This window comes from Primulina eburnea, chromosome 17, assembly GCF_022965805.1.
Source record: "Primulina eburnea isolate SZY01 chromosome 17, ASM2296580v1, whole genome shotgun sequence".
Classification (NCBI taxonomy): Eukaryota; Viridiplantae; Streptophyta; class Magnoliopsida; order Lamiales; family Gesneriaceae; genus Primulina; species Primulina eburnea.
The window spans coordinates 2,034,154-2,312,075 of NC_133117.1; the positions used below are offsets into that span (position 1 = coordinate 2,034,154).

At 35.0% G+C, this 277,922-nt stretch overlaps 24 protein-coding genes and 5 pseudogenes across 42 annotated transcripts; 9 read left to right on the plus strand and 20 right to left on the minus strand.

Moving 5' to 3' along the window:
• Nucleotides 1–292: 292 nt before the first annotated feature.
• On the minus strand, nucleotides 293–2,408 carry LOC140818573 (AAA-ATPase At4g25835-like). The gene has a single exon (XM_073178577.1). It carries the CDS (start codon nucleotides 2,260–2,262, stop codon nucleotides 724–726), a length of 1,539 nt encoding a protein of 512 aa, XP_073034678.1. The 5' UTR covers nucleotides 2,263–2,408; the 3' UTR covers nucleotides 293–723.
• A 5,224-nt stretch (nucleotides 2,409–7,632) lies between these two features.
• Nucleotides 7,633–22,437, plus strand: LOC140818745 (probable polyribonucleotide nucleotidyltransferase 1, chloroplastic). 3 transcript variants are annotated; one of them, XM_073178794.1, is made up of 25 exons: nucleotides 7,633–8,058; nucleotides 8,471–8,539; nucleotides 8,816–8,922; nucleotides 9,017–9,059; nucleotides 10,951–11,034; nucleotides 11,989–12,053; nucleotides 12,162–12,318; nucleotides 12,982–13,038; nucleotides 13,308–13,421; nucleotides 14,332–14,595; nucleotides 14,766–14,840; nucleotides 16,693–16,806; nucleotides 17,253–17,345; nucleotides 18,146–18,324; nucleotides 19,117–19,300; nucleotides 19,486–19,533; nucleotides 19,697–19,769; nucleotides 20,036–20,109; nucleotides 20,191–20,298; nucleotides 20,393–20,487; nucleotides 20,860–20,923; nucleotides 21,058–21,111; nucleotides 21,188–21,229; nucleotides 21,338–21,801; nucleotides 21,973–22,437. In XM_073178794.1, the coding sequence occupies exons 1-24, from the start codon at nucleotides 7,714–7,716 to the stop codon at nucleotides 21,731–21,733; spliced, it is 2,904 nt and encodes a 967-aa protein (XP_073034895.1). In that variant the 5' UTR covers nucleotides 7,633–7,713; the 3' UTR covers nucleotides 21,734–21,801; nucleotides 21,973–22,437. The 3 variants fall into 3 exon arrangements, with proteins under 3 accessions (XP_073034895.1, XP_073034897.1, XP_073034896.1); XM_073178796.1 differs by lacking the exons at nucleotides 7,633–8,058; nucleotides 8,471–8,539 and adding an exon at nucleotides 9,219–9,300 and having other exon boundaries at nucleotides 8,849–8,922; nucleotides 21,973–22,430; XM_073178795.1 differs by lacking the exons at nucleotides 7,633–8,058; nucleotides 8,471–8,539; nucleotides 8,816–8,922 and having other exon boundaries at nucleotides 9,040–9,059; nucleotides 10,938–11,034; nucleotides 21,973–22,431.
• A 515-nt stretch (nucleotides 22,438–22,952) lies between these two features.
• On the plus strand, nucleotides 22,953–33,128 carry LOC140818051 (diacylglycerol kinase 4-like). Its single transcript, XM_073177866.1, has 12 exons — nucleotides 22,953–23,425; nucleotides 27,535–27,657; nucleotides 27,776–27,913; nucleotides 27,999–28,084; nucleotides 28,788–28,875; nucleotides 30,064–30,139; nucleotides 30,217–30,299; nucleotides 30,978–31,048; nucleotides 31,582–31,659; nucleotides 31,812–31,899; nucleotides 32,051–32,167; nucleotides 32,708–33,128. Exons 1-12 carry the CDS (start codon nucleotides 23,093–23,095, stop codon nucleotides 32,864–32,866), a joined length of 1,440 nt encoding a protein of 479 aa, XP_073033967.1. The 5' UTR covers nucleotides 22,953–23,092; the 3' UTR covers nucleotides 32,867–33,128.
• Nucleotides 33,129–35,774: 2,646 nt separating this feature from the next.
• On the minus strand, nucleotides 35,775–37,349 carry LOC140818435 (homeobox-leucine zipper protein HOX18-like). The gene is made up of 3 exons (XM_073178387.1): nucleotides 36,520–37,349; nucleotides 36,324–36,403; nucleotides 35,775–36,231 (listed from the first exon to the last, which is right to left on the minus strand). Exons 1-3 carry the CDS (start codon nucleotides 36,871–36,873, stop codon nucleotides 35,889–35,891), a joined length of 777 nt encoding a protein of 258 aa, XP_073034488.1. The 5' UTR covers nucleotides 36,874–37,349; the 3' UTR covers nucleotides 35,775–35,888.
• Nucleotides 37,350–39,261: 1,912 nt separating this feature from the next.
• LOC140818434 (PTI1-like tyrosine-protein kinase At3g15890) lies at nucleotides 39,262–41,234 on the minus strand. The gene is made up of 4 exons (XM_073178386.1): nucleotides 41,188–41,234; nucleotides 40,932–41,082; nucleotides 40,377–40,639; nucleotides 39,262–40,013 (listed from the first exon to the last, which is right to left on the minus strand). The coding sequence occupies exons 1-4, from the start codon at nucleotides 41,232–41,234 to the stop codon at nucleotides 39,329–39,331; spliced, it is 1,146 nt and encodes a 381-aa protein (XP_073034487.1). The 3' UTR covers nucleotides 39,262–39,328.
• An 8,625-nt stretch (nucleotides 41,235–49,859) lies between these two features.
• Nucleotides 49,860–52,561, plus strand: LOC140817760 (adagio protein 1-like). The gene is made up of 2 exons (XM_073177541.1): nucleotides 49,860–50,432; nucleotides 50,648–52,561. Exons 1-2 carry the CDS (start codon nucleotides 50,173–50,175, stop codon nucleotides 52,254–52,256), a joined length of 1,869 nt encoding a protein of 622 aa, XP_073033642.1. The 5' UTR covers nucleotides 49,860–50,172; the 3' UTR covers nucleotides 52,257–52,561.
• Nucleotides 52,562–52,665: 104 nt separating this feature from the next.
• Nucleotides 52,666–56,063, minus strand: LOC140817761 (uncharacterized). 2 transcript variants are annotated; one of them, XM_073177542.1, is made up of 6 exons: nucleotides 56,035–56,063; nucleotides 55,785–55,911; nucleotides 55,112–55,367; nucleotides 54,792–54,844; nucleotides 52,943–53,629; nucleotides 52,666–52,789 (listed from the first exon to the last, which is right to left on the minus strand). In XM_073177542.1, the coding sequence occupies exons 2-5, from the start codon at nucleotides 55,836–55,838 to the stop codon at nucleotides 53,420–53,422; spliced, it is 573 nt and encodes a 190-aa protein (XP_073033643.1). In that variant the 5' UTR covers nucleotides 55,839–55,911; nucleotides 56,035–56,063; the 3' UTR covers nucleotides 52,666–52,789; nucleotides 52,943–53,419. The 2 variants fall into 2 exon arrangements, with proteins under 2 accessions (XP_073033643.1, XP_073033644.1); XM_073177543.1 differs by lacking the exon at nucleotides 56,035–56,063 and having other exon boundaries at nucleotides 52,943–53,590; nucleotides 55,785–56,023.
• A 3,273-nt stretch (nucleotides 56,064–59,336) lies between these two features.
• LOC140818441 (plasma membrane ATPase 4-like) lies at nucleotides 59,337–67,310 on the minus strand. Of its 2 annotated transcripts, XM_073178396.1 has the most exons (16): nucleotides 67,111–67,309; nucleotides 64,314–64,433; nucleotides 63,988–64,224; nucleotides 62,893–63,654; nucleotides 62,697–62,819; nucleotides 62,337–62,441; nucleotides 62,117–62,261; nucleotides 61,853–62,017; nucleotides 61,494–61,732; nucleotides 61,121–61,153; nucleotides 60,960–61,041; nucleotides 60,692–60,852; nucleotides 60,434–60,607; nucleotides 60,157–60,339; nucleotides 59,824–60,005; nucleotides 59,337–59,730 (listed from the first exon to the last, which is right to left on the minus strand). In XM_073178396.1, the coding sequence occupies exons 1-16, from the start codon at nucleotides 67,165–67,167 to the stop codon at nucleotides 59,634–59,636; spliced, it is 2,865 nt and encodes a 954-aa protein (XP_073034497.1). In that variant the 5' UTR covers nucleotides 67,168–67,309; the 3' UTR covers nucleotides 59,337–59,633. The 2 variants fall into 2 exon arrangements, with proteins under 2 accessions (XP_073034497.1, XP_073034496.1); XM_073178395.1 differs by having other exon boundaries at nucleotides 60,434–60,852; nucleotides 67,111–67,310.
• Nucleotides 67,311–78,587: 11,277 nt separating this feature from the next.
• On the minus strand, nucleotides 78,588–82,299 carry LOC140818653 (gibberellin 2-beta-dioxygenase 8-like). The gene is made up of 3 exons (XM_073178691.1): nucleotides 81,718–82,299; nucleotides 79,207–79,528; nucleotides 78,588–78,939 (listed from the first exon to the last, which is right to left on the minus strand). The coding sequence occupies exons 1-3, from the start codon at nucleotides 82,248–82,250 to the stop codon at nucleotides 78,703–78,705; spliced, it is 1,092 nt and encodes a 363-aa protein (XP_073034792.1). The 5' UTR covers nucleotides 82,251–82,299; the 3' UTR covers nucleotides 78,588–78,702.
• Nucleotides 82,300–88,821: 6,522 nt separating this feature from the next.
• LOC140818705 (uncharacterized) lies at nucleotides 88,822–89,634 on the minus strand. Its single transcript, XM_073178749.1, has one exon. The coding sequence runs from the start codon at nucleotides 89,632–89,634 to the stop codon at nucleotides 88,822–88,824; it is 813 nt and encodes a 270-aa protein (XP_073034850.1).
• A 12,419-nt stretch (nucleotides 89,635–102,053) lies between these two features.
• Nucleotides 102,054–103,829, plus strand: LOC140818706 (uncharacterized). The gene is made up of 4 exons (XM_073178750.1): nucleotides 102,054–102,492; nucleotides 102,586–102,816; nucleotides 102,904–103,181; nucleotides 103,320–103,829. The coding sequence occupies exons 1-4, from the start codon at nucleotides 102,054–102,056 to the stop codon at nucleotides 103,827–103,829; spliced, it is 1,458 nt and encodes a 485-aa protein (XP_073034851.1).
• A 7,164-nt stretch (nucleotides 103,830–110,993) lies between these two features.
• Nucleotides 110,994–116,703, plus strand: LOC140817783 (NADPH--cytochrome P450 reductase-like; annotated as a pseudogene).
• A 3,595-nt stretch (nucleotides 116,704–120,298) lies between these two features.
• LOC140818328 ((DL)-glycerol-3-phosphatase 2-like) lies at nucleotides 120,299–125,591 on the minus strand. Its single transcript, XM_073178258.1, has 6 exons — nucleotides 125,419–125,591; nucleotides 124,153–124,377; nucleotides 123,492–123,552; nucleotides 123,233–123,380; nucleotides 122,462–122,541; nucleotides 120,299–120,593 (listed from the first exon to the last, which is right to left on the minus strand). The coding sequence occupies exons 1-6, from the start codon at nucleotides 125,588–125,590 to the stop codon at nucleotides 120,461–120,463; spliced, it is 819 nt and encodes a 272-aa protein (XP_073034359.1). The 5' UTR covers nucleotide 125,591; the 3' UTR covers nucleotides 120,299–120,460.
• Nucleotides 125,592–127,462: 1,871 nt separating this feature from the next.
• Nucleotides 127,463–132,713, minus strand: LOC140818343 (probable E3 ubiquitin-protein ligase XBOS32). The gene is made up of 10 exons (XM_073178278.1): nucleotides 131,580–132,713; nucleotides 131,381–131,440; nucleotides 131,090–131,161; nucleotides 130,777–130,952; nucleotides 130,535–130,695; nucleotides 129,345–129,403; nucleotides 129,213–129,259; nucleotides 128,739–128,879; nucleotides 128,384–128,475; nucleotides 127,463–128,244 (listed from the first exon to the last, which is right to left on the minus strand). The coding sequence occupies exons 1-10, from the start codon at nucleotides 131,772–131,774 to the stop codon at nucleotides 127,751–127,753; spliced, it is 1,497 nt and encodes a 498-aa protein (XP_073034379.1). The 5' UTR covers nucleotides 131,775–132,713; the 3' UTR covers nucleotides 127,463–127,750.
• Nucleotides 132,714–139,187: 6,474 nt separating this feature from the next.
• On the minus strand, nucleotides 139,188–141,399 carry LOC140818344 (probable xyloglucan endotransglucosylase/hydrolase protein 23; annotated as a pseudogene).
• Nucleotides 141,400–142,699: 1,300 nt separating this feature from the next.
• LOC140818342 (calmodulin-binding protein 60 D-like) lies at nucleotides 142,700–150,025 on the minus strand. The gene is given in 10 exon segments (XM_073178277.1): nucleotides 142,700–143,280; nucleotides 143,282–143,664; nucleotides 143,984–144,221; nucleotides 144,787–144,990; nucleotides 145,065–145,225; nucleotides 145,640–146,133; nucleotides 146,901–146,959; nucleotides 147,730–147,805; nucleotides 149,460–149,583; nucleotides 149,709–150,025. Coding segments are annotated over 9 exon segments (1,899 nt in total). The 5' UTR covers nucleotides 149,579–149,583; nucleotides 149,709–150,025; the 3' UTR covers nucleotides 142,700–143,115.
• A 1,704-nt stretch (nucleotides 150,026–151,729) lies between these two features.
• On the minus strand, nucleotides 151,730–165,437 carry LOC140818341 (bifunctional dethiobiotin synthetase/7,8-diamino-pelargonic acid aminotransferase, mitochondrial). Of its 2 annotated transcripts, XM_073178275.1 has the most exons (14): nucleotides 164,590–165,437; nucleotides 163,986–164,156; nucleotides 163,422–163,683; nucleotides 158,117–158,197; nucleotides 157,607–157,727; nucleotides 157,304–157,452; nucleotides 156,966–157,060; nucleotides 155,948–156,063; nucleotides 155,702–155,848; nucleotides 154,636–154,769; nucleotides 154,422–154,553; nucleotides 154,003–154,137; nucleotides 153,031–153,143; nucleotides 151,730–152,151 (listed from the first exon to the last, which is right to left on the minus strand). In XM_073178275.1, the coding sequence occupies exons 1-14, from the start codon at nucleotides 165,381–165,383 to the stop codon at nucleotides 151,941–151,943; spliced, it is 2,661 nt and encodes an 886-aa protein (XP_073034376.1). In that variant the 5' UTR covers nucleotides 165,384–165,437; the 3' UTR covers nucleotides 151,730–151,940. The 2 variants fall into 2 exon arrangements, 1 of the variants encoding a protein (XP_073034376.1); XR_012114958.1 differs by lacking the exons at nucleotides 151,730–152,151; nucleotides 153,031–153,143 and having other exon boundaries at nucleotides 154,350–154,553.
• A 1,687-nt stretch (nucleotides 165,438–167,124) lies between these two features.
• Nucleotides 167,125–170,117, minus strand: LOC140818099 (cytochrome c oxidase subunit 6b-2-like; annotated as a pseudogene).
• LOC140818098 (uncharacterized) lies at nucleotides 167,125–173,497 on the minus strand. 3 transcript variants are annotated; one of them, XM_073177945.1, is made up of 5 exons: nucleotides 173,379–173,497; nucleotides 170,124–171,654; nucleotides 168,934–169,022; nucleotides 167,748–167,829; nucleotides 167,125–167,416 (listed from the first exon to the last, which is right to left on the minus strand). In XM_073177945.1, the coding sequence occupies exon 2, from the start codon at nucleotides 171,646–171,648 to the stop codon at nucleotides 170,173–170,175; it is 1,476 nt and encodes a 491-aa protein (XP_073034046.1). In that variant the 5' UTR covers nucleotides 171,649–171,654; nucleotides 173,379–173,497; the 3' UTR covers nucleotides 167,125–167,416; nucleotides 167,748–167,829; nucleotides 168,934–169,022; nucleotides 170,124–170,172. The 3 variants fall into 3 exon arrangements, with proteins under 3 accessions (XP_073034046.1, XP_073034045.1, XP_073034047.1); XM_073177944.1 differs by lacking the exon at nucleotides 173,379–173,497 and adding an exon at nucleotides 172,920–173,031; XM_073177946.1 differs by lacking the exons at nucleotides 168,934–169,022; nucleotides 173,379–173,497 and adding an exon at nucleotides 172,920–173,031.
• Nucleotides 173,498–180,237: 6,740 nt separating this feature from the next.
• LOC140818462 (heptahelical transmembrane protein 3-like) lies at nucleotides 180,238–184,124 on the plus strand. Of its 2 annotated transcripts, none has more exons than XM_073178418.1 (4): nucleotides 180,238–180,702; nucleotides 180,798–180,881; nucleotides 181,000–181,072; nucleotides 183,277–184,124. In XM_073178418.1, the coding sequence occupies exons 1-4, from the start codon at nucleotides 180,470–180,472 to the stop codon at nucleotides 183,937–183,939; spliced, it is 1,053 nt and encodes a 350-aa protein (XP_073034519.1). In that variant the 5' UTR covers nucleotides 180,238–180,469; the 3' UTR covers nucleotides 183,940–184,124. The 2 variants fall into 2 exon arrangements, with proteins under 2 accessions (XP_073034519.1, XP_073034518.1); XM_073178417.1 differs by having other exon boundaries at nucleotides 180,269–180,702; nucleotides 180,798–180,890.
• Nucleotides 184,125–185,451: 1,327 nt separating this feature from the next.
• On the minus strand, nucleotides 185,452–201,445 carry LOC140818035 (protein REDUCED CHLOROPLAST COVERAGE 2-like). The gene is given in 23 exon segments (XM_073177840.1): nucleotides 185,452–188,146; nucleotides 188,242–188,323; nucleotides 188,708–188,820; nucleotides 188,897–189,028; nucleotides 190,189–190,372; nucleotides 191,739–191,872; nucleotides 192,754–192,858; nucleotides 192,960–193,061; nucleotides 193,156–193,248; nucleotides 193,331–193,651; nucleotides 194,340–194,441; nucleotides 194,517–194,579; nucleotides 194,791–195,289; nucleotides 195,456–195,613; nucleotides 195,713–196,237; nucleotides 196,308–196,349; nucleotides 196,924–197,055; nucleotides 197,163–197,227; nucleotides 198,031–198,438; nucleotides 199,216–199,288; nucleotides 199,505–199,597; nucleotides 200,219–200,280; nucleotides 201,021–201,445. Coding segments are annotated over 23 exon segments (5,679 nt in total). The 5' UTR covers nucleotides 201,091–201,445; the 3' UTR covers nucleotides 185,452–186,025.
• A 5,263-nt stretch (nucleotides 201,446–206,708) lies between these two features.
• On the minus strand, nucleotides 206,709–207,275 carry LOC140818324 (uncharacterized). Its single transcript, XM_073178253.1, has 2 exons — nucleotides 206,999–207,275; nucleotides 206,709–206,878 (listed from the first exon to the last, which is right to left on the minus strand). Exons 1-2 carry the CDS (start codon nucleotides 207,232–207,234, stop codon nucleotides 206,740–206,742), a joined length of 375 nt encoding a protein of 124 aa, XP_073034354.1. The 5' UTR covers nucleotides 207,235–207,275; the 3' UTR covers nucleotides 206,709–206,739.
• Nucleotides 207,276–213,392: 6,117 nt separating this feature from the next.
• Nucleotides 213,393–228,049, minus strand: LOC140818496 (DNA-directed RNA polymerase 3, chloroplastic-like). 2 transcript variants are annotated; one of them, XM_073178466.1, is made up of 19 exons: nucleotides 227,132–228,049; nucleotides 225,905–226,108; nucleotides 225,683–225,816; nucleotides 225,368–225,437; nucleotides 224,905–224,963; nucleotides 224,546–224,663; nucleotides 224,118–224,231; nucleotides 223,816–223,944; nucleotides 222,082–222,498; nucleotides 221,478–221,528; nucleotides 220,934–221,004; nucleotides 220,633–220,717; nucleotides 220,378–220,530; nucleotides 217,611–217,685; nucleotides 216,074–216,163; nucleotides 215,610–215,657; nucleotides 215,397–215,511; nucleotides 214,494–214,597; nucleotides 213,393–214,022 (listed from the first exon to the last, which is right to left on the minus strand). In XM_073178466.1, exons 1-19 carry the CDS (start codon nucleotides 227,960–227,962, stop codon nucleotides 213,912–213,914), a joined length of 2,979 nt encoding a protein of 992 aa, XP_073034567.1. In that variant the 5' UTR covers nucleotides 227,963–228,049; the 3' UTR covers nucleotides 213,393–213,911. The 2 variants fall into 2 exon arrangements, 1 of the variants encoding a protein (XP_073034567.1); XR_012114994.1 differs by lacking the exons at nucleotides 213,393–214,022; nucleotides 214,494–214,597; nucleotides 215,397–215,511; nucleotides 215,610–215,657 and adding an exon at nucleotides 218,110–218,202 and having other exon boundaries at nucleotides 216,069–216,163.
• A 12,760-nt stretch (nucleotides 228,050–240,809) lies between these two features.
• Nucleotides 240,810–243,410, minus strand: LOC140818458 (uncharacterized). Of its 2 annotated transcripts, none has more exons than XM_073178413.1 (3): nucleotides 242,939–243,410; nucleotides 241,280–242,851; nucleotides 240,810–241,177 (listed from the first exon to the last, which is right to left on the minus strand). In XM_073178413.1, exons 2-3 carry the CDS (start codon nucleotides 242,669–242,671, stop codon nucleotides 241,154–241,156), a joined length of 1,416 nt encoding a protein of 471 aa, XP_073034514.1. In that variant the 5' UTR covers nucleotides 242,672–242,851; nucleotides 242,939–243,410; the 3' UTR covers nucleotides 240,810–241,153. The 2 variants fall into 2 exon arrangements, with proteins under 2 accessions (XP_073034514.1, XP_073034513.1); XM_073178412.1 differs by having other exon boundaries at nucleotides 241,280–242,711; nucleotides 242,939–243,409.
• A 3,388-nt stretch (nucleotides 243,411–246,798) lies between these two features.
• Nucleotides 246,799–250,387, minus strand: LOC140818824 (uncharacterized; annotated as a pseudogene).
• A 3,486-nt stretch (nucleotides 250,388–253,873) lies between these two features.
• Nucleotides 253,874–260,833, plus strand: LOC140817757 (AUGMIN subunit 8-like). 9 transcript variants are annotated; one of them, XM_073177533.1, is made up of 8 exons: nucleotides 253,874–253,950; nucleotides 254,784–254,862; nucleotides 255,444–256,852; nucleotides 257,241–257,360; nucleotides 258,405–258,521; nucleotides 258,590–258,679; nucleotides 259,631–259,738; nucleotides 260,228–260,833. In XM_073177533.1, the coding sequence occupies exons 3-8, from the start codon at nucleotides 255,581–255,583 to the stop codon at nucleotides 260,279–260,281; spliced, it is 1,761 nt and encodes a 586-aa protein (XP_073033634.1). In that variant the 5' UTR covers nucleotides 253,874–253,950; nucleotides 254,784–254,862; nucleotides 255,444–255,580; the 3' UTR covers nucleotides 260,282–260,833. The 9 variants fall into 9 exon arrangements, 8 of the variants coding, with proteins under 8 accessions (XP_073033634.1, XP_073033637.1, XP_073033635.1 ...); XM_073177536.1 differs by lacking the exon at nucleotides 254,784–254,862 and having other exon boundaries at nucleotides 253,932–253,950; XM_073177534.1 differs by lacking the exon at nucleotides 253,874–253,950 and having other exon boundaries at nucleotides 254,461–254,862.
• Nucleotides 260,834–262,244: 1,411 nt separating this feature from the next.
• On the plus strand, nucleotides 262,245–264,621 carry LOC140818750 (heat shock 70 kDa protein-like; annotated as a pseudogene).
• Nucleotides 264,622–265,636: 1,015 nt separating this feature from the next.
• On the plus strand, nucleotides 265,637–271,559 carry LOC140817766 (eukaryotic translation initiation factor-like). Its single transcript, XM_073177550.1, has 9 exons — nucleotides 265,637–265,827; nucleotides 266,502–266,573; nucleotides 267,022–267,117; nucleotides 267,217–267,438; nucleotides 268,691–268,782; nucleotides 269,128–269,215; nucleotides 269,354–269,704; nucleotides 269,825–270,067; nucleotides 270,150–271,559. The coding sequence occupies exons 1-9, from the start codon at nucleotides 265,663–265,665 to the stop codon at nucleotides 271,185–271,187; spliced, it is 2,367 nt and encodes a 788-aa protein (XP_073033651.1). The 5' UTR covers nucleotides 265,637–265,662; the 3' UTR covers nucleotides 271,188–271,559.
• A 2,237-nt stretch (nucleotides 271,560–273,796) lies between these two features.
• LOC140818593 (F-box protein SKIP1) lies at nucleotides 273,797–275,317 on the minus strand. Its single transcript, XM_073178606.1, has 2 exons — nucleotides 274,895–275,317; nucleotides 273,797–274,588 (listed from the first exon to the last, which is right to left on the minus strand). The coding sequence occupies exons 1-2, from the start codon at nucleotides 275,227–275,229 to the stop codon at nucleotides 274,015–274,017; spliced, it is 909 nt and encodes a 302-aa protein (XP_073034707.1). The 5' UTR covers nucleotides 275,230–275,317; the 3' UTR covers nucleotides 273,797–274,014.
• Nucleotides 275,318–277,922: the final 2,605 nt, after the last annotated feature.

Consider the following 277,922-nt stretch of genomic DNA (forward strand, 5'->3'; position numbering starts at 1 on the left):
CTTTAAAAAAACCACTTAGGCCCCGCCTAGTCGCCTAGACGGTAAGTAACCGTCCGCCTACCACATACCGCTTTTCAGAACACTGTCATCGACGAGTAAAAACCACATTGGCTCTAGGTACATATCCATTATTACACAACAATTCAAGATTCAAGCAAAGCTCCAACAAATACTATCCATATAAAGGTCTGCGTTTCTCCATGTTGACAGGTTTGCAGGGTGCTCAGTGGAGATTGGAATGGCATCTGATGAAGTCAACAAATAAATAGTCGTTCATCTGATTATGAACGAACGTGAAGTGTCTCTTTGGAGTTGTGTAAAGGTCTCGTGTTCGTTCGGTCTTATTTCCTACTTCCTTGGGAGTTGTTTAAAGATCGGAGGAGGAATACGACTAGATATTAACTACGTGACGAGTGTGTTGATCTGGTCCATAGTCCGACATGAAACAGCAAAGATTAAAACCAACACATTACACACCACATGGAAATCGATGGACTGTATCGATCACAAAATAAATTGGTACCAAGATCCTAAGCAGCAAAAATAAATGGCATTGAATTAGATTACAGGACCATCTTTTATTTTTTTCCCAGTCCGACAGCATTAACCCCTCTAGTCCAGTGCCCCAATCAATCACCCTTTCTTGCAGATCCTCAAACCTCTCGATTCAAACAACACTTACGGTACATTAGAAAATAGTTGCTAAAAGTCAGAAAACAAAATTCAATGCATTTTTTGATCAGCTTCATCTTCATCTTCATCTTCTCCTTCAGATTTACTGCAATTTTCTTTAAATTCACCGTCTTCCAATGGGCTATCCAATGCCCTCTTCTCTTGCTCCTCTTCTTCAACCTCATCCCCGTTTTTCTTCTTCGATTCAACCCTTTTATTCTTCTCGGCTTTCTCCTTCAATGTCACCAACAATTCCTCCATCGCCCTACGCCTACTGCGCCGGTACTTGATCAACACTTCACTAATATCTGCAGGAGTCATCTCTGCCTCCTCGATCACACCTTCTAATTCCTCCAGCATTTCTTTCTCCGGGTCATTCTCCTCAGTTCCCAGATAGTTCTTCAGCAGAATCTTCAATGCAGGAGATGAACAATAGCTCATGTGTATATGCATGTCCATTCTCCCACTCCTCAGCAATGCCGGGTCGAGTTTATCGATATGGTTTGTCGTGAACACGAAAATCCTCTCACTCCCACAACAAGACCACAATCCATCGGTGAAATTCAACAACCCGGAAAGTGTTATCGTGTTTGCTCCGGCCTCCGCGACATTAGACCCCGGAGGGGATGCAATGGCGAAGCTATTTTTTCTACAGCCTCCATCGGCATTATTTCTGTTAGCCAAGTTAATGGAACAATCAATGTCTTCAATAACAATAATGGACTTGGAAGTAGTTTTCATCAACAACTTCCTCAATTCAGAGTTGGTGTTCACCTCAGTTAACTCAAGATCATAAATATCATACCCAAGAAAATTAGCCATTGCCGCAATCATACTAGATTTACCAGTGCCCGGGGGACCATATAACAAATACCCTCGTTTCCATGCCCTCCCAGTTTTCTGATAAAAAGATTCCCCACTAGCGAATTCCAAAAGATCAGCCATAATCTCAGATTTCCTGACAGGATCCATGGCCAAGGTATCAAAAGTACTGGGATGCTTAAACGGCACAGATTCCCAGGGATGACCCCTCGAATCCAATGACCCGCCTCTCGAGTTCGTATAAAGCAACCTATCTTGATTCCTCCTCCGCAAATCATTCGCCTTTTCCATGACATAATCAAGATACGAACCGAGCACCATCTGTTTGCTCTTCTTCCTTACCCGGAGGGTAAACCCTCTTTTCTCCTCCGGCAATGGGCGCCACGAGAAGTTCTGAGCTTGCCTCTGCGTGACTATATGCTCCCACTCCACAGTCACCCCTTTATAAGAATCGATCAAACGGTCGTTGTTCGACAGGCCATAGGTGATGGAGGAAGAATTCAGACCACGGGTAAGACTGAGGCGGGTGCCCGATATGGAAGCTGATGAGCTCAGATACAACTGGACGGCGTTGTAAAGCTCGTTGGTGTTGACACCATCGATTTCGGTGATGTCGTAGTAGTAGCAGGACGAGAAGAAGCTGAAGAAATGGTGGAAGAGTTTGAAGGAAGCGAAGCGGAGTTCCGGGGGGAAAACTGTCTGAAGGAGGCTTTGGCAGAATGCCCAAACGCCCATTATCGAAGCCATTGTTGTCCAAATCTCCTTCATCCTCGCTTTTTTTCCGGGCTCGCCGATGTATGCAGAGGATGAAGCACGGAGAAAGGAGAATCTGCGGTTAAAGAAGAAATGTAGAAGTACAAAAATGGAGGCTTCGAGGGAGAAAGTAGGACAAGTTTGGGTGTAAAGTGGAAACACAGCGAGCCAATTGTCTGAGATTTATATAGAACTGGTGATGGTGATGCTGCTGGTTTTGTCGGAGAAATATTTTAATAATATCTATATTATATAAATCAAAACTTTATTAAATATAAAGATTACATATTAATATTCAAATCTTTGACTCGATTTCCTTATTTTATAAATCTCTATCATTTATTTAGTATGACCTATATACAATATTTTATGTAAGAGACGTTCATAAATTCAACAATATTTTGTTCAAAATTATTTCTTAATTCAAAAGGTTATTAATCATTTAAAAAAGGAAATTCATATTTCTTTTTCTTTTAATTTATATTTTTTTAATTTAGTTCTTTTTCATACTAGTATCGAAATAGTACTGAAACATGATGTAATGATACCAAAAAATGATGGTATGACGTCGAACATAACTGATATATCCGACTTTATGTCAACACTCTAACAAAAATGATTGAGATAGTATATTGACATATTACAAGATAAAAATGAAGGTAAAAAAAATTTATCTTACCAAAACATAAATTTTTCCATTAAAAAACAACAAAATAAGACAATAAGATACAAAATCAATAAAATAATTTTTGTACACTTTATTTGAAAATCAAACACCATCAAGTTAACAAAAAAAAAAAAACCCACCTACAAAATAAAAACACAAATAAATAAATAAAAAACCATAAAAACAAATAAAATAGAAAATATTAAAAGCATTGTTTAGGAAAATATTCTGTGTGCGAAAAAGACAAGTCATGATATATACAAGAAGATACGAAAAAGGGCACTTGGTAAGTGATATTCATTGGCATGTAAAAAATATAATATTTTCTTATAATATAATATAAAGGAAAATTGCAATCTTGGAAAGAATATTTACGGTTATGGAGAGATTAATTAATTGACCATTTATGACATATCTTAACTAGGTATTTTGTTTTTTAACTGCGATGAGATCTTCACGTGTATTCGAAGAGATCATTTTCTTAATTAAATAGTTGATCTAAGTCATTTTACAAATTTTTCCTGAAAAATACACATGATGAAGCCATTTTTTTAATTAGATAATTGATCGATGTTATTTTACAAATTTTTCCTATCTTAATAGGGGCTGAAGGGATGCTATTGAGTTGACATAAATAGAGATAATATACATTTCAACTATTAAAAAATAGAAACTGATATTATGAATTGGTTATATAATATGATATCAGTTGATCTGTTCATATTTACAATAAAAAATAATATTTTTGACATAAAAAATAATATTTTTTCACGATCTAGATAAAATATCAGTCTCACAAAATTGACTCGTGAGACCGTCTAGCATGATTTTTTTTTTTATATTTTAAAATGTTTACATGTGTGACCAGATCATATTATTGTATCAGTGAGCATCTATATATGATAGAGACGGAATTTAATATTTATAACAAATTACGGATTGTGGATGGATTGATGGATTTAATTATGAGACGAGATTTATTTCGCTGATGGATTTTGGGTTTTAAATCATTACTTTATATACATTTTCAAAAATTGAAGTTAAAATTATGTACAACAATTTGTATTCCACCGATAATAATCAATCAATTTATCAATGTGGTATAAATTAATTGTGTTAGCATGATGATTTTATCACATGTGTATCGAATAACAGCGTCAGTAAGTTTTCACATCATAAACAAAAATTATTTAATTCATAAGTTTTCTTCGTTTAAAATTTAATTTTTAAATCGAGTTTATTTTTTAATTATATTTATTTTATTGTGTTTCAACATAGTTAACTATCAGAATGAATAGTTGCATGTTCTGTGAAAATAACTAAGATATGTTTCGAGTTAGTGTATAATTTAAAATATTAAAGTTGGTGTAATTACTACTCATATTGATTTCAAGCAATAATATATTTGACATCAAAGTCAATATCACGTATTTAACTCTAATGAGATATAATAATTACTTGGATGAGGATTATTCAAGATCAATAATTGATAATATCGCCCCAACAATCCATACATGATATTTGAGATGTAATAGAATTTGAAAGATTTGCTTTGTTTCCTGAAAAGTGAGTTTGGGATGAAAATTAGGGGTGATCACGGTGCGGTTTTGCGGTTATTTTGAAAAAATTCAAACCGAATTGCCATATGCGGTCGGTTAGTATTTTGAAAAATTAATTGCGGTTTTACATGAAAAATTAGCCTTGCGGTTTTGAGCGGTTTCAAGCGGTTTTGCGGTCGGTTGCGGTTGTTTATTTGAAAACAACAACAATATATTGTCTTCAAATATAAAATATAGTACAAAACATATAAAAATCAAAATAGATAAAACAATAATCAAGATTCAAAACCAAGGTAATAATTTAACAACACAACACATTCACAACAAAAATGACATTTATAATATTTTATCTTTTTTTTTACTTTCAAACTTCAAACAAAATATTGTAACAAAAGAAATAAATATTTAATAAAAGACTAATTTAAAGAATAATTAAGAAAAAGATAAGTTTTATTTGTAAAAATAATAATTTTGAATAGAGTTGTGATATAATGAATGATGACTTATTTATAAAAATATGTTATTTACAAATTATTATAATTTTAGGCCTAATATTATGACAAACGATTTCGGCGGTGCGGTTTGGTGCGGTTTTTGACCAAAAAAATAACCGAACCGCGTATGCGGTGCGGTTTATGATTAATATTTTTAATCGCGGTTTTTATAAAATATTATGAAACACGGTGCGGTACAATTCGGTTCGGGCGGTTCGGGCGGTTAGTAAAAAAATTTGATCACCCCTAATGAAAATCATTTTTTTATTATAAAAAACATAAATATAAATATAATAATCAACATAAACACAAAAAATACATTATATTACTTGCACATAATAATTATTTCAACTTACATGGAGAATATTTTTTAAAAAAATTTATTGTAGAAAAGCGATTTCGTGTGAGACGTGAAATCTGAAAGATAAGTTCATCTGGTCCATATTTACAAAAAAAAAAAAATTTATTTTTAACATACGAGTAGGTCTCATGATTCATATATATCTGAGACGGATCGATTTGATTCTTACTAGTAGTGCAAAGTAATATTTTTGCATTAAAAAAATATTCATGGGATATGTCATATAAGAGTTTCGTATCATAAAATCGACATGTGAAATGTTCTCATATGAGTTTTGTGTCGATCATAAAACATAATAATTTTTTATAGACCAGGTCAAATTGGATGTTTGTCTCACAAAATAGAGCCATGAGAATTTTGTGAGACGCTCTCCTATGATTTTTTGTGCTCTCGTAAAAAAAATATAAAGTATGTAGAATAAAATACAAGTAACAATGATTTTCAATTTACTACTCTTGTAATAAATAAGTTTGAACGAACAAATTTGTTTGTTTTACTTCTGGATTTTAAGGAACCAATATATTGTATATACTAGCCCTAGTTTTGTCCGTGTTGCATGTATTTCTAGTTTAATTTTTTTTAATAGCTTTGTTAAAAATTGAAGTTAAGATCGAAAAATTAAATTTTATGCTGTTTAATAAGTTTTTCAGAATTTTTTTTTACATAGTTTTAATTTTTCATTAAAAAAAAGGACCCAAAAAGAGAGAGGAGTACTTGTGGATTTTAAAAATTACACCAAAACACTATTTTTTCTTTGTTATGCTTCAAATATTATATATAACGATTTGTTTAACAAAAAATTGAAACAAATTGGTAAAAATTTGTATGAGACGGATCTCTTATTTGGGTAATCAATGAAAAAGTATTATCTTTTATGCTAAGACTATTATTTTTTATTGTGAATATCGGAAGGGTTGATCTGTCTCACAGATAAAAATTCACAAGAGACCTACTCAACAAATTTACGTTAAAAAATGTTTACTCCGAAATCGGTATGAAGGAAAAAAATTTAAATTTATAAAAAGTGAGGAGCTATATATGTGCACCGTAAGTCAACCTACCCACCCTGAGTTCGAAGGCAGAGGGGACCATGTGCAACCCCCGACCACGTCCCTGGTTTGCTGATGCAGAGGGGGTCTACGTCCTGGGTTAGCTTATCATGGTCGGTTATAATTTTTGGTAAAATATCAAACTTTCGATTGAAAAAATGTGTAGAGTTGTTCGTATTTGCTAGAAAAAAAAAAGTTGAAATTTATTGCGAAATCTGAACCTTTCGTTGATTTTTGGTAAATGATACAGCACCTGCCATTTGTGTTAGATTTCCTCTGCATATTTTGTTTTATACCCTTCAACTCATTGCAATAATAAAATATATTTTAAAATTTTTCATCACGAGAAAATATGTAAAAACTTGCGTGAAACGATCTCACGAATCGTATTTTGTAAGACGAATCTCTTATTTGGGTCATCCATGAAAAAATATTACTTTTTATGTTAAGAATATTACTTTTTATTGTAAATATTGATAGGTTGACCCGTTTCATAAATAAAGATTCATGAGACTATCTCACAAGATACCTACTTGATAAAATATTACTACGACGGTATAAATTAAAGATCTCATACATCATTGTCTTTCGCGGTTTTCACACATTACGCAATAGAATTTAATTGATTAGTCAATATGTTTTATTCCAGCAGTCAATATAATAAATATCTTTTTACTTATTAAAAAATTAATATCATTTACTTTTTTTTATAAATATATATATATACAATGATTTTTTTTTTATTGTAATTCAAGAAATATGATATGGACATTAATGAGAAACAATTATTTTCATGTAATCAAAAATCTATTTTGTTGAATCAAAATCACTTTTTAAAATAATAAATTATATTTATCGATTAATTAATATCTCTCTGAGTTAATAAAATATCCCGGTCCCAACATAATTAATTTATAAAGGTTTTACCGTATTTCAACACGAAAATTAATTAACATAAAAAACATCAAAAAGAAAATCTAATTTATATAAACAAAATTTTTATACATGATTTCTAATAATAATGCAACTAAATCAACTTAGAGAAGAACTAAAATAATAAGGAATAAATAAAATTTTATTTTTATTATATAGAAACAGAAAAAATGCTGTGAGAAAATTGAATGAGTAATAGGCAAAAATCATATCAGTGGTGATATGGGCTGTTGGCAAGCCCAAAAGAGTTCATTGGGCCAGCCATTACTCAAAATAAAGCCCATTACCAGCCCGCCATCAAACGACCCCACCCGCCACCTTCCATTTTTCCTCATCGGATAAGCCTGCAAATGCTACACATACTTCACACACAGTGACGGTGGAACTTTGGGAAGACGAAGAAATGCTGGCAGCACGTCCCACTTCGACCTTCCACACCCCACCATTTCAGTCCAAAGTGTCAACTTCCAAGAAAGCAGGAATATTTTCTCAGTCTTCTACTTTGAATTGCTTTAGTTCCTCGGTTAATCGTCATTTTGCTTCCATGATATTGCCGAATTTCGTCTCTCGAAGTTCCAGAGCGAGAAAATTAAGAAATGGAGGCAGTAAGTGGACGAGGACATTGTTTGATCGATTTAGGATTGAAGCTTCTTTGACGGCGGAAGATAATGCTCGCATTGAGGAGGCTCCGTTACTGCTGCAACCCTCCGCTCCTTATTCCATTAAAGTCCCAGTCGGCGATCGTCATGTTAGGCTTTTGAATTCGTTGCTTTTTTTTCTCCCGTTATTTTTGTGTGTTACGTTTCATATTGCTAGTTTGCTGCTAATGGGGTTGGGGACAACTATGCTAAAGAACAATAGTTAACGATGGTTAAAGATTGTTTCTTGAATATGATTTGTTGAGAGGATGCTGGGTTTGTGACATTTTTGTTTGGTGATTATGCTTTGCTTCAAATATTTTCCTTATTATGATTTCAGGCAGAATAAATTTGGTTTTTTTAGGCATGATAGCTATGGCGTTTAAAATGGATCACAATAATTGTGGTCCAGTTTGTCTTGCTTAATTATTCCCCTAGCATATTTTTTTAGTTGTGTTATTTGGATGTTTAACAGATTTTTTAGTTGAATTTTTACCTCAAGCTGTTATGCATTTTCTGCAGATATTTGTTGAGACAGGTCACATAGGGAGACAAGCTAGTGGTGCCGTTACTGTTACAGATGGAGAAACCGTATGTTTTGAACTTAATACGTGTGTATCCCAATTAAGTTCTACCAGATTATTTCTTGGAATTTCCCTAGATCAGAAAAGTTATATATGCTGTTGCTTAATCTTAAAGAAGGTCCATTCAGATGCAAATGCACGTGCTTCTCAGTTTGGTCGGTTTGATCCGAGTAAAAGAACTTTAGTGTGAAGTTCAAGCTGAAGTGCTGAACCTATCGTTGATAGATGTATAAATGTGTTAGCAGCATGTTGTTTAAAACACTTTTTTTGATGTTTTTTGTAGATCATCCACACAACTGTTTGTATGGCCGAGGATCCTAGCGAGCCTTCTGATTTTTTCCCTCTTTCGGTAGATTATCAAGAAAGATTTTCGGCAGCTGGTCGAACCAGGTAAATATGCACATTTTTTCTTCCTTCTAATATTTGAAATCCATGGATGTTCTGTGATGGAGGATTAAGTTTTTGTTAACCTGCCTCTCTGCAGTGGAGGATTTTTTAAACGAGAGGGAAAGACCAAGGATCATGAGGTATTTCCACTTTTGTAACCTGCTAAGGAATTTTACTGTTGGGATACCATGGGCTATTTCATGGTTAAATGAGCGCCATTTAATTTTTACATGCTTGCATGACATTATAATTTCTTTTGTCTGGGTAAAACTAATGCAAATTGATGCTGATGATCTCAGTATCCAGAGAGAGGATTTTTTTGCTGATACCAGTGACTGCCTTTGCTGTCTCTGATAACATATATTTTTGAATTATAGAATGGTATTCTATATCTCCCCTCATCACAATTCATTAATTTACATTTATAGTAAATAGTAATATTTGGTGGAAGAACCTTTCTATCAAATCACTCATCACAAATATTGTCGAATTCAAGTATAAAATTGTTTTGCAAGGACCGCACAATTATGAAGTTAAAATTTAGGGCACATAGTTGAATAATAAGAGATTGATGGTAGTGACCGATAAAATTATTAAATGAGAAAAAACAATTCAACATACAACTGTCTACACTCTGGATTCATATGCACATGAGATATTCACAAAAGAATGGTGAAGAAATGATCTAACAATTCAACATACAAATGTCTGTAAGCAAAGCAAGAGAGCATTTATTCGTAGAAAGCTTATGCAAAAATACAAAACTTGAAATTGAGGAAACATATTTTTACGAGTGACTGAGAAATAGACAGGAGTTTAGAGTAATCAATAGAAACTCATATGATTGTACAAGATTCTGTCAGCTCAGTAAATCAACGTTATCACGAAAGCATTTTTTGTGCTTTCTTGAATTTTTACGCCTTTATGTTTAGTTCTTTGTCTATGTTCTCATTCTTCTAGATCTGGGTACGCCTTTACATGTTTTATCTTTTCGCTTCTTTTAAATTGCCTGCCTATTTTGAAACCTATTATGACGACTTGACGACTTAATACTATGCATAGGATCTCAAAAGTTATTAGGAAAAAAACATAAAACTTATAGCCGAATTTTTTCCTTTTTGTTTTTTTTATCAAAAAATTAACGTAGTTCGAGAAAGACACTGGATCCATCACCACTTGGTCCTTGTTAGTCTTTATATTCGGGCTACTTCTTATGACTTTGCACCTTGGTCTTCCTTCTTTATTCAGGAAGGTCTGTCAGTTTCAAATGACCTTCACGTTCGGATTGCCTATCCCTCTTAGACAGCCTCAAGTTGCCTTCCTACTTGAGGCTGTCATAGACTACAAGTTGTGAACAGTTCATTTTCGATTGCCGACTTTTGTCTGTTATACGTGTTAAGTTGGTCATCGAATTTAGTTTGAGCTTCCAATTGGTTACTTACCGACTGCTACACCATTAATTGGGCTCCTGATCGTCCTAGATTGTCAAATTGAGCTTTCTAATGCTCTTCCTGATTTGCTCAATCGGATGAGCATCCAACTTCCCAACTTCTCAACACTTGCATTTTTGGACTTTTCTCCACTGGTAATATCGTCAGTCATTAATTTCATTTGGTTGACCATTGTCTTCCAATTGACTTGCTGTTGTCCATTGACTTTGTTCTACTTCCGATTGTGTTTCTTGCATAAAAAAGTTCAGTCCCTTTGCACCATAACTTTCCAAAATAATGGAAAGTGATTGTGTAACTGCTTGCTTTGTCTATGATAAAGTAAATTAATGTATTGGGAAGAAAGTTGCTCAACTTTTTATACCACTAGAATAAACAAATACCAAAACAATTGATATATAATCGGCATCACTCTTGTATTTATTTTAGTGGGCTCGGGGTCGATTATGTGATACTTTTACAGTTGTGGATTTTACCAGTAATTATGTCACTTTATTTATTGACATTTGGATGTATGCCTCTCCCCCTCTATCAAATTGTCTATATGTACTTGACATTTGAATTAAGTAGTTTCTTCTTGCAGGTTCTCATCTGCCGACTCATAGATAGACCTCTTCGCCCAACGATGCTCAAGGGATTTTATCATGAAACACAGATATTATCTTGGGTATTTATTTTTCGTGATACAATGTTAGGTTATAAACTTCAGAGGTGTACCATCCCAAAAGAGTTGTTTATTGAGTGTTATTACCTTCCTGGGTTTATAAGTTACTACTTATTAGTTTTAATGTTCGATATAGGACATTTGTAGCATTGCCGAGCTCTTGAGAAGCCGACATTCGTGGAAGCCAACTCTAGACGGCTTTCACATACCTTTCAGTATTCAGTCATGCACCTTAATCTAGCCTATAATATGCATTTTTTTGACAATTATCAACACTTATCTGATGATGGCTTTTTGGTCGTCCTTTCCGCTATGTCAACTCTCCATGAGAACACCGATGCTATGTTATAAATCTAAGAGGTGTACCATCCGAAAAAGCTTGCCTGTTAGGTGGTATAACTTTCTTGGGTTTATAAGCTCCTCTTTATTAATTTTAATGTTTGATGTGAAACATTTGTGACATTTAACAAGTGAATCAGTGAAAATAGCTCTCTGTATTGTTTTTCCCATACATTTCATTATAATGTCATTCTCTCAAATACTTGTTCTCATGGAATAAATATTGTGGAAATCTGAAAATCAGTTGCCTTTAAAGACTTTTAAAGATGGAAATCGCTGTGATTTTGATGTATATAAGCAAATATCTGAAACATTATGAGATGACTAGCAAATCTTGAAAATTGAATTTTTTGTTTAGACTGAGTTGCAGATGTCAGCTATAGATATCTTCAGATACTAATTAGAAAAACTAAGCTCACCGGATTTGAGCCAACTGAAATGAGTTGATTTTTTAGCTTAAATACGAGTGATATGAGTCAGCCACGTCACATGATTTTGAAGTGAGGTTCTTTTTGTCAGTTTTAGTTGGATTAACTACTCATCCCTAGCCAGCTCATGATTGTGCAACACTGACAGTATTATTTCATGCCTTTTGAATTTCATCATCCCATGGGACAGGTTCTAAGTTATGATGGTTTACATCCCCCAGATTCTTTGGCAGTAACAGCAGCTGGAATTGCCGTGTATGCCCATTTCTTTTTCTTTCTTTTTACTGGCTGACTATATCAGGTTAATCAATTTGATCTAATTTATGAAATTTAATTTTTTATGTGAAAAATCTTATAAAACAGAGCTCTTTCAGAAGTGCCAAATTCTAAAGTTATTGCTGGGGTGCGAGTTGGTCTTATTGGCGACAAGTTTGTTGTGAATCCAACTACCAAGGAGATAGAAAACTCTAAGCTGGACTTGTTGCTAGCAGGGACAGATAGTGCTATACTGATGATAGAGGTTATTTTTTTAAATTTTGAGATCTGTGCTTTTAATTATATCTAGAATCCAGGAAATGACTGGTAAAACAGAGTTTGACGGTTCTATGGAAAAATCTATAACATTATGATCAAAAAGTTTGATTAATCTGATGTTTGCTTGTAAAATTTGGTTTGCCTTTTGGGCGGTTGGAATATATATGTCATAGCTTTGAAATCATATTACGCTGTCTATACTATTCCCTTACCTAAAACCTATGGAACAGTAACTGATGCGCTTGAACTTCATAAATTGGGTTGCCCGAGGTTTCATATCTGAAATATAGCATTAAAAGGTTGATTTACAAAATAATGATCGAAAGATACTCTCTATTTTGTAGAAGTTCTCATAAATCAGATTGTCATCATTTATAGATGTTATTCACATAGATTATTGGTTATTTACTAAAAAATACCAGCTTCAAAGTTTGGTAGTTGGTACATATTCACTGCATCCTGTTGCCAAACACTGGCTTACTGACCTTAAATTCTAGCAGAAAGGATATCTCCATAGGTTGGTTAAAGATGTTTCTCACTGCATAAATGATTCACATATATTTTGTATAATAAAGATTATTTTGAAGTACTGGATTCCTGAGGTTTTATGTTCTAACCTCTTTCGTGTTCAATCAATGGATTATCATAGGGTTATTGCGACTTCCTTCCTGAAGAGAAGTTATTGCAAGCTGTAGAAGTTGGACAGGTTCCTTACTTCTGTGCTTCTTATCTTGATATGCCATGTATTGATTTGTTGTGGTTCAATTGCGGAATAGCAGTATGTCTGTGTGAAGGAATATTTTTTGTGTTTCTCAAAATACATTTGCAATTTCTGGCCCACTGCGGGTCAAAAAAGTATTTTCACCATAAGCTACCTTTGATGTTATTTAATCCACTTCAATTTTTTTAGAACAATCATAAATCTTGTTAAGCTTTGTGTGAGTAACTAGAAGTTTTTACTGCCTGCAATGTCAGAACGCAGTGCGGACTATTTGCAAAGAGGTGGAAATCTTGGTGAAGATGTGTGGGAAACCAAAAATGCTTGACGCAATCAAACTGCCTCCTCCTGAGCTGTATAAGCATGTTGAAGTATGCTTAATCTTCTCTTATGACATTATTTCCCATAATACTTTTTCATGTTATAAATTCTAACTTCATGATCTTAAAAATAAATCCTAGCCAAATTTTATTAGTGTCACATCTTTATTTGTCCCAGTGTATTGTTTTTATCTTGTACTCTTAGCATCCTTTTAACCTCAGCGTGTGGGAATTGGGATAAACTCATGACATGGAAATTATCAAGTCATTTTGTCTTTTGTGTGGTTGTAACCTTTTATTCACCATATAATGTATTAATATTGGTATTTTTTTAGTTTTTCAATTCCTTTTGATTTGGGATGTCTGTGCACATCCAAAACATAGACGTATAGGTACAGATCTACTGATGATCTTAAATTTTATTGCAGTAATTTTTTTATCTATCCTATCAAGAATTTTCTCATCTTTCTTGTATAAATGCTGGTGAGACTTTCCTCCGTGTATCTAAATGCAATTAGTACTTATGCCGTAATGAAAAATCAGTGAGTTGTGAGAACACTCAAGGAACAGTGCAGATCAACTAAGACATTGATTGTTGCTACACATTTTGGTTTCTTTGTTTGAGAGGTAAGTTAGGAAATCCAGTATTTGTTGAGTGGAAGAGCAGAGCTTATTATTTGAGTGAGTTGCATTACTTGTTTTGATATGTCTTAAGTAGGTAAGCATGTTTCAAACTATATTTTCAACTTTTTATGACTTCATGTCTCTTGGATGTTTGTTTGGTAGATAAACAGTGTGTAGGGTTGAATATTATTGGCTTTCTAAACATGATGTTTCCTTTGTAGCGCCAACTTGTGAAACATCGTATAAAACTATTTTGAACCTCTGGATATTTAATACTGTTATGATTGTAAGTATAGTATCATCTTAAGTCATGACAGTGATTTTTGATAATATTCAGGAAATTGCAGGTGATGAGTTAGTTCAAGCTCTTCAAATTAAGAACAAAATACCTAGAAAGAAGGCGTTGTCATCTTTGGAAGCAAAGGTGTTGAGCATATTTACTGAACAAGGATTTGTTAGTAAAACAGAAGCTGTTGTTACCAGTGAAGTGGGCCAGGACTTGCTTGATGATGAAGAAGAGGATGAAGAGTTTGTAGTGGATGGTGAAGTTGATGAAGGTGATGTTCATATCAAGCCAGTCTCAAAAAAACCCACCCCCTTGGTAATTGTTGGCCATGGAGGCAACCTTCATACTTTTCTTTTTACGGATGATTGCTCATTTGCATCTATGGATGATAACGCAAAAAAATTGTTTAAATTTCTTCCTGAAAATTTAAGTGTTACAGGTGTTATTGCAATTAACATAGTTTGCGTCAATTCATTTTCTTCTAGTTTTACTCTGAAGTAGATGTGAAGCTTGTTTTCAAAGAGGTTTCATCCAAGTTTTTGAGGAGGCGTATTGTGGAGGTAAGATTTCCTATAAGCATATGTTATCTTAATCTATATGCTTTTATTTTTGAAATCAAACTTATTTTAAAATCAAATTTAATATTATTACATCACGATGTATCTATGCTATGATTTGATTGTGGTTTATCTAAGGGAAAATTCCTATCATATCTATATCTCAATTTATTTTTACTTATATAGAGATATATTAATTATATCATAATTAAAAGATGGTTTCATGCAAGATTTTTGTCAAGTTTTGATATATATTTGAACGATTTATTTGTAATCTAGTTATGCGGAAAATTTAATACCATATTTACCTCAATAGACTTTCTTTTGCACAAGGATGTGACAGTTGTATCCTAACATAATAGAAATTTAAGAGTTTTTGCCCCCTAGACACTGTTGTGGATGTGGCCTTTATGTTTGAATTATGTAAATCTTTTGCCTGTTACCTCTCAGATAAATGACGACTCTACAAAATTCAATATTTAATTATAACTTGCAGTTTACTTCAATGGATCCTCACTCTTATCCAAATATATCATCTTGTTTTTAATTGTTGTCTGCCTAAGTCTTGTGGTTTTGTTTATATTTCACATTGATGTTAGCATCATATTGTGACATGGTTATTTATTAGCATTCAATGTCATATGGTTGGATTTGATTTTGAATGGAAAAAGCGAAGTTGTTCACTTACAGTGTGTTTGGTTCGATAGATTTCATGAAATTTGGTAGGATTTGGAATTAAAAATTCTATTTTGAGTGTTTGGTATAATGATATTTTAAAATGGGATTTGTATTTGTTGGAATTTGTTGGGATTTGATAGAATTTGATATAAATCACAACAAAAATGAAAGAACTACTTGAGATTTGGGTTATATGGACAAAATATTTTTTTTGTGCTTTTCAGAACTTATAAAATATCATTTTCACAAAAATCACTACATTTGATTCACATACACTTATATACATTTGAAAAAACTATTTTGAAATCAATTAAAATATTTATGTATTTTAAAAATTATGTAAATTTTTTCTTTTTGTAGGATCGAACGCTTACCGTTTTATCAAAAACTATAGCTAGTGTTAATGGTGCAACTCAAATCTTTTACACCACACAACAGCTCAAACACCACGGTTCGATCGCTCTACCAAGCAAAGATAATTATTGCACCCAACAATCTCCCTCCCAATAATTGCACTCCTTGCGATCAATGAGAATCGAACTCACGACCTTGGCTCTGATACCAATTGTAGGACCGAGCGCTTGTCGCTTTACCAAAATCTATAGCTAGTGGTAATTGTGCAATTCAAATCTTTTAAACCGCACAACAGCTCAAGCACCAAGGTTCGATCGTTCTACCAAGTAAGGACAATTATTGCACCCAACACTTTTGGACCTGGATTATTTTTAATACTAAAAAACCTGATTAATCATAATCCGGTGGCTTTATCTCAATTTTCTTTTGATGGCTTTTTGCATTGCTAAATATAATTTTTTTATTATATTTTTATTTATAATATTTAAACAATACATGGTATCAAATGTTACTAATTAAGAAGGGATTAAAAAAAAGTAAAACAAAATTTTTAAATATCAAATAATATTAATTTGATTATCAAATTGAATTCTTAAATAACATTTGTCAAACACCAAAATGGAATTCTAAATCCATAGATTTAGAATCCAAATCCGAATCCAATTCCCAATTTTAGTTAAACATGGTATAAGTGTTCAAATTCTTATATAATTTTTTTTGCTTTGCCATAACATAAATTATAGCAGCCTTTTTCCTGATGAATAAATTGTTTTTCTTGTTCCATGATTTTCACTCTGGTATCTTTTATCTCTCATTTATGTAGGGAGGAAAAAGAAGTGATGACAGAAAACCGGAGGATTTACGGCTGATTACTTCACGTTGCGGGTTTCTTCCTAGAGCTCATGGCAGTGCTCTTTTCACTCGTGGTGAAACACAGGTTCGGTGATATTAGTTTGTTGCTCTTTTACATTTTTCTCATTTTCTTTTCATCAACCTTTTATTTTGGAGATTGAAAAGTTTTGATTGTGGAAAAAATAGTTATTTTTTTAAATTTCTTTTAAAATAGTAAATAGCTGCATTCTAATAAAAATGATTATGATGAGTAAAAACATTTTAGATCACAGGAAATGTTAATCACTGAGTTCAAAATTCTCTACAAGCAATTTTATTTATTTCATGTAAAATTACAATTGATAAAAAAGATATACCGAGAAAAAGCATTATAGATAACGGGAAATGTTAAAAGTAATTGTCTCATATGGGATTCCACTTGGTTCTTGTATAACTAATATAGATGTATGGAATAGTTTTCCAGCCTATCAATAAATTGTAACATCCTTTCATTTTGAAAAATTAGAATGTGTTCTCATTCTTGTTTTGTAGTCATTAGCTGTGGTTACACTTGGTGATAAACAAATGGCACAGAGACTAGATAACCTTATAGATGAAGACGAGTTCAAGAGATTCTATCTTCAGGTAAAACTTTGTAAAATTTTTGTGTATCTCTAGTTGAAGCAGTTATATTAGCTGCTGGTAGAAATCCATGATAGTTTCAGACTTGACCTTGATTTCAACAAGTTAACAACCTGAACTTCTGGTGATGTGCTCTTTCCTCTTGCAATATTTTTTATATTGCATACTGCTTCCGCCGTAGCTAAACAGTTTGGCGGAACCTTTCCAATACACTAACCATATGTATTTTCTCAATTCTAAAGGTTAGCGGTTTCCTGATTATGTTTGTTAATTTTCTATTATTGACCATATTACTCTAATTCGCATATCTGAAGATCACATGAAATTTACTAGAAGAAGATGAATTGATTGATGATGCAAACCTATGTTAAGGGTCTAAGCAACTCCTTTATAATTGTGCACTGAATAACAGCTGCACAAACAGTTTTAATGTGGGGTTTTCTTACTCACATTTAATTCATTTATTTCAATTACACATCAATTAAACTAAATTAAATTAATAATCAAAGCATATTACATTTTATAACAGGCAAGTGTGACAATTATCTAGAATCTCCATATGCTTTTTTTACAAATTGTCAATACTTGTGCTTCAAAGCAATGTTACATAGGAAGGTGTTCCAATTTTCTTCCGCTCCTAAAATGAATATTCATTCATAAGCACTGTTATTTCTAGATTCACTGGCATTGACTCATCTATTTTGCCCGTTGGGTTGTATAGTATGTCATTCTGAATTGAAAATCCAAGGCTTTAGTTAATAAAATCAAGAAAAATTCTGTATCTCTGTTGGTTTCACATGTAGTACTCTTTTCCTCCCTCGTGTGTTGGAGAAGTTGGCCGTCAAGGAGCACCATCTAGAAGAGAGATTGGCCATGGAATGCTTGCTGAGAGAGCTCTGGAGCCTATATTGCCTTCAGAAGATCACTTCCCTTACACTATTCGTGTTGAGAGTACCATAACGGAAAGCAATGGCTCTTCAAGGTAGTGCATCGTGTTGGTTGGTTCGGTGACCAAGTATTTTCTCCTTATGTTCTTTATGCCTCAAATTTTTTCTCATAACCCTGACGCTGCTTGCAATTTAGAAATGAGGTTGGAAGACTAAATGGTCTCGAGTCATTCCATGCTTTATTGATATTTGATAGTATGTTTGAATCCACAAAAGCTACTTCCAAGGCAATACTAATTCCAAAAATGTGGAATCTCCTGTTGTTTACCTCGTTCCCATGCGTTTGGCCTTTCCTAATGATTCTGGGATTTAATTCGTCAAATAAATTAAGAATACGATGAGGTAGATCCTTTTTTTAATCCTTTTTCCCATATCCTAAATACCTCCCTTACCACCACTCTCTGTTGTCCCTGCACCTATCACCTATCAGTAATCCTTGCCCTCTGTCCACCTTTACTTGTCAAATCATGTGGTACCCCCACTAAATCTCTGCTTACATACCATTTGAAACCATGCTAGCCATGAGGCACTCTTTTGCTCAGCCACCACCTCTTTTCATGACTCGTCCCTGGATGCGACAACCACCCAACACTACCACAAATACTCTAACCCCATCCCTGTTAGTTACTGCCAATCTATACGCTTAACCCTGTCTCAGTCAGTGTGACTCTGCTCTGCAGACCTAGAACCATCCACCACCTACCACTCTTTACTTGAACCAAGGAACACCAAGTTTCAACCCCACCCCTTTTCTTAATAAAAAGTCATTAGGTTTTGTAGTGATTAGTTATTGATTTTTTTATATATTTAGTATTTGCGTTTGGCAGTATGGCGTCCGTGTGTGGGGGTTGCTTAGCTTTACAAGATGCTGGCGTTCCAGTGAAGAGTTCAATTTCCGGAATAGCAATGGGTATGGTCTTGAACACTGAAGAGTTTGGAGGAGACGGCACTCCACTTATCCTATCTGACATAACAGGTGGTGAAGATGCTTCAGGAGATATGGATTTCAAGGTCGTGGCTACTTTATTTTCCAATATTAATTTGTTTTCTCGACCTCTCTCTTAGTTTGTCTAGAAAAATATGCGCTGTTTTCCTTTGCTTATTTGGTCTAGAGGAATTCCATGCTGTGTGTTGTCACTCATGCATTGATGAAGTTGCTAGACTCGTGTTGAGTAAATTATAATTTGGCGCTTCAGGTTGCTGGAAATGAAGATGGGTTAACTGCATTCCAGATGGACATAAAGGTCAAATCAGTTTTTCATTGTGAAATTTATTTCTCTAATTTCTCCATGTGTGTAATTGAGTTAGCTAATCATGTACTCTGGATCTATCTTGTCCTACTATTGATACTGTATCTGTTTGTTCATTATTAAATAGTCTGGGTTCATTATAAATATGTAATGGCAGGTGGGAGGAATTACTATACCAGTCATGAAAGAAGCTCTCCTGCAAGCAAGAGAGGGTCGAAAGCAAATTCTTGGTATATTATTGAATCATGCTATCAACTGCCGTGATATAAGATCTGACCTGTACGTGCCTGAAAATCTTGGATAACCAAATTGGAATTCACAGTGGCCTCTAGCACTTTAGATAAGCAACCGGATGAATAGAACTAGGATAATAAAGTCGATTTTTGGATATCTTTTAAGGAACCAATAGATGCACCAAGAATGAAATGTACTGTTATAGGTGGTACCTTCTACCTTCAATCTCTGAAGCTCATTTTCCTTTCTGTTTCTTCTTTAGCCGAGATGTCAGAATGCTTTCCTCCTCCTTCGAAGAAACTGTCCAAATATGCTCCTATAATTCATGTTATGAAGGTTTGTCAATCTAGATGTCCATCTTATTTGATTTTATCAGAACTGAGATGTGGATTTATTATAACTTTTATGCTAAAGCAGGTGAAACCAGAGAGGGTTAACCTTATCATTGGTTCAGGCGGCAAAAAAGTGAAAAGCATAATTGAGGAGACTGGAGTCTATTCTATAGAGGCTCAAGATAACGGAATTGTTAGTCAGAAGATAACTTATCCTCTCATTGTTGATTGTTAATCTTAGTTTCTTTTCAAGAATGAAGCATAACATGTGGATGTCACACTGACAGGTTAAAATAACATCTAAAGATTTATCAAGTTTGGAGAAGTCTATAGCCATTATTAGCAACCTCACTATGGTTCCAAGTGTTGGTGACATTTACAGGTCTCCTTTCTATTTTATCCGTTCTTAGTCTGCCTTGGACATTGTTCATTTTTGAGGAATTCCTGGCTATAAGGCTACATTGACTGACTTTGAGAGGCTATCAACCGAGACTATGGATTTTGGAGACGTTCCGAGTTCCTGAATAGTGTTACGTAAACCGAATTTCAGTATTAATTTTGAGGATTTGTAGTTATCAAGCATAATAATTTATCTGTTGGAGGTGGCTGCTGAGTCTATATTAAGAGTTTCGTATCACTGTAGAAACTGAATTTATCTCTGAAAATGTTCTTTGTTTGGAAAGTATATAATAAATGATCTAAACCTCTGTCTCCCAATTGTTACCAGAGTATCTGATTGTGATTTTGTATTTAGGAATTGCGAGATCAAATCTATTGCTCCATATGGAGTTTTTGTGGAGATTTCACCTGGCCGAGAGGTAGTCCAAATTTTGAAAAAGCATTTGTGCTGCGTGCATTAGAGCATCATTTAATAATCTATTTTGTAGCACTTTATGAATTCTTGTCATTCCTCTGGCCTAACATGGTGTAGTTGTTTATGTTTATGCTTCAGGGACTGTGTCATATTAGTGAGTTGAGCTCAAGTTGGTTGGCAAAGGCAGAAGATGTAAGTATTCTGCACCGAAGTTCTTTAACGAATTCTTGAGGATTGTGATGCTAACATATTCAAGTGCAAATCACAGGCTGTCAAAGTTGGAGATACTATTGATGTAAAGCTCATTGAGGTTGATTTTTCTGCTACAAGTTTTATGTTGCTATTGACTCTACTAATGTAACTAAATCATTTTTGTTAGTATTGTACTACCCCGAATTACGAAGGTTATGTTTTATAGATCAATGGAAAAGGACAACTTCGGTTGAGCCGGCGTGCCTTACTTCCAGATTCCAACACTGAGAATTCGGGCAAAACGCAACTTACTGTGGACCTCAGTGAAGAAAATATCGAGAAGAGTAAACGAAAGAGAGTCACGAAGGCTGTAGAAGTTGAAAATGCTGAACTATCCGATGAAATAAGTGTTGATATTAAAGTCACGAGGTCCTCCAAAAGCAAGCCTGTAGAGGCCGATACCCTCATGGAGGACAAGTTTGTCAAGAAATTGGTAAGTTCGGCAAAAGATGCACTTGAATCAGAAAGAAGCAGGCCAAAGAAAAGTAGTGACAAACCTGCCATCAGTGTTTCCAGCAAGAATGAAACCGCAGTAGTAAATGGAGAAGCCAAGAGTGGATAGATATGATAACTTAAGGATTTTTGCAACACAACACTGATGGATCGAATTTCCTCCGATGGAGAACAAAGGTATGAAGCAGCATCTCCATATCCTGTCAACTTATATTTATTGGCTATTACACATCCATAGTTTGTTATCTTTCAATGTTTGAAAATACAACTTAACACATTGATTTTTAATCACTTGGGCTTGGGCTGTGTCTAAGAGTTGTCTGAAACTTTTGCCGTTATTTCTGATAGGAAATTTACTCCCATGAAGTTGACCAGCTTGCCTATATCCAAAAGTGATACACTTTTTAAAACCAACGAAGGGTGCTATGTCTTTTATGCATGACAAACAAGAGTTCCAAGTGTCATGTAAGCTGGATAAACTCGCTTCTCGTTTTCGTTCTACTCGCGGTACTACCATGATGAAGATCTGCACGATGCTCCAGACCTGTTTTCTTGGCTCCAGCTCGCTCACAATATCTGCATTTTCCATGTGTTACAGGTTGTTTTTCTCATCTGACGACACACTACTTTTTCATGTGGTTCCCTATTAAAGCAGTTGAGTTTAGCAGCAACTATAGCACATTTTTTACACCTCGAATTTAATGCACGAGCAGCAGAATTGTGATCATATATCCTCGTAGCATGTTTTAGTTCTAAGGTAGGTAGGTAGGTAGGTAGGTGCATGTACCTCCTCTTCGTTTTAATTGGATTTTGTTAGATATTAATGTATCAATGTCGTTTAAATTACAAAATTCATTCTTTTCCCAAACACATCTCCATAACAACCTTCTTCTTATTATTTACTTCATTCTTTAACTCAAATGACTTAAATTCATTCTTTACTTTTAAAAATCGATAACTTTTATTTGAAAATTAACACAAAAATACTTTCTTCTACGCAGAGAACCACACGATACGACCCGCAATGTTTCTATAACAGTGACATTAAAATTTGGTGTGCATAGAGTAGTGTATCCTAATGTGTGCTCTCCTCGCATGATATGACACCTAAATACTCTGTGGCGCCACTGAAGAGGTGTTGACGATTTTATTTTTAAATTTTTTAACTCTCCATTAACATCTTTAAATTATTTCCTTACTCGAGCGTCGGGCAAATCTCGGCATTTTTGACGTCTTTTTGTGATGCATGCGATGACCCATAAAGATTTCTCTCAACCAGCTATTTAGATCCATTTACGAACGTCCAGCGTAATTCAGATAATTATTTTATTAGAATAAATATTTTGTATTGGTGTTGTTCTTGATAAATCCAGCGACATGGTAAACCGTTGAGCACGTATGCTTTTCTGCAATTTTCCTGGACCCAGAAGAAGATCGATCGTTGGAATCGGCATTTTCTACCGCCGGAATGGACTCCCCGGGCACGCAGACCCAGGTCGGCTCCGCTCGGTCATCCGTCATTGACTCCATACGCGGCTGCACGCTGGCCGGCGTGCGTATCACCAAGGAGGAGCTTAGGAAGAAGATCACGTTCCCTGAGTACATACGGCTCGCCGTCAGGGAGGCGATCCAGGTTAAGGACGTTGAATCGGATGCAGTTTCTCGGCTTTACGACGAGGCTCAGGCGGGAGGAGCTGAGCCGCCGGAGTTTCCTTTGGTCGTGTTTATCAATGCAAAGAGCGGCGGGCGGCATGGGCCCGAACTCAAGGCCCGACTGAAGGAGCTCATGGCTGAAGAACAGGTAATCTGGACGCGTAGAGTTTGACTTTGGAAGTACGAATTTTATACATGTACTCTACGTGTGTGAGCACGCAATTGTACGTGTTACATACGAATAATGTCACAGAAATTTGTAACCTTCAGGATTGGGTATAATTTTTCCTGCGTACTTCTGAAGGGTCTTTTTTGATTTTTTTCCCCAATAATTTCCCAATTAGGATTTGAAGATGAATAGGAAGCGCGGTACCGATCATTTGTGGAAGTTCAGAGCAACTGATGAGCTCTTCGTTTTGTCAATGAAGTGAAAACATTTGCAAATACCATTGTTTACTCTGTAGTGGGATCATTATGAGTATAGGGTCAAAGAAATCCCGTTTTGTCTGGCGAATCCGTCCAAAATTAACTTGCAGCGTACAATCCATCTACTTTGGTTAATAATTGCAATTTATGTTTCTCTCTTTTGGACCAACGTTGTTTGAATCTATTTAGTCTCTTTTAGACCAATGTTGTTCGAATCTATTTCCCAGTTCATAAGTAGATTATTTGCTAATATGCTACGAAAATGGGCGTCAACAGAGAATGCTACTGCTTAAATCGCAATCATAATCCCATCAGATTTATGTTTAATCTTATAAACCCATCGACATCCAAAAGGCTTGACAGCTGGTGGTAATTCAACCACATCCCAAGTATGATTACTCTCTAATGCTGCCAATTCCAAGTCCATAGCATCCTGCCACCTAGAATCTGTGATAGCCTCATGGTAAGAACTTGGCTCTATTACTGAAGACATGGCAGCAAGATAGTCTTGGTATGTTGAAGAAAAATTCGAATATGTAAGGTACTTAGAAATAGGGTACGAACAAGTAGCCGAATTGATTTTAGATGGATGAGAACAAGAGAAATCTTTTAACCAAACAGGAGGAACAATGGCTCTAGAAGACCTTCGCAGTGGTGGATCCACTGAAGTTTCAGAATGAGTTTCAGGGGGTGATCCAACAGCTTCAATGTTAATGCAAGGAGAAGCATTTTCATAAAAGGAGTGGTACATGGGATGTTATCAGAAACTTGACAAGGTTCAGTTACGAAAGGAAATATGTTCTCATGGAATGTTACATCTTTAGAAACAAATATCCATTTTGAATGTAAGTCTAAGACCTTGTACCCCTTTTGGACGGTGGAATATCCCAAGAATGCACAACGGGCAGCTCTGGGAGAGAATTTGTGCCCAACTGGTAAAATGGAAGTATAACACAAACAACCAAATGTTCGAAGATGATCAAAAACAGGGATTTTATGGAAAAGCACCTCAAAAGGAGTCTTATTTCCCAAAATAGGTGTAGGAGTTCTATTGATCAAATACACCGCTGTCAATACACAATCCCCCCAGTATCTTAATGGGACAGAGGACTGAAATCTTAATGATCTTGCTACATTAAGTATGTGCCTATGTTTTCTTTCAACCCGTTCGTTTTGTTGGGGAGTGTATGGACAAGAACTTTGATGGATTATGCCAAGAGATTGAAAAAGAGTTGTTGCAACCAGAATTGAAGAAATCTGTTGCATTGTCTGTTCTTATTATTTTGACTTTGGTCGAAAACTGAGTATCAATCATGGCAAGAAAAATCCCAAGTGTATCTAGCTTGGAATGCATAAGGAACACCCATGTACCTCGAGAAAACTCATCTACAATGGTCAAGAAGTATTTTTCTCCATTGTACGTGGAAGTGTTGAATGGACCCCATATATCCATATGTACTAACTCAAACACCCGAGAAGTCTTAGTGTGACTTTCAGAAGGTAGACTGAACCTAGGCTGTTTGGACACAGGGCAGACAGAACAATGTGGAAGCGTATCAATATTGGACACAAATGGGAGCAATTTAATTCTCGAAAAAGACATATGACCCAAACGTTTATGCCATTCATAAAAGCTTATAGAGGAATGAGAAACAAAAGGTTTGTCTACTGTCAAAGTGTTACATCTTGTTTCAAAAAGACAGAAATTTGGTTGTAATGTTTTGGAGCAAAATGATAGAGGCCACCCTCTTCTCTACCAATTCCCATTATCTTCCCAGTCTTGAGGTCCTGAAACAAACAGAAAAGTGGATAAAAAGTGACAAAGCAGTGGTGACTCTTGGTGAATTTGGAAATGGATAAGAGATTGAATCGAAAATTGGGAATATATAGCACATTCTCAAGTGTAATAGCATTTGTTATAGGTACCGTCCCTATCTTGCTGATATATGTTTTACTACCATTCGGCATCCTCACAGATTTAGTGGAATCTGCTACAGACTTCGAACTTTGCAGCAAGGATGGGTCTCCAACCATGTGCTCATTCGCCCCGGTGTCTACAATCCAAGCATGCGAAGCACAATGTGAATTATTCCCTGCCATATTCACTATCGGAGTTGTGGTTGATTGAAGATTGGAATTTCCAAGGAGTTTCAGAATCTCTGCATATTGTGCAGACCCACTCAATGTGTTGGTTTGGGTTGTTTCAACCGACCCATCATCCACTAAATTAACTTCTCGCTGGATCTTTTTGTTCTTCTGAAACTCCTTGCCAAATTTCTTATTGTAAGCTTTTCCTTGTGATGGTTTATACGTTTTATGCCCCGGTGGATAACCATGAAGTCGAAAGCAGTAATCTATTGTATGTCCAGTCCAGTGACAATGATCACACTTCATCTATCTCTCGTGCTCTGTACTCTTATCCTTATTTTGAATAGAGTAAAATATTGAAGTTGGAACTTCAACCGAAGAAAGTGATCGATGCGATTCTTCTTGTGAGAGCATGTAGAATGCCTGACCAACAGTAGGCAGAGGAGTCATCATGAGGATCTGACTCCTAATGTTCACGTAGCTCTCATTTAACCCCATCAGGAACTGGAGTAGACGCTGTTGTTGATCATGTTCCACATATTTTCTGGCCGTAGCACACTCACATGAAGGTAGTGTACTAATGAAGAATACTCATCCCATAATTGCTTCAATTTACAGTAATAACTTGAGATGGTGTTATTGCCTTGAACTAAGTGACCTATATCGCGATGAAGAGAAAAAATTCTGGAACCGTTTACCTTATCAAATTGTTCCTTCAGATCTGTCCACACAACCGAAGCATCTGTGGAATACACTATTCCTCCAAATATCTCCTTCGATACAGAGTTCATAATCCACGATAACACCAGAGCATTGCATCGTTCCCATTGCTGTAACATCAGATTGCCTACAGCTGGTCGCCTACATGTACCATCCAGGAACGCCACTTTGTTCTTTGCACGCAATGCAATTAGCATCGCTCTACTCCAAATCCAATAATTTTCAACTCTAGTTAACTGCTCAGTAATTATATTCAAACCTCCTGGAGTGTCCGAAGCATGAATGGTCATCGGAACATTGAAATTGTTTGCATTCGCCATGCTCGGGGAAGTAGAGAAATCGAATTAGATCTTCAAATCACAGCCAAAAAAAATGCGATCTATGGTAATCACTAGTCACGCAAAGCTTGCCAGAATCCCCAGATTAAATTCCGTAGCTCTGATACCATGTTGAAGCTGTGCTTGGAGCCGAAAAATGAAGATTCGTTTTATTGATTTTAGAAGGAGAATTAATTTTGATTACTATTCAACCGCTATTTATAGACCACTATAAATGGAAGAAGTGCTAAGACAGCAAACACGTTTTCTACTATGCTCAGTTATACTAAAGCTCTATTATACTCAACACACCATATTTAAAAATACTGATGTGAAGCCACTATGTACCATACATTCCATTTTGTTAAGTGTAATATAGTATGCTCAAACTCAGCTTTCAAGTTCTCATTTTCTGCTAGTTCCAAATTGGATATTTGATAAAGCGGATGAATTCCCTTGACAAAATCTGATTGGTGGTTATATATCTTTTCATATTTAAGGGACAGGATGTTGGGTGCTTGATAGTCACTGGTGTTATGCTCCTGATCCTTTGAGATCCTTATGAGATTGAAAGTTGCCTAAATTTCTTTGACATTTGGCTTATTGCTTATATTATGCCACAAATTGTAATATTGTGCTTCAGAGTTGTACATTAAAAATGCGCTGTGCAAATTGTTCCTCATTTTCTCCTTTTCTATGCTGCCAGATTTTTGATCTTTCAGTTGTGAAGCCTCACGAATTTGTTCAGTATGGATTGTATTGCCTGGAGAAGTTTGCTAGTCTTGGAGATGGCAGTGCCGCAGCAATTCGTGAAAAACTTAGGATTGTGGTTTGTATCATCTACTGACTTTCTAATGTGTTAATAGATACTACTTGCTACTTCCCTCTGAAATATTGCTTGTGTTTGTGGATTGCTTACATTGGGAGATGTTTCTGGTGTTTTATAGGTGGCAGGAGGGGATGGTACTGTTGGTTGGGTCCTTGGCTGTCTTGGAGAGCTTAACCAACAAGGCCGGCTGCCAGTTCCTCCAACTGGAATTATACCACTTGGGACAGGAAATGATTTGTCGAGGAGTTTTAACTGGGTAAGATTATGTTTACTTTTTTAAGTTTTGCCTTCTCATTCCATTTAGTATGTTCTTTGAGCAATTATTTGAGTGTTCTTTGAAGGGCGGGTCATTCCCTTTTAATTGGAAATCAGCCATCAAAAGAACTCTTGACAAGATAGCTAATGGTCCTATTGGTCATTTGGACAGGTGGATATTTTATTTTGTTAAATTTAATATCTTCAGAATTTTATCAAGGTTATTTCATATACACAAGGTTATTTCATATACATTTTAGGTGTATTGAGTTTATGCAAATAATATGTGTGTCTTTTCTCAATATATCTGGTGTCCTGCTAGTTGTTTTGTATTGTGCTAGTAAAGATCAGTCAATGAGGGAAAATGGGTCCAGGTGGCTGTAATATATGATCACTAAAGGTCCCATTATGTTCTTAAATGCACTTAATATGACGACATACTTCTTTTAGAGTATGCGTATAATTCGAAGGATCACAGTGCATGTTTGATGGGCTATAAACCGAAACCAAGAAACCCGGTCTACGAGACCGAGTATTAAATACAGTTGTTAGTTAGGTGGTTTTTTTTGGGTACAAATCCTTTATAAGCGGTGCCTTTTAAAAAAAAAATTTGTAGGTAACCTGGTCACCTAGCTACTTGTTATATTATTATTTTTTAATTCCATCTTGAAGTGAAAATGGCTTATAAATGTTGTCATTCATTTCCCTTTCAGTTTCTTTAACTAAATTCCCAACACAAATCGTTAATTTTTTTTCCAAGAGCACTTTTTATCTTCGTTGAAAATGTCATGTCTTGATAATTATGATACTCTCTAAATTTTTATTCCTTTTAAGCTGCATTGCCATTGGAGTGTGATGAATGCTTTAATATGCAGTTGGCAAATTTTAATTTCAATGCCAGCTGGGAAGGATTTGGAAATACCTTATTCCCTAAAGCCCACAAAAGAAACCCCCCTTGATCAGGTTTGTGGCTTAAGTTAGTTTAATTATTTTTTATTGGGTTTCTATTTTGATTTGACAGTTACTTTGATTTAAAAGAACTATTAGGTGATGTTGACATGATAGTTAATTATGTCGCAAGTGTTTGTATACACTATACACATGGTAACTATCACTTTCATTGCCAACTTACTTTAATCTTATGAAATTCAACATAAAAGCACTATATTTTGTTTGAAATCTCTAGACAAAATTTGTTATTGAAAATATCAACTTGGATTTATGATAACTTGCAGGTTCACACTTCACATAATGCTTTTTGGGAAAGAGTTGGAATTATAATATGCTAGATATTCATATTCTTGGTTAGATGAATTTGTAAGACGACCTTAATTCCTTAGCTTTGTCCATTTCCTTTTAAATTTTTAATACACTTTCTATTAGTTCTTATTAAAATTTTCCGACGTATTACAATACCCAATCAAGATGAAGTGTTGGTGAGATCTTTATTCATTGAAAGCCATTATTATGAATGAAGTTTGTGTGTCTCCCTCTTTTGTAAAAATAGAGGTTGGTCTTCCTGAATTAAATTCATTATCACTTGTGACACTGTGCAGTACAATGTGCCCTTTAAAGCACTGAACTTACATCTTAGTTCCACTTAACTTTTTTTTCTATCTTTTCTTTTGCTTCTCAAATTCTGTTTTACGTCGAATGCATTGTTACAGAAAGGTGTATCTGGGAACTTCTATTAGTGGGGTGACTGTGGATTGTCTTGTACTAGGAGAAAAATAATCAACTTATGGTTAGACACTTGTCAAAGTAAAAAGAAATGATATTTAGAAAAAACAAAGTTCCGGAATTCGAAGTATGATATCTGCTCTCAACCGCTCTGTTCTGGTGCGTCACTCCATTTTTTGATCTGATAATAGCATGAAAATTACATCATGGTAATTGGTTAGTGGTTATGGTATGCTGCGCTTCAGTTATACTCATCTATTTTGTGATGTATTGCATGACCAATATAATTACCACCTTAATTAAGGCACATATTTTTCCAGGTTACATGTAAAATTATCTTTGTTTTTCCGGGGCACTATTTAGTCGGCACTAATGTAGCTAATTTAGTTTTTCATCATCTCTGACTGAAGATTATAATCTTAGCTGTTTTGTATGTCTTCATGTTACCATTTCAAGTTGTTGATTATGCAGGAATTACATGTTGAAGAGGAGTTACCTGGAAACGTTTCCTGTTATCAGGGAGTCTTTTATAATTATTTTAGCTTAGGTATGTTTTTTGTTTTTGTTTAATGTCATCTCTTGGGCTGTTACATGCTGAGAATAACTATGTTTTTGTGGCATCAGGTATGGATGCCCAGGTTGCTTATGGTTTCCACCATTTACGCAACGAAAGACCTTACCTTGCTCAGGGTCCTATTTCAAACAAGGTGCAAATTATTCGTCCAGAGTCCAATATTAATTAATAATTTCCCTCCCTGTCCTTAGCATTAAGCGAAGGGAGGTTTAATCCATTTACTTCTCTCCATGTGTTGGAATTATGAAAGCCATGATCTCGTAAATCTTTTAATAGAATGGCAATGTTACCTTTAATATGGCCGAGCATACAGGTTTCATTTTGTGGTATAGATTAAGTTTAGAAGGAACACATTGCTGAAATTTGGGGAAATGCACTGCTGAGATTTTGAGCATCATAAATTGCAAATTTTTTATTGTTTTCTCCATCCATTCTAATATGCTGTCTATAATTCTCTTGAGGTTTCAACAAGGCTTGGGAGTTCGGACACTTTGTGTGATAACAGGATTGAGACATTATTTTATTGATTGGAAAGGCTGCTTTGCAAAATTGAATATTTTGATCTAGAAGCTACAATTTAAGTACAACACTTTTAATCGTGTTATCATTTATGACATTTACTTTTTTTTTAATAATCATACTCCCATATGTTTTGAACCTAATCTGGTGCTGCATAGCTCGGTTGTCACCATGATATTTCACAACAGTCATATACATGTAATTTTTTTCTTTATTTTGTGTAAACGAGTTGGCTACGTAAAAGTTTTCACTCTCATCTGGCATTAAAGTGTGGCTGATCTTTTGACTGCAGTTAATTTATTCTGGATACAGTTGCAAGCAGGGGTGGTTTTTCACGCCATGCAGTAGTGATCCAGGTTTAAGGTTAGATTTCTGTCTGATATGTTCATAAAATGGGAGTTCAATTTGTCCCGATGTAAACTTCCTAAAAGAAAATTTTTTCTAAGCATTTCTGTTGATGATTGCTTGCATAGATCTGATATTTATGAACCAGCGGAAATAGTTGGAATCACAAAACAAGCATAGCTATTGCACTATGCAGTCAACTCTATGCTGATAAAAATGGGAAGCGGCATGGATGAAAATCAAATTGAGCCTATTAAATCGTGGGACAAGGGGGCAAATTGACATTTGAACAAATGGAACTTCTTTTTTAAACAAAAACTGTCAAGTAGTTAGGCAAAGATCGAGCCTGGCCAATGATCTAGTACAAGAGAAGATGCTGATTGGGCATCTCATGTTTCTTTTTGTTGATAAGTAATTTCAATTGCGAAGTGTTGAAAAAACCAAGCATCAAGTCAGTTCTGCAAAGCATGCATTACTCCTTGTTCCTCATAGATTGACATTTGCACATGCTGAAACTGACTGGCAATACTTTTCTCATTGGTGTTGAGCAGAGGTTTGAAGAACATCTTAAGGATATATGTTAAGAAGGTCAATGATTCACAATGGGAGCAAATCCCTGTCCCATCGAGGTTAAATTCATTTTTTTAATGAGTTTGATGGATTTTAAATTTATAGTGACTTGACAATTGTATTTGAACTTTTGTATCTGAACAATCGCAAACTTATTCGCGCTTGATTTATTTTCTGGACTTTACTTATCTGACTTACATGGACCTTCCAGTGTGAGGTCTGTAGTTGTCCTCAATCTTCCTAGCTATGGAAGTGGAAGAAATCCTTGGGGCAATTTGAAGCCAGAATATTTAGAAAAGGTACAGATATTGTTGACTCTGAACAACTTTCTCTACAACTTAGCATGTGTTCCGACTTGATTGTTCAGTAGGCAATCATGAACATATGATCATATTGACAATGGTTTTCTTTTGATTTTCCCATCTTTATTTGTTGTTTTCCTCCCTCTAGAGAGGGTTTGTCGAGGCTCATGCTGACGATGGTTTGCTGGAAGTTTTTGGTTTGAAACATGGTTGGCATGCTTCAATGGTTATGGCTGAATTGATCTCGGCAAAACACATAGCCCAGGTATGGAACTAAAATTTCAAAATTCTCTACAAGAGCATCATTTCTCATGATTCATTATCTACTGGTAAAATTAGCATTTTAGAAGCTGCATGCTTTCCATCGCAAGTTCACTGGATGGTGTTGAATCTGAAAACGGTGTCCATGAAGTTGGAATTGCTTAGTTTTTAAAGTTTGCTATGTACTTCAAAGCAGGGCATGAAGCCCTAATTCACTTCAATCCTTGAAGAATAATTTTGAATTTGGAAACTTGCATCCACAAGTTGTGCGCGAGCCTCAATTAAATTTTTTTTTTGAACATTGAATAATACATCGTCAATTGCCAAAAATGCTTTATTGTCATGCAAATTTGTTTCATTAGAAGCCAGCGCATGTTGGAAAATTCTAGCTCTTGTAAACAGTTAGTACACATGGGAAGCCATTCCTTTTTCATCTTCACTTTCTCTTGGTATAAAGGTCTTTCTCATGCATTAAAATAGTTTAATCATAAGCACTCTTATGGTTTTGATCGACTGTTTACGCATTACATACTGTGATTACCAGGCCTCAGCTATTCGGTTTGAACTCAGGGGAGGAGAATGGACAGAGGCATACATGCAGATAGATGGTGAACCCTGGAAACAACCCATGGACAAGGAGTTCTCAACTTTCGTGGAGATGAAAAGGGTACAACATCAGTCTGTTATGGTCAAAGGAGAGTAACGGAACTGCAATTCTTTCTCTGTAAAGTTTCTTCCCCCTTCGTGAAGGCTTCTGACAGTAACTTTGTGAAGCCAATGTTCAAGCATCAATATATTGTTGTACATATCCAATATTTGGCCTTGTATCTAATCTGTTGCTTAGAAAATTTTCTGTAGTCCAATCAAGCCTACAGATACCAGGTTATGTTCATTTTCGTTTCATTTAACGAGGTATGTATTTTTGCAAGTCAATGGGACCATCTTTCTACTGTATATTACATGAAGCCATGAACTGCAAGAACAGTCAAGCTAGAACCCATGAGGAATACGTATACAACTTTTGCAAAGTTGAACATTGGGGGAGCGCTAACACATGCCACTATATGACCAGGGGCGGAGTCAGGAATCCGATTATATCCGGGCTAGAATTTTAAACTATAAAATCTTTTAATATTTTAAATTGATCTACTAGGACTAATATCAAATTTATCCAAAATTATAAAAAAAAAATACATGTAAATTTTTTAAATTTTTTTTGGAACACCCGGGCGACAACTGAGTGCCTCCGCCCCTGGACTATATCAATACTATCATTGAAGAATTATCACAATTGAAAAAGCAAAAAATGATTGAAGTTATAAATAATTTAAAGATACATAACTAGCTAAGATCAAATTTTGTCAACACAAAATATGAAAACCACAAAAATACAAATATACATTCACGTTTCAAAATTGCAACTTTTCCTAAAATGTGTTACTAATAAAGATTTAACCATTTAATAAAATGTAATAATGGAATTACGAAGTAGGCTATATAAATTACGACATAGAAAAAAAAAAAAAAGAAGTTATAAATTTAGTTATAAAAGTTTTCTCATTTCAAGTAGTTAGCTAGTAATGTGTCTAAGGGAACTATGCACTCATTAGCAAATAAATGAGAATAATCTCTAGTCGAAAGGCTATAATAGCAATAAATATGGTTAGAGTCGTCTACTTGCAACCATTCTTTTATTTTGAAGTTTTATTATATTTAATTAATCTATATTATATGCTACTATATATCTAGACATATGCGTAAATAAATTTAATATTATACAAAAAATATTAGTTTATTTAATAATAAAATATTTACCTAATGCATTTTCAATATTGAATTTAAAAAAAAAAACGTACGAATGTCATTATTGATATTCTACATTTTATGCAATCAACTTATATATATTGGTAATAATATCGTAGTGCCTAACTTATAGAATTGATCATGCAAATTAACCATTTCCTTCTAGTTTAATTTCGGTTTCTATTTTCTATTCTGAAAATATATTTCCCACATTTTCATATGCGTCAACATATATTAGACATTTTCGTATATTTATTACATTACGGGAAATTATAATTTTGTCGTATATGTCTCTTTATGATTTTGGTTATTTATATAATTAAATTTTAATCATAATATGCCATCTTATCTTTTTCTTGAAATTTTAGATCTTTTTGACGTCAATTTGTGCAGTATCACATCACTAATTTCACAAAAAAATAGCTGAAATTGTAAAAAAATTTAAAAAATACATGTTTAAGACTGAATTATGATACCATAGAAAGATTAAAATCGTGAAGGAACAAATAATATACATAACCAAAATCATAATTTTATATGCTACATTATGTGGTAATTGGAACATGCATACGTATACTATCAATTCGAAATAAGCTACTTTATGACGAACACAGTTTGGTATCTATAGTAAAAGTTTTATTCCCAGACTATGCACGTTCTGTAAATTAATTTATTTAAAGCCTTGTAATTAATATTCCAAAACCTAACTAGTATTTTTGTTTTTTTCTTCTAAAACCATTAATTATATATAGTTTCGATATGTTGCACACCTACTGTACACATTTATGTGAGCATCGATGAAATGTCACCCACCTATTGGATGTGATGAAACATAGAAAAATTGTCCATCCAATTAATTTTTTTTACGCAAATATGCATATGTTAATTATATATACAAGGTTTACTTATATATATTTGTATAATAAAAAATCTTACCCAATATGAAATTAAAGTATATCATTTAGGGGTGGAGAAAAATATCGAATTTACGATATACCGAGGTTATCGTACCGAAAAATACCGAATTTATCGAAATTTTTGGTATACCGAAATATTCGGTATGGTATGTTACCGATACCGAAATATTTGGTACGATAACGGTATAAAATTTGAAATTTTCGGTATGTACCAAAATAATATATATAAATTAAAAAAATATATAATATTTTTAAATAATAAAGTTAAATTTTTAAAAAATATAAGGTAGTTTTTTTGGTATAAATGATATATATCGATACCGTACCAAAATAAATAATATAACTTCTGTTTGGACTCATCATGTTGGAATAGTCCAAATCAAAGTTTAACGAAACAACTCGACTCATAGTTTAAAATTTAAACTATTGAGAAGTCTTATATATGTCGTCTAATCTTACAGCTAGCTAGAGGACTGGATGTTGGGCCTCGACTTGTTAAAAAGCTGACAGACTTCAGAAATCACAGGGCCTCAGACATTTTTGCAAAGATAGTGGATGAAGAAGTCGTACATATTGCGGATAAAGTTTATTGGTGTTCATTGATGTCTTGAATCTCCAGACACATATTGTGGTTGGTGTTTATTGTCTTGATGGATTTGTTTTGTACATATCTTTCATGGTCTCTTTGACTGTCTTGATGAATTTGTTTAGTATTGCTGATCATTGGTCTTAGAATTACACGAGAATGAATTTTTTATATATACTTTCGTTATGACAGTATTTTATATTTATCGTACCGAAACTTCAGTACCGAATAGTCGGTATGATAACGGTATCATTTTTCTCATACTGCTATTTTCGGTACGGTATATGGTATCCGAAATTTCGGTACTTATCATTATAAAAAATTATCTCCCATAAATTAATATTTTTTGTATGAAAATTGATGAATAATAATCATTCACACATTTCTTTATCTTTAATTTGCTCTTCTATATCAACCTCTTAGCCATAGCTTTCCAAGCCGGCTCTGCTATTTAGTTTATCTCCATGGCCCACTTCCATAACGGCTGCTGCCGCCGTTTCCTGCTTCGCGCCGCCCCTATTGTTCCAAGTTTTCTCACATGAAGGGCACGTTTTAAGCGCTGCCGCCGCGGCCTTAGTCACTGGGTGCAAAAACTGCCGCAGCAACGGAGCCGCTGCCGCAGGTGGCGGTGGTGGGTTTTCTGTTTTAGCCGGTGATCGAAGCTCCAACAGTTGTCTCTTTAGTTGTCGATTCTCGTCGCTGAGCCTTTCGCAGTTCTTCTTCAAGAACTCGCGGTCTATCTCGGTTTGCTTCAGTTTTATCCTGCGTTCAAAATTACAATGCAAGAAACAACATAAATTTCTTTTTTATTATTCGAATCCGATTTAAGAAATGGAAGAAACATATTTAACAACCTTGCTCTTCGGTTCTGAAACCAAACTTCAACTTGTCTAGGTTTGAGATTCAATCTTTCTGCTAGTATCCGTTTCTGCGCCTGCATGCCCACCAAAATTTATTTTTTAATCTAATCTGAATTTTTACTTATTACAAAACCGTATTAAATTCTGTGATTTTGATATAAATCTTCCAAAATAATAATAAAATATACACCATTGTAAGAGAAGAGTGCTGTTCAAAACTCTCTTCAAGCAAAGTGATCTGATCCTTGTCGAGCCTCAGCTTCTTTCTGCTACAATTCTTGGAATAAGTTCTTTCACAATCATCGGCCTTGTTACCATTGAAAATCCTATTCTTGCTCCCTTGTTTTTCATCCACTTGCATGAATTTCGGGCTCGAGCTCGAATACTCGGTATCATGACCATTTTGGTGAAGTGGGATAGAAAGATCAAGAAAACACACCCTCTTATTCTTCTTCAAGTTATCCCTTTTCGGCCCATAAGTGGTTAAGCCTAATCCTAAGTCGAGCTCGAGTTTGATACTGGATGCTTCATCTTTCTCATCCATGGATGAAAAACAAGAGAAAATTGATTAGGGTGATTCTTGTTTTCCCTTCCTCTTCTCTTGTCAATGAGATGAGATTAGGAAGGTGTTAGCTTGAAGATTAATTTATATGGCTTTATTATGAGTTAATTAGTTAAATACATTTTAATTATGAATTTATTATATAGAGTAATTATTAATGTCAAAGAAAATAGGGCAATAATAATGGCATGCGTTAGGGTAATGACTAATTGGAGGAAACCAAACAAACTTAATTAGCCACTTAATGGAATCAATTAATTACTGTTTTGATAGAGATTAATGGCAATTTGACTCATCTTTTGTTAGCAAGAAGATCACAAGTTGGAATTAATGGGTTTTTTTTTTTTAATGCATTATTAAGTTATGTTATGTGAATTTGGTCAATTTGGTTAATTATTGTGATTTTAATCAACTTGTAAGTTGTAACCTTCAAGCATGACATAAGAAAATATCCATTGATTAGACTTATGGTGATGCATTAATTGTTTTTTTTTTTACATAAGACATATATTATATAGTATTTGTTGTATAAGTTATGTATGCTATTTTATTTATGTTTTGAATAAGACACATGCATGTGTTATTTTTTCTAATAATATTTGAAAATTTATATTGATTTTTCTTTTTCTTTTGGAAAGGGAGTGATGTATGATGTCAAGGGAAGTAAGTTTTGAAAGTGAAAAAGAAAATCATTTGAGAAATTAGTGACAAATTATATGAGGTTGCGATTGGATTTGATGGAGTATTTGAAGTAAAGATTTGAAATAACTTTATTTTGAGATGTATTTGAAATACACCATGTTGATTAAAAAAATTAATAAGTTGAGGTTTACAATCGATTGTCAAGTGGAGTTATCCAAACAAACTAATGGATTTGTTATCATGAACTTGAAATTTTAGCTTTAAAATCATAAATCCAAATGCAAATTTAGGTTTTATTATTGGATTGATGAATTTCAAATTCTTTGAATAGTTTGGATGAACAAATTAGTATGAAACTCAAATTCACTTTTTATAAAATTATGTAATTTCAATAATAATAATGACAGATCTGAAAAAAAACACAAAAGATGAGTAATTTGAAATCTGAAATCTGAAATATATAGTTCAAATCCCTCTTAGAACAAATCACTATTTCGAAATCAAATATTTTTCATCCAAGTACAACGTCAAATCTTTCTTATTGCATACTTCTCACTTTTCTTTTTTTGGTTAAGAGTCTAGGGAAATTAACTCCAATTTACACATTCTCGATAAAAAGCGAAAACTACTTTTTTGATCTTATATGTATGTTTTTTTACGGTTTTGGTCTTCTATGCTATCGGATTTTTGTTTTAGTCTAATATCTTTAGTTTTTTTACAGCAATTTTAGTCATTGTCATCGAAAGTACTGATCGTGACACTACACAAAATAGAGCAAAACGTCTAAAAGATTATATTAGAAAATATATTAAACACTCCATCCCAAATTACACACATCAAATCATGGACACTAAATAATACACTATTGGAGTCAAGTGTGAGTCATTTAAACTAATAATGCACTATTCATATGAAAAAGAAAAACTAAATAAATTTTTTATATATAATGCATTTGAATACATTCATTCCCTAACGTTTTTGTCTGATGATTGAGTTTAAATGTATATTCAATATTCAATTTCCACAGAGAATTGATTATATATATCCTAGCTAGATTTGGTTATGGTACATAATACTTTCAAAACTAGCCCACATTCCTCGAACTTTTTGCAGGTGCATAATACTCTCAAAACCAGCCACATTCCTCAAGTTTGTTCTGTGTAAAAGTCGACTACCAGCCTACACAGCTCTAGTCAGTGGGGCTGAAATTGGAAACGAACTGGCGTAATCGTCCCACGATCAGTTATCTATCAGAAGATGTTAGTTTTGGTGGTGATCCGTCATTTGAAAACTCGAAAAACCTCGTAAAAGTTCATGGCTGTGTCTTGTTTGTTTGTTGCATTGGATTTCCTGAATGAGTGGATACCTGCTTCAACAATTAAGCATTGATCTCTTCCCTCATGTTAATCATGTAGTATTCAATGTTAACAGCTAGGTGTACAGTTCGTCGAACTTTCGTTTCCATTTTTCATGCATAACATGATTCCACTTCCTTATCAAGTAGAAGTCCAACTTTACACCAAATATAAATGTTTGAACGTCAAGTTTCTTGATTGAAACATGGTGGAAAATGCACTAATAATAGTATTGACAGAATGATGGTATGAACATTTTCAATGTTAATATAAATTTCATGAAGATAATCAACTCACAAATAATTATAAATCAAATAATTTCTACCAGGAAAAATAAAATACAAAAATAAAAATGGAAAGAACCATTGCCTTTAAAGTCCCACTGCATGTTATAACAAAGTATACATCAAGATGATAACAACTCAAGTTTGATACATGTCTTATATTTTTTTTCCATAACTTCTTCTGTTATAACTATCCTTCATCTTCTGCGTCTCCAAGTCACCGAACACGCCGTATACGCCGATCTCGTCTTCGTAGCCATTATGTTCATTGTCACTAGCTTGATCAAGATCCATCAAATCTTCACCGTACCGAAAACTTTTGATCTTCGCATTCGATCCCTTGGGATTTGGTTCCTGCCCTTTAAGAAGGCTTACCACTTCCTTCATGTTAGGCCTTTTCTCTGCCTCAGTTTGAACACACAATGCAGCGACATTTACCGTCCTTATCAACTGATTTTCGTCGAAATTCCCCCGTAGCTTAGGATCTACGAGATCTCTGAACCTCCCTCTAGATATGAATGGCTCCGACCATTCCGTGATGGTCCGTTTAATGCCACCGGGAAGCTTCTCAATAGGCTTTCTTCCGGTGACCATCTCTAGCAGCAGAATTCCAAAGCTGTAGACATCACAACTCTCGGAAACCTTTCCCCACATCGCATACTCAGGCGCGAGGTATCCTAACGTGCCTTTTACTCGTGTAGTCATGTGACTAACGCCCTCCGGGATCAGCTTGGCGAACCCGAAATCCGCCACTAATGGATCAAAATTGGAGTCCAACAGCACATTGCTAGCCTTGATGTCTCTGTGAATGATATGGGGTGTCACCTCATGGTGCAAGTACCTAAATATCATGAGGGAACAAAGACACATTATTTCTATTTTCATATACAAATAATAAATCCTTTACTTGCACAAACAATTTATGGAAAATGTTTCCTTGAAATATATTTTAAAAATTAATCAAGAAACACATAAAGGTTTGGTTATGGTTTACTACAGAGACATTGTTTTTTTCTTTATTAAATTTTAAAATATAATTTGATGACATAATGTCATAATGAATAATTTTAAAATACAATAGAAAAGAGTTGTGGCTGAGTCTCGAATCCCAGACCTCGTCCTAAACCTGATATCTTGATGTCAGATGAGCTTTCAGCCATCGACACAACAAATTATTCAAATGTTAGCATGACAAGAATCTTACAACAAGCCTTCAGCAGATCCAAGTGCAATTTTCATTCTCTTCTTCCAATCAAGCTGAACTTCTCCAGCAAACTGACCATGTAAATGAGAGAGCAAGCTGAGATTCGGCATGTAGTCATATACGATGAGACGTTGATCGTTCCCGGCACAGTAGCCTCTAAGACCTAACAGATTCTTGTGTCTCACCCTTCCAAGTACCTCAACTTCCACGGCGAATTCCATTTCGGCTTTCGAGTTCATAGACTTCAGTTTCTTGACCGCTATCTGAATTTATATATACATGAAAAATTACAAAAAAAGTCAGCAGCAATAAAATATTTTCATATCCTAAACATGCAATCCTAATATTCATTTTTTTTCTAACCAAACTCCATTATATAACATTGCTCTTGGTAAAGGAGCGATGCGAATCTTGATTTCTTTAGTAATGGTGATATTGTGGAAATTTTGTGATTTTAATTTTTTCCACAAAAAATTCTGATGAAAATTTTGAAAAATCGAATCTTTAATTTATTTTGAATATCCCAAAGAACATGCATGGTTTATATAAATTTACTTGAAGTCCATCTGATGCTTTGCCCCAATACACACTCCCAAAGCCTCCTTCTCCGAGCTTGTAATCTTCACAGAAACCATTTGTAGCAGAATGCAGCTCCTTGTACGTGAAAATTCTCCATGTATTGCAATTTCCTCCACTGAATGTTAGCCTAAAAAAACCCCAAAAAATGAATATTCTTAAATTATATTATATATATGAAAAAAAACCAGATATATAAAAATAAAAATTATATATAATTTGTTTTTGAACGTACCCTTCCTCAACTTTTTCGGAATCACAGCAACTCAGGGATGAACCCATTGCTTGGCTTACAGGGTTTCTGAGTTCGAAATAAGACAAGTTTTAATTTCTTATAGATTTTCGATTGTTTTGAAGTAATATTTTCACTGATGATGCCAAATTTGTCATCCTCGAACTGGCACTGCCGCCCTCAGCCGGCGGAGCTTGTTAAGTTTAAAGCAATATAATAAAAAGAGTAGATCTACGATCTCACAAATTTTTATCTTCATAATAAAAAAATAATACGACTATTAACATAAAAGTAATATTTTTTTATGGATGACCCAAATAAGATATTCGTCTCATAAAATACAACCCCTGAGACTGTCTCACAGAAGTATTTGCATATAAAAAAACACGGGCTCAGAATCTAACTAAATTAAAGATTCAGGAAAATGATTTTTTTTTTTTTGTCAATTAAATTTTTTGACTTGGGGTTTTTGCCAATTAAGTTGTCAAAGTTTGGATTTGGTACAATAATTTTTAATTTTGGATTATTTTGATATAATTACTGATATGACATCAGACAACTCAACAATTAATGAACATTTTGTTGAGATCCAAATGCTTGAATTTAACTATATCAAAATTTCAGAAAATTAAATCCATCGCCAAGACATGATTGACGTATGCATTAATAGAGACATATATTATGATTGAGCTAAATAGTCAACAAGGAAACTAATCAAGAATAAGTTCTATTCTAAATAAACAATCAACATATATAAAGTGTAGTATAATAATAATTAAAAACAATTGCTAATATTTTGAACGACTAATTAAATTCTTTAGTTATCGATTATCGTAGTTAAATTTAATTTGCTCGACGACACATTAAATCACGATTAGGTCCTTTCAATTTTGTATCATGTTTTGTTATGGTGGATACAAAACTTATGATTTTTTTTTGCCATTTGGCTTAGTATGGATTGAAACTTCAGCCGTACGTTTTAAAAATGAAACATGTGTGTGTGTGTGTGTCTATATATATATATATATATATATATATATATATATATATATATATATATATATATATATATATATATATATATATATTTCATGTCTTTATTTTCAAGAATCGAGTTATTAATGAACATGCCTAATATTTTGAGTTGAGTTCAAACCCGAGGTATATATATATATATATATATATATATATATATATATATATATATATATATATATATATATATATATATATATATATATATATATATATATATATATATATTTCATGTCTTTATTTTCAAGAATCGAGTTATTAATGAACATGCCTAATATTTTGAGTTGAGTTCAAACCCGAGGTATAATATTTTTTCGTCTAATTTTTTGTTCGAGCTCGAATTTGACTATTTCGATGCCGGTCATCACCACCTGTTTGGATAGTCAACGTATTAAATAAATAACATATTAAATAAAAATAATTGTTTCCATTTATTAATATTTTGTTGTACAATATACAGGTCTAATTGTAAAATAGTATTATATTTTATTGCAACGTGGATACTCGTGGTGTTTATATGTACGTGTGTGTAAATGGAGCACGAAAAACACGAGACGATTTGCTTTCTGCATGTAGGGATGGTAAAGAGGCGGGATGTAGACGGGTTTGTAATCTCCATCTCCATCTTCGAATTGTTTCTCATCCCTCGTATCCGTCCATATTCCGGCTTTTTCCGGTTCGAGGAATCTCTTAACCTGAATCTGCGGGAATCATCTCCAACTTTGCTTCAAAAATAGAAATATGACGGGGAAGAGGCAGGTTCTAAGATTGGTTCAGGAATCGAAGAACCCGAACTTAATTTTACTAATAATAACAATAATAATATTAATTGTTATCATTGGGATGGATACGGAGATGAAGATGTTATCTTTGTACATATCTCAAACTATTTCAAGGATTCAAAAATATCTTTGAACCCGAATCCAAACCTAAAAATAGTCCCCAAACCCGTCTCATTTTGGGTTTTCCCCACCCGGTCCCGAGCCCACTCGAAAATTGTCATCCCTAGGTCGTAGTAATAGGTATTGCCATTGTCATGTTTTAAAAAAAAAATTGATGCTGAAACATATATCATAAAATGAAAAATGATTCCTTTTATTTAATTTGAAATGATTTCTCAAGTGTTTATTTATTGAATTATACAAGGTTATTTTCGGAATGCTAATTGAAATGCCAACTACAATTTTATATTACGTACTTCTGGTGGTGTAATGCGAGACGAATTAAAGGATGCAAGCCAAGATTCAAGGACAAAAACTTATGTGAGTCGGTCTCACGAGTCGTATTTTGTGAGATAGATATTTTATTTAAGTCATCCATGAAAAAGTATTTACTTTTTATGCTAAGAGTATTACTTTTTATTGTGAATATCGGTAGGGTTGACTCGTCTCACAGATAAAGATTTGTGAGACCGTCTGACAAGAGACCTACTCAGATTTAAAGAAAGAATATGGATTAATTTATTATTTGAACTGGAATCGGTGCGATATTGCTAGGAAAGAAATCATATGCATGTGCTATACCTTCACCTTGATATTCAAATGCTTATTAATTAATTAATTTTTTTTCCCATTTGTTTTTTTAATTTATCTTATGATTTTGTAGGAGATTAAAGAATTATATTGTAGATTCGAATATTTTTATTCATATATTGTAGACTAAGGTAATAATTAGTTGATTAGTTAGTTGAGTTGGTCATATAAAACAAGTTTTCATGACGAGCTAAAGCCGAAAATTAACGATCTAAATGATCAAAATCGTAACAAACTCAAATTGAAAGACCAATTTCACAATTTTCCCTTCAAATTAACCAATTTTCATTCACCATAAGATATTCACATATTTAGATATCAACTTTTTTCATGTCGATTGAATTAAACTGAAAATACAAAGATCAAAAGCTAGCAAAAATTTTAGATAGATCAGAATTAATATATTAACTCTAGATTAAGATATTCACATATTTAGATATCAGCTTTTTTCATAAGTTGATTCAGATCAGATATTCATCTTACAAAAATTTACTCATGAGACGATCTTACAAGAGTTCTTGAGCACGTTTAATAGCAAATTACCTTACGTTTGAAAATATGGGGAAGATGAGGAAAGAAGAACAAATAATCGATTTAGAATATTCCCACGAAACAAAAAACTCTACAAATCCAAATGACATGTCTCTATCGAAAAATAAACTATATTATATCCCAAGATATTGAATAATGCATTTAGCTATATATACATGTCACTAAATAAATTACATGTTTATGTAAGCTAGTGATTGACAAGGAGTTTGAGGAGAAAATGGGTGAAGATCGAGGACTAAAATTCTCATACTAAAAATTGGAATGACACACTTGTTTGTAATTTATTTATGTCGAAAAATATATAATTATATGTATAAAAGACATATATAAGTTTTATAAATTCATATATTATAAAACTATTAAATGAAATTTCCAGGATTTCATATTAAACCATTAAGTAATAATAACCAAATCACAAAAACTCCTATGAAACCATCTTACATCAATTTTGTGAGAGAAATCCGCTACCTGACCCAACTCATGATAAAATATTACATTTTATCGAGCGGATCGACCCGTCTCACATGAGATCTGCCTATGAACAACATGAACGAGTGTATATTGTTCGTCAGATGTGAGGACCATGATCTTAATATATAGATTGTATATCCGTCAAATCTTTCAAACAAACATAATATATAGTAAAAGCTCAAATCCTATCATTCACATATATATTTAAAGCTCAAATATATATAATCGGGTTTAATATTATTAGACAGTACAATATATAATTTTAAATCCAATTTTTATTGAAACTATTTTTCGGTAGATAGGGATTGAAAATGACTTATTGGCTGCAATACGGACACGGAGACTTAAATAAATCTCACCTTTTTTCACTCTCTTTTCTCTGATATATATATATATGCCTGTCTCTATAGCGAATGGGCAAATTCAATGCCAATTTGGTATATTGTCCCATCAAAACCCTCATCAATAACGAATCCGAACTATAACTGCTACCCACCAATAACAATTTTTTGTTTTAGTTGAGTCCTAATAATTATCATAATTATCAGACATAGCAATCGAAACATGATATTTTAATTAATATATAATATAAAAGATTTGAGTCGTATCATTCTGCTAGCTTGATAATTATCAGTCAGAGCAATCGAAACGTGATATTTTAATTAATGTACAATATAAAAGATTTGAGTTGTATCGTTCTGCCCGCTATAACTTTTAGTAAATAAGAAAACGTTTCATCCTACATTATTCAAACAGCAATATTCTAAAAAATTCGACATTTTGTTTTGTCCTTTTCCAAGAGAAAAATTCGATCAAAGCTTTTATTTGACTAACCTATAATATATATATATATATATATATAATATATATATATATATATATATATATATATATATATATATATATCATAACAATATCCAAGATAAATGAATCCATGATATGGAAAATTTAACGAAATGAAATTTAAAACTTTGGAAAAAATCTGGAATATCATCTTACATTATCTCATAACTATGCACACTTTTCTCCTTTATATATATATATAAAAACCTCAAATATCCTTGATCGTAAGTCATATATATATATATATATATATATATATATATATATATATATATATATATATATATATATATATAAACTTTAACAGAATGCCAGAAGTTAGCTAATTTAGCAGGTTTAAAGTACTATTAGCTTTAAATAATATATTACATCGTGGATGGATTCAGAGATTAGCAGAAAAGAGTGGACATGATTTACAACTAAAAGTAAATGAAAATATAGAATAAAGAAGTTAAAAAAAATTTAAATTACATGCCATGTTTTAGTCTAATAAATAAAGTAATTTTCAGGCCAACTTCCCTAATAATTACCTGTTATGCAAGGGATTTGATCCGGTTGGAACAAGCCGCTTATCTTCATCTGTAACCTTGGACGAATAATACCTGGAAAAATGCAGCATCGCTGATCTTGATGATGATATCTCAGTCTCCGATTCATCGGAAAACTTATGCATCTTCGGAGAAAGAAGGATGATCGATTCTCTTGCCGCAGCAGCTTTCGAGCTTAAGTTTGCTATCATGATTTGATGATGAATAAGAAGAACAAGTAAAAGTAAAATTAATACCCTCATTTTGGAGAAGGTTCATGCCAACAGCATCATTCAGCAATGAGTTGTTGATTATATAATATATATATATATATGAAAAAAATTGGTTGGTGACATATATATTTAAATATAATGTGTTTTGTAATAAGAAATTCGTGTATTAAAGACTGTTTAGGAACCGATGTCGGTACGACGGGCCATGCAAAAGTTACGTACGGTTCAAGGTCGATCGATCGAGTAGATTACGCAGGGCTAAGTCTAATGGTTACATTGTATAAAAGCATACAGATATTGTAATGTATAAGTTCTACATTAATATTTTGGGATTATACGCGTATAGCACATGCGGTTCAAGTGAGAAAATGGACTAGCTAGTCTATGTTACGGTCGGAGTTTTTTCTTTTATCTTTCGACGAGTCAAACTCAAATATTCAAAAGTTTGGTTTGGTTATATTGTTGGATCAATTTTATTTATATGAGCTTGTATGCGAATAATTATGTGTTGTGGGTTGTCTATTAAATTAAGCCCAAAATAAAGTGATCAACTAATGTTTCGGGTTATTGAGATTTAATGTATCTAACAGGTTGTGGGCATTTAATGTGCACATACGACATAAGTATAATTTTTGTTTTTATGATTAGCTAAAACTGAAATATCAGAAGATAATTATAAACATTATCTATATATGTATGGGTCATAGTCTCAGATCTCGCGTTATCATGTTCTCTATTATCTCCCATTTGAAGAGAAACTAAAGGATTCTCTCAAAAAAAGAGCGCGTAGATCTGAAAGATCAAGGCACATTCTAAAGAATTCAGAAATATGGCTTCAGGTACACTTCCACTTAAATTTTCAGTCAGATTCTTAATGATTCAGTACGATGGATTCTGCGGTTTATGAATTTTTTCCAACAATTATATCTCTACTTCAAACCATAGAATCGTGTGGTGACGACCCAATAAAATATTAAAGTATTTAATGTATCTATATCTAATGAGCCCATAAAACACAATGGGGAAAAGGGTTCGGTCGACCCTATATATCCCTGCGGACAGTGTTCGCAGGGGTCGATCCAAAGGCTCGGATTTTTCTGAGTCAAATTTTTTTTTTTTTTACAGTGAGGTGGACCCGTATCACTCATGTGGAGTGATCCGGGCCGTTCATTGTCCGTCAGGCAGTCAAACAAACCGGGGAAAAGGTTGGGAGAGTTAAGAGGCAATTACCATAAAAAGTGGGAGTCCTTCTGTAACCATTTATTATATCACAAAAATTTTTGTGCAACGATATCGCAAGTTAATTTTATGACATAAAATTTTTATTTGAGTTACTCATAAAAATATTAATTTTATTGTAAATATACATAGATTTGATCTGTCACACGCATAAAAAAATCCATATATTATATATATATATATATAGGTATATAATAACATTGATTACACTCGAAATGAATGTATTGGGTATGAAAGGGAAATGAAGCAACATGATTTCAACTCTTAGAGAAATTGGAAAAATACTTCCATTCAGTCTTTTTTCTGCCTTGAAACCTTCTCTGAATATAACCTGACACACAACTGCATGAATTAATTAATTAATTAATACCATGCGTTGCTATATGTACGACATCTCCTTTTTGCACGTCATAGCTATAATTATTGGGCAAATTTTTATTTTGATATTTCTACTCTTTTATTTTTATATATTTGACTATTAATTTCTTTAAAATATCATGAATTAATGTTAGTTATGTGATAATAAATTTTGGTCCCTTTCAAATAATTAATAATATATAGTTTAAAGCAAAGTTTCAGGTTTAGAATATTTCAGTGAAAATATGGGTAAATTGCATCAGCATTTGTGGTGGAAAATGAAATTAATTTTTTTTAAAAACCTTTCTGTAAAATCAATCGTATTTAAAACACGGGTTTTTCAAAATCAGACATAAAATCTCTTAAAAATTGAGTAAATATGCTTAAGTTTTAAGAACATGTTGAGTAAATGTGTGATTTTGAAAACACAAAGGTTTAAAAGACTATTAATTTTATATTGGGTGGAATAGTAGTTACAAGAATAACATTAAAAACTTAGCTTACAAGAATAATTTATTGCTAATTTTTGCATTAAATTTAGAGGACATATGTAATTATTTAATTTCAATATAATATTCTATTTGAATTCATATAGCAAGATTTATATTTATTTCTAATAACTTAAAATATTATTTTTTTCACGATCATAATTTTGAATATTTTTGGTTTGGTTAATTAATATTGCGATTGAACCAATTTGAATTTTCTTAATTAAAACTTTATATGAAAATTGTTAATTAATTTATTTGACCATATAAATTTAATTATCTAATGTTTTCTAATTTAACTTAAGCTTGCAAATGTCTACCAATGAGACATGAAGTTGTTGCAGTCTTCTCTCAGTCTCTCTCACGAGATCAACTTTACAAAGTTTTCTGTCGCTATTTTTGGCAAGACGCAAACAAATCATTAAAGGCATCATACTATGATTCAAGAAGTAACAAAGATAAAATTGCTTTTCATTCGAAATTTGAAAACAATTTGAATGTTAGAATCAAGAGAAACTATAAGTTGGGAGTATATTCATTCATTTGAGGTTGTCCTAACAAATTACAAATCTAAAAACTCTCAATTTTCTCAAGATTTTCAAGCACATATATTTGAACAATTCTTCAACCGCTCGGAAGCTACCACGTTCAAGTTCATTATAGATCATTAAAGATTAAACGTGGTTTTCTCACAACTTCTCAAATCGTCAATAAAATCTCAGCCGAGAGTTGTTTGAAATATGGGGATTTATTTACTCAAAATTGTTTTATTGTTGTTTAAGTAGAACTAAGAATTTGATTTTATCAAAGGATAAGTCCTAAATCGAAGTGAGTTTGTATAAACTATTGTGAAATGATTAAATTCATATATCATAATATATCAAGAATTCATGTCGAATTATCAAAAAATATAAATAATAATAAATGCGTACCAAAATCTATTGATTGATCTAGGTTCCAAGATAACAGATATTGATCACTTTATTCTTGACTTAGATGAGAGAATGAGAGATATCTATAATATATGTGTCGTATATATTCTATGTGCCTCGAGGACAGTAACTTTATATAATTTTAGTAGTGTTAAACCCATCATAAAAAAACTTAGTTAGACTGAGTTTCTATACATAAGGTGAATTATATCAATTTAATTAATACTTTGAGAACTCATAATTAATCAGATCGTCTTATTGAGTTTTTTATTAGATAACTTCTTCACGTAGAATTAATTAAATTATATGAACTCACGAAATAAGTCTCACATTTTTTTATAAATGTGATTGGACGTGTAGAATCGAAGGAAGTCAACGTAATTAACACGAATAATTTTGAATAAATATACACTGGAAAAATAGTTAGTGCCAGTGAATAATTTGAAGACAATGGTAGAAGTGATTATCGTTTTGATAATCCGCCATACGTAGAAGCTTAGACAAGAAAGCAAAGGAGATAAATATCTGCTGTAGCATTCATTATCTTCATAGCATCGCTCACTCACCAACCAACATAACAGATTTTTCATGCTTCGCCGAACTGTATTATTTTTCTTGGAACATTATCACATGCAAATTCCACGATTGATCCTCTCTTTTTGGCTAACCCCAAGCTTAACGTGTCCAACACGAATTTGCTATTGTCCCTAATCGCTTCCTAACCTTAAAAACCCGCAATTTCTTGGTATGGGTTGAAACGGGCTGTGTACAGAATCTTGATGGAGAGGGATAGTGATTTGGAGTCTGATCTGAGCGCTGAAGGTGATGAAGAGGAGGGAATTGGAGCTGGGTTAGGGTTTTTGTTGAGGCAGAGTGGTGGAGACCAATCGCCGTTCTGTGTAGACTCTCTTTTGCAGCCTGCGCCTTGTGGGTTTATTGTTGTCGACGCGTTGGAGCTGGATAATCCCATTATTTATGTCAATTCCGTGTTCGAGATGGTGACGGGATATCGTGCTGAGGAAGTTCTTGGACGTAATTGGTAAATCTTTTTTCTTTTTGTTTTCCCTTGCTGTGATTGTCTTTATTTCTTCCTAATTTTGCTTCGAGATTCATCTTCAAGTGACTGACTCTGTTTCATGCTGCTTTATTACTGATATATTGGTGCTGATTTCATGTGTATTTGGAAAATCTCTCCTTTTGTTTTTTGTTTTTATGTATGACACTCATGTCTCAACTTTGTCGAAATTTCTGTAGCCGCTTCTTGCAATGCAGAGGCCCATTTGCTAAGCAAAGGCATCCTCTTGTGAACTCCTCGGTAGTTGCTGACATGAGAAGATGCATTGAGAGAGGGATTGAGTTTCAAGGAGAACTATTGAATTTTAGAAAAGACGGATCCCCAATGATGAATAGGTTGCATATGACCCCGATATATGGTGATAATGAAACAATAACACATATAATTGCCATACAGGTCTTTGCAGAAGCAACCCTTGATTTGGGTCCACTACCTGGATCTTCGCTCTTGGAATCTGCGAGGGCATCTGCAAGGTTTAGATTTAATGTTTCTTCTTGCGAAGAGGTATTAGATGGGAGTCGGAATATTAGCAGTGGGATTTGTGGGATGATGCACTTAAGCGATGAAGTACTTTCTATGAACATCCTTTCACGACTTAGCCCAAGAGATATTACATCTATCTCCTCAGTTTGTCGGCGACTTTATGAGCTAACGAAGAATGAAGAACTGTGGCGAATGGTCTGTCAAAGTGCATGGGGTAGTGAAACAACTCGAGTATTAGAGGCTGTGCCTGGTGCTAAAAGATTAGGTTGGGGAAGATTGGCAAGGGAACTTACCACTCTTGAAGCAGCAGCGTGGAGAAAACTAACTGTTGGAGGTGCCGTTGAACCCTCCCGTTGCAACTTCAGTGCATGTGCTGTTGGGAATCGTGTTGTTCTTTTTGGTGGAGAAGGTGTCAACATGCAGCCCACAAATGATACCTTTGTATTAGATCTGAACTCCAGCAATCCCGAATGGAAATACGTCAAAGTGAGTTCTCCACCGCCTGCGCGATGGGGTCACACTCTTTCTTGTGTGAATGGTTCTCATCTCGTTCTATTTGGGGGCTGTGGTAGACAAGGCTTGCTCAATGATGTCTTTGTGTTGGATTTGGATGCCAAACACCCTACTTGGCGTGAAATCTCCGGCTTAGCTCCACCACTTCCTAGATCTTGGCATAGCTCCTGCACCCTCGATGGGACAAAGCTGATAGTCTCTGGTGGTTGTGCTGATTCTGGAGTTCTTTTGAGCGACACTTTCTTGCTTGATCTTTCAACGGAGAAACCCGTGTGGCGAGAGATACCAGTAGCATGGACTCCACCTTCACGTTTGGGTCACAGTTTATCTGTTTATGGTGGTAGGAAAATCTTGATGTTTGGAGGTCTTGCCAAAAGTGGTACTCTACGGTTCCGATCAAGTGATGTGTTCACCATGGATCTTAGCGAGGATGTGCCCTGTTGGAGATCTGTCACGGGCAGTGGAATGCCTGGTACTGGTAATCCAGGAGGCATAGCTCCTCCTCCTCGGCTTGATCATGTGGCTGTGAGTCTTCCTGGTGGTAGAATCCTCGTCTTCGGTGGCTCTGTGGCAGGTCTACATTCTGCATCTCAGCTCTATCTACTTGATCCAACTGAAGAGAAGCCAAACTGGAGAGTTTTAAACGTACCTGGGCGACCTCCAAGATTTGTGTGGGGACACGGTACATGTGTTGTTGGAGGGACAAGAGCTATAGTCCTTGGAGGTCAAACAGGGGAGGAGTGGATGCTGACTGAGATTCACGAACTGTCATTAGCAAGCTCTGTTATCTAATATGGACGGTGGGAAAAATGGACACACAGAAGGTTCTTCTCAGAAAAAAACATTATTTCGTGTTCAAGAAATTGACACCTATTCTAAGAATCCATTCCAGGGACGCCAAATCTGCATAAGAAAATGCATGACAGCAGGTCCAAGAAACCCAATCAGTACCTGTACGTAAATTTGTTCCCTCTCTGGGCACTTGGGCTCACTCCAGCCGATGGCTGAATCTCGGTTTGATGTTATGTTGCTGTGATTCATTAGTATTGATGTACGTACAGATGCATCGAACGCTTCTCATACAAGTTGAATTAAACTTTGACAATTTCCGATAGTCGGGTTGAAATTTTTGAGTCATCCTCATGACTCAACATGTCAATTTTCACAGGTTGATTTGAAATACAATCTTATGTTATTAGCTCTCACGACTCAATACATCAATGCAACACGATATAACTTGTTTTTCAATTCTGCAAGGATCATTACGTGTAAGATTCCATAAGTCGAGTGAAAGTTTGTGCATTGTTGTTAGGGATTCTACGCTCCTGCAGTTGAGTTTGTGCAATCAATGAAAATGAGACACGTGAGTTGAAAGGATCATATCGGACGAACGCTAATTATATTTATATGTGAACGAGATCCACCCAACAACTAATCTTGTTTCCACTAATAATCGTATTCCAAACTGTACACCTTACCACAGTTATTCAAGATGATAGATATGTGAATGAATTTGGCCATTGATTGAACAAGTAGATTGAGTTTGTTGTGCTCATCCTATCTCATCCCTGTGGTCTGGACGGGATGCTATTATGGTAATCCATTCATCTAATAAGCTCATAGCGCACATTACGGTGACCACGGCAAGACGCTTGGAGTGGTGTTCATCCGTTCGTCCAGCACACTCCCAGTTCAAGATTGCCGTTACATGTTCAATATATGTATCGATAATCCTCAAGTTAACTTCCAGATTCAAATTTATCGGGCATTACACATAGAATCGAGTTTGATCTAAAAAAAAATCACCAACTGGATTATTTTCAAGGTAAAAAAATGTAGCATCTTGGAGTGAGACACCCAAAGGAAGAACTTGCATACGATACTGGCTACTCTTTATATATAAGAAACAGTCTCAAAAAACATAAAGCCGAGGATTGCGGTCTAGCACATCAGAATCATACAGATGAATTGATATACAAGATGAATCTTGGAAGATTTTCAAGAACCATTGTGAAAACAGCTCCAAGCATGAAGAGCAGAACAAAAGTAAGTAATATCTTTCCAACGTACATTGAACTGATCGGTGATTGTGGTTTAGACCTTGCAGAATGTGAATCAGCTAGACCCTGCTCCGGTACCAATGCATTAGGTAGCCTTTGTAAGTACTGAGAGTCACGAAGCCAATAATTTCTATTTAGAAAACTATGCAACGTATAACATACAAAAAATTATGCATTCACGTCTCTCTTTTCTACCTCAAACTGTAATCTTACAGTAACTACAGTATTACCCGTAACACTCTAGAAAGTAGAAACAAACAAATTGCAAATATTACAGTATTCCATTTTCATCATGCATTAATCTCATTCAAAATGCTACTCGTACAACAATCACAAGCAAGAAATTTCTATGATGCAACTTTATGATGCAACTTTATCGAGGTAAACACAAGATCTCCAGTGATTTCCCCGCCACCTAAATCATCTTATGTTGAGAAAACCAAAAGTATCAACTGCCTAACGGCTCGAATTAAATTAAGGAATTTGTGTAAAAGTGGAAGTTATGTAAGTACCTAAATCTTGGACAGGACAGCTAAATGCAAATCGTGAGTTCACAATATGAAATGAAAAGTTATTGTTAAAAAAACAGGACGCCTCACCAAATCAACAAAAGTATCAAGAATTTCCTTTGAACGATGCTTATTTTACGCTTGCTTTTGTTTTTTAATGGCAATCTTATGAACATGACTATATATTTGTATTAGACATGGTTTGAGGCCGGAAAAAAGGTTACAACTTACAATGGGCGAGTTTGGATATAGCAAGACTTGTAACAAAATTTTTATAAAGCTAAACTTTTTGATTCCTTTTTTTTTTTTGGAAAAAAAAAAAGCACAAGCATTTTAGGTTAAGAATAATAGTAAGATCTAATTTTTTTTATTTGAAAAGTAAGCCCAAACTTTAACAACCTTATTTTCTAACTTCTTAATTTCATCTTATATAACACTCTATAAGATTAAAGGCCTAATCCACTGGCTTTTCCCGAATCAACTTCTTCATGCAAACACATTCAATAACATACTGCTCCAACCAATTTCTTACATGGCAAGGGTCAATCAAAAGCCACCAGCTTTCTGACATCTTATTTTTAAGCAACCTCATGCCAACAATAATATATTCAAAAAAATATCAGACAGGAAACCACACACCATAGAACATGCCTTCTCCAGGCTTTTCCTTTCACAATCTCCTCTGCATTAATCTTGTTTTATATGAAAGTCATTTAGTCAAAACTCATAATTCAAAGATTTCACACCAAAACTTGTACCTTAGCAGATACTTTCCGAACTCGAGCTGGTTCAATGTGTGCCCATTTATCACCTATTAAAAAAACACAGTAAAGAAAAAGATATAAGTAGCCTTGTGACGGGCAACTCACCTCCCTCTGGTGATCACAATTTGGGGTCATTTAACAAAATCCAGGTGTAGATCAAATGGGACAATAAGGATGCTCCCCAAAATTCTAAATTTCATCAATAATTTTATAAAAAATGCGATTTTGCCAATAATAAACTAAGTTGCCTCCAATAAATTTATAGGTCATCCCCAACCAAAAGCAAGATAGAATATCACATGAAAGAGAATCACCATATGAATGAACCACAGTCTGCAACTTCCAATCAGGGCCGTACTTAGCGAGCACTGAAGTGGGGCCAAAGCTAACAGGCTCTTCTTCCCCTTCTTTCACTGCCTCAATGTGTGAAACAAGTGTAATATTCTCAAAACTATCAGTGTCATTGTCCTTAAGTAGCCTCTTATTTATCAAATTCACAGCAAATCCAGCTTCAGTGCCGGAAGAAAAACGTAGAACCTTTCCTGAACTCCTGCATTCTACCTCCACAAACTACAAATTTGAAACATATTTTTCAATTAAACTAACAATGTGCATAATTAAAAGAAAAAAACAACCGGACCTCAAAATTGCGAGAATATTAATTTAATTAGCTAAAAATCAAAATCTTGAAATAACTATAAACCATCAAACCACCATTCCTAATCCCCTTCTTGTTTACAAAATCCACCAGAAAACGCTTAATCCTGCCTGAACGAACTCATGCAGGCTACAAAATTTGATCTTAACAGAACATACATCCTTAACTCCATCAAGAATCTGAGCGGGCGACGCGCATACATGAAATAGAATTCAGATGGGTATTCTAAAATATTATTGTAAGACCTAAAAAATAAAGATTTGGGACAATCGTAGAAGAATAAATTGCGTCTTCTGGCTGGAGAATACGAAGAGAGTGAAGGAGCTCACCGGTGGATGTGCCTGAGGATGTTTGACATCTGTATTAGCTTTGTCCTCAGCCATATGAATCAAAAAGGGGGCGATGATTATTGGATCATAGAAATTTCTATGGTTGATTGGGGATATGAAGAATCACCTCAATTGCATCATTTGGATAAACGAAATGTAAATCCAATACAAACGCCTCCTTTGTAAATTTCTTATGGTTGAAAGCTACGAAACCTCTCACCGGTAATAACCGATTTTTTCCCCTTTGAACGCATGAAATCAGTGGCAAGGGTGAGGTAATTAGATTTCTACGTGACGTCATTTAGGCAGTGTTTGCATGCATCTATTCTATTTTATTAAAGTCGAACACCAATTTTTTCTTCCAGCTTTACTTTTATTTGTTTTTTAAATTTCAACATATACTTTATTTTTATTTTTTATTTTTTATTTCAACAATTCAAATATCAATTTAGTCCTTCCATAATTTGTCAAATTTCACATTAGACCATCAATAATGATAAAAAAGATTGTACACAAAACGCATCGCGTGTGCATAATAACTAGTATATATTATAAATTTGTAAAATTTAAAACTGAAAAAAATTTATAATATTTTTTAAAACATTTTCAATAGGTTTAGATAAATTTATTATATATAAAATAATGAATTTAATAACTCCATTTCACTCTACCTAGAATCATAAGCAAGCATAGGAAAACATACACCGAGAATAAGTAACCAATAAATGTTACAAATTATCCCGACAATAAGAGTTAATGATCTTGATCGCAATTTCGTATGAACCCTCGTATATTTGTTCAAAACTTATACATATTTTGTCAAAAATTTTGATATTTTATTTCGATTCAAGTTGATATAACGACGATTCACATTCGTTGGAAGTCCTATGTAAACATGTTCATTGCATTGCTGAAGATTTCACATTATGTATACATATGACCTAAAAATTTGAAAGAAATCAAGAGCTTCGAGCGAATAAAGACTACGAAGGTTGACTCAAGACTCGTAAGTCTCGTCGGGATCCTTTAGAACAAGTAAACTTTTTTTTTATTCATTTAAGTTTTTGTTGCAATCTGACCAAATCTAAAAGACCCAAATCTGCTAAACCCGAAGACATCTTTTAAACGAGGTCTGAATAGAAACTCTATTCCTAAATTGCTGCTTTTTTTGAAACAATCATTTGAAAATTCATACTTGGTAAATGTTGTACCAAATGTCATAAAACATGTATTTAGGTTAGGCATATTGATTTCACAATGCTTGCATTGCTAAGTGCTCCACGGAGAACCAGTGTGAATCATCCGACAAGTTCATCAAAGCTGCATCCTTATTCCTTTCATTCAGGTGAAAAAACAAAAGACAAAAACCAAAACAAAGCCAATACTTTAGGACAAGACGAGAAAGGTAGTCTTGAACTTGAACGGAGGGTGTTTGGTATGAAACCCATATCTAATATCCCCAAGTTGTAGTAGATTCACCCACAGGATCGAGACTCGGGTCCATTAAAATTCCTGGATCACAAATCATGATGAACAGATGAAGGTTAGAGAACCTGCATGGAAATGAGAATTCTGCAAAAATGAAACTTGACTTTTTAATGGTATGATCAACCAATGGCACAAGTGACGACTGGTAACTAGTTTGTCAGCAGCACCTCCCCTTCGCTCATGAAACAGATGTCATCAAAATTAACATGCCGCAAAATAATGAAGAGGGAGCTTTGCATGACCAGTCGAGGTTCCTGTGATGAGGTGAGGAGAGGGACAAGCAGTAGTTTTGTTATGGGCTTGGTAGGTGGATCTAGTTATAGGACGATTGCTAGATTGATCATTGAGCTCCGTGATTGGTTTGCGGGTTTTTCTACCATTTTTCCCTATCTTTTGAATAGTCTGTAGAGGCTTGTTCTTAAGTTATGTTTTTGGGCTTTGCATCTTGACCCGTTTGCATGATGGGCTGGATTGAAGTGTTCGGGTCTACGACATCTGTCATCGTGCTTGTCCTCAAGCCCTCCCCCACCTTTTCCAACACTTTAAACGGCCCAAAGTAGCGGAGAGATAGTTTGGTATTGCAACGAGATGCAATGCTCTGCTTGCGGTATACCAGAAGCTTTAGGAGAACCTCGCCCCCTATCTCAAAGTTGACTTCTCGATGTTTGGCATCATAATTCAATTTCATGACATTGCGTGCTTGTAAAAGACGATCACGGAGTTGGTGTAGGAGCTGATCACGTTGCTGCAGCGCATGACTGGCATGCGCGATGCATGCTTGGTTAGGGATGTAGGACAAGAGACTAAGGGTTTGCGACCATAAATTACTTCAAAAAAGGTTGCCTTGAGAGTAGTGTGGAAACTAGTGTTATTGCAAAATTTAGTCCATGCAAGACACTCAAACCATTTATGTGGATGATTCCATGTAAAGGGGTGCATGTACTTTTACAGTGTGCGGTTTACAACCTCAGCTTGTCCGTCGGATTGAGGTTGATAGACTGAGCTGAAGCACAATTTCGTTACACTCAACTTGAAAAGTTACTGTCAAAAAACACTTGTGAAATTGTCTCCAAAATATTTGATCCGGATGCACTAGATGGAGAAATGATCATTGAAAAACCTCGAATTCCTGGCTTCACGCTTTCTTTAGATGAACTTCAATTATTTGTCGGCTTTATTGAAGTATCAATCACATTAGCTCTTTCCTTTGATCATAACTTGCACTTCATTTCACTTGTCGAGCTAAAGCTGATGTTACTATAATATTGAAACGTTTTGGAGGAAAAAAATTCAAGTCTACGTGCAAATGGTATGTCTTAGAATGAAGAATTGTAAAGCTAAAGGTGTCGATATATTTTTTTCTTCTGAACGGCTATGTTAGAGGATCTATATCCGTAAAGGAGTGATATAGGAGGCAAATAAATCATCCAAGAAATTATAGAACTTGACCGATCAATTACTTATAGTATAATTGCAAAACATATATGTTCTTGATTATATTAGAAAGTGTGAAATAAGCAAATAAATAGGTGATAAATTTTATTGATTGCGAAAGGTAAATAACACAAACATTTGTAGAGATTTGAAGCTAAAATTTTCTACTACTGTCTTTTTCTCCTCACGGAAGAAATAACAGGAAAGTTGCAGTTCAATGCGTCTTAAACACAGGACAATTCGAAGCATTAATATTTTCTCTTATCGTAATTCATATACAGGAATTAATAGCTTTCAGTCAGTTTCAAGACATTAAATAGCTTTCATAAGTTGTTCTCTCGATAAATCATACTTTCTAACACAGAATTATTCAGAGTTTAATGCAATAAAGACCCAAGAAAATGCTCCTTTGGTTACCTCAGACAAATTGGTCTAATACCATCTTTGTTAGATATCCAAGAACAGCAAATCCGCTATGTTAAACTAATGGGCTTTTACAATCCCATGTTTTAAAGAAATCCGACATATTTGTCCCATTTGAAAAAGGTTCAACACAAAAATCACTATATCTTAAGTTTGTCGTCATCTAGAACTTACATTTTCCAACATATTTTTCCTTTCTGGTGATGATAGAAGAAACCAAGTGTACTAGGAAGATCAGCGGCAAAAATTTAGCAAAAAATAAAAATATCACAGGTTGATCATTGATGTCAACTGTATTGTACTCATAAAAGGGCCAAAGATCAGACAGAAATCCATTTCTGCCAGCCCTTTCAATACGCAGCAGAAAACAAAATAGATAGTACATCATCTCTCCTCTAAGAAAGTTTTATCTAGTGAGGCAGAGTCAATCATTTTGTTTTACTCTAAATCAGAATATTGAGTTCTGGATCCGATGCTAATGTGAAACTCATTTTGGCTTCTTGTTCAAACGGTGTAATGCTGCTGGATGGTCTCAATGTCGAGCCCTTTAAGCTTCACGACTGATTCAACGTGTCCCTTAAGTGTATGCAACTCCCTTAGCCTGTTGCAAATGCGAAAAAGCAGGTCATGTTTTCGTTACATGTGCAATGTTTGCTTGAAAGAATTAAGCAAGACCATATCAATATCTGTGTACCTAGCTATCTCAGCTCTCCTCTTGGCTTGTTCTGCAATTTCGGACAGTTCCCTGTAGCTGCTCTTCTCATTGAAAATATTTGTAGCTTCCTGTGTTTGGAGGCCGTGTAAAGTTCTTTGAGCAAGAGCCCATTGAGCTTCCCTCTCCTCTTTTCCATAATCTTTCTTGGTTGAGAAAGCGATCTATTTCAAAGAAGAAAAACTAAAAATATTAAGATTGTATAGATGGTGATAGAAGTGTAACTTAAATCTTTGAACTGTTAAAAAGCCAAATAACAGCTTTTTGGATAAAGGTTGAAGTCATGTTCTACAGAAATTGTTAACATATATGTACCTTGTTGTCATACAAGTTCTGCCAAGCCTTTCCACTTAAGATGTAACGGATAGCAAACTTCATCAAGTCGAGCGGCACATAGAAAACAATACTGTAAAGCCAGATTACACCAGCCCATCCCCAACCACATCCTTTGATTCTGGCAAACTCCCAGTTGGCATACACGGCTACGAGAGTAGCAACCTATGCAAACAAATCGGTTTTCCAAGGGTCAAAATTCAGACCATTTTAACAAGACATGTTTTCTAAGTTAAAATCTAGGGTAGGTAAATGTTACCAATTGTGCAATGACGAAAGCAGTCAATAACAGAAGTCCAGGGCGTTCAACAAATGACCAACTGCGTGACCTGGTCACGAAAATGAGGGCTTGGCTAACAATACTAACTTGTAAGTATAGAGCAGCCATCATTTCGTACTCACTGTCTCGAATATTTTTAACTCCAAATTTGTCCTGAATAGCACAAAAAAATTGTTTTACCCGTGGATGCAAAAACCACAAAAAAAATATTAAATTAAGGCCGGATTGGTTCATTACAGGGAAGAAGTCGGTTTTATGCATCAGCCAGAAGAATATAACAGTCATCAATGCAAGGTAACCTCCAAGTACTATGCCAGTGGCGAAAATCTCCTTCAATTTCCAGCTATCGGGCAACGGAGATGGCTTCACCCTATCTTTTGAGATGGTCATAATTGTACCTAAGTAAACAAGATTTATTAATTTATATTCCCAAGTTTTTTGGGGAGAAAAAAGTGAAAAAATGGACGACGTTGGAGAAATTGGAATATATAATCTAACAAGTTACCATCATTAAGGATGGCAATGATCAAAACCATGAAGGGAGAGAAATCGAACTCCCAAATCAAGGCAATAAGCATGAAACCAAACTGCAAACAAGAATTGAATGATATGAGGATCGAACATATCAAAAGTAGTATAGATCGTCAAATGCTACAATCAACTTACCACGATACGGATGGTGATTGAGACTGCATATATCTGCAAAACAGAGATGAAAACACTTTAATTTGCATTATACTTATCACCTATCTAAAGATTACCTTCGACGCGATTATTTTATGATTGAGTAAAAGATATCCTTTCACGTTCATTCTAATATACCTACATCTATATGATGGGAATTATAATTTTCCAAATTAAGAGTGATTAATGGAGTTTTAGTCTTTTAACATTGTGTCGTAGATGTCAGTGATTATGGTAAAACCACATAAATCTTGCACTGTATCTCTGTTTGCTGAAGTTTTATTATCTCAAAATTCAACAATTTGTTGCATACTAATGCATAGATCAAAATAGAAGGAAAATGAGCGAAACTAACTGTGTAATTCTTCATTCTTTGGAAAATAGCTCTGCTCGTCAACACTGCACTAATGATGACACTAAGCCCAGGTTCTGTCAGCACGATGTCGGAAGCACCTCTTGCAGCATCAGTAGCATCAGCAACGGCAATCCCAATGTCTGCCTTCTTTAGAGCAGGGGCATCGTTGACACCATCTCCTGTCATTCCAACAATGTGCTTACTTTCCTGCAACTTCTTTACTATTTCATATTTGTGCTCTGTAATGGACAAAAAAATGCAGCAAATTTCCATTTCTTAGAGTTGAAAATAGAAGAAATTATTAGAGTCAAAATGTCAAATACAACTTCAAAAATCAAGAAATGTGAAAAATCACCAACCTGGAAAGACCCCAGCAAAACCATCGGCCTTCTCAATCAATTCTTCTACAGGAAGGCCAGCAATAGACTCATCCTTGTGTTGCCCGAGTAACGAAGCTGATGGATACATGTTTACTCCCATCCCGAGTCTACGTCCAGTCTCCTTAGCAATGGCAAGTTGATCACCTATATCAGAGAAACATTAACGATTGAGGGATATATTTAGAAGAAAAAACTGTGGCTTCAATATGGCAGCATATCCTTGGTGATGAATCATTAACTTACCAGTAATCATTTTGACATTTACACCAAGATTTAGTGCCCTGCGGATGGTTTCTGCACTATCGTGTCTCGGTGGATCAAAAAGAGATAGGAGCCCAACAAATTGCCATGGAGCACCATGGCTCTCCTTTTTCTTTTCTGGAACTTCCTGCAAATATAACATGATAGACACACTGTTAAATATGGAAATGTCGACATTCGTGCAAGCAGTTTTAAAACAAACCTGTCTGGCAACAGCCAAGGACCGTAGCCCACGCTCAGCAAATTTATCAATTACGCTGTGAACCTTTTTCTTCAAGTCTTCCTTGCAATTGCACAGAGTCAAAATCTGATTCAAGAAAAACGGGAAAAACAAAGAAAAAGGATAATTAGTATGATCTGGTAAACTGCAAGTGTAAATACCCCCAATGTCCTATATCAGATTATTCTAGCAACTTGGATTAAATTTTACAAAGAGTGTGGACATATACGAAGTATTTGTGAGCGGAGCCTTTTTATGCATTGTCATGCTTGTGTGGACCCACGGACTCCACGGTGGCAGCAGGTCACGATATTGAATCAAAAAACAGAAAGAAAAGTGTACCTGTTCAGGAGCTCCCTTGCTGGCACGATGCCAATTCCCGTCTGAATCAATATAAGTCAAAGCCGTCCTCTTATCCACAGGGTTGAAGGGGAAGAAATGCAACTCCTTGATGCCAGCTCTAGCCTGAAAGTCATAGACATGACCTATTTTATCAGTCCGCAATTTTGAACTCCTAATCTTTATAAAATATGTGCACCTCTTTTGGATCAGCGAGCGTGCCAACAATGGCAGCATCAATAGCATCTTGATTTTCAGTTCTCGAAGCCCTAGCAGCAAGAAGCAGAACAAGATCGGGATCCACACCTTTTGCAAAGACCTCAATCAAGCTTTTATCGACAGTCAACTTGTTAAGAGTCAAAGTTCCAGTTTTGTCACTGCACAAGACGTCCATTCCTGCCATTTCCTCAATGGCAGTCATTCTCTTTGTGATGGCTCCTTGCTGTGATAGTCTGTGGGATCCAATAGCCATCGTCACAGACAAGACGGTGGGCATAGCGATCGGAATGCCTCCAATCAAGAGAACGAGGAGATTGTCAATACCCTTCCTATATGGCCTGTGCTGAATCGGGTACATGACGATTATTTCGGCCAGCATACCAATGGCTATCGAACAAATGCAGAAGTTACCGATTGCTGTGAGAACTTTCTGGAAGTGTCCCACTTGGTTCGTGCTGTCCACAAGATGAGCCGCTTTCCCGAAGAAGGTGTGGACACCAGTGGCGATGACTACAGCTTCGATTTCACCTTGTTTACAAGTGGAACCCGAGAAAACTTCATCGTAAGGATTCTTGGTTACTGGAAGGGATTCTCCCGTGAGGGCGGATTGGTCAATCTTTAACGGATCACCTTCAAGCAAACGAGCATCGGCAGGGACAATGTCTCCCAATTTGATACTTACTATATCTCCAGGAACCAGAATGGCAGCTTCCTGCTCACTCCATTGACCATCCCTGAGGACCTATTTTCAAGAATCCATCCAAAACAAGAAGCCAATGAAGTTTTTTCATGGTTTGATATATTATCAAGACTTACTCGTAGGAGTATTCGCATGAATCTCCTATATATATTTGAAAACTAAATATATAATTTGGAAGTAGAAGTAAGGATACTCCAGAGATACCAAAAACAAAATCCTCGATCATAATCAACTCCATCCATGAAAATCAAGCAATGATTTTAACATTAATCAAGACCCATCAGCAGGGAACTCCATGGTTTTCCATCATTAGAACGTAAGATAGGCTAATTTCATTCCTTTGATAAGAGACATTATTATTTTTAACTATCATACCTTAGTTTTAGGAGCAAGACCGGCCATAAGGGCCGCAGCGGCGTTTCCGGCATTATTCTCTTCTATGAAACTGATAGTAGAGTTGATAACGAGCAAGCAAACAATACCAACAAAGTCTTGCCAATCCGGTGGTTTGCCACCTCCATTAGCGAGAGCAATCGCCATGATAGCTGCAGCTTCCATAACCCATGAGAGTGGATTCCACATAAAACCAAGGAACTTGAGAATTTTGCTCTCCTGAATCACCAGGACACAAATTATGAAATTTACATGGAACCCAAGTGTTAATATATCCAAGGAAACAAAACTTGTTGAAAGAGAGATACCTTCTTCTCTTCCAATTTGTTGGGTCCAAAAATTTGAAGCCTTGTGGCTCCTTCTTCAGAACTCAGCCCTTCACGGGTACATTTCAACTGCTCGAAAACTTCCTCAATCGGAACTTTTTCCTGTTATTTGGTGTAAAACAGAAACATAGAGTTAATGGTTCACACATGATCATATATTTGTTGTTCTTAAAACCATCACGAGACATGTTTAAAATCGTTAAGCCATATAAAAATATCACGGTAAATTCTTTCTTCATAAACTTCTAATATCTTCAGCATCACTAGGAAACATGATTACTCGACAGCATCATTTTCAGTTCAAAAACAAAAATATATAACTTCTCAGTTGCTTACACCATAGTTAACAACTATATCCAATATTAACTTCAGTTTCCACCTCGATCTCATCGATCATATTATCTTGGTCTATCCTCTCCTACGCAGCACCATCACATCCATCCTCGCAAATGTCTTCGAAGTTGAACGTTACTAAATGTTCAAAAGGTGCATTTGTAATATCTTCTTCAATTACAATTCATCCTACATTTGTTCTAATACATCAATTATCTAGCTTATGTGATGAACTTGTTATCTGAACAGCTTGTTAATATTAAGTTTCTTTCCATATTTTAAAGATGAAGTTGAACACGAGATTTTCAACTATGTATTCAAAATCAATAACAAGTTTCGCTCGTCGATATCTTTCGTTTTCACTTTCGAAAAACTGATTTCTCCGGCCACACACCGTATGGTTACAACTATACTACACATCTACATGATCATCAAAACATTTATTATTTATTCATATTTATTTAGCTTTCATCATTATATAAAACAAGACACAGGATTCTCCGCATGCTTCACGAGGAAGCTGACTTTTTGTGAAGACTGGGCCCGAATAGATTTACTATCCAGTCAAAATATCTTAAATTCTGCATGCTTCACGAGGAAGATTCGACGTGAACTCCATGCGCCAAAGTGGGGATCCAATACTACCTTACCCCCCACGCCCCTACCCACCCCGCTAGTACTTCAAGTGCGTTTGAAAGAAAAAGTGTCGCACCGTAACTTATTATGGTACCCACAAGTGCGTTGAAAGAAAATAAAATTATACTTATATATAAAAGTTTCATTTATTTGGACAAAAATAATTTACAGCAGTACACATATATTAATTTTTTTTATAATGTTAAAAATAATACAGATTATTTTTTTAGAAGATTTTTTCTCAAAGTCTATGGTGCTTTATAATATAGGTGGTTTTGGACGAAGAATGACCTGGTCATTTAAATTTAAATAAAATTGAGATATTTTTGCGATAACTTCGATATATTATATTAAATAATTATTATTATGATAATTCCATTAAAAATCTTTAGAATATAAATGAGTAAATATAATCTGAGTAGGTCTCTTGAAGGGTTTCACGAATATTTATCTGTGAGACGTGTCAAATCTACCGATATTTAAAATAAAAAGTAATATTCTTAGCATAAAAAGTAATATTTTCTCGTAGATGACCAAATAGGAGATCCGTCTCAATCTAGAAGAAAATAATTTAAAAAAGAGTGAGTCTCATGTGAGACCGTCTCACGGGTCATATTTCATGAGACGGGTCAACCCTACTTATATTCACAATAAAAAGTAATACTCTCAGCATAAAAAGTAATATTTTTTTATGGGTGACCCAAATAAGAGATCCGTCTCATAAATACGACCTGTGAGACCGTCTCACACAAGTTTTGCCTTTAAAAAATGGACAAATAAGACTTCATTTGCTTAAAAAAGTTCATAAGTGAAAAGCACTTGTTTTTTAAATTAAAAAAAAAAAAAAACACAACTCTCCTCTTAGAAAAAGGTAGTGTTTCGTTACAAAAATCGTTTTAAAAACAGAACTACTTTTCTAGAAACCGAAATTTATGACTTTTCAATTTTTACTCCTGGTTTATTTTAAATTTAAACAATTTAAAACAAAAGCACTTTTTAACATTAATTCAAACGTTAAATTCACTTCTTTTTTTAATAAAAAAAACATGATTTATTTAAGTGTTATTTTAACCTACGACTTCTGTAAATCTCGATCTGAATGTCGAAAACTAAAAAGAACCAAGGAGGTACATCAAATGAGGAAACAGTTAGAAAACAGAAATTCGGAAGAGCTAAAAGTACCACGGAACCAGTACAACAAAATTGACCCTTCAATATTCAATTAAATTTTTAAAATTTAATTTTCTGAAATATTATAAAATTCAGAAAAAGATAGGATTTACTTTTTATTAATTTCCCAAAGGAAATTAATTGCGTATGGCCAAAATCTTCCGGAAAAAGTTGGATTTTTTTTCTTCTTCAGTTTACACACTACTAAAAGATAGTGAGCCAATATCATAACTTACCGCATCATTAACCACCGAATCTTCGTAAATTATTATTTTCATTTGAAAACGATATTTTCATTAAAAAAAAAAACAAATTTTAACATATTTGTGATATAGATTCAATTATCATCATATCTCATCTTCTGAGTTTCTTTCTTTTTTAAAAAAAAATATATAATGCATAAAAAACATTATAATTTAATGAATCCTTGTTTATGATATAGATACACATATGTATATATATTTTTTCTTCCGCAAAATCATGGAACAGATCTTCTTCGTATACTGATGAAAAAAGAAGAGGAAAAATGGAAGCATCGGCTTCCGAAGAATGGGTGAAAATATTATTCAGACTTGGAAAAAAATGCTTCGAAATACGTTGATTTTTGTAAGCAAAAAAGAATTTGATAAGAAATATTTACCAGATCAACAGTCTCATTCTTGATTTCTTCGAGGCTCAGAGCTTTATCCCCGCCCATCTTCGGAATCTCACCTCTGCTGCTGCAGATTCTGATACTGAAGAAATGAGAGAGATTTTGGGGGTTTTTATAAATAAATAAATAAAAATTATTGGGAGGCAAATATTAAATGCTCAGTGATTCATTGAATAATGTGGTTCTTTTGTGCGTCTATATGTGTATATATATATATATAATATCGAGGAAAGGGAAGTATTTGGCTCTCCTACGCTCAAGGAGTTTTTTGACATACTTTTATTTTATATATATATATATACATATATATATATATATATATATATATATATATATATAAAGTCGATAAATTAACCCTCGATGTAATTATATACGTGAACATCAGTTGATATGACGTTTAACTATTAATCATATAATATATCATCTCAACGATGGTTTCGTGCTCATTTCTATAAAATTATATATATATAAATTTTGATATGTTATTAGTAAATTATGTTTATTTATGTGTTTATCATTGAGATGACGTTCGTATTTTAGATAAGAGACGTGATGGAGATTATTGTTAATTATATTGTAATTCATACGCGCGCCGAAAACTCTTTCAAGTGCCATCTTGTATACTTTATTTTCTTTTTGGCATTATTTAAAATCATGTACGGAAAATAATAGTATGTAATTTGTTTGTAATTAATTAAGTAAGCGATGACTTTAACAAATAACATAATATTATAATAATAATAATAATAATAATAATAATAATAATAATAATAATAATAAATATATGTCTGAACACACAGGTGAAAAGATGTGGAGGTCGGTTTAGCGACTACCTAATAAAGATGAGGAGAAATTAGAGTAATTAAAATTTTGTATGTTGGACGATCGATAAATGTAGTCGTATGTATATTCGATAGTTGTATTTGCTATTTTCTCTTTATCTCATTTCACTTAGGATAATGAGAATTTTTCTAATTGATTAATTCATCTGTAACGAACAAGATTTAATCGTCAAAAAAATTTGATAGGTTCGTTCGTTGAACTATTTTATAATTTCAAAAATATTATTTAACAGTTCAACATTTATCTATTCATCTTATCTTTTACATAGATGACATTTGTTACTATCTTTCAGTAAATGATTATATAAAGTAGGTAAAAACTTGTGTGAAACAGTTTCACGGGTAGTATTTGTGAGACGAATATCTGATTTGGGTCATCGATACAAAAAATATCACTTTTTATGTTAAGAGTATTAATTTTATTGTGAATATCGGCATGGTTCACCCGTCTCACAAATAAAGATTCGTGAGACTGTCTATTTTATAGATTATATAGGTCTGGAAAACGTCATATTTTTGTGTATAATTACAATTTTGTCTCATAAAAATGATAGTTTAATTTAATTGATGGGGATTTGTGTGGATTCACTATAATTTTTATTTACATGGAATTTCAAAAACAAAAAAAAAATTAACTTAGAAAAATAAAAAAAAAAAATTACATAGAATATATGAGTTAGTGGAGAAAAGAAAGTGGTGTTTGTTGAGGAAATTGACTTTAAAGTGTACAAAAGAGGGTATTTACGTCCACTTATTAAATTACCAAAGTAGTTTGCATAATTAAATAGTAAAGAATTTATGTCATTCTTGCCATTAAACATATGCTATCTAGTTTGTGGAAAAAAATAGTAACTTGGACATCTTAAGCGCGATTAGCTCAAATTAAGTCAAAAATTAGATGATAATTTTAAAAAGAAATGTTAATTTTATTATTTTTTAAGTTATTTAATAGTACTATTGGGGGAAAAAATTAGGCTTGTAATATTATAATTATGTTATTAATTACATTTACCGGCTCCATGCTTGACTAGAAGTACCTATTTTGAAAGATGGTCAAAACAAATAAATAGGTTAGGTAATCAAGGATGAAGTCGGTAAATATAATTAATGAAATGGTTATAAATACCACATGTCTCATTATTCTTTAATAGTTTTTTTTAGACGATCTCATGTATCTTTATCGGTGAAACATGTCAGTCGTATTCATATTTACAATAATAAATAATATTTTTGACATAAAAATAATATTTTTTCATGAACAAACCAAATAGAAAATTCGTCTCACAAAAGTTTTTGTGTATTAAATATTACGGAATTCTTAATTAATTAATCTCATTCTCAAACAATTCATGTATAGTATTAATTCATTGCACGCAACAATAATTGTTATGGAAATATAGCATCATACATTTCTGTAATCAGTAGATATTATCTCATAATCGTTCGATAATCTTGCTATGGAGTTTACCGGATCACGAATAATCACGATCAGGACATAAATTTTTTATTCGGACTCCACTTCTAAAGTAAAAATGCGAATGATTTATTTCCTGATTTTGACACGACTATTACCATTTAGTGCCCTCATCTACCAAACATATGATATGTGTGCTGCTAGATGAATCATAATCGCTCAGCTATATATCAAAGTTGAATGCGCTACCATAATTTATCTACTCAACACACGTGTCATTACACACGTAATGCGTCTATTTCCTCTATTTTTCGTTGCATGAACAAAACCGAAAAATCGGAGAGATGGACGCATTAGGGGGTGTCAAGCTTTACTCAAACGCCATTGAAAGTGGAGTAAATTTGGGTCCCAATGATTTTTTTAGGAAGAAGTCTCCACCACCCTTTTTCACTTGTCAACTTGCCGACCATTATTGCGATGCTGCCCCCCTTGATTAAAATTAGTTCAATTATTTAATAAAATAAATGGCATCTAAAAAAAAGACTATATCTTCTAAAAACATTCCTTACTTAAGCCATATAAACACCATAACACATAACAAATTATACGATAAAACGTAAACTACACTGCACAAGCTCCGCTCTACGTTAGATTCGCGTCCAACGTTAAAATCCCGCGGAATCAAATTCCATGCATGAACCACATACACTTCAACATATCTACAAATTTATCTAAATAAAATAGATAACAAATCAACTTACGATTAATTTTATGTGTTACCACCTCAAACGACAAACACATACACTTGAAAACACAAACAAGAAATGGGACAAAAATACGACCAATTTATCATGATATTTTGTAATGATTTGGAGAAAGAAATGCTTCCCACTTGTTCCATTATTTTATACCTTTTCCACAACTTGTCCAAGGGAAGACAAGAGGTTCTCCATTAAAAGCGTTCTTAAAGTTAAAAAAAAAACTACGCCAATTATTAGGTCAAATGCTTCTTCATGACACAACCATTAAATTATATTATCAACAACTATGAACTATACATGCATATGAAAATCCACTGGCTAAAATTAAATTATTTATATATGTGGGAGATTATATTTTTTGTTTTTTAACTAACACATTTTTTTTTTCTTTTTAGTGGTGCTTGGTAGCGATCGAATCGTGGTGTTTGAGCTGTTGTGCGGTTTAAAAGATTTCAGTTGCACCATTACTACTAGCTATAGCTTTTGGTAAAGCGGTAAGCACTCGGTCCTACACGTTTTTTTAATTGGAGTGATGACGTGGTATCGCACACGTTAGCAATGTTTGTTGTTATATCAACAATGTTCGTCGTCATGTCAGTTATTTTGAATTACACGTAATCATTTTCCAAGAGCACGTCAGCAGTACTCCAATGAAAAGGAACTAAAATCAAACAAAAATTACAAGTTCGTGGGCTAATTAATATTGTACATTTGATCGATAAGATGACAAAAAATGAAAAAAATATGTAAATTACACGACAAAAACGTGATTTCTCATATACATTATATGCTCCAAATATTGTATGACATACGTATTATTTTTCTACACACTATATATGAAAGATTATGAAGATTTGCCACTAAAATGAGAAAGGATTGCATGTGGTAGATACATGTACGTAGCATGTGCTTTGTGACTTGGAAAAAGACTTTAGCATCAATTATCGTTCGAATATATAAAAATTAAATCTTCACGTTTGTTATCCACAGAATATTAACTTTGTAAAGCATACGAATAGCGTGAGCTAAATAGTTTTGATAAAATTATCGAGTTATATCACGATATATTTTTATACGTTAAAGTTTAACGGATGAATAACATATATTTTCGGAAATAGTCGAAAATTAAAAGTTAATTTCAAAACTAGACATTGACAACTTAATTTATCAAAATTCAAAATTAGACAAGTTAACTAGAAATAAAAGTTTTCCATAAATTATATTAAGATATTTATATTTCAAAAAATTATCGATAATTTTTTTTTTATTTATTTCTCGTGTAAAAAAAAATGGTCCTCAATTAGTGTACATTTACATGTGGTGGAACCCAATAGTCACGGGCCAAACATACATATAATGCTCTATGCATAGTGGGAACAGGAAATGTTTGATTCTCTCTTTATTTATTATTTTATTTAATTTATGGATTTATCATAAAATGAGAAAAAACAATTTATATACGGAATTGTTTTTTTAAAAAAATATATACTTTATATATTGATCTTAGGTACGTCCGAAGCTCTCTTGAACTGAGGCTAAAAAAAAATTAGAAATCGGAAAAGAAGAAGAAAAAAAGTTTTATCGCAGAAGATTAACGCTCACGAATGAACAAATGAACTATTATAAGATCATTTTTCTTTATTGATACCTTCTGGATGAGCCCACTACCCCTGGAAGACAGGCCCATCAAGAGTTCTAGCCCAAATGGAAGACATGCCACCAAGGATCCATGTATTTTCCTATAAATACCAGGTTTGAGTGTTCAACTGATTCATTTACTATATTGTTTTCAGCAGCACCCTTAACTGCTCCCCCATATATCCTCAGTCTCTGACTTGAGCGTCGGAGGGGCTACGTCAGGACACCCTCCTGGCCCCCTCCTAACGATCTTATTTGTGATTTCAGGTTCAGGGTAATTTCAAAACTTGCGTCTGGACTAATAACACTTGTTGGAATCGGACCCTAAATTTCTCGTGAGTAACATTTACCTTTCTCATTTTCATAATGATAAGGTAAGCTTTCAAGCAGTAGCTTGCTGGTTCCAAGAATTTTGGTATTTCGATTTTACGTAGTCCTTGGGAACAAGATAGTAGTAGAACGAATCGGCTTTCTTTGCGTACGCATGTTATTTTTACAAAATAATAATAATTATAATAATAATAATAATAATAATAATAATAATAATAATAATAATAATAATAACAAACTATATAACATGTATTTCTTCTAAATAATTTGATTTATATTTTTATGAAGTCCAAATTAATTAGATACATATTAATTTTTTTATGAATATATAACTTCAATTGCACGGCCAAATAATTTCAAATTGACCTAGTCTATGTATAATTGGAGTCGGAATTTACGACTTTGCATTTAAATATGTTAATTAATTCGATCGAAATATTTTTCATGGTCTTCGAAGTTTGACTCATCTCAATACACGAAATTACTTTTGAAATTATTCGATTAATTAATTATTACACCATACTTATATTTTTTTTACACATTATCATTTTAAATTTATCTCAGGAGTCAATTTTATAAGACGGATATCCCATCCAAAATGATCCATGAAAAAATATTAATTTTTATGCAAAAATTATTACTTTTCGCTTTAAATATGAACCGAATCAACTCGTGTCACGGATATATATACGTGATACAGTTTCATATGAGATTTACTCTTTAAAGTTCAAATTTTATGAATCTTATAAATTATTATTAATCTTATAAATTAAAATAATATATTTTTAAAAAAAACATTTTTTAAAGGAAAAAAAAAGTTCACCATACACTTTTAAAAAAATCTTATTTAAAAAGTAAAATTATTTTAGTAGTATTCAACAATTGTGGCTGTCTTTATCATCTTGGCTGTCAGCGTCGTTCCTTGCAAGTTGAGTCTCACATGCATGTACAAAGTTAAATTTGGTAAAATGACCCTTCAAGAAGGATAAAAATTGTAAATTGCTAAACCCAGCCAAAACGAAAGTCTAATTTATATTATTTTAAAAAAAATTGTTTATAAAATAATAGGATAACCTATATAGATTTATGCTCGATAAAATAATATCTTTAATTTCATTATGAGTAGGTTTCACGAATATTTATCTGTGAGGCGGGTCAATCCTACCGATATTCACGATAAAAAGTAATACTTTTAGCATAAAAAGTAATATTTTTTCATTGATTACCCAAATAAGAGATCTGTCTCGTAAAATACGACCCGTGAGACCGTCTCACATGAAAACCTTTCATTATTTAACATTTTTTGTCGACCGAAACTTGGTCCACGAGCATGATTTAATGATTCAGATAATTAATTTATATTGTAATTTTCTCCGAAAGGCTCACACAAATGTTTTGATGGGATCTATGTCATTGGATTTATAATTTAATAAATTTGTAAAATTTATTAAATATAACAATTTTCTTGAAATTTGAATATCGAGTAAGTGGAAATTATTACGATCGAAAACTTGAGCACATGGTTGATTGATCATTAAAGCGTGCTTCTTCCAATTATATATATCGTTGACATCGAATAGTAAATCTCCTATTCTAGTTCGAGAGAGATTTTATTCTTCTGCCGACTTCTCATCTTTGGTATATCGATATGTGTCACATCTCGGGATCGAGCAGGTGCAAGCACGATTATATAGTAGGTTTTTATTTCAATCACTTCGTATTTATCTTCGTTTTGTAAAAATTATTAACACAAATTGCTATGAGAGTACATTATAGCTTATTATAAACTATTTTTAAATTTATTTCCTAATCGATATGAGAAAAGGTTGCTACAATCATCCCTAATTCAGATTTGATGTATTCGTCGTGGTCTGACCTTCGATCTACCAACATCGAAAATCTAAGGGTGACTGTTACAATTTTCCTATATTGATATATTAATCTAATAAAGAGTGTCTTATAAACTCAATATGTTACACCACCCAATGGGCAAGCCCTTTGGAATGAAACATTTCTTGGGTTTATAACTTGATATTGGTGCTCTCTTTGAGAGTCGGAATAGTAAAAAGGGCGACTTAGAGAAGGGATGCCATCAGAAAAGGTGAGTGACACCTTCTAGAGTAGGTCGCCATGGACGCCGGCTTCTCGAGGACTCGACAATATTACAATTACTACACATTGATAAATTAAACTAATAAAGAATAACTTATAAACCTAAGAAGGTTACACCACTCGATAGGCAAGCTTTTTGAGTGAAATCCGTATAAAGTGGGCCACCACGAATGTCGGTTGCTCAAGAAGTCTGCAATGTTATAATTGTTCCACATTGATAAATTAAATTAATAAATAGTGACTTATGAGCTCAAGATGTTACACCACCCAATAGACAAGTATTTTTGGATGATACTCATCTTGGGTTTATAACCTAACATCGACCAATCTGGGAACGGACAACTAATGCGTTCCACTTATTGAACATGGTTCTATGGTCGGTCCGTGACTACATGTTTAAGAGATGGCTACAGTAGATTTAGCATTTTATTCCGTATGTTCAAAAGACAACGACTCCCACCAATAAAATAATTTGTCTCTCACAACACTTATTCCCATGTGTTCTCGATGGTGATCATCTTTGATATCATTCTGTCACGCTTCGGACCTGAGTCTACGCAGTCACAACTGCACAACGAACTCATATAGCAACTCCTTCGTATCTTTCATCGTTTTAAGAAAATGATCAACGTAATTTGTTATAGGAGCCTAATGTAAGTCATTATATAACTCTTTTTAAGTTGTTGTAGGAGTCTACTTTAAGTCATTATAAATTCTTTTTAAACTTATTTTTTATCCCACGTGGAACAAGAGGTGTTACATATGTTTTTTTTATATGTATAACGATCGAAATCATCAATTTTCATTGTTCTATCCATTAGCTGCTCCGGAATGAGAACCTAGTACTATTTTTTGCCCTGGAGCCTCTGAGAGAGGCCTTTTGTGACCCTAGGCTTAGTGGGAATCTCCTGTTCGAATTCATATTGTAATCCTAACAGGTGAATACCGCACAGACCAATCTGCACACCTGATCTTAAAAGATCGTGTTAAAGAGACGGTCTCAAGAGTCGTATTTTGTGAGACAGATATCTTATTTTGGTCATCTATAAACAAATATTACTTTTTATGTTAAGAATATTACTTTTTATTGTTACCCGTCTTACGGATAAAAATTCGTGAGACCATCTCACAAAAGACCTATTCAAAAATTTATTAGAGGTTTTAAATTTGAAAAAAATTATTTATCGAAAATACCAAATTTGAAAATTGTGACATCGATAGCATGATAATGAGTTTTTTTTTTTTTTTTTTTTTGGGGTCAGGTTTGAGAGAGTTTTTTTCTTAGTTTACAATATGTAGTTATCTTATGGGTTGGGAAGTATTCCGTAAAAATCCCAAAAGATACATTTTACAAACAAAGAAGAGATAAAATTTGATATTCTAAATATTTCAACTATATTTTCGAAGGCAATTTTTTGTAATCATGTCAGATCAAATAATTATCTATTTTCAATTATTAGAGTGAAATGTACTATGTAGATATACAAATCAATTGATGGATCGAGTGTTATAGTTCTTCGATAAAATGTTAATGGAGTCATATTTGTACCAGACTAAAATCCCATCCACTCAGGGGTGAGCAAGATTTCGGTTAAATCGAATTAATCGACCGAACCGAGCCAATTCAGAAATTTGGTTTTCAAACTAAAAAAATTTGATTATATCGGTTAATTCGGTTCGGTTATGATTTTCAAAATTTTGAAATCGGTTAACCGAATTAACCGATATAATAAATAATATTATTTAATAATTTTTTTATTTACCAATTTTTATAAATATTTTAATTTTTTATTTTAAAATCGATATAATATATATTAATTATGTTTAAATAAAACTTATACATTTGTGATGTGTGTGATATTATGTTTTTATGCATTTGTGTAAAGTGTAGTGTTCAAAAAAAATTACATATATAATTAAAGTTAAATCACAATTTTTTTAAACTGATCGGTTAATTCGGTACGGTTTTCATCGGTTATGAAAATTAATCCGGTCAGTTCGGTTATGGCTAAATATTTCGGTTCGGTTCGGTTCGATTATGGCTAATTCGGTTCGGTCGGTAACCGAATTAACCGAATGCTCACCCTTACATCCACCGTAGATATTGTGAGAGGAAAATATTTTCCTTTTTTCTCCACAAACCGGTTGTGATTTTTGGACAACCCCAATTTCTTGGGAATGAAAAATAAATAAATCTCGAGAATATTCGGCCACTAATCGAAGCAAAAAGACCATTAAATTCGTTTATAAAAGAACTTTGGATTATGATACAGGTTGAAAACCAAAACTCGTGTTCTTTCTTACTAGCTTAAAGCATGTGCGTTGTATGTGAGTAACGAACGTGACTATGTTATGAATTATTATAATTTTTGCAAATGAATATAGAAACATAATTTATTTCACACCTTATTCAATAGCAATATTGTTATATAGTTTATATATCATTTTAAACAAATATGATTTGTCCAATCATTTTATTGTTTGATTTTCAACTCATTCAGTTTTTTAAATCTTTTTCTCAATTTTTGTGCCCTTCTTCTTCGATTATATTCAACATTTCTTCTATTATCATTGATTTCTACTGTTTCTTTTTCATCTTCGGATCAATGTCGATTCTTCTATTTGATACTTGAGTCTACTTTTGTATATGGACTTTTTGTTTATCCTGGTCATTCATGTTTCGGGTTTTTTTCTATTTTATTTCCTCTTGGTTTTTTTAAGAACCGTTCGATTTTTCCACAGCTTCCACCACCATTGATTTGTCTATTTCGGAAAGAAAATTGTGTGGTTTCCCGTTCTTCCTTAGCTCTCTAAAGTTCTTTTCATATTTAAACATATGTTTTTCTTGTAAATGAATAAGCTAAGTTTTGCTATTATACTTTAATCTTTTCTAAAGATTCAAAAAAAAAAAATTATACTGAAAACTTAAATGAAAGTGTACCTGAAGTTATAATTATGAACTCTTTAAAATGTGTCTTGATCTTCCAGATCTACGCGGTCCGGTCTTTTTATTGAGAGAATCTTTTAGTTTTCTCTTCCGAATTATTTTCTATATGGAGGATAGAATATGGAACGTGATTGCGCGCAATCTGGGAACCATGACTCATAATTAGTGAAATATAGTTTCTTATTTTTCTTTTTTATAATTATATTATTTTTTTTACAATTTAAATATCTACTCATTTTTTGTAATTAATATTTTTAATAATATCCTCTCGTCTATCGCTCGGGTTAAATACTAGTATAAATAATGTCTATCATAATTATCTTCTAATATTTCTGTTTTAACTCATCATAAAAACAAAAATTACAGTTATATCTATACACATTAAATACTCACAATCTATGAAATATATTAAAATCCAATAGTCAAAACTTTAATTTGATCACTTTAATTTTATGTTTAACTTAATAAAAAAACCAACAATAAATAAATATTCACATATAAGTCTATATAAATAAAATTGATCCAATATATTCTATTTTCCCGATAAAAAAAATCAAGATCAAGTAAAAATCCCAGTTCCCGAGGTGGTATATCATGTTTCCACTTCCCCCCGAAAAAAAATGGTATCACTCTTTAAAATGGATATTACGTGAAATATCGATACAAATATTTGAAATATGTGTTTCACGTTAATTTCATGGATCATGTCATTTCTATACACAAAAATTAACAACATAAAGAATACCTACTCCTCCAAAAGTGGAAATTGCATTTTGGCATATAACTTACACGCACGTTTTTCAATTTTGCTCATGTTAACGATCTTAATTAACTAATCGACAATTGTTTTAAAAAAAAATTAATCCTTCACTCGAGCGCTGCGTGAAATCGGACATGTCGGCAACCACATCAGCATTTTTGAATTAAACATAACATAAATAATCCGATAAAAAAAAATTATAAATAAAGACAAAAGTTTAAATTAGTGAAATAAGACGATAGATTAACCGACAAAAGAACCAAATTGTATTTCTTGGTGTTTCATGCCGGTGACATCACGTACCACTTTGTCCCGCATAGCACTTATTTCACGTTGTTCCATGTCCGTGACTGGTTCTGATATCATTCTGTCACGTTTCGAGCCTAGGCCCGCGCCTGTATGACTGCACAATGGAACCCTATAACAACTATTTCGTATTCGTCGTCCCTTTACGAAAATGATTAACTCAAGTTGTTATAAAAGTCCATTGTAAATCCATTATAAATTTATTTTAAATCTTTAATTTTTATTATGCGAGACCAGAGATATCACACTCACTGACCCAATTATCTAACAATTTGCCAAACTACATATATAGTTTTCACTTGTTTAAACAATACTCAAGACATGAATGCTTAATACCGATTTATTTCTTCACAAATATTATATATGATCATTGTATATATCTGTTTGGGCTAAAAATAACAAATATTGCGCAGACAATATCAAAAGTGGCATACACATATATACAATCACACACAAATTTAATGACAAGATCATTCGGAATTTTCGGGGACTATTTTGTAGCGGGGAAGGCCGATTTTGGTCCCCAATGTCTTAAAATCCAACTCCCTGTCTGCCTGAAAATCTGCATAAGTGAATAACCTGTAGTTCGAGCTATCAATCAACGCATCTTCGGTCGGAAAGACGAAATACCCGATCGAAATCCTGTCTTTTTCCTTGTTTACCTTCACTCTGTGCTTCACACTCACATACTTGTCGTTACTCATTGCCTAAAACATACAAAAACATAATTATATATATACTTAGTAAAATACATACATAGTAGCTAGCCAAGAATCTAATTAGCAGTGGTAGAATTATAACTTAATCCAAAACTAGGAATTTTTTTGAATGGTTTTAAGTTGTGTTTCAAGAAAAATTATCTTTTTGAAAGGTGTGTATAAGTTTATTTGAAAGAATTTACTCTTTCCCTGTTGAGAAACTCATGCTTACGGGTCGCGACCGAGCAAAAACTATGTTTTCGTTCTTGTCCAAACCTGCATAAGGTCTCCTATATTGACAACGAGAGCGCCCGGACTAGGTTGTACGTCGAGCCATTTACTCCCCTTGCAAACTTGAAGCCCTCCTACTTGATCCTGATGCAGTATCGAAAGAACCGAGCTGTCCGTGTGTTCGCCAATGCCCCACCTCAGCTCCGACAGTGGACACCAGGGATATCGATACACACGTAAAAGTCCCGAGGCCAACGACAAATAGGACTTCGATTTTGTTGAAGAAAACTCGAGGTCCTCAGTCATTGTTTTGAATATTTCCTCTGCCACCAAAGACTGCTGGTTCCCATATTCCTCTAATAAAGCCCTTTAAGCACCATACAAAAAAGAAAAATGATACCTTTTTTTAGAGAGATATTAATGAAGAACAAACCAACTTGTGCTCCTAATATTTATAATGAGTAGGTTCTCTTATGAGACGATCTTACGAATCTTTATATGTGAGACGGGTCAATCCTACAGATATTCATAATAAAAAGTAATACTCTTAGCATAAAAATTAACACTTTTTCATTGATGACCCAAATAATATTTGTCTCACATAATATGACCAATGAGACCGTCTCACATCAGTTTTTGCCTTATATATTATGACATCTTCTACTATCTATACATACATGCTCACATATAGATAAAAAATTGTGATTCGTACTGTCTAATCAATATGAAATATTATATAAACACGTAAATGGTGAATTTGAAGTATACTGTATTCTATTTATAAGCAATAAAAATACATTTTAATATATTTGAAATCCATAAATTTGCAATTCATCAATCCAAACATAACTTAAAAGACTTACAATAACCATATACGAAATTCATTAGACGTAATTTTTTGTTCTATTATTTCAATTTATATAATATAGAATAAAAATATGTGCTTTATCCTTTAAAATTTTAAAGTTTATAATTTCAGCTCCACATATTTTTTTTTTAAAAAAATTGGGAGATACGTTTATTACTCACAATTGAATTTCGAACACATCTCGTTCGAAACTTGAAACTTTGATATCAGACGAATTAATATAAACAATTCACCCTATGAATTGTTTTCCCATGTCTAATAAGGGACAAAAAATTATGACAACAAAGAAAGGCCTTGAGCTTATTCCGAGAATCTTTTATGGCATCTGACTCACTAAAATGTATAAAGCGAATCGAGACGATTTAACTAACTGTCGATCCACTGCAGAAAATTGGCCCCTCTTGCTTTTTCTGGAGCTGTACTTAATTGGGCAGCAAATTAAATATTAAAAATAATTTATTTAACTAATTAATTATGATTAAATGTATTTCTCAGTTAATTTAATGGATGGAAAGCTTCTTTTTCTTTCCCTTTAAATAATAGTTTAATGTTTTATATTAATATTACATTAATCACAAGAAAATGACTCAACTTTTTTCCTATACTTGACACATATTCAATTCATTTTCCTTGGAAACACCAGCTAATGATTTATTGTCCACATAATAATTTTATATTCCAATGTTAATAATTTTATATATATATATATATATATATATATATATATATATATATATATATATATATATATATATATGTTAATGTCACATTAATGGACAATACAAAATAAATACGATTAGTAGACATTATATCAAAATTATATATATATTAATGGGCGGCACAAAGGTAAGCACGATTAGTAAACATTATATCAAAATTAATTTTGCCATTAATATAACACTAACATATTGGATATGATAAAATAATTTTTACAGCAAATGACACGGGAGATCAACTAATGAACGAGTGGAATTGAGCTCAAGGACCTAAAAAATGTGAATTCCGATCCATATAACTTGTACATAATGGTGAATCAGTACTCAAACTAATATTAAATTAATTTGAAATCATGAAAATCTTAATATATAAAAAATTTAAATATAGTGGGCCACCGGGCTCAATGCTTCATCAGTGCTGACCAAAAATATTTGAGATTTGAGATTTGATAAACGATTTTCGTATGGATACTTGTGTTTTGACTGATGAATTATGATCATGTATTTATACTCATGGTTGAACGAATGTCAATGAGTTATCCACTCATCACACGAGTCATATATTGAGTATATATGAATATTATTTATTTGGGTAATACGAACAAAACCAATATTTAAATATAGTGGGCCACCGGGCTCAATGCTTCATCACTCCTGACCAAAAATATTTGAGATTTGAGATTTGATAAACGTTTTTCGTATGTATACTTGTGTTTTGACTGATGAATTATGATCATGTATTTATACTCATGGTTGAACGAATGTCAATGAGTTATCCACTCATCACACGAGTCATATATTGAGTAGATATGATTATTATTTATTTGGGTAATACGTTATATTTAGTACGGAACATGAAAACATTCATTGTTGTATTTCAGCATAAATTTTAAAACTTTTGATTAATTTACAATCCATGCCACGAGCCAAACATCCATTTTTAACACATTAAATAATAGAAATAAGACTTGCCTGAAAGACTCCAGCAATGGATCCTCATACTTGAACTGAGTTATCTTCTCCAGAGGAACATTGAAACCCTCCAACCAGTGCAGGTTTTGAGCGCAAGGGCTTTCCTGTTGAGAGTTTCCGGCCAAGCTTATCGCGGGGCTGCCCCAAAAATACTGTATCGGGCCGTCGAATACGACTTGTTTGGATTCGAAACTGAGTGAGAAAACCTCAGCCGCACACTCAAGAATCTTGCTCAACAACTTGGATTCCACTCCATGGTTGACCAGCCGAAACATACCCCATTCCCTGGAAGATTCGCTGATTCTTTCTGGATGACTGCTCAGCAAATCCACGACAGGCAGTGAATCTGAGTCCGGGACAGATTCAGATTCTGGTTTTTGTAGGTTTTTGGTTGGGTTCCCGCAATGGTCAATCCCAGGGCTTTGGTGGACGAAAGGAGGGTAGGAGTCGAGTTTCTGTGAATTGGTCATCGTGTGGCGGTGTTGGGATTCTTGTTTTGTCTGTATAGCTTCTTGTGTTGGGAGTAGGTGCATGTTCCTATTTATTTCTTGTCCCAAAGTTAAGGAGACTTTTGTTTACCAATTTCTGGAGAAGGTTTTCTCTCTTTTTAAAAGAACCATGTTTTTTTTTTAATGAGAAAATTGCAAATTGGTCCGCTTCGTCTAATTATTGACGTGACATCTGTTATTGTTGATGTTGTTATAGTTTAGTATTTTTGGTGTAATGTCGGATACATTGATGTGTCTCACACGATACGGAACGAAGAAAAAAAAACTAAAATTAAAGAGAAAAAAACAAAGCTATTACACTAAAACTCAAATTCCACTAATAAGATGAAAAAAACCAATATTTTTTCTTGTTATTTTACTTTTATAAATTGGAGACAATGATGGAACCATTTAAGGATTGGTCGTGGTCATTGTCCTCGTTTTATTTTGAATGTTTTTTTTATGAATTTAAAATATATTTTATGTTTGGAAATATAATTTTATTCTAATAAAAATTTTGGTTTTTTGTTTTGTCAACCGACAGAAATTTGTTTTTCTTCTTGTCAGTACATATGTTTAATTGTGCAACCACCATTCTATTTTCAAGTTGATCAATGGGTTGGAGCTACCATTTTATTTGTATTTACTTAAAGGTAAAAGCTTGTGTGAGACGGTTTTACGGGTCGTTTTTATGAGACGAGTCTCTTATATAAGTTATCCATGAAAAATATTATTTTTTATGCTAAGAGTATTACTTTTTATTGTGAATATGGGTAGAATTGACCCGTCTCACAGATTAAGATCCGTGAGATGGTCTCACATAGACTCACTCTTATTTAAAATATAGGTTTTATTATATATCTGGAGAAAAAACAAACTCGAATTTTGGGAAAAAATATTTAATTGGATGAACTAGGAGGCAAACACCTCCGCCGCTAAATTAAGTAGAATTTTGAAGTTTAATATAATTTTTTAATATATAAGTTTTATTCAATAAATATTTTTTTAAAAAAAATATCCTACCAAATGTATAACTCTTCTTTAATTAATAATAATTTGTATCTTGGAAAAGTTTGTTTTTATGATGCACTCTCTCTTGGGATCTTTTACACGGCTCAAATTAAATGTTGTGGTTAAGGAATTCCTTCGTCACATCAAAGAAAATTTATGTAGTGATGCAATTTGGGATTTCCACTTTCTTTTGTTTCGGTTAGATGCCCCCGAATGTCAAATGCTTGGAAAAAACTTTTGTAATATGTTCTTACGAGTCAATTTTATAAGACGGATCTTCTATTTGTGTCAGATATGAAAAAATATTAATTTTTATGTTAAAAATATTACTTATTGTTGTAAATGTAGACAGTATTGATCCGTCTCCATGAAACTATCTCACGAGAGACCTACCATGACACTTCATGTGTTATGCAGTGACCTGAAGTCTCTTTTGATAGGGAAGATGTCTGGTTTCAACCTAAATGATAGAGAAAAAAACTACACCCTCATGTAATAAAATTAATATATATCGTGTTTGTGTATAAACTATAAAGTAGTTTAAGGAAAAATAATAAAATTGGTCATATAATTTGATATGATTTTAATTTAATTTGGTCATGTAATATTTGAGTTGCGAACGTGTCGGGCCAATATAAATGTGATTAAAATGAGAAAAATATAATTATTTTAAAAAAATAAAAGTTAGTCTCGATATGACGGTTCGATGTTATATCTACTCGGTTAGGAGTCAAAAACTAAGAAATTAGTATATGAAATCATGATAATTAGACCGGAAATTAATGGAATTAACTTCGTCACTAATGAACAGAAATATCCATGCTTTTTTACAAATGAAATGGAAATGATAACAAATTCAGATTGAAATTTAATTTGAAATGAAGCATGCACAGAATATAATCTGAAAATTGTGAGCTTAAAGTTAGAAAATATTAGCTTAAGAACTAAATTTGTGATTGAAAATATTGATCGAAATTTGCAGATTTTTTGCGAGTTGTTTTTGGAGTTGATTTTCTTTTTGTGTGTTGTCAAGTTTTTTTCTCCGTCGTCTGACTGATTCCTCAAGCTAATTTCTCAATCAGCTTCCACGCAAGGTGGGGCAGACAGTTTTTCCCACTTCTTGCAACTGCTTTAACCTGTTCTTGTTTTCCTTTTTCAACTCGGTTCCTCGACCTCGTTTCCACTAAAGCCGGCATGTGATAAAAATTTAAGCAAAAACTTGTGTGAGACGATCTCATAGGTCGTATTTTATGATATAAATCTCTTATTTGGGTCATCCATAAAAAAATATTATTTTTTATGCTAAGAGTATTAATATTTATTGTGAATATCGGTAGGTTGACTCGTATCACATATAAAGATTCGTGAGACTGTATCACAAGAGACCTGCTCCAATTTATCTATTTTCTTGTCCTACATTCGTCTCATATATTTAGATTTTTGCATATGTATTTTCACATAGATTAAAAAAGTTATCGGAAAGTAAATATAGAAGAAAAAAAATCAGTTTTATGATTATCCTTGTTTAATGGATATCTTATTTTTCATAAAGCAAAAATTTGTGTGAGACGGTCTCACGGGTTGTATTTGTGAGACGTATATCTTATTTGGGTAATCCATGAAAAAATATTATTTTTTATGCTAAGAATATTACTTTTTATTGTGAATATGAGTAGGGTTGACCTGTCTCGCAGATTGAGATCCGTGAGACGATCTCACATGAGACCCACTCTTTTTTTAATGAAAAGTGAACTATGCTTTAGTCATAGTTTGGTATACATGATATGATAAGCATGTGATATATAATATAAGGATGAGTTAAGGATAAATAAGACGTAGGATATTATATTTAATGTTTGGTATGATTTTAATAAGAGTGATTAAATTTATATATTAGATTGTAATGACAAAATTAACCTTATCATAATATATTTTATAATTTTAAAGTTGTTCCTTGAGTTCATATTTCTTATTTGTTTATGCGACGATAGTGCTTGCATGATTTATTTATTTTTACCTAATTTTATATATTGAATAATATGATATGAGAGAAGATTGCGTTTATGATTTTTATAAATTGAGGGCAATTAAGTCATTTGTAATGTATTTTATCATTAAATTAAAATTATCATACCTAATAGAAGAGATATTTTATCCTTATATAAAGTTATTTATTAAGTAATATCATGGGCTTTCTAAAAAGATACCAAACGTGGGATAAGAAGGATTATTTATCAACCCCTTCCTTATCACGTGTACCAAACTATGCCTAAAATGATAAAAATTGATTGAAGTAGTTAATGTATTTAATGATGATGTCATATTGGTAAACAAATAGATAAAAGGCAAAAATTTGTGTGAGACGGTCTCACATGTCATATTTGTGAAACGGATCTCTTATTTGAGTCACTCATGAAAAGGTATTACTTTTTATGCTAAGAGTATTACTTTTTTATTGTGAATATGAGTAGGGTTGACTCGTCTCACAGATTTTAATCCGTGAGACGGTCTCACATGAGACTCAATCTAGATAAAATAATACTAAATGTAGAAAATGAGCTATATATTTGAGACTTGATAAAAAAAAAAACCGATCTTTATACTTGGGACTCTAAGTAGCTTAATAAGTAGCTTGATAAAAAAAAATCCTGCTCGCCCAAGCGCCACGCTCGCCCCAGCTACCGCTCCACCCCGCGCCACGTGCAGACGCTCGCCCGGCGCCATGCTCGCCCAAGCTCTTCAAATCTACCGCTCCACCCCGCGCCACGTGCAGACGCTCGCCCGGCGCCATGCTCGCCAAGCTCGCCCAAGCGAGTGCCACGCTCGCCCTCTCCCTTGCACGCACGCCCGCACGCCCACCCTAGCGCGCGCTCGCCCAGCTGCCTGCCGTGCCGCCTGCTCGCCTTAGCCGAGCGTCACGCTCGTCCTCGCCATCTCCCAGCTCGCCTCTTGCCATCTCGCAGCTCGCCCAAGCTACCGCTCCACCCCGCGCCACGTGCAGACGCTCACCCGGCGCCACGCCCAGTACGTTGAGATTTTTCTCCTCCCAAACTCTGCTCCTCTGTAAACATCATTCGTTATCGACTAACCAAATAAATTTTTCTCCTCCCAAACTCTGCTCATCTGCTAGGCGATGCCTTAGCAGGAAAATTTAATTCTCCTCCTCCACTCTGCTCCTCTGCTAGGCGACGCCATAGCAGGAAAATAACATTTTTATCCTCCCAAATTCTGCTCCTCTGCTAGGCGATGCCTTAGCAGGAAAATAAAAACTCGACATCTCCACCCTCTAACTCCTCTGCTAGGTGACACCTTAGCTGGAAAAATAAATTTAATTCTCCTTATCCACTCTGCTCCTCTGCTAGGCGATGCCTTATCAGGAAAATAACAATTTTCTCCTCCCAAACTCTGCTCCTTTACTAGGTGATGCCTTAGCAGGAAAATAAAAATTCACCACCTCCACCCTCTAACTCCTCTGCTAATCCGGGTCTTAGCAGGAAAATAAAAACTCAACAGCTCCAACATCTAACTCCTCTACTAGGTGACACCATAGCAGGAAGATAAAATTCAACACCTCCACCCTCTAACTCCTCTGCTAGGCGATGCCTTAGCAGGAAAATAAAATTCAACACGCCCACCATCTAACTCCTCTGCTAGGCGATGGCTTAGCAGGAAAAATCAAACTATCACCTCATAATCTCATAACTCCTCTGCTAAGCCGGGCCTTCGCAGGAAAAATCAAACTCTCACCTCATCATCTCATAACTCCTTTGCTAAGCCGGACCTTAGCGGGAAAATAAAATTCAACGTTCCCACCCTCTAATTCCTCTGCTAGGCGATGTCTTAGCAGGAAAATGTAATTCAACGCCCCCGCCCTTTAACTCCTCTGCTAGGCGATGCCTTAGCAGGATAATAAAATTCAACTCCTCCATCTAACTACTCTGCTAGGTGATACCTTATCAGGAAAATAAAAATTTAACACATCCACCATCTAACTCCTCTGCTAGGTGATACCTTAGCAGAAAAATAAAAATTCAACCTCTCCACCCTCTAACTCCTCTGCTAGGCCAGGCCCTAGCAGAAAAAATCAAATTATCACCACATCATCTCATAACTCCTCTGCTAAGCCGGGCCTTCGCAGAAAAAATCAAACTCTCACCTCATCATCTCATAACTCCTCTGCTAAGCCGAGCCTTCGCAGGAAAAATCAAACTATCACCTCATCATCTCATAACTCATCTGCTAAGACCCGGCTTAGCAGGAAAATAAAATTCAACGCGCCCACCTTCTAACTCCTCTGCTAGGCGATGCCTTAGCAGGAAAATGGAATTCAACGCCCCGCCCTCTAACTCCTCTGCTAGGCGATGCCTTAGCAGGATAATAAAATTCAACTCCTCCATCTAACTCCTCTGCTAGGTGATACCTTAGCAGGAAAATAAAAATTCAACACCTCCACCCTCTGACTCCTCTGCTAAGCCGGGCCCTAGCAGGAAAAATCAAACTCTCACCTCATCATCTCATAACTCCTCAGCTAAGCCGGGCCTTCGCAAGAAAAATCAAACTATCACCTCATCATCTCATAACTCCTCTGCTAAGCCGGGTCTTAGCAGGAAAATAAAATTCAACGCGCCCACCTTCTAACTCCTCTGCTAGGCGATGCCTTAGCAGGAAAATGGAATTCAACGCCCCGCCCTCTAACTCCTCTGCTAGGCGATGCCTTAGCAGGATAATAAAATTCAACTCCTCCATCTAACTCCTCTGCTAGGTGATACCTTAGCAGGAAAATAAAAATTCAACACCTCCACCCTCTGACTCTTCTGCTAAGCCGGGCCCTAGTAGGAAAAATCAAACTCTCACCTCATCATCTCATAACTCCTCTGCTAAGCCGGGCCTTAGCAGGAAAATAAAATTCAACGCGTCCACCCTTTAACTCTTCTGCTAGGCGATGCCTTAACAGGAAAATAGAATTCAACGGCCCACCCTCTAACTTCTCTGCTAGGTTACCCCCACCCTCTCACTCCTCTGCTAGGTGATACCTCAACAGGAAAATAGAAATTCAATCTCCTCACCATCTAACTCCTCTGCTAGGTGACACCTTAGCAGAAAAATAGAAATTCAACACCCTCACCATCTAACTCCTCTGCTAGGTGATACCTTAGCAGGAAAATAGAAATTCAACACCCTCACCTCTAACTCCTCTGCTAGGTAATACTTTAGCAGACATATTTAATTTCTCACGCTGCTCCTCTACTAGTCGATGCCTTAGTAGGAAAATAAAATTTCTCCCCGCCCCAACGCTGCTCCTCTACTAGGCGATGCCTTAGTAGGAAAAAATAAAATTTCTCTCCGCCCCAACTCTGCTCCTCTACTAGGCGATGCCTTAGTAGGAAATTTTTTTTTCTCTCCTTCCAATACAACAACATTCATGAATTAAAAAGAAAAACCTGATTTTATTGAATTCCAACTGATTACATGAGAAAATGTAAAGATGAAATACATCAACGATAAAATCCAGATTGACATTCCCTAAAGTGATAAACATTCCAGGGACTCCTTAAAGCCTTGCTTTGAGTATTCAAGTAATAAGCTCCAGAATTAAATTTCTCAATCACTCTGAAAAGATCATTCCACTCTGGGTCCATCTTTCCCCTCTGATCTTCTTGTACCTAGGACCAAGCCACACATTTCCTCCTTTCCTAATCATGTTAACCTCCAAACGCGCTCTCTTCCCCTCTTCTTTCACTATCCCTTCATAACACCGACGCGCGACTCTCTGATCCCCGCATAAAACTCCAACCTCCTTCCCTATAGGAAATTTCAACTTCTGATGATACGTGGACGCTACAGCTCTGAAATCCTTTAGGGCTGGTCGCCCCAGAATTCCATTGTAAGCAGATGGGGTGTCCACCATAATAAATGTTGTCATTTTTGTTACCCGCCGAGGCTCATGTCCCAAAGATAGAGGAAGGACAATCTGACCGAGCGGTGGGATGGCATGTCCTGCAAATCCATATACAGGAGTAGAGATTGGCTCGAACTCAAATCCCTCCACCTTCATCTTATCCAAAGTGCTCTTGAACAGGATATTAACAGAGCTTCCATTATCAATAAATATTCGTGCCACATCGTAATTGGCAACGGCGGCCGTTACCACCAAGGCATCGTTATGAGGAGCCACAATGCCTCGGAGGTCATCCGGTCCAAAACTGATGACAGGATCATGGGGTAGGTCCGCACCCCTAGATATTTCAAAACTCTCCAACCTCCTCCCATGCGCCTTTCGCGCTCGCCCGGAATCTCCATCAGTAGCACCCCCCGAGATCATATGAATCATTCCTCTCGTAGGGTGGTTATCCTCATTCGTTCTCCTCCTCGGTTCCGCGTGCTCCCGAGAGCCATCCTGACCTCGACCTTCTCTCATCGGCTCCTCGATCCTCTGATGTATCCAGGGAGGGCCTCGACCCCGCCTAGAAGATGGGCGAGATCTCAGTTCACTCCCGAACGAGGATCCTTCTTGTCTACCCCGCGGCGGAGGTCGAGCACTGCTCTCAACCCTCTGCGACTTCCCCCCCTCTCCCCTGACTCCCTCACCTCCATCACCTTATCCCGACTCCTATTCAAAGGTACATGTGAAGAGAATTGTCCTCTACTTCTGGTCATGTCTTCCTCCCTCTCACCTGCACCTCTCTTCTTACTTCCTCTCTCGGATCCCTCCCCCCTACTCCCTCCGGGTCGGTTTTCCATCCTTCTGTACCGTTTGGCATCTTCCAAGTTTACATATTTTTCCGCCCGAGATAACAAATCATCATAACTTGATGGAGGTTTCTTCACTAATGATTTAAATAACTCTCCTCCTCTAAGTCCCTGGGTAAAGGCACTTATCATGATGTCAGGAGTGGCCGTCGGTATCTCCAGCGCTGCGTTGTTGAAACGCTGAACAAACTCTAGCAAAGTTTCAGCTTCTTGTTGTTTCACCACAAACAGACTCAAATAGTTTTTTTGGTGTTTTTTGCTGCTAGCGAATCTGTGCAAGAAAGCAGCTGAAAAATCCTCGAAAGATCGTATAGAGTTGGGCTGCAAGGTGTTAAACAATTGTTGGGCTGACCTCACCAACGTGCCCAGAAACACCCTGCACCTGACCCCATCTGAATATTGATGTAATAGGGCCGCATTCTCAAATCTCCCCAAGTGTTCTTCGGGGTCAGTATGTCCATCGTACTCTCCCACATTTGACTGTCGAAAATGTGGAGGAAGCCCTTCTTCTAAAATGGCTAGTGAAAAAGGACTTCCTCTCTTGGGTTCCGGCGCTCTGCTTCCCAACTGCTGCCTCAACATCCGTATTTCCTTCCACATCTCTCCTATCTCACTAATCTCCCCACTTTGGTGGGGCTGTGTCTCTTCAACCCTGCTCTGGTGGCCCTCAGCATCTTCCTCTCGCTCCTGGCGAGTGGCCTGCTCTTCAGCAAAAATAGACTCTCGGTTCTTTTTCATGGCCTCATCCACAGTTCGGGTGATAAATTGGTCTAGCTGTTCCAGGGTCAAGTTCCCCACATTCTCGTTGGGACGGGTTTGCTCGACCCTCGTCTCGTGAACGGGCTGCTCGGTTCTCGTCTCTTGACGAGGTTGTTCCTGTCTCCTCTCAAGATACGGTTGTTCCTGTATTGTCTCAGCATGAGACTGTTCGGGTCCCCTCTGAGGACGCGATGACACTGAGTTAACTCTTCTACTCCTTCTCCTCCCTACCATCTCTACGTCTCAACTCAAATGTTCCCACAGACGGCGCCAAGTGATACTCACGGGAAATTTAGGGTCCGATTCCAGCAAGTGTCACTAATCCAGACGCAGTTTTTGAAATTACCCTGAGCCTGAAATCACAAATAAGATCGTTAGGAGGGGGCCAGGAGGGTGTCCTGGCGTAGCCCCTCCGACGCTCAAGTCAGAGACTGAGGATATATAGGGGGAGCAGCTAAGGGTGCTGCTGAAATCAATCTTGAATGAATGAATTAACACTCAAATCTGGTATTTATAGGAGAATACCTGGGCCCTTGGTGGGCCTATCTTCCATTTGGGCCAGGGCCCTTGGTGGGCCTGTCTTCCCTTTGGGCTAGGGATGGGCCAGAGGTAATGGACGCGTCCGTGGGGTATCATATTATGTAAGAGAAATTAGAGAACATTAAAAAATTAAGAACTTTAAAGATGTTTTGTATATAATTTTTTTTATAATGAACTAAATATATAATTATTAAGTGGAATAGTTTTGTTATTATTTTCAAATTTTATGATATTTTATATTGATTTTGTTGATTGTTTAGGTTACGTATGGTATTGTCTTTGTGGTACTATAATTTTAAAATTTTCAAAATATTGTATAGATTTAGAAAAAATATATATATAGTAATTTTGAGAATTTGTGGAAGTAGGAATATGATAGTTCATTCCATCCTACATGTAGAACACTACCTATGATAGAATCAAGGGCTCAAATTTAGTCACACATACATGAGGTCCACTAAATTTTTTAAAACCATATATATGTGTGAATCTTGTCCATTCAAACCATATGGGGCAGTGCCCCACATGTAGCATCGAATCTACCGGAATATGATAGAGAACCAAAAAATTGATCTTGTAAGATGGCATAAATTGATTTTGATAATCAGATTTGTCAAATTTATGGCTTAATTAAGGCAATAACTTAGCTTGTTTTAAAATTTAGGTTTTTTCGACATGTATATTTGTTAGTTTGCAATTTTGATATTCTAATCTTCGAACTTTATGTTGTTTTTTATTTTTCGACACGGTGCTGATGTGGCGCTGACCTGAAACATGACTAAGACTCGATTTTGACAATATTGATGATCAAAATTGCGAAAATTATAATTTTTCCTATTAAAATTTGGAAAATAGACCTATATATCCAGCAGTTTATCTTTTGAGTAGTAAGTATGAGTATAGCACAAACATACAGATATTAAAGTCAAAATGACTGATGCACAAAATGCACACGTAGTCACGTACAGTTATATTACTCTAAACCCTTCTTGCAATACGAATCAGGGAGGCAGTCATCTTCCCAGGAATGCATCGAACCGCATCGGCCGACGAATCCTTTGGGAGAGACGACAGATGATCATTGAACCGACGATTCGATGGAATCGAAGAAGAATAACACGACGAAAGCTCGAAGTCACGAATTCCCCATCAGACAGATCATACCCAAACCTAGAGCTCTCTTGTTGTCTACTTCTTCTCTTGCTTGGTATCAAAACTACCTTGATGATGTTCCTGTTGGCAGGAACATGTATTAAATGCATGTTGGGGTTGGCAAATTTGATTTTGAAAACGTGTGGTTGGCTACATTTCAGAAGACGGAAGATGGGTTTTACGCGTATAAAACGCGTGTTCACACGGTCAAGAGGCTCTATAAATAGAGCTCCCCCTTTCATTCTGAAATCATCCCTTCTTCGAGTTTTCTCTCATCTTATAAGCATTTGAGTGCTTAGTTCTATAATATTTGCGAGGTGTTTGTTCTCCTGTATTAAGAGAGTGTGTGTTCTCTTTGGAAACACAGTGAGTGAGTTGTACACCACAAAATATTATAGTGAAAATTTTTTTCATCTTGCCCGTGGTTTTTACCCTAATAATTTTTAGGGGTTTTTCACGTAAATCTCGGTGTCCAGTTTATTCTTTATTTTCGGCTTTTATTATCTCAAATTCCGCACGTGGGACCAACAAGTGGTATCAGAGCCTTGGTTTAAAATTTCTTAAAATTCTGAGTATGCTCTGTGGTTGCAGCCTAGACTGATCTTCCACATCAGAAAAGATTTTTCGAGATTTTTTATTTAAGGCGGGATTATTTTGTCCAGTCTACTAAAATTGTTGTAGACATAATGGCGGGAAGGTACGAGATAGCAAAGTTCAACGGAAGCAATTTTATGTTGTGGAAAATAAAGATACAAGCAGTTTTAAGAAAAGAAAATTGCTTGGCGGCTATTGAAGATAGACCGGTGGAGATTACAGATGATGGAAAATGGAATGAGATGAATGACAATGCTGTTGCCAATTTACACTTGGCTATAGCTGACGAAGTTTTGTCAAGTATCTCTGAGATAAAAACAGCCAAAGTTATCTGGGATACTCTGACAAAGATGTACGAGGTCAAGTCGCTACACAACATTATTTTCCTAAAGAGAAGGCTTTATACTCTTCGGATGGCGGAATCCTCATCGATGACCGACCATATCAATACACTAAATACTCTATTTGCCCAACTCACTTCCATGGGGCATAAAATAGGGGAAAATGAACGTGCGGAGCTTCTACTTCAAAGTCTACCAGATTCATACGATCAACTTATCATCAACATTACCAACAATATTCTTATAGGCTTTCTAAGATTCGACGATGTCTTAACTGCGGTTCTCGGAGAAGAAAGCCGGCGCAAGAATAAGGAAGATAGGTTGGTAACATCGAAGCAGGCAGAGGCTTTACCGATGATAAGAAGAAGGTTTATGGACCGTGACTCCAGTGGGAGCCAAAGACGAGGTAGATCAAAGTCCAGAAGTAAGAAGAAAAATATTTACTGCTTCAAATGTGGCGGTAAAGGGCACTTCAAGAGAGAGTGTACGATTATCGATAAAAGCTCTCAAGGAAATGTGGCAAGTACTTCAGGCAGTGGTGAAATATTATTCAGCGAAGCAGCAACTGTTGCGGAAGGCAGACACAAATTTTGTGACACATGGATTATGGATTCAGGAGCGACGTGGCATATGACGTATCGGAGAGAATGGTTTGATCATTATGAACCAGTCTCAGGAGGATCTGTATTCATGGGAAATGATCATGCCTTGGAAATCGCTGGGGTCGGTACTATCAAAATTAAAATGTTTGATGGCACTATTCGCACCATACAGGAGGTACGACATGTGAAAAGACTGACGAAAAATCTTTTGTCCTTGGGGCAATTGGACGACATCGGGTGCAAAACTCGGATCGAGAATGGGATCATGAAAATTGTGAAAGGCGCGCTTGTGGTTATGAAGGCGGAAAAGGTTGCTGCAAATCTGTATGTACTTTTGGGAGAAACACATAAAGAGGCAGAACTAGCTATTGCATCAATTGGTTCAGGAGAAGAATTAACAGTGTTATGGCATAGAAAGCTCGGGCATATGTCAGAACGGGGTTTGAAAATTCTCTCAGAACGGAACCTGCTGCCGAGACTTACAAAAGTGTCACTACCCTTTTGTGAGCATTGTGTTACCAGTAAACAACACAGATTAAAGTTTGGCACTTCTACTGCCAGGAGCAAAAGCATATTGGAGCTGATTCATTCGGATGTTTGGCAAGCACCGGTTGTATCCCTAGGAGGAGCGAGATACTTTGTCTCGTTCATTGATGATTTCTCTAGGAGATGTTGGGTGTATCCAATCAAGAAGAAATCAGATGTTTTCCAGATCTTCAAAGATTTCAAAGCGCGGGTTGAACTTGATTCAGAAAAGAAAATCAAGTGTCTGAGGACTGACAATGGAGGAGAATATACCAGTGACGAGTTTGATGCATTTTGTCAACACGAGGGCATCAAGAGACAGTTCACGACGGCTTATTCACCTCAACAGAATGGAGTGGCGGAGCGGATGAACAGGACCTTGTTGGATAGAACAAGGGCTATGTTGAGGACTGCGGGTCTAGAAAAATCATTTTGGGCGGAAGCAGTCAAAACCGCTTGTTATATTATCAATCGTTCTCCTTCAGTGGCGATTGATCTGAAGACTCCGATGGAGATATGGACCGGGAAGCCGACAGATTATTCTCATTTGCATACATTTGGAAGTCCGGTGTATGTTCTGTACAATGAGCAAGAAATATTGAAGTTGGATTCGAAATCCAGAAAATGTATCTTCTTGGGTTATGCTGATGGAGTAAAGGGGTTTCGCTTGTGGGATCCTACTGTTCACAAGCTTGTCATCAGCATGGATGTTATCTTCGAGGAAGATAAAGTAAAGGGAGACAAAGGCACACAGAATTCAGAAACTACTATATTTCAGGTGGAGAATAAGACAGACGAAGATCAAGTTTCTTGTGAAGCAGTACCAGAGCACGAAGAACAAGAACATATTGAGTCTGAAGTTTCCAATGTGAGGCAGTCAACTCGAGACAGAAGACCACCAGGTTGGCTTTCAGATTATGTCATTGAAAGCAATATTGCATATTGTCTATTATCAGAGGATGGTGAGCCATCGAGTTTCCACAAGGCTACTCAAAGCTCGGATGTACCTTATGGATGATAGCAATGCAAGAAGAGTTGGAGGCTTTAGAGAGGAATAAAACTTGGGATCTTGTTACACTACCACGAGGAAGGAAAGCCATTGGAAACAGATGGGTCTATAAGATCAAGCGTGATGGCAACAACCAAGTGGAGCGGTATCGTGCTAGATTGGTGGTAAAAGGGTATGCTCAGAAAGAAGGCATTGACTTCAATGAGATATTTTCTCCTGTGGTTCGGCTTACAACAGTCAGAGTAGTGTTGGCATTGTGTGCGGTGTTTGACCTACATCTAGAACAGCTAGATGTGAAAACGGCGTTTCTTCATGGAGATCTTGAAGAAGAAATATATATGCTCCAGCCAGAAGGTTTTTCGGAAATAGGCAAAGAGAACTTGGTTTGCAGGTTGAAATCTCTGTACGGTCTCAAACAGGCGCCGAGATGTTGGTACAAGAGATTTGATTCCTATATCATGAGCCTTGAATACAACAGACTGAGTGCAGACCCTTGTACGTATTTCAAGAGATCTGGTGATGATTATATCATTTTGCTGTTGTATGTGGACGACATGTTGGTAGCAGGCCCCAACAAAGATCAGGTCCAAGGATTGAAGGCACAGTTGGCTAGGGAATTTGATATGAAGGACTTGGGACCAGCAAACAAGATTCTAGGGATGCAAGTTCACCGAGACAGAAGTAACAGAAAGATTTGGCTTTCCCAGAAAAATTATTTGAAGAAAGTCTTGCAACGCTTCAACATGCAAGATAGTAAGCCAATTTCAACCCCTCTTCCTGCTAACTTCAAGTTATCCTCCGAGATGTGTCCTAGCAGTGAAGCAGAGAGGATGGAGATGTCTCGAGTACCGTATGCATCAGCAGTGGGAAGTTTGATGTTCGCTATGATCTGTACAAGACCGGACATTGCTCAAGCAGTGGGAGCAGTTAGTCGGTATATGGCGAATCCTGGACGAGAGCATTGGAGCACTGTTAAGAGGATCCTTCGATACATTAAGGGTACCTCGAATGCTACATTATGTTATGGAGGATCAGATTTTACACTCAGGGGCTATGTCGATTCAGATTATGCAGGTGATCCTGATAAGAGGAAATCTACTACTGGTTATGTGTTTACGCTTGCAGGAGGAGCAGTAAGCTGGGTTTCAAAACTGCAGACAGTTGTGGCGTTATCTACAACAGAGGCAGAATACATGGCAGCTACTCAAGCTTGCAAGGAGGCAATATGGACTAAAAGGTTATTGGAGGAGATCGGGCACAAACAAGAAATTGTTTCTTTGTTTTGTGACAGTCAGAGTGCCTTGCACATCGCAAGGAATCCAGCCTTTCATTCCAGGACTAAACATATTGGAGTCCAATTTCACTTTGTGAGGGAAGTAGTAGAAGAAGGAAGCGTGGATATGCAGAAGATCCATACGAAAGAAAATATAGCTGATTTTTTGACCAAGTCAGTGAATACTGAAAAGTTTGAGTGGTGTAGATTCTCAAGTGGTCTAGCGGAAACGTAAGCAGTAGGTAATAGCAAGATTGAAAGGATGTGTGGAGATGTGTTTGATTCTCAATCAAATCTCCAAGTGGGAGAAATGTGTCTGCAGGAACATGTATTAAATGCATGTTAGGGTTGGAAAATTTGATTTTGAAAACGTGTGGTTGGCTACATTTCAGAAGACGGAAGATGGGTTTTACGCGTATAAAACGCGTGTTCACACGGTCAAGAGGCTCTATAAATAGAGCTCCCCCTTTTATTCTGAAATCATCCCTTCTTCGAGTTTTCTCTCATCTTATAAGCATTTGAGTGCTTAGTTCTATAATATTTGTGAGGTGTTTGTTCTCCTGTATTAAGAGAGTGTGTGTTCTCTTTGGAAACACAGTGAGTGAGTTGTACACCACAAAATATTATAGTGGAAATTTTTTTCATCTTGCCCGTGGTTTTTACCCTAATAATTTTTAGGGGATTTCCACGTAAATCTCGGTGTCCAGTTTATTCTTTATTTTCGGCTTTTATCATCTCAAATTCCGCACGTGGGACCAACAGTTCCTTACCGTCTTCTCCACTCTCCAGGCTCCAAAATTTCGAAGTTTTCGGAGTCGACCCTTTACAATCACTATGATCAATGATAGGAAGATGATGGCCCACGTTGTGCGTTGATGGAGGAGGGCTCAGTGCTGGTATCATTTGTTCTTGTTGTGGATTCTTGGGTGTGCCGGGGCGCATCTCCCACTCGAAAGGAACCGTAAGGTGAAAAATGAATTAGCCTATTGCATATATCAAATTAAATTTAAAAATTAAAATATATAAGATTATTTGATAAATAATTTATTTATAATTGTTTTAAGACAATGAAACATATACACACACATGCATAAATATATACATATATATATATATAAATCATATCAAACATTCAATATATTATCTTACCATCGTACTTATCTTTGATTTATCATTACATTATATATCTCATATTTATCATTTGTACCAAACTATGCCTAAATAAGTGTCACATCAACTACGTAAATAAAGGCGTGCACGGTTGATGGATGATATATCAAAATTGTATGACTGCTAGTTGAAATATGATTATATATAATATTTGTGTATACAAAAAGTTTTTGTACATATGTTAAAATATGAAGATATTATAAAATATCGATACGGATTAGTATAATCTTAGGCTGCAATTTGATATAAGGATTTGATTTGAGAAATGAATTTGAAAGTTTATTTGAAATCATTCTCATTTATCACCATTAGGCATGAACTAATTTAATAAATTTTGGATTTGAAATTCATCCGATCTAAATAATTAAACAATTAAACAGATGTTAAATTAAAATCCATGATTTCAAATAAATCGATCCAGATCGGTTGAAATTACTTTAATATGTGTAACAAGATATTATATAAGAGAAAGGAGTTCAAAATATTTCTAAATGCATCAACATGGAAAATGTTTCAAATACATCGATCCAAACAGAACAGAGATCGGATGACTATTGGTGATACGGAAATGAATAATTTGACTTTTTTCTTCGTGATGATTTTTTTGATATCAACTGTATTTGTTCGATATGGTATATATATTACGTCATATATAATCATATTTTGTCGCATCTCTTGCATTGCGATCTTATATCCCCATGAATTACATGTTGAATCTTATAGGTTTGTGAAATTATATGATGATGATGATTATGATGATGATAATGATGATGATGATGAGAAAAAAAACAAAAACTTGTGTGAAACGGTCTCACGGATCGTATTTTGTGAGACGTATATCTTATTTGAGTCATCTATGAAAAAGTGTTACTTTTTATGCTAAAAATATTATTTTTTTTCGTGAATATCGGTGGGATTGACCCATCTCACAGATAAAGATTCATGAGATCGTCTCATGAAAAACATACTATGATGAAAAAAGATGCGAAAAGGGACTAGTTGTAGATGAACGAGTAGATGACAAGATAAAGGCATTTTCCTTGTTCACCAATTACCATATGGTCAAGGTCATGCCTTTTTCATAGGGATTTTATATATATATATATATATATATATATATATATATATATATATATATATATATATATATATATATATATATATATATATATATTACATTTTTTTGATATTTTTAAATTATTTTTAAAAATCTAGATATTTTAATAAAATTAAATAAATTTAAAAATTGTTTTTAATAGTTGTAATGTGCCATATGATTGTTTACAAATTCAAAAATATAAATAAAGATGGATACATATTTTATTAGGGTATGATAGTCATAAATAATACATAAATTTAATAAATTAGGTTTTTTTTTAGTGTTAGAGTTGGTAGAGTGTGTAAATATGAGACCAAATGATCACGAGTTCGATTCCAACATTTTCTGATCAGTTGAGCATGTGATATTGAGCTTACCAAGTGTAGTTTATCCGATTGTCGTGATTTATAAGATATTATGTTAAACTTATCTGTTTATTTAATGCAATTTCTCTCGTCACAAAAAAATTTTTATTTTTTAGAAAGACAAAAACTTGTGTGAGACGGTCTCATGTATCGTATTGTGTGAGAAGGATATTTTATTTGGGTCATCCATGAAAAAATATTACCTTTTATGCTAAGAGTATTATTTTTTATTGTAAATATATGTATGGTTGACCCGTTGCACAGATAAAGATTCGTGAGACCGTCTCACTAGAGATTCTCGTAGAAGATTACTATGAAATCAAAGTAATAAAGTTGTAAGATGAAATATAATGAAATTGATACTCTGAATAATATTTTCTATAAGATTTTTTTATTATTCAATTATTATAAAAAAAATTTATTTGATTTTTTTATCACTTTTATATTTTTTTAATGACAGCTAAGTAATGATCATGAAGACATCATATCATGATTTAACATAGATAGTGCATATATAAATTTATTTAATATTCAAAGTATTAATAAATAAATAAATAAATAAATAAGCATATGAAATTGTGGGCGTTGAAAATTAGGAGTGACATCTCGTGACGTCACCTAATTTCACTAAACAATTGCATTGAATGTAGAAAAAACTGGATCGCAAATCTTTGTTAATGTCTTTGTGGAAAGTAATTTTGACTTTATTATTAAAAAAATGGGTGTGAAATGTAATATCTGATTAATTATTTTTGTTTTTGTTTGTTTGAAATATTTTCTATTTATCAATTAATATTCATATAATAAAACTATCATCTTTAATTTTGATCAAATAGTACAAAATTTACGTGAGTAATAAATCCATGCCATTATTAGAAAATAGATTAGTTGAAAAATACTGATTGCAGCTATTAAGAAAAATAATTTTTTTGGTCTAATAATTTATCTTATTGATAAGTGCAAGAATTGCACTTAATTTATATGTTGAACTCAATTGAATTATGTTAGTTTCGAACAGAATTATGCTTTATTTTTGTTGTTTTTGTTGTGTGTAGGGGATAACAACTATTGGTTGTTTTGGAGCTAATTAGAGGAAGTTTGGAGCGAGAAAGGGCGAAAAGAAGAGAGCCGCAGCGCCAGAAATCAACGCCGCAGCGCCAGAATTGCCGAGACATCAGCGCCTAGGCGCTAAAAGATGAGCGCCGCGGCGCTACTGCAAAGAATTGACGGGCGCCTAGGCGCTACATAACTAGCGCCGCGGCGCTAGCGGCGGCGAGAAGAAACATCATGGGCCTCGACTTGAGGCCCCGTGGCGGACATAAAAGAACTAGAAGAGGTCAGTCTAGGGGATCGCCGTTTTGGTAGAGAAAACACCTCGGAGAACTGGAGAAATCAAGAGACGAAGATCCGGAACGCGAAGATCGATCGCAGATACGAAGAACGACGGATCTGGACACAGAGACGACAATTCGGATTTGTCTTTTATCTTTCGTTTTTATATTTTCGTGTAACTCAATGTCTGAATCTTCAAACATGCATTGTGTTTATTTATATTTCGTCATGAACTAATCTTCCAGTCTAGAGAATGACGTAGCTTTGTGGATACGATAATTTGAATCGGTGTTTTTACATAATTGAATTCTTTCTCGTTTATTTGTGTTTCTTCGTGTTTATTATACTGCAATTTACTGGCCATAAATTGTGTGTGATTAGATTAATTCTACAACTCGGGAGAGGGAATAGGATTATAGATCATTAGAAACACATCGTTAAATGTTTATAGCGTTCGGAAGGCGTATAACTTTAGCGAGACTTAGGTAAGAACATTGTTTGCATCTACCTATTAAACTTAGATTCTGATTAGGAATAATAAAATCGAAGTTTGATCGGTACATTTTATTCGTCACTTGAGAAAGGAGGAATGGAACAATTAAGTGTTCTTGGCCATTAAATAATTGGAATTCGAAATTGTAATTGCATCCGAGAATTATTATCGTTGATACTCAGTGAAATCATTTCTCTAGATACTCTCTCTCAGTATATTTTCTCATTCGGTGTTTAATTTAATTGGGTAATCGTAATTGAGTTGTTAGACAATACACAAAACTCATCTTTATTTTCTAAATAAAGTTTAGACTATTTTAATTACAAGAATTGATATAAATTTAGTATACACTCCTCGTGGGATCGACACTCGTACTTAAAAATACATTTTACTATAACTTGACGTCGTGCGCTTGCGAGCAATCCAGAAAACACGCGACAAGTTTTTGGCGCCGTTGCCGGGGAGAGTAAAATTTGAATTTATATTAGTATTGTTACCAATTAGTCTAGATTTTAATTTAGAGCTTTATTTTTTTATGATTTCTATTGATTGAGTTTTTCATTTTTTCTGCATGACAGTGTATGCTAAAATCGCACAGCCCTGATTTGCTTATTTTTGATCCGGAAATCGAAAGAACTGCACGGAGGCTAAGAAAAGCTAGAAGGGAAGAAATCTTAGCGATGGCTGAGAACAGAGAAAATGACAGACATATGCCGCCAGAGGCTATACCGATCAGAGATCACTTCTGACCAGTGATCAATGCACATTATTCTAGCATTGCTCGGGGGACCATAAATGCCAACAATTTCGAGCTGAAGCCTGCCTTGATCAATATGGTTCAACAAAATCAGTTCGCTGGGATTGCTACTTCAGATCCTCATCTACATCTCAGAACATTTTTGGAGATTACGGACACGGTAAAAATAAATGGTGTTTCTGATGATATTATTAGATTGCGCTTGTTTCCATTTTATCTCAGGGACCAGGCGAGAGGATGGCTCCAATCACTGCCGTTAGGGAGCATCACGACATGGCAAGAGCTGGCGACGAAGTTCCTTTCTAAATATTTTCCGCCTGCGAAGTCTGCACAATTAAAGATTGAGATCAGCACTTTTAGACAGACAGAGTTCGAGCAGTTGTATGAAGCTTGGGAGCGGTATAAGGAGTTGTTGCGGAGGTGCCCGAATCATGGTTTCGAAGACTGGGTGCAAATTGAGTTGTTTTATAATGGATTGAATGGCCAGACACGGACAACAGTGGATGCAGCGGCAGGTGGCACGATCTTTGCCAAGTCCCCTGCTCAAGCCTATGACTTGCTTGAGCAGATGACTATTAATAGCTACCAATGGCCGTCTGAGAGGTCAGGAATAAAGAAGACTGCTGGAGTATATGCCGTGGATCCAATCACATCACTTACTGCACAGGTTTCGGCATTAACCACACAGATTGCAGCAATGAACAAAGCGGGCCAATCTACGTATGATGTAGCACTGGTGACTGCCGAAGAAGAGCCAGTTGTGGAGGAAGCTCAGTACATCAACAATCGTGGCTTTGGAGGTTATCGAGGTAACCCTCCCCCTAATACTTATCATCCAGGTTTGAGGAATCACGAGAATTTCTCCTATGCAAACAATAAGAATGTGTTGAATCCTCCACCGGGGTTCAACACATCAAATGGGGAAGGGAAGCCATCATTTGAGGATTTGGTTGGAACTTTCGTTGTTGAATCTGGCAAGAGAATGGCTAGGACCGAGTCTAGGCTCGACAACCTAGAGACACACATGGCGAATATTGGGGCCTCCTTGAAAATCCTGGAGTCACAAGTTGGGCAGATAACAAAGCAACTCGCGTCTCAGCCATCCGGTGCAGTACAAAGGACTGCAGACCCAAATCTAAGAGAGGTGAATGCTGTTTTTATACAACATGAGGAGATTGGAGTGGTAAGCAAAGAAGAGAAAAAGGTTAAACCCACTTTTGTCTAGGATGAAAAGCCAACTCCAATCAAAAGAGTCCGAAGTAAGAAAGGTATGAGTTCTGATTTTGAACAATGCATCGATATTTCTTTACTTCCCTATCCCCAAAGATTTTTACAATTAAAGGCTGAATTTCAAAAGAAAAAAAGTCTTGAGATCACTAACATTCAGTCTGCAGAGCAGGAAGAGTTGGTGGCGTGCCCAAGAAATTTTCCGAAGAAGATGCAAGACCCCGGAGAATTTATCGTACCATGTGAAATAGGGGGTAAATCAGTGGAAAAAGCTATATGTGACTCAGGAGCGAGCATAAATATAATGCCAAGTTCTTTCTCCGAGAAACTTGGAGTGAGCATGATGAAACCCACAGGACTGAGCTTACAGATGGCAGATAGATCGATCAGGACACCGTTTGGGATTGTGGAAGATGTTGAGCTTCGAATCGATAAATTGAGGCTTCTAGCAGATTTTGTGATACTTGACATGGGGAACAGTCAGAATGTTCGTACCATTTTAGGACGACCAGTCTTAGCTACTGCTGGGGCCATCATCGACTTGAAGCACCGTATATTGACAATGGATGTTGAAGGTCAAAGGGTTGAGATCAAAGCATCCAAAAATTTTCACGACCCACCTTGAATAAACTGTTGATAGTCGGGCTGACGACGTTAAACCAAGCGCTTGTTGGGAGGCAACCCAACCAGTATCTCTTTATTGCTTTCATTTTTTTTTATTTTATTTTTATTTTCAGTGTTATTTTTGCTTTTACGTTTTCTGATTTTATTTAATTTGGTATGTGAAGATGTGACATTGATTTATGTGTTTTGATGTAGGTACAATTTGAAATGCGGCAAGGCAAGGACTCAATTTGGACAGAATTTGCGCAAGAAAAGCGCCTAGGCGCTATATTACAAGCGCCACAGCTCTGAGTTGCCGAGAAGAAAGCGCCTAGGCGCTATGAATTAAGCGCCGCGGCGCAAGCCTTTCGAATTTATTAGCGCCTAGGCGCTCTACAGACAGCGCTGCAGCGCTGAAGGGCCGTGGGTCTAGCGCCGCGGCGCCACTTACGCAGCGCCGCGGCGCTAGTTCGATCTATATGAAAAAAAAAGGGGGCGAGATTTCAATTTTCAGAAACATAAGAACAAAAGCGCCGCGGCCCCTATTCCCTCCACCACCGAAAAAACCGTCTCCCACCCTAAATCTCCCACAAATTCAACCTCTAAACACTACATTACACCACACAACTCAACCTCAATTCACACCCATCTCCAAGTTCTCACTCCTAAACCTAGTTGGCTCAACATTCTTCAAGACAATTTTTCATTGAGCCGAAACCCGGACGGAGTGAAGCATATTTTGAAGCAACACATCATCAGGTAACAGTCTTTGGGATAAGAATTCTTGATTTTAATGCTTGAAATTTGAAAGGATTGAGTTTTGAGTTACGTACGTAAGGTGTTCGATCAATTGTCTCAGTGAGTTTGTTGTTAGGGATTGTTTGATTCGGAGAATTGCTTGTTGGACGGAATCATTAATTGATTGTTTTGTGTTAAGTTTGGGGGTATTGAAGTGTTGACTACTGTTGTAAAGTGAGTTGATATTGAATTGAAATATGGCACCAAAGAAAAAGAGCAAGCGTGGTGAATCTGGCGAGGGCGAGTCGTCGTCCGCTGTTACTTTTGATAGACGACGATTTTGGGATGCAAAGGCCGCCGAGAATTATATGAAGTTGTTAGAGAAAAGCATGCAGAGAGAGAGGGGAATGGAGCAGTCCCACCCAGATATTATTACATTGGTTCGTGCCCGAGAAATGAATTGGGGTGAATTTGTTAAGCCCCCGGCTGATGCTGTGATGTCCCTTGTGAGGGAATTTTATGAAAATCTTAAAGTTAAACATGAGGAGTTGCACGTGAAGATTCGAGGGCGGATGGTTGCCTTCGACAGCATGACGATCAATTCGATATATGGGATGTCAGATTATGAGACTGACGGATACACTTTATTCATGCGAGAGCCTTATCCCTATGAGACGATCATTGACACACTATGTGAGTCGGGCACGGTCTGGAAACTCAATAATCAACGAGCCCCGGACACATTTCCTGCGACGTCATTGAAAAGGGAGCCATATAACTGGTATCACTTTGTGGCTTCGCTTTTGATGCCATCTGGGCATGTGTCTGATGTGACCAAGAAGAAGGCAGCTTTGGTCTACTGTATTATCACCGGCAGGACAGTCGACGCAGGCCGAGTGATCATGACATCGATTTTGCAGGCGGCTAGGGGTACCTCTACTGTTAGCATGCCCCACTCAGCGACTATCACAGATCTCTGCCGTTTAGCAGGTGTTACTTGGGACGACAGTGAGACGTTACTACATCCAAAAGGCGATATAGCACTGTCTAGAGCCCTCCCGAGTGATAGGAGAAGACTAATGGCTAGTCCTGGTCCAGGAGAGGCGTCAGGGAGTGGTGCGCAGCCTCGTTCACGTGCACGTCAGGCGGAGACCGGCGGTACTCAGACCAACAGCCAGCGTCTCGGAGCTATTGAGCGCATGATGCAGCAACAGTGCCGGATTTCCCGTCAGCAGAGGCAGATTGAGCGCGAGCATTGGCGGATGACACGCGAGCACATGGACTACATGCATGATTTTACTCGTGTACTCGCACAGCGCTTCCCTACGACAGATGCCTACGACCAGCCATATCCACAGCCGCCGGCGTTTTCCCACACACCCATTGAGGATGAGTATGGGCAGGATGATGATGAGGAGGAGCCTGAGCTGTCAGGCGAGGACAGCGAGTCCTGATGCTCGCTGTACGAGGTGCGTGGTTCCCTGTTTTTTTTCTTGCATTATTACTGTACATTGGAGACAATGCACGTACTTAAGTTTGGGGGGTTGCACTTGACATTTACCCTGATGCGTTAATTGTTTTATTGTTTTGCTTTTGATTTGAAGTCTCTCGTGTTTTTCTTTGGATTGCATGATTAGTTATTACCTGCACAGTAGCGTCTCGTTTTCTCGTAAAAAAAAAAAATTAGGTTAAGTCATGGTGAAGCTATCGTGAGGCCAATAATGAAAATGAATCATTTCATGATTACTTGGAAGTCGCATTGTTTATGCACTGTCATGTTATTGATATCATCGATGTTTAGAGTAAATTTGCATTCCTGTGATGCTGATTAAACGATAGAACTCTGAGTTTAGCAATTCTCGCATGAAGTTGAATGACACTTTTGCAAACACAGAAATGATCTAGGCAGTTTTTCAATGTCTTTGGGCCTTTTTTCTTTGCTCTTTATCCTTTGTTAGCCCATTGTGCCTTGAGTAGAATGAGATGCTTGACTTTTCTTCGTACACCTATATCATATATCTTTTTGATTGAAAACTGCATGTGATTGGTTTATGTGAGTTGATTAATGGATTGATGGAGTCTAGAACTTGCTTGAACACTTTTCGAGGCAAAATACGGATAATATGTGACATATGAATGATTTAGGCGATCTTTGGAACCGTTGAGCTTTTGAGCCTACCTAATAAACATGAAATATCCCTAGTGTCCCATGTTGAGCCTACTGAAAATCAAGTGGTGTGTGTCAAAGACACACAACTAACCCCCACTTGTATATTTTCTACATCCCACAACAACTACCAAATGAAGCTTATACACTTATTTTCCTACCTGAATTTGAGAGAAATAAATTCATTGGTGTTGTAATGATTCAAATGCTCCTTGACAAAAAAAAAAAAAAATGAAAAATGAAATGTGTATAAAGGAGTTAGAAAGAAAAAAAAGAAGAAAAAAAAAAGATGAAAATGATGAATCAAAAGTGGTGAAAAAGAAAACATTTGGGAAATAAAGGATACGAATGGGGAAAAACAATAAGGAGATGGTGAATGAAAAGTGAATGAAAATGAGTGAAAGTTATGAAAAGTCAATTATTTCTCTCAAATTTTGATATCCATACCTTTATTGAAGCCATGAGCCATAGTCTAACGTTACAAGCTTACAAGACCTATTAACCTTGTCACATTTATCCAATATACTAGTGGAGAAAAGTTGTTCAAGTCAAGCCTATGGATCCCTGAAAAACATTATCAACGAGGATTGACTGTAATCATTTGCGTGCAAGTATCTCATTGTGTGAATTCATCGTTGGAAGATTTGAATTGAATATCTTTTGAACCAAATAATCACCTACAAAGTCCTTTTTGATCTGTGCAAGTAGAAGTGTGTTTTAATGAAGTGTAAGTTGAGCTGAATGAAAAAATTCTTGAGTTTTGTAGGCGAATAGGTGTTGTGAATCAATTTGAGCATTCGATGAGGTATATAATCATTGCAATATCACACACGTGACTCTCGAGTAATTACGAATCCTATGGAAATAATCTAATTTCAGGCCATTATCACTTTGTGCTCACCCATGACTTTAGTTGTTGCTTTAAATTCCTGTTTGAGTCTGCTTTCCTATTCTTTTACTTTTATTTTGCTCGGGACTAGTAAAAGTTCAAGTTTGGGAGGTTTGATAAGTGCAAGAATTGCACTTAATTTATATGTTGAACTCAATTGAATTATGTTAGTTTCGAACAGAATTATGCTTTGTTTTTGTTGTTTTTGTTGTGTGCAGGGGATAACAACTATTGGTTGTTTTGGAGCTAATTAGAGGAAGTTTGGAGCGAGAAAGGGCGAAAAGAAGAGAGCCGCAGCGCCAGAAATCAACGCCGCAGCGCCAGAATTGCCGAGACATCAGCGCCTAGGCGCTAAAAGACGAGCGTCGCGGCGCTACTGCAAAGAATTGACGGGCGCCTAGGCGCTACATAACTAGCGCCGCGGCGCTAACGGCGGCGAGAAGAAACATCATGGGCCTCGACTTGAGGCCCGGTGGCGGACATAAAAGAACTAGAAGAGGTCAGTCTAGGGGATCGCCGTTTTGGTAGAGAAAACACCTCGGAGAACTGGAGAAATCAAGAGACGAAGATCCGGAACGCGAAGATCGATCGCAGATACGAAGAACGACGGATCTGGACACAGAGACGACACTTCGGATTTGTCTTTTATCTTTCGTTTTTATATTTTCGTGTAACTCAATGTCTGAATCTTCAAACATGCATTGTGTTTATTTATATTTCGTCATGAACTAATCTTCCAGTCTAGAGAATGACGTAGCTTTGTGGATACGATAATTTGAATCGGTGTTTTTACATAATTGAATTCTTTCTCGTTTATTTGTGTTTCTTCGTGTTTATTATACTGCAATTTACTGGCCATAAATTGTGTGTGATTAGATTAATTCTACAACTCGGGAGAGGGAATAGGATTATAGATCATTAGAAACACATCGTTAAATGTTTATAGCGTTCGGAAGGCGTATAACTTTAGCGAGGCTTAGGTAAGAACATTGTTTGCATCTACCTATTAAACTTAGATTCTGATTAGGAATAATAAAATCGAAGTTTGATCGGTACATTTTATTCGTCACTTGAGAAAGGAGGAATGGAACAATTAAGTGTTCTTGGCCATTAAATAATTGGAATTCGAAATTGTAATTGCATCCGAGAATTATTATCGTTGATACTCAGTGAAATCATTTCTCTAGATACTCTCTCTCAGTATATTTTCTCATTCGGTGTTTAATTTAATTGAGTAATCGTAATTGAGTTGTTAGACAATACACAAAACTCATCTTTATTTTCTAAATAAAGTTTAGACTATTTTAATTACAAGAATTGATATAAATTTAGTATACACTCCTCGTGGGATCGACACTCGTACTTAAAAATACATTTTACTATAACTTGACGTCGTGCGCTTGCGAGCAATCCAGAAAACACGCAACACTTATTTTGGACTTTGGTCTACTAAATACTCAAAATTTTGTTTTGGTGCTGTAATTTTTTATTTTTTCTTTTAATTATAATTCGTCGGAATGCTATTATGACATCGAAAATACAGATATAATACAAAAAATTACTGAAATGATCAATATCACATCAAAAACCGAGTCAAAATATATGGAAGATAAAAATTCTTGCACTAGACCAAAATTTGAATACTTGACCAAAAAAAAAAAACTATTTTCACAATAAAATAATGAAACATGATATTTGAGGTAGTATATAATTTAAAAATATTTTAGTTAGGCAAACTATATCACTATTGCTCCAAAAGTTGAAATCGCTCATCTTAGGCGTCCCTCACCCCCTGGCCCGACAGGAATGTGAGAGGAGGTAAATCATGGTGACTCAGCCAACCAGTAGCAGCTAGACCTTATGTTACGCCGCGCACAAGGAGCTCCCCCTCATTGGAGGGAATTTAACTCCCACACTGCCGCTTGCGAGAGTCGATCCCTGATCATTGCTCCAAGATTTACTGCTGCTGACCAACTGAACTAAGCCCATGCGGCCGGCAAACTATATCACTAAACATTTAGGTGAACGTGTATTTGATCATATATTATAATATTATATATGTTTGTGTATATATATCTGGAAAAATAACATTTTCGTAAATTTATTATTATTATTTTTTTGTTTTCGGCCATCAAATTTTCAAATATTAGTTTTGGTTTTTTTTCCTCTCGGTATTATTTTGTTGGAGTGCTAGCATGCAGACACGTACCTGAGATGAATTACGTATGTCGCTCGACTCAAAAATTTCATTATGTTTATGTTTTGTTCTGGATTATACTCAATGAATGATAGTTATTAAAAAAATTATTTCTACTTTTTCTTTATATTTGATAAGAAAATAAATAGATACTTAAACAATTTAAGACTAAATTTTATGAATCGCTAACTTCTTATGTCGATTTGTTTAGTTTTGTTAATTAAATGAATATAAATTATATATAAATAAAACATATATATCTGCATATATCAATATAAAAATGCATTCTTTCTAAGTTATATAGTTTATAATTACAATAGATAGAATAAAAAAATGTTAGATATAATCAATAATCGATTATTACAACAATATTTTTTTAACAGAAAGGAAGCACAGAGAAATGAGATTAACTCAAAGCCAAAAACAATGAAATAATGATAAAACTTAGAGCAGGTCTCTTGTGAGACGGTCTCACGAATTTTATTTGTGATACAAGTCAATCATGCTGATATTCATAATAAAAAATAATACTCTTAAAATAAAAATTAATACTTTTTTTATAGATGACCCGAATAAGAGATATGTATCACAAAATACGACCTATGAAATCGTCTCACACAAATTTTTGCCTAAAACTTATTCAAACTCTTATTATGAACAAATTGAATGAAAAAAAATAATGTTATTAATATGGAATATGTTAAAAGAATGAATATAAGAATTAAGAGAGTAATTTTGCCTCTAAATGTTTATGACCGCATGATTGGGTGAAAATGATGTGAAAATGATCATGATGTCATTATGTTTTGAAAAACTATTTTTAATGAAAAACATTCATTTATTATTTTGAGATATTCAATTTTTAAGTCTCGTTCAGATCTCCGGAATCTCGAGTACCATATTATTGACATGACATTGAAAAATACTTATAAAACATAAAAAAAATATTGATGTGATATTGAAAATTACTAATTTGATCAATGACACATAAGTAGTTAGACTACAATAATGAGAAATTAAAATTAAGCATATCAAAACCCAAATTGAGATAAGTTAATAGATAAAATAAATTTATTTTTCATATAAAACTTAATTCGATATTTGATTCGAATTTTATAATAATCACACCTTTGAATTAATTTTTTTTAAATATATTGTATATTATTTTAAATATATTTGCGACCGCACAAAGATGTTTTCCAGCTGAATACACCAAACATGGTCTGCGAGTGTTAGGTGGGCGGAGTCTGGTTTGGTAGGCGTGGCTTCTTTCCTTTCCGTATAAACGCCATTTAAGGAACAATTTTGGAAGACAGAGTCTCTCCACAGTTCTGCTCTCTTTCAACTCTCAACCAATTTCATCAATAGGGAGAGACTCTGTGAATCGGGAGCCACTTATTTCCGCCGTTTGTTCGGTTCTTGTTTAGTTTCTTTCTTGCGAACAAGGATCGATAAATCTAGCGTGATCCCAGTTGAGAAACCATGGAACCCACTTCGGAGAAGCTCTCTCCGTTTGATTTCATGGATAAGTTGTTGAAAGTAGTCAAAATAGATAATTTGAATGGATCGTCGGATGTGGTGCCGGCGATGCTGATTGGGAACAGGGACCTTATGATGATGCTCACTACATCGTTTGCGGTGCTAATTGGGTGCGTTGTCTTGCTGCTGTGGCGAAGGGCAGCTGGATCGGCGAAGAAGGTGGAGCCTCCGAGGTTGGTGATTCCGAAGGCGGCGAGGGAGCCGGAGGAAGTGGATGATGGGAAGAAGAAAGTTACCATATTTTTTGGGACGCAGACTGGTACCGCTGAAGGCTTTGCTAAGGTAAACCAAAGAATAATTTGGATCAGATACTTTGGGATATTTTCCTTGGAAAAGGGGGAATAATGTCAATTTTCATGTCTTAAACTGCAAGTTTCTCGGTGGGTGATGAATCTAACTTTTGAAGTGACAAGAATCGCATTGTCAATGATGGGAACAAATTGAAGTGCTATCGGGCTTTAAAAATCTTGTTTGAATCGATAATTGCGGATTATAATATGGAAATCTTTATGATTTTGGGTTTCTCGTTTAGTTTCAATTTTGAACTTCATTGGCATATTTATAAATTTATTTGATTTGATTTTCTTATTGTAAAGGCTCTGGCTGAGGAAGCTAAAGCACGTTATCAACAGGCCAACTTTAAAGTGGTTGACTTGGTGAGTTTTGTTTCTCCATTTCTGTTTTTATTTTATGTTATTTTTTTCTCCTCTTGAATCAACTTTTGATCCGGTTCATTTTAATCTGGGTAGGATGATTATGCTGCGGATGATGACGAGTATGAAGAGAAGCTGAAGAAGGAAACCTTTGCATTCTTCTTTCTAGCCACGTGGGTTATTTTTTTAGCTATAAATCTGGTACTTGCATAAAAAGACGCTGCTTTATTGATTTTTTGAGTTGGTGAGTTCTGGTTGGATACAGGTACGGAGATGGTGAGCCAACAGACAACGCGGCTAGGTTTTACAAATGGTTTACGGAGGTAAAACCCGCTCTAGTATAAATAATTTTTTGGATTAAGCATTTGTCACTGCAAAAAAACTATAACCACTGGTACTTGAGCGATCAGAAAAGTATAAATCATAAAGCTGTACAAGAGTCATATGTAGACAGACAACTGTTGTTTTCGGATAGCCTTTTCCCAGTAGTTGCACCAACTTGCAAATCACGTGATCTTGATATTCGAGTCAACGGTGAGATCGAACAATTGTCATTTTACCTAACATAACTCAAATCTTACAAATACCATGATTGAGTCGCCCTGCAGGCAGAGGCATTTGTTAATCCTAACAAATTTTCTAAGATGTCAAAATACAGGGTGTACTTTGGGATTAATTTCTATGTTCTGTGACACAGGGAAAAGAAAGATCAGATTGGCTTAAGAATCTTCATTATGGTGTATTTGGGCTCGGGAACAGGCAATATGAGCATTTCAACAAGGTATCTGCTTGTTTGATACATTTATGAGTACAGGCTTACCTGGTAAGATGGTTCTCTTGTAAATATCGACTGAAGTCTCATTCTTTTGTCTTTGTTTGACTAATAGATTGGAAAAGTTGTGGACGACTTGATTACTGAGCAAGGTATTTTTTCTTCTCTTCGATTCTTTTCTAGACTAAGTTCATCTGACTAGGAGAAGTGCAAACTTACATCAAAATTCGATTAAATTTTGTTTACTTCAGAATTGTTTATTTGTCTGCCAACTTATGTACGCCTTTCCTTCGTTTTTTGAAAGGACATAATCAAAATGAATGTTGGATGTAGAGACAAATTCAATCAGAGGATATTTTATCCGTGTTGGTTCTTTTATGGTCTTGCCTTGCGTTTCCATTCTTACTGGACGTATGCATTGTTCAGGTGGAAAGAGGCTCGTTCCTGTGGGTCTCGGAGACGATGATCAATGCATTGAAGATGACTTCACCGCATGGTACTGGGGTGATGATTAATAAGTATAGTGGTTTTTATTCTCCATCTTTCACTTCATCGGACGATAGCTTAAAATACTTGTCACTCTTGATTGTAATGCAGGCGTGAGTTAGTGTGGCCAGAGTTGGATAACTTACTTTTTGACGAGGATAAGGCCTCTGGCACTACTCGCTATACTGCTGCAGTTTTGGAATATCGAGTTGTATTCCATGACCAGGCAGATGGATCAGTTACGGAGAATTGCTCAGCGAATGGCAATACCGTTTATGATGCTCTGCATCCCTGCATGTAACGAGAATGCTACCATTTTCCTTTTCATTTCCTCTTTGGACCATTTTCTTGTAGAAATTTAAAGTGGCAATTTATTTTTTTACTTGACATTTTTATGTTTGTTCTGAAGAGTAAATGTTGCCGTAAGAAGAGAACTTCACTCTCCTGCATCTGATCGTTCGTGCACGCACTTGGAATTTGAGATATCCGGAACTGGACTAATGTTAGTTCCTGCTTTTACATATTGTACCTATTGCATTCTCTAAATACTGAATGTCCTTTCCGAATCACGAATCTGGCTTGTCCCTGACTTTGAACTTTGGGAGAAGAATGAATCTTATTGTTAGTCTAAATGCTTCTTCTATTGTGCAGATATGAAACTGGAGATCATGTTGGCGTTTATTGTGAGAATTTGATTGAAACAGTGGAGGAAGCAGAAAGGTTATTGAATCTTCCCTCACAAACATACTTCTCAATTCATGCTGATAAAGAGGATGGCACTCCACTCTGTGGTGGCTCCTTGCTACCTCCTTTCCCTCCTTGCACTTTAAGGACTGCACTTACTAAATATGCGGATCTTTGAGTGCTCCCAAAAAGGTATATAATGCTGCATTGTCATCAAATTTTCCTTTCGTGCAGAGAATAATTGTGTCTCAAATGTGTCTTTTTTCCCAGTCTGCTTTGCTTGCATTAGCTGCTTATGCTTCTGATCCAAATGAAGCTGATCGACTCAATCATCTTACTTCTCCGGCTGGAAAGGTTTGAATAGGTTCATTATTTATTTGGATCACTATCTTCGTGTATGATACCAAAGCTGAAAACTAGCATTTTTCTCATCGATTTGGATGCATCATCAGGAGGAATATGCTCAATATGTTATTGCAAGCCAGAGAAGTCTACTTGAGGTCATGGCTGATTTCCCATCCGCCAGGCCGCCTCTTGGTGTTTTCTTTGCCGCAGTTGTTCCACGCCTGCAGGCCAGATTTTATTCCATATCATCTTCCCCGAAGTGAGTGTTCATCATCGTATTCCATCTCTATCATGATAAAGTTTTGAGATTTTAGCTGCAATATCTGTGCAACAAATGATCCTTGTTATTTGGAGTTGGTCTACTCAACTCTGCTAAATTAGATGTTTCGGCATAATAAGTTGTCATATTTGCCCTTATTTTGTTTGGCTGCCCAGTCTTTCAGATTCTCATTGCCTCTAATTGTTCTTCCAGAATTTCACCATCTAGGATCCATGTGACATCTGCTTTGGTTCACGAGAAAACACCAACAGGACGAATTCATAAGGGTGTTTGCTCCACGTGGATGAAGGTATTTTTCCATTATTCAATTATGTTTCCATGTTTTAGCCATGATTGGTTGAGAAGGTAAATATGATCGATTTTGTTGTGCTGTTATAAATGTCACGATTCCCCAAGGCACGCCGCATCTGCTATGATACTGTAGTCCACTACATTCGTTGCTTCTTATTATCCTCTAGTGATCAGTGCACCTTCTTGTCACTTGATTGCTCTTTCTGAAGCCTTGATTCTCAATTGCTACCCGTTTTCAGAATTCAGTGTCTTCGGAAGACAGTCGCGAGTGCAGTCAGGCACCAATTTTTGTCCGAACTTCAAACTTCAGGCTCCCTGCTGATCCTAAACTACCAATAATTATGATCGGCCCTGGTACCGGTTTGGCGCCATTTCGTGGTTTTCTTCAGGTTTGTGCAAAATGTTGTTGAATCTTGAATATTGTTTTGAGACTTAAATACAGTTTGGATCCTTGTAATTTTCTAAGAATATTTACTGTTTATATTACAGGAAAGATTAGCTCTAAAGGAATCTGGATCGGAACTCGGTCCTGCCACCCTATTTTTCGGATGCAGGAACCGTGAGATGGTTAGTGATTATCTTAGCATTCGTTCCAAGACATTCTTTTAACGTATCATAACGGTACAATATTCACAGTAGCTGCTGCAATTTGCAGGATTTTATCTACAAGGACGAGTTGAACAACTTTGTTGAAGCCGGTGTAATTTCAGACCTCATTGTTGCTTTTCACGTGAGGGACCCGCTAAAGAATATGTGCAGCATAAGATGATGCAAAAGGTAGGTGTGCAACTTTTTCCACTAGTCTTGTCTATCTCAAATGGCAAAAGTTAATCTCTGATTCGATACCTAACGAGATATTCATGAGAAAGTATTATTCATAAGATGTTTGAATTGCATGTGGTGTATTACAGGCTTCTGATGTGTGGAATGCAATCTCTGCGGGTGGCTACATTTACGTATGCGGCGACGCCAAAGGCATGGCCCGCGACGTTCACCGAACCCTCCACACCATAGCGCAAGAACAGGTTCGTGGCTCTGATTTTTCTTTTGTGAGGTCCTTTTTTTCTTGATGCCTGGTGGATCTTGTCCACTCCTTTATCATAGTATCTCAACCAACAATTTACGAGGAACAACTGCTTTGGGGACCGTGGGACCTCTCACCTCATTAGTTTCTTGTGAGAAGTCTCGACTGTTTAGACAAACAAAAATTACTTTTTCTTTGCAGTTGTCTAATAACCTCACGCTCACTTCAATCTGCTACACCCTTCTAGAACATCAATCCTCTTTGAATTTTATATACTTCTCTTCGAAATGAAAGTAGCTACAGCTACCCTGCTACACCCCACTTCTTGCTTCCTGTTTTTCGCGGATATCTGTATGTGGTACAGTTATGACGAGTCATATCTTTCGATACAGCGACAAACAAACGATCCTATAAATCATTTTAAGTAGATCTCATTTAGAATATGCAATTACGTTGCGCCTTACTAATAACAAGTCTTTTTTCAGGGATCTCTGGACAGCTCGAAAGCGGAGAGCATGGTGAAGAATCTGCAAATGACCGGACGATACTTGCGCGATGTATGGTGATAATCATAAGTCCGCGGACCATTCATTCAACGAGAGACCTCAAAAAGATTACAAGATTATGCATGCAATGTGCAGAAACTCCCTGACTCGTATTGTCAACCTCAACAAAGTAAACTTGAGTATTAATATGTATACGCTAGGCTGTCCGTCGTGATTTTTTTTTCTAAAATTCAAAGAAATTTTATTTTTTTTTTATAAAAAAAAATTTATTCATGTAATTTATGTCTAACAACCATAATATAAATAAGTATATTGGGTCTTTTTTTTTTAAATTTTGGTTACTTGTATAATCATCGTGTTCGTTTTATTTCATTGGCTCCATTTAGTGGCAATTTTTATGTATATTTTATTTAAAATGATGATTAAAATATTCTTTATTTCGTGACAATATTTTATTTATGATATTGAGACTTGCTTAATTGGTAGTAAAAGAAAACACAAAAGTTTACGAGTTGAATTCTTTTTAGTATGAAATATTATAGAATTATGAGAAAAAAGTGGTCGGATTCTTTCGGTATAGAATTATCGAGATTATCGTATCGAAAATTATAGAATCTATCGAATTTTCGGTACGATACGGTAACAATATCGAATTTTTACAATAAATTAATATAGTACATTTTTTTTAACAAAAGAAAACACAAAAATTCACGAGTGCGATTCTTTTTAGTATGAAATATTATATACTTATGAGAAAAAAGTGGCAGCATCTTTCGGTGAAAAAAATTATGTGAGATCAAACTAAATTTACGAAAAAAACATTAAATTTTTATTTTCTTTTAAATTCTTCTCTAATTTATATCCAATAAGACAATATAATTTACACATTGTGGTTTCTAAACACCATATATGACTATCTAATCAACATCGTCCTTATTTTATTTTAATGAAAATTATGATAATTATTACATTCCCTTCTTGAATTGTACTCAGCATAAATACAGTAAATAATATTAATACAAAATTATTCATCTCATTATATCATATTTTTGTTAAAAACAAAATTTATAAAATAAAAATTTACTACACTTATAATATATATATATATATATTATATATATATATATTATAAGTGTAGTAAATTTTTATTTTATAAATTTTGTTTTTAACAATATATATATATATATATATATATAAATTTAATAAGCTTTATTAAATAGCATATTGTGTATTCGATATATTGCCAGTCAACTATGTAAAATTCTATGTTCATCACTGAAGTGATACTTACCTAGTGACAAATAGATGTACAATTTTGAGATGATTTTGTGATGAGTTTTACGTCAATGATGAACACGGTTGTTGAACATTATATCAAAATTATATATTATAGTTTTACTTTGTTGTCCACCAATCGTACCCATCAATGAATTGATATCCATATATTAGATGTGAAAAAACATATCGAAATTAAATATATTAAAATTTCCATTGTTTGAATAGAATAAGGATTTCTAACTAAAATAACCAATTCACACATGCTGGTAAACCTATAGTTAGTTATAAGTTCAACGATCGTGAGAGAAGAAATAAAATATGATTTCAAAACATTAGTTGGAAATTGAAATTAATTTAAGTAATATGACCGTCACATTTTACCAATACCCCTTTTGAATTGTAAAGCAATCACCATAATATTGGACATTGACTAAATATGATTTCAACTTTGAATTATTACAAAATAATACAGTCAACTTTGGATTATTACAAAAAAGTACAATTAATATTTAACAACCCCGGATATTTCAACATCTGTGATACTCTTGTACACATCTTAAAATTAAAGATTTAAAATGAGTTATAATGGCTACAATGAACTTCTATACAACTTGGGTTAATCATTTTCGTAAAAAGATGACGAATAAGAAATAGTTGCTATAAAGATCCATTGTGTAGTCACGCAGGTGCGGGCACATGCTCGGAGCATGGCAACATCTATTATATACATAAAATAAAACCCTTTTTGAAAAATAATAATAATTTTCGGTGAAGTCATTTTCCTATTTCAATTTTGACCTTTCTGTATTTCATGTCACTCCAAAATTGCATATACAGTTCTTATTTTTAGTTAATTTACAGTTTTTTTATGCCGACTTTGTTCAGGAAAAAAAAATCACGATTACAAAGAAAATTCCCTCGAGAGTTAAAAAAAACAAACAAATTTATGATATGGATATTTATATCACAAAAACTTTTGTAAGACGATTTCACGGATCATTTTGCAAGACATATCTCCTATTTTGGTCATCCATTAAAAAATATTACTTTTATACCAAAGTTATTACTTATTATTATAAATATGAGTATGATTAACTCGTCTCACAGATAAAGAATCATGAGATCGTCTAACAAGAGACTTACTCAATTTATAAAACCACCAAAAGCCACCTGCGTCTCCTCCCTTAAAAAAAAAACCGTTTATGTACTAAGAATTACATAAAATATTTGGATCTAAATACACTAATAAAAAAATTACATACGCAACACTTGTATCGCACGCCAAGAAATCGACTAAAATCATATTTCATAGCTATCAAAGACCAAAGATCGGCAGAACGACGATGTCAACTAGCATGATCTGAATGAAACAACGTCGTGAACAAGGCAATATTTTTTTTTCCCTTTTGATATTATTATTAGTAGTTTGAGGGATTGGGGTGTCAAGTTTGACAAGTATCACCTAATATGCCAAGGTTGACTTTTAAATTTTATTTTACTCCAAAAAACTATTAATCACATGCTAAAAACATGCATACTCGCCATCGAAAGAGGCACCAAAAATGACAATTTTCACCTACTATATCGATAATTTATTCTATGTTATACCGAGAGTGTTATTTATGAACTCGATAGATGATTACATGATCATTTCTTATAAAAATACTCAGAGAAGAACATTCTCGATATATCATTATATTTTTTTAATCAAGATGAAGTTTTAAAGTAATGATCATATTTAGAAGTTTGGGAAAAAAAAATTATAATATAGAAAAATATGGGTTTCTTCTTGTTTTAATGAATAATTTTCTTTAAAATCGTGATAAAATAATGTATGAACACCTGAAATGGATATCTTTGAATTTATCTTCTTTTCTTGTTGTACATATATTAGATAATTTAAACAAAGATTTTGTAAATTTTGATTTTTCAACTTTATGTTGTAGTTTTCATTTTGTTATTTTATGAACGTCATCCACGATATCCTATACACAAAAATATTGAAATATTGTATTTCAATTCCACATTTGCTCGTCAAATTAATTAATATTGTGCATGACTTTTTGTCTATTTTTCATTTGAAATAAGATCATAAATAATTATATAAACTAATTGTAGATTGTTGTTGTAATGTAATATATTGACATGTATGAAATTCGACAAGATTCAGCAAATAATTATATTGTTTGTTATATTCAATTGAATGAATGATATGTATTATTAAAGAAGATAATTAAAGAGAAGTCATAGTAAAAAAAATTAAATCTTTAATTTCAAATCCTAAACTTTCTAAAATATATAAAATGAAATTTAATCCCACACACAAAATCCAATCTCTGTTTTGTATCTCTTTGGAAAAATTCAATATAGGAAATTTTTTTTTTATTGTGATTCAGGTTATTGGGCAACAATTATTTGTTGTACATCTACACAAACATTTAGCAACATATTTAAGAATATATATATATATATATATATATTATATATATATATATATATATATATATATATATATATATAATTTTGTTAGGTTGCTCACCAACCGTGTCCACTTTTGCGTCCACTAATGAAGTGACACTTATCTACTCATTTATAAGTATATAAATGAACACTGTTGATGTATAACATAATAAAACTATACATATTATTCTTCTTCCCATAAAATATATCAATCTTCCTCCCAAAATTTTTTGTTCATGTGAATTCAATGACCGATTAATTTGCAAATAATGGAAACATCCATTTCAAAAAAGTAGCAGAAAAACGCAAAAGACAGAATGGCAACCATATTGATCAATGTGCGGTCAGCTAGCTACACTGTCGAATGCCGGCAGTCCCCAATCACCTGGATTGAAGTCCAACAGGGAGCTTAGAACTTGATCAGCAGTTTCATGAAATGAACTATCCAACCTTGGATCCGGAACCATCACCACCGACCTGCGGTCAAATGTTTCCAGAATCGCCATTGATGTGAAAAAAGACGACAACGAATAAAATTACAAGCAATTTGGTCAGAAGTAGAAAGATGTCAAGAAACATGCAACAAAGTTTGTGAAAATAATGAGGAAATGTCACAAATAGGCAGAAGCATGGTGTCTATTTGCTTAACGAGGTAGACAAGTAGAATAAAGCATTCCATAAATTGTTACAAGTAGACAACAAATGTGTAACATGTAACATCATTACAACTAGTTGGTACTTTATTCGCCCTTATTTCCACCGCTGAAATCAGAGGTAATCGTTGTTGTACCGTATAAAACATCAAGAGTTTATCAGGAATGCATACTCCTTTCCGAAGAAGTTAAACAAGATATAAAATATGCATAGAACAACCTCTATCTTAGTTACACTACCTAAAAAATTATATATATCCTTTGTGCAGATGTCTTATTCCACCATAAAACAAAAGCGTAATTCTATAACATTTAGATTTTGTCTGATTCTGAAGAATCTCAAAGGAACACCAGGAATGAGCCGACTCTTCAACAAGGAAAAAAAAAGGAGACGATCCTGATTGGTTTGGCTCCATACTGGATAGGCATTCAATGTCAGGCAATTGCACATATGTGTGGGTAACCTAGTATTTTGGAGAATTAGAAACAAATAATGGTAGCTGGGAGTTGCATTGAATCTGAATTTCAGGCCATGGCTAGTCAAATTTCCACAGGAATTTGGTGAATGCTTTCTACAGGAATTCAAGATATGAGTACATAGTCCTAGAATAATGCATAGCAACAACAAAGCAGCAGCAACCATAGCTCACAACCTGGTGCATAATGATACGACTATGCAGTTGGATATTGATAGACACTTTATCAAAGGGAAGTTAGATAGTGGGAGTATTTCACGAGTTATTTGCTAACCAAACAGCAGGTAGCTGAAATAACAACAAAGGGTTTCCTTACACCAAAGTTCGAGGGGTTGAGCAAGCTGGAAACGTTTAACCTATGGTCCTACACACTCCAGCTTAAGGGGGACTATAGAGATGCAGATTCGAATTGATAACAGAAGAAGATTTGGCAGATGTCCAGTGATTAATGGAGAAAAGCTATCCAATTACGTGCAATTTTGTCCAATAACTAGTGATTTTCTTCCTTATATCCTTAATTAGTCTTTTGATTTGATCAGGATCTAATGTCCTTTTGCTTCTCCTACAGTTGCATCTAAAAATTTTGTAGTCTGGTGGTGGAAGTAAATGTACAGAATAACCACATAGAGCAACCTTTTTCTCTCAAATTGAGTCCTGTCAATGTCTTTCAATATCGTATTTCTTTTTCACTTTTTGTAGCCATAATCTAAATGAGTTTTCAATGCATATACTTATTGATTGATTTGATTTTTTCAAACTAAAAACTAAACAAGAAGCTCTGAGAGGAACTCTTCTGAACACAAATAGTGACATACGTACAAAATATATAATATAGAGATTTTTATACCGGGAGATCTGAGGGTGGTAAGGATGGACAGGACTAAACAGAAGAGATAAAGGTAAGGAGAAAAACATAGCAGGACAAAAGAAGGATCCGATAATGGGTTAACAAAAGAACCAGCTGACTATTTGTCTAAGGTCCGTTTCATTATTCTATTTCATGGCAAGGCAATATTCCATGAGTTATTTTACTTGCATGAAGGGAAATAGCAAAAGATATCAACATTTTGCGACACTTTCAATCCTTTCACTGTGAAAGCCAAGTCTGTGCCACTCACCATCCAATCAATTCCAGTTTGTTAATTTATCTCAACAAAATGACGAGTGCCATACTACAAGATGTTGTAAAGACATACGAAGGCAAACATAGGCTTACATGCCAGCATTCTTAGCTGCTAGGACGCCGGATGGTGCATCTTCAAACACAAGAATCTTTGCTGGATCAATCGGTCCTCCCTAAAAATAAGCAACTTCAATTTATCGCACTAAAGTAGGTAATATTAAATTTTTCAGAAGAATAGCAGCTCGAATACATTACAAAGTTAACAATCAGTCAACAAGATAATCACAAATATTAAATTTTTCAGAAGAATAACAGCTCGAATACATTACAAAGTTAACAATCAGTCAAACAAGATAATCACAATTTCCAAACACCGATTTGTGGGTAGCGTCAGGGGAGGGTTGTTCAAATTCTTAGATCATGTGCCAAAGGGGGAAAAAGTAACAGTAGCACCCTGTCAAAAAGAACTTTAACATAAAATAATATATAAAATTCTGCCTCTGCACTACCATACGAATAGAAATTGATAAAATTACAAAGTACACAACTTCATATTTAAGGTATATGATATTTTTGAATGTCTGCAATCCAAATCAATCTCTCTCATCCAGAAGTAAAATTAAAGAGCTCGAGAAAAACAGAAGTTCATGAAAAAACTGTCTATTTTTCAGAATTCATCAATATGACTTGACAAATACAAAAGCTTAACAGTCAGATTGCTGCCAGGAACCAGAAAGACATAAAGTACATAGAGTTCCAGCAGAGAATTGGTAAAGTGCATTAATGATCAGCTTGTTCATAACCAAAATATGAATTGTGCTAGTGGCACCAACTAGTTATACTTTATTAAAAAAGAGAGGAGACCTCAAATCTTTTAGCTGCTGCAAGGAACACATCTGGTGATGGTTTCCCCTGTTTAACTTCTGGATCATCACCAAGAACAATATGATGCATCAGTGAAAAAAGTTCGCCGTGTCTTTGTGTTTTCAATAGGAAATGCCTCCTGTGCGAACTGTGTAATACACATTCAATTCATTAACTCGCTGCAGATCTTAACTAAAATTAGCAACCAACGGTTACCTACCGAAATCTCATGACTTCAGAATATAAAACTAAAACCTACCCAGTTGCAACACAAATTGGTATTCCTTTTGCATGGAGGTGCAAAATCAAACGACTGGCTCCTGCATTACAAAGATACGTGACAAAAAAGTGACAGTCAGCGGTGACAAAGAGAATTGATGTCCCAATAAACTGAGGAGAGTGTTGAAGTTTACATTTTTTATTACAGAAGTAAAAGAATAAAAGAGATAAACCACAGTCAGTTTAGTTTACAGCTATTAGGAACAGGCCAGGACAATCAAGTGCTCAAAGTTTCTGGAGGAAAAATACTAATAGTGACAAATTAAGTTTGTTTTATTCATTACAATAAAGTTTCCTTCGATAAACATATAACCTAAACACAAATGTTGTAGTATAACCATCATAGAAACCCAAATCTCAATTGTCATTTAATAACACAATTAGATTTCAACAAGCAGCCACACCTAGTTATGTCTACAAATACTTTGAAATGATTCCATCTTACTTTTTGAATCAGAAAGAATTGTTAATGAATAATTTCTATTTCCCATTCTTATATCTAAAAGAAAAACCACATGTTCATGCCAGTGCACGGTGCTTTCACATCTGATGTAGGATATTGAGGTACAGTTTGGTATTAGATGTTAGGATAGAAACAGAATATCCGACATCACAAACCAAATATCAGAAAAATACAATACCTGGCATGAGTTCACTTGTCGGGAACATATTTTGCAGCATTTCCTCTCTTTCAACAAGAAAATCTTCGGCAGAGAGTGAATCACTAATTCCAGTCTCTTCAACAAAAACTCGAGCAGCCTCTATTGCCTTCTTACCCATCATTTTAGCCTTGAGAGACCAATCAAAAGTCTTGTTGTATCTAGAAAGGATAATTTCCTGGACTTCAGTGTAGAATTTCTCTGTATCTGAAAAAATGAAAAACACTCCAAATATGCAATAGATAAATGAAAGCCCTACAAAACAATGTCAAAATAACCAGAATAGGTAAAAGAAATAGGATAACAGATCAAAATGAAAGACATCAGCAACAGTGGAAAGTGGGAAAAAATTAGTAGCAAATACAATTACAGGAAGAGAAACCACCGATACGCGCAATGATCTACGGAAAATAAAAAAGAAAAACCTATTTGGCTCAGCATAACAATTACCATAAGGTGAATCTTTAAATCGCGAATCATTCTCACCTCTCACTCTATTTATCATTGTACACACATGCTATCAAACACACTTTCCAAAAGAAAAACAAGATTCCCGAGACAAAAAAATACCTCCATTTACAATTCAAAAGGACAAAATAAAAATAAATAGAAATTTTCCCTGTTCTGTTCAAGGCACTGCGCTCAGAGATGGGGATTCAACCTCTAAAAATCCACTTATAAATCTCAAAGTCTTTTTGGCATAGCTGCCACGAGGGTGCCACAGAGACAAACAATCGTGTTAGACACAAAATCACCACACTACTTCCACAGTTGACACTGCAAGCTATGATCATCCTTAATTGTGAAAATAAGTTTTCAATTTGTAAATACTCACATTTTTCCATTATCATGTACCCTTTGGCTAAAGTTTGATATTACTGCACTGGCTTCGTAAAATTTATTCGACATGAAACAAATTCTAGAACACTTCAATTGCCATATTCAGCCGTTCACCAAAACATATGAACTCATTTCCTACTAAATTCCATGTTTACCGGCCTCCATAATATTGTTGAAACACATAAATCTTTGACTTGCAAAAAAAAAAAAAAAAGAAACATCACAGCAATAAAAATGCTTAAAACAAAGAAAAGAAAAATTCAGTAAACCAAAAAAAGTCAGATACAACAACCCACTAACAATATTCCAAATTAAAAACATCTGACGACATAATACATTAAAAAGAAACAAAATTTAGCTGAGAAACCAGCATTTTCCGGGATTAATCGATTTTGAGGACATAATTACCGAGTAAAAGGCCGTCCATATCGAAGGTGACGTGAGTGATCGAAGGCTTGGTTGAAGGAGTATCGTCTGCTCCACCTGGATTCGCCATTTGAGGGAGTCTGGTCTGGTAGATCTTGGAGCTGTAAATGGCGGCTGGCTTTACAGCTTCGGTTCTGCCATCTTTAGAGGACATATTCAAATAATAAATAAATAAATAAATATGATTTTTATATAAATTAATGAATAAATATATAAAAAATATTTGTAATAATTTAGTGATAAGTTTGTAATTGTGATGATTATTTGGATTAATTTGTTTTTTAAATGATTATGTGATATATTAAATATATAGAATTGTATATAAATAATTTATTAATTTATGTAAACTTGTTTTGTGAGATACAATTGTTCTCATAATTTTGAATATAATTTGTTTGGTGAAAAATGGTAGAATGGCTATTTAAAATAATATTAGGTATTTTGTGAGATATTTATCAGTGAAACAAGTCAATCATGTTTATATTTATATGGTGACACGACGACATCTCTGATTTCTCATGTGTGAGAAGATTTTAAATTTTAATAAACATCTAATATTATTCTTATTTTAACATTGATATTCTTTTATTATTATTATTTGCTTGTAGATGTTTTAATATTACAATAACTATTTGAAAAAAAAAATCTTGCATGCATTAAATAATATGTAATGACATATACTCGAGTAAAATCATTAATTACTAATATTTTTCTCCATGTTTACTCGAAGAAATAAAAGGTAACAATAAATTATTTAATATTTTTATTAATTATTCAAAAATATATATCCATTAAATTTTTTATACAAAAAACTAATTTTAATATTTATGATTTTTCGTAAAAATACGTATAATAATCTTTATTCTCATTGCTTTTACATAATATAACGTCTTTTTAAGAATTAACAATAAAACGATTTTACAATATCAAATATAAAATTAGGGGTGTAACAAATCGAGTCGGTTTACAAATTTTTCGAGTCGTTGGCTCAAATTCGATAAGCTCCAATACAAATTATATATTTTTCGAGCGGCTCAAATTCGATAAGCTCGAATAGTTTGGCTCGAATTCGATAAGCTCGAATACAAATTATATATTTTTCGAGCGGCTCGAAAAATATATAATTTGTATTCGAGCTTATCGAATTCGAGCCAAACTAGAACGTGTTCGAATTTTTTTCGAGCCGAACTCGAGATCAAATTATGTTGTTAAATAGTTCGCGAATCTTATTATTTTATTAATATAATATAATTATATATTAAATAAATAAATTTCTAACCTTTCGAGTACTTATTGTTTAGCAAAAGTTCGAATAGTTCGCTAACATGTTCGAATTTTCTGAGTCGAATTTGAACTCGAACTTTAATTAGAACCGAATTCGAGCCAAAAGTTTTAAAATTTTCAAACTTCGAATCCAGTTCGACTGGATTCGAAGTTAGTTTACAAGTTCAAATGAAGAACTGACCATCAAGTTGAATGGTTATGAGATCATTTGTTCAATTCTTGTGTGCCCCTCACTGATGAACTTCCTAGTTCCAATGTGATGTTTGATTTGCTGTGATTTACAAAAAGATAGAGCTTTCCAATTCCTAGCTTGTGTGATATTGACCAAATTAATGGAAAAAAATATATTAATGCGAGACCTTTTATGTCTCTTCGTACTCGTTGATGGAAAGAGAACAAGATAGATCGATTAATTCATGACAATTTCAGAAAAAAAAATTAAAAGATTATGTCTGAGTTTGTGGATCAACTTATTTAAGGTCGAGATTTGATTTAACTTGTTCTTTGCTTGGTAAACTTATTTGGATTTGTTGGACAAGTTCGTTTGATTTAATTTTTGATGATTGACAGTATTTTCCTCAATCATATTCTCAATGCATTACAATATGTATTCATCAAATCGTGGGGTCCAAAAAAAATTATAGACCTTACATGTAACAATAAATGTAGATTGTTGGATATATATTTGGATAATGTCCGGAAGATGGATTGAACGCATCGGGATTTGTCATCAACAAGTAAACAATTGAAGGAGATATCTCAATATTCTCATTGTATATCCTCTTATTTTATAAATGGAATGCCATTATGCCAACATGTGATTAGGCACTCAAAAACACACAAAATGTGAACTGGGTAGAGTTCAACAACGTTCATCAGTTCTTTAAGAAATCAAGGGAGGAATGAATGTCCTCAATATACACGATTCAAATATACAATTTTGTTCTTCAAAGAAATTTTCTAGATGGCTCAAGCAAGCCAAGATTTTGAGTCCAACCGATCTTCAGAAACTCCTTCCAATTTCGACAGATCAGTTAAAAGAACACAACCACCTCCGTCTCTCGTTCTGTGAAGTCCAGCGTCTAAAGCTTGATCTTGAACATCTAAGCAACTGTTTCTGCACGATGCAATCCGTTGCTCTTGAAACCGAAGAATGGCTAACATCTGGAGATCCCATGCATAAGCTGGGGTTGAGTTTCAAAGAATGAAACCTCCGGCAGCTCAAGGATCGGAAAGAACCAAAAGGAGAGAGTGGAACACAGGGACTGTCTAGCTTACAAAACAGAGTGTCGTCGGTGGAAGATTCTGGGATTTCTACTGCACAAGCGCAAAAGGGAAGCGATAAACTCGTTCTTGCAATTCCCTTGATGATAGGCTTTGTGCTTTCAAGCTTCGTAAAAGAAACTATACCACGTCGGCATAAGGGACAGGGAATTGAACCAGGTGGCCCGTGAGCAATTGTGGATGTGGTATTGGTGGAGCAAAGATACAAGGCACAATGAGTGCAAAACTCGTGGAAACAATCTGTTCGAAAGTATAAATGAATAATTGAATTAGAGAACAGTAAGGCCACACTAATCCCTTTTTAATGCTCGAGTTTAGCGATGTTATTTATCAAGGGGCACTGAACCATGAAAAAGAGAGAGAATTAGTATTGATATACCTTCAGCAGCAACGGTGCACTTCCTCTCCAAGCAAACAACACATGGGTCTAAGCATGTAGCCGGCGAATCATTGCTTCTCCAACCACATTCTCTGAAATTCAACGAATTAAAGATATTATCTAAAAGTTTCTTTGACAAATATAGTGCAAAGGGCGAAACAAGTTCTACGCAACAAAGAAACGACATCCATTTCCGATATGTACTAACTTAGCCAGTGTATATGGTTCTGTTTGAGAAAACAGATATAACTGGGGGAAACATCAACTAGTTGGGGTCCTAATCGTAAAGTTCGTCCCCTGCTGAGAGAAATTCATTATTTAGAAACTCGACTGGAACATTGCAACTTTCACTCACCTAGCAATCACAACGATACTCATAAGTGGAAGGCAGATGTATGGTGAAGGACTAAATTTTGGTTGGCCTTCTTGCCGTTGGCTAAGAGTGTCCTCTAGCCAATCTTTATGCCAGGAGCGAGCAACCATCAAAGGAGTCCATCTACCGACATGTTTGATCAGTATAATTTGTCAAACTTGAAGATATACTAATTCAAGAATTTATTGATTCTACAGTGCAACAAACTTTGGTAAATACAACATATCAGCAAAAGAATGAGCAAAAAAGAATGTCTCACAATTATTTAAAATGACATATAAATATAAACCATAAAGGCCATACACATACACAGGGAAATTTGGAGATCGACTTTCATACGAAATGTTTTTTTTATAATAACCTTCTCATGTGTATATATTTTACTTGAGGAACGTCATAAATTTAAAAAATTTGTTTGGAGGTTAGATTTCAAACTATTCTGGCATACATACATACCCATTTGCATTTTCTGTTGTCATGCTGGCACACCTGGCTATCAAAAGCTGAAAATGGCGACAAACGATGTCATGGACTAAACCAATTCCTTAGACGGACATCGGAATCTCATCAGTCACCAGATAAACTAACCTGACAACATTGTACATTACCACCACGTGCAGCATAATGAAGTGGCGTGCTTCCAGAACCTGCAGGGTAATCCTTCAGTACTCTAAAAAATAAATAATTTGATATAACAGTAATAGATAAGTCTATTATGAACAGATGCTACCAAGTCACTTGTTGCAAATTGGGACGTGGAATTCCCACTTCAAGATCCTCAACAGATCAAAGGAAAACATACATGCAGGTCACTCGCAATTACTTGATACCCCTTAAAACAGTAAAAAGTTGTCTGAGATGAAAAACGCCATGAACCAAATCAATGGATTCCGCTTCCTTCTTGCCATCAATCTTGAATGAGGAATAAGATTCCAAGAAATAAAGTTTCACTCGTACCTGAGATTACGATAGCCAAGGGGGACTCTAATTTGCATTACAAAAATCCCATTGTTTTGTCCATTAGACACCTCTATTTTGTATTGAAATACTAGTGACGTATGGGTTTTGGAAGGTTCTATCAGCTTTGATACAAAAAGAATAATGAACCTTGAAGAATCAATTGTGCAGGATGACTGCTAATATTATTCAATAATAACAAAGGTTTTTCTCTTTTTGAAATAGATGCTACAATCAACAGATGAATCTGGATTTGGTGAAAGCCCAAGAGCATCAGTTGAATTTAAAGAGTGGTACATAACTGACGAGTGATTTATGATCATCGATACAATATAACGTTTTCCATAAAAGATTAGGAGACATTGTTTGTGCAAATTAGATCTTAAGATTTCATCAAATTTCTGAGAAAGCATCTACTACAGATTTCCAGATAAATGCACAATTGTCCGTAGATGGCTAATGAAGAACGAATGCCTTATCATATGATATCAGGCAATTCAGTCATTTAGCATTAACATAAGACCAAATGCTAACCGCTGTAATTCAATTTATTTTGTAATTTTTTTAAGCAACAAGTTTTAGCGACCATTACATTCATTCTTGAGAAATTGATAGTCCACACTGCCTCGAGAATCTATGAGCAGGATGGTAACTGTGACTTGGGTTTCAGCAACAATTTAGTACAGCAAATATTACTGGAATTCAAAAGCAATTCAAATATGATAAGACTAAAGGATGATAATTCTAGCTTATACCACCAATCATAGATAGAAAGTTTAGGATCCCAAAATGAAAAAATGGAAATAAGAAATCAATCTCACCAATCAAATCAATAGTAGTTCCATCTTCTAACGTGACCACAGTAACTGATGCCCCTAAATCCAAAAGGAGGTGAACCGTTTCGACATGCCCATTCAATGCAGCCATATGAAGGGCTGTGACACCACCATCAGCAGGTCTGTTGATTACTCCATATAGTGCACTAACCAAAACAAGAAAATCAAATATTCAGCTAACTGCATAAAGGGAGATACAGATTTTTTTTAAAAAAGTTCTACTTTACCCTTCATCAAAATCTGAAACAGATTTACGATTCTTCAATCTTTTGCTTGAGATGCTACAGAAATTGGGAATACTAGGAACATGATCAGCAAGGAGAAGCCGAATGCATTGGGAATGACCGTTTAGAGCAGCTAAGTGGAGGGCAGTTGCTCCATTTAGATAATCAGCTCTGTGTATCTAAGAAAGAATCACGACTTTAATTTTTTTCTCCACAAACTGGAACACAACTCGTCGATATGTAAGAAAATATTTACATTAAAAAATAACTACAAAAACTGTCATACGCTGTGTAAAAACTACAAAAACTGTCATACGCTGGCTTTGTAGAGAATCAGAGTCTGAACAACCTCCCAGTGACCATATTGACAAGCTTGCATCAGGGCAGTCTGCCACCAGAAATCAAATAAAACAATTTCATTCACACCAAAAGTATTTATTTACATCACAATGAAGGTCCAATCTTTACGACATTGATGCATGTGCCACCGAGTAATCCGCATTTTTTGTAAGTAGAATTGAGGAACTGAATTCACAATAAGTGAAGAATCTAAAAGTGCCATTCAAGCTAGAACGAGAGAAGGAGGGGATAAGGAACAAGATCATACCTGCCCTCGATAGTTCCTGAGATTAATGTCAACCCCGGACTCAAGCAAGAGCGATACAATCTAAATTTAAGGAACAATGATTATATACCATATCAATCTCTAAAGTTTATTATGCTACTGCTTTATGGTTGAATCTACTTGAAATTTAAGTGTTTGGATGTAAAGCAAAAAACTCACATCAAACTAAATGAACTTGTACCTCATTATGGCCATGGGCGGCAGAATAATGCAATGGAGAATTGCGAACACCGAATGTCGAGTACCTCGCGAGACGAGGATTGAAGTCCAACAATGCCTTAGCTTCTTGGAGATCCCCATCCCTTGCTGCCGAGACAAGACGCTCCCCAGATGCAGAACATCCAAAAGATTTACCCACAAGGCTCAAAAATCTCATCTTGATACACGCGCGAATCCAACAATCGTGAAATAAAGAAATTTAATGAAACCAAGGCTTCTAATTTAACTATAGAAATGATATTTCCGTTCCCCTAAATGGAATGAATGAAAAAGAAACATATATACACCAGTTTCGCTTGTCACTACTCCAAACTGTCATTTCTTGATCTTTGAACCATCCGAGGAATCTCAATATTACAAACTTTCTGAACTCATGTTCCATGTTTTCCACATAAATAAACAAAATCTGAACTAATATTCACCTGGACATACACCTAAAAAGTTTGTTTCAACTGTCAGAATCTCACGTTCTATGGTTGATTATTCAACAACGTTTAAAATCTTGAATCGGAAAGAAAACAAATGTCACCAGCATCAACCTACATGCAACACCAGCTCGATATTCATTCAATGTACGAGGGAGGATAAATAATTTATTTAGGGTAAAAACAGATTTCCCTATCTTGATAAAGACAGAATTCTGTATAACTGAATTTTCCAACCAAATTGTAAAGCTTCCTCTAAGACCTGGAGGCTGGAAGGAATGATGGACATTTCAGACACCCATTTCTCTCTTTCCCCTCAAAATCAAGATTCTGCCAAACTCTTTCCAAAAAATTCCCGGAAAATAGAGAAATCCTTCAAAACCACCTCCAAGTTCAAAACTTGGCCTATAAATCAAGAATACCAAGCAGCTAGGCTCCAATATTTTCCAAACAAGATTCTAAGATTGACATGTTTGGCAATTCCACCATCCCCACAAATCAGCCCAAAAATAGCATTACATTTGTTTTTGTTTCTGCATTTTTTAAATAATAAATAGCTTAAAAAATATTAATGACAGACAATCATCCCAACAAATCTCTGTCTCCCTACTTCCAGCCTAATATTCTGTGTCCACAAGAATTAAAGCAACCCATATTTTGGCTTGTAATTAGGTGTCACCATAAATAATAGGCATAAATTAAATGCACAATAATTCTGTATTTGGTTATTAGTATTCCTTGGTTGTTAATATTAAAATTTATCTTGTTTTATGAGACTATGACAACCTCGTGTCCAATTCTAGCATAAGAGTAGTATCCTGGTACTACATATAATAATCTAATTTTAATTCTCACATATATTTCTATGAACTCCACTTTTCAAATCAATTTTAGACCCTAGAAGATTATGTTAGTACGAACGCAACAGCCAATAAAAACTCACAACTAAAGGGGAACTGCTAAAAAATGATGAATGCATAAATTAGAGTAGATTTTTTTATCATGCTAAATATCATTGAAATTGCATAAACTTAAATCACTCATTTTATCCAAATCAATGAATGTAAGTAAAATTACCTAAATTTAACTATCATATTTTAGCATTTCTTGAATTGAATTATATTATATCTACAACGTACTTCTTGCAAGTCAAAATAAAAACATACTATAAAGTTCCAGAAAACACAAATTCTTGAAACAAATATGCAAAAATATTCATTTCGAAATAATAAACAAGACAAGTTACCAAATCAAATCTAGTTGAAATGAAAGTTATTTTGAAATGTCTCTAAAAGCTTAGCATCTTATTTTTCCAAAGAGTTTAAATTCGAGAGTTAGGATGAGTATTAACTTAAACTTGTATGCATTTGTGTGAAAGACATTGTGAGGTTAAACAAGACAACTTACTAAATCAGATCTGGAGCAACCTACGGCTCATAACTATTAGTAATACATGAGTATGTGTTAAGGTTCATGTTGGTTCAGTCTACAACCTACAATAGTTACAAAAAATAGTAGCTCAATTGGTACATACTCTCATGAATATAAGTACTTATCTTGGAGGTCTTAGTTTGACTGTTGGGGAGGCGAAAAAACCTATTTTGTAATGACGAGGATATTTAATGAGTAATGACGTATGAGAAAGTATGTGAGAGATAAGTCACAGGAGTCCATTTACTGAAAAAGACTCAGATGAGTCCAAGATCGAGATATCTCATTATCGTTACAAATATTATCCCTTGACATTTTAAAGTAAACTAGTTAAGAAAATGCACAAGTCAATTAGAATATAATTACGGAGTTGTACGAAAATATTGTCCTTTTTCCAAAATTGTGTTGGTTCAAAATATTAGCAAGAGTAACTTGAAAAAGTAAAAGGAAAAAAAGAAAAAAATTTGTATTTTTAGTCTTATAATTTTGTACTTTGCGATTTTGGTCTTATATATTGTCAAATTTCGGTTATAATCATCAATTTTATTATTTTTGACAATTTTAGTCATTTTTCATCGAAAATACAGAGTGCTGGTGTAATTCTACACACGTCAACGCTACATCGCTGGCACATTAGTGTGACATAAAAAAAAGATTAAATTGTCAAAAAAAAAAAAAAGATAACATATTAAAACTGAAATAATTTAATAACATAAAACAGCAAATTCGCAAAATGCAAGCGTACCATAAAAAAATCAAAATATTGTGAACACAATACACTAAAGGAGAAAACAATGCTAATATAAAAGTGAAATCAGATTCAACATGTTGGAGTCTTGAACAAACTCATGTTCTTATGTTTTTTCATCAATAAAAGTACATACATACACTGTGCAAATCTTGCAGGACTGGTTTGCTAAATACCTTCGCACGTAGTTCCAATTCACCGCTATCTTTACATATACCCAATCATTCACCTTTATCAATATCTTAAAACATGTAACATGCCAAGAATTATTGAGAATTAAAGTCCCGAAGACCCCCAAAAAAGGCAACAATGAACGTTCCAATTAGCGCCATACAGATGTAAAAACCTGTACTTATGGGCTCCCTGTTGTCCATTCCATTAACATTTTCCGTAGAGATTGGCTTTTTGGCCTTTATTCTTCTAGACAAGGTTTCGAAAGTGGAGGACCGCAAAGTTCAGGATTCCCTCAGTATGAAGAAGAGTTAAGAGTTTGCATGTGAGCGTTCTTTGGAATTTTATCGGACAAGTTGTTGAGGACTACAAGGTGACTCAGTTGTGAAAGGGTATCTGGGATTTCACCTGAAATTTTGTTTTCTGACAGATCAAGAGAGTTTAACATAGATGCAATTCCACGTTATCACAGCGCACGCCAACCTATTTGCAACAATCTCTTTTGTCTTCCTGGTGTCTCCGACCAAGCGGACAGCATTCCATATGCATCTATCAGATCATCTTTGATCTTAAGTAGCACCAATCTGTCCTTCTCTAGGCATCTTATTTCACCGTTTGAGACGGTTCCGACTACGAGCAAGATCAATGAAATGATCAGAAAAAGTAGCAAATGCATGGAAGCAATAAGTTGTGCATTCATTTTTAGACGACTGATACACCAAGGCTGGCTCTTGAGAACTAAGAATTTGTTGGTATATTTTATTCTTAAATACTTTTATCTTTTATATAATATGAAAAATAAGTGTTTTGTATTTTTAGTCTTGCTCGACTTAATCTAATCTTGATATTTTTCCAACATAATGTATATTTGGAATTTATCCCTAGATAAATTATCTAATGTTAGAGTTTTAGTCCTATTAAACTCTTTTTTTTTTTTAATGATAATTCATTAAAATATGGGTAAAAAGTTTTGGTACAAGTACACTGGGCATACCCAGGATAAATCAATCATAATCAACTGTCATAAAACAATACAAGACTACTACGCACTACAAATCTATCGAAGTAGGCATACAACGGTAAATGACAATCTTGATCTTCCTAACCATGTCATGGAGATTTGTTTCTTCGTCTTCAAACATCGCCCTATTTCTTGCATTCCAGATGTGATATACGGTGGCGGCCAGACCCATGATCCTCATCCGTGCTAGCGTTGATTTCCCACGGTATGTACTTCTAAAGCTCCCAAAACAGCTGATGGCGAACCCATGTTCTTAAGCATTCCAAGCCACTGTCGCACCTCTGTCCAAACCGATTTCGAGAATGAGCATTGGAAAAAAAGATGTTCAACCGATTCACTATGGATTTTACAAAGAACGCACGATTTGTCAACCACGTAGACCAACTTGTCACGCGTCCGTAGCTTTGAGTGTGCCAACATCCATAGTGTGAATCGATGCTTAGGTAGGAGACAACTTCTGTCAATAATCGGTTTCCACGGCCAATGGCCGTTATTCCGAGCAAAGAAACCATACGCTTTTGAAAGGCCATCATTGTTATCAAACCACGAGTCTAGAGTGGCAGCAGCAGCAGTGAACGAACCTGAGGACTGTACCAACTCGTCCCGTATAGAGAGAATCTGCTTAATCAGAGGTGATTCATCTTTATGCCAACGTGATTCATCTTTATGCCAACCCCACTTCCAAACATCACCAAAATGACTATAAGCATTGTTAACCCACCTAATCCACAAGCATTCCTTTCTCATATGAATTTTCCACAAAGTATTTGAAATTAAGGCTTTATTCCATGATCTTAGATTTTTAAGCCCCAGCCCCCCATCCGATAGAGGTTTACAAAGTGTGTTCCAGGCAATCGGCGGGTGCTTAGTCGGCCAAACAAATTTGCGACAAAGCGAGTATATGGCATCAATAATACAACTGGGGACTGGCAAAATAGATAGCCAAAAGCATTCAATACCTTGAATAACCGACTTGATAAGCTCAATCTTCCCGGCATATGATATGGAATGTCTCGGCCATGAACTGAATCTCGCAGCAATTCCATCAACAAGCTTCGAATAATCAGAGGATCTCAGTTTTCTAGCAGCTAGTGGAACACCCAAATATCGGAACGGTAACACACCTTGAATAAAACCAGTAGTTTGCAATATATCACTTTGCAATCTATCATCAAGACCAGCCATGTAAATATTAGATTTCATCAGATTGACATGTAGTCCCGCCATATTGCCAAAGGTATTCAAGCAATGCATAACCATCGAGACACTACCGATGTCACCACGAGAGAGGAGCAACAGATCATCCGCATATGCCAAATGGGTAATACGAAGATTACGGCATTTGGGATGGAACCCAAAGTTCACTGATCTTGACATTCTTTTAAGAGATCGAGATAGCGCTTCCATACACAAGGTAAAAAGAAAAGGTGATAGAGGGTCACCTTGCCTCAGTCCCCTCTTTCCCTTGAAATGACCATGAAACTGACCATTTAGCGCAATAGAGTATGACGTGGTTGAGACACATTCCATTATCCAATTAATAAACATAGTTGGAAACCGAAGAATGGAAAGTACCTCTTTCAAGAATCCCCAATCAACCGTGTCGTACGCTTTTTGGATGTCCACCTTGAGAATGCATCTAGGAGCACCACGTTTGCGCGCATATTTCCTCAACAATTCTTGAGCGAGGTGGATATTATCAACAATAGATCTGCCCCTGATAAAGGCTGTCTGCGCATTATCTATCAAGTACCCCACAACAACTGCCAATCGATTAGAAAGGATCTTGGAGATAATTTTGTATATCACATTGCAACAAGAGATCGGCCGGTAATCAGATACCGAAGAAGAGTCCGCAGACTTGGGAATAAGAGCAATCACAGCGTGATTCCATTGCTTGAGCAACCTACCACTCGAGAAAAATTCAGAAACAGCATCAATAACATCTTTCTCGACCACTTCCCACGATTTTTTAAAGAAGAAAGAACCATAACCATCCGGCCCCGGGGCCTTCTCATTATCAATATCAAATAACGCAGATTTGATCTCCTCACCCGTCACTTTCGCTAGTAGAGTTTCCCAATTGTCAACAGAAACACATGGTCCGTCAAGCATTATTTCCCGATCAACACAAATCCGGGCCACACTAGTACCCAACAGTTGTTTGTAGTAATCAACAAACATATCGGCAATTTTGTTTTGATCCGTGATGTTATTTCCTGCACAATTCTTAATCGCAACAATAGCATTTTTTTTGTTATTCCTTTTAATCAAGTCATGAAAGAATTTTGTGCACCTGTCACCTTGTTGCAAGTAACTGAGTTTCGCCTTCTGGGCAATAAACGATCTCTCTGCTTCTAGAACCATCTCGGTATGTCTTTTAACATCTTTATAATCCGTAGGTGTAACACCCGAGTTTAACATTATAATCTGTAGGTCATCGAGCTTCTTTTTTGCAGCCGTAGCTCTCGAAGAAATATGACTGAAATGCTTCTTATTGAGGAGATTAAGAGGATGCTTCAGTTTATTAAGCATGTGCTTGAGCTTGTACTGTGCTGTGCCATGCCCATAAAACTTCCAATGCCTGGATACTACGTCCAGAAAGCTATCACATAATGGCCACATGTTAAAGAATTCAAACGGCCTCGGTTGCTTCACTGCCGGTGCAAGGAAGGAGACAATACTAATAGTGTGATCAGATACACATCCCGGTGTCACGAACTCGGCATAACCATCAATATGCGAGGCCATCCAACTACTGTTCACAAGAACTCGATCAAGTTTACTACACACCGTTGGGTTGCTCCACGTAAATTGACACCAACTTGTCTAAGATCCATCAAATCAAGTGACTGCACACAGTCAACGAAATCTTTAATGTCATAATTTCTAACGGGTAGACCACCAATTTTTTCATCCGGAGAGAGAACCGTATTAAAATCACCTAAAACCATCCACGGACTTTGGCATGTTGCCCCAAACATCCCTAAATCCTCCCACAATAGTCTTCTTTGTACAATCGTATTCAACCCATAAACAAATGAGGCCGTGAAATTGGTTTTAGATGCTTACCGTGTTGCTGGTATTGACGACACTCAAGAACAACACTGTGTGAAGTGTTGGATGGTTTCGTTTGATTTTTAGCAGTACGCTTTTTGTTTTATACATCTAGTATTTAATTTGAGTTTTTCGATGCATTTTAATTCCTTGGAGTGTCAAAGAATTTAGTTTTGTTAATTTCACTAGTATTGTTTTGTAAACGATTCACATATTTTTATACTGAATTTTTGTCCTGAGATGTGGCTCAAGCATTCATACTTGAGCATATTTACATATGTGCCAACTTACTTAGTTGTATATTTTTGTGTTCATAACTAATTTCCATTGCATGTTGTGTGCTGGTGTTCGTCGTAGTTTATTTTCCGTTCGTTTGTGATCAACATCCTTTCACTTTTTTGTTAAACGCTCCAAGTCATATTGCCCATAAAGAGAGAAGTTTTTTTCTCAAATAGTAAATGAATCCGAGACATTAACATTCTTTGATCTTTGGATTAAGTGTCAAATCACTTAAAGAATACGATCATAAATTCTCACGTCATAAAAAAATTATCAAACATGTTACGATCGTAACGTCATTAAAAAATTATCAAACACATGACTTTAGAATCATATGGAAATAGAAACAGAAATATCGATTTTTTTGTACTATTTTGGTAAACTAATTAAAATTTCTAAATTCTCCATGTTTTTTTTTTTATCAAATTGAATAATAATAAAAAAAAAATTTCAGTGTCAGATCAAAATAGCTATAGAGATGAGTGTAGAAACTGCATAATATAAGTGATCTATATCTTTGCCACTTTGTTGAACATTGCTTTCTAATTAACTTATTATTTATTTTAGTTTGATTGAAAATCAAAACTTTATTACGTAAATCAATCTTCGAAGACAAGACTTCGACTCTGTCGCAGGATGTTCAAAACTACAAAAAACTAAGTTGATCCATATCTCTTCCTCTACGTGCTGGTGCTACACTCGCGAGGAAACCCCTGTGGGAATCGCTTTGCATCAGCACAGTAATCATATACCATATAATTGTTCTGCACCCATTTGAGCCTCTCTTGGCCATTGGGATCCAGTTTCTGGGACAGCCAAGGCCTGTTGTTTTCCTCGGACGAAGCACCGCAAGCGCTGGACTTGGCGGAGGAGACAACACAAGCATCTGCATGAAAGTTTCTGTATGAAGCAGTGAAGGGAGCTAGAGTCCAATCGGTCTTGATGAGGCCACCTCTTGTTGCCCACTCATCCGCATTCCAGATGCTGCAGTAGAGCTTCATCGGCTGGGTTTTGGGGAATGGGACTCCATTGTTTTTGTTGGGATGCAACCAAAGTCCCACATTGGAAGATCTAGGGAAAGATCATGTGTTTATAAGATGGAATGATATCTCCATTGGTATGAGGCCTTTTGGGTGGTTCCAAAAGCAAAACCATGAGGGTTAAAACCCAAAGTGGACAATATCATACCTGTGCGGAGATATCTGGATTCCATTGGTCCTAACAGTGGTATCAGAGCCATGGTCTAGATCGAGCCATGTGGGTGGAATCCTTGATACCTAAACGAAGGAGGTGAGAGCTCCCGGTAAAAATCCTTGATTAAAACTCTCGAGGTGGTTGATGCTCCCGGTATTCATGTAAGGCGTGCGCTCCAACGCAATGAAGTGGAGTAACCTCGATTGGAGGCGAATAAGGCTTGAGGGGAGGCTCGGACCATAAGAATAATGGTGGAACTTCGTTTGAGGGGAGGATTGTTGGGATGCAACCAAATTCCCACATTGGAAGATCTAGGGAAAGATCATGTGTTTATAAGATGGAATGATATCTCCATTGGTATGAGGCCTTTTGGGTGGTTCCAAAAGCAAAACCATGAGGGTTAAAACCCAAAGTGGACAATATCATACCTGTGTGGAGATATCTGGATTCCATTGGTCCTAACAGTTTTCCATGTTCTTGAATTCTCGCAATGGTGTTTTGTCTACTGAGAAACTGGCATTGACAAAGTTGTGATCACCTGAAGATGGTGACTCTTCAATTTCCTATCCTACTTATATCAGTATAGAAAGTCTATAGTTTCAAAAGTTAAATATTTATCCTATGGTTGTTATATAATTATCTTAAGAAAATACCAAGTCATCACACTTGCTAAATAAAAGATTAAGAGAGATCTCTTGGTGGGTCACTTCTAATTTTGTTTTTTTTTTTTCAGAAAAAAATATTATTTTATCAGTTCACTCTAATATATAGTTGCAGTAGAAGTAACAAGAATCGAAGTCCTCCGGGTACATCCGATAAAATTGGACGAGACGAAGGAATAACAAGATTCTTGATCGAAAGATCAGTGGAATGAAGTGTACTTACACAATAGTTTGAGGGTTCCAGAGAATGGAGTACGTGTGAAAATCGGTGGTAGGATCAAACCATAGACGAAACTGCTGCTCTCTTTCCCCTTTTCCTTCCGTATACACATTCGTATGAACAGTGTACGGCTCCCCGCTCGTGTTCCCAAGAAACTCGAAGTCTATCTCGTCATGATCCCACCCTCCCGAGGATAACTACATATTCATCCAACAAAAAACCAATCAATTTCAGGTCAAAATATTTCACATCTTTCGGTTAGATTTTCCATACATAATAAGCAGCGACTGTTCCGGCAGAGTTCCCGGGAACAAGCTTGAGTTGCATGTCGATCATCCCAAACATGTACTGATTCTTTGATTGGAAACCGGACCCACCCTGAATAGTTGTCGAGTGACACAGTCAAAAGCTCGCCGTTGTTGAGGATTTTGGCCCTCCCTTCGCCCCAAGTGATGTCGAAATCTTGGTAATAGTTGCTGCAGATAGCCACCGTTGAAAAGCTCAGAAATGAGTAGAAAAGTAAAACTAAGACAGCCATTTTCGCTTCTATATCTGCTTCCTCTTCGGTGTTTAAAAAAATACGGGAAATTTGGGTCAGTGCCCAAATTAAATAAAAAATTTTTCTCACTCTCTGGTGAGAGAATGTTATTTCACAAGTGATGTGATGGGTTTTTGGGTGATGGGGAGTGACAGGTAAATTTGAATAGTAATAGGGACTGAACCCAAAGTCTCCCATGCATACGAAGATGACATGTGGAAGGTGGCTGGGTGTATGTGTTATGTATATATATACACATATAAATCAATATAATAAAATGTTATAACACATGCTCGACAATAATCCTTGTCTAAGTCTAAACATGTCAGCGAACTTAAATTTTCCATCGGTGAACCACACAGGGGTGGACTTGCGGACAGCTAGCTAGCACTAGATAAGCACAAAGTAATGTGTATAAACATGTGTCAATTGAACTGAAATGGGATTCTTGATAATCTTTTGTTTAATGCTCTGAATGAAATGTGAGCACCGATGAGATGTGATGAATATAGAAAAATTGTGCATCCAATGGGTGAGTGATATCTCATCGGTACTCACAAAGGTGTGCACAGTAGGTGTGCAGGATATCAACTATATATATATATATATATATATATATATATATATATATATATATATATATATATATATATATATATATATATGATATTCATGTGCGTTGTATGTGTGGAAAACAATTCTCAAATAACACATATATTATATATATAATAAATTTAAGAGTAATACACAAATTCTCAAAATTTTAAAAACACGAAAATCTCAAAATTGAAGGGAAGGGTTTTGATGGGAAGATGATGGCCCGTGAATTTTTGTATTGAATATAAGGTCTAGAGTTTTTAATTGATGGAAAATGAAAGGGTTTTAATTTTAATTAAGTTAATTTAAAATTTGAAAAAAATGGCGTTTAATCGCGATTAAGCATGTTCAATGACGTTTAATGCACCAAATGTCGACTCTCATTTAATCTCCTTTATCAGAACATTGATTCTCACATTTTAAAATCTTAAACGAAAATAGAAACTTCTTATGCGTGAAAGGTTTAATAAAAAATTGGAAGTATCAGAGATATTTGGTATTTTAAGTCATCTTGATTGCGATGGAAATATAGAATTTAATTTTTTTTTGTATTAAAACACAACAAAATGATAGAATGATTTTTCAGAGAGAGAGAGAAGAAGAAGAATACTGAGTATTAAAATAATTAATCAACTGGAAATCAATATTTGAGAAAAATAATGAAGAAATGTAATGTTAGTTGTGTGTCCGGAGATGAAAAATACACTAAAATATAGAGTATTGGATAACTCAAGGGATATACCGATCACCAAGTGTACGGCATGGGTTTCATTCATAAAATGTTGCACTATACAGCAAGCACAACACAAGAGCAAGTTTTCATGGCGTTGGTTTCCTCCCGCAGAATGAACAGGTAGGAAAATAACTAATTCGAAAATTTTGAAGGAAAAAAACATTAAAACAGAACATCTAGTTCTGATTATCAAGTAGATTGTACAACACCGTTCAGAAGGAAATTTTGCTTAGGACTCGAAAGAAAAGCAAGCCACACGTCGATGATACGAATTCAGAATACAAATAAGGAGCCACTGCAAACCAAGTCAATGAGTTTTTAGTAAATAACTTACTGTACAGGTGACTGACTGTACATGAAATCTCGAGTGTCAGATGAAACAATGCCTGAGCGATTGCGATTTCCATTTTCGGAATAAAAATTTATTCATCTTCTAACTCTACAATCTGTGCCCTCCTTTCAGCTGCTTTCTTCCTGATAAAGATGCCCCACCTCATTGCGGCCTTAATCTTCAGCCAACCCACAAATGCCTTACCAGAACCAGAACGGGTTCGATCCTCGCTATAACTGAAGCTAGTAGATGGTGATGGGGGGGGCATAAGGAGGGAAACTGTATCCATCTTCATTCACATTTATAGAGGCATTGCCTCCCATGTTGAAAAGGCGAATCAAGTCCTGCATTTCTTCGTTTTCTAGCAGTTCATGGCTCTTTAAACGAATTTCATCTTCTGACAAGAAGTCATCGACGCCTTTTTCTCGGTTACTGGACCAGTCTTCGAAAGGATTTATATTAGCTTGGAAGGATGACTGAGGAGGGCCAAGGGCAAGCCCAGCCCGAATATCATATGTGGCGCTTTGGATTTGGTTTGAAAGATTGAGTGACGGGTTGTGCTCAGTGAAGGAGCCTGAAACAAAATTGGAGCGGGAACTGGGAGGATATTTGGTGGTCATGTTGTCATTGTAACCGGAACCTGTATAGATTTCCATTAAATCGAACAAGGTGAATAACAGAACAATACGATCTTGCAAATCTTACCTACTCTAGGCACATAATGCATGTGTCAACAAAGCAGACTATTTTTGGCAATAAAATAGTAAATGTATTTGAGAAAAAGAGGAAACGAACATGCAAGTGAGATGCAAGCCTCGGGATTGTAATCAAAGTAACATAAAAAGGGATAAATAATGAAAATTCAAATTCAGTTGTCCACAAGCATATTATTCGAATCATGGTGCGATTGTTAATTATCCACTGCAAATAAGACATACGGGTTTCTGTATGATGCTAACCTCCAACCAGCATGCTTGGATCCACAAATGAAGGCTCGGAAAGAACTGATACTGGCATTCTTTGTAGTGGAAGCTGACTATTTAAAGAATTTGGGTAATTGACTGGGCCCAAAGGAACATCGTTACGGGACGTGCTTGACTGCTTGATTTGCTTGAAGTTAAGCATGGATTTTCCATCATACTCAACCACTTGATTCCAATTATCATATGCTTTCTTAACCCAGCTGTCCACGTGTACCTACAGGTATGATAATATTAAAAAATTGCATAAATAAAATCACCAATTAATGGGACGACGAGGGGTCCATTTTACAAATATACTAATCCGCCATCTTTCTCTTGAAATCCAAAGTGGATAAGGTATTGGACAAAAGCAAAAACACTTTTCAAATCAAACATACAAAACTTGGAGAGTGCACCAACAAGATAATATCCTGAGAAACTATCAAATGCACATAGAAAGAGTATGTACCATGAATACCAGAAAAAGACTGTATATCCCAAGATTTTAAAACTACTCGTACACTTCAAGGAGGCAAACTACAATTTGTAGTTTGGATACCAGCAAAACTGTATTCAAATCAATTTACCACATGAAAAACTTAATGGAAGTAAAAATGACAAAATAGTACAATCATAACCCTAAACGAATCATCATTATGCAGCATGAAGAATTTCAAACACCAATGAACAAAATAGAAGTGAGAAATGTATTGCTAAGGACATTTTAAAGGTTGATGGACAGTAAAAAACAAGAAACACTTATAAACCATGCAACCTCAACTCATTGAAAATTTGCAAACCTTCTGGCTGTCAGAAAGTGAATCTGCTGGATAATATAGATCATCTGTTATGAGGCCGCTCAGCTCGAAGATATTGTTAAAAACAACACCTATACTTCTTCCATCATCGGGATAGTATACATAAAGCTTTCCACTCAAGACACAAGTCTTTGCATGCTCTTGAAGGGCATCCCACATCTTATTTGACATACCACTGCCAAGTATCTGCCAACACCAGATTTTCAATCCAGCTTACAGAAAATCAATTTCTTATAAAGCAACTAACTGCAAACACTTACATTTCTCAACTTTTGGGAGTCCCTCACCATAAGCCGAAGGAAGTCCTCCACAGTAAATATCCCCTCCTTTCTAAGCCTCTTGTGAAATGACCCGTCCTTCCCAATCTTCTCCAATCTCCATACCTCATCGTTCAAAGCAGGTGGGTAATGTTTCTTGTACACTATCAAGAGAAGAGGACACTTCCATAAATATTCAAATACAGCGAGCACACATGGCGTAGTCAAGCCAACTGTGGCCTCAAAACATGAAAACATGGTTCAATGAGTGTTTGTAAAGTATAAAACGGAAAACACAAAATGGTTATAGCGATTTAGTTATTAACACTGACTTATAATACAGACCGATATATGATTCCATATAACATGTTTACGCTCGTTCACCTTCTCTTTCGCTGTGTGTTAATCATTACGAAATTTACCTTTTCCTAACATGAAACGAAATTTACCTTTTTCTAACATGACATATCATATTTCTTACTAATTATTTTTCCCACATCTGTGTTTTACCATAGGTCCATATCAATGTCAACATTCAACGATATTATTAGCTGAAAATGAAATTTAAATTTCCATACATTCTCCTCGGTGATCTTTAACAGTAAAAGCTTCCGTCTTTGCCTCCCGTATGCGAACGGCCTCGCAATATCCTGATGCAACCTTCAAGCCAAGTCTAAACTTCCTGCTTCTTATCCAACTCGAATTATCAGTAAATGTGAGATCTCCAAGAGTTCCGACACCTTCCTTGAGTGTGACCTGCAAATCCCCAGTCAACAGAGGTCTCTTTCCCTCACGCTCTTTCACAACATGACTTTCAAACTCTTCCTCGTTCCAATCCTCATTATCTTCATTATTGAAGTCACCTTCCAGAGTAACTATGTCCAGCTTCACAGAAGATTCAGGTCCAGATGTCACAACATGGCCAGTGTTATGATCGAGTAGTACAACATGGATGGTAGCACCCTGCTCGCCTTCTACTTTACCCCCTGTGAACAGCGGGAGAGAAAGCCTGGACTTAAAGTGAAGCTGCAAGTTTCTACCATCTGGCCCTTCAATTCGTTTCGGTGATGACCTGAACTTTCAATTTCTTAGGACAACTTCTAGAATAAATGAAGCTAGTGTACCGTATCAAGAAAACTATCAGCCGAACGCAAACTAGATGAAAAAATTACGACATGTTCTATGTACACTTTTTATTTATTTTGATCAATAAAATGATCACCATCTTTTGCTACAATGCACGTAATAAAAAAGAGTAAATGAATTTTTCTAAGACGGAGAGTTAACTACATGAATAATTTCCCAATGCATATAGAGGAGGAAACTAGCAAAAGTTTGTAAAATTCCTTAATATATCCAACTTTAAAAGTCTCTTTGCTAAGATGAAAAAAGGAAGGAAAAAAACTAATAATAAGAAAAGCCAAAATAGTCCACTAATTTCACTCAGAACTTTCCTTATAAGAAGTAAAATTTGTTCATAAAGTTACATTAGTAACTAATACCACCACTTGATCTCCTATGCATGACACCAATGTTAGCTCCTATAAGTGGCATAGACAACTAATTTGCGGAAAGGGGTTAAAGACGAGTCGCTCAACTGAATGAGTTTTAAAAACAGCAGCACTCATAGATAACAAATAATAAATAATTTTCAAAAAGGTTCTTTGCATGCTTGGTTTATGATTATTCTTGCAAAATTTCATAGTAATGCAAAAAATCAAAGCATGATTAAAACATAGTTCATAGAGCAGAACTTAAATGGACTATAGATAACCAAAAAAGTGAACACTACCAAGCCATTGCAATTTCATTCGTGAGTTGTGAAACAAAATAACTAACCTTCCTTCAATTCTGGCAGGGCCCATCTTGGCCAATGCTCGTTCAATTTCTTCACTAACCTGTCCATGACAAACGTGTGAACAAAGCAAAGTTTTCTCATTAACTCATCAATACTGATATTACGTCAATAAGAAGCAGGTGTCCAACAAAGATTAGTTTCAATGAAGATTCTCTTCACGAACATGCATACTAGGGGGCCCAGATATTTGACTAAAGAAAGTGCAACAATCATTTGCACGACACCTCAATCACAAGTTCATGAAAGTATTGAACATGAGATCTTGCTTCGCTTCATGATTCTAGAAAGAAAAGGAGACGAAGTGAAGCTCATATGGTGGTCCCAAATAAACATCCCCGAGGACCGTGAATCCTTTTATATATATATATATATAGGAAACTATACTATATTCAATAATTGGAAGCAACAATTACATATAGCGTACAAGTGATCTACATAGAAAGAAAATAAAAAAATAAAAAATAAAAAGCCCTGCTCAAATCAACAACATATATAAATCCAATTTCTAACTACGTCTGAAACCAAAAAGTTATTAAACTCTACATGTTTCTCAATCCAGCTAGATTTTTGAATCTTAATCTTTTCCGGACATTCTTTAATCAACTCTTCTAACTGTCAAAAATCCGAGGACAGTTAATTCTCATTACCCACATCAGCACTCCACAGAGAAACAAAAGGTCATCTAATCGAACGAAATCAAAGGAAAAAGGCAAAATCTTCCATTTAGTATAATTAGTCAGGTTTAAATAAACTTCAGTCTAAAAAAGGAAACAAAAACACGCAAATGCCAGAGCGAGGCTTCCATTTTACCACTCTCCGGAGAATGGGTTCCAAGGATGAGCAAAGCTTCTGGAGACTATCCACCTTAAGAGCTTCCACAATAACACTGTATAGCAAACAATAGTCTATTAAATAGCCATTCCTTACCAGCTCAAGCAAATAAAATTAATAAAATATGCAAAGAAATGAAAAATAAATTTACATTAATAATGAAATAAAAAGATAGAGGACCGAGATCAAAAGAAGCACATAAAAATAGCAAGAAATAAAATAACACATCAAAAGCCACACAAAACAGGAGAGGAAACAAGATTCAAGAAACTGATAGTAATATATAAATAGACAACTCTCCATTCTTGGAATTCCAGTTTACAACCCCTATACGTTGCACTAAGCTACAAATACTCTCGTTCATGTCACAGTTTATAAATTTGTCAAGTTGACAACAAACATCTCTATCTTCAATTGCCTAAGATGAACACTAGATTTCGAAAACAAATCCCAGGACAAATGATCCAAGAAAACATAACAATTAAAAAAACCTAAAGATGTAAATTTATATCCATTAAGCTCTGAAGAATAACATCATGTCAGAAAATAACCAATAAATCCACTAGGAGGCCAATCCTATAATATATTTAAAGTTTGAATTAAAACTCACCTATATGCACTCGTTTCAATCACAAATAATTGAATCTGTGGCCAAAGAAAACTTTACAGCAACTGCTAATCAATTGGTTCATATTGTACTGCGTACTGACACCTAAACGCACGCTAAGGCGGAACCATAAATCATGTGCCTTGCTAGTGAAGCATATGCGAGAGCTTAAAAAGTTAATGCATCATTGCGAAATGCAATGTAACGAACATTTATTTTAGGTACAAATAAATGAGAACTTTTGTATATATCATTTCTTAGTTATTTAAGTAACACATTTAATGACATGTGATCAAATTATTATCAAACATGTATATTCTAGTATATTATTCTTTAAGAAATTTCACTTTGATGAGGCACGTGCCTTGCCAAAAGCCTTGCGCCTAGACTATATGACAGACAACTGCCTTACTGCTCCATATGCTTCTATTATATATGGTCCAAACATAGTTAATAGTCTCCAGGGGTAAAACAAAATAGAAGAAAAGACAATTAAGGAAAATTAGCAACAGGTGAGCTAATAACTTATAGTTATCATTTCTAAATTGTCATTTCTAAATCGCCCTACACAGGTGGCTCGTATTGAACCATTAATCTCCAGTTAAGATGAAAATTCATTTGGAATATAATGAACTCAATAAGTTTTCTTTACAAACAATGATATCATGGTCGAACCAACGAAGTAACAAGGACAGATATACACATAAAATTAACATACCAGAAGAAATCCATACAAATCAAGATCTTGTCTTTGTTCCAGTTTTATATAAAAAAAAACTTAGTCACTAATTATTCTAATACATTTGGAAACATTAAATGCTGTCAGGCCTTGTCAAGTTTTAAAAGAACCAATTTCCTCTCTTTTCCTCGGGAATCTGTGTCATGGATTCATGGTTATTGTCTAGATAATACAAAAGCAGTTCCGCTCAAAACCACAAATTTCACCAAAAACCATTAAATTTTATCTCCCTTGTCTTTGTTCTCATATGCAAGGAACCAGGTTTCTCAAACTTTTCATCCAATCCATGTATATATCAAGAATCGAAGAACTCCCTTGCAATAACACAACCACAGTCAAGAACAAAATCAACAGTCCCGTTACCTAGCTAAAGCGGGTCTTTTCCTGTTAGGCTCCGGCTCTTCATCGTCACCACCGCCTTCCAAACTCCTTTTTCCTCTCGCTTTCATCGAACTAGTTCTCTCCATATACCTCGTCTGCATTTTCACTTCAAAACGCCCCAAAGAACAGAACAAAAATAAATCAACCCAAAGCCCGCAAAACAAAATCAATTCAACAACAGTTCAAACCAAGTCAAACAGATCTTAGTTTGCCCAAGAATCACAAACCCACCTTGATTTTCGCTATAAAAATCAAGATCCTTAAGCGCAAAATCGTCCGACGACGCAACTACTGATGCGATTGATTGCCTGATGGGGAGAAGAGCTTCCAAGGTAAAACAGAAAGTGAGCAGAGTTTATTTGTACCTTTATCAATAGGGATAGGTATTTGTTCAGTATGGGATTGTGTTGAGAGATGCACAGAGCGCAAAGAAGAAGGAAATCGAATTCAATACAAAGGAAGAATTTGAGATCTTCTTGAGCTCCCTTTTCGCTTTTGGCCTAACTGCGGCTAAGTACTCGACTGCAGTGATTGGTTTTGATACGGATTTTATTTATTTTCTGCAGAGCTTATTTTATATAGATATATATATATATATATATATTTATTTATTTATTATGGGCTTGGGTCTATTTTATTTCTACATTTGTATTTCATGTTAGCTTGATAGCTTCAAATATAGAGTGAGTTTCATGTGAGACCGTTTCACGGGTCAGAATCCGTGAGACGGGTCAACCTTACTCATATTCACAATAAAAAGTAATACTCTTAACATAAAAAATAATATTTTTTCATGGATGACCCAAATAAGAGATTCGTCTCACAAATATGACCCGTGAGACTGTCTCACACAAGTTTTTGCCTCAAATATATACTTTTTTCAAATATATACTTTTTTCATTTGACTATTTCACATTACAATAAATAAAATATCAATTTTCCGTAATTGATATTTTTATTTTATATTAATCAAGGAGTCGGTTTTTTGTGAGACGATGTTACGGTTCTATATCTATGAGAACGGTCGACTCGATCCACAATTTTCATAAAATTGTAGCACTTTTGAAATAAAAAATAATATTTTTTCTTAATTTAAGTTGGGTAGGAGATACTTCTTATAAAATCGATCTCACAAAAATTTCGATGTCAATGAATAAAAACTTATTATCTTAAGTTGTTCAAAACCCAGAATGATCATTCAAAAACCCGTGTTAAATTTGATTTACGACTATTATACAATCTTTATATCAACTTTCCAAATCAAATCAGTATCTCTTTTTTATTACTGTACTTGGTATGATTTGTTGAAAAATCCAGATAAAAATTGTAATGAAATAACTTATTAATATTATAATGATTATGATAAATAGAATAAAAAAAAATTAGTGGAGATCAAGCGTTGAGCCACATGAAGAGAACTGATTACACCAATGAAGCCAGAACTGGCGAACTTGATCGTAGTTGTGATCACAGTTATTAGTATTTTACTGGTAAACAACATGAGTGTCAATCGGGTAGGTTGGGTCGGGTTTTGGGTCAACCCGCGAAATTTTTTTTATTTTTTTTCAACTCGAACCCAACCCGAATCCGAAGCAACCCGAAAACCCCCAACCCGAACACGAACCCGTATAACCCGACTCAACCCGTCTAACCCATCTAACCCGAATTTTATTATTTTTCAATTTTTTAAATAAAATTAATGAAAAAAATTCAAAAAAATAAAAAATAATAATATTTTAATTTGAACACATAATAACAAAATTTTCGATTTAAATTTGAAAGTTTAATCGTAGAAAATTAAAAATATATTTACTAAATCAAATAAAAAATTATTAAAAAATAAAAATATGCAAAATAAATATTAAATGATGAAAATTTATCATATAAATATACAATAAATTTTGTTCAAACATACAATATATAAAAATATAAGTAATATTTAAAAAAAAAAATTCGCGGGTCAACCCGCGATCCAACCCGAAACCCGCCTAACATGGCACTAACCCGAATCCACCCAACCCGAACCCGAAACACCCCTACCCGAACCTGATTTATTTCTTGTTGAGTCGTGTCGGATTGACGAGTCGTGTCGCATTTGAACACCCCTAAGTAAACACTGGTATTTTAGATGGCACATGCACGAGAAAGCCAGTGACAGCCAGTTCGGACAACGTAGATGATCAGTATTCAGTGTATGCACCTTAATCCAGTCTATAACATGAGTTCGTATGGAACACGTGGGGCTTTTGACAAACGATCTTGATGCCTTGAATGTCTCGCTTCAGTGACTAGTAAGATAGAGGAAATGTCAGGAGAAATATAGAGCCGATTTCACGCATAAAAAATAGTCAATACATATATTCCAGGACTTCAGAGTCTACTGGGACATTGAACCTAAAAGGCATAGTCAGCAATATATGATAACAACCCAATCCACCAAGTCAAATAAAAACATAGAGAAAATCAACATATCCCAAATTCTGATGTTGCCGAGGTGCTCTTTTGTTGGCCAAACTCGTGAATTCTGGCATAAACTTTCTCCAGAATGGGGCGGCAGATGAGTGGAGATGTGCAAGGGCCACACATTAGATAGATAACGTTACCCAATGGTCTCATATAGATGCCGTCTTCACGGAGTTTCTTGATAAGAGAGCTTGCATAAGTTGAAGCATACCTGCAATCCATGCAAAAGTTGCTTTTTATATTTTATGAGTGCTAATACTTCGTGCTGAAATTGCAAGTTTCAGTATGAGAGATTGTTGCAGAAATAAAACCAAATCAGAGATATTATCGTTATTATGCTGTCACATTGCTAAAAGGGTTTGACAAAAGTTTGATCTGTCATCAATTAAAGACATAGTGCAAAGGATAAGTATTCTACACACTTCGAAGCAATGGAATCCTCAATTATTTAACTGAAATCTATAATATATGGTACTTCTAAATTGGCCGCATGCTCATGGTGTTGGATACTTCAAGAATATAAATGGGATACTTCTATAAACTTAAATATAACTAGTATCCATCTATAGACAAAATGCATATACATTATGACACGATTAACAATGAAATTTTGATTGTACCATATACAGGATGATCGTATTTCAACAATACCAAATGTCATTGGATATTTTAAGTCTTAAAATAGTTATTGACTAGTTTTCATTTAAAAATAAATATAAACTATATAACAAATGATAATTCTTAATTGATATATTTAAATTTTAAATCCGAATGCATTATAATGTGATAATTTTATAAATGGCAAATCCTTGTCATGTTTAAGATATTTGCATAATTTTTTTATATGTACATGTGTGTATATGCATGCCTATATAAAACAGTTAAATCCTAATTTTTTGAAATTGGCCATATTCTTATCCATGCATTTTCGATGATAATCAAATTCGAACCAACTGATACTTTGGCTGGACATTGAAAAGAAACAACCAACTGAAACCTCTTTGATTGATCAGGCTGACAGCAGCAACTTGAATAGCTTCAAGAAACTTAGTAAAAGAATGAATGAGGATGCAAGTCAATAAATTTTTACCCAGCATTACAGCCTTCAGCTAGAAGTTCAATGGCACAGAGAGTTCCCAGAGCCACTACTCGATGGACTACTGGATGTGATGAGATCTGGAGTACTAACTCTGCATCCCACAACTGAAAACATTAGAAGAAACCATTAGAGATGGTATTTGACGCCAAGATTCAGGAATAATCAATGCATCAAGATCTTGGGGTCCTCGCTTGGCACTTTCACTAGTACTGAAAATTCTCTCGTCTTAATGATCTTGCATCATCAGCACTAGATGTAGCAGAATGAAGTGTCTCAATGCACCATCAATGCCAATTACTCGGAGTAAAAGTTAAACAAAAAAATGCAGTTTCACCTTTTCTAGAACAATAATATCAGAAAAAATAAGTTGGTCAGATCATTGATAAAAGTATATACATGCAACTACTCCTTTGAATGACATGTAGAATGCGATGTTACTTTATAGAGATCAAAGAGAAAAACGTATTTAAGAGTGCTGTCTAGCTTTGCTAGGTAAGGAGTAAGAAAAATATTCATTTTTCAATCTTTGGGGTTATTTCCTTTTGAAGGTTTGTTCATTAGTTTTGCAAGGAACTCTTATTATTATTTCGAATGAAAACCTTCTCGTTGAGTTCTGTTTTTCGAATTTTAGATAAATTGTTACCGACTTATCTTTGGGTTCATAACTTCATATCAGTGTACGTGTTATACAGAGGTTAAGTAGGCATGCAAAAATACTTATAAGGTGAAACCAAAAACCATTCGAGTAGAAAATAAAAAATACACATATATTTTTGTCTGGTGCGCATGGAAAGTCAGAACTGCATTAATAGAAAAACATATCTAAATCCATTCAGACGCGATAATGCTCACATACAAATGAAAATAGAATCGATCTCTGAAAAGTAGCCAGATATGAAATCTGGCATGATTGACATTTTCGATACAAATGATGTTCAAAATGTGCAATTTTAATCAACATACCTCCTGAAGAAACCTTGTTTCACACGTAATTTTCATGTTCACGTTATAGTCCTTAAACCATTTTAAGGACTTGACAGCAGCCATACATCCCATGGCATGTGCCGAATATGAGTGTCCATGCAAAAGAGCCAAAAGCTGTAATAAAAAGAAAGAAACACATTAGCCTTGCAAAAAATATTCCAGTCCTTGCAAAAAGTACAAGTAAGCATACATGTGATTATTAACAAAAGAGAGAGCTTCTCAAAATTAGTCCAGTAACTTGTGTTAATGTGACAATCATTAGTTTTAAACAACTAAAAAAATCAAATCATAGAGATTCTGTGAGAGTCATGAATTGGCAGCAGTACCAACATTCTGAATTTATAAATCTGAACAGGCAGGATCACACCATATATGTTCTCCAATTAAACCATAATGACCTTTGAATCTCCAGTAAATGCTTCGAAAACAGCATTTGATGCTAATGTAGCAGCCAAGGGTATGATGCCACCAGTCATGAGCTTCGCAAAACAAGAAATATCCGGCTGACAGCAGAGCATTTCAGCAGCGGACTAAATGAAACTATTACCAAATTAGATAATTTCTAGCAAAAAAGGTAAGGAGGCACAAATTGAAAGAAATGAAGAAACATACTTCTCTACCAAGACGCCAGAATCCTGTAAAGACCTCATCGAAAATAACTGGGATTTTCCGATTTTTGCATTCTCTAACAAGTATCCTCTGATATAGTGGATCAATCATTTGCATTCCACCAGCACCTTGTACCACTGTAATTCAATGCAACAGAATGAGACATTTCCCAGTGTCTTATAAGACATGGACCCATAATACAATGCAAAGTTCCAATGATTAACAAACATGGTATTAACCTGGAATAAAAATAGGTTATTACTTCTGAGCATCAGATTAGAGCATATATATTTACAACTGTCTGTCACAGCACTCAGATAATACATTTTTAGTCAAGTATTTAATTAATTACAATAAAGTTAAAATAAAACTATATCCACATTTATGAAAAGGATTATTTTATATTTAACATGTAGCTTAGCTATTCACAAAGTGTATAACAATTTAACTTTATTTTCTAGATGATAAAATCTTCAGAATATTTTTTTTAAGAAAATTGAACAATAATTACGACAAGCATAAATGCAAATCATTTTGTCAAGTAGAGTCAAAGTTTACAGAGAATATTTTTCATGATTTTATCGAACTACTATAAATTAAGATTTCTCCTCATTAATTATTTTGCTTAAATGAATCTATCTGTATTCATTTACATTTGTTGAAAAGTGTATATACAGTAGAAATATAAAGATAGAGACTACATTCAATTGTTGATTTAGATATAAGATGATCAAAATTGATTTCATCACTTCCTTTAGCCTTAGATGAAAAAGAAAACGGAGAAGACGAAAATTGATTGATAAATTAAAAAGATGATCTGATATAAGATAACAAAATTGACTTAATCGCATACCGTGAAGATTGAAACTTAAACTATCCCATAGTAGGAATGCAGTGAAAAGAGCTCGTAACATGATACAGGGGTATTTCGTGTGGACAGGAAGGTCTACATCCATTACACTGAGACGTGGCACACTTTTTCAAAACTTGCAGGCGATAAAGAGATCAAAGAACTTGATGAAACTTTGGAGACTAAAAGTCTGAGAACAAAAATACATAGTCTTCTTACCTGGCTCAACGACCAATGCTCCAATGTGGGAAAGCCCATTAGGATCTAAAAGCAATGGCAACTCTTGTGATATAAATGAACTGTAGAGGCCAGCCAGACTTGAACCATCTCGGTTGATCTTAAATATTTCATCGCGTGAACTGAATGCTACAAAGGAGTACAACCATTTGCTAGAAGAAGAAAATATGGTACAATGAAACTTGTTCACCAAATACATTGGTGATAAGAAAGAAATGCTTCACTTACATACACATTCTTGTCCTATGTTCGGAATTTGCATCTTCTCAGGAAGACAAACTTTCCAAATTCCACAATACATTGAAACTGTAGGAGGATCTAGAAAGACACCTCTTCCACTGTACCTGTAAATCAACTGTTACACCATATTGCACCCAGTTTCTAGTTCCTTGAGGCTTGAAAAATAGGGACAAGGATTGCAAATGGTCAAAAATTGCATCACATTACTGGCCTAACAAAATATTCATTAAGATCAAACTACCGAAATTAAGGCAACATATCACGATATCACCTTGAATGAAAATTTAATGAATCTCCATATATATTTTTTAAAAATAAATAAATAACCACTTCAAGGGCACTTATCACTCAGATAAGGACAAACACAAGCAAAGTGGAGAAAACATTCTGGAGAACGGAGATAATATGATATGGACAGCTTAAAAATAAAATTCTTGATTCCTAGGTAACCCCATTCCCCAAATATAATGTTTTTTGTGCATAAGCAAAAGATATAGGAAGGTAGTACACTTTGCCTGACTAGCATGAGTTAAATACAGAAAATAAGACAATGATAATAACTAAGGAATGTCTTCCAAAAGGGTTAATCGTTAATTAACTGGCGCTGGCACAGGTAAGGCCCAACAAAAGTTAATTGCAATGAAATTGTGTTGATTTCTTGAATCCCGTGGTGAAGCAATTAGCAACCAAAAGCTCATAAGATAGCTCTAGTCTCTTCAGTATAATTTCAATCAAGATGACAACCCAGAGGTGAAATTTTCAATTAACTATTGAAAATAAAACAAACATACGGATGGAAGTGTGGTGTGCAGTTATGGATTCAAAGACATATTGCTAAAAGCAAAATATACAATGTAAATGCAATTGCCAAAAAAAAGCAGACAAACAAAAACAAAACCAGGCGGTAAATCATGCCAAGATAAAGCAGACAAACAAAAACAAAACCAGGCGGTAAATCATGCCAAGATATACATTAAATGATGATTGTACTGGAAAACAAGCATACCATGGTTGCTGGAGAAAGCCAGTATAATGGGAAGGTGCCTGAGCTTCCATAGCACCTAATGTATCACCATGATAAGATCCTCTAAGAGCTAAAACCTGATTCCAAGAATCAGTAACTCCGTGTTAATACTTAAATGATGATTAACAAAAAAATCTAACAAATAAAGAACTTTTGGAGGAAATATTCCCGTCCAAAGAAACAAACTGAAAAATAAACAGATTTTTCTAAGGCATGGATAGCCAAAGACAGAGAATTGCAAACAAATAGGGGAGAGAGATAAAGAGAGACATGCAAGCAATTTAGCAGCAGTATTTCGATCCAGAGACAATACGACTCACCTTGAGATCCATACATCTTCCATCCACATTAGCACTTTCATGGCATGAAAGTAGATTATTGTCAGTCAAGAATCTACGAAATGCCATTTTCAGAGCAATTTCTACAGCCGTAGATCCATTATCAGAGAAATACACCCGAGAAGCCCACCCTTGGAATACCAAAAACATAAAGTCAGCAGAAATCAATATATAATTTTACCAAAAGCAAATAATCAATATATCCAATGACGAATATATAGACAGTCGCTCCTATATATCCCCATAGCAAAAGGTCACAATTCAGCATCCAAATAGTCAAGTTACCTTTTCCCACACTTTCAAGTAACATCTCTGCTAATTCTAAAGCTGGCTCATATACATTTTCTGGAAACATAACATGTCCGTATCTTGCAGCAGTGTAGCCCATATCTCTAGCAAGTTCTAACTGAAACCACCTAAGCAAAACAGTTGAAATGTAACATGCAGGAATTCCAATAAATATCTTGACACAATTACAATAGTTCTTGAAATTTCCAGAAAGAGACTTCATTCTGGAATTATTCCAATGATAACTTATGTAGATCATGACATCGGGTCTACAATGAAATTTTCAAATAAAATGTATCCTATCAACTTATTTTTCATGTGCTACATCACCCATGATTCTGCACCAACCCTCTCCCACCAACACACAGACACAAAGCATCAGAACTCGGAATTTCTAATTTTGGATATTCCCTCATTTTCACATAACTATCGAGGAGATGTTCTGTAATTGCAGCATATACAGTGTGCTTATCAAAAAATAAAAAGTATACAGAAAGTAAGGTTAACCTGCAAGTTGGGATCAGGACCCTGTGTCCACCAGCTTGCACAAGCATCAAATTGTTGAGATATCCAATCAAAATCCTGAACCTAATTCCACGGATATAAAAAACTAAGAATATGTTTGAAAGCATTAGTGTAGAAATAGTCGTATAGAATTAGTCTTTCGTGTAGATTAATTAGTTTTAATATTTCCTATTTTATAGGATCAGTTATTTGCTTTCTTTTTTTTACTCTTGTAACCTAGAAATATAAAGGGTCTCTCTGTATACGTATTAAACACAACTGAATGTGAATTAATTATTCCCTTTCACCTCAGCAGTGTTTTATTTTATTTCCTTCTACGTGAGTGCTTTTATGGTATCAGAGCGATAAAGGCATTCAAGTGGTTGAGGAAAATTTTTTTTGAGTTTTCCTATTATGGAGAATTCTTCAGGAGTGAGCGGGGATAATGTCAAAGAAGCATCTTCGGATAGTGCTAAGACTAGCCCCAAAATTGCTCCCACTGCACTTGATTATTCCTTACCTTTTCAAATCACCAGTTTCAAACTTACCGGAAAAAATTATCTTCAATGGTCTAGATCGATTCAACTTGTTATTCGTGGGAAAGGACGGTTTGGCTATCTTAACGGAACCATTCCGAAACCACCTACGGAGGATGCATCGTTTGCCGATTGGGATATACAAAACTCCATGGTCATGGCATGGCCGCTTCATTCAATGGAAGATAGTATTGCTGAAATCTATCTTCTATATCCGACGGCTCAAGCAATTTGGGAGGCTGTCACTTTGGCATACTCGGACCTTGAAGACTCCAATCAAATGTTTGAACTACGCAACAGATCTCGCAACCTGCGTCAAGATGATGGCACGGTGACTCAATAATACGGTGGTCTAACCAAGCTTTGGCAAGAACTCGATCTCTTCACTCAACCGGGATGGACTGACTCCGCCAACCAAGCGATCTACTGCAAACTCCTCGTCAAAGAACGCACATATGACTTTCTATCCGGTCTGCATCTTTCTCTTGACGACGTTCGAGGCCGAATCCTTAGTGTCAAACCGCTGCCCAGCCTCGACGCCATCTTCTCCGAAGTCCGACGAGAAGAACAACGTCGAAGAATCATGCTTGGCGGGACCTCTCTACCTGCTGCCCCTTCCGCTGATGCTTCTGCGATGGCAGCCCGCTTCCCGGAGTCTCGTGGTTCACGCAAACCGACGCAGTGGTGTGAGCATTGCAACCGTCCACACCATACCAAAGCCACCTGCTGGAAACTCCATGGAAAGCCGGCTGATTGGGTTCCTCGCAGCCAACGAACCACTGACCCGTCGAGGTCACAAGCTTGGACACACAGTGACAAAAGCTCTTCATCGGCAGCCACATTCTCACAAGCTCAACTCGATCAAATTGTCCAATCACTGTCGACTTCAACGTCTCTAATGGCTCACGGTATCTCCTCTTCGACCTCTGCCACTGAACAAAATGGTTCAGGTGAGTCTTGGATAATTGACTCCGGTGCATCAGACCATATGACGGGTGTTCGCACTATTTTTTCTGCATTTACTTGCTTCATAGGACCTCGTACTGTCACATTAGCAGATGGCTCGGTCTCTCCGATTTTTGGGATTGGAACTGTTATTTTAAGCCCTACATTAATTCTTCGCAACGTCCTATTTGTTCCCAAACTGTCATATAACTTGCTATCCATCAGCAAGCTCACGTTGGATTCTGATTGTGTTGCTAATTTTTCTCCCAAATCGTGTGTTTTTCAGGATCGGGCCTCGGGACGGATGATTGGACGTGCTATTGAGGAGTCCGGCTTATATCAATTTTCTTGTGTCGAATCTGCTGTTCGTTGCTGTCAAGTGGTTCAAGATTCTACACCATCACGCCACCTACAAATAAAGCTTCTCCATCAACGTCTAGGTCATCCTAGTTTTTCATATCTACGTCGTTTGTTTCCAAGTTTGTTTCGGTCATTCGATCGTTTTGTGTGTGAAATTTGCCAATTGGCTAAACACACTAGAATTCCTTTCCCTTTGCATATTTATCACGAATCTAGACCTTTTGCTCTTGTTCATAGTGACTTGTGGGGTCCCTCACGAGTTACTTCCATTTCTAATAAAAGGTGGTTTATTTCGTTTATTGACGATCATACTCGTGTTTGTTGGATTTTTTTGTTACGTGATAAATCTGAAGTTACCAACATTTTTCGCCAATTTCACAATATGGTCCTCACTCAATTTGATTCCAGAATTCAAATGCTTCGAACTGATAATGGAACCGAATACTTCAACTCATCTTTAAATGATTTTTCTTCCACTAATGGTATTATACACCAAAGTTCGTGTGTCGATACCCCTCAACAAAATGGGGTTTCCGAAAGGAAAAATCGACACCTTTTAGAGGTCGCTCGTGCTCTAATTTTTACGAGCAATGTTCCAAAAACATTTTGGGGGGATGCCTTATTAACTGCGTGTTACTTAATAAACCGATTGCCATCACGTATTTTAAAATTTAAAACCCCTATTTCTACACTACAACAATCATTTCCAAAATCACACTTTTTTTCTAATCTGCGTCTTCGAATTTTTGGGTGTTCAGTTTTTGTTCATATTCATGATCACAATCGGTCTAAACTTGATCCTAGAAGTCACAAATGCGTTTTCCTAGGGTATTCCACCACTCAAAAAGGCTACCGCTGTTACTCACCTTCAAAAAGGAAATATTTTATTTCACGTGATATTACCTTTTTTTGAAACACAATCGTTTTACCCACCAAATTCGGACCCTAGGACTCAAAATTCCTCCACGTACATTCATCCCAGCAATTTAAGTGATACTTGGGAATATTTTTGGATCACAAATCCACCTCAGAATTCGGTTCAGGGGGAGAAACGAAATCAGGGATCTAATCCACAAAATCAGGAACCAATTCCTCAGTTAGATCAGCCACAAAATCAGGAACAAATCCCTCATTTAGAACCGATTTCTTCCCCAATTAATCCTGATTCTATACCACGGCCAACTCAGCATATCTCTTATAATCTTGATCCTATTATCCCACAAAATCCACAAATAGAACCCGAGTCATCTACGACCCCCACATCATGGTGTACTGTTGAACCAATTCCAATAACCTACAGCAGACGATGACCCGTGCCAAAGCCGACTTCTCCTATGCCGAACACATCCGACTCGAGTCTCGATTCTAAAGACAATCAGTTGGAAGACTTGGACGTTCCAATTGCACAGCGAAAAGGTACAAGGTCATGTACACAACGCCCTATCTCTAAATTTTTGGGTTACTCTCACTTATCGCAGCCTATGCGTGCATTAGTAACTAACCTTTCAGAATCAACTACACCCACCAACATTGACGAAGCTCTAAGGCATGACAATTGGCGAGCTGCAGTGTTCGAAGAGATTAAAGCCTTAGAAAAAAATGGCACGTGGGATATTGTCCAAAGACCCGAAGGAAAGACACCGGTCGGATGTAGATGGCTCTTCACGATCAAATGCAAGAGTGACGGTTCGATTGATCGGTATAAAGCTCGATTAGTGGCCAAAGGCTATACGCAGACTTACGGAGTTGATTATCAAGAGACTTTCGCTCCGGTTGCGAAAATCAACACCATCCGCGTCTTATTGTCCCTCGCAGCAAACTTGGATTGGCCGCTTCAACAATTAGACGTAAAAAACGCCTTCCTCAATGGAGATCTCGAAGAAGAAGTTTATATGGATTTGCCACCCTGATTCAATAAAGGCAGCAGCGAAGGAAAAGTTTGTCGTTTGAGAAAAGCTCTCTACGGTCTAAAACAGTCACCGAAAGCTTGGTTTGACAGGTTTGCAAAGACAATTCAGCTCCTTGGATACAAACAAGCTCACACCGATCACACACTGTTTTACCTTAGAGAGAAAGGGAAAATTGCCATTCTTATCGTCTATGTAGACGATATTATTATCACGGGGAACAACATTTCGGAGATGGACCGAAACAAGAGACGGTTAGCTTCTACTTTCGAGATGAAGGACCTTGGCAATCTACGGTTCTTTCTAGGGATGGAAGTTGCTCGCAGCAAGGAAGGAATTTCTGTCTCTCAGAGAAAATACGTCCTCGATCTGCTCAAAGACACCGGTTTGATGGGCTGTAAACCGGTCGATACTCCTATGGATTTCAATGTCAAACTTGAAGCCAAACCAGATGATAATCCAGTTGACAAAGGAAGATTTCAGAGGCTTGTGGGCAGATTGATTTACCTCGCACATACCCGACCTGACATTTCGTTTCCAGTGAGTTGTATTAGTCAGTTCATGCACTCACCCTATCAATGTCATTTGGATGCTGCAAATAGGATATTGCGGTACTTGAAGGGATCTCCTGGTAGAGGACTCTTGTTCCGAAAGCAAGACAAGAGAAGTGTTGAAGTCTTCGTCGATGCAGATTGGGCTGGCTGTCCGAATGACCGCCGCTCGACTTCAGGGTACTGTTCCTTCGTGTTTGGGAATTTAGTCACTTGGCGCAGCAAGAAACAGTCCGTCGTCGCAAGAAGTAGCGCTGAAGCTGAACTTCGTTCCACTGCACTCGGCATCTGCGAAGCTCTCTGGATTAAGCAGCTGCTTGAAGAACTACAGATTGAAAAGCAAGGTCCGATGTCTATTCTTTGTGACAACAAAGCTGCTATCTCAATCTCACAAAACCCTGTTCATCACGACCGCACTAAACATGTGGAAATAGACAGGCATTTCATTAAAGAGAAGATTGAGGCTGGTATTCTCGAAGTGTCCTATGTCCCGAGTTCTCAACAAGCTGCAGACATTCTAACAAAGGCACTGTTCAAGCCTCTGTTTGAAAGACTAATAGACAAGCTTGGAATGTATAATATATACCATCCAGCTTGAGGGGGAGTGTAGAAATAGTCGTATAGAATTAGTCTTTCGTGTAGATTAATTAGTTTTAATATTTCCTATTTTATAGGATCAGTTATTTGCTTTCCTTTTTTTACTCTTGTAACCTAGAAATATAAAAGGTCTCTCTGTATACGTATTAAACACAATTGAATGTGAATTAATTATTTCCTTTCACCTCAGCAGTGTTTTATTTTATTTCCTTCTACGTGAGTGCTTTTAATTAGTTACAAGCAGCACATTACAGCGCACTGAATGCAACAAGGATGATGTTTTGCGTAGGGAATGAACATTGTACTTTGTGATATTCTAGGCTACTCTCAGAGCGGACGCTGCTAAGAATAAGAGTCTGTGCTGATAAAGGTGAATAAAAATCCCTTTCAAACTAATTACATAAAAGCCTACCTTGTGAACTGCAAAGCTCTCTCCACAGCGTGAATCTATAACTGTGACATTTCCTTCTGGTATACGCTTGTGCTGAGTAAATGGCCACCAGAAAACATTGCATGCCTTCTTCGGCATTTCACGTAATCTCTTGGTTCGCTTAATAAAATCGGAAATCATTATTTCCTTGAGAGAAGTAAATATGGGCTGTGACTCATCAAACCAGGTCATCAGGTCGTCTGACATATCTTCAGGAACAGGTGGAAGAACCAGAACTGGCACCCTAGAAAAAGGGCATAAAGAAATTCTATGGTTCAATGTACCACCGATAACATTAGAATTAGTTAGACGACAGAAGAACACATGGTCACACACACAAAATAGCGGATCATCAATAGTAACGAATTAATGAGAGCTAAAAAAGCACATTAAGAAATCTTATGAGTACAATTACCAAAAAGCTACAGGAATACAGGATTGTGAATAATGGATGATCACAGGATTGTGAATAATGGATGATCATGCATTGGCTCAGTAAGTTACACGAAACGTCACAGGGAGCACTGGACGTAAAGAGATCACTACCTATTCCTGAAATATGACAACAGAGGCACCTCGTTTACAAGTCCGTGATCTTCAAAAATAACCGCAGTAACATCATATCCTCGAAGCTTTAAACTTTCATAAGCAGATATAGTTGCAGAAATGCCACCCAATCTTCCATCTCCAACAAGAATAGCTGGCAGCCGGAAAGGGCTGCAGCAACAGACCAAAAAAATCTAAACAAAACAGGATCCAGGTAATTCTTGAGATATAAATATATAATACATATGTTAAGATACAAAAGGGCGAAAAAAACACAGTTGCAGTTAATTTTTACACCAGGTCTTTGAGTGTCTTTCTCCAAATTGTGTTCACAACTCATATGGGGTACGAACACCAGAATATTTGAAAGATGAAGAATTTCCAGCACAATGTTCACTTGATACTTCGTGATTCTCCGTTACTCATTTATAAATAATGCAATCACGAACTTCTTTTATAAGTTTCTAGGTTACTCATTAGATAAAGAAACCAATTCAGAATGCCAGAATCTAATACAAAGTTGAAATATCTTGGCTCCAGGTGCATACGTAAGAAAAGGAATTATATCGAAAACTGAAGGAGGATAGATCAAATGTACACACACCGGTAAATGTCACATTGAAAAGATCCAGATGGTCCAGGACTGGCTACACCGCCAGCAGTCTCAATCACACACATCACTTCTGATTCCTCGGCACTATTGCATGTTTTCTCCGAATCCATCCACAAGCATCTCTTTAACAAAAGCAAGAGCTCGGAATCACCCACAATTGCACCTTCCTTCTCTGCGGCCAAATGAGGGGATACAGCCTCTTTCCATGCATGCATTGTGTTGCAAACCACCTCAGAAACTGGTAGTTCACTTTCAGTACTATCACTTCCCAGCAATTTCCTCTCTTCGTACCACCTTAAATTCTTCCACCCAAAATTTCTCTCTTTTTCTAAACCAGCCACAAGATTTTCATTCCCTGTATTTCCACCCACATACCCCTTTCCGAATACCGCATCCGAGGCTGGAATAGAGGCATTTAAAACATGATTCGACGCATGAACGGAGAAAGGAAGCGGCTTGTAAGCAAAAAACTCCGAGAATTTCCGATAGACAAAGCTCGAATCCGAGTCCTCCGGAAACCCAGTCTGAATTGGCTTGAGATAAAAGAATCTCTTCTTAGAAATTGGAGATGATGTAGCTGAGAACAGGAAGGAAATGGAGAGTCCCGCGGAGACTAAGGTTTTGCCGACCGAGGTGTTCGAAGCCCAAATGGTGTAAATTGGGTGGGTAAGAGGGTACTCTACTACTGAATGGAGGCGGCGCAACCGGCTGTTCTCGGAGTGGAGGTGTAATATGAGGAGACGGCGGCGGAAGGGAGCAGTGAAGAGAGGGATGGAAGGCGGCATGGCTCTGAGGTGAGAGTGGGGGTCTGGAGTTTGAGAAGAAAACGGTCTAACGTAAAATGCCAATCAATTCAAATTATGTCAACCTTCGTTAAATCTTTGTTCCACATCAATAGTTGACACAGTACAAGTTAATATCTCTTTTACTATTATTGATAAAATTGAAAAACTTTGTGTCTTTTGCCACCATCATCGAAAATATTGGATACAAGTATCAATTTTATTGTTTTGTGAATTATATTTTTTATAAATTTCACACAAACAATTTCTAACTCGACTTACTGTCGAAGAATGATCAATTTAATAAGAATTAACATATCATAGTACATGATTAATATTTCAATCAAAACATCTAATTTGCATATAAGATTTAAAATGAAAGAGATTAAGAAAATTCCAGGAATATGGTAAAAAAATTCTCATTTAACTTCTATTTGTTCCTAAAAAGAACCCAAATATTCATTAATAATATATTCATTAAAACTTAGTGCTATATTGCACCAATTTACTAGAACTATATGAGATGTAGGATACTAAACTCCAGAATATCCATAATACTTCACAAATTGTCCTACGTATGTTCCATTAATTCAAGAATAGATAAAAACTAGAATTTCTATCATGTTGTGCAAAAAAATAACACAATAAGTCCATATATTCAAATGAATCTTGCATCAGTTTATAATTTATATGTCGAGATCCAATGAATTAGTATATCTCGTGAGAATTTTCTAGGTAGCATACCATTAACCTTACAAAATATGCCATAATAAAAAAAAAAACCTTACAAAATATGCCCCACTTTTTCATTACATTTGGATGAGCCCATAAATAAGATAAAACTGACTTAATTGATTTAATGTGTATCTAATGATTTTAATCTATCTTGCACATATAAATTCAAAACATGACAAACACAATGAATATGAAAAATAAACCATCAATTGTACGTTCACACTTTTTTTAAGTTCATTGATACTCAAAGTATTAGAACTAACATTATCAAATGATAAAGGAAAAATCTCTAAAGTTAATCCATATTCTTCTAAAATATAACATATCAATTGGGGAATGTTTTTGACAATATGTATTTCATCAAACACTCGATATACAATTAATCTTTTTTAATTAACCATGAACTATCAATCCAATGACAAGTAGCTTCCATATAAAATTAAATATATTAAATATTGATAATCAAACCTATGAAGATCAACATTATAATGAGTGAGTGATCCAAACTCGATATACCATTCATGAAGAATTTCAATCTCATGAGCCTTAATGTGTGTGTAGAAATATGAGGTTAACATATCCTTATGAAATAATCATAAGATATTTGGATATGTTAGTTTTTCAAAATATAAAAATATTTCTTGGAAGAACGAATTAGATGCACCTTGTATTTTTCAAAGATACATTATCAGGATGGGTTCAATTGTCGAGCTCGCATCATCCAAACTCGAGTAGGTCTCTTATGAGACGGTCTCACGAATCTTTATCTGTGAGACGGATCAACCAAACCGATATTCACAATAAAAAGTAATACTTTTAGTATAAAAAATAATATTTTTTCATGAATGACCACAATAAGATATCTGTCTCATAAAATACGACCCGTGAAACCGTCTCACAAGTTTTTGCCTCCAAACTCACCAACAGTGACAATTAAATTGGCCCAATTATTTTTTTTAAAAAATAAATTTTTTCTTTAAAAAAAGAATGTGTGTATACATGATCGAAATGAGCAGCACAAATAATAGGGTATTTAAATCTTAGTGTTGAAAGAAACAAGGAATCAGAGTATACTGAAAAGAACTCATACTTTGGGCTACTTGTTTATGTGCAAACGAAAACTTTAGAGTTAAGGCATTTGCAAGAATGCCTTAGTTAAGCAATAATCCTCAAATTATTATGTTCAAACAAAGGGCAAATTGCAACCAAACACCAGACCACTGAAACCCTGTGATGGGGGGTATTGAATTAAAGCGGCCCTGGGAAGGTTCTATTCTCCCCTGCTCATTCCATTTTTCAACCTGCAAAAACCGAACGTCTGTCTGCATTAAAAACACAGAGAAAAATGTGATAATACATGCAAAACTTTCATCAGATCATCTAGAAAAAGAAAGATGAATAAAAAGTCTGCCAATATCAAATGCAGCAAAAGTTAATTGCACAACAATGCAATCATCTATAATCTATATAAGGTAGAGTGATCAAATGATTTTGAAGTGAGAGGTTCGTGGTTCGTCAATAGTAATTACAGAATATCATGGCTTAAAATAAAAGTACCTCGATATTATTATTCTACCAAACTAGTTTTCACCAAAAGCTGGCCATGGATGGCAGAGAAGAATATCAACTCACCCATTCTCCTGGGCAAAGCGAACGGTAGTACTGGGCAAATTTATCACAACCACCAGATTCATCGCCCTTAGCAGCCACGCACCTGACAACATACATGATCATGTGAAATACCTAATAATATAGCTGAAAGTTGTTCATCAACGTTGTTTGGATCAAAGACTTGCGTGTACATTTGAATCCTCAATTCTCACTGCTAACTGAATGTAAACAAAATTTCTTACAAAATATAAAAGATAGATTTCTTAGAGTAACCTGAGAGTTTAAAAGTCATTGATTCATCATAGTAGAACATTAATAATTTTTAAAATGTTGGATTAAAACCAAAAGATTACAAGCCAATAAATCAATCCTTCAAACCAAACACAATGGCAAGATTTAATAAATAATGTGTAAAGTCCACATCCAATTTCAACTGTAACGTCTGCATCATCTTCCTCAACCAAAATTTGCGGCCAACAATAAAACTTCAGGAACTCTATACTTGTCTCAAACATAAGACCCACTCAAATCTCTGAATCAGCAGTCATATCGAAGACCAATGGCGTTTTAGAAGAATTAACTAGTATGTTTATCTTACCTGTAAATACTTCTTTATAATCGTCTGGAATATGAAATGCGAACAAATTGTAAGCTCTATCTAAACCCTCTCTCACTCTTTCTAATTCTTTTTTGAAGCAAACCCAAGCTCTGATTGGGAAAATATATTGACGTAAATCAATATAGGAGCAAACAACACAAAACATCTTTTTCATTTAAATATATATTCAAACGATTCTCAAAATAAACTAGATATTTCAAAATCTCTGTCTCCTTGAAAACACGTAATACACATCGAGATACGATCCCTTATAGCACTTATCAAAGTATGATACTGTTTCAAAACCACGACAAATGGTGTTACTGAAATCAAACCAAAAGGGGCTGCTACTCAAAATCAGGCCCCGTAACTGATGAAATAGAACGAAATAGTTCACACATAAACAAGGATCTTCCTATGACAATAAGGACAGAGATTATAACACATCTTATGCTTTACCCATCATTAAACTAATGCCAGCTTTCACCTGCTCCATACAAGCATTTGACATCATCAATCAGTTTGATAAGCATTGTTATGTATCAACTATCAAGCTCAACAGCCAAAAATTCATCATCAAACTCAAATAATAAAGAGGACTTGTTTAACCTGTGAAACTCAATGTAACGGGTGAAACAATGCCGGGTTTGGTTCGTAGTGGGGAACCGAAAATCAGCAGGGGCAGTTTTAATTTCAATCTGAGAAAGAAAAAAATTCAAACAAAATCACTTAGATGTGTGCAAGCTTGGTTATCATACACCAGGTGAAGGACGTACATTAGTTTGAACCGTTAGATTATGCCATATACATACGGAGTTCAAATAAATTATATACGAGGTCTGTAAAATTATTAGGTAATCTACTCTTGTTATTCTAGGAGCATTTCACTACATTTAACATAGACTTGCCCCTTGGGACATCTTGCATTAAATTTTACCGAAACAATGGGATACATCATTTGAAACCCAAGAAAAAAATTCAGATAAGGTCAAAAACAAAGCCATTCAACCCGATTCAAGCATGAATAAACAAACATACACCCCATAAATTGAACGATCAATAACCACATGAAAATGGCAGTGGAGGAGGAGCACATCAATTCATTCAAAAACAATTAACATAACAGAATCACCCAGCCTCATAGATGAAAAAATACGAAAAAAAAGATAAGCATTTTCATGATACAGTCACAAGATTTGTTCGAGCATTTACTTGCATCATGACAATTAGCAGGAAATGAAAACATTTATCGCCATTAATAATAGAAAAGCGTACAAATATAAAGGATTGAAACAAATCATAGTCGATTAGGGATTTACCTCAGCCATTGGGGATCCGATGGAGAAAATGTAAGGAAAAAATGGTATAATGTGTGTGCCCCAGGTAGAATGTTATAAAATAAAATTATTTTTCCTCTTTTATTCAAATCTACAATTATTAATTCAATTAAGTACATAATTAGAGATAAAAAGTCTAGATAGCACAAATAAACTCCCTGAATCTCTATAAGATTTGGGCTTAAGATTAACTAATACAAGAAGAAAGTGGACATGGGGAAAAAGAATAACCTCAAACCAAGAATGGAATGACGAACAGTGCACAACTAAGCATATCATCATAGTAATAACGTCTAATTACAATACAATGCATTTTCCATCTATCATTTACTTGAATCATGTCCAATTAATTTGTAAATATATAGCGAACCAACTATGGAACAGAATAACACACATAATTTGAATTAAGCTAAACGAATGCAATACATTTTGTAAATCAATAGTAAGGAGTAAGATAATTACCAATCGAGCTCAAGATTCTTGTGATTGCACAATTTACTGTGAAAATCTCTCAATGTCGCACCTGAGAATCTGATAGCACCTTACCAAGCCTTTGCTTGAGATATGGAGAAAGCCTATCACAACTAGTTAACACATCAAGTGATTGGACCACACCTTTCCTAACAATCACATCAAAAGCTGTTGATATTCCACGAAGTATAATCTCTTTTCTCTCGAGATCATAATTATCCAACAATATAAAGAGAAATTCAAGAAGAGAATGTGTAACATCAATGTAATTAGGTAGAGAATGGACCATCAACAAAATAGCAGGTTCAAGACTCATGATATCATCCAGCTTTTCATCAAAGAAGAGCCAATCATAGAACAACGCAAGCTTCACATTTGCTTCAACATAGTTCTTCAGGCCACACTTCAGTAACCAACCAATCACATCCCATCTTGGGATGATATCCGATCGAATTATGTCATTACATGGATGATGAGCACAACATATAAATCTCAAAATGTCAGTGACTACTGTCTTCCTCTCCGGCACAGCAAGAAATTTCTTCATAAACCAAATTTGATGCCGCTTATGACTTCCAATCTTCACATTAGTCAGCAAAAACCTTAACTGTGATTCCATTTCTGGAGTTATCCTAAGCAAAAAATACTTGCTTGCAGTTCGTGCACTATATGTCTGTGATATATCTACAAATCCATCAACTTTAAAGGCACTTGGATTATACAGCAAGTCTTTCCATATGTCTCGAAAGTCAGGTACATAAACTAAATCTTGCAAAAGCCTAACAAGATCTCTCCCAATGTTTAAACATAAATGAAACTCCTGTCTCAAAATTTTAACACAAAAGTCAATCTCCATTCGCCTCAAAGCCTCAATTTTTGGAACATTCAATACCCTACAGTGATCAGCCAATAACCGCAGAAACACATACAAAGCACCAGTCAAAACAAATGGCTCCTCCTTTAACAAACAATCCCATTTGCTTGACAATAGGCAGATCATTTCAAAGCACAACCACAGATTCTCTTCGCCAAAGTCCCCACCAACAATCTGCCTCAAAAGGGCGACCAACAAACGATCAAACCCGACTGCCGCCACATTAACCATCTCCCGGGTTACCCAAAGCAACTGTTTCCGCACAAGATCAACAAGTTTCGCATACATCTCATTCACAAGCTTGATGAGCAGCCCAGTAAAATACTCATATCCATCAGTACTTTTGCCATGTAAGTGCTTGATGTGAACTTTAGCTAGGTGAGATTCGCATAAAATGCCGTAAAGGATTGCTCTATTGAGATTTTCATACTCTTTTTGAGTTGGGATAGTTAGAGGAAAAAGGGGTCTCAAGTTGGGTTCAAGAGAGATGAAAGCTTCCCTTAGAGAGATTTCAAGGGAGTTTTCTGCTTCATGAGTGCGTCTAAGTGCAGATGTTACAAACGACTTTACACCAACACAATATTCATTCATTAGAAATCCATTCTCCAACCGACGATGCATCCAATTTCTATCGTTATCCATTTTATCCTACAAAAGAATAAATACATGAAATAAAACAAATTAAACTATAAATAATAATCTACAAATATGAAACATTTTCCAGCACTTAATTAATTAATTGATATTACAATCATGGTTCGCAATCGCGGTCGTGGAGACCGTCGCGGAAGTCACTGTTCCAGTTCTCCTGACATTTCTCGGAACGGTCACGGCGCGGATATTTTTTAAAATTAATATAAATTGAAACTTTTGAAAAAATATTCATAAATATGTAAATCAAAATAAATATCATTAAATAGATTATTTGAGGAAAACAAGATAGTAAATATATTTTTTAAAATTTTATTCACACTTGTTGAATCACAGAGCATATATTTGTTATATATCGAAATTTTCACAACCATCTCAAAATTTAAATATAATATTAAGAAAGTTTTGGGTTATAATCAATTAAACTTTTGAAAAAAATTTCAATTGGAGTTAAATATGTTAACCTAAATTGGAATTAAATTTCTTCAAATCTTACTTTAGAGTTACATATTATTTAAAGTCAACTAAAATACTTCGACTAAAATCTATATTTTACAATTGATGATATTAAAATAGACGATGACATTAAAAGATAGTCACTCTAAGTGCCTCAAATTTAATAATATAGTATAGAATAATACAAAGAGTATAGATATCAAAACTTGTTTACCCGGATGCATTCAATTTTAATTTCGAATAAATCAATGTTTTTTTTAAAAAAAAATTAGTTGAGTAAAAGCTTTGGAAGATAAAATAGAATTATTTAAAATATTTGTTAACATAAAATACAATCATTTATTTAAAATAAAAATTGACTTTTAAATTTATCAAGTAGTTAATTGATCACTAATCATTTTCAAAATTATTGATATCATGTTTTTCAATCATAAAAAATTGAAGGAAAAAAAAAACCAAAAGAAAACTCTTCCTCTCTCCCATATCCCATACACACCTTACTCCCACATACATGGCGGAAAAATCAGGGCAAAATTAGGAAAATGGGGTAAATCGGCCGTTCCTCTCCGATTATATCCAAAATCCGTTACTTTCCTACATAACGGTCGTTCTACCGTTATCGCAGTGATTATCGGAGCTTCAGAGCACCCATCCTTTCCAGGTAGGAAATTTGTCTCGGCTATTGAAGTTCCGGTTATGGACCAGCCGGAACGATACCGATATTGCGAACCATGTATACGATATAAAAAATAGTAATCTGAACGAGATATAATAAGATTCAAAATATGAAATTTCTAGTTTAATACCTCAAAAACGGGAAGACGGGTCGTCGGAGAAAACTTGTACACGCCGATATAGAAGCGAGACAAGAAATCGCAGCTTGAAGTTGTCGAATATATGGGAATTTAGCGACGGTTTTGATAAAACCGTCCAAACCGTCGCCCATAGCGACGGTTGGGGAATCACCGTCGCTAAATTAACGACGTTTTTGCCACGTTTTGCGACGACCTTTTAACCGTCGCTAACGTTTATACGTGCATAATACTTGAAAGTCGAAACTTTAGTAACAAGAAAATTTCATTTTTATTGTGTTTTCAAGATTCAGGACACGTTTAATGTTGACATGAAGGTGAATATATAAAGTTGATATTTTCACATCATATTGATATCAGTGTTAATATCTTGAATAGCTTCAAGAAATGAGGATGAACGACTTGATAACTTGGTAAAAGAATGAACGAGGATGCAAGTCAAGAAATTTTTACCCAGCATTACACCTTCAGCTAGATGTTCAATGGCATAGAGAGTTCCCAGAGCCACTACTCGATGGACTACTGGATGTTATGAGATCTGGAGTACTAACTCTGCATCCCACAACTGAAAACATTAGAAGAAACCATTAGATCAAAGATAAAAACGTAATTAAGAGTGATGTCTAGCTTTGCTGGGTAGGAGTAAGAAAAAGATTCTGTTGTGATATTTTTCAATCTTTGGGGTTATTTCCTTTTGAAGGTTTGGTCATTAGTTTTGCAAGGAACTCTTATTATTATTTCGAATCAAAACCTTCTCGTTGAGTTCTGTTTTACGAATTTTAGATAAATTGTTACCGACTTATCTTCGGGTTCATAACTTCATCTCAGTGTATCTTTGGGTATAGTACTGGGTGAAGTTTCACTACGTTTAGCATAGACTTAGGACATCTTGCATTAATTTTTGCCGAAGCAATGGAGAAAAAATTCAAATAAGGTAAAAAAAAATATATCACAAAGCCATTTATTTAACCACATTCAAGAATGAATAAATAAAAGCTCAACCCATGAATTGAACGAACATTAACCACATGAAATGGCAGTGGGGAGCTAATCAATTCTATCAAAATCAATTAACCGAACAGAATCATCCAGCCTCATAGATGAAAAAATCCCAAAAAATATATATATATATATATATATGTGTGTGTGTGTGTGTGTTCATGATACACAGTCACATGATTTGTTCGAGCATTTTCTTGCATCAATTAGCAGGAAATGAAAACATTTATCACTATTCACTATTCACTATTCACTATTTATCACTATTCGGTGTTCGTGTTAGTGACCATCTCTGACACCTTTTCGTCATACCTCAGGTCCAAGCCCGCGTTTACTCGACAGCATAATAGATCTCTATAATAACTATTTTATATTCATTCTCGCTTTACGAAAATGATCGACAAAAGTTATTCTAGAAACTCAATATATTGTATCTCATTATAAACTGATTTTAGATCTACATTTATTTTATTTTTTTATTTATGTGGGACAAGATTAAAATCAAAAGTAGTGTTTGTTGTTTGATATTTTGATGCTATTTTATTTTAGGCCAGTTCAATTTTATATCATATACATACAAATAATTAAACATCAGATACATACAAATAATTTACTAGATTACCAATACCAAATATTATATTGAACTATGAATTGAATTTTTTTTTTTAAAAAAAAAAAACATATTCTCAACACATTATATTTCTCGGCCTTAACCTAAGAAAATTTGCTTGATGAATTCAGAATAAATCACTATAATAATATTTAGAAACTTGACAACTTCTCAAGAAAGAGAAGAAAAATCTCGTGATTAAAATCCGAAAATCCACATTGAAACTTGAAAACTCATCTCTTCCAAGTTCCATCCAAAATGGCAGAGTCCTCGAGTGAATTTTCTTTCATCTTACACTCGTTTAACTCATGCACGGACTTTGCATTATTCACGTGGGTGGCTTTTTCTCTCAGCCTTGGTCCTAATTAGCATGCATGGCCTCCGTCTCTGATGCAAGTTAAAATTGTAGGGTCACCCGCGGTGTGCCCACAAATCACCCACGGTTTAAGGCACAGACCCGTACGTTGTGCATTTGACAATGTTAATTATGATGAATTTAAACACACCCAAAAATCATATAACCTCGAGCTGAAAAAAATGCATGCTATTCCAAAACTATTGAAATCTTCCATTTCAACAAAATCTGATTATTTCGAATAACCCAAATTTCGCCTATGTTCGTAAATTTGATATATAGTTACCATGAACATTCGAAAATCAAATAACATATAAGTTTCATGTCCAGTATTGCAAATTCATGGAATTGAACCTTTTTATCAAATTTTTGTGTGTAATGAAATCACAATAAGCTTGATGTTACACATGCATTCTTTTTTGATGGCTTCCTAAGCTAGCCATACTAAGAAGCTTCTGGTCTGGGGCATTGGTCACACATAATGGACCATTCTTCTTAGTCACCACACAACTCCAATATTCAACTTGGACCATTAAAAAGTTTCTTGAAGTTTTATAATTTTATTTGGAAATTTATATTTTGAATTGAAATTTGGTTGAGAGTGCTAAAAACATGCAATAAATATTGGCCACCTTGACTCTTCTGGATGAGATTTTGCATGTAATCTCTATAATAATCTATTCATTGGAAATTTGTAAACTAAAAAGATATAGTTTGTAGGTTTCGGGTGTATTTCAAATTCATCATAATTAGCAGTGCATTTACGTTACAGTAGATTCAAATCCACAAAATTCATTCAAATAACCAAATGATTTTCAAATACATGGCTTCAAATCCTTCCATCCGAGCACAACCTGAAATAATTTAACACATATTGTATTTGTTAAAATAAAATCTTAAACTATATATATTATGCAAAAACTTGTGTGAGATGGTCTCACGGGTCGTATTTGTGAAACAGATCTCTTATTTAGGTCATCCATGAAAAAGTATTACTTTGTATGCTAAGAGTATTACTTTTTATTGTGAATATCAGTAGGATTGACCGTCTCACAGATTTAAATTCGTGAGAGGGTCTCACATATTTAAATAACAATTATATTATATATAATATCTAATTCAATTGAGTCAAGCAAGTGATTTATAAAATCGATTCAATATTTGTATTTAAAGTATGAAATTTAATGCGTAAAAATCATATAATATTATGTTTGATAAGATTCTAATGAAAATGTGCCATTTATAGGTGCTTTGAAAATGAACCATGGATGGACATGTTGAAGAATTGTAGACCCCAAAACCAAACCTACAAAAAAAACAAAAAAGTATCCTTCCTTCCCATTCAAAGAGGATATTCTAATAGAAATCAAAAATGAGAGATTTGATTGATCCCATGAAGAGCTAAGGAGATTTGGTTGTGGAAGACTACATCCAAATCCAAATAGATTTTCTATCGTAGATTTCATGATATGTTTTACATGAATTATTTTTGATAATTTAATATGACTGTTTAAATATTCTATTATGTTTAGAATACCTAAAGTTACGACAAATTTTATCAGAGCCATCATTCAATTTTTTTTAAAAAAGAAAACGATCGATGGCTGGCCAGGCCACGAAACGACAGTGTTCGGACGACCATAGGCACTAGTCGCCGCCGTCGAGTTGGACGGTACCAGCCGGCTGCGGAAATGATAGTGGGTGAAGCCATGAGGTGAGGGTGTTTTATTTTATTTTAGCTTTTTTTATTAAAAAAATTAATTAACCGTACATGATAAATGTCTCTTGGATTGGATTATTACTGTTATTATTTAAATCTTTTTGATTCAACAATTAAAATTGACATCGGATTTGTATGTCGTATGATAATTCAATTCATATAGACTGTTCCACATGTTGGATCATTATTGATTGAAATTATATGTTGTTAAAGTAACATCTATAATGTAGATTTATTTATTTTTGAAATATTAATTATAATGTATTTCTATAATAAGTGTGTGGTAATTCTTAAGTTCACCTTATAAATAATAAGTTGGTCTAAATGAAGACTTATTATTTTAGTAAATTTAATTACCTAAGTATTTGATTATCGTGTCAAGAGTACCATTTGCAATTGATATATTATCCAAAGAGTGAATCTCATGTGAGATCGTCTCACGGATTCTAATATGTGAGACGGGTCAACCTTATCCATATTCACAATAAAAAGTACTACTCTTAGCATAAAAATTAATATTTTTTTCATGGATGACCCAAATAAGAGATTCGTCTCACAAATACGACCCGTGAGACCGTCTCACACAAGTTTTTGCTTTATCCAAATATTATATATCAATGTTTTGTGAGGTATCTTGTTTTAGGATCCACCATTATTTGAATTATTACTTCAGTCAACTGCTAGAATCAATTTCATTCATGTGTTCATGAATAGCACTTCAAGAAATGTAAAAAGCATGTCACGATTGTTTTGGGTTGTATGGACTGTGCTTAAAGAGGAACGACATGTACTTCGTATTGAAGGGGGTCTATCATATATCCGGACTATCATTCTCAGTATGTTTCGATATAAAATGATCGACCGATAAACTCAACATATTTAAATTATGAATTTAAATTATGAATTGATCATCTTGTTTTAAAATTACCCGAAATAACAGTCGAGCCGTATTATATACTCATCCATAAGTTTGGTGAACAGTTTTCTTGCAGAAAGTATTCTTACCAACCCAAAGAGGATCGAGGAATCGGCATTTTTATTGTACTTTGATTCGTATTTCCTTGTTCAACTTGCGACATCACATGTGAGGTATATAGGTGCGATTAGGTGAACGAAATCTCGAACCACGTGCCGTTGGTTAACTTGTGATGGTGTTATTTGGAAATTGAAATCGAAATCGAAATTTTTTTATTCATGATTCTTGGGAATAATCGAATTTCTTTTCGTTCACACAAATTAAAAATCATATATCTCATGATATTTTATCGCTAATGGATAATCTACCTTCTCTTGTATCTAATAGTCAAAATTTGAGATGTTAAAATAGGCTAGAATCGTCGTATAAAATAAGTAGGATGATTTGACTATTTTTCAATTCGTTAAAAGCAAAAACTTGTGTAAGACGGTTTCAAGAGTTGTATTTTATGAAACGGATCTCTTATCAGAGTCATCCATGAAAAAGTATTACTTTTTATTGTGAAAGTGTCACAGATAAATATTCATGAGACCGTCTCACAAGAGATCTACTCTTCGTTAAAATGAGATATCATCTCGTCCTATCATTTAAAATAAGTGGGTTGAATCGATAATTTCTCGATCTACAAAATAGACAGATAGACCGATCATACTATCCTCTAATCTTAGTTTTGATATCAATAGAGACGTTTTAGGTTCCTCTCATTTGTTGGTAGAGTGAGTCTCATGTGAGACCGTTTCACGGATCCTAAGTTGTGAGACGGGTCAATCCTACCAATATTCACAATAAAAAGTAATATTCTTAGCATAAAAAGTAATATTTTTTCATGGATGACCCAAATAAAGATCCGTCTCACAAAATACGACCCGTGAGACCGTCTCACACAAGTTTTTGTCTTGTTGGTAACCATCACAGACATTATCTTTATACGTGCAAGTTATTTACATGCATATATATAATACTCCAAAGTCAAAACTTTCGTAACAAGAAAATTCCATTTCTATTGTTTTTTCAAATTCAAGACACGTTTAATCTGGGGCAGATCTAGGATTTCGACACTGGGGGGTCGCTTACAAAAGACAAACAAAAATTTAAAAGGGAAAAGACAAAAATTCTACGGGTTACATTGAACAAAACATCAACCATACGTTTCTTAACAACGTACGGTTTTGTTAATAACCGTCGCAATATAGCGACGGTTTTTACAATAACCCTCGCAATATAGCGACGGTTTGGTTAAACCCGTCGCTATATACTAATTTTTTTTTTAATTTTTTGGGGAGGCCGTGGCCTCCGTTCGCCCTACACTAAATCCGCCCCTGCGTTTAACGGTGAAATGAAGGTGAAGATATGGAGTTGGTAATTTCATCTCATATTCTTGTCAATATTGATAACTTCGTCTCTTATTTCTACGGTGATGAGATGATGTTGAAATATGATTTTTTTTTATTTTATAAAATAAATTTTTATTTAAAAAACAGAATAATTAAATCAAAATTAAAAAGTACACATTATTTAAAAAAAAAAAAAAGCAATCACACATAATTAAAAATTACACATAATTAAATAAACAAGAAAATTAAACATAAATAAAAATTACCCATGATTTAAAAGTTGACGAATTTCTCTATACATCCTCATTTAAAATCCGAATACGTTCGATCAAGTCTTTTCGAAGAACATGATAATTAAAAAAATAACTTAACTACTGTCTACCGAGGACTAACTTTTCTTTTGAAGTTGATTTGATGTTAAAATTAAACCAACAACATGTGAAAAATATCCATAAAATCTAGCATATATATTGCCGGGATAACTCGTGAAATAAGTAAAAGCAAGAATATGACAATACCATTATGCACACGAAAGTAAAATGAAAAATATCAATTTTAGATTTTAATACTTTGTGATATTTTTAGTCTGTATATATTTAAATCAATTATAATTTTGAAATTATGTTCTTTCAATCAATTTTAGTTATTTCTCCCTATTATGAGTGGATCTCACGTGAGACTGTCTCAGGGATCTTATTCTGTGAGACGGGTCAATCTTACCGATATTCACAATAAAAAGTAATATTCTTAGCATAAAAAGTAATACTTTTTCACAGATGATCCAAATAAAAGACCCGTCTCACAAATACGACACGTGAGATCGTCTCACACAAGTTTTTTTTGTCAAAATCATATAATTAAATAATCAAAATTATTGTTAAATTTTTTTTTAGTACATGGTTATAAAATTTTCTCGAGATATACACATGTGATTGATGATATAATTATAAATTTCAAAAATAATATTAGCCCTTTACTAATATGAAAAGAGAAAAAGGAAAAAAAAAGAAAGAGTCCTTCGAAATACTAACATTTTCGAATTATTCCTCTTAAAATTTATAAATATATGGAATATTCGATTGAATACCATATCCAATTTTTACAAAATATTAATTTACATAAATACCCTTCCGCCTAAGTTGAATTTCTACGCCAACCATTTCTGAGCTGCAGTGAAAAAAAAGGGCAGTCGTCGCATTGTTCAGCTTCCATTTTGACTTTGACCCTTCGGTTTTCGTCAAACGTACAACGGGAAAAAGGTTAAGAGATAAGAAAGAGTTACTGTGGTCTCGACCACAGAGGATAATTGCCCCGACGCATATTCGTTTGAAAGGAATAAAAATAAACGGTAGACGCCATTTGTTGGGATCAGTATAAATTATGGGAGCCATACATGCTAAGCGCAGATTCACGACCGCCGGTGAGAAGCAAACACTTCAGAGCTCCCGGTGGAGATTCGCCGGGGACCTGTAGAGACCACCGGATTCGTTTCCGACGAACGATCCTTCACCACACACGTACATATATATTTACAACATATAGAAGATCATATGAGGAGGAGAGGTTCGAAATGCGCCTCCGCGTTGTCGACGCCTCGTGAGGCGGAGAACGGAGAGGATTGTCACGAGGAGAAGAATCCGCGGAGGCTGGAGAAATACGAGGCGTTGCCGGACTATCTGAAGGATAATGAATTCATTAGAGACTATTACAGATGTGAATGGCCTCTGAAAGACGTCCTTCTCAGCGTTTTCTCGTTGCATAATGAAACTCTCAACATTTGGACGTAAGGCGGTTTTTGCTTCTGTTTCGTGTTCATAATCTTAATCATCTTCGATTCAATTATTGAAGTCGATGGATGAGATCGAATTTTTCTTCCAGGCATTTGGTCGGATTTATCATATTTGCTTGGTTAACGGTGGTGAGCTTGACGGAGGAGATGACCATGGAGAATTTCACGACGAGGTTATCCTGGTAAATTTTCTGAAATCGTTGCACATTTTCGTCAATTCAAGCTTCCTCTCTTCAGATCATCTTTACTTTTTCCATAATTTTTTTTACTGAAAATTGGAATAACTAACAGGGAGGGAAATGATGGATGGCTGAAGAAGACGGCGACGGTGAACCTATCCAGCAGCTCCAATTCTTTCTTTCCGGTCAGTGTTACTTTCACAATTTGCAATTCAGTCCAATTCTTTCGCTCCTTTCGGTTTTTGGTACTCTTCTTTCTAACATCACATTTAATCTCCTCTGTTCTTGAAAGCCTAATTGCAATTTATTATAACATATTTTGTTAATTAAAAAGGAAAACGAACTCCGTGTGTATGAGGCAACTGAATTAGGTGTTTCTTATCCGTGAACGTAGCTCAGCTGTCTTTCCACGATGATTTTGCTGTACTATCTCTATTTGGTTTCATTTTCCAACTTTTATATTAAATAAATTAAATATCACTGATTTGTTTTTATATTTTTACATCTTATACGATATATTTTTTGTACGTCACTCATAAAAAAATTTATTTTATATTTAATATATTGGATTGTAAAAATTTTAAATATTCATCCTAGCTCCGATATAATATCAATTAAATAACCCAAAATATTTTACTATTTCATTTTGGTAAAATGGAAAGGCAAAAACTTGTGTGAGACGATCTCATGGGTCGTATTTTATGTGACAGATATTTTATTTGAGTCATCTATTAAAAAATAGTATTTTTATGTTAAAAATATTACTTTTTATTGTGAATATCGATGGAAGATATGCTAAAAGATTCGTGAAAAACAGAAATACGTTAGCAATGAATATGACATATTTTAATACTTTTTTAAAAAGATATATTAAAGATAAAGCCAAAGTACATTACCATTATTGCAACGTGTTTTCAATTGAAAAATGAGAATCGGCATTCTTTAATGTTTCTTTTCAATAAAGAATACTAGCCCGAGCAAATGCGTTGCATTGGGACTAAATATTTTTTTTTTGTAAATTTAAAATTATTTATAAATATTTTCTTTACTGTTAGGATAATTAGAGAGTGATAGTGAAGACTTAGGATAGTGAGAACAAAATGTGAGAAGCTTTTTGAGTGTGTTATTTATTTTTTACAAAAAATTTATGAGATTGTCTACAAAAGATTTATTATTTATTTAATTTATCCTTGATACTAAATCTTATCTTGGTGGGTGGGTCATGATGCACAAAGCACGAGAACTTTACAATTTTCAATTTATAAGAGATATTTAGTTGCTTCACGTATATAGCAGTCATTCGACGTATGTGTGCCATTAATTTGATATATATTAAAATAGAGATAATCTCATAATTATAATTGTCAAAATTAATGAGTGATCATTTGCAAATTTTGAATTTGACCATACCAACCAACAAACATTTTTTTTCTCTAGATAGTTTTGATATGAGTACATTTTTAATTTAAAATTGTTCAACATTATATAATACAAAAAAGAACTATAAATTTTTTTATTTGCGAAAAAGGACGAATTCCCAATTCCCATGTCGACTGTGCTCTTCAAGTTAACAAATAATAAACTCTTACGTGGCTAGAGAATTCATGACCTTTAGTTTGGGCTTAATTATTATGTTGTTTGTCATTGATTACCTTACTAATTACCCCAATAATGTGGATTTATAATCTGGAATTCGAACCTTCAGATTAAACAATACCTCAAACTTTTCAAAGTATTCGGCCACCAGTTAGGCAGCCAACCTATGCCATGAATAGTTTGTAATAGCATGCTTATAATGTGAACAAATTAAACTTCTAGATTTTTTAAGGTACGTAAAGACCCGCGCGACGTCAGGATCTTGAATTCACGTTAGGGGAATGAAGATTTTTATCCATATTTTTTAGCACAACATGCATAGCGTGTGTTCGTTTTTTTTTTTTTTTTTTTTTTGCCGATACAATTGGGTAGATGGATTTTTTCTATCCAAGGTGTCTCCACTCTCCAACTCAAACCTCGTTTATTGTTGGGAGTTTGCTGTTTTTGGTGTATCATGTGTTCTGACTGTTAGAATTTTTTCTTAAAAATTAAATCATGTTTTTGCACGTATATAAACATGATAATCAATATGCGGAAATAAATCGAGTGTTACCTCCTGCCATTGAATTTTTTTAATTTCTTTGATTTCCGAGTGTATCGGGAGCCGAGAGTCAAAAGAAAAAACGTGTACGCATGTCAATTTTCTAAAGTTGAGGTTGCGTACGCAAGTTTTGTCAAAATATGTAGACAATCGTCGTAGCCGTTACCTACACGTTTAATCTTCTTCTGATACGCATCATTTTTTTCTTACATTGATACGCATTAATTTGTTACGTCTCTTTTCAATCTACAGGATTCTTATGCAAGACACTTTTCAAAATCAGCACTCTTTGGAGCAAGTAAACATTCAAGCTCCATTCCCTTATGGCCGTGGTTTGTTTTCTTGGGTGGAGCAATGGTCTGTTTAATCTTTAGCACCACTTCCCACCTCTTCTCCTGCCACTCCCGGCGTTTCTACTACTTCTTCTGGCGACTAGACTATGCAGGAATCTCCCTCATGATAGTGGGCTCATTCTTCGCCCCCTTATACTACACCTTCTTAGACCACCCCTACTGGCGCTTCTTATACCTTTCCTCAATTACTTTGATCGGTATTCTAGTAGTCACAACGCTTCTTGCCCCGTCTCTGTCAAATGGTGAATATCGGGGTTTCAGGGCAGCTCTGTTTTTGTGCATGGGGTTCTCAGGGGTGATTCCAGCTACACACGGAGTCGTGTTGCACTGGGATCATCCGCAGTTAGTAGCGTCGCTCGGATATGAGATAGCTATGGGGATGTTGTATGGTTTGGGGGTAGTATTTTATGTTACTAGGATACCAGAAAGATGGATGCCTGGTGCATTTGATATTTTAGGCCACAGCCATCAGATTTTTCACGTTTTCGTGGTCGCTGCGGCGCTTACTCACTGCGCCGCCACGCTCATTATCATGGATTGGAGACAGGGTTTACATGTCTAGGATTTCTCCGAAGGATTTAATATAGTATGTGATGATTTAGGATTGATTGGTTGTGGTTCAGAATTTTATATATTCTTTGGACAGTAGACGCATTATTCCCTTATGTAAGTGATATGATTTATTGAGATTGTGAAAGGTGATTGTAAAAATATAATTATTCGATCGATCAATTTAATGTATAGTTCCCGCATAAACGCATGGATTGTCATTTAAATAATCACCTATACGTATTGAAGTGTGATATTTTCAGTAATTTATCTTGTATTGAATCAATTATGATCATGTAACTATGTTTTAATAATCAATTTTAATCTTAAAATCATGTAATTAAATTATTAATGTTATTGTTAAATTTTTATAATGACATGATTAAAAAAATTTCTCACATTCACGTATGTTTAACAATGGAATTATTAAATTTTAAAAACAATATTAATAATTTAATTACATGATTTTAATAAAAAAAAAACTCGAAAACTGATTATTAAAATATAATTACATGACTATACTAAACTAAATAAAAGATACAAAACTCAAAATTCATTTTTTTTTTGAAATAGAAATAAAAAAAACATCACTTTTGTGGCTGGTTAATGTGTTATTAGATCAATTTTCTAAATAAAATCTAATTTTAATTTTTTCCTAATAATTCAATTATTTCGGATTCTAAAACAGAAAATTTTGGCCTGTTCATTTGTTATTTTTTTTTTTAAAAAAAGAGACGGTAGAAAATCAATTCAACTAAACCAACTAAAAATTTCAGTCAGTAAGCGAAATAATTGAATTGTCGAATTTTTTTTTTTAAAAAAACATTTATATGGAAAATTTAATATAAAAATGAATATAATAAAAATGAATTCTATTGAAAAATGTATTCGAATGATTTCTTTATAAAAATAATCTAAATCATATCAAATAAAAAAATTAATAAAATATAAGAGCTAATAATATTATCCTAACGCGATCACGTTAAACATTGTACAATAGAAAACCTATGTATATGTTATAGATAAACATAATGAAATGCATCATTAGCTTCGTACAGTAAAAAAACGTTCATTTAACAGCAGAAATAGAAAAATCATTACTAACTTTTTTTTTAAAAAAACTGTCACTAAAATTAGCGACGGTTTTTCTCACTCCGTCCCTAAATTGACAATTATTTTAGATTCGGTTTGGACTGAGATGTCAAATATATTTAAATATTTTTTCAGAGAAATAAAGACATAAATTTCAAATTAATATATTTCATGTTTATATAATATTTCATATTAATTAGGATAATTTCAAGTTTACTTGATAATGAAGATATTTGGAATGTACTCTTGTTCCATTTCCTTTGTTTCACTATCAAAGGGATTAGTCAGGAAATTGGGTAACTCTTTCGGAAGTTTTGTTTTTTAAACACATTTTATTCATAATCCAGTTTGTATAACATCATTTGGGCAACTTTGGTGTTGAACATTGAGTTAAATATGCATAGAAAAAGAAAATCTATTTGCAGCTTGGATCAAAACAAATTGGTGACAAGTTTACTTTATTCAACAAGTTTCTACAAACAAATTCTTAGCTAAACCAGGAAAGCCTAATTATTACATGATTCTGAGTCAACACATCAAAACTTGATTGCAATAAGTTCAAAAAATAGAACGTATTTAACTATGTCCAGGCATACTCTTCTTGCAACTCATGCACATGATCTTACCTGAAGGAAACTGTTTGATGAAACGAGACTCCGGCAATTGTTTGACCTTGTTTCACTCAAGAACCACCGAACTAAAAAATGCACGGCAAAAGTATTGAAATCATCGAATAAAATACCCGACACCTGAACCTTCAAGATTTAAAATCTTAGTTGATTTGCCTTGTGTGTGTTTCGATGATCTTCAACAAACAAGATAGCACAAAATCATACTGTAGCCGCAGCTCGGCGTCCCTTCAGGTTTACTGTAATCTATGGATTTTTCAAATTAGAAACTTTCAAGCTTTTTTCCTGGTTCACACAATCCCGGTCCATTTCACTTCCTAACATGTAAAGATGCCATTTCTAATAGAGCATTCGTTCCTGCCAGAATATCTTAGCCATTCAATTAGCCACCACGATAACATCAGCTTCGCCATCACAGTAATCTCCCCAACGCTTAGTTGTCTTTTCTTCGACTGTTAAGTTATCACCATTATCTTTTGCAGAAGTGATATCAAAATTGGAATATTTTTCTCCATCTTCGCAATTTAATTTCTCAATGTTTTCTGACTCGGTTTCTTCATCTAGTCCATGTTGTTCCTGCACCATTTCTGACATCTGTGAGGTGATGATTGCCAAGTTGCTAGATGATCCCTCTATGCCACCATCTTCTGCCAGTTTATTTATTCCATTATCAATATCTTCAACATTTACACTCGAGGGAGACTCCACAGAACCCACAGAAGACGCTGACAATCCATTTGGAGTTTCTGGCACACCAGTGACCAACGTTGGGAAGCCATTTGGTGATAGGGGATAAACATTTGTTGAGAAAGGAATACCATTTTGTGGAGTCATATAACCATTTGGAGCAACTGCATAGCCTTCGTGAACCCATGGTTGTCCAGGTATAAACGCAACTGCTTGTGGGTTCATTATTCTTGGAGGGTTGAATTGAGTTTGATCCGCATTATGCTCACCATTTTGGAAAGAGGGCTTGTTACGATGAAGACGATTTCCAGATCGATTATACCCACCTGAGAGCCGTGGACCATATGGAATTCTAGCAGTAGCAGACAAATGTGGTGATCTACGAACCGAATTAGCACCTAGAATTGGTGCGATATTCGCTGGTGATGGTAATAGTCCTCCAAGTTCAGTATATAAGTGAAGGGGAATAGAGCCAAAAACTGGAATCGTGGATGGATTAAATGGAGGTGCAGCAGCAGATAATTTCCTGGTTGGCTCCTTCCCTATCTCTGAATCACCTAGCTTTTCTGCCTGAGTAGGAGAAAAGGTGGAACTTTCCATGACTAGGTTCTCTTCCACATTTGGCGGTGAACCAACATTTTCACTTCCATTAGGTAAATGAATTTTAATGTCTTCCTGTATTGTGCTTTCATTTAAGTCAGAGGAAACTTTCTCTAGCAACTGACCAGTATTTTCGGCAGAATCAACGGGAGGGGCAATATTAGTCAAAGGAACTGTGTGTTGCATGTGAGATGCCACATTTTCGAACGTGCGATTGGAGCTCTCAGATGAAACAGAATTTCCAATTTCCGAGATGGATTCAAGTCCATTTTGGCCTTCTACACTTTCAACTGTAGTTTCAATAACTGTTGTAATTTCTGGTGATTTTTTGTCAGAACCTCCACTTGAAACCTCTTGATTTTCCTCAGCAGTTTGGTTGATTTCCTTATCACAGTCCTCCCCAGGGTTTTTTTCTTCATGTATCCGAGTTTGATCTACCTCAGCATTTTTCGATATGGTTACCGGTATGCCATCTATGGCACTTGCCTCGCTACTGACTTGAACACTTACTTCTTCAGAACTCTCCTTAGGCAGATGCTCTACAACAGCCTTAACAATTGTACCTGGTCGAGCTAAAGCAACTTCTTTGTATGAAAATAGTTTTCTGGCTACTTGAACTGAATTAACAATGGAAGGTTTCTGGACTTCATTAGAAGCTGGGCTTGCTGGCGCCGATTGTGGATTTGCGGACTTCTCTATCCCATTAGATACCACAGATTGAATTGTCGGTTTTGGGCTACAGCTAGCGCTCTTGGCAAAAAAATTTTGAGATTGAGGTGCTGGTCCATGAGTAGCAACATTCTCATTTGAAGTTGTTCTAGGAGAGGTAAAACTACTTGGTTTACCTCGAATTTTGGATGTCTGGGACGTATTGATAAAGTTGGTGTTCAATTTCGCAAGAGTTGGCCTCCTAGAAGCAGAGACCTTGCGGACCATGGGCGAGCGTCCTTTTGGATAAGCTTCTTGCCATCCTTCATCAGAGAGATCATCCTTTCCGAGGTCCTCATTTTGATCCAACAAAGTTTCATCTACTGATCTGAATTCTGAATTCTTGGTGGAATCCACTAAGTGAGACTCAGATTTATTCTCTCTCTCAGATCTATTTTCTTTATCGCTCAAGTTCTCTGCAATAGGTTCAGTTGTAGATGGGAATTCATCCTTATGATATTCATCAGTCCCTGTTTCCCAATTTGGGCCTACTTTTCCCTTGAGCTGTACAAGAAAAGACTGTTTATCAGAAAAATTGTCTGCGTAAGAAAGAACAGTAAATATCAGATCTGCACATGAGAAATACAAAATATTTTAACCTTGGCACGAGCTTGCTTCTTTTGGGCATCTCGTACTTTCATTTCTGCATCCGGAGTTATATAGTCTAACAGGTCTGACACGCTGATTCCACAAAACAGAAAAGAATTGCAGTTTAGTGAAATTCATCAAAAGTGATAAGCTTTTATGTAATGGTGGTATAAATAGTTTCTCTGCCTTAATGGATTAGAATGTCACCATTGACTATCCAAATTCTCTTTATCCAGCATTGGAAGATTTCAAGAATTTACCATATATGATTCAAAATAGGTTTTCAGATGTGTCAAAAGCTTAGAAGATTTAGCCAATGGAAGATGATAAAATGGTAGCCAATCACACTATCCAGATTACTGATCAGGGAGATACGATATTTATTCCATCCAAATAGTGATCTTTCTGAAACCAGGCCAGATGGCAATGCCTGATTTACTACTCATAAACAATCCAAAACAACTGGATAACACGCACCTTAAATGACCTTTGCTAGAAATGGAAGCATCTGGTTTTGGGGTGCCATTTCGTGCCGCTTCTTGCTGCTCCAGTGCCTTGGACTCGAAATATTCAAGCCATGCAGCAGCATCCTAAAATTTCAAATAAGATTTAGAAGATCATTCTTATAACATCAGTCCCGGCATCAGATATAGAATCATGCATAACCTGTGTACGGAGATCATCTGGTCCAAGCTTAGTTTGCAGAATCTGAAGTGTGGTTTGTTCGTGCTGAACACTCAAGGAATATACTTCCATCAATGAGAGAGCAATTGCAATAGCATGATAGCTAGCTGCGGTCTGAAAAAATGCAAAAGAGGAAAGGCCAGATATATTCAACTTATCAATTTTGGTCAATAAGAATTATGAGACTGCAGACTAGGTTTAATGGAACAGCTGCATTCCAATGGTACTCTAACATCAATTCCAGTTGGCGCTGATTTGGTGTTGTCAATGAAAATATTAAAATGTTCGGCAAACTAGAAGTAGAATTTGATTTTGGGACGTACTCCCATTTTCAATGAAATCCTCATTGATAGCATGAAAACATGGTTCAAGATTAAAGATGATCAATTTAAGCCAATGGAGAAATGAGCAAACATGCACTTTAAAATTTAAACATTTGGCTCATTATTCTCATCAAAAGACACGAATTTTCTAAGAAGTCTAATTCTTCATTGAAAAAATAAAACAGGGTGATTAATCGAACAAGTTAACCGCATAAGCAGACTGACATAATAGAATTTGGACAACAGACTGTGCATTTAGGACTTTTAACTCTTTTAATTACACATCTACTTAAATTTTTATGTCTCAAAAAACAACTTTGTCCAAATTCATAATTTCATCCGTATCTAATACAAGAATGGTAACCGAAATACACTTTTGTTATGCAGTTAACGATTAAGTAAAAATATTGCATAATTTTTTATTTTTTATTTGATAGAAAACTATGCTTTATTATAATAACCTTTAGATTACAAAACTATTGCATAATCAACTACTTAAATGGATGAAGATACTTTGATTACTCCAACTTGTTGATAATGGTAAAGAACGACATATGAATATGTGAAATGTGAACCTTCTCTTCTTAGTTCGCATGATTTAAGTACATAGACTTTTTCCTCTTCTGCCAATGGAATTTAAAGATGGTCATTGAAATGTGGTCGTCAATACAGTAGGTTATCAAGCTTGAAATGTTAGACCCGTGGGTTTAGGGATTAAAAAGATACAAGATTTTAAGTGCTGAAAATAAGTTTAGCATAACCATTTCATCATTGGTGTCTGGGCGCATTTGCGGAGAGATATTGACAGATATAGATACATAAACACACACACACAGAGAGAGAGAGAGAGAGAGAGAGAGAGAGAGAGAGAGAGAGAGAGAGGAGAGAGAGAGAGAGAGAGAGAGAGAGAGAGAGAGAGAGAGGAGAGAGAGAGAGAGAGAGAGAGATTACTTGTATATGATCTGCTCCTAGCAGTCTTTGGTTGCACTTGAGAGCCTCATGCAGATATCTAAGAGCAAGATGTACGTTACCCAGACCTTCTTCCATCATAGCTACATTAATATAGGTGGCAGCGGTATTTGGATGAGAAGGTCCACAAGTTAGATGCAAGAGGTACATCGCACGATTGACATACCTAAACAGCCAAGATACAAGGTCAGAATTATTGAGGAAATTTAGGTACATAATTTCCCAATTGAAAGCAGTATTATGAATGTATATTCTGATTGCAAAGCTATTGAGGAAGGTATCTGATGGTGTAATATAACAAAATTCAAAGAATTGGTTACTGAGATGCTAAATTGTACGAAGCTACGAATTCTTGAGAACAAAAAAGTCAGATGAAAATATTCAGCTATTCCCGTAGCAGTTAAAATCAAATTAACTTTGCAAGTTGAAATGAATTACAGGATAGTCAGTTTCTAGTGTTCCCACAAGTTACGAATCATGGGATAATTAATTTGTTGCCAACCAAAGAGTCAAAACAAACAATCCATGATACGATCATGACACTTGAGCTCATAGAATGGCAAACTGTACAAAAGCTCAGCCTTTTGGTAAAATAGTCACCATAAACATACATTTTGCCTGTGATGATTTGTCATATCGACACAGCTAACATAAAATAGCCAACTGGACAAAAGTTAAGTAGTTTCAGTCAAACAGTCGGCGTAAAAATACATTTTCCCCATACAATTTATAATTTTTCCGATTAATATTTATGTTTAGTTCTCATTGTTCATGTTGTTCATAAAATAGCCAACTAGACAAAAAGTTCAGTCTTTTCGGTCAAACATTCAAAAAATACATTTATACAATTTACAATTTTTCCTATCAATATTTATGTTTTACCAGTTCTCATTGTTTCATGTTGTTCGACACAAATTTGTCCCAATAATAATTAGCTAAATCTATCTAAATGTAGACACCAACATCCCACTCTCTACTATCCTTGATCTCAGATAATATTGCATTCACGAAATCGGCAAAAAAGGATCAGTCCATGGGTAACTTACCCAAGTGGAATTACTAAGCTTCTCTAATTGTGCTTCAAACTCTAACCTCTAGGGTACAAGATTAATTGAGAAGTGATTCTGAAACAACTGATCCTAAATCTAAGAAAAGATCGCAGGACAAAAACCATATTGAACTGAAAAGTGCACAATGGTTCAATACGTTATAATTTGATAGTTTTCCGATCTTTTAAAAACTTGTGTCCAATGGATATTTAGTTCATCCATATCTTTACAGATGCTTGTCCGACTGTGGCCCAAAACTTTTGGGGAGAAAGTTCATATAGAAGAAAAAAATATTAGGCAAGTTCAACAAAATAAAAAAGAAGATATTTATGCTTACCAATAATGGAACTCCATCAACTTTTTGTTTTATTAAGTGAACTAATAGATGAAAATCACATCAGCTTTTACACAAAGGAAACTTTCCACGTCAAGGGACATAGCTAAGGTGAAACTAGAAAAGATTTAGGGATTGCATGAACATACTTCAAAGCCAGCTCTGTATGTTGGAGCCGATAGTAGAAGACAGCTAAATCTCCATAGCTTTTCATTGTATCCGGGTGATCAAGCCCAAGCTCTCTCTCATTGATATCTAAAGCTTTTTGCTGGTATATTGTAGCCTGCTCACACAGAATATAAAAACACGGATCTTGAAGCCTATAAAAGTTTTCAGACATCTCTACATGTTCAATCCATTTTAAAAATGAAACACAACAGAATACAAGTTTACGACATTGGGAGTGAATAATGAGGTTTAATGGACAAGGCTGTGACTGTCTATTGATTCAACGTTTTGATTACATAGCCCTATGCTATAGTTTGAAAATTTGTCAGGCCAATAATACTCAAGGCATGAATAAAATTCACACCTTGTATCTTAAATACAAATCAAATGGATTGTCAACGTGCAAATATTGTATCTCACTTTTAGATGCGTGATACAATCAAACCTACAGGCATCATTCATGGGTCAAAGTTCAACTGCACGGTGGTTTTTCCCGGGAGGGCCCAATTGTCAAGAATATACTAGAAACAACGACTTGAGTAAAGGGAAATGGTTAGAGGAAAATACATAAAGAGTCGGTTACGGAGGAGTTATTCGGTTTATTTTTCAGTTTTTGACTAGCACTTGCTAGGGCAGGGAGAGGGGTAGTGCCTTTCTTCTTGTGAAAGTATTTAATCCTTGGCTGGGTGTTTCACTAAAATTATTGTAATTCTTCTTGTTTTGAATCAACTAAAAATTTAGTTTGCAACAATCCACCAAGCAACTGAAAAGATTGCTTAAACCTTCATTTTAAGCATAAGCTAATAAATATCAGTCATCTTCACTGGCCATTCTCACCTGTCAGGTTATATTTGTGACGTGACAAGCTGACTAATTCCTGATGTCGATGAAATTCATTTACAGAGAGGCCCGAGGTTGTTGAACAAAGTGGACCAAATGAATAAGATGGTCATTGGAGCATATATTTAAATTTTTTGAAGATTTGATTCTCAGTACCTGATTAAAATCCCCAGTGTGGTAGAGCACCACAGCCAACAAACTATAAGCACCAGCTGTCATTCGATGATAAGGACCACAAACTGACACCAGTTTTGAGAGTGCCTTCATTGAAATGAACGGTGTTCACACTTTTGAGCTGATGTATATTAACTGCCACAGCGAGAATTACTTAAGGAGGAACTGACTAGGATAATGATCGTTACCTTAGTTCCGTAATTAACAGCATCCTCCAATTTGCCCTTATCCAAGGATGTCTTAGATGACTCCAAAAGTGTACGACCATCTGCAGATGAGCAAGCAACGTGCTATATGGAAGATTAAAGCTGTCAGAAGTCAGAACTACCTGATAATACTGTGAAATCTCAATTACCATATGTAAATGAATCACCAGAAGCATACCTTATAAACAGGAATCATGCTGATTATATCTGATTTTCTGAAAGGGGAGGGAGAGTCCATATCATAGTCCCTGGAAACAAGTTCAAGGCCGACCTGAAAAATAGTACATACGTATCAGGTAAAAAATGAGTCCTCTTGGTCAAGTCACTTAGTTACTCAGGAGGCATTAGCCTACCTTGTGGCAAAGCCCCCGAAGAAGTGCAAACTTTCTCAGCTCAGTGCCTGTTTCATCCTTCCATTGCCACCCAAACCTCTTCTGAAGGAATTTCTCAACCCACTTCCATTTTAATTCATCATCAAAACTGGCATTCACGTCAACATTTTCTGTAGTTGGTGACCCTAACAACATATTCAAACATGAAGCCACCAATGAAGCCATATTAGTTACATCATCCACAGCTGCAACAACAGCCTGCAGAATGTGCTTGTAAGCTCGAACAACCATCTCATGAATACATAGGGACTGGACATGAGGGAGCTTATCCGCGAGTTCAACCTGAGAAGGATGAGATATAGACCAAAAGGTATGTAAGGTTTGAAAACGTCCTTGCCTAAGGAAGCATATTCACGTGAATGTCCAGAGAACAAAGCATGGAGGGAGGGGTGGGGGTTATAAACATATCAATTCATATGTTACTAGAACTTTCGAATATAAGAAGTTATATCTCTACTATATTTCACAAGAAAATATCTCCTGCTTATTTAACTCCAAAAGCCTGATGTGGTAAGGCAATAAATTGAGGTTGGCTACCACTTCAACATTTCTAGGTCTGCCTTGGGAGCCATTGCCATTAACTCCCACCATGCCACTGCTTGAGATCCTCCCTTCCTTAAACATGCATAATTTACACGTGTCATTCCATTGACAGTGCATGCTATAGCATCCCGAAATATTAACTCAAAGCACACACTGCTTTGTAGAACTTCTATAAGTATTTTTACTCAAGCCATTCCGAGAAGGTATTCTACTGTGCCAGTAAATTTATTAATAGAAACATGATATTTTCGAAAGTCAAACATGAAACTTTGTGACTTTAATCTATTTCTTTTCTTTTTCTCAATTGACCTCATATTCAATCGGAACAAAACCTGAACAATGTACTTAGTGAATGCAGCTGAAGCTGAAGGGAATATAAAAGAAATCAAAGATTAGAAGACAAAATATATCACAAATGGAGAATTACCACATGTCCCAAAGAACACATTTGCAAACCCCTGGTATGCATGAAATCTGTCAGAGTCCGTCCGTCAACTGGAGAAAGTTCCAATGAGCCAAAATCAGCAACCTGTCAAAAGATTAAAGAACCAGTTATGAGGCATATTTCTGCATGGCTAATATTAGCCGTGAATAAGAGACTAACCAGTTTAGGGAGGGCAGTCTCAGAATAGTATTTATGTGCCATCTCTATCAACTCATCAGGTGACTGTCAAGATGAATTGAAATCAGAGCGGTCTGTCAAAGATGCGTTAGAAGCCACAATCAAATGAACCTTTTACACATTTGCATGGACAAGATCCATTAATTTTGAGAATATTTATTATCCCCTGGATCTAATTTCACATATCAAGTCGAGAAGATAAATGGAAGGAATTACAGGATAGTTGGAGGATATACAAAAAAATAACCACAACCACCTTAAGATGAAGACCAGTTTCTGATTCTTTGAGGCGCAAATATGATGCTTCAGGAATCAACATTTTCCACATTAGTTCCTTTTCCTCATCTTGGTTCTCAAGTTCCTTTTTGTTTGCATCAATATTGTCATTAGCGGTCACCTCCTTATTCAGATCAGTTTTGTTGCTCCGGCCATCTGCTTGCTTTTTAAAATCCTTCAGGAGCCCATGCTTCCCAAGACCTTTTACAGCTGGCTCAACTTTAGCTCCTTCGTGCTTTTTTGACTCATTTTTTCCAGAAGCCTGATTTTGCAGGTGTTGCACCCAACAGGCACCAAGCTCCCATCTTATGGACTTTGTCGGTTTAGATTCTTCTCCTTGCAGTCTGTCCAAACTTTCACTTAGAACCTTCCTGACCAAAGGCCTACTGGACAGTGATTCTTCGACATCCGCATTCTGGATTCTTGGAACCGGGCCAGATGATTGGGGTGTGCTGGACTTGTGCAACAGCATTCTCAAGCTGCAAACTCAGAATAAAGCACCATGATCAATTGCCCAAGATAGAGTAGTTACACGATGAAATCAATTCTCATTATCCTTGTATGAATTACATGATTTCATTTTCCAGAGTAAATAAATTTGGTTAGTTAAAGTTAAATGTTGAAAGTGGAGCATGTTTCACCGACCTATTAACATTCAACGCATTTGCTCCACCCTCTGAGTGATCCTCAATGTCAATATCTTGAGGAATGGGACTACCCTCCCAATTCACCTCTGCTGAAACTTTCACAATAGCTGTATAGCCACAGTGCCTAACAACGACAACTCCCAAAGTAGAAGTATCCTGAAATGAAAAATGATTTCATCATGCAAAATTTATATTTCAAATATTAATACGACTTTCTGGAATATCTAGAAAGAGAGTTGGAAAATTATGACAGACATGGACAGTTGCACTCTCATCTGCAGTGATTCCTTTAATCAAGTTTCTCTTAGTCAGCTCTTCGTCTGATAGTCCAAGAACCTGGCTTCCGTCATTTTTGCCATCCAACTTTGTGCTAGCATCTGGAATATCCTTTGACACGCTTATAAGTAGATCTCCAATTCTTTCCTCATTTAAAACTGATGAACCAGAACAATCACTAGACTGTAAACTGTTGTTCATAAGACGTTCAATCACAGTAACTGCTTTACAGACAGAAACATCAACAAACAGACTGTGGAGGAGAAATGCTTTTCTATCTCGTATTTGCCTCTCTTCTGCTGTCTTACATGGCATTTTTGCCAAAATTAGAAACTCTTTTGCCCACGGCCTGCAGTCATATTTTCCATCTCTTCCTTGTCCACCTCCATTTCCTCCCCAGTTTTCATCTTCCATGGGAAGCGGGGTGAAGATTGATGGGTTCTCAGCAACAACAGGGGGAACCAGCCAAGTGTTTGCACGAAAACCATAAGGAAGATTTCCAAACTGAAACAAAAGCATAGAATCATTTAATCTCTTCCAAAAATGTTACAGGTTTAAGCACAAAGTCACTCACTTTATTGTGCTCCGTGAAAGCTTTCATAAGAGCCTTGTATGCCTGAGTATACAAATAGTACCACCCAATTCAGAAAGACTTTAGTTTAATGCAGCATGAAAATAATACAACTAACTGTGCTCGAATAGTAGCATTTGTCAAAGTATGTGACTCATTCTAACGAAAATAAAAACTCACTAGAGCTGGCATACTCAAAACAGAGAAAAAGTTGGGGAGCGGGAGCTTTTACCATACATCTAGCTGCCTCAGGATGACAATATGCTCAACAAAATACAGACTGCAAGTAAACCCAATACCGATGAAGCCCCAGAGCTCAAACAGTCTCATCGGTATAGAACCATGGGCCTTTCAGTATCAAGTTTGCAAATTATTGTAGAATAGGTTTTGGCTAACACAAGTAGATAAAGCTAAAAGAATGCAACAAGAAGAGAAGTGGGAAAAGATATCTCTCTTCTATCTGTTCTTAAATTTCACCCAGTGAGTAATCCCTAACCTTAACCTTTCTTTCTTGAAGATATATCTTTTACGTTATACCATGCTGAAATTGGATCCTTCAATCTCCTACTACAGAAAAGATTAGAAAGGTATGATAGTTTCTGAAGAAAAAATAACTTACAGAATCAAAATTTCTGCTCATCTGCTGCAAGAGGCATATCAACGAGTGGCTCAAAAGATTGCGTTTTCCAGAAGGATAAAAACCTTTTTGAGAAGCAACAATTGTTGTTGGCTTCCCACCGCAAATCCGTACCTAAATACAAGTTCAACTTCAGCCATCACCATGTCAACTCTCATAATGAACAAATCGAGAGATGAAAGAGAACAAAGAACTATCACTCAAGAGTTTGAGATGCTAACATCAATTTGAAAGAAATCTTCATCTGTTTTATCTTCAAGGTATGGCCGAGTAGATCTCCTAACGTCTGCAAAATTACGGACTTACTATTAGCCAACAAAGTACACATCTCTGTCTGTCCGACAGAAGATTATCGAGTAGCCACAATATCCAATGAACAAATCATTGGAAAAACCAGCACATTACATTTGTATACAATTATAAAAGGAATACACTTTCAAATACTAGACAAATCAATAGAAATACAAAAGACTATCCTTCTAGGTGGAAGAACTCCTTCAGCATATTATTAGCCTATCCCGATTACTTGCGGAGCTGATATGAGGTAGCCACATTATCCACTCCTTGAGAAGTTGAAGCCGGTGACAAGCCACTTTGAACAGCTCTTACTTATTTATCAATATTCATTGCATACATAATCCAACCTATAACGTGAACATAGACCCCATTATCGACACCGACTCGATGGTAGACTTCTTAAAGCTGTCCCTTCAGTCTGCCCACTCTCAAGGGAGTAATGATATTAAACTATAAACCCAAGAAAAGAGCCCAAACCCAAATTATTCCTTGTTTAAGTTGGAGATTCCCTAGAGTTATTGGTCACTCCATGTTGCTCAGACTTAAATTGTTGCATGTACTAAATCGACTCCACAGTCCACAATACAATGAGAAGCTCGAGGTATTCTTCTCTCTTGGCCTTACATTATGTTAGCCACTGTCATTTCTCAAAAATAACATTAACACCAACTGTTCATAATGCACGTGATAATCAATCGCATGCTAACGAAATAGCAAAGTTTAAAATGCGAAATAAGTTCCTCCACATCTTTCACAAATGTATTTCGTAGTACATGTAATACTAACACTCACATTGAATCGGCGGAGTGAGGTGAGAGAATGAGAAAAAGTCGTAGAACTGCCCAAGCCTCGGCGGCGGGTACATCAGCGCCGAAACAGTGTCGCCTCTCTCCACAGTATCCCCTCCGACGGAGGCGTCGGTTGCGTGAATGTCCGGCTTCGAAGGCTTGACCTTCCGAGAGACGGCCGTGGAACCGCCGGATTTTTTGTCGGTGGCTTTAGCCTTGGGAGGAGGATCCGATGCCGCATTCTCCGAACCGGTTTCTGAGTCGATTGAACCGTTTTCGTTTGGACCGGATTCCTGGATCCCGGTCCGTGAAACCGGTTTGGGGGACGAAGATGAACTGAATGAAGTTGTGCAGGCGATTATGTCTAACACCCGTCGGACGTGGGCCACCGCTAGCTCTTCCGTGTACTTCTCTGTTGCAATTTAAAAATACAATTTTTTTCAATTTGACCCCTCTTATTTTCATTTATATCTTTTATGCCCCTCATTTTGTATACTCTCGAATTCTAAATTTTGGTACAAATGATATTATGATGATCCATAAATTGATTATACACATTTTGTTTATTCCAACGTTTAACCAAGTTTTACGAAAAATTGAAGCTAAAAACGATCCTGTTAACTATATTTATTAATAGATAGACCTCTTGTGAGACGATATTATTAATCTTTATCTGTGAGACGGGTAACCCTATCGATTCAGAATAAAAAGTAATACTCTAAGTCTCACAACTAGACCCTGAATCGTCTCACATAGTTTTGCCTAATTTTATCGTGAGACGAGTCACCCACGATCACATAAAAGTATTCTACCAAAATTATTTTTTATGGATGACAAATAAATCTTCTCACGACTACGACTCGTGAGACCGTCTCACACAAGTTTTCGACATCATTCATATATTATATATCATTCATTGTCACGCCATTCTTTTTTTAGAAAGAAATACATTTCGATTATACACGTCCTTAATATCAAAATGTCGCAGTGATTTAATTTTTTCCCAAATACAAACAATTATTTATAATTGTATATACGATATAATAATGGGAATATCTTGGGAGAAATGAAAAAGTAAATGAAGGAAACGTGTAAAGATGTGAACTGTGTATTTTAGGGAAATAAATTTAAAATAATATAGGATATATTTTATTTATTTTCAAAGAAATAAAACATATTTATGGCATACTTCAACAATGGTGACGGTGGTAGGGCTTGAGAGACGAACTTTCCACTTTGTCTTTCATTTTGTTTCCTCGAATCTAAAAATTAAATAAATGGCATAAAATTCACGTACAATAATACGGTGTGTTTTTTAGATATCAAAATCTCAAATTTGAGATAAAATCTCGAGTTCGAAATTCAATTATTACAATCTAATTTCCAAACTAAATAAATTATTAACGAATATTATATAATCCAATAAATTAAATTAAATAATGTGAAATTCAGGATAAATTTAATCAAAAAATGTTTACCTCATGAGACAAAGAATAGTTGGTCAAGTGACAAGTCTCCACGTGTACGGCTAAAAGTTTTTTCACATCTAAAATCTTGTCAGTAGATATTCCCTGTAATAACAAAATAATACTACAAATTAAGCTTCACAATTACAATTATTTGTATATAATTGGTTCATCACTAAATTCTCTTCATTTTAAATTATTTCTCTAAAAATTTATATATTTTTTTATGGAAATATATTTAAATTTTATTATTATACTCAATCGAAAATAGGGTTTTGTTGCCTCTAATTTTCAAATTTTAATTACATCGCTTCTTTCGTAATCCTCTCTTCGACGTTAATTAGTTAAAAACTTCGATGATAATTTAGGAGATGATTTACCATATTTTGGATATAAAAACAATATTATCAAGGAAATTAAAAAATAAATGAAAGTTTTTAATCCAATAAAACTTTAGTGTTTTAATTAAACTCCCCATTGTTGTTTTTTTTTTAAAATATTACAATCAAATTATATTAATTACTAAAGTAAAGATAGTTTCTTTATGTTTAAATTAAATTATTAACGACAATGTAATAAAAAACACAACTTAATTAGGAATTAGGCGTCGATGATTTATAACTCATTTGCACGAATCAAGATATCAAATTTGATACGAAATCTGGTTTCGATTCATTCGTAACAAACTTCTCTCCCAACTAAGAGGAAGGCTCATTTACAATATACCTTAAGTGTCACTTGTGAGTCTTCGGATGTTTCTACCGTTATCTCTATTACAGTTGGTAACACTGCCAAATGTGAAACAAAGGTATGAGAAAATTAATGGTTTAGTAATTTATCATATAATAGTAATAATTTGATATTTCTAAATAAAATAGTAAAAAAAATAAAGGGCATAAATATCCTATCGTAATATTTTTTTTTCCAAATTATAAAATGAATTTAATAATCATTTTAAATTATCTTACTGTCTGAATAATTCTGTGATACTAATTTTATAAAATTAATTAAACAACAAATAATTGTTCTCGTAATTGACAGAATTTTTTAATAAAAAAATTGAATTATATATATACTTTGGTAATATTCATAATTACAAATTTTCAAAAATTAAAAAGAAAAATTATTTGATTAGATAAAACTGGTCCAATTGATGAACTCTTGAGTTTCCGAGACAATGATGAATGATGGAATTTTCAGAAGATATTGTGATTGAATTTTCTATAATTCATCAAAAACTAAATTAACAATTTCAAAATACATGCATATACAAATGTAGAGTAAGTCTCTTCTGTTACGGTCTCACGAATCTTTATTTGTGATACAGGTTAACCCTATCGATATTCACAATAAAAAATAATAACCTTAGCTTAAAAAGTAATACTTTTCATGGATGACCCAAATAAGAGATATGTCTCACGAAATCGATCCTGAAACCGTCTCACAAGAGTTTTTGTGACAAATGTATACATACACATATACACAAGCAAATATATGTATAAAGAAGATTAAAAAAAAACCAGCAAACCTTTCTCTTCCTTCTTCTTCTTCTCTCCTTTGGCCTTGTGGGGTTTAGTCTTCCCGGCTTTAGGAGCCATTGGAATTCAAATAAGTCACAAATGGCAATGTCAAAAGACAGTTAACTCGACAAAAACCATATAAAGTTGCACTAATATTCCCTCGAGAATAATGGCTTAGAATCCCAGAAAAGTATCAAGAAAACCCGAAAATATTCAAGAATCTGTCGTGTAATTTGTGGAGATGATATATATGAAATGTGACACTTGAATAAATGATGGTTGAAGTAGAAGTTTTTGAAGTTTAATTATAGGAAGTGGAGAAGAAGATGGTGGGAAAAATAAAAGAAAAAAGAGAGAAGAGAGATGGAAGGATAGGATAAGGTAACACCCACAGGCGATTTTCTTTCTGTTAAATTTTGTACTTTCTCTAGGAGAATGTAAGGCTAACAATTTGAGAAATCTCTCGTATCCCAGCTTAGCTTCTTCTTGGATTATTTATCTGTCTCACAATTATAATCACAATCACCGCTTATTCTCTCCGTCCACAAATAAATTTAATTAATACATACATTCTTACATACAGGAGAAATTACCATTTTTTTCTTAGTGTAACTTACATATTTTTCGTCTTGTGAATTTATCAGTCAATTTACGGTTTTAGTATATTGGATTTACACTTATCTTTTTTCAATTTTGATTATTTCTCATTGGAGTATTGACTTGCAATTGTACATGTCAACGATTTTCGATGATATGTCATTGTTTTCGGCGCTCATCAGAACTCCGACGGAAAAAATGACTGAAAACGAAAAATATATAAATTAGTAGGCTAAGACTGTAAATTGATATATAATAAGACCAAAATGACTGCAAATTGACATATAATAAGATCAAATGAAAAACATGTAAATTGCAAGTATATACTTATATGTATCAGATTGTATGGGACTACAAACACATTATTATATGTCTATATTTTATTTTTCAATGATTGATAAATAATTACTAGCCAATGCAGCACTAGAAAAATGACGACATGTTATGAGAAGATTGTTTATAGATTTGTCAAATTGGATTAGGCTCGTCGGATCGGCCCGCCCCGCTATACAAATTGAGCGGGTTGGGTTGATAAAATAATAACTCATTTGGAGGCGGGCAAAACGGGCTCAGTCTATTTGGATTGTGGGTCAAGACGAGGCGGGCCTAAACAGGGTGGACCGGCAAAAAGAGTGTGTGCTTTTGTTTCCAAGATAAGAATTTACTTAATTGGATAAAATGATAGATTTTTGCATGCTTAATTTTATGCCACGTCTGTCCTTATTTTGCTGCCGAGATAGAAGACTAATGATGTAAATGAGCCGAACTGTTCGCGAGTTTTTCGGATCTCGGCTCGTTAAAAAGCTCGTTCGGGCTCGTTCGTTAAGCTTATCGAGCCGAGCCCGAGCCTTATTTTGGGCTCGACAATTTTGTTGAGCCGAGCTTGAGATTAATGATGTTCGGCTCGTTAGCTCGTGAACATGTTCGATAATAGGTTCGTGAGCTCAAAATTGAGCTCGGCTCGTTATGCTGGCTCGTGAGCTCGAGCTCGAGCTCGGCTCGTTTAAGTGGTTCACGGGAGTTGTTGGTAAAAAAAAGGGATATCAGCGACGGTTTTAAGAAACCGTCGCCGATTAATATCAGCGACGGTTTTAGCAAACCGTCACTCATAGCAACGGTTTTGGGGTTTAGGGTTTTAGCAAACTGTCTATAAATTAAGCTTAGTCATCTTGAGTGTTCATTAAATGGATATATCCGTTCTCCTTACAATCGAAAAAAATGTCAGAACAAACCATATTTAGACGAAATTACAAACCATTTGTGTTTTCTAATAAAAAGTACAAAATTGTGGATCTCAATCGAAAAAAAAGTCTTGGATACTACGAACCATTTGTGTTTCCTACGCAAGCCTCGCAAGTTGTGTATTTGACTTATCCAACAACGAAGAGAGCAGAATCAGATTGGATGCATGTGAGTACTCTATGTAGGCGAGCCTTATGTCACTGATGTTGAGCCAAATACTGAGCATAATCAAATTGATGCGAACGATGCATTTCAAAACAACGAAAGTGGACCTCATGACATCTCAACTCAATTTCTTTTATCGTCTCAAAATCTAGTCGATGTTAATGTTATGTACGACAACGAAATTGATTTGAACTCAAAGTGAAATAGAAGAGGTTCAATATTCGAGCGACGATGTTCGTGACATTTATTGAATTGTAATTTGGAAAAAATATATATTTCATTAATTATAAATGTTAATGTTTTACAATTATTGAATTTATTTTAGCGAGCACGACATGGCAAAGATCCAACGTCATGAGAGCTATACGTTCATACACATCGACATGCAGATGGATCTTTCGTTGACACGCGATTCGCCTGCTCCACGTAAGTTTATTAAATTTCGTTATTCTCATCAACGTTACATTAAGAAAATTCAATTTGATTCATTTTAAATCAACATCACAGGAGGAGATGTAGCGCTACATGGCTGATTCATTTTGTATGAAACATTTGTATTATTATTTGCAGATTAATAATATGATCACATTTCTCAAATTTTGTTAATTTTTTTTCGATTATACAGAACAATATATTTTTATTTCAGATTTAAATAATTATAACATTTTAAAAAAAAACATTTAGCGGCGGTTTTTTGTTCAAACCATCGCGACATTAGCGACGGGTTTTATAAAACCCTTCGCTAATGGCGACAGGTTTGACATACTGTCGCTATAATAGCGACGGTCTAAAATAACCGTCGCTTTTTGGCGACGATGTATGTAACTAGCGCTATTTGCGACAGTTGTAGAAAAACGTCGCCGATCTGATCGACGACGTTTTTGTACAACTGCTTGGCGACAGTTTAAGAAAAACGTCGCCGATCCAGATCGACGACGTTTTTGTAAATACCCGTCGCTATTAGCGACGTTTGTGTCAATACCCGTCGCTATTAGCGACGCTTTTAATCAAAACCCGTCGCTATTAGCGAACCCGAGCTAGGCTCATTAAACAAGATAAACGAGCCATTAACGAGCCGAGCTCGAGCCGAGCCCGAGCTTCAAACCCGAGGCTCGTAACGAGCTCGAGCCGAGAAAATAATGAAACGAGCCGAGCCCGAGCCAGCTATTGCTCGGCTCGGCTCGGCTCATTTACATCCCTGTAGAAGACGGTACGCTTATATTATAAATATTTTTTTTTTTAGTTTTTTATTTCATATATGGAGCAAAATAAATCAATTGACTTTTTTTATTAAAAAAATATTTTTCAAACTATATTATACATTTGTATAAAATCTAAAATAGTATACTGCCAGACTGATAGACGTGTTTCGTGTATAAAGTAGCATGTTTTGGAAATACTTTTTCTATTTTAAAAATTGAATTTAAATATTTAGTAATATAATTAATCTGAAATAAGTTAATAAGTGCAAGTCAAGGTAAATCAGCATTTTTTGTCACATTGTTAATTTTATTTCATATTATCATTCCGTTCAAAATTTTTGTTCACTGTCTTATATTATTTTTAATTTTTTTTTTATCAGAATGCTTATATGATATCAAACACGTCAACATTTTTTGGTATTACGTTCAGATGAAAAAAATCAAAATTGAAAGAAAAAATACAAGTTAGCTAAGACTATGAATTATTGTATATCATGACTGCAAATGAAAAATATATGAGTTACAAGATAAAAAATATTGTTCTTTCATAAAAAAATTAAAGTAATTTATCTTTATATATTTTCATATAGATATTCTCTATTAAATATATAGAGATATTTTTGTCTATCAATAATATTTATTTTATTCGTAGAACTTATTGTTGCACTGTATTAAGAAAGAAGATTCTTGATTGAATAGTGCAAGATTCTTTTATGGACACGATGCCCAAACACCACATGCCAACAACATAATATGATATAAGGAGCGAATGAAATTGTATTTTATATATTAAGTTATGCACTTAGTGTTCGATAAGTTTTTTGTGAGATGGTCTCACAGATTTTTATTATGAGACAAATCATCTCTGTCCATATTTATAATAATAAGTACTATTTTTGAAAAAAAAAATACTACTTTTGACTTTTCTCGAGGAGTTTGAACACAAGTTTTCCGATAATTTATAGAAATTTGAGTCTAAAATTTCATAAAATTAGAACAATTTTGAAACCACATCTTCTACTTGTGATTTCCGTCCGTACTATACACATTATAACATCGTTCAACCTTGAATTTCCTTTTTGCTATTCATTCAATGTTTACCTAAATAAGTGAAAGGCATAGTTCATTTAGTAATGTTTGTACCAAAAATTAAATTGGGCTCTATTAATTGTCTAAGCACAAAAGTTTAAATTAATAAAGAAAAACAAGAGGCTAATTAATGTATTTAAATAAGCAAATAACGTCCAAGAAAAGAGATCGTGGAAAGAATTCATGGCTAATGGCAGAAGTGGAAGTGATCGTGGATAGTTGAGAAAGTGAGGAGTTGAGCAGCCAAGAGTAAAAAGAAACGGTCTCAAACGTGAACAAATAGAGAGAATTAAGCAGCACATCAAAGACAACACACATCGGAAAAACTCCAGGCAACTCCCTGCATAATTCTCATATATTTAGTAAAGCTTTTTCATGCTTTTCCGGTCATATTTTAGCATCATCGTACATTTTCTAGTACTATTTTGTTATGTTTTTGTAATTTACTATGATTTGTTGATACATATCATTTTGGGAGTTTATTTCATCAAGTTCTATTGTCTTTTATTTCGTTTCGGTGTTGTATTTGCTAATGAACGGTCAAATTTAGTGTTCATAATTGTCGTGATTCCTAGAAGTTAGATTTTCATTGTTTTTACACAAATTGATGCATTTTTTGCACTTGACATGCCTGCAAATCAAATATTGTGCAAACAAATACTGATCGATGAAATTAGCGTGACAACCATCAGTATGTGCCTGGCTATTGTTTCGCAACGGTTGTCTGTTGGTAATTTGGCTTTCAATAAATCATAAATTTGAACGCTTGTCAATTTTACTAAAAGTTGTAAATGATAGTGGCGTAACTAAAATTTTTAAAACGTATATCAACACAAGTATCACATTTCGATCGCTTTTTCAGGAAGATAATTATTGCACTCCAGCATCAATGCTTCGGGAATTCAAGCTTAGGTTGCAAATCGACATCAAAATTAAAATCAATGGTCATAGAAATGTCGATTGCTACCCACTCCGTCGACCACAAGATCGGCCCTCTGTTCGTAGAAGACCGTAGGCTTTCACCATAATGAACACACATTATCATGATCAGAGCTAACGAAAAATTTATATTACAAGTTAAAACAAGTGATGCCCGCATCTAAGAAGTGAACCGTGTATGTGATATGCTCCATTATAATGCATAAGCTCTTACTTTAAATCACATATAATTGGATTTAACGTCTCATGATCGAGTAGGTATTTTGTAAAACGGTCTCACAATCTTTATTCATAAGACGGATTAACTATGCTCATATCTACGATAAAAAGTAATGTTTTTTCATCAGTAATCCAAATAGAATATTTGTCTCACAAATTAACTTGTGAGACCGTCTCACATGAGTTTTTGTGATCATGACTGGATCGAAATATACTTCAGAAAACTGAAAATGAACACAATCTCAAAACTGAAAATGAACACAATCTCAAATTCTCAATCTTCAATCCCATCTCCCTTGAACAATGAAAAAATCAGGAAGAAACATAAAGGAACCACAATAAAGGCTGCAGCTTTCAGAAAATACTCCACTTGTCTCGAAATCACTCCAATTCTTGACCAGTCTCCACTGTACCTGAACATTACAAAAAAACCCACAATAAACATAACCTGAAAAAAAAAACTGTACATATATATATATATATATATATATATATATATATATATCTTCAGTTGAAAGAGATATATTAGTTACCCGGCATCTATGAACCCTAACGCAAATACTCCAATGGCAGACTGAACAAGAATTCTACCGCCTGATAATTTCGTGGGAAAAATGGGTTTTTCTTCTGATGATGTAGAAATTTCAGGGATATCTTTTTTCTTGGCCAGTGAAAGAGAGAGCTCGTTTCTTTTGATTAATTTTTTCTCCGAAGAAAGATGAGGAAATGTGTTGCAGAAGAAGGCTAGATTCTTGTGGATTGTGAACATTTTCTTGTGAGTTGTGAGGTGTTAAGTTTGGCAGATATTATCTACATATGATTTTATTGGCTAAATAAATTGTCAAAAAAGAACTACATTGACTTTTTAATAAAAACCCAAGCTTTATAAGCAAAATAAAAAGAGTAGGTTTTTTGTGAGATGTTTTCACGAATCTTTATCTGTGAGACTGGTCAATCCTATCGATATTCACATTAAAAAGTAATACTCTTAGTATAAAAAATGATATTTTTTCATGGATTACCCAAATAAGATATATGTCTCACAAAATACGACCCCTGAGACCGTCTTTCACAAATCTTTGCTTAAAAAATATTAGATAAATCCCGCTATATTATTATTATGTTTTTTTTAAAAAAAATAATGAAAAATAATAATATTTATCAAAATAAATAAAAAATAAAATTTTGTAATAACTAAAGGCCGGAAACTAACGGCCGGTTCAAAGTTCAATCCTTAACCCCTTATTGTTGTCTGTTGAGTATTAGTATGTAAATGAATTAAATCGAGCCGAATGTTAGTAAAAATTTAAGGCTCGAACTTCCAATTAAGTATGTTCGAGTTCAAACTCGATTCGAAGCTTGAAATTTTTAATTTTTTTGTTCAAGTTCGGCTCGGAATTTTTGAACATATTTATTAGTTATTTAACTTGAATAGTAAGATTTCATAGCTGTCCGAAAGACTCGAAATGTATACAATATTTTATATATAATTATAATTTTGTAATAACATATTAAGGCTCACGAGCAATTCGTGAATTATCGAACGAAATAATTTTAGTTTGAGTTTGACTAAAAAAAATTCGAACTTGTTCATATTCGATAAATACGAAGACGAATTAAATATTTATCCAACTGCCTCGAACAACTCGCAAATCGATTTGATTCATTTACATATCAAACTTAACAATTAAAAAACAAAAACAGTAGCGTCCAATCCTTTTATCCTCATTAATATGTTAAAGTGTATCTTATAATAACTACACTCATATGAATCCCTTAATTTCTTAATATTTATGTGACAATTTATTATTATTCATTAATACTCTTTCCAAATCAATTTTAAATATCAATGCAAATTATCTAGACACGTATAAGAATATTAATCTCCTTATATTTATCTAACACTTTTAATATTTATTATCACAGATAGTGTTTCATAATATGTACTATTTTACAAATACATATTAACTCAGAAATGTACATGTGTTCGATGAGGCCTGAAGCAGAAATTCAAAAATGGGTTCTCATGTTGCTATAAATAATGCTAAAATTCAGTTAACAAATAATAAATACACAAGAAACAATATATTACATAAAAAACAAGTCAATAAATATTGTAATTAATTACATAAATAATATTGTCTAGCTATTTTAGAGGAAAAAATTGTATAATTCAGTTTTCGGGTCATTTCTTTGTCAATTAACAATATAGTTAGCTCATTTAGTCTATTTGATATTATTGATAGAAGATAAATATTTATTAACTTCAACTTCAATAAACTTCTTTCTACTTATGCAACTGTTACTATGATAGTTAACAAACTCTTATATATATAAGTATTTGAGAATAAATCATTTAGTTTTGCTAAACACTGTAACATCTAAATTTTTTTTGAAGTTCTATACAATATTACATCAAGCTAGTTAAAAACTAACTCGTTAACTTCTTCAAACTCAACAAATGCCCCAAAGTCACTTGATATTATTTAAATTGTTCAAACCAAATTTGAAGAAAAGATTGAGTTTGATCAATTATAAACAAAAAATAATCAGATCACTCTTCTTTTTATTTAAGAGCTAAAAAAATTTATTTTAACAGATCATTAGCTCAAAATATATATGTTGGACCTCTCAAAGACCGAGTCCTGAGGCGGTGGCCTCCTTGACCTCATAAAAGATCAGGCCATGTATGTACTCAAACATTAGTATATATAAAGCAGAGAATTTGAATGTCCAACACCTGAAAAAATATTATTTGATCGATTTTTTATGCATTTTTGTATTATTTAGTTAATGTTTTAAAAAAATATTTAATATTTTAGTAAAAAAATAATGTATTTTGTAATATTTAATTGAAAAACCCAGGAAACAATACACGAGCTGGGGGTATTTTATTTTTTAAACTCGGTCAACTATTTTTTTAAGAAAACTAGTATTTAACCCGTGCGATGCACGGGATAATATTATTAAAAATTAGTGAAAAATGAATAGATATTTAAATTTTAAAAAATAATACAATTATAAAAAATAAAAATAAAAACTATTTTTTCACTAATTTTAAAAAGTTTCTTATATACAACGCATGTCGATTATTTTTTTTGGATAATAATCACTATCATATATCAAAATTTTAGACCGTGTTAGCCTAAGACAATAACATGATGTTCATCGTGTTTAGTGTATTGACGTCGACCATCAACCTTAATACATATTTAATTATTTACTTTTCGAGAAGTTATATATTATTATTTTTTAACATGTGATAAGAAAATATTTTTAAATCACATTCAATAAAATTAATAAAAATTATTTCTTAAAAATTCAGTAATTTCGTCTAAATCCACATTCACAAACAATTTTGTGACATGACACGTGTTTGACACATTTGAATGATAACAATAATTTTTTCATCAACATCTTTATCCAAATGGGTAGTGATTTAATTTACAAAATCTCTTCGTAATATACACAACAGCCTATTACTCCGAAAGAAAAATGAAACATTTGATCATAAGTAGATTATGTATAAATCAGAAAATTTATTTTATTAACATTTACTATGTGTATTCCAAAATAATGTCAACAAATTTTAAAAGGTGTCATCTAATAAGATGTTTGCTTTCTTTAGAATTGATTTAATCATTTCCATTACGGGATATTATACTATCATGTGTCCGTGAACTTTGTAATATAAAAGAAAATTATCAAATCAGTAATAAATAATAATTAAAATTTTTGTATAAATAGAAGAATAATATGTTTTATTTCTTGATCATGAAAGATAGATTTCAAACTTAATGTCTCGTTGTTTCCATATGTATGTATTTCATAACAACGAACAAATCTAAATTTAAACGAACATTACATCTTGAAAGGATTCAACTTATATATGGTGCTGAAAAGAAGAGTCATTTCAGAATTCAATTTTGGAATAGATAAATTTAATAAGATAAATTTTAATAAAATTGGTTTCTAATATAATATGCAATATTGCATTATTTATAATTTAAAATTCAAATAAGACATTTCAAGGGACAAAAAATATACATTGAACGCTTTTGACAGAATTATAACATACATTAACTCTTTCAAATTATGGAAATCCCGAATTGCATGCATTGAGTGTCAAATATTTCTGATTATTTAGGGTAATATACATGTGTATCGAAAGTAATTTAATGTCCATTCGAAATTCTTTTGAATCTATCTCTTTTAATTTTCTTGTGCTATCTTATTTGAATTTTTAAGAAGATAAATCAAGATATACAATATACATATGATTTTGGAAGAAAACTACAATGCAATAATTCTTTAAAATTAAGGTAATTTCGAAATAATATGTATTTGGGATAAAAAATTTATGATTATTAAATAGTACATTAATGTCCATTGGAATATTTTGTTGTAATGATAATTTTTAACACTCAACCAATTTTATTTTTAGAAAATTTAAATAAACTAATTAAATATAGTATTTTTTTAGTAAGTATTTTGAGAAATAAATTACTTAAAATAGCAAATTTAATTTTGGATGATTTACTTCATGAGTGATACTGAACATTACAATCATTTTTATTTTAAATTTATTTATATAGTTTTTACTTAAACCGATTGATATAATTAATGCAAAAAATTTTAATATAGTCTAGTTTTAATTTGAATAAAAAAATAAAAAAATATTTAATACATAAATTATATTTGAATTAATATAAAAATTAATTAAATTCAAAATTGAATTAAATGAACTGATATAATCAATGCAAACAATAATTGAAGTGATCATTTATTGCAGTGCACATATTTCAATATTGATGATAAATCTTTTCTTTTATAGAAATGAGATTTTGGCGGGAAATTACTATTTTTAGCAAAAACTCTGCTTTTATATATATATATATAGATGACCTCCTCAAGTATAATTCAAATACACTTGAGGAGGTCATTTTCTTAAAAAAAAGAAAGTTGACCGGAGGTTATTTAGCCAATTACCCCGGAGCGCGGGGTCATTTCTCATAGCGTGTAATTGATTGTTCATAGTTAGATACTGATCCCTGCAGTTATATACTACGATCGGTGTGGTTGCAGCATGATTGTCGTATATGGTTTCCCGTAGTTAGATAATGGTTTTGTAGTTATAAAATGATCTCCCGACCTACATTTTTTTTTGCAAAAAAATTGAGATATTCATAAAATTGATTTTGTTGTTCATGCAGGATGTCGATGACAAATATTATATGTGAATATGATGGGGAACGGGAAACTCTTGAGAATGATATTTGTAAATGGAGCTTTGGATTGGATTCTCCGATGGTAATATCGAAAATATTGCTGGTGAGATATGCATTGTTTTACTAAGATCCCATCTGTCAAATATTGAAGAAACTGATCTTGATGGAGTGGACTTTAGTCCAATTAATTTGACAGAAGATTTAGTAGGTTTTGCTACAGTGGAATTAAGTCCAATTAATTTGCCCAATCAACAAACGACAAAAGATTTGATAGTTCTTGGCTGCCCATGTTTTCTTGCAATTCTGTGGACCCACCCTGAGTTGTTGGCGCATAAAGATTCATGCTTCATGATTAGGGACTTATTTTATTCTCATCAATGTTGCAAGCTGAGCCGTGTGCGATAAACAGCTTTGACATCGACACGCAAAATCCTACGGTAAATCTCAACAATTCACGAGAACTATTGTCATTTTGATTTTTTCGGTCAAGTGTTTTTTTAAAAAAATTCACTTGATCTGTCTTTCAACTGTGCTTTATTTAATGTCATAAATACTGTCACCTTGCAGGATGTGGTGTGTAGTTTGCTAAACCCCAAACTACGGTAGATGAGATCCTATTTGTGTGGGCACTACCCTAATTTTATTTCAACGGGTAAAATCTTGTCACACATACAATTTCAAAAAAAAAAAGCGGGTCCTATATATGTTATCTTGTAATATATGTTTTCTAGAAACAACACGGAACACATTTTCTATTATTATTATTATTATTATTATTATTATTATTATTATTATTATCATCATCGTCGTTATCGATTGAAAGATTAAATTAATTAAGAATATTGTTACATATTTATGAAATAATAATAATAATAAATTTAATTATTTAAACTTTTTGTAAATATATTATCACAACTATAAACCAACAAAAATTAAAATTAAGAAAAATAAACGACACAAACACAATAACGTTAAACACCGATTCCTTATGCTAAGAGGTCAATCTATGCCTGTGTAGATGTTAATATAATTCTGATGATAATGAAAAATAAATAAAATTTAAAGATTTACTATTTGCTTGACCAAGATTTGGTATACAATTTAAGTTTTATATACATAACATGAATAAATGTCTCATGTTTGAAGGTTAATTTCCAGGAAAAAAAGCCACAAAAAAACCTATTTGACCAACAGTTTTTTTCCTTATATAAGAAACAATAATATATTAGAATATTAAAATTTAATAGTTACAAAAAACTGACGAGAGATCCGCATAGAAGAAAAAAATCACTAATTAAATCAACAACAAATATAATTCCAATACCTCATTATATCTGAAATCGAATATGAAATTGAGATATTCTTAAACTCTGAATGTTTCTCAATCCAGCCAGATGTCCGGAACTTAATCTTTTCCCAACACTCATCAACTGAATCCTTATATATTGTCGAAAATCCTTGTATTTCGCTCCATCCAGATTGACGAACAAATACAATGAACTGTCATTGTCTAAATAATCACACCTCTTCTATCAAGATTGCGTTCAAGATTTGAAACAAACAAGTCGTGCGAAGATCTTGGAATTACCAAAACCAAACCAACTTCTCCAAAGCTCAGTACCAAAGACTGCTCGTGAAAGGACAATACATAAGGATGTGATCATGACTCTCCACCTCTTACAAAATATACACTAGTTCGGACAAAGAGCACATAGTCGTTTTGGCAATCTAAACAAATACAAATGCTACAATGTTACAGAGTAAAAATTAGCACCATCAACAAATTAGATTTTCTCTGCTATTCTTCCCAGCTCCAACAGCGTACACATAACAGAACACGCCTGCAGGAAAGCGACGTTTGATACAAGAACTCCAATGTTCGATACCAAGGAATTAATTATACCTTGTTTTTGCCCTCAAGAATATGACTCACTCCTACAATCTTGAAGTTCTTCCTGTGAATGGTTAGCAAGACGCAGGCATTCTGACAAGCCAATTCCCATGCCGGATGGATTAAGCGATTTCCAGATATCGCAGGATAGCTAGTCCGTCCATGCAGGAATGCCTCGGATTTTCTGAAGAGCAAGCTGTCATCTCCTCTCATAATGAAATCAGCGTCTGCTGAACCGTCTAGCATTCTAGTGCACTCTCTCAATAGAAAGCTAAACAAGGTAGCCTTGTTCATGTAAGTGCTCGAACACGGGCAGATTAGGTACAGTCAGTTGAAGAAGTATGGAGACTCCAGAACTTTTTCAAGGTCAAAATCTCCTCTATCCGGCAGAGGAGGAAAGTTCAGGGTTGGATAGGATGCCTGAAAGCTTTCAAGCAGCTGCTTGTGCAGTTCATTCAATAAAACACAAGTAAATCATATAAAATGACACTATATAATGTGTCATAAATTTGAATACAGAAGAGGCTTTAATAAGTAACTTCTTATGACGAAAACAAATTAGTTGTAACACGTACTGCTTTATATGGTCTACGAAGTCAGGTAGGAGTTGTGTACTACACAGACATCGATGCATATATTTCACATACATTGATCTGTTACACTTAATAAACTCGCATTTTTGAATGTATTCTTTATTTAACAACTTAATAAGAAAAACAATAATCCTTAAAAGGTGGCTTAGAATCCGGGAAGAGGGGTGCAAAATTTTTTGTAGGTTCTATTGTTCAACCCCCCAGCATCCAGAAGATCTTTCACACGCACACGTAGATACAAAATATAGGAAGAAGCAGCAGAGTTCGACACCATGAAACACAACTAAACAACAGTTGACATGTTAATATTGCTTACATTTTCCAGTATAGGCATGTTGTACAGATCAACAAATTTTTGTCTTAGTATTTGATTCATCCTGTCAACGTCACATGCATGAGTCCAAAAGGAATCGTGCACACCTGTGATGCAAAAAAAAAATAGCTGATTTATTTTCCCCTAGTACAATCAGATCAACCGAGAACGCAAGTTCTGAAATATTACAGCTAAGTCATAGATGGGAAACATGTAGCACAATCAACCAAAAGATTATGGTCATTACAACAAACATGCTAAACTTCATTGCATCCTGAACCCCAAACATCTCTCTATCCTTGCCACATATGCATCTCCTCTTCTTCCCACACAACTCACTCGCACAATCACCTACCCATCAACGCACACACACACACTGTGCGCGACAATTTAGTTGATAGTGGAATGTTTGATTTTATAAGATTTAGGTCCTGTGTCCGAACCATACTTGGACCTCAAGTATGTAAAAATAAATAAGTATACAAAACATCTCTATCACATCTATACAATGTTTTAATTCCTTATCATGAACTTTCCACGGAAACCGATCAATTTTTAGTTACACGAAAGGGAATCCCAGGTCATAATTCTTTCAAATACTTTGATCTCTATGAATCTTGTAAACCACAGCAAAAGTTTGATATTGTAATTCCAGTATATCAATATATTCAATAAGCCACACACTACCACCTTTTGTATACAGTCAGTATTAAGCATGTCATTCTAAGTAAAATACTGCTTTCTCAAGATGGATTGGAGGAAAACCCAAAACATCAGCCAGCTGATATAGTTGGAAAGCTAGCTCTCCCAAAAATGAAACATAAATATATTAAAAAAAGGCTTGACATAAATGATAGCAATCTCACCAGGTCTATGAATAAATGTGGAAAAATTATCAAAACAAACCTGCAAAACGTATTCCAGCATCCCGACTAGCTATGGCAGTCATCATCATGTGTGAGCCATCCAGAGAATGCACAAAATTGGGGGGGAATGCAGTTCTCTGTTTTCTTAACTCAACCTGGGGTAAGACATTGTAATACAACACTTAATACTTGCAAGGCCAAATCAATCCTTCACAAAAATATGAGAGAGCTAACCGAGGAATGTCCAACTTACTGAATTGCCCTCACGTTGCAAAGCCAAAACCTGAAGAGTAGTTCTAATCTGCATAGACACGAGTCATGAGGTAAATCAGTAAGACAGTAACAAGCCCACAAGTCATATTTGCATTTGAAATGCTAAAACATTTTTAAATCATGCAACTAACAATGTCGATTCCAATACAGTAGCAATGCCCCCAATTTGGATAACAAGCAGCAAACTGCATTCAGTAATGATTATGGCAGAATTTAATGGTTCCAATACTGACAGCTGACTATTACTCAGTCAGCTTGTTAGGTTGCAAAACTCCTTTAACAATGCATTGATACCATTAATCTTTCTCAGTTTCTTTTATGGGTATCATTGAAACAATTTGTATTCGTGCTATGGTACCATAATGATTCCATCCAGGTAAGTTTACACAAACTACGTATACGAAAAATAAAGTGAGCTTATCTAATTGAGAGTACCACACTTACAACATGACGTTCAGTTTTAAAGTATGGTTGTACAACAGGAAGACCAAGAGGTGTTGTCCAACGAACAGGTTGATTTTCTGAGGAGATAATCTGTCAAATTTCGTAGTACAAAAAATATAAAATTCAGCAGACAACAATGACCAGCTTCACAAATACATCTCCTTATCAATGGGTAAAAATCAGATAATATTCTGGAATTATATACAGGAATAATTTCCTACTCTATTATATCCATGGCCTTTTCGAATGTAGGCACATGTTCATTTTATTAATTATTATAAAACAAGTGAGATTAATCAGAGTTTTAACCCCTATACATCAATCTTGTTGATGCAAATTTAGCCAAAATAAATTAATCATCCATTAGATATCAATCTCTCTAGGGTATATTCCCAACTTAACATTAAAAACAGTAGAGACAAAACCATCACCTAGTATTCACGTTGCTTGCCAAAAAAAAAAGAAGGAATTTCGACACTATTTGAGTGACCAGTAACAATAATAGTAGCCACCCAATTGTTCAGATGAAAACAATACACGCTTTTGGCATCATTTTAGTAAGTTAAACCTCACATGATTTTATTATGTCTGACTGATCTCTTTATCTTCATATGTGAACATCTTTGTTGCTGCTCAACAGAGGCTATGATGGATGCACCATTGGACATGATTAACTTCAAGTTTTTTCATTTCTTTTTTTTTTCTATCACAACTTCAGCACTTTCCTTTGTTTCAATGTTCAACTTGAGTGGGACAAGTATAGATAATGTTTTTGAAATTAGATTTGATATCATCAAGATCAGAATATAAATTTCACAACATTTATTAAGATTCATTCAGGAATCATTTTTAACAATATTCATCCCGAGATGCTTTCTCATAAGGATAAGCAATTGTATTCCGAACTTTTTCTAGTCATCTAAAAACCCGTTCTAGGATAAAAGCCCTCATGACCAAACAATGAGAAGATAAAAATCTGCATTTAAAGTTACAAAGTAAATTGATTGAGTGTAAAGTAAAAAATACCCAAAAGTAGCATTTCTCTGCAGTAACTTTTAAAATGTTAAACTTGTTTTTATTTTGTGCATAAAGGGATTGAGTATAACCGAAAGAAACCCGTAAAGGGTAGAAGAAGTGGGCTCATATGAAGAACAAGCCCTGCATTGTACATTGAAAATATAGTTCCTGCATTCGGTCTAATGGTAAAGGCTCGACAAAACTTTTTTTCCACTTTTCTCTATGCTAGGGTACACCTTTTGATCTTGATTACAAATTTCAATTATTATCTTCCTTATTTCCCACATAAGATTTAGAGTTTATTAATCCACAGATTATGGCTATATTTGATCTTGCTTTCCACACTTTCTGGAAAATATTTCCTGGAGATGCGTTTTATGAAAAATATTTGGAGAATGTAATATATATTTTGACACCGGTTAGCTAAGTTAATTTCTCTTTTCACTATCTTCATATTGTTAAAGAATTTAACAGTAAGAATTTCAACATGAGATACATCAGTTTGCAATCTTTGACAAACCTTAGCACAATCACTTAGCCAACCCATTATAGCACGTGCAGCTTGAAATAACTCACCAAGGGCAGTCAATGTGACCTGTGAAAGATTTATGCATTAATTAACAAGCAATTTTAAAAATTATCACAATTTCAATTCAGCAAAAAGACACATTTATTTTCAGAAAAATCTATAGACATTACAAGAGGGTGCGGGTGCACATGTTACTTCACTCTAGAAAGGTTGGCAGACACCACAACTGTTCTTGATTGTTGTATGATTATAGTCAGAAACTCTATCATGGAATGAATCACTAAGTTCAGCAGTAGGTTTTAAAATTTAACATGTCGAAGTTTACTGAATTCTCATTCACTGTCCACATTTATGAAAATTCTTCCAATATGGCAACTTTTCTTTGGCAATAAAATCCCTGATCTTGAACACAGGCTTGAATCCACAGCAGTAAGGTTGAACTATAACAAATAATGAAACACGAATATTATAAAAAAAAGTTGACCTTTACCACGAAATCTGCTAGCAAAAGTAACAGGGTGAAACTGAGAAATACTCATGATGCCTGCACACTCTTACTGCTTACTCAACATTTGAGTGGCGCCTAAAAGGTGAACAAGAACTTATGGGTTACCTTGACAATAATAAGTTTTTTTGTTATCGACCACTTGCATGATGGGAATACCGAGTTATATACCCACACAGTAACTAAACAAGGAGCATGACTGATCCAAAACTAAACTAATTGAGGAGAAAACATATAATTTGGTAATTTACGCTGACTACAAAAATCAAACAAAAAACTAAGCAACTTCAGCATGCATTTAACCTAAGTCAAATGTCCTGTAACTAGTAATCCAAGACATAAGGTGACATGCAAAATTTTAGAAATTACGGACATCAACCATATGACAAGCACTCCATCGACTGAAAGACTACTGGGCAAAGTCAAGTAACATTGAAGAGCACACATGCGAGTTCACACATGTGCGAAGCTACTAGATAAATTTTCTCTATGACATAGCATAACAACCTAACTAATTTGATTCCCGTAATTTTATTTTTTAATTCATTTTTGATTTATTATACTTGTATATAAAAGCACAGATGTATCACCTAAGAGATAATGTGAATAGAATACAAATCCCTTTACATCATCGAGCATTTATAATTTCTAACTTGGTATCAGAGCCGATGGTGAGGCCTCCTCCTCTGGTGGGTCCGACCTCTCTGCAATTTCTCCGGCTACCCCTACTTTCTTTAACCCAATCAATGAAATTAACACTATCAAATTAACTAATGATAATTTCCTTCAGTGGCAACTCCAAGTTCAATCTGGAATTTCTACTGGAACATCGCCTGAACCCTCTCCATGTAACTTGGTGTCGTCAAGACAAGTTACTTTTTTCTTTTCTTGTTGCATCCATGGCTGATGGAATCCAATGTAAAATGATTGGGTGCACTACCTCTGCACAACTTTGGTCCCGGATCACTCGCCTATTTGCTACTCGTTTCAAGGCAAGAGTGATGCACTATAAGTCGCAACTTCAGACTCCAAAGAAAGGGGGCTAGGGTATGCAAGAGTACTTAAGCAAGATAAAGAGTGTTGTTGATATTCTTGATGTCTGTGGTCATGTCACCTCTGAAGAGGATCATGTTCTTCACATTTTGGTGGTGTAGGCTTGAAATATGACTCTGTAGTAGTTCATGTTTCCTCCCAAATCGATACTCTTTCCTCGTCTGATGTTGGAGCCCTCCTTCTTGCTCATGAAGGGCGTATTGAATCTTACACCACCAATGTCGATGGAACCTCTCCCATCGTTAATGCCAGTATGTTTTCTTCATCAAAAGGATGTGACTTCCCACAACAAGGATCTCATACTCGCGATCGGGGACGTGGGCGTGGTCACTCCAATCGTGGTGGCAAAAGTCCTGGAACTCCAATCGACCTGTTTGTCAAATATGCGGTCTCAATAATCATATTGCTGAAATATGTTACTACAGGTTTGATCGTGATTTTGTTCCTAAACAAGGGGACAGGACATCCTATCTCACCCTTCCCAGCAATCCTCACCCATGAGACGTCACTCTCCTTCTGCTGTTGTGGCAATAACAAATCCACATATGGTGCAAGATGACTGGTTGTTTCCTGATTCGAGTGACTCCTACCATGTCACACACGATTTGAACAACCTCTCTATTGGTTCTGAGTATTTTGGTAGTGGAAAAGTTTTCATGGGAAATGGGTCAAGTTTGTTATATCTCACATAGGTTCATCTGAGTTTTCTTCTGCCTCTCGTTTATTTAATCTGCAGTCCTTACTTCATGTTCCTCAAATAAATGCAAATCTCTCAAGTGTTGGTAAGTTTGCTCAAGACAACATTTTCTTTGAATTTCATCCGTCTTACTGTCTTGTGAAGGATTGAATGACGCAAACAACAATCCCTTTGCATGACGCACCCAAGAGATAATGTGAATAGAATACAACATTTTATTCGAATGACGCACCCAAGAGATAACGTGAATAGAATACAAATCCCTTTGCATTATCGAGCATTTATAATTCCTAACTGGCAAAAATTGTCATACAAACGCGTTAACACGCGAAAGAAATAAACTTTGCTTGGGTGGAAAACCGAGAATCAAGAACCAATAATTTCTTTAAATTCAAGATGCTAACGCAATCAAACTTGCAGAAAGAGGAAAAGAGGAAGTAGAATAAGAAAGTAAAATCGACATTGCTGCAAGAAGAGAACTCTTTCTTGCGCATCAGACTTACTTTAGCAGCATAACAAGCTGCACTAAAGAGAAGTCTGTCATCAGTGATGAGACCCTTCTCCTCCAACCTTCGTTTGATCTGCTCGCGTGCACCAACATAGGTGACTCCATATACTGAAGTCATCACTGTTTGTTTGACAAGTTTCCTATCCACCTAAAAGCTTTCAAAAATTCAGTTCCTCGGATGTGAACATAATCTCTCAATACAAGGAAAACAAAGTTCAGTTGCTAGTAGTTCTATAAAATAAATACGAACCTGACCAATCAAGAGTTTGGCAAGCAAGGCATTCGGATCAGTTCCAGGATCTTTAATACTATCTCTTTTCATGATATCATGGACCCTGAAATGACAATAACTGAATATGAATAACACATATGATGTCAATAATACAATAGAAGGCAAAATGATTTGCCAGAAATGTATGTGAATAAAGTATGCACGAGCAGGTTTAGTAGTGGGTTTAAGTGGCTGAAGAAGCTTCTATCAACGCTGATTGATAACATTACATCATTCAATTTGCATTAGAATTAATGTCTTAAAAGTCAAATCAACAAACCTCTCTGCAATTTCTGAGTAAACATCAGAAGGTTTATCTTTGGCAACTAAATTGACAGCAGCAGCTTCAAACTGAAAAAAATCAGAAAGCCAGCAAAGGGACGTGTATGTCATTTAAAGCTGTCAAGTGAAAATCAAGTAGCCTGAGTCGATAATGATTAAAGATACTATAAAGAACTTCAAAGGGTTATAGAGAGGCCAATAGATAATAAAGCAAAAAACTGGAAAAATGAAACTCAATGAGTCTCGGACACAATTCTATTAGCAGACAGATCCATCATACGCTAGTGCAAACAAAGATAATTCACACTGCATATCGGACTAGAACAGAGACATACAGTTCACTCATAAACAGATACTTCAAGAAAGTATGCTGCTGGAATAGAAAAGAAATGGTTAAACTACTTCAAGAATAGAACTTTTAATTGAAAAAACGAGAGTTTATCTGTCTCAACCGGTCATCCCCAATAGCTATAAATGATGAAACAAATTTTGGGCAAACAAAGTACTCCACAGAAGATAAACAAACATGAAAAAAGGCTCACAGTGTCTCTTCCAATAGCTGCATAGTGCTGCAGGCCATTGCACGAGCCATCCTACGTCAGGAAACCGAACAACAAATATTAAGATCACTAGAGCAAATGACATGGTAAAATTCAGACGCTCAGAAAAAAATCAGAACATAAGTCGAGGGACAAAAATAAGGGGAAAAAAAGAATAAGAGAACACAATATTTTGGAAGGACGAAAAGCAAGTGATGGTTAAAAAATTCATTAAACTAAGATTTAAGGTATACAATGCTCAAGTCGTGAGCAATATGAAACAAAAAATTGAAGCAGCCCCTCAAAAATAAGGCTGCAAATAAGTGAGCAACCATGATGTAAATTTGAAAGCTAAATTTCCCTTAACAGAATCTCTTGGAATGACAATCAGCAGAATCAGGAATCTCGATTCTTCTGATTCCTTCACATGCAGCATGAATACAACACCGAATTTTTTCTTTTAAAACATTACTATCATAATAAATTGTTTTTTTATCAAGCCTTTGAGTCATACAGTCACCACCCCCCTTTTATTTTATCTTTTATTACTGTTCCATCAATGGCAGTTGATAAAAGCAAGAAGGATCTGCAGGTTACAAGTACATACCAGATGAATTGGCAGATGTGAGATAACAGTGTGTGGTGATGAACTATTTAGGGCCTCAGCAAGATTAATACACGCAGCTAGGCACTGAAAAGGGTCCTCAGCCTTCAACCACCAACAATTTCCATTATGGAAGTTCTTAGCAGAATCTAATATTTCAGCTACATTGGTATCCACAAATGAGAGACGTTCCTCATATGAGAGTTTCTCAATGCCTCCTCCATATAGGTTTGCCAAATGAATTTTCAACCAACGTAACCCAGACTTCCCTAGAGGCCTTCCTTCAGAAAACTCAAGAATTCCTCTACAAAGATCAGAACTCAGATGATTTAAATGAGGGTGCATGGGATATGCACGGCCACGAAAATCAAGATTGTGGGGATAGTAAAAACCTTCCTCGTCTTTCATCTTCCGAGCAACCTGATTCACAAAATTTCTGTTTAGTGTCCAAGACTGATAAACCTGTTCGTAGTTTCTTAGAGGTTGTAGATATAGGGGTCAGTCATACATTTCGATGGGACGTGCGCTTTAGAAGACATCTAAATTAGATTGAGTTGGGGGACTTTGCTAACCTACTAGGAATCTTAGATACAGTCAGGTTAGAGTTGACAGCAGAGGATTTCAGGGTTTGGTTGGGTTATTCTTCGGGTCGTTTTTCAGTTCGTTCTCTCTACAACTCTTTCTTTCCCATTACCATTTTTCCCCTCTTCTCATGTTATGATCATATCTGGAAAATTCATGTCCCGCAAAAGGTTCAAATATTCTCGTGGATTGTGGCTTTGGGCAAACTTCCGACTTCAGACTCAGTGCAAAGAAGATGGCCAAGTTGTGTATTAAGTCCGCAATGGTGCACTTTATGTCACAACCATGACGAAAATCAGATCATTTACTCGTACATTGTTCTTTTTCGAGAGGAATATGGATAGAGGTGATGCAAGAGTTGAGTTTTGAGTGGGTATTTCCGAGAAATGCACGAGACATGTTCATTATTGACCCCGAAATTCCAGCAGGGATAAGAGTTAACAGATTCTGGTTTTTAGTCATTCATTCCACTTTTTGGTCGATCTGGCTCGAGAGAAATAACAGAATATTCAAAGAAGGGAACGCATCCGTGGAAGAAGTATGGGAGATGATCAAATTCAGGGTGGCAACTTGGACAACGAAGCTCACGGAGTTTAATCACTTTTTCGTTTCAGATATTGTCAGGGATTGGAAGTTTGTATTGTCTTGACGATTGTTCCTAGCATAGTTATACGTCGTGGATTACTCATCCTATTTATGTAACACGTCTATTTTTATAATAAAAAGTAATGTTTCCTATCAAAAAAAAGATATCACCCTTGTATTTAATGACCATGGGCATCAAGGATTTATTCAAATTAAATATTGGAATCAGGTTATCATTCATGAGATATTAGAGGAGACATCATATTAGACTGGGTAGTTTATGATTTTTGCAAAAAAAAATAAACTTATAAACCCAACATCAATAAAGAAGATGCCAATAATTTATGGTATAGAAGTTGGCAACTTTGGAGGGATTATCGCTTCAGTTGTACTAAATTGAAAAATGACCACCCAGTTTTTATAACCCCTGGTAGAAAATTTGTATACTTGAAAATGCATCTCAAGCGCCAGACATGAAATATTACAGATGACCAAGGAAACAAATATGATGTCACTTGAATAATTTTTTACTTTTGCATAATAAACAGTTCCAAATCGTTAAAATCGTACTGATAGCTTGAGTTCGGTGTCACATCTTTGAGAATGCCTCTCTTGATTGATTTTCTTTGCCTTTCGGACATTCCATTTCCATTTCTTAACTTCTAGCAAATCAACAGAGAGCAATTCCGGAATGGGAACCTACACCATGAAAACGTATTTCTATCACGACAAAACATATAGCAACTTTATTCTGTGTAGATAAAAGAGTTAGGGCACAAAAGCTTCACATATCACGCAATTTCTGAAAAAAGTGGCATCAGTGTGGTTCCACAAGAGTGAAGACAAATTAATATTAAGGTAGTTACACTTACGTCTTTGCGATCTACCAAACCAGCAATGTTGCCTCCACTGGCCCAAATACTTTCCACCACACTTAATATACGGTTGTTCACTCTCCACTTAGTGTTTCCTAAAGTATCAAGGGCCTGCATATTCAATCAGAACTCAACATACTACCTCATTCAAACACATCTAAATTGAAATAGAGAGCATCCAAGCAACAAGTATCATGGTGCAAGGAAGAGGTTATAAAATAACTCCTACAATCAAAGAGACAACAATATAAGTATGTTTCGTTTTGCAATACATAAGTTGGTATTTACTTTTGAAGAGAAAATTGCATTTGAACTATTGAACATAGTGAGGATGCCTAACAAATGCTATTTCACACTTGACTCCATCGCCCAACTGAGTGCATGGCATGCCAACACAAAGTAAAGGACGCAAGTGCACCACTTACCTCATATACTTTCTGCAGCTGTTTTGCAGGAACAGCTCTAACAGCATCCTGTTGCTGTCGTGACCCACGGGTTCGCATCATATATGAAGGTAAGAACAGGTACCCACCTTTGTCATACCTGAAAGGATGAGACGAATTGAAAACAGAATATAAGAACATCAAAACTGAGAGTACCCATCATAATCCATGGTTAGGTCACTACAATATGTAAGTAATAAGAATTGGGTGTTATACGTCTATGGAAATTCTTTTCAAGCGTTGGCATCTTATTTTATTTAACTCCATTGACACACTAAATTTAATAGCATGAAAGCTTAAAGTTTTCAAATAGAACCGTCAATTGAGAAATAGAAGTCTACCCCTTCCATTTTTTTGGTGGCACCAACATTGGCACATAAGGAATGATCATATGTTTAACCTGAAAAGGGCATAAAATTAGAAATTTCAAGGCAATGCTGAAGGCTAACTATGATGCTTGAAGAAGATAAGAAACAAAATCTAAAGAAGGAATTTGAAGAACATTCAAAGATGAAAAGGTACTGCACTTTCACATGAAAGAAACTACTCTGACAAGTGATTCCCAACTATATGTTTAAGAATTGCATCAGGGTCCAATGTCAAATGAACTTCATAAAGATCAACAACTGCACTCTGTACAACATATCCCCATAGAGCGAATGAAAAAAAAAATAAGGATATGAACCATTGATCTAATCACTTCAAGCCACGTAGAGGCCAGCAATATGTTGAAGCCAAGAGCCAAAAACAATAACTTCGTGCACGAGACAAATACGAAACAAATTAGCTGTAGAATCGACTCACAGCGGTATCAAGCCCATCAAGGACAAGAGGATCACATTCAATCACTCCATACCTTTTCACAATGTTATGCCTGAAAGAGACGAGGAGCAAAAATTATGAACACCAAAGTTGCCTACCAAATTAATCACAAGACTTATCAAACCTACAAGCTCACAATAATTCATGAACTTGACAATCAGAAGTTGAAGAACAGAATGCAACTTGTTGCTGAGACGGTTTTGCAATGCACAGCAGTCAATGCTATTAGCCATACTACACATGCTTGGTCCCAATGTCTTATGATGGTAAAATCCAATTAAATAAAATATCACTCACCCATATTCTTTGGTTGCAATCTTGAAGATGTGTCTAAATGCAGGGCGGACATCAGGGGGACTGTCAGCTGACTGAGTGACTGGAGGTTGCACATAAGCAGTTTGTATTAACAACTGTATCAGACAACAGCCCAACTGCAAGACATCTAAATGGCTTAGAAACAAGAAGGTAAATGCATAAATGTAAGCACTCAGTTCTGAGATTATCATGGAAGCTCCAAACCTTAGCCTGTGTATCTCGACCCCATGACTTAAATTCCTCATTTCTCACCAGCTTTTGGACCTCCATCACCCTGTTCTTTCTAATTAGACTCCTGACTCGTTTTCTTAACAGCACTACGTCCTTACTTGAATCTCCTTCACTTTCCTCTACCTTTGCTCTTCCCTGAAATTTTTTTGTTTTCTCCAAGAAGTTATGAATTCTTACCTGGAAAAAATCAATTACAAAGACACAATTATTTACTGTACCAGTAAGAAAACGAATTCCGATTTGGGAAAAGTGTGAAATGAGAGAATGTGTGTTGTTCCAATGTACGGGAATAGGGTAAATGGACGACCTCGAAGTCTAATCAGATAACACAGCGCAGATAGATACTTGCAAACATATAATGTGTTTTCTTCATCGTATCAGGGACCTAAATTGCTCAATCACAAATTCAAAGCAGCAAATATTCGTTAATATAGTTGAATCTGATCGTGTTCATCATATCAGGGACCTAAATTGCTCAATCACAAATTCAAAGCAGCAAATATTCGTCAAGATTGCTAGTCTATAATCAGCTTGGGAATACTTTCCTCGTAGGAACTATGAATTATATCCACAAAGGACATGTCAGCCATTATCATTTTGCCTCATAAAACAACCCTGTCTCATTCGGACAAACTTATAACATTAGTTGGTGTTCCAGACATTTGCATAAACTAATTATGCAGATAATACTCAGCTCAATTCCATAAAAACATATATTCCAATGATTTAAAACATAAGTTCAACAAAAAATACAATTATGTAGCAAAAATAATAAAGATGAAAACCTCCATATCCACGCAAGCAAGAACATATGCTGATGATCAACATGCTTAATCACTCATAAGCCATAAGAGAGCACCTCCAAATGAACCTCAATGACTTGTTCTTCTTGTTTTATTTTATTATTACAATTGTTAGTATCTTGTTTGTGGTATTGAATATCATAAATTATTCTCATTCAATTCAGCATCTTCAAAAAATCTAATACAGTCAACTAATGAAGAAGACTCGGGAGTGGTTACATTTCAATCCTCATCAAGTAAGCAACTATTGACATAAATACTGATAGTCAAACCAACAAAAAAATCATATCCATGGGCGGCAGGGAAAGTAAAAAGAAACAATATAATTCGTAATTGGCAATACCATTAGGGGTAAAAAAAAACTTCATGGCTCAAATCACAAAATGATAATTCTGACCTCTTGCTCAATTGCCACCCCAATTTGAACTGCTGCCTCCACGACACGCACATGTCTATCCTCCTTTCCACCCATCATCATCAGCGCCATAATCTTATGCATCACAATGACAGCCATTTTTTCAGCTGGCAGGGCATCTACAAAAGGCGCAAAAGCCGCCTTATTTTTCTTAGTCCTTCGGGTCTTCTGTTCCTTCATGATAGCTTCCCTCAAAGGCTCAAACCACCCCAAGATCAATTTCTTGACATAAGGCAAATTAGGAGCTAGTTTTTTCTCACACATTTCCCTCTCCAATTCTCTGTACTCCTCCACCTTATTCTCCCACGCCTCGGTCTCTGCCTTTATCTGTCTCCTCCTCAACAAATAATACCTGCGACTCTCCATTTCTTGAAATTCTATTTTGACCCCACTTCTACTCTTGCTCCTAAAGAGCAAATTTTTCATGAAAATAGAGGATATCCAAGGTGGGTCCTGGATAAAAATTCTCTTAGTTTCTTCCCCAGATAATTTTTTAGGCAAACCATCAGGGATTACTTGTAAATTCGACAACTTTTCGATCTTCTCCTGGAAATTTTCATCCGTAGAGTCATGTAAAGGGGGAGAAAGAACAGGTGAAGGATTGCGGAGGGAAGGGAGTTTAATGGTTCTAGGGAAGGAGGTTGAGTGAAGCTGGTGGCTCTGAGAAAAATTGGGAACTTCGGGGGTTGACATGGAAAGGAAATTCGGTTTCTTGCGGGGTTTCCATGAAGAAGAAGTGGAAGCAGAAGAAAGAGAGGGACATTGCTGAAACTGAGCTTTGGGTCTTGGGTTGAATGGAGCCGTGGAAGCCATGGTTGATGAGGAACGGAGTTGCGCTCAATCAGGATAAGAGGGTTGAAGAATGCATTCCAAAAAACTTCCTAAAACCCATTGGCAATATTATTTATTTTCTTGTTTTTTATTTATTCATATACATATACATATATATATATATATATATATATATATATATATATATATATATATATATATATATATATATATGTATATATATATATATATATGTAATCCAGGTCAGGGGTTTTTCTAAAAATAATTTAATTTTTAAAATTAATTTCAAAAATAATTTTTAAAAAAATAGTATGCAAAAATATCACAATCCGCGTTTAGGGTGCGGTGAGCAGCGTCCATGCTCCGTAAATGCGGACGCTGCACACGCGTGCTCCACGTCGGAGCGATGGAATATATATCAAATCCGTCGTTAAAATTGAAACAGCGACGTTTCAAAAACCGTCGCTATGCCTGGAGCCCTAATTCAAGATTCTGTCTTTGGTGACAGAAAACAATATTTTCGTACTCGACAAATAATAAATTGATCAAATATATCAAATAAAAATACCTGATACCTTGCTCTCTGCTCTGATGCGAAGGGCGACTAGATTGAAGGGAAGACTGGGACGCTACTGGAATTTCTCGCCAAAATATTTATATATAAAACATACATTTTTCAATAATAAAATTATCATTAATACCTCAATCTTTGCAGAAATCAGGAACTCTGAAGAGACTGAACTTTTCTTACAACTACTTCTATGGAGTAATAACTAAAAATGGTTCGTTTTTCTCACTCACAGTCGATTCTTTCTTGGGTAATGAAGGGCTTTGTTGTTCAATAAAAGGCTTGCCAAAGTGTCACAGAAAACGGATTCGCAGTTTCTTAATAGCATTCCTCCTTTCATCAATCGTCACTCCCATTTTCTTTTTAGTTGCCTATCCTCTTTTACAAAGAGCAAAACGGAGGCGGAAACTGCCCATTTTAGAAGGTAAGGACATTCTAGATGACGAAGAATCAAGAGACGAAGTAAAATACCCAAGAATATCTCGTCAACAGCTTATTGAAGCTACCGGAGGATTCAGCAGTTCAAGCCTGATTGGATCAGGTAACTTCGGGCATGTCTACAAAGGAATTCTTCAAGATAACAAGAGCGTCGCTGTTAAGGTACTCCATTCAAAAGTAGCTGGAGATATTATTTGTCACGCCCCGAGACGGGGGTTGGTTAACACCGGCGTTGCTCTCAAATTTACATTCGAAAACAAAAAGCCTCAGAAATACAGAATTTCAGAAACCAGTCTTTTATTCATAATAATCATTGTCTGTTACAACTCAAGGACAAATGTTTTACAGCAGAAATGTAAAACCATAAAATTACAATGTCTGAACAGATGCAGCGGAATATAAAACATAAATCAGAACTAAGAACAACGATCTTTATCACCAACCCCAAAACTGACGTTGCTTCTCTTCTTCTATCAACTCTTCCTCGTTCTTATCTGAGATGGGTTTGGTGGGTGGGTGATATGATTGTCACTCAGTAAGCGAGAGCGGGAATAACTCCCAGTTTTCGAAATCGTTTTCAACAGAAATAGTAATACGATAATATACAGAAAACTCTTAATTTCAGAACAGTAATAGAATTCAGAAGTTTCAGAACAGAAATCAGGATTAGTAAGCACTGAGCACGTTAGTGAATTTCATGGCTAAACCGATATCAGTCCCCTATATGTTCTCTCCTCTAAGGTGTGAGGCCAGAATCAGAATCAGAATCAGAATTCAGAAATGTTCAGAATATATATTCCTATCATTAGTTCACTAGGGAGTTTAGTGCTTCAAAATCATATATTAGAAATTGAACATACAGAACTGAACTTTAAAACAGAATTATCAAACGTATTTCAAGATATTTATACATAAGCCCACTTACCGTAATTTGCTAAAAGTGTTTCGGTTGAAGTCTGAAATCTACTTGTTCTTGTTACTGGTTCTACTGTCGAAAATCAGCACTCTCTTAGCTCGAAAATTCAAGTGATAATCTCAAGATTTGTGTAACCCAATTCAGAGGTTTGAGAGTGTTATTTATAGGCCAATTTCTGACTGTTAGCCTCTCAATTAATGACCATAATCTGACATTAACAGCCTTTATTCCATGTTAATGCTTCAGTTACAAGTCCAAGCTGAATCAGTAACTGTCTGCTGCTTCCTCGCTCTTCTGCTGCTGCTGCTGCTTCTTTCTCGCTCTTCTGCTGCTGGATTCTGTCTGCTGGAAAATACATGTCTGCTGGAAAAATACATGTCTGCTGGAAAATACCAACTTCTGAAATATGAGTTGCTGCTGAAATTTTGATAGCTACTCAAACATTTTTAGCTGCTGGAATTTCAGGTTCTTACATTATTACTGGTAGCTTTAAGAAGGAGTGCCAAGTTCTGAAAACTACACGGCACATAAATTTGATCAGAATCATAACAACATGCAGCAGGCCGGATTTTAAGGCCCTTGTTCTTCCTCTTATGCGGAATGGAAGTCTCGAAAATCATTTGTATCCTAGCCATGGATCGGAAAATGGGCCGAATGCCCGAATCTTGTTCAACTGGTGAGCATTTGCAGTGATGTAGCAGAAGGAATGTCCTATCTGCATCACTATTCTCCCATGAAAGTGGTGCATTGTGATCTGAAACCGAGCAATATCCTTCTCGATGATAATATGAGAGCTTTGGTCACTGATTTCGGCATTGCAAGATTAGTAAAAGGCAGCGATGATAATTCTTCGGTTTCAGCATCATGTGACTGTTGGTATGATATTCTTTTGATTTGGGAAATCTCGGGATAGAAATGGGTGAACCAAATGGCTAGTAGAAAAATAGTCGAGGCAAGAGTTTGACTCTTTTTCCTTAAAATGATATTGCCCCGCCCCGATGCTTACGGTTGTTGGCAATTCGTTTCCCAAGATACAACGACTACGGCTTTAAAATAGTAGCACTACAAATTTCAAAGCCACACGAACTTGAGATGTTTAGAACGCTATCAAGATGGTATGCAAACTTTCTAATTTCGAATTCTAAGCGTTAAACTTAAAAATCCAATTCCAAGAGTTTATATCTTGCAAAACTTGGATTTAAGCGCAAATGCTTAAAAAACTCAAAACTAGAAGACAACTCTCAAATTTAATCCCAAAGTTCGAATTAAGCGTATAAGCTTAGAAAATTCAAACTCAAGATTTTATATCTTGAAAGTTTGAACTTTAAGCGCTAGTGCTTAAAATTCGCATAAAGAATTAAACTTGAGAGAGAAGGAGAAGAAGAGAAAATGAGCAATGAATGCAAATAAGAGATGTGCTATTTATAGAAAATGAAAAGCCTCCATTAAGTGATGCACCACTTCATATCATTGAATCAAAACCAATCTTGGCCATTCGGCCAATTTAAGCGCAAATGCTTAAAAAACTCAAAACTAGAAGACAACTCTCAAATTTAATCCCAAAGTTCGAATTAAGCGTATAAGCTTAGAAAATTCAAACTCAAGATTTTATATCTTGAAAGTTTGAACTTTAAGCGCTAGTGCTTAAAATTCGCATAAAGAATTAAACTTGAGAGAGAAGGAGAAGAAGAGAAAATGAGCAATGAATGCAAATAAGAGATGTGCTATTTATAGAAAATGAAAAGCCTCCATTAAGTGATGCACCACTTCATATCATTGAATCAAAACCAATCTTGGCCATTCGGCCAAGACCAAATAGGCGCCTCTTGAAAGAGGCGCCACATTCACTGAATCACACGGCCAAATATGGCCGTGTGATTCCAATTTTTTATTTTTATAAAATAAATTATATATATATATATATATATTATATAATATTACAATATAATAATATATTATAATATAATAATATATTAATATATTATATATTATAATAATATATATGTATATATATAATCCTTTCGATTCAATCTTTTCATTCGATAAAATTTGAACTCAATTAATTTCTCATTCACCCTTATTGGTAATCGAGAAATATTTCCGTTCGCTACGTAGCTCGTTCGAATTATTTTATCGATTCTAAATGAGTACAAAACTCATTTTTCTAACAATCCCCCACATGAATGAAAATTAATGCATGTGACTATGCTGACTCGACAAATAGCGTTCTAGCAAAATATTATTGCATTAGGATAGGTAGCTTTTGGCTTTGAACCTTCCTTAGTAAGATATAATCGGATTTACTTGGCAATTAGTGGACGTGATGCCTTGAACTATTCGCCGTTTTGTGTAAACCAAGACAATTATATTCACACAATAACATTTCTAACATTTCATTATGTTCTCACTGTTGGGTCCATTTCGGCCATTGACACCGCTTGGTTACGCGAGTGCTTTCCATATTTGAAGCGGCCACACTTCGCACTTACGCCGGTGATCTCCTAGGAGAGTATCCCACTATACTCCAACATACGTATTAGTATATCTTAGGAATCATTAAAGGTAAAACCTAGCCTCATACCCCTTTGTGGGTAACACCACTTATCATAGGAATAGGTAGGAGTTTTCTCCAAGGTGTTTCTACCAATCTTGTAATTTAGTTGTCCCTTTTGAACCTAGATCTTGGGATCTCCAGTCAACTAGGTTGGGTATCCACTACAAGATTTAATTTTGGGGTTTTAATCCCATTCCTCTTGATAGACAATTCATTTGATCTCTCGGTATACCTTTTGTAAGTGGATCCGCTAGATTCTCTTTTGATTTTACATAATCAATGGAGATAATGCCATTAGAGATCAATTGTCGTATGGTATTATGTCTACGACGGATGTGTCTAGACTTACCATTATATATAGTGTTTTGTGCCCTTCCAATTGCTGATTGACTATCACAATGGATTATTATTGAGGACACTGGCTTATTCCAACAAGGGATTTCTTCTAAGAAATTTCGAAGCCACTCGGCTTCTTCTCCAGCTTTGTCTAAAGCTATAAATTCTGATTCCATTGTGGATCGAGCAATGCATGTTTGCTTAGAAGACTTCCATGATATAGCCCCACCACCGATGGTAAATACGTAACCACTTGTGGATTTTGAATCATTTGTGTCAGATATCCAATTTGCGTCACTATAACCTTCTAGGACCGCGGGATATCTCGTATATTGTAATCCATAGTTTAAGGTGTATCTTAAATATTTAAGTACCCTTATTAATGCCTTCCAATGATCATTGCTAGGATTACTTGTAAATCTGCTGAGTTTGTTTACAGCATAAGCAATATCTGGACGAGTGCAGTTCATGAGATACATCAGACTGCCTATGATCTTCGAATACTCTAATTGAGATATGGGTTCACCTTTATTTTTGGAAAGATGCAAACTTGGATCTACAGGTGTTTTGATCAAGGACATATCATTCGCATTATATTTTTCCAATATTTTCTCAATATAGTGAGATTGCGACAAAACACGTCCTTCCGATGTTTTGGTGACTTTTATTCCCAAAATGACATCTACTTCTCCCATATCTTTCATATCGAAGTTTTTTGTTAACATCTTCTTAGTATTCTTGATGATATTGATATTGCTTCCCACAATTAACATATCATCGACGTACAAGCATACCATCACATATGCTTCAGGTGTGCCTTTGATGTAAATACATTTATCACACTCGTTAATTTTGAAGCCATTTGACAACATAGTTTTGTCAAATTTTTCATGCCATTGTTTTGGCGCTTGTTTAAGCCCATATAATGACTTAACGAGTCTACACACTTTTTTCTCTTGTCCAAGAACTATATACCCTTCGGGTTGTTCCATATATATTTCTTCCTCAAGTTCCCCATTGAGGAATGCCGTTTTCACATCCATTTGATGTATTTCTAGATTATGTAATGCCGCAATTGCTATCAATACACGAATAGATGTTATTCTCGTCACTGGCGAGTATGTATCAAAATAATCAAGACCTTCCATTTGTCTATATCCTTTGGCTACTAATCTAGCCTTATATTTTTCAATAGATCCATCGGTCTTGTATTTTCTTTTAAGAATCCACTTGCATCCTAATGGTTTATTTCCCGGAGGAAGGTCAACCAATTCCCATGTATGATTTTGCAAGATAGATTCTATCTCACTGTTCATTGCCTCCTTCCAAAAGGGGGCTTCAGGACTTGATAGTGCTTCACTAACTGTCCTTGGTTCATTTTCCAACATATAAGTTAGAAAATCAGGGCCAAAGGTCTTTGCTGTTTTAGCCCTCTTACTACGTCGTGGTTCTTGTTGTTCTTCTTGAACTCCACCGCTCGTAGTTTCATAAGTCCTTTTTCGAGAACTTATTTCCTTATTTTCTTTACAAGGAAATGTTGTTTCAAAGAAGACAGCATTCCTTGATTCAATAATTGTTCCTTCATGCACATCGCTTATTTCAGATTTATGTACCAAAAATCGATATGCACTACTATTATTTGCGTATCCAATAAATATGCAATCTACTGTCTTTGGTCCAATTTTTACTTGTTTTGGTTTTGGCACTTCAACTTTTGCCAAACACCCCCACACTTTTAAATATTTGTAGGAAGGCTTGTGGCCTTTCCATAATTCATAAGGAGTTTCGTCCTTAACTTTGTGTGGTATTTTATTAAGAATGTAGTTGGCTGAAAGGATTGCTTCCCCCCACAAGTTTTGGGGTAATCCTGAACTCAATAACATTGCGTTCATCATTTCTTTAAGAGTGCGATTTTTCCTTTCAGCAACACCATTTGATTGTGGTGAATATGGTGCAGTAGTTTGATGAATAATGCCACTTTCGCAACAAAATTCGTCAAATGGTGCTCCATATTCTCCACCTCTATCACTACGAATAATTTTTATTCGTTTAGTCAATTGGTTTTCAACCTCATTCTTATAGTGTTTAAACACTTCGAGAGCCTCATCTTTGCTATGTAGCAAATAGACATAACAATACCTTGTGCAATCATCAATGAAAGTAATGAAATACTTTTTTCCTCCTCTAGTTTGCACAAACTTCAAATCACATAAATCAGTGTGAATTAACTCTAGAGGAGTTGTATTTCTTTCCACGGATGGAAACGAGGCCTTTTTAAATTTTGCCTCAACACAAATCTCACATTTGTGTTTTTTGTTTATGTCAATTGAAGGCAATAAATTTAAATTTACTAGCTTACGTAGTGAATTATAACTTACATGACCCAAACGATCATGCCATAAATCACACGACTCAACCAAGTAAATTAAATTGGTACTTTTATTGCTTTCAATGGTACGAAGTACATTCATCGCATTCAGTTTGAAAAGGCTCTTTTCTAGATAGCCTTTTCCTACAAACATATCATTCTTAGATAGTACAAATTTGCTAGAATGAAACACTAGTCTAAATCCAGCCTTGACAAGTGCTGATCCCGACACAAGATTCTTTCGAATATCCGGAACATGTAGCACATCAATAAGAGTTAGTTCTTTGCCGGATGTCATCTTGAGCACCACTTTTCCAAGTCCCACGATTTTTGACGTAGTAGAGTTACCCATGAAGAGTTGTCGTCCACTAATCGGGGTATAGGTAGAGAACATCTCCTTTTCGGCACAAACATGCCTTGTTGCTCCTGTATCAATGAACCATTCTTTTGGATTGTCCACTAGATTGGATTCAAACACAACAGCAGAAAGCATGAGATCCGTCATGTCATTTGACAATTTCTCATCTTCGGTGATGTTCACTTGGTCCCTTGACTTCTTTTGATTACCTCGGCAATCTCGTGCCAAATGGTTAGGCTTGCCACAATTGTAACAATTGCCTTTAAACTTTTTGGTCTTTCCTTTCTTTGGACCATTTCCTTGGTGCTTTCTTTTCTTGCTAGCATTTTGTTCCACCAAATTTGCTCTCGCCTCAAAGTTGCTCTTTCCGGCCTTCCTTTCGGATGCCCTGTTGTCCTCCTCAATTCTTAGGCGCACAATCAAGTCTTCAAGATTCATCTCTTTGCGTTTATGCTTGAGATAATTCTTAAAATCTTTCCACATAGGAGGCAACTTTTCAATCATGGCCGCCACTTGGAATGAATCACTAAGAGTCATTCCTTCCGAATGAATTTCTTGCAGAATTACTTGTAACTCTTGCACTTGGGCCATAATTGATTTGGAATCAATCATCTTGAAATCCAAGAATCGTCCGACAATGAATTTCTTCAAGCCGGCATCCTCGGATCTATACTTCTTGTCAAGTGACTCCCACAATTCTTTTGATGTTTTCACTTGACAATACACGTTGTATAGTGCATTGTCTAGTCCATTCAAAATATAGTTTTTGCATAGGAAGTCGCTATGATTCCATGCATCAACGGCTGCCCTCTTTTGAGTATCTTGTTCTCCTTCATCAACAGTAGGTGGATCTTCTTTGAGGAATTTCGCCAAAGCTAAGGTGGTCAAGTAGAAGAGCATTTTTTGTTGCCACCGCTTGAAATCAACACCATGGAACTTTTCAGGTTTTTCTCCATGATGGACAGTTGGAGGAGTCGTTGTACTTGTTGAGGCCATTTTAGTTCAAATATCGTTTTAAGATTGTTGGTATGATATTCTTTTGATTTGGGAAATCTCGGGATAGAAATGGGTGAACCAAATGGCTAGTAGAAAAATAGTCGAGGCAAGAGTTTGACTCTTTTTCCTTAAAACGATATTGCCCCGCCCCGATGCTTACGGTTGTTGGCAATTCGTTTCCCAAGATACAACGACTACGGCTTTAAAATAGTAGCACTACAAATTTCAAAGCCACACGAACTTGAGATGTTTAGAACGCTATCAAGATGGTATGCAAACTTTCTAATTTCGAATTCTAAGCGTTAAACTTAAAAATCCAATTCCAAGAGTTTATATCTTGCAAAACTTGGATTTAAGCGCAAATGCTTAAAAAACTCAAAACTAGAAGACAACTCTCAAATTTAATCCCAAAGTTCGAATTAAGCGTATAAGCTTAGAAAATTCAAACTCAAGATTTTATATCTTGAAAGTTTGAACTTTAAGCGCTAGTGCTTAAAATTCGCATAAAGAATTAAACTTGAGAGAGAAGGAGAAGAAGAGAAAATGAGCAATGAATGCAAATAAGAGATGTGCTATTTATAGAAAATGAAAAGCCTCCATTAAGTGATGCACCACTTCATATCATTGAATCAAAACCAATCTTGGCCATTCGGCCAAGACCAAATAGGCGCCTCTTGAAAGAGGCGCCACATTCACTGAATCACACGGCCAAATATGGCCGTGTGATTCCAATTTTTTATTTTTATAAAATAAATTATATATATATATATATATATTATATAATATTACAATATAATAATATATTATAATATAATAATATATTAATATATTATATATTATAATAATATATATGTATATATATAATCCTTTCGATTCAATCTTTTCATTCGATAAAATTTGAACTCAATTAATTTCTCATTCACCCTTATTGGTAATCGAGAAATATTTCCGTTCGCTACGTAGCTCGTTCGAATTATTTTATCGATTCTAAATGAGTACAAAACTCATTTTTCTAACAGTGACTCCACAGAAGGCCTGTTATGTGGATCAGTACTTGGCTACATTGCACCTGGTAAGTGAAAAAACATGGAAGTTTTAATATAATTTAGTCATAGTTTTATTTTGGATCATGATATCGTTTACTAAAAGTACGGAAATGTAAAGTTAAACGTGATCTGTTGTAATGTCGATGACAGAATATGAAATGGGCGGGCTTCTCCACAAGGAGATGTATATAGTTTCGGGGTCCTTTTATTAGAGATCATCGCGGGGAAACGTCCTACTGATGTGATTTTCCAACAGGGTTCCAGCCTGCCAGAGTGGATTAAGAGTTGTTACCCTGATAATCTCGAACCGATCGTTCAGGAAGCCATAAGGCTGAGGTCTACGCAACTCGACATGTGCCCGTTCGACCGAAGTATACGGTGTGATGTGATATCAGAGTTGATAAAACTTGGGCTTATTTGCACACAGAACAATCCTGGCACCAGGCCAACAATGCTAGATGATGAGCCGTTTGAAGCAGTATCTATGCAGTTCCTCAAGCCTAATAATTGAAGAAGCTTGAACAAATTATGCTATGTTCTTTTTTGTTAACATTTTCCGAATTTTCTGCAGTTGTAGGATCAAAATCTTGTGTTGTATTCTGTTGATTTTAACTTGGCATTGATATGTTCTGTCACATAATGAATGATAACATTTTTCTTGGTTTCTGACTTCATACAATATTTATTTATTGGGGAGCTTTTAAAAATTGAATATGATAAAATAAAATAATCACGTAGTAAGGCTAAAAAAGGAAGAAAAAAAATTTAAAACCATAACTTGTCATATCGAAAAATTCAGCACAAGAAGAGATTGACAGTTCAATATAAAAAAATGACCAAAATCCACATATATAATATTTAAGAGGCACAAATAATAAAATTTCATATACGACAGTGATAGTGACAGACTCAAGAATTTAGTCGAGATGATAATTTAATAAAATTTAAAATCCAAAAACTATTTACCTACAAAAATTTGTATTTTAAATTTGACCTTGTTTTGTTATAAGGGTGAGAATGTTGTTGAGTTTTCTTTTATCATCGAGTTATACAATATTTTATGAACATACAACGAATGAAGTCATGATGAAATGATGATCTGCTTTACGATTTTATATTTGTTCGTTGTTCATACAACTAGATGCTATTAACATGTGTTCATTTAATCAAATCGGTTTTTAAGTTATGTCAATGTTCACGAATGATGCCAAGACCTATGCGGTGCACTCGAATTGCACTTGAGGTCTTCTTTGAGCCTACCATCACTAGTTATATAAATATAGTAAAACAGAAGAAATTGTGACAGGAAGCAAGTTGAAGGTTGGGATTACCCAACTCAGCAACTCCAAGTTAATTATAATGAAATATATTCTTATTGAATCCTTTTGCTTTAAGATTCTATATACATTTGTGATGTTGGAAACCACAGTTGCTATTGTTCGATGCAAGTAAACATCCAGACTAACACAAACATGTAAACTACGTTAGTCGAGTAAATCGCGTTGAACAAGTCTTGTGCAGTAGACTCGTCCAAGAAAACTATTTTGAATTATAGACATTGTACGGTACGAAAGATAAAATTCAACGTATATCACGTTCAACTCAAGTTTTACATTAATTAAAATTAAAGATAGGTTTGTTATCTTGCTTTCCAATTTATTATATCACCATTCATGATATTCCAAAATCTATTAATTTCACTCGAATCCTAGAGGTATGTTGGAGGTCTGAAGTCGAACGAAGCTCCAATATCTCTAATTATAGGGGAAAAAAGAATGATAAGATTTAAATACTTGAAATTCCGATGATAATAGTAAATGTTTAAAATTGCATAACAATTAAAGTATCACATTTTTTAACCTTTGTCACTCGCACAACCCAACTTGAGAGCATGTACGTAGAATATTAAGACAAGGTCGTGTGGCTCGGGTGTTGGAGTTGGTGGAGTATGTGAGTGTTTGGTCACTAGTCATGTGTTTGATTTCTCCTACCAACTTTTTCGGACGAATATGTGCCATGATTTGAGCAATGTGATTTACTGGACTATCTTCGTTTGCAAGATATTGAATTAGTCTCACTCATTCAATCAATGGTAATGCCATATTTTTATTTCTACTCGAGCTTGAATTTCTAAGCCTTGTTTTTTTATGGGTAGAGCTCATATCTTTTTATTTTTAAAATCAGGGTCACCGGACTATTGACAAATTGGATTAAATTTAATGTATAAAAAATAAGAATAAAAAACCTAGGTCGTCCCGTCGGTCCACTCTTACACTCAGTGCACACCAAATTATAATGATTTTGAGTTTCGACGTTATTTAAAAAAAAACAGAGAGTCAACTACGTGTGGTATGATTGAATATTCATGACAAATTATTGATGTCTGAATGGTTGATCATCTACCTAATCTCCATTGTGAATTATACATATATATTGCATGCGTAGGTTAATTTAAAATATAAAAATATTGATATTAGTTATTAGTTGTGAATTTGGGGACTTTGAATAAAATTTCAACTTAAGATATTAGAATTTAGAAGTGATAACAAACCTGATGGATTGTGATAGATATTATAAAAAGTTTCCTATTTGCATTAAAAAACATTTATTTAAATTATTTTTATTAAAAAAAATAACTTTGGAAAAGCATGATTTTTCAAAAGAATGGTACAAAATTCATGATATTCTACACTATCACGGGCAAAACAAATTAAATCAGGTATTCATCTTAATATATATGGATTCTACATGTAGATACCTCGATAATTATAGTAGGAAGAATGCTTCATATAATTGAAGGAAAAAAATGTCGTCCCTCTATTTTTTATCTTCTATATTATCAAATTTTAATCTTAGTTATTTTTAAAAAATCTAATTAAGCGAGCCAATGATCGAGGACAGATACTCGGTATATGAATGGATATTTCGGCTAAAGAAGTTGTGCAAGAGACGGAGAATCATGCCAGAAATGTCTCACCTCCTGTATATCTCAATTTCATTAAATCATGTGGATCTCTTACATTTTAATGAAATGACATCACGTGTTTTAATGATCTAAAATTTTACAGTATCGTAAGTGAAAAAACACTTCATATGCAGTATTTATCCGACTATTGGTTCTTAAAAACTACGAATAAATTTTTTTAAAAAAATCTGCTGCTATTTATTCCAATTTCTGGGAATCAATATATCAGAAGAAAGACTTTGTAGTCAGATGTGAACATAAATAAAAAAACCAAAGATGTTGAACAATATTGTAACTGAATATTTCATAGTACAAAACCGAAGAAACTTAATGTGGGAAGGTAAATTCCATATTGAGGTATTCATACAATGTTAAAAAGATATGTGTGTACATCAGACAAAAAAAGTGTAAGAATCTCTTTCTTTTCTTGTGTAAAACTAAGGCTATGACCCAGGAATTATACACACACTCCCCTATCAAGATCTTCATCACAGATATATACCAAATACAACTAAAACAATACTCCTTATCAGACACAAACCATATCACAATCGACTCGATTCACGGCAGCGAGTATAAATGTACAAAGTTTCTCTTGCACAAATCAGGTGTTGGTGAGGCAGATTATATACAATAAAGTATGGATTCTTATGTTTTCTCCATCCCGTCAGAGCCAGAAGTAAACCATTGCCTGTGTTTCAACATAAATGCATCACAAAATATCAGAACAAGTTAGTCTGAAAACTTTGAAAAAGAAAGAGTCGCAGCAAAGAGTTCCTGAATGAGTACCTACCTCAGCAAGAAGATGATAGGAAGGGTCATCTCGCGCTTCGTGTTTCTTGATTTTCAAACTCCTAACCTCATCATGTAATGAATTTATTTTAGCTTTGATCTCTTTCAACAATTTAATTTCTTCCTCTCTGTTTGTTGATGCTGAGTGTCTCTCAATTTCAATAATCTCTGATCTCATGTTAAGGTGATTCGATCTTGGACGAGATTCAGGAACATTTGTGCTCGTTTGGACTATAGCCAAGCGACAATCAATCTCAGCAATTTCACTTGGTTTACATAATTCGTTTTCACGATGATTCGATTGAAATAGTTTCTTCAGCCAGTCCGGTTCATCTTTATTGCACAATTTTGAATGACCAGAATGTCCATCACTTTCGAGGCTCTCACTAACATGATGAAGTGTCTTCCGTCTGTCTTTGGTCGACGATTCACAAGATCTCAGGTTCTTGTCAACTTGTGGGACCTCGAAGACATCATGAACACTTGGAGGACAAGAATAATCAACTGTCGCACCATTTTTTGGCAACTCTGTGGGGCACTTGATCAGATCAATTTCATTCTCGACACCTAGTTTATTTGTGTCATAACCATTGCCGGTGCTTAACTGAGGTGAGGGCGAACGTGTTTCATACCTCAAGCTAGATGGATCACATAAAGATCCTGTACTTGGTCGTGAAGAAATCGATGACGGAGACCGCATCTCATTCTTGAAGTTCGTGTTATTACCGCCCGCTATCTCCTTCACCCGCTCGTCTAATTTCCTTATCTGTTCCCAGTAAGAATTGATGTCACCGGGAGTTGCGTTATCGATCTTCCTATCTGAATCTGAGGACTTGTTATTATGTTCCTCCATAATCTTACCATTTGAATCAGTTTCCGTGCTCATAGAACTCTCCTTTTCATGAACAACCTTCTTAAATTTGAGTAGGTGAGGAACAGAATTCCTCCTTCCCAAGTTCTGAATGCTTGCTTCCCCTACTAAAGTTTCGTTTCTTTGCAAAAGATTTTCGGGAAACTTTATCTCACCAACACCAGGATCAGCACAACCCATGCTCAACAATTTGTACCTATAGGCCTGAACTTGGTAATCTAAAGCAGTCACCTCCATTTCCTTCTGATAGATAATATCTTCGATTATCGCAAAGGATTCCTCCGCGTGACACATCTTCTCCTCCGACAATCTCTTGTATTGCTCTGCTTCCATTTTCACAGCGGCCTTCTCTCCTTGGAGACGCAATATAACAGATAAAGCTTCGCTCGCCGCAGTGGCGGAGGCCTCTCTTTCTGCATCCAATTCATTGTAAAGTTTCTGTAGAAGCTGCTGCTGAACACAGAGTGTTTCCTTTAAAGCAGAAACCTCAACTTGGGACATCACCACGCTATTTTCAGCCATTACATAACAGATTCAGGAACATAAATGAGTCGAATTTTATCTGCGAATCGAGAAGGAAACATCAGCCGACTCATCAAATCGCTGTGGTGCATTAAAATTTGAAACGTCTAGAAACACAAGCACGGTACCCAACCCCAAGTCCTTATTCAAGAAACTCAAATATATTCCCTATGAGAAATCCTGTGTAAATGGTAACCAATGCTAATAACAAATCAAGAAACCCATTGAAATTTAACAGACAAACAAGAAAATGAAATGGGTTCTCACCTAATCTGCAGAAAATCTAAATCATTCAAAAAAGCAAGCCCTTTGAACTCACAATTTCCAAAATCTCTCCTTCCAGACAACCTTTCCTTCAAAATTGTTCCCGTTTCCAGAAAAAAAACAAAATCATCCCAACACGAATCTAGTTTTTTCAGGATAAAGGATCGCGATGATCAAATGATATTTGTAACGGTTTCTTGCCTTATCTTTCAGAAAAACGTAAAGCGCATACGGGAGAAAAACTTCAGCTTAATATTAATCTTGATCTAAAAGTAATTATTTTTAACATTTAAATTATATTCATTTTCATAGGAAGAATCAGTCTTCGAACATTTTTTTTTTAAAAAAAAATTGAATAATATCAATATATCGAATTTTAAGATATGGCAGCAAGAATTAGGCCCTTGTTACATGCATTAGATGTAAGAAATTCATTAAAGATTTGAAAGAACCCTAATTCCATGCTGCCAAAATGAAGAACAAAGATTATAATTATATAATTTATTATATCTTTTTATTTACTTGAAGTTATATGGGAAAAAATCTTCTTCACTTGGGTAAAATATTTTGCTGAAATTTCTCACGTACAAGTAATTTCGCACCTCTTATTTTACTTTCACCACTTGAAAATTGTTGGTGTTTCCATATGTACAAATAACAATTATAATAGGAAAAATTACTCCTAAAAATGTAATTAAAAAAAACACAAAATCCCTTATATAAAATTATTTAGATTTTCCACCACTCATCTTTTTTTTTTTTCCCAAAAATCAAGAATATTTAATTTCCGTGTTCTTAAAACTCAAGCATAGTTACCCGATTTGTAATATGTTTTATGTCTGATTTAAAAAAAAAAATAAACGGAACTTCGGGTTTAAAATTTATTTAATTTTACGTCGAAGATTTTTAAATTTTTTGAATTTTCACATGGAGAGATAAAACAATTTACATCTATGTATTTAAATTTATGCTATTTAAAATTGATGAGAGATCCAAGTGTTATGATATATTTAGATAGTGGCCTAACATGTATACCAAGTTCTAAGTAATCTAATTGAATTAGAAATGCTTAGAATCATGTATGCTAGCTTGGTTTCAAATCGTTTGGTTTTGATTACATAAGCTATCGCGTTCAAATTTAACGAACATAGAAAAAAGCATAGGAAAAATCTCTGTTAAATATATGTCACTCAACATGTCAGCAAGTTATATAATTACGATCAAACGATTTTCCGATTCGTAACTTTCTTCCAATTATTTTAATCTACGATATTCTTATTTACGAGACAATACTTATATTCTGAATTAATATCATAAAACACGTCATCCCAGAATACTAATCAAATAAAAATTAAATAACTTGAAAGAATAAACGCAATTTCATTGAATTTTCAAAGGTAATGTGAAACTCCAATCAAAACGACGGATGCTGAGTATGAGTTATTTTGGATCTGCATAGCCATGGAAAAATCTAACGGGTCTACAACAAGAAGAAAGTTGTAGGACGCTGGACGCCCAGTGGCAGAGCCAGTTCATTTTCACTCAGGCTTTGGTCCAGGTGACCCAATTTTTTTAAAAAAATTATATATAAATTTTATATAATATTGGATTAATTTGATATTAGTCCGAGTATATCAATTTAAAATATTAAAAAATTATAGAATTTAAAATTTTAACTTTCTTAAAAACATGTTACTTACTCCGCCATTGAGGACGCATTAGGCTAATTATTGCGGTTCCTTTCGTTGGCGCCTTAAATGAAAGCACAAACACGATCATAGCGTTCACCATAGATCATAAAAATACTACTTGTACACCTAATAAGTTAGGCACACAATATTTACCTTTTAATTACTAATATACACACACACACACACATATATATATATATATATATATATATATATATATATATATATATATATAGTTTTGATATCCTGCACACCTACCGTGCACACCTTTGTGAGCACCGATGAAGTGTCACTCACCTATTGGATGCACAATTTTTCTATATTTCATCACATCCAATGGATGAGTGACACCTCATCGATGCTCACAAAGGTGTACACGGTAGGTGTGCAGGATATCAAAACTATATATATATATATGTTGTATTGTTAATTAAAATTTGAAAATACGTTAATATTTAGTTGTTATCGCAATATAACAAAGTAATTGAAAATATTTGGCTGAAATGACTTGTTGTGTCTTGGACACGAGAATTAGCTCACCTCACTTACAGTCGATTTTTTTTAGAATTATTGGGAGAATTAATTCCAAAACATATATATTTTGTTATTTTCATATGTCGTACAATTTTAAAATGTTTTATCAAATTCAATAGTTAAGTATCACAGTCAACTCATTTACATATACAAAAGTTGGTACGGTTGGAGAACTGTATAATTTATATATATATATATATATATATATATATATATATATATATATATATATAATATGTTGTGTACCTTTCCACGTCAAAATGCTCTTTTTCTTCAACTATTTATGCTGATTTGGTGAGAAAAGTTATTAATATTAATTATTATTAATTACACGTGGGGTCTCGATATACAATTCAAATTAAAAAAAACTTTTATAATATATTTTCGAAAAGTCGTTAAAAGGCTGACTTTAACGGCTACCATTTATATGTGGGCCCACGGTCGGCGGACGGACCCAGCTCGCACTACACCAAGTACTCCCCATCTTTATAAGACATCTCATCTGATATTATTTAAAATGAACTTCAATGTTTTAATTTATTTTTCATTAATGTTGCGTTGAACAGAAGAATTTCGATTGTATTTTATGGTCGACATTGAAACAATAGATCAAATTATAAATTTATATATATATTATACATTAGTTATATAAGGTATGATGAATTTCAAATGACACAATTATTGTGTGTACTTAAAATTCATCATAATTAACATGAAAATAATACATTTGAAGTTTATGATGATATTTCTCTAAAAAAAATATTTTTGAAAATATTTGAAATCCATAGATTTGAAATCCGACTTCTTTCAATATTTTATCATGGTTCATCATCATCCGTGAAATGAAAGAAAATAAAAATATAAAACAAAATCCGAACAATTATAAATCTGCTATATGAGCTGTTCCGTCTCCTTCAAATCTTCCCACGTTTCATCTAATCATTTATCCAGTCTGTGGCATCTTGCTTTAGTAGGCAAGAAAGTAAGAAGAAACCAGCCAAAAAAATAATAATAACAATAAATAAATAAACATCACATAACACGATTTAAATAGGAAACAAACCATCAATCCATTTCCCACATTTTCAGCATCAAGAACAAGAACCATCGATTAGCATTTGAAGGACCACATGTTTGATTATACAAGCAATTCGAGTTAAGAATAAGCGAACGATCAAAGGAAAATTATATAAAAGTGTTTATCACGAAATTTGCGGGGCGTGCCAGGCACGTGTTCGTGTCAAATGTGAATTAATCTGACTTCGTTTACCAAGCGTTGCGAATCTCGATTCGACCGTTAGTTATAATTCCTTCGAAATGGCTCATAACTAAACGCATAAACTGGGGAAATAAAGAAATTATACAAGAAATCCATAAACAACATCAAACTTAAATATGTTGTTATGAAATTTGATCAACATTCTTACAAGAAAGTCGGAGGAATACATAAAAATTCAAATACTTGAGTACTGAAAATCGAAATAAATGAACATAGAATTGATGGAATTCTGCAGAGTTTTTGCTGTAGATTTGTTGGATGATTTTTGTCGGGGCTTTTCTAATTCCCAATCCCTCTCTTTTTGTCACATTCTGCACAGCAGTTTTCCCTTCCCGCATCACTCCACGTTCTTCCACGTCCTTCCACGTCGGGCAATGGCAGCAACCGATCTTACGATTCTTCATTGGGCCAACTGCAATTTCCCTTGAGCTTTTTATCTGTTTGGGTTGTAGCTCCTGGGCTTCAAAGACCTTGGCTAAACAATTGCAAGTTGGGTTAATGACCAATTTATTGGGCTAAACAATTGCCCCGTAGCCAATTTGGATATATGCGTAATAATTCTAATGTATTGGCCCATTTATAAGTTGGGCCCAAATGCTAACACGACATATAATATTTCATCGTGATTTCATCGTCATCCGTTAAATGAAAGAAAATAAAATATAAAATAAAATCCGAACAATTATAAATCTGCTATATGAGCTGTTCCATCTCCTTCAAATCTTCCCTCGTTTCATCTAATCATTTATCCAGTTTGTGGCATCTTGCTTTAGTAGGCAAGAAAGTAAGAAGAAACCAGCCAAAAAATTAATAATAACAATAAATAAATAAACATCACATAACACGATTTAAATAGGAAACAAACCATCAATCCATTTTCAGCATCAAGAACAAGAACCATCGATTAGCATTTGAAGGATCACATGTTTGATTATACAAGAAATTCGAGTTAAGAACAAGCGAACGATCAAAGGAAAATTATATGAAAGTAATGAGCTTTTGCGCATATAGATGAACGAGCTTACCTTGACAAGCTTGAGCTCGACTCACACCTAACCCTATGAATAATCTAAACAGAACTTATACTCTCATGAGATGTTATTTCATTCATGACGGAAGGTATTTTGATCCTGCAGACAGTAAAACTACTAAGACATGCTTTTTTCGTCGTTAGAAGAAAAGTTGAGAGATTCAGCACAGCCAATTAATACCAGCTTTGAGCCACAGTCCTATAACATTACATTACCAGAAGAAAGTTTGCTGTTGCACTCCTCCATTAAACCCAAATATCATTAATACATTAACCAAGAAACGTTTTTTAAGGTTCCACTTTTCTTGATGATACCCCATGGATAAGCCCATCACTCCTGGCCCATCCCAAGCCCAGGTGGAAGACAGGCCCATCAAGGGCCCAGATATTCTCCTATAAATACCAAGTTTGAGCGTATGATTATGAATTCAATTCAATATTGTTTTCAGCAGCACCCTTAGCTGCTCCCCCCATATATCCTCAGTCACTGACTTGAGCGTCGGAGGGGCTGAACTAGTGACGCTCGTTGGGATCGGACCCTAGATTTCCCGTGAGTATCACTTGAGAAGCATAAAAGATACGAAGAATATTACCTACCTTTACGAAATCAGATTGAGCTAACAGAGAATCCTTCGTGTAGCCTGCTTCCTCAAGAACATGGAGAAGAACTTTCTGTATGAAAATGGCACCAATATCACGTGAATTAGCATCAATCAGCCATTAAGCCAAGTAGGAGAACCACAATACACCAAAAAGATTAAAGGGAAAAAACACCATCATGTATTGAATGAAAGTTCTATTACTTGAAGCATGACCAATCAGTTTGATACAAAACTTTAAAAAGTTTCATATGATTTATAAAGACAAAAACACTGTTCTGATTTGAAAGAAAGTAGAAGCAAGACTTTGTTCTATTAACAGCTAGGCTTTGAGCTTTAAACTTTAATTATCTTTATCTTACAAGATTTTTGTGGGCTCAGAAATTATCTTTCTCCACAATTTTTGGAAGATATCCAATGCAAGCGATACAAAAACCAGATGACGACAATAGTAAATAAAGCCACTCGCGGGAAAAAGTAACCAAAGCGGGATGACTAACCTCTCTCTATTGTTTAGATATAAACTGAGCAGTCAAATCCCGCAATATGCCCAGCATTTCGTTGAAAGTAAGCTTTCCATTTCCATCAGAGTCATAAACATTAAAAATAACTGGTAAAGGAAATTATATGCTAAATCAGCCACAAGGGAAAAATGGAAACACTTAACATCTTTAAAAGGAAGTGATACAAATTCTTCTCTTTTGTAAGTCTTACATTCGACCTTTTGCTGCAGCTTGTTCGAGAACTGAAAGCAGATAGGGATGCTACAAACTCTTTGAAATTAAGTCCATCCAACATCCTCAATAATCTCTGAGAACACAAAGGGCCAATAATTGCGAAAACGCATGACTTTTATGAATGCGAGAAAACAGATTCACTTTAATCAGGTCAAGTACATGTTCAATTTGTTCTTTTCACTTTGTTTCTCCTGGTAGCTAGTTTTTCTCACTTGCAGCAAAATCATGGAGGGCAGTCTTATAATTTATAAACATGCAATTTGCAGATATTTCATAAAAAAAGGTCTAAAATCACAGCAGTAAACAGGGACATGATCAGAGAGAAGCGGTTTGGAGCCATAACAGTTTTTGCTCCCACAAAGTACTAGCACATGCTGGTATTTTTTCTAGTTGAAAAAACATGCAAGGCAAGAACTCTTAGACTATATGGAGGTCGACTGTCAAGCCCTATATGATCACAGTTGATGCCCTCATTATTCTATCCAATCATCAACATGCAGATATCATGGCTCTCAGTTCCAGCGGTTCTAACTTTAGACATTCATCACCTTTAAAAGAAAATACAGATGACCCTATTTCCCCTAATTCTTGACTTGGCACAACACCACACATCTAACATCAGAAAAATATCAGGTTCCAATCAACACATGCTCATAACGATGATATAACATCGAATGGTTTCATAAGTTCATCACTACCAACTACTTGGATCTACATATATAACCATAGATTTTGTGCCTCTGCTCTATCCGTTGTTTCGTTTCTCATATTAGTTTGAACATAGAATTCTGGACAGGAAACTACAAGTTAAAAAGAGGGTTCCTATGTGGCCGTTCATATGACCAGAGACAGGGGATTGACAGCGAATTCAGGTACAGTCATGATCTCCTCAGCAGAGATGAAGCCTCCCCCATTCGGATCCAATTGGCAGAACCTTTGATACAATGACACTATCTCCTACTGTGAAACTATTAAACATGCAACACTATCACTAAATTTTGTTTGAGAAAGTGTACGGAAAAGAAACCCATAAATCTAAATAGTTTCGACCAACAAGATCATCCCAGTCCAATTACTGCTGACCCATGAGAAAGCGTAAGGATAACGACCCAACAAATTGATAACATAAGCAACCAAAAAGATTATTTCTTTGCAGTGTTCTAGGAACTGTCATCCAAAATACAACAGATCCATGAGAAACTACACCAAAGATAAGAAAAAGATGGCGATGTACGCGTAATTACATGCATGGTTGCAGTGTTCTTGGACTTCTTCAATATCGTATTGGGTGAGCATCGAAGAGGTGCTGCCCATTGTGCTGTGATTGAAGAGGTATTTTGCCTTGTTAAATTACTGTAGGCCATATACTCAATTTTGCTTGCTCAATAACATATACGGTGCAAAGTCATAAACTTGAGCGATTTACTCGTGTAATTTTGCGATTGTGGATCATGATATGATAGCAGAATATTATTGGAAAATGATAAAATGTTTCATTTAAAATGATTATGTTGCGAGAAATGGAGAGGAGAAAAAACGTATTTTGTTCTAGAAAACAAAAACAAGCCATGAATGTTTAATGTTTTCAGAAGCTTGTAATTATGACTCTTCTCCAAAGTTTACAAAAGTTCAACTAGAATTTCCCTTGCACTTCAGCTTTCTGGTGCTCAGTAATCCAAGTCTTAATCGTTTTCTTGGTTTTCCCCTACTAAAACTATTCTGGTTCTGACCAGGTATTTATGCTATAATCGTTTTGGGTGCAGAGACTAGAGAGGACTAGGGAAAATACCTGTGGCGGATTAGCAGATTGCAGAATATGTCACTCCAAAAGATAGGGATACAACCTCAAACTTGGATGTAACTGGTCGCAGTTGTTACTCCTTTTGCATGTGTCCATGATAGAAGAAGACTCCTTACATCGTTATTTATTTATTTTTACTTTATTTTTACATCATTATTTATTTAGCTAACCTATGGTTCATTGGGTTCATAGATATTTCTGTCATGAGAAAATTTTCGTTCTAAAACAAGAATTTAGCATTCGACGAAGATGAGGCTAAAAATTACAGTTCACTTCTTTTAGATTTTGTGCCACGGGATTCATTGAAAGTCAAATCAAGTCTTATTTTCCTTGATAGTTCTAAGTTCTAAGTCTGAACTATGGAATTGGGCCATTAGAGGCACAACAAGATTCTGAAAGGGGGAAGAAGATGTTGGGTTTCAGAAAAACACACGCGGCTGGCTCAGTTCAATGCGTTGAGGTCAAGTCACTTGACCATATTAATTCTTTTCGACAAAATTTATTTGGAAAATAATTTTTATTATTACTTTCGAATTATTATGTGAAGTATTACAATCATTCTAAAACTTTGTATCCTTTGAACTAGTATGCTTTCGAATCAAATGTTACATCCTTTGGTTTATTGCAGAAGATCATATTCGTATCCAAAAAGTGGTGTTCTTTCTCCGCAATTGGTACACTGACTAAACAATCATCGAGAAGTTTTATATAACTTTTTCGTATCGAGAAATATATCAATCATCTATTTTTTCTAGTAATTCCAATTGTGTGCTGCTTACAGTTCAGTATTTCAAGTTAAGCTTGCTCAAGGGGGGAGGATTGTCCAAGCTAATATATGCGACTCAAAGGTTATTTATCCAACCGATGTGGGACAATTAACACACCCCTCTCACGCCCAGGAATGAACATCTGGAGCGTGGAGTTTACAAATGACCCAATTATGGGCAGAACAGGTGGCCTAATTATAGCAGTCCAACACATAACGGTGAAACCCGGGCTCTGATACCATGTTAAGATTGGAACTTGGACCTAACTCAACCCCAAAAGCTAGCTCAAGGGGGGAGGATTGTCCAAGTTAATATATACCACTCAAAGGTTATTTATCCAACCGATGTGGGACAATTAATAACAAAGACATATATTGTGTGCATCGGTGTTGATAAGATTAGGTACGCGACTTCGTACGTAATTGATATAACTAAAGAGGAAATTTCCTGAAATTTGGGTGATAAAATATCTTATGCTCGTGCTTTTCAAGATTTTAATTAATTTCTACATTTTTACCTGGCACTAGTAATTTATATTAATTTCACACACTTGACTTTCCAAAATTAAAATGTCTCTTTCCATTTACAGTTTTTTATTCTTCAGTTGTATATAAGTTTATTCCCCATTAGATTGAGTTTTTTTAAAAAAAAAAATTAATTACTAATGAGTTGAAAAGGACAAGAATCATGAGTAATTTAAATTATAAGTTAAAAGACAAAGACACAAAGACAAAGACAAAGACACAGACAAACATCATTCTAAAATGATTTTCTTACAAAAGAGTCAAACCCTACTTGAAATTTATTTGTCCTCAAAAAAGGACAAATATTATATATATATATATATATATATATATAAATAAACCCACCAAGCTGAAAGTAGGTCAGCAAAAGGGTTTTTGGTTTTCAAAAAAGAATCAAGAATTTAACCAATAAACCCATTTATTGACCATAAACTATAAATTTTTTTTAAAGAAATATATTACATGGAATTTTCCAAAAATTAGATCAATTTCATTTTCATCTTTACAGCTTTGCTTTTCTTTGTTGCCAAAAAAAACAAAAAAAAACCAATAAAACTAAGTAAAGAACATGCCAAGGCATGAAGGAATGATCTTTGTTTGTTGGGTGTCATTTGGCGCCCATCAATTGCCTTTTGGTCCACTCCATAAATATCCATCTTCTCCATTAAATTTTCACAATTTACACTTCAACTTTATATTTATTTAGGCCACTTAAATGTGCTTTAAGACTTTTAGCCTCCAACTTTATAGTTAACTAATATTTTTTCACATCATCTCGAAGGCACCATGTTGATCGAAATGTTCAAACCATCTTTCTCTCCACATAACTCTTTGCCTCAAAAATTTCGCGCCTCTATGTCATACAATCTATAACAATGTTAAGCAGAAAATTCTTATGAGATCATATCAAGGTAAATTATGTGATAATTCTACCCGGTCCTGACCCATGGAGAAGTACAATTTTTATGGTAGAGGTATCATTTTTACTCTGGATATGAACCGGGTCGACCTGTATCACGGATATAAATATATTAAATCATCTCACAGAAAACCTACTCCTTATGCCAACTAGATGTTCGGTCGGGTTTTGGATCCAACTCAAATTAACACAAAAACGTTTGTGTTAGTAATTTTGAAATATATTTTTAATACGATACATTATTATGATACAATAAAATATATTCATTATATAAAAAGGCTAAATAAAACTTGTTTTATATGTTTTGTAACAATTGTGTTCATCGAGAGAACAATCAAAATATAATGTATGAGCTGTGTATAATTTAAAATATTTAAGTTATACTATTATTACGTTATATCATATTATCTATATCAGAATTCACAATCAAGTGTTCGATTCTTATATAATGCAATATCTATATCAGAATTCACAATCACGTGTTCGATTCTTATATAATGCAAAGAGTGTAGTTGTTGAATTGAGACTAGAAAATCGATACAACACACGAATATAAAGTAAAATTCCAAAAAAAATTGAAAATAAAAAATTATCTTACGTGGATAATTATTATTCTAGTAACAAATATTTAATAAAAAAATTATTTATAAAAACTCTTTAATAATAATATAAAGTTCTAAACTTTTCATTAGATAAACAAATTAATTGTTTTCAATTAAATATATATGGTAAAAATTTGTGTGAGACGATCTCACAGATCGTATATGTGAGACAGATCTCTTATTTGGACCACCCATGAAAAAATATTACTTTTTATGCTAAGAATATTACTTTTTATTGTGAATATGGATAGGGTTGACCCGACTCACAGATTATGATCCGTGAAACGATCTTATACGTGACTCACTCAATATATATAATAATCGAGCACTCTATCGAAACGAGAAATTCCCTCGATCTGAATTTTTCTCATTTCAATTTATTTTATTTATTTTCATATTATATTTTGTTTAATCTTTTTGTATTTATATATATATATATATATATATATATATATATATATATATATATATATTTATGGTTTACGGAATTTTCAAACTTTCTGATCACTCATCTTCGTTGCCGGGGAATCAGGTACGATCATCATGTTTTTTATCATCATGTTTTTGGTTTCATTTTCATGAAAAGTTGCGATTTCTAAAAATATAATTGATTTTCTCGGCGTGCAGCACTAGTTTGAATTTCAATCGTTTCGAATGATGTACTTTGGATTTGTTGACTTTTGATTTTTTTTCCCGATTAGAAATGTGAGAAAATTCCGTTGGAATATTAAATTCCGCGTACAGGCTTGCAGGATGTTGAAGAATCTGAATAAATTTGACGTAATTCACTAGTTTCGATTATGATGATTGTTATTTGTTAGTTATTGCTATTACTAAGTTTGTGAAGGTTATTTTTCGAAGATTATACAAGAAATGACCTACAGATGCTAGAAAAGTTCAGGAATAAAATAAACTGACTAAGGCAGATTATCAGTAAATTGAATCGTCGACGCAAAAAATTTCTGCCTTTATTCCCCGACATTTATGTATATAACAGAACATATTATTTCCACATAATGATGCTTAATTAATGTTATTATTGGCTAATAGTGATTAAGTATTGATTTTTGTTGTTATGTTTAATAATGGTACATTAAGTTCATGGTGAAGGACACTAAGCTCTAATTGCACGTGGCCTCCTTGGTTTCTGGGTATCTGTAGTTAATCTGAACCGTTTTTCCTTATTTTACCACATATAAGTACCATGTTGGACTCAAGAGTAATATATACACGGCTTGTTTTTAATGTTTCCTGAACATTTATTTTGATTTAACTATTTGCTTCTCTGGAATTATTTTTTTCTTTAGTCTAATCATGAAAAAGTAAGACGTATTCACGTAATTAATCTTGCAATGCGGTTGACAGAGAAAGAAAAGGTGTCACTTTCACTGAATTCCTTTCATGAAAAGTCGGTTGTGGGCAGAGGAGAACTCTATTATTAAATGTGAGTCTATTTACTGAATATGTGTGTGTTGCGTGTGTATTTGCTTGTGAGTTGTTGTAAACGCAGTTCCAATTCAACCAACCATGGCATTCCCGTGAGGAGGGGGGACAAAAGGCTGTGGACCATGAACAAAGAGGAAATAAGAGAAGGAAATAAAATATTAATGGTAAAAGTGAAAGCAAGAAGAGCTTTCTTATCCTACCTACACCCTCCCATCCCATTTCCTTTACTACTTCTCTGCACCCATTCTTCTCCTACTCTTCCCCAATTTACCGAGGGAATGGCTAAGTTTACTGTATTTTCTCCTTATATTGTGATTTTTACCTGCCCCCTTTTTTTATTTCGTTTGGTATCCTCTTAACAATGTTGCTTTGGTTTGCGATCTGTCTGGATTTGGGCCAGGTTGGATGGTCTTACAAGCTTTCTTGATTGAAATTTTCTAGTTCAACTTCATTGAGATCTGGGTGTCTGTAAAGATATATTCTTTTGTTCATCTTTTCCTTTTTATCATTTCCGATTCTCTTCTTTTCTCATCTTCCCATCTGTGGTATCTTACTTTTGGCTACAAATTTATGTGGCAGATTTTCAGTATGGGAAGGAAGATCCTGTAACGCGATTGGCAAGTAAGAATAGATTAATTGGGTTTTGTGAAAGCCTATGGAAAATACGTTCATAGTGGTAAATAGTGTATGAAACGGGACGTCAATGTGGTGTATTTATGGATGTATCTGAATCAGAACGACTGCAGACACAATCTACAGCAGTGACATCGAGACGGCCACTCGTTCCAGCTGATAACAAGAATGAAACCACCCATCGCTCTCGAACCAGAGAAGTAAGTTCTAGGTATAGGTCACCTACACTCTCTGCAGCCAATGGACCAAAACGCTGCCCATCACCTAATCTCAGTAGGACATCACCAACCTCAACTGTATTGGCACCAAAAAGAGCTATTTCAGCTGAAAGGAAACTCCCCTCTAGACCATCAACACCACCCAGTCCAACCCCATCAACACCAATGCAGGATACATCTGCAGAAATGCAATTGGCGACAAAAAAAGTGGTGGGCAATAGATTGCCAGAGTCTTTATGGTCATCTACTATGCGGAATCTCAATGTTTCTTTTCAATCTGATACAATCTCTGTTCCTACTAGCAAGAAAGAGAAGCCAGTATCTCATACTCTCACCGATCGTACACTGAGGTCATCATCTAATATATCTCGTAGACAAGCTGAAACACATGCTTCAAGAAAGCCCACACCGGAGAGGAAGAGGAGTCCAATGAAAGGAAAGAATTCTGATCAATCTGAGAACTCTAAACCCGTTGATACCCTACATGCTCGATTAGTCGATCAGCATCGATGGCCAAGCAGAATTGGTGGAAAAGTGTCTTCTGGTAATTTGAATAGAAGCATTGATCTGACGGATAGAATTAACAGAACTTCATCTTTACCCCATTCAGGAATAGGTGTACCTTCGCTTCGGAGGTTATCTTTGGATGGGGCAAGCAAAACTTTACAAAAATCTTCCAGTGATTTGTTAATGCTATTATCCCGTGATGATAGTGGAAATAGATGTTCAATTGATGACAGTTCCCTGAGTAAACAAAAGTCCCGCTCTTCGAACTCATCAGATAAAACACTATTGTTGAATACAGCAACTAAAGCTCAGTCTGTGACAAATCCTGGATCACGCCCTCCATCCCCCTCACCCTCTTTGTCTAGAGGGGTCAGTCCGTCTAGAACTAAGGCTATCAATCCCTCTAGGGCATCAAGTCCTGCTCACACTAGACCATCCAGCCCATCCAGACAACCTCAGAGTTCTGCTTCTGTTCTTAGTTTCATTGTCGATGTTAAGAAAGGAAAGAAAGCTGCAAATCACATTGAAGATGTTCATCAGTTGCGCCTGTTATACAATAGACACTTGCAATGGCAATACGCAAACGCCCGAACTGATGCTGCATTGCATTCTCAAAAAGTAAAAGCAGAGGTTTGAGATTATCTACTGAAACTTTAGCATGCCTTCAGTTGTTTCAAATACGTTGAGTATCTTATTCTAGGTTAAATTTCCACTATTGATATTTTCTATTATCCACTTTCAAGTTAAAATTTTCAAGTTTCTTCTCTTATGTGAAATTGCTGACTAGCTGTGTTGAGACATTTTATGCGCAAGATTTCTGATCTCCTGTGTGGTGGCATTTTATACACACTGTTTCTTATCTCCTCGTTAGCATATTTGAGCTCAACTAATCAAGTATTAACAATGAAACCGAAAGCTAAGTTAAATTGTGATGGCGGATGTGTTGTTTTTTTCTTCTTCTTTAAATCAAATACATCTTTATCTATTTATACACACATGAGTTGATTTGATGATTCAGGATATGCTTTATAGCGTGTGGAGGACAACTGTAGATATGCTAGACTCGGTAGTAGCGAAAAGGATTGATCTCCAGCAGCTGAGCCTCCAGTTGAAGATTTTCTCAGTTTTGAACAATAACGTAATCAATTTACTTCTTAAGATGTTTGACTGACTTAGAAGTTAACCTATTCTGCTTTATCAAACAAATTTATTGCTCAATCGACATGATTTAGTATCAAATGCATCTTGCTCTTTATGGATTAGATTCTAGGAAGCACAATATACATACCTCAAGCTTTATCTGGGAAAACATCTTGAGTTACAAATACCACAAATTTCTGGTGAGCAGGATAATTTATTTTTGACAGGGATAGAAGGACGACAAAAATTAATTAGGGACATGTGACTTTAGCAGTCTGTCTTGTATAGAAATTTCTATTTGGTGACATCTTTGGGTGTTATTCAAGCATAATATCAGTTCTACTTATTGATGTATGTTTGTTAATTTCAAAGCATCACATGCCTCGTTTAACTAGGGATTTCCTGTGGGCTGTTTGGAATTAAAGGGGCTTGATTTAATGGAATAATTTGATATTTGTGCAAAAATTCCTACTGTAAAATCATGGTTCCAAGGGAATGTTGTAGTGTCTAAGATTATATCAATAAATTCTTACAAATGGTGATTATTCACCTGATCTCATGGAAAATGCCAAAATGGTAGTTTCTGAGATGCTGCAGACCTATCCTTTTCATTTGCATCTCGCGGTGTTGTTACATTGAAGGGTATGACATAGATGAGTCGCATGGATAATGATAAGAAATATCTCATGGAGTGGATGGAGGAGATAAATTTCCAATAAAATGGTGGATTGTAAAGTTTGTAAAATGAGATTGTCAGTTATTTCAGTGGCTACAACAGTTAATTTTGCAGATAATTACAAGCTTATCCTTAACAGCTAGGCCGATGATAAATGCATACATGATCATAATTAATATGTTGTCAGCATGTTAATACATGCCTCTGTTCGCATTAACCAGCAAAATGTCTCGATTGGTCCTCGTATTTTTTGATTGTGTATTCCTACAATATGCTGATGCATGCAACTTCATTTGTTTGGCCTCATGACCAGTATTTGTAGTAAACTATTGGCTTTAAGTTTACTAACTGAATTGCAACTCTCAGCTGACTGGTCTTAATGAGTGGGCTTCAGTTGAAAGAGATCATGCTAATTCATTAACCTCAGCCATACAAGATCTGCAGTCTAACACCATCCGCATTCCAGTAGCTGGAGGAGCAAAGGTATCCAGCTGACTAGTCCTTGATGCTAAATTTTTATTGCAAACTTTAATTAATCAAATACTTTCTAGGGAGATATCCTGACTATCAAAGCAGTTGTATGCTCATTGGTGGACGTAATGCAGGCAATGGGATCCTCACTATGTTCCATAATTCCACAGGTCCGAGAAATTCTGCTATTGTACCTATCACATTCCATTGTTTGCTAACACAAGGGGGAGGATGTATTGCGTGCTACTCCTTTATCTTACTCCACAAAACTAATCGGCTGGTCTTCCTTTAGCTTACTCCACAAAATTAATCGTCTGGTATACCACAAGTAAAATTTATTACCACAAATTAGTGTAATTCCCCAGCTACTATCTGCTATCGAAGGGTGCATTTTCTAGATGGACAACCTAGGGACCTTATCAGGCATGATATGTTGATTAATTTGAGTTACGCTAAGCTAATATAATGAAGCTTCTGACTTTAAAAGATAGTGAGCTGGATAGGGATAGGAAACTTTTTGCCTTGCAAATTATTACACACTTCTCTCTTTTGGCTTGATAGCTGGCGGTTTAGCGGCAAAATGTTTAAACGCATGGTCTACCTAAATATTATAAGAATTGGAACTTAAGAAGAAAATGTTTAACATTGTAACCTTAATTTAATCATAGACAATAATATTGACCCTGCAATTAAATGTCTCTAAATTTGGGATATATAGTCATTATGGTGTCTATCACCTTGTAATTAAATACCATACCAGGCTTATGAATAAGACAATACATAACTTAGTTGTTTAAATGTTTACAGTCAACCTATCCCAGAACTTACATTTGGTTAAAATTGTCTTTCTAGGGTCATGAGTGTGACAACATATAACTTAGTTGTTTAAAATTTTCTATTCGATGAAAGTAATCTTGTTTTCATTGGCTTCTGGGACATGTATTATTTTGATCTCTTGCATTTTCGATAAATAGATGGGTTAGCATTGTTGAGTCCTTCCCTCCCATTTTACATGCATTTTTATGCTCTTAACATTAATTTGATTTTTAGTTGATTATATTCTTTGTAACTTTCATTGCGCTTATGTGTGGCTAACTCTAAGACTTCAATTGCACATTTAGGTGGAGGGGATGAATCATTTGGTTTCTGAACTTGCTGGTATAGCAGCACAAGAAAGAGCCTTGCTTGATGAATATGAGTCGCTTATGAGCTCTTCCGCTGCATTTCAGGTGAGGACAGAGAAAATTTTGTTAGATATATATCAAATTCTCTTTTTTCTTTTTCTATTACCATACCCCTTATTGGCTACATCGGAAGTGTGTGTAAGATGACAAAACTGAAGATTATTAATGGTGACACGTGGGAAGTTCGTAGTGCCATGTGATTGTTCTGAAGTTGATTTTTCATCCTTATTAGCAGCTTAGAGCTCCTCTCTGACGTTAGATTAAATGTTAGAAAGCATTTTTTTCCTTCTCTTTTTTTCAACGGTTTATGTCGAATTTCATCCTTTGAGCTTACTTCCGGCTGAGCAGCCGTCTGCCAATTTCCCACTGTTTATGGCAATAAGAAATTTGAGGATAATGATAAGAATTCTCTGATGTTCACTATATAGACATCATGAAAGAATTTGCCCCTTTTTTCCCTAATGTTTTATTTGTGATTTGGCATTGTACTTGTTGGTTTTGCGCTAACTGATGAGCTTGACTGTGCCTGGGCAGGCAGAAGAGCACAGCCTTAGGACTCATATATTGCAGATGGAACAGAAACTATGAGAAATGGTGCATCGGTGTCTTTTTTGGTATCAAGAATCAGGATTGGATCTTGAAGGGAAAACCTCCCCTTCAAATGGAAAAAATATCTAATTTTATGTGAGTTCTACGGAATTGTAATTTAGCCTGCTCAAGAAACACTAATCAACCTCGCTCGTCGAAATTCTTGAAACGTCCTTGATTACAATCATTCTAGATTTTGAAGAAACACTCGTGCTACTCGTTAAAATTCTTGGTACGCGCCGCATTAAGTTGGAATCTTCCGGATTAAGATCAGTCGAGTTTTTCCGAACTAGATGCTAACTGTTTCGGCTTTGTCCTGGTCGACTCTGACGGATGAGATATCAATTGATGAGCAAGTTGTTTATTTTCTTGCCTTCTGATGATATTGTGGTCAAGGCTTTACCACGAGGCCTGATTCGACTAAGACGACCGCTACTTCGTGTGTATAGCTGATATGTTCATTTTATTCGTTATTGTTAGTTTTTTTTTCCTTAGGTTTGGTTAGAGTTTGTGATCTTTCTTGTTTCTTTTAATCCACAGGCTCAAGCTTCTCTATTATTTCCTCTTCATGTATTTAAACTAATCTTAATGGAAATGTAAAAGAAAGCACGGACTATTTCCAGGTTTTGCTCATTCATTAGGAATTGAGTTTTGGCTCGGGTCCTTCCTCCTATGACATATGAGTAAAAAAATTGTCAAGCAATATTCACAATAAAAGTAATTTTTAACATAAAAATAATATTTTTTTATGGATGATCTAAATAAAAGATTTTTCTCACAAAATATGATCCGTGAGATAATCTCACACAAAGTTTTGTCCACAATAAAAATATTTCTGAAACATAAAGAATAACAACACCAAATTTCGCATAAAATTTCAGAAACATTTAAAACATAAAATAGCCTTCAATAATGTTAAAATATATTTTTTCATGGTCTTCATATCCAAATAAATGATCATCACAAAACAATATACCATTTATAAATTCAATCCACCATGAAGCTTAAATTTGGAGGAAATGTCTCATCTATAAAATACATAAAAACTTAGAACTTCAGAGCAACTCCAACCCTACACCAAAATGGTGCAACTCCAACCCTACACCAAAATGGTGTAAAACACCATTTTGGTGCAAAGTTAATTGCTCCAACCCAACACTATATTTGACACCAAAATAGAGTATTGCTACAGTGTTGCACTAAATTTGGTGCAACACTGTAGCAATAGCGTTGTGTTTTTATTTTTTTTTTTATTTTTTTAATTTTATTTATTGTAGTTTTACTTACTCTAAATATTATATAATTAATTTTATAATCTAATTTAATTAAAAAAATATATTATTTCAAACAATAAATTTTAACAAAGTGATTTTAAAAAACTTGGATAAATTATTTGTGATAAATTAGTTGTAGTAAATAAAATAGTATAAAATATGCCATGAATATCTTAATTATGTAGTTATAATTAAATTAATTAATATTGAATGCAAAGATACAAGTACCTAAAAAAATTAAGATTTCAAACACTAGTTTTTTGAAAATCAAAGAAAATGATACAAAATTAAATAAACAAACATAAAAAACACTACATTATTAAAATTGACATTACAATACAACATAAATAAATCGGACAAAAAAATTAGATAATGATACAACAAAAAACAAATAAAACAACATTAAAAATCATACCAATACAATAAATAAGGATGAACACTTAAATTTAAAACGAGGTATTATGACTTTTTTATGTTTATAAATATTTTTTATTTGGAAAAAAAGGAAATTCCAGAATTCTTTTTAAGTAAGTTTGAGTTGCTGGGTGATAGTTTTTATTTGGTGGAAGAATTCCACATTTAAAGTTATGCACCTAGATAGCGTACTGGTTGGAGATGGCCTCAGAGTAAACTTTTGTGGTGACATGACGGAGGCAGCCAGGTGTCACCAACGCGACATCTCAGCGCTCAGATATCCGTCGTCGTTTTACTTCAATTCCGTTTACCGCCACAACTGATTTCCGCATAAACTCCTCCTTCCATCCCCGGTATTCTCCCTTTCCCCAAGGGTATTTTCGTAATGAAAATAATTCCACTCCTCCAGAATTCTCCACCACCTTCAAGTTTATCTCTACTGCTTTCTTCTAAGCTCTATCTACATATATATGTATGTAATCGATTCTTGGAGTTTTCATCAGTTCGTGAAGAACTTTTAAGTCTCTGTGTGTTATTACAATAATTCAGTAATGGCTACTGCTAAGGATAATAAAGCTATTGGCATAGACCTCGGCACGACCTACAGTTGTGTGGGAGTATGGGTGAACGACCGCGTGGAGATCATCCCGAATGATCAAGGCAACAGGACGACTCCTTCTTACGTCGCTTTCACCGATACAGAGCGGCTGATCGGAGACGCGGCCAAGAATCAGGTGGCCATGAACCCGCACAACACTGTTTTCGACGCTAAACGTCTCATCGGCCGTCGGGTCAGCGACCCGTCGGTGCAAAGACGACATGAAACTGTGGCCTTTTAAGGTGGTCGCGGGGCCTGGAGAGAAGCCCATGATTATTGTTGCGTATAAGGGGGAGGAAAAGAAGTTTTCTGCAGAGGAGATTTCGTCTATGGTGCTGGTGAAGATGAAGGAGACCGCGGAATCCTTCCTGGGGTATCAGATAAAGAACGCGGTCGTCACTGTTCCTGCGTATTTCAATGATTCTCAAAGGCAGGCGACGAAAGATGCTGGGTCGATATCTGGTCTGAATGTTCTGAGGATCATCAATGAACCTACGGCTGCTGCTATAGCGTACGGTTTGGACAAGAAGGGGTCGAGGGTGGGTGAGCAGAACATACTCGTTTTTGATCTTGGGGGCGGGACTTTTGATGTTTCTCTGTTGACTATTGAGGAAGGGATCTTTGAGGTGAAAGCTACTGCTGGGGATACTCATTTGGGAGGGGAGGATTTTGATAACAGGCTGGTGAATCATTTTGTTGCGGAGTTTAGAAGGAAGAATAAGAAGGATATCAGTGGGAATGCGAGGGCGTTGAGGAGATTGAGGACTGCGTGCGAGAGGGCGAAGAGGACTCTTTCTTCCACGACACAGACAACAATTGAGGTCGATTCTTTGTTCGAAGGGATCGATTTTTATGCGACGATTACGAGGGCGAGGTTCGAGGAATTGTGTATGGATCTGTTCTTGAAGTGTATGGAGCCTGTGGAGAAGTGTTTGAGGGATGCCAAGATTGACAAGTCTCAAGTTCACGAGGTTGTGCTGGTGGGTGGATCGACTAGGATTCCGAAAGTTCAGCAACTGTTGCAAGATCTTTTCAATGGGAAGGAGCTTTGCAAGAGTATTAATCCCGACGAAGCGGTGGCATATGGTGCGGCGGTGCAGGCTGCGATCTTAACAGGAGAAGGCGATGAGAAGGTTCAAGAACTGTTGCTGCTCGATGTGGCGCCGTTGAGCCTCGGCCTTGAAACTGCAGGTGGGGTGATGACTGTTTTGATCCCAAGGAACACAACAATTCCCACCAAGAAAGAGCAGATTTTCTCGACCTATTCGGATAGTCAACCCGGTGTGTTGATCCAAGTGTATGAAGGAGAAAGGGCAAGGACTAGAGACAACAATCTTCTTGGGAAATTCGAGCTATCCGGTATCCCTCCTGCGCCTAGAGGTGTCCCACAGATCAACGTGACATTCGACATCGATGCCAATGGTATACTAAACGTGGCAGCAGAGGATAAAACAGCGGGCGTGAAGAACAAGATCACGATCACGAATGACAAGGGTAGATTGAGCAAGGAAGAGATAGAGAAAATGGTGCAGGATGCAGAGAGGTTCAAGGCAGAGGACGAGGAAGTGAAGAAGAAAGTCGAGGCCAAGAACTCACTTGAGAATTACTCATATAACATGAGGAACACGGTGAGGGATGAGAAATTCGCGTCTAAATTGAGCTCCGGTGACAAGGAGACGATCGAGAAGGCAGTGAAGGAGACGATAGAGTGGTTGGATAGGAATCAGTTGGCCGAGGTCGAGGAGCTCGAGCACAGGTTGAAGGAATTGGAGAATGTTTGCAATCCCATCATTTCTAGGATGTATCAAGGTGGTGGAGATGTGCCTATGGGTGGTGACATTCCGGGTGCTGCCGGCTCGGGTGGCGACGGCGGACCGAAGATCGAAGAGGTTGATTGAGGCTTTTGTACTTGAAAAAGGCTATATGTTACGAGTGATGGTTTGGTGGTAGTAGTTTTAGTTAACATAGGTAAGATTGTGTTTCTTTTTGTGGGTGGTTTTTTCTAATAGGTTGTAGGAGTGCAATGGTTTGTCTTTGCTTGGGAGTCTGTGAATTCTCAGTTTTCAGTCTTGCAATAATCTTGTCGGAAAATGGCACAATTTAAACAAAATAATATGAAAAAATTAAAAGGGCTAAAATAATAAGTAGATTAACAATATTATTTTAGGGAAATATTAATTTTTCGAGTATTAATTTCAAAAATTTACTGTATAATTTTACAATTCAATTTAGAATAGATCATGAATACTGGAGAAGTATTATTTTACACCGAAGTGTGAGAACTTAAGTGTAACTACTTAAACTGATCTCTTTCAAAATGTTAAAATATCATATTTTTAGTTTTGAAAAATATATTTCTACCAATAATTCTATAGTTCACATATATTAATATTTATAGCTCGTATATATTTATATATTCGGTTTGAGACGATATTTTAAGTTAAATATTCAATTATAACAATTTTTTTCTTTTAACTCAAAAATAGAAAATAGAAATCCTTCTAGATTTTTTTTTCAAAAAAATCTACTTCATTGTAATTAGATATCTCATCATCAATGAACAATAGGTTGCTAGGATTTTGAAGAATAAAAATAAATATAACTAAATTAAGCATAAAAGTATAAGAGATTAGATGGAACTTGGTTTAGGATAAAAAAGCTTCGATTATCAATCGAGTTCGAAAAGCTCGTAAACGTATACTTTAAATTAAGTTTCATCCAGTCTCTTATATTTTTACGTTTTATATAGTTCGATTCGCATAATATTTGATTTATATTCGAATTTATCGAATTCGAGCTGAACTCGAATATGTTTGAATTTTTTAAAAAATAAAGTCGAACTCAAATTATTTTGTTCAATAATTCGTGAGCTATTTGTGATATTTAATATTTTATTAATATAATATAATTATATATTAAATAATTTTAATATAAAAAATTAATATAAATTTATGTTTTGAATTAAATAATTTCTTCCTGATTACCAATCAAAATAAGGTTATTCTCTCTCAAAATATGTTTATACATAAGGCATCATCCTATCTATCTTCTTCTTCCTCTCCTTCTCACCATTAGAAGGAGAAACCCTAGGAGTTATGCAGTCTGATCAGTCGATGTTGAGCTTGAGACCAGGTGGTGGCAGTCGCGGCGGAAGCAGGGTATTCGGGTCGCGCTTCGATTCATCAACGGCGGCCAATTCTGATCTCCCGCTGCTGCGTGTTCATGATGGTACCCCTGCAACTTCACTCCCTCTCTTCAAGGTTGGATTTTTTTTTAATTCAGATCCAGTGTTTTTATTTGTTTATTTTTTTCCTGAATCTCTCTTTTGAGAATCGCTGATGTTTATTTATTTTTTTCCCCAAATTTACAGAGCATTTATGTGTTCAGCTTCTTGTTTTTTGTGTGTATGTTCATATGTCAAGCCTGTGGTATTGAATGTATTCTCTGAGTTTTTAAATTGTGCAGTCCGTGAAGAAATCATTAGATGCGCGTGCTTTAATTTCCATGGGATTAAGTCTCACTATAGGAAAAAAACAAAATACGAGTTTGGGTAGTTAAGTGAATGATTAAAGTTTTGTTTATAGAAAGTAAAGATCTTTACATGGATTATCCTGTTTCACAAACATGGGAGGTGACTCGAATGCGATTGAGGTCGATTTCTCGTTCTTGACACTTGATAGTGCAGATAAAATGTTTGTTTTGTGCCAATATGTGACAAAATTCAATATTATTGAAATCTCGTATTTTATTAGACCTCTAGATACAGAATACATGTGCAATTACTTTTGGTCGAGTATTTGTCGTTATTCTGCTCAAATAGATTCCCAGTATCTCGATGCCTTTTGATCTGTTGTTATTTGTTAATAATTAATTTTATCAGTAACTGTTTACCGGTTATATGCAAGTGTTCAAACTCTATTTGAATTTTTAATAGACTGGAAATTCTCAATTTGATGGCTGTGAACGGATCCAATATACGAAAGACCAGCTACTGCAGTTAAGGGAGGTAGGGTTTATTTATGATCTCCTCACATGTGATGCTGGCCTTTATGGCTTTATGTGTATAACTATAACAGTACGCATTTTTCTGGATTTCTTTTGCATAATTCTGATATGCTAATGAGTATTACTTCGGAATCAACTTGATCCGTTATGTAACTAATTTTCTTGTACGTATATATGATATTTAATTTTACGGTTTCGGTGGGCCATTCGAATCTTTTTACGGATGAAAACTGCATAAATTGTGGAGTTTACTTAGAAGCCTGAACAATCATTAAATATGAACCTGCATTTTTCTTTAGTAATAATTACTTTAAGTGTAGCTTAACCTCTTCATTTGTAGATATGCTTTAATGATACCTTCTGAACTTTTATTTACTTGCAGTTGATATCTGGCTCCAGCCATGACACGGATCTTAATCTATTTCACGTGTTTGATTGCTTTTATATAGGTGATGAACATTCCAGAAGATATTCTGAAAGTCAAACAAGAAGTTGATTCTGAATTTTTTGGTGCAGATCCAAGTTGGATTCGAGGAGAAAACAACGTAATTGAGTTTGTCTTTCTTTGGGCTTTATTCGAGTCTGTTTAGTTTCTCATTTTTTATGGTTTTGATGATAATTAATAGAAATTATCCTCTTTGCAGCTCCCAAATCAGGCTCAAAGTCGATATTCTGAGCCAGACGACCGTGTCTGGCGTAATCGTTCTGCACAATTTTCACTACCTACTGATGAGAGATCCTGGGAGGCAACGAAAGAGAAAGACTTTGGCGGCCATTTTGACCCTCGGCAACAAGGCGTGAACCAATATAAGCAAGAGCAGCTGAACTCGCAGTTTTCAAAAGCACAAATCACTTCCAACCAAAGGGTAGTGTATTTTCATTAAAATTGCACTAGATATATTATCTTGCTGTTTTTGGGTCCTTTTTAAATTTATTTGCCAAATAAGCTTTAGCATTCGTGCAGTAACAAACAAGATATTATAGCCCTCCTGTGGAAGAGGAGAAATTTTAGGGTACTCAGAATATATGTTAGTTAGTCATGAAATACGTGCTGTGGGTTTCACAGTTGATTCTGGGAAATAATTAGAACTTTGAAGTTGAACCTGCACAATTAAGTTCCTTTTCATCTTATTTGGTTGACGCTTGAAACATTAAAAAGGAAATGCTGTATCACAATATCCTACTTGCATCAACTTTAGAATAATAGCAGATATCTAGAATAATCCAAACAAATGACACGTCTTGCTGACCTTACTCCTCGAATAACCGCTAAATAAGCTTTAGCATTCGTGCAGTAACAAACAAGATAAGAGTTAGTGTTAGTTAATAGTTATTCAGGTTTTGTGTTTATTTATCTTCTATGTTGTGCCAATATGTGCGGTTTTTCGTGTCTATTTTGTTCCTCTTCTGCTAGTTTGTGCTGGAGATGGATATGAAGTGTTATTACATATATCTTGTTATCTCACTTTAAGACTCTGAAAATAGGGTTTATGAAACGTTGATGTATGTCGTTTCTCGTATGTTTTTTCTATTTTAGTTCATCGGAACCATTCTATCAGAGAGAGCAATACATATTCATCTGAATATTTTATGTATAACATTTGTGTCCCTTCCATTGTAGATGTGCTTTTTTCATATATGGGAATTAAATAATTACTAGGCTGCCCTCGCATGAACTCCATTAACTGAAAGCAATTGCCTGTTGGGTTCTTTAAGCTTTTTTCAATAGCATTGGCTAAATTGCTATCCGAAAGCTTAGTTTTCATTTCCCTTTTGTTTTTTACACTTCATTCTTGTCCATATGTCAGTGTGGTAATCTTTAAAGTATTGCACTTGTTCCAAAGTTCAACTTTTGATATTAAGTTCTAATGGCCGTCCCTTTTAGGGAACGCTTTAAATTACTCTGTTGATGATATTTCTCTATTACTTGCTGGTCTTACATAAAGTTTTGAGCATCTGATTAAGTCTGCTTGGAAATGTTATTTAAGGTATTTCTGTAATATTTGCCTATTAAACTCTGATCTTAGTTATGTTGGAGGGTTGTAGGCTGTCATATACCACCATGCAATCTATTGCTTCAAATCATTTTGTTTATTTCATGTGTGGCTTATGAAACAGGTTGCACCTGCTCTTATCAAGGCTGAGGTACCATGGTCTGCTAGAAGGGGGAACCTTTCTGAAAAGGAGCGTGTTTTAAAAACAGTGAAGGGGTAATTAATCTCCATTTTTACCTGCCACGTGTAATGCATATAGAATACCTTCACGTGTTAACTTCCTACCTTCGATAATTTTTCTGATTGTTACTCAGGTTCTGAATCATAAACCAATATGCTTATTCTGATGTGATTTTTGCACTTTTTGCTGTTGAAATCAGGTTCCTTTAAAATTTTTGTGCAACATATAAAATAATGAAATGTAAAAAGTTTGTTATTTATTTATTTCTAGCTGATATGAAATTTGTGTATTTTCAGATAGATTTCTACCATAAGTTCTAGTCTTTGATGGCACTAACCTTGTTATCTTAAGAATTTTTCTGATCCTCGTATGTTTTGCAGCATCTTGAATAAGCTGACTCCTGAGAAATTTGATCTTCTGAAGGATCAATTGATTGACTCTGGGATTACTTCCACTGATATTTTGAAGGTACTGAATGTTTTTTATGTCAGTATTAGACTGTGTTTTTTATGTACTTTTAATTTGCTGGTATAATATCTTCTAATCATTGTCTGTTTTTGTGCCTTTTCATGTAAGATTATGTTGTATTTCTTTTCTTGCTTTTAGGGAGTTATCTCCTTGATATTTGACAAAGCTGTGCTGGAGCCAACATTTTGCCCTATGTATGCTTTGCTGTGTTCAAATCTAAATGAAAAGCTCCCTCCATTTCCATCGGATGAGATCGGTGGGAAAGACATTACTTTTAAGCGTGTTCTCTTGAATAACTGCCAGGAGGCATTTGAAGGCGCTGAAAAATTGATGGAAGAGCTTGCGCAGATGACTGCTCCTGAGCAAGAATTGGAACGAAGAGATAAAGAGAGGTTACTCAAACTGCGTACACTTGGAAACTTCCGTCTAATTGGAGAACTTCTGAAGCAGAAGATGGTTCCTGAGAAAATAGTTCACCACATTGTTCAGGTTCAATCTCTCACACATTATCTATCTATTTATCTGCTTGTAGGTCTATCAGTCTGAGTTTGTCTATTCGTCATTTATTATTTACATGCTGGTATGATGGCATGAAATTTTCTTGAGCAGGAACTACTGGGGCATGATACCAAGAGTTGTCCCGCGGAGGAGAATGTTGAAGCCATATGTCAGTTCTTCAACACCATTGGTAAACAGCTCAGTGACAACCAAAAATCAAAGCGCATCAATGATGTATATTTCAATCGCATGAAGGAGTTGTCAACAAATTATCAGCTTGCCTCACGACTGAGATTCATGGTTCGTGATGTCCTAGATCTGCGTGCCAATAATTGGGTTCCACGCCGAGAAGAGGTGAACATAACAGCTTTTTACTGCCACTTTTCGTACTGTTCTCCTTCCTAAGTTCTTGTGGTTTATTCTTTTGATTTACCAGGTGAAAGCCAAAAAAATTACCGAGATCCACTCAGAGGCTGAGAAAAATCTGGGGCTACGTCCAGGTGCTACAATTAGAAATAGTCGAGCTGTTGCTTCTGGTGATCAAGGGAGCATTTCTTCCACTGGATTCCCGATGAATCGCCCTGGTTCCGGTGGTATGATGCCTGGGATGCCAGGAAGGAAGATGCCTGGGATGCCAGGAATAGAAAATGGAAACTGGGAAGTTCCTAGGTCTCGAACCATGTCTAGAGGTGATGGCTCAACCGTTCAGGCTGCTGGGCGTGTTCAGGTGCCAATTGGGAAAGCCCCTTCAGTGAACCAGCCACTTTTACCTCAAGGTACTGGAGGTTTAACAGGTGGCAACTCTAGTGCCCTCTTGCAGGGCAGTGGTGCATCTCTTACTTGCCCGTCTAGCTATGGAGGATATGGTATGGACCCTGGATCTCATGTGACTGCTCCAAACAGACTGGCTCCTACCGCTCCATCTGTGGCCCCAGTTACTGGCAAACCAATGGCTCCATTTGCCAAATCAAAAGATGATCTCAAGAAGGAAACGGTTTCTCTTCTGGAGGAATACTTTAGTATCGGAGATTTGGATGAAGCACTTCAATGTGTACAAGAATTGAAATCTCCTTATCATCCTGAATTCGTCGAAGTGGCCATCTCCCTTGGATTGGAGAAAAACCCACCTTGCGTGGAGCCAGTCTCCAAACTATTGGAGTACCTGTACGACAAAAATGTTGTTAGTGCTATGGATATCAGTGGTGGATGCCTCGTTTACGCTACTTCACTGGATGATCTAGCCATTGATGTACCAAAAGCACCAGATAATTTTGGTGAGATTGTCGGGAAACTTGTTATAGCAGGAGGATTAGACTTTAAGGTCGTGAAGGAGATTCTAACAAAGGCGAGTGATGATTTTCTCCAAAAAGCCGTATTCGCTGCTATAATAAAGATCATTAAATCTGACCCTGCTGGCAACGAGCTGTTGGATTCGCAGTTTTCGGATGTTGCAGACTGCGAGAGCTTATTTTAGAGCTCACTCAGTTGCTGGAAATTTTTTACCCCTCCTTGAGGCAATAATGAGAGACTGTATATGCTAATGACATAATATGTTGAGCAATAAGTCGGAGGTGGAGGTGGAGGTGGAGGTGGAGTTGTGAGAGACTGTATATTTAATTCTTTTTGTTCAAGAGGCCATAATAGTGAAAGAATTAGAACCTGTAAAAAGATTTTCAAGGCAGATCACAGGCCGTGGTTGCTTCTTGCTTGAGACTGATCCTTCAGTACTTGTATTTGATTAGTTTTGAATTTGTTATAAATTTTGATGACTTGTTACATTTGTGGTTCATAATATGCTGCTACTAACAATTTTATGTATCACAATCTGATGGTACTCATTGATTCATGTCTCTACTTGTATGAAGTTTTCTTCCTAATTCTGGAAATATTCTTTCTTTCCAATTCCAAGGGCGTAAACTCTCGTATTTCTATTTTATACGCTTTTATTTCTCATCATTTCAATTTAATAGGTTAATAACTTTCATTTATTTTTTCTTCTTCTCCATATTTATGTATTTCAAGAACCGTTGGTATAAATAATTCCAAGGACTGAGGCATGACTTTCTCGATAGTACATTTCAGTGGTACAAATGTGCAATGTGAGCTAAGATCTAGTTCAACACCACAAAATTTGCTTACAAATATATTAAATATTTCAAGTTTCATGTAGAAAGTTGGTTCGTGAGCCGGCGTTGGGGTAATATCTTGATCAACATTTCATCTCATGGTCACGCATGAAAGAGTATTACATTACGACTCTTTTACAATTATTACTGAATAATCCCTGCATCGGATGACCTTTTTTTAAAGGACAAAAATAGAAATAAAATATAAAAATTGTTTATCTATACATACAAAATAAGGAAAAAATTACAAATATATAACAAGAGGGTTTTTTTCTAAAAAAATTAAATATTATAAAAATTAAATTAATTTATTGAAATGCGACAAATAGAGAGAATTTACCGATTTATAACAATCCGAGAAATAAAAGCTCGGATTCAACTAAAATTCGAAGAATCATTCCTCGGATTTGATCAGAAAATAACTTTTTATTTTATTTTTTGGGTAAATCGGTTCAAATTTGATTGGGTCACCTAAAAAAAATAAAAGTTGGTATCTGAGAAAAGATTTCTCGGATTTCAAGTTATTGGAAATAAAATATGTATACACAATTTTGATATTTTTTAATAATTAATAAGATTGCTCGAATTCGAACTTTTTTCCAAAATAAAAAAAAAATACAAGTGATATTCCAAGGATCCAACTCTTTATTTTTTTTTAATAAAAATATATTTTTTAAACCTAAAAATATTTATCCTCATATTCTAATTAGTATTTTTAAATGCATTTTGGTAGACTTTTAAATTAAATTCATGCAAATTTTTTTCCATTTGTATGTTTTTAGTGTTTCTATAGCTTTAGTACTTAAGGTTTGAACTTCTATGGAGTGCAACTAGATTCTTGAAGATTAAATGGTTCCGCTTGAGTTTAGGACTTCCAGCTCGAAATTTGTAATCATAAAGAAGTAGCAGCTATATCTAATATAATATATAAATAATTAATCAATATGTTTTTATTAGCATCAAACGCTTACCACTTGACAAAAAACTATAGTTGTTAACCAAATCATAACTTTATATTTTTATATTCGTGGTAGCAGAAAGTATACCTACTTGAGTGTTAATACGTCGTGTTTTTAGAGCCATGAGTCCAAAGATGTTCATGTCTATCTATTGGTGTTGTTTTATATCTCTTAGATATAATTTTTTTACTGTTGGTCATATCCTCAACAGAAATATTATTACCCATTAAAATCTGACATTACTATTTTACGGTCCATCTAGCCGACCAGATCAAGCGGCACAATGTCGAAAACTTGACGTAAGAGAACTTCTCATGAGATTATTCATCTTAATACTATTATCACTCATGCAAACTTAATCAAACATTTTCCCTACTTCTTGGGAGCCTTGAGCCCATGACCTAGCTCTGATACCAATTGTTAGGATCAAACGCATACCAATAGACTAAAACCTATAGCTTTTAGTTAAGGCACAACTTTATTTCCTTATACTTGTGGCAGTGCATGATGCACCTATTTAAGTGCTAATGAGTTAGACTGTTAGGCATATAAGTATAGGGAGGTGCATTTGTATATGTTGGTATTGTCTTGTATATCTTAAATCGGTCTTATTAAAGTCCTTCCGTCGATCTTGTCGTTTTACGGCCCACTAGCCAACCATGTTGTAATACTCTTTAGTTCCAATAAAACTGACTTGTATACTAGCATATCTAGTAGAATGTCAACAAAAGAAGAGAGTACTACAAAATTAAACTTCAAAAATTTGTAAAGATACCTGTTTTCGATAAATTGATAAATTTAAGATTAAGTTCAAGCATTTGCTTGATAATGTTCATCCATGAAAATGAACTTTTGAGAAAATCGAGCTCAAAACAATTCATAATTCATCTTTGGCAGCATTAAAATACGAGCTCAAACTCAAATTAAAAATAGTAGTTTTTGGTTCGATTCAGTTTGTAATACCTGCTAAAAAGCCCAACACATAAAAAAAAAAAGAGTAATCACAGCAGAAAATGATTATTCACAAGGTCATTTCCCCAGGAAAACAGAACAAGTAAAGTTGATTACACAAATCAAACTAAATAAAGAAACAGAATTCAACAAAGCAGAGGTACAAATGGAATTATATTACACATGTTGTCCCAGTCATGTAACTCATTGCGCCAGCAGCTCGGCGGTAACACCATGGAAATTCTTCCATATTTTCCCCGTTGGATCAAATTCTGAACACATCTGTTTGAAATCGCTCATCATACAAGTTCCAATGACCATATCTTTCGGCATGAACCGTGGCCCTTGGGATATAGAAGCTGGGCTTCTTGATATGTTTCAAGTTCTTCAGATTAGATGTCAGATTTACAACATCCCGAATGGTCACATTTGCACATCCAGATAGATCAATGTATTCCAGATTTCCACACCCTTTAGTGATCAAAGCAAGGCCTCTGGCTGTCAACTTTGAGAAGCGAAGTTCAAGATGCAAAACATGAGGCATATATTTTGAGATGGCAGCAGCTTCTGAATCTCCGTCTTGCGGGCAGGCATTCAGATACTCTTTTGGGACTATTCCTTTATGCTGGGAAGGGTCCAGCCAATTCATTGAATTCCGCCTTAGAATTTTTATATTTGAACAATGTGATCCTATTGCAGCCAAAGACTTGTGAGATATTTCATGGCAATAGCTGACATCTAGTTCCTTGATTTTGGGGCATCCGGATGCTATTTCAGCCATAATTTCATCTGAGACATGAGGTGAGCTCCTGATAGAAAGAACTTCAAGATTCGGGCACCTGGAAAAGATTCAAGGACAAACAAGAATGTGATAAATCAATCGTGTTTCTTTATTTTTTTTGTATTTTACATATTTACAGGAAGAGCCACAATCGAAACTTGAAAGCTTTCAACCTCCAAGATTGGAAATACTTCCCTGCATATCATGCTAGGAGATGATCTAAAATTTAGTTAAACCACAAACACAGAAAAAAATAACGATTTCCTAATACTGATATTGATCGACTTCCAATCATCTGCGATCCAATCAAACGCGGGGATAATTCAAAGAAATTGGTAAAGAAAAAACATGTAAACATATATACCTTTCAGCAACCAAAGACAGAGAACGGGCGGAGCAATGACTGAGGCGAATTTCCGTAAGGGAGGTTCCGCCCCAAGAAACGACGGATCGGAGCATATTATCGATTCTTCGCTCAAATTCGGGGGTCCAGAACCGCGGCAAGTCAGTGGCGGAATCGAAGTGAGCATGGAGATCGAGCACCGAGTTGAGGCACGGATCTTTGCAGGCTAGATGCCACGGCTTGCAGACTCGCATCACGCCTCTCCATCGGTCTTCTAGAGAGAGTCGAGAGAGGATGTTGAAGAGGCACTCCTCCGTTAACTCCGCCCAATCACCGACGAGTCTGCCGTCTTCCATCGGGGTGTTGATCGCGTACGATGACGAACCTCCTCGCAATATTATAATCAATCAATCACCTGTCGTCTGAATTTTTTTTCATATTTAGTTTAGCTAATAAATCAATATAAACAATTGGTATTTTAAAAATAAAATTTGATTAAAGTAACATTCGTGTTTTTCGATAGATAGCTTCAACACGCAATGAAAATTTAAAATTATTTAGAATATGAACAGAGGAATCACAAAGATTCTCTGTAATACAGATCAACTCTACCGATACTCACAATAAAAAGTAATATTTTTAATATAAAAAATAATATTTTTCATAGATAACTCAAATAAGAGATCCGTCTCACAAAATACAACTCGTGAGACCGTATAGACACAAAATATCTTTTTCAAAAAAAAAAAGATAAAAATATATATAAAAAACTTGAAGTTCATCATCATTCACCTACTTCGTCCCAAGTTCTCGAACAGAGTAGTGTTATTGCTCGTCTGGTAGCTATTTTCTAATAAATGCTCGTCTGGTAGCTGCTGTTATACGAGAAGTTCCGTTTTTACCGATCAATAAAAAAACACACAGCCAACTAACATGTCATTTAAAACCTGATTGGTATATTTGGACAAACCGTGGATGATAAATTATGCGGATTGCTAGGCGTGGTTCCAAATCCTCTGGAAGCTATCCCAAAACGTCCATGTGAATCTATATAATCTCAGTGCAAATAAACAGCGGAGTCTCCGAGTAGTTTTGTTTCTAAGTGTTAAGACAAGTGATCATTTGGACTTCATTTCAAACTTTATGTTGAAATACTCAATCAAGTCAGGGTGAGGTCTCAAGATCCTAGTGATATGGGTAAAGAGCATGATGTTCTCTAGTGCAGAAGGAAGCTCGATATATATCCTCGAATAGAAATCAATGCGGCAAGGTTGGATTGCAGGAGAAGAAACATACAAGCTCGACATATATACATACATATATATATATATATATATACACTCGAATGGTGATGCAGAACGATCATTATTTTGAGTTCAGCTTTTCATTTGTCTTAAAATAATCCTATGATTGTATTATTATTTTCAAACTTTTAAAAATAACCACATAATATTAATAAAGCAAATATCCCAACAGTTATCCAGCATGACATAATATCATATGCACGGTAAAAGCACGTTTCTTTTCAAAGTATATCGAGTTGTAGATCACATTACCCAAAGCTAGGAATGCATTTCTAAGAAAATATGGTTCTGTTCACCCTGCCCGTGCAGGCAGTAGGAATGCATTTCTAAGAAAATATGGTTCTGTTCACCCTGCCCGTGCAGGCAGTAATGAACGGCTCGGATCACTCCACGTGAGTGATCCGGGCCCACCTTCATGTAAAAAAAAAAAATTTGACTCGGAAAAATCTGAGCCGTTGGATCGACCGGAATGCATTTCCAAGGAAATATTTACCATAAATATCACCAAATACACCCAAACTTTTGCAATTTCAAGATTGAGCTCATCAACTCGAGTTTCAGTTAGCTGAAGGGTTCACCGACTGTTCAGATATATGTTGGGTAAAAAAGCAAGTAGCGGAGAATTCTGAGGCACGGAGTCGGCTTCAAATTGTGTAGGATCTACACTTGCCTTCGGGATTTATTGGCTCTCTATTTTGTGCAAATAAATCAGAGCAACTTTCATGTAGGGTAAGATGAAGAAACTAGAAGAAACAATGCATTTTGAATTTTCTAGACACAAAATACGTGAGACAATTTCTTGCAACAATATTCAAGCTTTGTAGAAAGATTTTATGCAACAATCTGACTCAAGTTGACCCTTTTATAGACTTCAATAATTGATGAATTAAACACTGCAACTTTTCTATATGTGACCTTTCAGAAAAGGTGCAATAATTATTTTTGAAAAATATTGTTTCAATATAAATACAACTTTTCATACACACATTTTCAATATATGTGAACATATCTAACCATACCTCGCAATTTTCTATATATTGAAATGTCTTCAAAGAATCACCGAATATTATTGAGAATTCATGAATCAATAATGGTATATTTCGATTGAACATTATTTTAGTAAAGGTTATTTATAATTACTCAATATAGATAAGTAGACAAGCTTTGAACCACCCGTACATAAGAATAACCACATAAACCAATACACTTAAATTTAAAACTTTACTTCATCACAAATGATACATTAGGTCTCTTATCTCTATCCTTTTGTGAGCGTTTACAAAGTCTAGTCAATGAAACTTTGTGGATGACCTAAATCCAACACTCATATAGGCAAGTTCTTAATGCCCCTGTCACATGTGGCATTTAACAAGACTTGCTAAGAAAAATATTCGCCCTTTAACTATTGGCAGGACTACCAACACTACTCAACTTTGGGATGACATCGTAGTGTTCAGATCACTAAAATCAACTACTTTCACTCATTGAATTCAAGACTACAAGTAATATCTAGCTTTGTATTGAGGTTTCCATTGTTAGTGATTTTATTCCTTGGACTTTAGTTTCATCCCTCTCGACTTCGTCAAAGGATTTGCTAGATATCCTTTTGATAGTACAAAATCAATTGTAATTATTCCACTTTTAATCAAGCTTCTTACTATGTATCCATCTAATGTGCCCTGATTTACCATTATACAATTCGCTGTAAGCTTTCTCTGGTGTAGACGTACCATCACAAGATATTG

Excerpts from the sequence above, each read along its gene's own strand:
- LOC140818573 (XM_073178577.1), bottom strand. The coding sequence starts at position 2,262 with ATGAAGGAGATTTGGACAACAATGGCTTCGATAATGGGCGTTTGGGCA.
- LOC140818745 (XM_073178794.1), top strand. The coding sequence starts at position 7,714 with ATGCTGGCAGCACGTCCCACTTCGACCTTCCACACCCCACCATTTCAG. Across the intron at positions 18,325-19,116 it reads GAAAGCAATGGCTCTTCAAG|TATGGCGTCCGTGTGTGGGG; the intron begins GTAGTGCATCGT and ends TGCGTTTGGCAG. Across the intron at positions 19,301-19,485 it reads CAGGAGATATGGATTTCAAG|GTTGCTGGAAATGAAGATGG; the intron begins GTCGTGGCTACT and ends TTGGCGCTTCAG.
- LOC140818051 (XM_073177866.1), top strand. The coding sequence starts at position 23,093 with ATGGACTCCCCGGGCACGCAGACCCAGGTCGGCTCCGCTCGGTCATCC. Across the intron at positions 23,426-27,534 it reads AGCTCATGGCTGAAGAACAG|ATTTTTGATCTTTCAGTTGT; the intron begins GTAATCTGGACG and ends CTATGCTGCCAG. Across the intron at positions 30,140-30,216 it reads TTATAATTATTTTAGCTTAG|GTATGGATGCCCAGGTTGCT; the intron begins GTATGTTTTTTG and ends TTGTGGCATCAG.
- LOC140818435 (XM_073178387.1), bottom strand. The coding sequence starts at position 36,873 with ATGGATGAGAAAGATGAAGCATCCAGTATCAAACTCGAGCTCGACTTA. Across the intron at positions 36,404-36,519 it reads AGCACTCTTCTCTTACAATG|GCGCAGAAACGGATACTAGC; the intron begins GTGTATATTTTA and ends GTGGGCATGCAG. Across the intron at positions 36,232-36,323 it reads TTTCAGAACCGAAGAGCAAG|GATAAAACTGAAGCAAACCG; the intron begins GTTGTTAAATAT and ends TTTTGAACGCAG.
- LOC140818434 (XM_073178386.1), bottom strand. The coding sequence starts at position 41,234 with ATGGGTTCATCCCTGAGTTGCTGTGATTCCGAAAAAGTTGAGGAAGG. Across the intron at positions 41,083-41,187 it reads TCCGAAAAAGTTGAGGAAGG|GCTAACATTCAGTGGAGGAA; the intron begins GTACGTTCAAAA and ends GGGTTTTTTTAG. Across the intron at positions 40,014-40,376 it reads GGATCTGCTGAAGGCTTGTT|GTACTTGCACCATGAGGTGA; the intron begins GTAAGATTCTTG and ends CATGATATTTAG.
- LOC140817760 (XM_073177541.1), top strand. The coding sequence starts at position 50,173 with ATGGAGAGGGATAGTGATTTGGAGTCTGATCTGAGCGCTGAAGGTGAT. Across the intron at positions 50,433-50,647 it reads GAAGTTCTTGGACGTAATTG|CCGCTTCTTGCAATGCAGAG; the intron begins GTAAATCTTTTT and ends AAATTTCTGTAG.
- LOC140817761 (XM_073177542.1), bottom strand. The coding sequence starts at position 55,838 with ATGGCTGAGGACAAAGCTAATACAGATGTCAAACATCCTCAGGCACAT. Across the intron at positions 55,368-55,784 it reads ATCCTCAGGCACATCCACCG|TTTGTGGAGGTAGAATGCAG; the intron begins GTGAGCTCCTTC and ends TCAAATTTGTAG. Across the intron at positions 54,845-55,111 it reads GACTGTGGTTCATTCATATG|GTGATAAATGGGCACACATT; the intron begins GTGATTCTCTTT and ends TTTTTTTAATAG.
- LOC140818441 (XM_073178395.1), bottom strand. The coding sequence starts at position 67,167 with ATGGGCGGGGATAAAGCTCTGAGCCTCGAAGAAATCAAGAATGAGACT. Across the intron at positions 62,442-62,696 it reads GCAAGGGAGCTCCTGAACAG|ATTTTGACTCTGTGCAATTG; the intron begins GTACACTTTTCT and ends TTCTTGAATCAG. Across the intron at positions 60,853-60,959 it reads CATTGCCATCCTTAATGATG|GTACAATTATGACCATCTCA; the intron begins GTAACTTGTTAG and ends TTGTTTACTTAG.
- LOC140818653 (XM_073178691.1), bottom strand. The coding sequence starts at position 82,250 with ATGCACCTACTCCCAACACAAGAAGCTATACAGACAAAACAAGAATCC. Across the intron at positions 79,529-81,717 it reads CCATTGCTGGAGTCTTTCAG|GGCTTTATTAGAGGAATATG; the intron begins GCAAGTCTTATT and ends TGGTGCTTAAAG. Across the intron at positions 78,940-79,206 it reads ATATAGGAGACCTTATGCAG|GCAATGAGTAACGACAAGTA; the intron begins GTTTGGACAAGA and ends TGTATGTTTTAG.
- LOC140818705 (XM_073178749.1), bottom strand. The coding sequence starts at position 89,634 with ATGAGAGAAGGTCGAGGTCAGGATGGCTCTCGGGAGCACGCGGAACCG.
- LOC140818706 (XM_073178750.1), top strand. The coding sequence starts at position 102,054 with ATGGTTCAACAAAATCAGTTCGCTGGGATTGCTACTTCAGATCCTCAT. Across the intron at positions 102,493-102,585 it reads AACAGTGGATGCAGCGGCAG|GAATAAAGAAGACTGCTGGA; the intron begins GTGGCACGATCT and ends CTGAGAGGTCAG. Across the intron at positions 102,817-102,903 it reads CCCTAATACTTATCATCCAG|GGAAGCCATCATTTGAGGAT; the intron begins GTTTGAGGAATC and ends CAAATGGGGAAG.
- LOC140818328 (XM_073178258.1), bottom strand. The coding sequence starts at position 125,590 with ATGTCCTCTAAAGATGGCAGAACCGAAGCTGTAAAGCCAGCCGCCATT. Across the intron at positions 123,381-123,491 it reads CCAATTTGTGTTGCAACTGG|TTCGCACAGGAGGCATTTCC; the intron begins GTAGGTTTTAGT and ends TGTATTACACAG. Across the intron at positions 122,542-123,232 it reads CAGCAGCTAAAAGATTTGAG|GGAGGACCGATTGATCCAGC; the intron begins GTCTCCTCTCTT and ends GCTTATTTTTAG.
- LOC140818343 (XM_073178278.1), bottom strand. The coding sequence starts at position 131,774 with ATGAGATTTTTGAGCCTTGTGGGTAAATCTTTTGGATGTTCTGCATCT. Across the intron at positions 130,696-130,776 it reads GTTTCAGATTTTGATGAAGG|TGCACTATATGGAGTAATCA; the intron begins GTAAAGTAGAAC and ends TGTTTTGGTTAG. Across the intron at positions 128,245-128,383 it reads GTGCACCGTTGCTGCTGAAG|ATTGTTTCCACGAGTTTTGC; the intron begins GTATATCAATAC and ends ACTTTCGAACAG.
- LOC140818341 (XM_073178275.1), bottom strand. The coding sequence starts at position 165,383 with ATGCCGCCTTCCATCCCTCTCTTCACTGCTCCCTTCCGCCGCCGTCTC. Across the intron at positions 157,453-157,606 it reads ACTTGAAAGTGTGGGAAAAG|GGTGGGCTTCTCGGGTGTAT; the intron begins GTAACTTGACTA and ends TGGTATTCCAAG. Across the intron at positions 157,061-157,303 it reads GAAGATGTATGGATCTCAAG|GTTTTAGCTCTTAGAGGATC; the intron begins GTGAGTCGTATT and ends TCTTGGAATCAG.
- LOC140818098 (XM_073177945.1), bottom strand. The coding sequence starts at position 171,648 with ATGGATAACGATAGAAATTGGATGCATCGTCGGTTGGAGAATGGATTT.
- LOC140818462 (XM_073178417.1), top strand. The coding sequence starts at position 180,470 with ATGAGGAGGAGAGGTTCGAAATGCGCCTCCGCGTTGTCGACGCCTCGT. Across the intron at positions 180,703-180,797 it reads GAAACTCTCAACATTTGGAC|GCATTTGGTCGGATTTATCA; the intron begins GTAAGGCGGTTT and ends TTTTTCTTCCAG. Across the intron at positions 181,073-183,276 it reads GCTCCAATTCTTTCTTTCCG|GATTCTTATGCAAGACACTT; the intron begins GTCAGTGTTACT and ends TTCAATCTACAG.
- LOC140818324 (XM_073178253.1), bottom strand. The coding sequence starts at position 207,234 with ATGTTCACAATCCACAAGAATCTAGCCTTCTTCTGCAACACATTTCCT. Across the intron at positions 206,879-206,998 it reads TTAGGGTTCATAGATGCCGG|GTACAGTGGAGACTGGTCAA; the intron begins GTAACTAATATA and ends TGTAATGTTCAG.
- LOC140818496 (XM_073178466.1), bottom strand. The coding sequence starts at position 227,962 with ATGGCTTCCACGGCTCCATTCAACCCAAGACCCAAAGCTCAGTTTCAG. Across the intron at positions 216,164-217,610 it reads GGCTAAGTGATTGTGCTAAG|ATTATCTCCTCAGAAAATCA; the intron begins GTTTGTCAAAGA and ends GAAATTTGACAG. Across the intron at positions 215,512-215,609 it reads TGCAACGTGAGGGCAATTCA|GTTGAGTTAAGAAAACAGAG; the intron begins GTAAGTTGGACA and ends GTCTTACCCCAG.
- LOC140818458 (XM_073178413.1), bottom strand. The coding sequence starts at position 242,671 with ATGGCTGAAAATAGCGTGGTGATGTCCCAAGTTGAGGTTTCTGCTTTA. Across the intron at positions 241,178-241,279 it reads CCTATCATCTTCTTGCTGAG|GCAATGGTTTACTTCTGGCT; the intron begins GTAGGTACTCAT and ends GTTGAAACACAG.
- LOC140817757 (XM_073177533.1), top strand. The coding sequence starts at position 255,581 with ATGGATGTATCTGAATCAGAACGACTGCAGACACAATCTACAGCAGTG. Across the intron at positions 257,361-258,404 it reads TCTCAGTTTTGAACAATAAC|CTGACTGGTCTTAATGAGTG; the intron begins GTAATCAATTTA and ends TGCAACTCTCAG. Across the intron at positions 258,522-258,589 it reads CAGTAGCTGGAGGAGCAAAG|GGAGATATCCTGACTATCAA; the intron begins GTATCCAGCTGA and ends AATACTTTCTAG.
- LOC140817766 (XM_073177550.1), top strand. The coding sequence starts at position 265,663 with ATGCAGTCTGATCAGTCGATGTTGAGCTTGAGACCAGGTGGTGGCAGT. Across the intron at positions 266,574-267,021 it reads AGCTACTGCAGTTAAGGGAG|GTGATGAACATTCCAGAAGA; the intron begins GTAGGGTTTATT and ends GCTTTTATATAG. Across the intron at positions 267,439-268,690 it reads AAATCACTTCCAACCAAAGG|GTTGCACCTGCTCTTATCAA; the intron begins GTAGTGTATTTT and ends CTTATGAAACAG.
- LOC140818593 (XM_073178606.1), bottom strand. The coding sequence starts at position 275,229 with ATGGAAGACGGCAGACTCGTCGGTGATTGGGCGGAGTTAACGGAGGAG. Across the intron at positions 274,589-274,894 it reads CTGTCTTTGGTTGCTGAAAG|GTGCCCGAATCTTGAAGTTC; the intron begins GTATATATGTTT and ends AATCTTTTCCAG.